The following is a 283,535-nucleotide window of genomic DNA, read 5'->3' on the forward strand; positions in this document are numbered from 1 at the left end:
GTTCCTGTTCAAAGCTACACTCAAAAGGTCAGTGGCATATTTGGAAGAACTGTAGGGCTCCTTGCCTTTGCTATGCTGGAAGTCCTCGAGGCTGAAATTAGATTTCCTTGCATTGCGAGATGATGTCCAGATGAGCTGAGATGGACTGTCACTGTGACAGAGAAGAGGTTCCAGTTCCCGAATCTAGGTGAAAGAAAAAAAAAAAGAACAAAAAAGTATTAAAATATACTGGCAGAATAGAGATAAAAATTTTGAAACCACTGTACTGTATGGTAAGAGATTAGGGTCAGAGACATCAGTATTAACTAGTTATCTAAAAGAGACATGAATTAGTTACACAGAAAAATATTTATAGATATGTATACACACGAGTTAGTATGTACATATATATCTCTTAGTCTATCAGCAGAGAGGGTTTAGAAGACACTGATATCTCAGTAGCAATAAGCACCCAGATCTTGGTTTCTAATAACCATTCTCTGATAAAAGAAAACATATGTCTTTAGAAAAGTAGCTGATTCTAGGACTGAACAAGGAAATACACAAGATGAGTCTGAAGCATCTTGCAGTGCCAGATAGTAAGAAACTGCTCAAAATGAAAGCTAAAACAAAAAGAGAAAACCATAATGATGGGGGTGTGCCAAAGAGATACAGGAGCCAACTGAAAGCGTTCCCAGTGGCCAAAACTGAAAAAATTTGAGCAAGAAAATAAAATAGTATTTATAATTTCAAAGCAGAAAATACACAAACATGAGTCCATATGGATATAATAAACGATTGAATAAAGACATAAATAAAGGAGAACTGACAAATCTCCCTTGTGGAAAAAATCCAGATAATTTCTGTAGATAACCCACTCTCTTAAGGAGGCAGAGCACTAGCCAGTATGCACTGGCTGCACATAGCAACTTTCTTTCTTTTTGAGACGGAGTTTCACTCTTGTTGCCCAGGCTGGAGTGCAATGGCATGACCTCGGCTTACCTCAACCTCCGCCTCCCGGGTTCAAGTGATTCTTCCGCCTCAGCCTCCCTAACAGCTGGGATTACAGGCATGCACCACCACACCCGGCTAATTTTGTTTTTTGATAGAGATAGAGTTTCTCCATGTTGGTCAGGCTGATCTCAAACTCCCGACCTCAGGTAATCCACCCACCTTGGCCTCCCAAAATGCTGGGATTACAGGCAGGAGCCACTATGCCTGGCCCAACTTTCTTTCAAAAAGTAGAGTATGAAAAGGGAGAAAGAAAAAGTAACTTAACAATGGAGAAACCTGACAAACATTACCTCAAGCCAGGTGATCAAGGTTAATATCAACACTGAGAAGTCATACTGATAGAATACACCCTTGATATGATGTCATGAGAATGTCACTCTACCTCTGTGGCCTTCCTCCCAAAAACCACATTCTTCAGTCTCACCATGAGAAAAACATCAGACAAATCCCGATTGAGAGAGTCTACAAAACACCTAAGCAGTACTCCTCAAAACTGTCAAGGTCATCAAAAACAAGGAGAGTCTGAGAAGCTGTCACAACCAAGAAGAGCCTAAGAAGACATGACTGCCAAATGTAATGTAGTATCTTCAATGGGATCCTAGAACTGAAAAAAGACATTAGGCAAAAACAGAACCTGAATAAAGTGTGCATTTTAGTTAATAATAATGTAGCAGAATTGATTCATCTATTTTGACAAATGCATCATACCAATGCGAAATGTTAATAATAGGGGAAACTGGGTGTAGGGCATACAGAAAGTCTCTGTACTATCTTTGCAGTAATTCTGTAAATCAAAAACTATTAGTACATTTATTAAAGAAAAATCTACTAGGAAAGCTTCCAGAAGTATTCCATGCTCACAATAAACAAGGCAAATGCAATCAAGAAAACTCAAACATGAGATTAAATCAGTTAACTGGTTGCTCAACTATAATAATGCCCTGTACCCAGAGCTTTACAGAAACTATCACACCAAATATTAGCTTATTAAGCCCACAGCTTCTTTACCAGGATAAAATGGCCAAAGACATTGGTCTCAAACACCTCCTGAAGTCCATCAGCAGTGATCTTATCACCCTGGGTCAGCAGGCCTTCAGCTGTGGAGAACATATGAATCACTTTTCTGAAATAGCAGAAGATAATTGCATGACTTTTTAAAGCTTCTTTAACTGGAAATACTGAAAACACTTCCCAATCCATCCCCCTGACCCATAAACTACACCTCCCTTGATTCTGTAATGACAGGAATAAAAATACCTATTACTCAGACTGGGTTATTGTATTAAATGAAATGCCAAAGACCCTCTTTCCCCCCACTAATTCACAGAAGTACTTACATACTTATAGCTCACACTACCAATAGGAACTTGAGTCTCTCAAAAACCTCCTGCTAAAACTTTCTTCACCTCTTTCCCAATCAGGTTACAGGTAAACTGTTCTAAAGGAATAATAAGCTATGCCAAAGGGAAAAAGTCTTCCTATGCACAAAGTATGTTTAATTGTCAAAAAAAAAAAAGTTAAACAGATTGTTTTTTTAACTGGGAATTCTTCAAACATATTAATATAGTGTTCTGCTGGGAGGTCAATTTAGTAAGTCAAGACCAATGGAGGGAGGGAGAGGGAGAGGGAGGGGGAGAGGGAGAGAGAGGGAGAGAGGGAGAGGGGGAGAGGGGGAGAGGGAGGGGGGAGAGGAGAGGGGAGAGGGAGGGGAGAGAGGGGGGGGGGGGGGACAAGGAGGAAGAGAGAGAGAGAGTCTGTCTTTTAATGGAAAAGAAGTAAAGCAAAAGTATTGGTATGGTAAGTAGCACATAGTAAGAATGCCTGTTTATGAATAAGTGTATTGGGTCACAAAGTAAGATTTATTCCTATAAATAAGAATTCTCCTGGTTGTGTTTCAACATTTTTGAAAGCCACTACACTAATGAGTAATGAGAATCTCCCAGGAAGACATTAGTTGTCTGCATTTCCCCAACCTACTGGTCAGAGCACCTGACATACAGCTGGGAAATAGTTCAAAGCAGCTTTCCTGGAAATTGGAGTCTCTCTGAGAACTCTGCCTAATTTCAAAATGTTCTTGCTAATAGGCATATCCAGGCAGACCAAAAAATGATTTTCTAAACCATTTAGAATGCCCTGGAGACTTAGAATACCATAAAAAAAGGGACTTTCGGCACTCCCCACAAAAGAGGATTGCTTTTCTTTCATGATACGGTTGCAACATCTCCTTTTCCTGTCTTCAACCTTTTCAACAACCCCTTACCTTTCATCCCCCCAACTTAACACACCAGCGAAACTAGGCAGAAAAATGAACACATTCCTTCCAATCAGTTCATCCATAAAATGAAAATTACCTTGAAAAGAGGCCAAAGAAAAGTGCTTTGATATTTAGGTGTGGATTAGGCATGATCCCAGCATTTAGATATATACAGTCTAATCTCTGAAACCTGCAAGTAAACCACCGAACAAGATTATGAGTTGCAAGTAAAAACATCAGGACAAGATTGTATATTCTATCTCTAGAGTGACTAGAATCAAGGAGGCCTAAGAAAGACAAAAAATACTTTTTAAATTAATAAATTAGCCGCAGCAGGCTCAGAAGAATTTATAGTACATTAGAGTTACAGCATTTCTCAACAGTTTTTCTTTAGCTACAGTAAACATTTGAGAATTCTTTCTTTGGTAGTGGCTTCAAACAGAATCTATGGAGTCATCGTGGACTTTAAGTAAAACCTCTGATCAATAATTCCTTCCAGCTCTGTCCTCTCAATAAGGAATTGCAGCAACCCTCTATCTCTTAAACCCACTCTCCTCATCTTACAAAGTGTCTTGCTTTTAAAAAAAAAAAATCCACATCTCCTTTGGTTGACAAGTAACATTTATATAATATTGATATTCACCTGACCTGATCTATTAATGCTGAAATCTGAATGCCAAAATATATAATAAAACAGAAGATCCATGTGGAAACCTTTCAGTGTTCATGGACAAGTCCTATGTATGCTAAAATGATGAAAGTCCGTAAGAATACAATGAGATTATAAAAGATGAATGGGGGTAAGGTATTCTTGTTGGGCTCCCCCCTGAATACTTGTCATGGAAGGGATATGAAATGCTGAGCTGAAAAAGCATTTTCAGTTTTAAACCTATGTAAGCCTTCATCTAAGACTTACATAGGTTTAACTGTACTTGTTTTGAACTAGGTTCAAGGCAGGTAAAGCCTGCTCTCATGATACTCACAGACACCATAAACATTCAGAATATTTCCTAGAGTTCTATGTACCAAACTGCCTCTGAATAACCCAAGATACTAAGAGTCATAGCTTCTGAAGTTAGGACCCTGAAATACATACATGGTCTTCAATACAGATCACATACAACCATTTCTTGATCATCCTATAAATAATTGACAAATGACTCAAATTATTAAATTGACCATTTAAAATGCTGATATGGTTACCATCAGTTCATCATGTAAATGCCACAAAGATAGTGTGAGTTTATCCATTGTTGCTTGTTTTACTACCTTATTTGCCAACTTTTATCTACAAATATTAACATATTTGGCTAGGAACGGAGAGGAAATGTTTAGTAAAGACATCAAATTAAGCTGTGGCTTCAGTAAAATGACATACTACTCATCAATAAAATAATTGATACATTGCTCTAATACAGATAAAACAGAATCACTATTTCTTACTAGTTTTCATCTGCACTATCTAATAGAAGAGAGTGCTACAGATGGAAAGACCAGGTGTCAGGGATGGTGCTACTTGAGCCATTAGAAGGGATTCTCGAGCTCTCTTTAGCTCTAGTTTATTTCAGACTTAGAACTGAAGGAGATCCATTTGAGCCACTGGGTGCAGTTTCTTGACATAAGTAAGAATCTATCTGGACGCTTTCATATATTCCAAATTTGTGAATATCACCACAACCAACATTTCCTAAACTTGAATAACACCAACCATCTCAAAAAAAAAAAAAAAAAAAAAAAAAGGCTGTTTTGTGGACTAAATAAATACCTCAAAACTTCACTAAAATGCTGATGACAGGTACCTGGGACATCTCACTTATCACTTGATGCGCTCCCTTCTGCCCCACAGTCTCACTGCCTTGAATCTGTGCTAAGTTGCTAAGTATCTTACGAAATACTAAATTACTAAACTTGTGATAAAGTACTGAATATCTTGAAACTTTGAAGGCATTTGGGAATAGTCAGTACTATAAATGTTAAAACTTTAGGTCTCAAAAGTAAACTGCATCAGAATGGGATATTATTAACTGCGAAATGAAGGTTCTTTTCTTCCAAATAAGAAAATGTAACAAAATCTAAACAAAGCAGGTAAGACGCCAGCTGGCTAAGAAAGTGTGGGAAAAGAATGCCTGTAAACATGATTTAAAACACATAACTTCTCTCAACTTCATGGTTTTTATTTCCGTAAGGACATTCAGTATACAGTTTCACAGCCCTGGAGACTCTTAAGTTATGGAGGAGTAGGGGATATGGAATATATCAAAATTTATGTGAAAACAGAACCTAGAAAATCTCCTCAGGGTTTTTTTTTTTAAGATGCGGTGGAAAACTCTAATAGCTCAGCAGTACTGGAGACAGAAACCACATTTACAAAGGACTAAGGCCACACTGAGAAGAGCTGGAGTGAAGAAAACCAGCTTTCACTTTGTAACTTGTGCATTTGGAACAGGGAAATGCAAATGATTATCAATTCACATAAAATACGAAGCATTTTTATTCAGCAAACGTCTTCATCAAGAAGGCCTTCCTTGTTTCTACCCACTTCATTTTACTGTCCAAGGAAACAAGGTAGTTGTCTCTTAAGTGCCTCAATACTAAAATATTTGAAAATTAATTATTCCAGATAGCCCTAGAGCAGCACAGACTAGCGAAGGGTTCTTGGACTTTTTTCGTCATAAATTCCTCTTACAATTTAAAAACAAATAAATAAATAAAAAGCCCTCTCTGCCCAGAAAAATGCATTGTGCACCTACATTTTGTGTTCACTTTCTGGGGAGTTATACATCTGAGGACTCTATTCCTTCATATACCAAATATTGATCAAATGTCTATTACATGCCAATTACTGTGAAGGTGTGAACAAATCTTTACTGGCTTAGGGAAAAAAAATACCCCTTAGGAAGCAGAGAGAAGCCCTGGGGTCTTGGACCCACCCAACTAATATAAGATTGGATGACCTTCCTAGGCATATTACCCTTATTTCTGTGTCTCAGTTTCTTCACTTGTTAAATGTCACTCACTACTTGCCTTATCCACTTAATGAATTCATTATGTGAAGGAAAGATGTAAAAAATGAATTCAAATGTCAAAGGAGTTACTTTAACGTAAGGCAGTGCAACTGATCACACATCAGGATGTACTTATAAATTAGTCTCCATGAAATAATTATGATCATGATTGAGATTGAAAATGTGGTACTGGCCAGGTGCAATGGCTCACAACTATAATCTCAGCACCAACTGATCGATCACACATCAGGATGTACTCATAACTTAGTCTCCATGAAATAATTATGATCATGATTGAGATTGAAAATGCGGTACTGGTCAGGCGCAATGGCTCACGCCTGTAATCCCAGCACTTTGGGAGGCCGAGGCGGGCAGATCACTAGGTCAGGAGTTCGAAAACAGCCTGACCAACATGGTAAAACCCCGTCTCTACTAAAAATACAAAAATTAACCAGGTGTGGTGGCGCATGCCTGTAATCCCAGCTACTCAGGAGGTGGAGGCAGGAGAATCACTTGAACCCAGGAGGCGGAGGTTGAAGTGAGCCGAGATCACGCCATTGCACTCCAGCCTGGGCAACAGAGCAAGACTCCATCTCTTTAAAAAAAAAAAAAAAAAAGAAAGAAAGAAAGAAAATGTGGTAATGCGACACAATGGGTCACCCTATACAGATTTCCTCAACATAACTGCTTACACTGCACCTGTTTCTTTTTAGGTTTTTCTTTCCTCTCTTATTTTATTAAGTGTTATGCTGCACAATCACATGAGAAAAAAAATCCATCAGCAAGAGCTATACCTTTGCTTAAGTTCCTTGGAGGCCTGGAAGACTGACTGCAGGTTGCTGACATCCACCTGGACAATGGTGACCTCAGCAGTGGGGTGAGAGGCCAGCAGAGCAGCATGGACAGCTTCTGCCTTGCTCATGTTCCTGCACGCCAAACACAGATGAAGCTCATCATCTTCTGCCAGCAGCCGCTTGCAGAGGGCCAGGCCGATGCCACTGGGAGGACAATTCAGACACAAGATGTGGGTTATCTGGGATGGTGTCAGGTAGAGGCATTTCTCTCTGGTTCAGAAAACTGTGTCAACTTGACCTCCAATGAGAAGCCCAGATAGAAAAGACTCAACAATTATTTAAGAAGAGAGGAATCCTGCACTCCAATAGTCACTTGCTTGAGACGCAGTCTAGTTTGTGTTTTTCTCATTTTGAAAAACTTCAATGACACAATAAGTGGACTGAAAACAAGAGTTGTTCTTTAGTTTTTCTATTACTGGGCTTTATCCTGCCAGTGGTTTTCATTTTGTACTTATTATGCCACTCATGAAAATGATTTAATGTATCACCAATAGGGCTGAAAAGAGCATCTTATTAGCTGTTTCCCATGTGCATTTTGACTTTGCTGTCTAGGCTCCTCAGGGGCAAGGGCTCTACCACCTATTGGTATCATAAACACCATAAGGAGCACCAGAAATCTCCGATAAAGGAACAGATGAATCTTTCAGGATGAGGCATCAGTAACATGGCAGGATGTACAAATCCCTCTCAACAACTATGATTAAATAATAGAAAAAGAAAGAACTCAACATGATCAAGTAGAAGGTAGGAATACACTAAATATTAGATGAGGACCAAGAAAGGGAAGCAGGGTTGAGTACACCACTTGGAAACAAAGAACTTCAAAACCAGTATTGTAAAACCGCATAGGAGTGATGACAGCAGTCAGACCAGCCTGGCTGATAACAATGAAAAGCTGGGTAATACGTTCTCTTTCAAGACTTAAGCTGATTCCAGGCAAATATATTAATAGTTAAAACCCAAAAAGAGCCTGGAACCATCAGTAATCTGTTAGCACCAACAACAAAGCATCAAAAATATTTGTCCTCACATGAGAATAGTAGTCATTTCATATACAATTGCACATATCACAATATATGTAAAAGAAACAGACAATCAATTCTGCCTTACTCAGTACCTTCCACATAAGAAGCACCAATCAACTGTTAAAGTCACTTGAGAGGGTATGCTAAAAAGTTGCCAACTGCAGACACCTACCAAGCTGGCTTAGTTAATATGCATGTGGTTAAATAATTGAAAGTGGATCAATCTTAAATGTTTAACATGTCCTCTGCCTTAATCATTTAAAAATGCCAAATGCAACTAGTAGAAAAATGGTTTGATTGGCTTCATCCTCCACACATTTTTCACAGAAGTGCAAATGACAGGTAAAACAAGCAACAGAAGAGGCTGAGAGACTAAATGAGCAACCCTGGAATTATTATGAGCTGGTTATTCTGCACCCGAACCATGCCGTCATAGGAAAAGGTTAATTTTCTCTGGGTTTCTGAAGAGTATGTTAGCTCTCTAGCACTGAGCTAAATGGAACGGAATTGTTTTCTCTCCACCGTCCTAATGTTCATGGGTGTTCAAATTTGTAGGTAAAAGGCTTGTACAGACAAAACACCTGGAGTATAAGACATGATCACGTGGTCAGGAGCAAAATGTTGGGCAATGACGATAAATATGAACAGTAGGCAAAGATGGAAAAGGGGCGGAGCCCGCCTGAGTACCCCATTCCCTTGATAACCTCAGGATCATCACTGCGACACTCATCACTTACTGATGCTCTAGTTTTCCTTTTCACTGTCATGTTTAATACAAAGCACCAGTTACTGAGCACCTCAAGAGGCCGACACGCCCCACACCTGCTGCAGAGACTCCGGGGAACCTAGGCAAAGCCAGGGGCGGGCGCTTCCGGGGTCCGTTCGTGGAGGGTCGCAGACCCCTGCTCTCTCGGACCCCTAATCCGTTGCCGCCTCTGCCAACCCAAAGGAGGCCTCACCTGCTAGCCCCGGTGATCAAAACCACCTTTCGCATCTTCGCGGACTCACACTTCCAAGCAGTGAAGCAAACGCCGCCGCTGCTTTCGGAAGTCCTACGATTTCGGGCCGCAGCCGGGCCCACCTCACCCGTCACCAATCAGAGTACGGCCACGCCCCGCCTCCCGTTGCGTCATCGAGTCTGCGCTGATCCCTCCAATCTCAGTCCTCCAACCGTTCCCTGCCCTCGGAGACGGCATCGGGTGAGATAGGCCGAGGGGCGGAGCTGCGTGACGCAAAGCCCGGAGCCATTCCAGGCTCTTCTCGCTCCGCCTCGGCGCAGGTGTCCGTCACTGCTGCCTAGGGCTCAGCGGGCGCGTAATCTTTAATCCTGGTGGGGGCGTTACCCGGCGAAGCACTCAGGAGAGGAGCTTTGACACGCACTGGGTTTGTGCCCTGGCGCCTGAGATTGGCACTTCATTGCAGGAAGGCCTGACAGTATTTGCACCAGTGCCCATTTTAGAGAAAAGGTTTGGGTCTAGGAGCCAAAGTTGGGCAATTATTATCTAATTTTCCACTCCTTTTTGGATGTATAGATCCAGGCATTGTGCCACTTCACAGCGCAACTTTTGATCCCAGACCTCCTCCTCTAAAGAAACTTATTTGAGAAAATGAGCACTGATTTTATTAAGAACTTTATGTAGAATCAGACGTAAATTACCAGTATTCAAAACTTGGAATGTGGCGTGGAATCAGAATCTCAGAACTTCATTCTCCCAAGTAGAGAATGTGCTGTAACCTCCTGTATCAGTGCATCTCAAACTGTGCTAAAGGACCTGTTTTTGTTTCCAAGCCATCCCAGATGGGTGCTTTTAGAAAATACAAAAAAAAAAAAAAAAAAAAAGTGCTAGAAAAAGAAAAGCAAAAGGCATACAAAACACAAGCCCCGATTTTTTATTATTAGATTCAAGACATATAAAAGTACTCTGCCAAAATGAGGCAGAATAGGGTTTGGAGGCAGGGTACTTAAGGCCACTTCGTGCTGACTTCCTGAAGCTCAATCAAGGAAAAACAGCAAGGGCTGGGAGTAGGGAATCTAAGACCAATTGGTGCTGGCTTCCCAAAGCTGGATCAAAAGGAAAACACCTGGGTCTGGGGGCCGAGAACCTAGGGCCAATTAACACCAACTTTCTAAAGCTAAACCAGAAGGAAAAACCCCATCTCCCCACTCCCCAGTAGCAAAGGATCAAAGGCTACTCTCCCTACAACCTTCTGTTCCCAGACCAAACTGAGGGTTGGGCTGCTATTTTTCAAGGCCCAATAACGAGATGCAGATGAGCTGGGGAGGAAGAGAGTTTTTATTTATTTCTGTAACCGGTTGCAGGGAGCAGGCCTGGAAATTATCGCCAGACCAACTCAAAATTACCGTTTTTCAGAGCTTATATACCTTCTAAGCGAACTGTCTACGTGTAAGTGTGCATTTATCTAAAGACATAAGTGATTAACTTCTTTTAATCTGTAACTAAGGTCTGAGTCCTGAAAACCTTCCTCTGGAGCCTCCGTAAATTTACTTAACCTAAATGGGTCCAGGTGCTGGGGTGATTACCCTTGTATTCTCTCCTGCTAAGTCATGGAGGTTTGAGGAGTCCTCTTAGACCCCCCAATGAACTTGTTTGTGGAGGCCTGGGGAGTTTCTTCAGACCACAATAATACTTGTTTAATCCTAAAGGGGTTCTGTTAAGAATTCTTTCTTTATTTTGTATGCTTTAAGAGGCCCAGGAAAGGCCTAGGCAAAATTCTTGATGGGCTTTTGTTACATCCCAGCCTTTGTATAAGGGCACTGGCTTTTAATATTTAACCACTTAGTCAGTACTGAAACAGTTGTTAGTGAGACCTGGCCTGCCACACTTCCACCATGTCTCAGATGGAAAGGGAAAGTGCCTTGGACTGGCTGTGGGCCAAGCACTAAGCATGGGCCATGCCATCATCTGCATAGGGCACAAATTCACCTCAGCCTTTACTTAGCCACAAACCAAATCCTTCATCCAGATAAGGGGTAGCCCATAGAGACCTCAAAAGAACTACCTAAAACCCAGAAAACTTTGTAACTGGGCCCTTGAGCCACCTGCTCAGGCCCACTCCCACCCTGTGGAGTGCTTTCTCAGTTTAATAAATCCCTGCTTTTGCTTTCACAGCTTCGTTCCTTTGTTACTTTGTGCATTTTGTCCAACTTTTTGTTCCAAATGCCAAACACCTGGACCACTCACACTCAAGGCCCTCCTTCTGGTGACAAAACTGCTATAAAGGTTTCTAATGCTTGTTCTAGGTTTCTGTATTTGTAGCAGACTGGTAATGGGACCATCACTAGCCCCAGCTCATACAGAATAAAACTGTGTATCATACATCAAACTCTACTGAACATACTTTATTTAATGGCCTCTTTCAGTGTTTTAATTATTTATGAACAGCAATGATCCCTAAAACACTGAGATAATTTATATTGGCTTTTGATCCTAGAGGTTTTGATTAATGATACCAACTTACTTAGTAATCATTTATCCTATATCGAGAAAATTAGATTGAAAGAACAGATCTGGTTATTAGAACATTAGATTCCTAAATATAAATTTTTTTTTTTTTTTTTTTTTTTTTAGATAGAGTCTCGCTCTGTCAGCAGGCTGCAGTGCAGTGGTGCTATCTCGGCTCACTGTAACCTCCGCCTCCCGGGTTCAAGCAATTCTCCTGCCTCAGCCTCCTAAGTAGCTGGGACTATAGGCACACACCACCACACTTGGCTAATTTTTGTGTCTATATATATATATATATATTTAGTAAGATGGGGTTTCACCGTGTTGGCCAGGCTGTTCTTGAACTCCTGACCTCAAGTGATCCGCCTGCCTCGGCCTCCCAAAATGTTGGGATTACAGGCGTGAGCCACCGTGCCCGGCCAATAAAACTTTCTCGTGGGGGTGGAACTCAGCTCCTACACTTATCCCACTTTCAACTGTTCTAAAGAGACCACAATTTAACAATATTTTCTGAAAGTCATGGAGTAAAATTAAGCCTAATTGTGAGAGTCTAGACCCAAAGGCTCATTTTAAAATGTCCTAGAGCTCAGAGGTGATGAGGAATAAGAAGAAGGAGACCAGGTTGTGTGGCTGTCCCATAAAAAACTCATTTCTATAAAGAAGGGAGAGGGCCTGGGCTGTGGAGGCTCAGCATTACCTCAGTCTCAGGATGACTACCAGCTGAAGACAGACTGAATTAAGTGAAGTTCAGACAGCTACAGAGCAAGACCATCTGTCTCTCCTTTCCCCAAGATTTTCATTCAAGCCAAGTGATGAAACTGCTCTCTTCTTCCTTTTTTTCCACTAAAGTTTCTGCTTTCAAGGTGTTACGACTTTTGAAAGATGGGCTGAACTGCTAGAGGTGCTCAGAGATACTAGAATAGAGTTCACAATAGATGCCATTTAATTTTATATTTTACAAATATTTTATCACTCATAGGACACAGCTTGATAACCATCATAATATGTTGTTATTGATGAGTGAATGGACAGGTATTTTTTTTATCATCATAAGTTTATGTTTTGCATGGGCTCATTCTGTTCTCCTGGAAATCAGAAGAACAATATGGTACACAATGATCCCATCTATCCCTGCCAAACCTCGGCCCTGTGATTTATTTACCATGTCCAGTGCTGAAAAATGTGCTCAGAAAACTCACATATTCTAAGAAATAGTCTCAGAAAACTAAAAGTATAAACTTATTCTCAGAGACCAGGTAAGAAATGGGTTGTTTGGGGTCATTTCATTCTAATCTCTAGAAAAATGACTGAATCTAAATTCTGGTTTTCATAGTTTTTTTTTGGTTTGTGCATGTGTGGGTAGTCTGAGACAGACTATATTTGGATTTAAAAAGGATTTCTGTGTATCAAACAAGACAACTCTGTAACCATAACAATAAGGGATCACCAGTTAATTCTGGACAGGATTCCCCAGAACTGGACTAATTAATGTGAGGACGTAAAATCCCAGTGTCTCGTATGTTTGGATATGTCAGAGACCAATATGCTTTCTTCCCAATAAACAGTCAACTCATATGTTAGAGTCCTATTTAAATAATCCTTTGTTGGAAAGCCCCACAAACAGGTGTCCACACCACATACACCCCAGCTCTGGCCCATGCCCCATCATTTCCCCAGGAATGATGTAAGACTATAAAGAGCAAAGGTTATGAAGCCCAGAACTGGCACTGTTTATACAGAAAGGGAGATCCATCAGTAGCATGACTCTTTAATCATTGTTATTTACAATTTATCATCTGACAGACTTACAGAGAATAAATAAAGAAAAGAAAATATACAATTGGTATCACGTTTCTTTTTCTAATACAGAGAAATTTTACGTATTCTATTTGGAACGTCTATGATAGTTTTAAGCAGAAAATAAATCCATTTGCCCTTTACCCCTTGACAAGAAACATCATCTTCCAAAGCCTGCAGAAGGGGGCCCAGATGTTTCCTCATCACAGGAAGAGTGCATCACATTGCTGCAGAAACTCAGTCCTCAGAAAAAGTTGCCAGGCAAAAGGTAGAAGAATAGGATATCATGAATAATAAAGGACATATAATGGATAGGCTAGATTACAGACTCTTGGTGTGTTTGCAGGAAGCCAACTTTCAATTGTGTCCAAGCCTGTTTTCAAGAAAACAGTTTTTCACTGAAAGTGATTACCTTATCCCATTGTGCTTCCCTTGAGTCTCTGCAAATTCTTCCTTGACATGTTCATTGTGATTGTGGATGAGCACAGGCTAGCGTGGGACTCAGATTATTTTCCTGCAAGGCACCTGACATTGTTGCATGTTGTTGACAAGGTGTCTGCAGGAGAAACTAGATAGCTTGTTTCAAATAGGCTGGGTATGAGGCCAGAGTCTGGTCTCTTCTTTTGATTTGGTGTCCTGTGGAGAACTACCTTTCATTGCTGTCTAAATGCCTCAAAAAATTAAGCAGCTCTATAGATCAATTTCTCCATCAAAAAGTATACAAACAGAGAATGCACTTAACCAGGTACAAGTCTGAGTATTTTTTTCTCTTTCCTCATTTGAAAATAAACTCTCCATGTTACAGCAAAACAATTCTCCCTACATTCACTCTAGTTAACTGGATGAGAAGTTTTTGTTTCCATCTTATATTCATTCAAAAAAACAACATTTAGCAAATACTTATCAAGTGCTCACAATGACCTAGGAACTTAATAAGACACACATTGTTATAATCTTGACCCCTTAAATAGGGGACTTAAAAATGTCAATCATAAAACTCAAAACTCTAATCCACAAAACTGGAGTTTCAACTTCTCCCCAGGTTGCTGCTGTGTTTGCAATTAACTTGGTCTAATGTGGTTGTTATTCCATTTAATAACAGCCATTTAGGCAAATAAAACCTCTCTACCACTCTGAAAATAGTATTTTATCAAACATTAGGAGTCTATACCACTGTATTCTATTCTCTCCACAAGCTATTTCCAGTGCCATTAACTAAGTGCCAACTAACTCTTGACTGAAATACTGGTTTACTCTAAATTCCTCATTTTGTCCCCAGTGCTAATCCTACTCACTGTAGAAGCAGCAGGAAGCATCTAGAATATCCTGCTATACCTGGTTTTCTAGGCAACAAGCTATGAACAGGTTTTACTGTCTTTTGTGTTGCCTAATCTTTCTAAGTTTGTCTTGGATTCTTTCAGATGCCAAACAGCCAAACAAATCAGAAAATTTAGAAGCAGTGTAGGCAGGGTATTGCTCATGATAAAGGAACACATTAATGTGTTAATAGTCTCTCTAATACTGTAGAACTTTATCCAGATAGTATCTTTCCTGTTGTATCCAAGCAAGGCCAGATTACAAATCAGCAAGAATTAAAAGTATCCAGCAACTAAATGAATATGTGTGGAAAAACTGGCGAAATTGAAAAAAGGTCTTAGTTTAGTTAATAGCATTATGCCAATGTTAATTTTCTGGTTCTGAAAATGGACTAAGTGAAATGTTATAAATGGGGAAAACTAGATCTAGGGTAAGGCCACTCTACTATTTTTGTAACATCTTGTGAGCCTTAAGTTCTTTCAAAATAACAAGTTTTTTTTGTTTTTTTTTTTTTAAGGATACAGCAACTCAACAATTCCCCACTGCTCTTTGGCACCAAGTAATGCAGCTAATTGTAGCAGAAAACTCAAAATGCCAGAAATCAAATCACCATTAACCACTCTAGTCTCTCTCCTTCTCAATTCAGTTCTTGAAAACATTTACTAAGTGAAAAACACATTAATCTGTTTTTATAAAAATGTTACATTTCTATTCAGAAGGATTTCCCAGCAAAAATAAGGATCTGCATCTTCCTGGAGATGCAGAAATATTAGAGACCTACCATATGCACTGCCAGAGGACAGAAGTCTTACTAAAAAGGAAAGACTAGGATGGCAAATTCCAGGTCTATAAATTCGACTTACGATCAAAGACTTAGTAGCCATATATTGCAATTTTCTTTTCTTCTTTTATTTTTGTAGTTTTGGGCAAAACATTCACTGTTCTGTTTTAGTATACTTCCTTGGAACATCTTCATCTCTTTCCATTTTGTGGACACTCCCCTTCTTCTATTCTCCTTTACTCAAAACATATGGCTTAGACCCACATCATGGCTTTCTTGTGGGAAGCCTGGATGGGACTAGAAAAACACGTTTCCAACATGGTGCATATCTGTTTGTGCAGATATCAGACAAGATTTAATCTTGTCTAACTTATGCGTATTGTTTTGATGTTTGCCTGTGGTTATTCTGGGCACAGCAATGGTGGGCATTATTGAAAATGAACTTTATTGACAGATGAAAGATAATAGAACATGAAGATTTATGAACTACCATAAGCTCCGCATCTCTGGGTCTTCATTTCCAAAGCAGCACTTGGAAAACCAAGCCCAGTTCAGGCAAAGAGTCCCTTTCTTCTCACCAGCACTTGAAATGGTCCAGAATATACCCGATGCTCAAACCACCTTCCTCACCCACTTCTTCTGAAATGAAAAGGTCATTCCCCGATGGTTGCTATATCTTTTCCAAGAGGAACTTCCCCTTTCTTAAAATTCTGAAAAATTCCTTTCCATTTCGTACACTGAACCTGACTTCATTTCTTAATAAATATTTTTATCATCTCTATAATCCAGAATTTCTTCTTTCTCCATCCATATTTATCTTTTACTTCAAGACACTTACTTTCCTATTCCCTTTCAAAACTCCTTCTTGTTTCAAAATGGATTCCCAATGGCTCCAGCTACTCCTGTTTCTACCTTGCTCGACTTGACCTTCCCCTGTGTCTTTCCTGTGCACTCTCCGTTGCCCCTTTTTATGTAGCCTCCTTTCTAGCCCTGACCTTCCTCCCTATTCAGTCATATGCACATTCGCGTATCCTTTTTTTTCACCCCACTTGCATACAATCCTCTTCTTTATACAGTCTTAAATACTTGCAAGTGATCTTTCCACAACATTAAAACCACATTTTGCTCCTCAGGCACCTCTTTGCACTCTAGATCTTTTCTGATCACATATGTGTCTGGAGAGCACATCAAGTTTCAGACCTAGCTATCAGCACATTAGCCAGCAAGAATATAAGTTTAGATCTGACAATCCCAAAACACAATCTGCACATAAAATAATTCACATATATCATGAAGAAGATAACTTACTGCAAAGGTAATAAGGCCCCACAGTTTCTGATCATTTTTTTTCTATCTCCTTTTCCTAATAAGTCCTAGCTTCATTCCTCTAATTCAAATTTGAACTACTTTCAAATTCTATATATTAGGCCCTCACCATGTATTCTGTTGGGTTGCTTGGATTTGTGCTACTAAACTCTAAAGGCATGACTAAGCTAGAAACTAAACCTGTGTCTGTAATACAAAGTTCTCAGTGCCAGAAGTTGAAGCCTTCTTCATCCCAGAAAAGGATACAGATATGTATTACATGATAATACATATTGGGCAGCCATCTGAAACAGATTACTTCTGTGACTCAAGGCCGGGAAAATTCAGACATTGTAAGTTCATTTTAAATATGATTTTTAAAAAAATATATGGAATCATAGAATAACCCAGTGAACTGGTGCAGAATCATAAAAAAGAATAAGTGGAGAGATTTTAGGCAAAGGAAGATAAAATAATATTATTTTCTCTTGCTCCATAAGAAGTCATGGCGTGGTCTGGATGTAGCCCTACCAGCGGCATGTGGATAAAGAAGAATAGACTGCAGGTCCTGAGTTCAAGTCCCTTTAATTCTAATGAAGCTAATACTTATCTTGAAAGTGGAGTGTGGCAGGTCCCAAGGTATCTAGCCCTGCACTTATCAAATATGCTAATGTATTTGGAAATACCTGGTAAACCTAATGCACAATACAAATGGCATGTGTTACTATTACTACCATTACAGTGATTTCTTCCATGATCTCTTTTGCTGACTACAATTTTCAGAGCAAGAAATGACCACATTACTAAATCCATCAGTTATAGATCCAATTATCCAGTGAGTACTGGACATATCAGAACCAGAAAGGACCTCAGAACCATTTAATCTAATTTCCTCATCCTATAAATAAGAAAACAAAATGCAGAAAGACCAAGTGATTTAGCCAAGATGACACATTTAGTGTGAAGCAGAAAGAGGATTAAAGCTCCCAAACCAATGCTCTCTTGACTCTCAAACCAATGATTTCTCCACAGTTAGTCCTGGGATAGACTAAAGCCCAAAGGCATAGGACAACTATGAGGAGAGGACATTTGCTAGGATCAGAAGATGACCTGCAAAATGGAGCCCGTGGACTTGGGATCTATGCTTATGCTGTGGCGTGGAGCAATGCTGAAAGCTGAATGGGGAAATACACATGTTCCTGAGAAACTGTTGTAGAAGGTAAACTGGTGAGGGCAACAGAGGCAGACCCAAGGGGTCAAGGCTATTATTCCCTCTTAGCTTGGGAAGCTGATTTGTAATGTTTTCTTGTTTCTCCTCAATTGGAATGAAGAGTTCCTTTTTCCAGCTTCCCACTAAATCTGAGGATTTGTGGAGTGTGAAAGCTCAGAATCTGCTCTGAGCAGATTCCTTCTTGACAGTGGCTCTGTTTCCATGAATTCTGAAGCGACAGCCTTGAGCTTTCTTTTCTGCTGGTCATGCCATCTCGGAGGCAAGAGTGTGTATATTCAGCAGTAGCAACAGATGCTCATCCTGTGCCTCTCCAGAATCAAGGACTCTCGGAATGAGAAGGACATTAAACATCGTCTCATACCACCATCTACTTTGTGTTTGAAAACCTCCATTTTCCTTGCATTGTTCTTGAGCCTCTATCTTAACCTCTCCAGTGACAAGAGACTCCTCACCTCTGGTGGCAGCCCATTTATCCTTGTATGTTCTGAGTGCTTCATTTTCCCCAATAAGGAATGGAAATCAGTCTCCCTGTAACTTCTCCACATTAGTCCTAGGACAACTTTTTTGGGGATACTCAGAACAGATCTATTCCCTCTTAGACAAGGCCATTAGGTATTTATGCCTGAGAAATTCAGCCCGAAGCCCAAAGATCCCACAGAGGCTTCATCCTTGAAAATGCTAGAAGTTTTGGACAAGATGAACTCAAGAGTCTACCATCAAGATATCAAAACATCAGACTTTACTGATTAAAAACTCAGATTCTCACTAAAACACACACATGAAAATATCTGAACAAGACAAAGAAGAGAACCCTCTTACAAAATCACAAATAAATGGTGGATAGCATGTCTGTTATGTGTCCTCCATTGACCTCCTTTCCTATGTCCATTATCTATTCATGAATCCTTCCATCCATGAGGTACTTTTTTTTTTTTTGTAAATGACAATCCCCCTTCACACACTCTTGCAGCAGACATTCTTTCCTATCTACATCCCCAGTTGTTTCATATATGAACTTCAATCCTGACCCCTGCCCATGAATGAACAGAACACCCATTTCAAGAAATTGGGGATTTTCAAGAATATATCATTCACTTTGACAGGAGAGAGAAATACAAACAGTGAGACATGTCCAGAGGCCAAATTAGAAAACCACCTGTGATTAGTTGCTGAATTCTGAGTCCCCAGATTCTCCTCATCTATCAGGTGTTTTCCCTAAACTTAATCTCATGTTTCCCAAGACATTAGTATTCTTCAAGTTTTTCTTTCTGAAGATTCTTTTAGAATGACATGGAAAAATATTGTAGAATCTGCACATTTATAAGCACAAGCATAGTTAACCTTTATAAATTATCTGAATTTTCTAGCCTTTGTTATCCAACACTTTGGTATATCAAGTAAGATTTTCTTTTACTAGATTGTATCTGCCCTAGGCTTTTTTTTAACTTTTTTAGTTCTTTAATGTAAAAAAAAAAAAAAAAGTATATATGAGTCAGGGGCAGGGAGTGGGGGTGACCAGGAAAAGAGAGCAAAGCAAACAAGCCTCTGTCTCTCAGGTTCATTAAATGTCCAGATGGAGTGGCATAGGCGTGGGTGAGTGGTAGGTCTTGTAGGGAGGACCTGAGCCATAGGAATGTGGCCAGGCGCTGACAGTATCACTCGTCGCCTTGTTGAAGGAGCAGAAGGTGGATTTCTTGGAATGAGGGACGGTTCTTCGTATCTCTTCTCCAGCAGCTGAGCATCAGCTTATACACAGAGTCAGGACAAATGGCTGGTTGAGGGAGGTAAGTCTTTGAGAACAAAAATAAAGGAAAACAAAAGAGAGAGAGAGAATATTACAAAGACGGGGGAAAGGGAAGTATCTTTGCATCATGGTTTGATTTGCCCCCTGCCCACTTTCTTGAACTTGATAACTGAAATGGGTGTGGTGTCCATTTTTCCTACTCATGAAAGTTCTGAATCCTATCAGCCCTTGTCTAAGCTGTTCCATTTGTCTTCTGCAGTTCTCTGGAGCAGAATTTTTTGATGGGCCATTATGTGGTCCCTACCTTCATGCAAAAGATGAAACAACCAAAAAGAGACCAAATCTTCCATTTATGGGCAACCCATATTGAAGTTCATCTTGGCTGAGCCAATCATGGCAGAGGCAGAAAACAACATTTTTCTTTGGCCCACTCACTTATCTCATGTACTCGGGAGTAAATTTTCCTTTTACTGTAGTAAGAAGGCAAATTGCCTCATAACCAAGATAGCTAATTTAGACTCCCTGCTGCCAAAATATTTACAGAGTATCAAGATACAATTAAATTCTGAGACCCCTCTCTTATTTTTAATATGCATAATGTATTATCTCTTGTCAATCCCTTATCTATCTTTGGCTTGCTTGGATCTGTTCAAGCCACAGAAGATCCACTTTTTATTGTCTGCAAGATCCTTCCCCAGCTATTACCCTTTTCCTGGTAAAGATACCATAATCCAAGGGTATGCTGTTGCCAGGCCGCTTTGGGAAGGTGCAGTGCTGTAGTTACTGGCAAGCTTTAAATTCCAGATCTCACAGGAATTTTAAATCTAAGCCACCTAAAAAAAAGCTTGGAGTATCTTGGCTAGGAATTGAGACTCCTGGGGAGCTTGGGAACTCATCTTTCCCTGAGTCCTGAGATGTCACAACACTGGGCCCAGAGATACCTTCCAAGAGCAACAAGTTTAGGATATATCTGCCCATTTTCAGACATCCAAGTCTAGAAACATTGCTAGATAGTCAAAACCAACCCCATTTCTTATACTAAGCTATATTTTTAATGAATGCTAATATGTCCCTTTTACACTTTTATCTTTTGACCCAGAAGAAAAACCACATGGTCTAGATCAAGAAATAGATAAAACATGAGAGATAGGACTTTGTTTCCTGCTACCTTTGAGTTGGGGAGAAACCTGACATGACCCTTTATGCTCTCCAAGAGTCAATGAGTTGACACATAGATAAAGCAGAGTGTATGGATGCCTAGGGGGGATACTGGTCTTTCACATTATCTGGATAGTTAGTGACAAAGACTATCATCTGGATAGTCTGTCTTCCATCTTGGCCCACTCCTGCTAAGTTAGGACTTGCCATTCTCCATCCTTCAAGGTACACAGGTCCACATCCATTCATTCCCAACAGTTCTTACCTGCCTCCCTTGGTCTCGGAAGAATTCTCCAGTATTCTCAATAACCTGTTCATCTGACAGCTGGGAATAGGGCTGTTCCTGACAAAAGGTGAAAGTCTCCCACAAAGTAACCCCAAAGGCCCACACATCACTTGCCGTAGTGAACTTGCCCTATTTAAGTAAAGAAAAGAATGGGAAATCAGAAAAACCTGTGCACAACAACACCCGGTTAAATTTTATGATCTGGAGCTATACCCCTTCCCCCAGCACAGGCAAGGAATTCTGCAAATGCCAAGATGTGCATGGAGTATTTAGAAACAGCCCATTCTCTCATTCTCATGATCTCAGCTTGTTTCTGTTTCTCTGGGGATGAGATCCAAGAGCCGAAAAAAATGCAGCCATAAGCTATTTGACTCTGCAACTGAGTGTTAGGTCAACCTTTCAACTCTAGGGTAGCCTTGGGAAAATGCTCCTGAGAAAGGCAAAATCTGAATAGGAAGTCAATGGTTTTTATGTTAGAGGAATCTAGTTTAAGTGCCTGCAGTGAATCCAGGACTCTCCTTTACCAGTTCAGTGATAATCAGTGTTGAAAGATAGACTTTAACAAGTGACAGCAATGAGATTCAGGTGTAAATAGCATGCATCGACTACTCACATTTTCTACTCAGTACAGACAACAACATTGTGAAGTGGATGATATTATTTACTATTAAATTTTTTTTCCTTTGAGAAGTGGGGTCTCATTATGTTGCCCAGCCTGGAGTGCAATGGCCAGTCACACGTTTGATCTCATTACTGATCAACACGGGAGTTTTGACCTCCTCTATTTCTGACCTGGGCTGGCTCATCCCTCTTTAGGCAACCTGGTGGTCCACTGCTCCTAGGGGTGACCATATTAATGCCAAACTTAGTGAGGACACCCAATAGTCATAGTGCAGCACAGCCCAGATTTTCATCCTCCTGCCTCAGCCTCCTGAGTAGCTAGGACTACAGGTACATACCACCATGCCAGTTATCCTTATTTTTTAGATCAGAAAAATGAAACAGGAGAGGCTTCCCAGATTCTTCTGGTTAATAAGACCATTAGTAGTGGAAAAACTGGATTTGAACCAAGGTCCTATGAATGTCAGTCTTATATATTGTTTTCAACACCACATAATACTTTTAGGGAGAGTAATGCCTAACTATCCCATTAGAAATGGGTAAAATATAGCAATTCACATATATAGGTGAAAAAGATCTTTATAAGGATTTATGTAAATGGGTGTACATCACAGCATCATTCATAAAATAGCAGGAAATTGGAAAGTACTTAAATATCAAATTATAGAGGCATTATTAAGTTATAGTATATATCTACACAATGGAATATTATGCAGATAATAAAATGTTAAGTTAAAAATAGAGATAGAGAATTGTATGGCATAATGTCATCCCAATTATGTAATGTAAATTACATATATGTACATATGTATATAAATGCATGCATAGAAAAAATTGCATGCATAGAAAAAAATATATGTATAGAAAAAAATCCTCAAAGAAAATATACCAAAGTATTGATAGTGGTTATCTTGGTGAGTGGAAGGGAATAACTATACATTTTTTATTTCAAAATTAATTTACAAATCCTATAAGAATATTAGCAGGAAATAAGCAGATTAATCATAAATGAACAAAACCAAATTGGCCTCAGACTTTTCTCTGCAATGTTACACAAGAAAAAAGATAAAATAACATGTACGTGGCATTGTAGGAAGTAAAAGTGTATAGTCTAATGAGTCTATAAATCAGCTGAGTGGTTGTAAAATCAACAATAAAAAGTCTCAGGTATGCATGGACAGAAAATATACCTCTAAGAGAGATATTTGGAAAAAATTACTCACTTATGGTATGGAATATCAAGAATCAAAAATTATAAAGCAAAGAATGATGAACTTAAAAAGAACATGTTGAAAAGTATTGAAATACAATTATAGGAATTAGTCTATATAATTATGAGAAAAATGCTTATGAAACTAATGGAAAAAAATATCTTGTATAGGTAACATTTCTTTAAATGATAAGGTTTTTAATAAATTAAGAACAATCACTAGGTAGAAATGATAAAGAGAAACAAAGATAATAAATCTCCTATACTTTTTAACTTGTCTCCCTAAATTTTTATGTGTTAATTTTTTTGCAGAAATAGGCAAGCATTAAATAATAAGAATTAGTACACAAAGAAAATAATTTCAAATCAGAGAAAATATTACAGTCTATTGAGTTTACCTCCTGCTGTCTCAGGTTTGTCTCCACGTGTCATGCGTGTGAGCCCACAAGCCAGTTGTTAGATAGGGCTTTAAAATGCTGAGAACTTACCAGCAAGATACTCTCCCAAGACATCCAGCGGATAGGGAGCACTGCCCGGCCCTGGATCCGGTAATAGTCACCACTGTACAGGTTCCTGCTCATTCCAAAGTCAGCTATCTTGATTGTGTAGTTCTTACCCACTAAGCAGTTTCGTGTGGCCAGATCTCGGTGAACAAAATTAAGAGAGGAAAGGTACTTCATGCCAGAGGCAATTTGGGTAGCCATAAACTTCAGATTGGCGTAACTGAGGAAATAGACAAGAAGACAGAAGGTAGTCTATGGAAACAGGAAGATGTGAAGGGTACACATTCTAAAACTGGTATCAACAAACTAGGGTTGAAAGCTCAACATTCTTTCTCTACTCTTGATGAATCCCTTGCATTCCCCCAAAGGGCAGCTGCTCCTTTGTTCCCTGCACACTAACTTCCCCCACCATCCCAGAACAGTGATACACTTTAAGGCTCACTGCTCCCTATTTTCAGATCCCAGGTTACTCTCATGACCACAGGGAGGAGATGGAAGACCTTGCTTGTTTACCTGACAGTGGGTACATTGCTGGAGGAAGAATTAGGGGGCTCGTGGCGGGAAAGAAACTGATTGAGATCTCCATTCTCCATGTATTCAGTGATCATGCAGAGAGGGTCATCAGTGATACACACAGCTAATAGATGGATGATGTTTGGGTCCTTGAGCCGAGACATGATCTTTATCTCCTTAAGAAAATCATTCCTTGGGAGGATACAGACACAGATAAACTCAGAAGTTGCCAGAGTCAGAATCAAGAGAGAGAAGAATGCACACCAAGCTCTATTCCTGGACATTATGCTAAATCTTGTTTCCCTTTGGATAACTTTTGAGAGGACAGAGAAATTGACACCTGGATCTGTCTCATTGTATTCCTCCTGAAATATGACGCTTATTCAATTGTAATGTTTTTGAGAACAAGATCCATGACTTATTCACATTTCTATCCCTCACATCTAACAAAATCCCTGCCACACAGAAAGTGATTAATATTTGCTGAATTAAAAATAGGCTGCTAAAAACCACTCTACAGAGTAAAACGTCTCACTGAAAATCATATCTTAAGTGCACGAGGATATTTACCTTTTTTTTTTTTTAAAGCCATAGAGTCACTCTATTACTAGTGAAGAAACTCTGTATGATGTGAACAACCATGCTTTGGCTTATCTGATTACTCTTTATTTTCTCATACTGACTTTTCTTAATGCAGTATGAACCATCAGTCAGTTGCAACATGTATTTAGTAGCCTGTCCAAAACAGAGCTCTTTAAAGGCTGTGGTGGTAGTCATGTCAAAAGAAGTATTCATTTGACCAATACTAATAATTGTTTGAGTACATGGTGACAGATACCCTTGGGTCATAAAGTAGCAAGATTTTGTTAGTGAGGCCTCTAGCCCACATTCCCAAAACTGTTGGAGCAGATGAGTTATAAGCCCTCCAAGAGTTTTCTAGGAATCCTAGACTGGAAGTCATAGTATGTCAATATAAACCACTGGAATCAATGCAGTCCTGATGCAACACCTCCCCTCTTTCATTCCCCCTTCTGTCTCAAACCAGGGGTTTCCATGGCTTGGGAGGGTTCACAGTCATGGCCATCCATCATTGCTAAGGACACAGGTGGAGGAATGGCAAACTTCACCGACTGGAACAATGGAGAAAGGCTTTGTCATACCCTATGTCCTGTGGTTTGGCTTTGTTTTGTTTCCCCTCATGCCACTTTCTCCAATCATGTGCTAAGATTAATATAAGAAATACTTCATCTCTCTATAAGACCCAGAGAATGTCACTTTTTATTCTTACCAGTATCTTAAAGATGGAAATTATCAGTTAAATTTCTAAAGCATCCAGTTTCATTTCCTCACCTTTCTCTCTTCTTTATCTTATGTCCTGTCCATTGCAAGACTTTTAATGAAGTCTATCACCATTCTTGGAATTTATGATAATTTGGAAAATAAGAATAATAAACTTTTTTTCACTATGAATATCAGTGGGACAAATCAAGACAACACAAATGGGAAAATGCATATGTTATCCAGGTGTGGAGATTTCTCTGGGACACATACAGCCAGCTTTCAACCAGCTTGTCTCTCTGGGTGAGGATTAACTCACCATTATTGTAATGGAAAGGCTGTCAGACAATGGAGTGTGGCTGGAAACTGCAATTTATGTAGAAAAAGATCCAAGAGATTATTAGCCAGTTTGGAAAACTGCTAGAGAACCGTGGATCCTTTTGCTTTGAGGTTCATAGATAATTTTCCAAATAGAGGTAGCTTCTCATTTTGAGGGTTGCTGGAGATAGAAGAAAAGGAGCATAAAAGAGAATAAAGGGATGAGAAAATAAATAGAAATGTGAAAAAAGGAGACTGGAAGAGGCTTAGCAAGAAAGTCATGTGTGATTCTGAAGATTTTGTCAAGAGGAGGTAATGACATGCAGGAGTATGTCTGTGTATAAAGACCAAAGAAGTACACATCTAGACAGCTGTATATGTTGGGAACAAGTACAGTGCTTGTGCACAGGGGGTTAGGAAGTAAATATGTGGCAAGTACAATGGAAAGTGTATCTTTGTGTTTGAGAGAGGTGGAGAAAAAGATGAGGACTGCTGACCCCATCAGAATAAGAAAAAGGATAACAGTGGAAATGGGAGGCAGCTCACTGACCTTCCCATCTCAAAAGAAAAAATTGCTCAGAAGTATCCAGGAGTATTCCTGGTCCTAAAGATGAAATACATAAAGGAAAATTCAAAATGTAGACCACAGACCTGGCATTCTTGTTGGCATCTGCTCGGAGCATTTTCACAGCCACCAGGACAGGCTGGTTGGCACTGACATCTAGGACAAAATCTTTGTCTTTGAATTTTTCCATTCCCTCCACTTCACAGAGATGAACCTAGACAAAAGTCATCTAGTCTCAGCATCATCATTTCTCCTGAAGATGTCTCAGTACTCTTGCTGGGCATTTCCTGGAGATAAACTAACTCTTACAACTCAGGCAAAATGATCAAAAGACCAATAAGAAGATATGTGTAACATACCTATGATTCAAATAATTGGTAAGATTAAAAACAATGGTAAAGTACCCAGCTAATACGCTAATTTCCTGCCTTAGAAATACACATTGATTGGAACATTAAGTGAATGAATGAATCAATAACAATATTATATTACAGCATAGCCCGATATAAAATGTCTTTTATTATAAATGCTTGAACTTCGATTCATTAGTCACTGGATCACGTGAAACATAGGGCAAGTTCCTAAAGTAATCCCTTAGTATAGGGCTTAGCATTATAAGCAACTTGTGTGTATTAGTAACAGTATAACAGATGTGGGTTTTCAACCCAGGGGACAGAATGAGTACATGTCACACCATGAACAGATAACATGGGCCCCTCCACCTCTTGCAACACCAGACCTATCTAAGGAGAGAACATGAGATCCACACTGAAAACCAATAACACATCTTAGGAAACCGAGTGTTTTATTTGGAGTTTAGATGGCAGTGGTGAAGAGTTCCTATTACAATTCAAAACATTGCTTTCAGCTCCCAGAAGGTTCATGTGACTGATGCAAGAATGAAAAGTTTAATAATGCATGCATCACTCTGAGGGCAAATGAAAAGAGTACTCCTCCTTATCTTAGTTGGTGATTCATTCCCTAGCGGCTGATTCTGGGACTAAAGGCAGGGGCGAGGTTGTTTTTGACCATTTTACATATAACTCCCATTAAAGGGGAAAAAAACAAAGTGGCTATTGAGCAGCAGAATGTTCCTGGACAGTTCATAAAAGATGATCACATCTTCTGGATCCCACCCTCTGTAATCTATTGTAAACATTTTTGAAAATATTGAATGTTTTTCAAGATATCTGAAGTCTAGTGACTTGCCTGCCTTAAAAACTCCTGTATAGAAATCAGAAGTCCCAGGAACTCCACAGCTATTTGACAAAGATGAGGTTGACCCAATACTGGAATCCAGAGGACAATGCAAGGAGAGACAAGTGGAAGAGACATTCGGCTGTGAGTCCACCTCTAGAAGGGACTCTTTGTTCTACTGATCATTTTTATCCAACCACCTTCTTCAAGCTATAAGGGACTGGAGGCCCCACTCAAAGAATCAACTCACCTCCCCAAACTGTCCTTCTCCCAGCTTCTCTTTGAAAGTTAAGAGTTTCCTGGGGAACTCCTCCACAGCCACATCTTTTCCTGAGAGCAGGTCCATGGTGACGGCAGGCACTGAGTATGTGTTGCCTCCTGTCACTCCCTGGAGGTTCACTATGTCAGCCTCTGCATAGTGGGGCACCCCCTCAGGGCCACTGGACTGGACTGGCTTCACAACACCGCTGCAGCCTGGGAAGACAAGGGCAACGAGCCTCATTCCATGGAGTGTCTTTGGAGATCTCTTCAGGAAGGAACTCTGAGAGGAGGGCTAAAACATGCCCCTGTGAAAGCCTAACCTGCTTCATGACATTCTTACTTGGAAAATGGTTTTGCTTCCTCTAGAGATTTTCTTGTGGCCTTCAGAATGTAGAACACCATTTTATTTCTCATTTTTTTCCTCATAATAGATGATCATTAACAAATTCTGTGGCTAAACTTGTGGAATTGTGCGGTGAAGCTATAGGAAGGCTCATGGTATATCAGGGTGGGAATATTAAAGGTTGAAGGTTTAATAACTTATTACCTTAATTTTAAGACACTGTTATTGACTTAAAAACTGATTTTAGGTATAAAAAACTTTCAGATTAAAGACATATGATCTAGCTTAAGGCATATTCTAACTTAAAAAAAACCTTAAAATATGAGGTGGGGGATATTTTAGACTTAGGAAATAGGTAAATTACTTCCATTCTCCGTAAGAAATAAATTAGTTTATATCCTTTATTCTTGCTGTCTCTGTGAAATTACTTGAATTTAGCATGCTCTTTCATGTCGTCTATCCATTGAATAATAAAATAGATGCCAAGTTTCCTTTTATCCTTTGAAAAGACCCCTTCAGGCTCCTTCCTGTAAAATCCTATGCTCTTGAATTTAGTCCTGTCTGCTTCTACATCCAGTTCAGGCCTAGCTCCTCTCTCCTGAACACTACAAGTTCTTTTCTACTGACTTGGGTCCCTCAGGTTGATGATCTTATAGAAAAGTTGCCCTGAGCTAAAGAAGTGACTCCAGCTTCCCTTCTGATATGACTCTGCATCATTTTTTGAAAGACATTGAAATTTGAATCAACTGACACTACTTACTATTTTACCTGTTTTATTGTTTTATTTCAATGCTTTTATTGAGAAAAGGCGAGAAATATTTTACTCTCATAATAAAATCTCATATTACTCTAATAAATGTTTACCAAAGAGAAATTAACAAAAAATAGATAACTCAAGTAGTTATTTATTTTACTTATTTAAATGACTACACCACTGGGAATTTTGGAATGTCTTTAGCTTCATTTATTTATTTATTTCTCCAGGTGAAAATCTAGTCCTGCCTTTGCCCACTCATGAAATTTGGTGTTGAGTGAGTACTCTATCTGGACTTTCTCACTTTCCCGACATGTAAAATGAGGTTAGACTGGTTGGACTGTTTAGGTTCTTCTGGTATTAACACCTAATTCACATGTTTTATTTTTTGTTTTCTTTCTTTTCTGGTATGTGAGTCCCTCCACACATCTTATATTCAGTAGCAAAGGAGAGGTGTTCAAATTAGGCCAGGAGCAGCGGCAGACCAAATCTAGAAAGAGAATGTGGACTTCTCAGGAGGTTAGCAGAGACTAAAAATAGATGCAATGAACTGGGAGCAGGGGTGTCATACCTACCTGATGCTTGTCGAGGTTTCTCCCTTGAGCCCCTGCCCACCACATCATCCTCACCTGACTCCTCCTCCCCTGGAGCAAATTCTGGGAGTTTTCGTATCAGCCTAGATGGCTCCTGGTAGTCAGGGCGAAGGGGAAAGATGCGATCGTAAGTCGAGTTGGACTCTTGTTCACTAGGTGATGAGGAGCGGTTATTGTTGAACATGCTAGAATCACTTGGCAGGGAAAGGCTGACTGTCATTTCATCATCCAGCATCCTCCGAGAAGCCTGGAAGAGAAGAACAAGGAGAAAGTCACATTGGCACAAAAGAGATGGTCAATTCCTCCTCTTCTTAAACTCAGCTCTTCCACTCAAATGAAATAACTCTTTACTACTGTTTAACCCCAGCAACATTGCACGTGCTAGGGATGCAGTCTGGTTCCACAAATGCCTGTGTTGTAGGAACTTTGAATGATCCTTCATTTCTTCAAGGTAGAATTTTATCTTCTAATTTCTATGATGTGCTTCCTGAAACACTTAAAAAAAAAAAAAAGGATTATCTCCATGATGCTATAAGAACCTATCAGTAGCCAAAGATCTCAATCTTATAGAGTTTTCTATGTTTTATTAAATGATCAGTTTTCCTGGCTTACCCTTTAACTACTTGGTTTTGGAATAGACATAAATTGTTTATTAATTTAATAAATGTGCTATAACATGACGAATCAATAGTTCTACTTGATCATTCTGACACCCTAGATTAGGATAATACCTACCACTGACCCATATTTTCACTAACCAAAAATAAAATGGCTACAACATGGGACAGGAAAGCCCTGGGTGTCCAGAGATAACAATGTGACTTACACCTAATAAGGGAGGGGGAACAACAAAGCAACTACTTCTGTGGTATCTTATCTAATATAACCTGCCTGCTCCATCAAAAGGCAAATGCCAGCATTTGCATGTATGTGACTATTTGGGTTTAAACATGTAAAATGCTCCACCCCAACAAACACAGCTTGGGTGCTCAATGGCAAAACTTAGATGTGCACTTTTCCACTAGACTGAAAGGTCTTTTGTTGCAGTAATATCCCCAGTACTAAGCATGAAGCTCAGAACAGAGTAGGTACTCAATAGATGTGGGTTGAATCTCTCAAAGAAGGAATGTTGAGGACACCACCAAAAGTATCCTACAAATAATGCTATAGTCTACAGCTATGTTAAGTAATGTTCTTAGAATGTATGTGTGTACTTAATGATTTTCCACATAAAATTTTGTTCCCAGGAAGAAATCCTGGGTGTCATTCCAGAACACCTTGAGTCATCTTACTTACGATGTACAGGGGTAGAATTTCTTGGAGGACCAAGTTAAATATTCAAGGGCAAAATGTTTGCTCTACCTTTTACCTGGAGATTCCAACATTTCTCTCTTAGCCCATGAAGATATTCCAACAGGCCTCAGAATAAAGACTCAGAGAAGTATGGTAAATTGTGGCTCAAATAAAGAGAAAAAGAGCTTGTATAGTAGAGAACACAGACCCTCCTCCCTTGGCTAAAATGTGGTCCTAACAGACTAAGAAGGTCACATATCCTCTTCAAGCAGTTCAATGAACTTTCAGTTCACCACAACCCTCACTCTGGAATACCTCATTAAACACTAGTGTGTTCCAGCATTCTAAAGGAGGAAAAATTTTGATATTTGCCTCATTCATGCCTTGAGACATACTCATGACAGCGAATGAGTCTCTGTGGATTCTGTCTTTCAGTCTTCTGTTGCTATTTGGGAATTGAAAGCTTTAAGTGTTTTCAGACTGGTAGACATACTTGTGGGAAGCAAGGAGACCTTCTCTTCCATGAAATATTCCTTCCTAAAAACCTTAAAACAAACATCAACCATCTCAGGAACCTGAGGGTGGCACAGGTCAGAAGGAATTGCAGGCTACTCATCAGGATTGCTCCTCCTTTACCCCTGATTTGAGGCATTTTTCTCCCATCCTGCATCTAGAAAGCTCTGGAGATTCAAGCCCATTCTCATGGTGCCCTTCTCTCTCCTCTGGAATAGAGGTTCCACACAGGCATTGGTCTCCTCTGAGACCCCACCCCCAAACACAGAAATCAATCAGGATTTCTCCTCCTTCCTGTTCCCTGCCCTCAGGAGGCAGTTCAAGCCCCACAGTTCAGAGTTTCTGTGGCCTCTCCTAGTCCATGTCTATTGAGAGGAACTTATTGACCAGGAGAGGTGACCATGGCCAAAGGCAGAAACACTTAATCATCGGCAGGCCCCAAAAGAATCAGACGCCAAGCAGCAGTGAGTTGCTATTTGGTCCAAGGGAGTTGCTATTTTGTCCAAGAAACCAAGACAAGTCATAGATATTCCATCTTTGATGAAATGAATATAGTTTTGAAGAAAGAAATCAATGCATTTCAATATTAACAATTGGAAAAAGCATGGAAGACTGGATACCAGTTGCATGACCTTAAGCACATCATATTTTCTCATCAGAAAAATAGTTAAACATAACAATGCCTATGAGTTATTACTCAATGAAGTGTATATAAAATTATGCATGAGGAAAAAGTCTGTTTCCTGTAAAGTGTTAGACAATGTAAAAAGTTATTCAGATCATTTGGCATAGACAGAGTCTGAAGAGGGACTCAGAGGGATACACAATCACAACCTTCAAATACACAAAAGTAGAAACAGAATAGTGAGAAACTTGGCTTGAATGTTAATGAAGCTGGATGTTTTTCTACACACACACACACACACACACACACACACACAAACACACACACCAAACAGACAAGCAAAGTGAAAAAGACGAGATGGAACTTCAACAGCATTATCAGAAATTTCAGCTTGGCATTAGGAGAGTAATTCTTAACCTTGAATGTGCATCAGAAGCACATATTAAATTTTTTTTAAAATATGGATGCCTGGACTCCATCCAAAATCCAGTGAATCAGAATCTTCAAGGAAAATGCCTGAGTTGAGATTCAATGTATTAAGAAGAGTTTTCTGCATTTCCGTGGAAGGTTAGGAAGGTTCCAACATCTCCACTCTAAAATGAGAAAATAGACTTAGCTAATTCTTTTCTGGCTTCATTCCTATGTTTCTTGGTAGCCTCAGTTAACTCCAACCATTAATAAATGTTTGCAATTTGCCTTTTACTCCTGGGGCAACAGTGGCTTAAGAAAGAAAGGAGCAATTTCTTGTATCATGCCCATTCTGCACCTCCTCACCTTCTCCAGCATTTTCTGCCAGAACTGCCTCCAGAGGATGATGACAATGATGGCCAGGAGGATAAAGATGATGGCCACCAAGCAGCCAATCAGGATCCGAGTGTTGCTGTCATCAACTTTAAGCATTGGATCTGTGACCAGGGAGAGAAGGCAGAGAATACAATCATCTCACAGGTCAAGTAAAAGTATGAGGGACTGAACTGGAAACATGGAGGTAGACCCTGTTCCTTGAGGATAATTGTGGAAGATGCCACCTTAATACTTCTGCTTATTCTTGCTCTTGCTACTGTTTTTTTTTTTTTTTTCTTGCTACGGTTTCATTACTTTTTTTTTTTTTTTTTTTTTCGTTTTTTTTATTTTTTTTTTTTTTTTTTCCTGAGACAGTCTTGTTCTGTCACTCAGGATGGAGTGCAATGGCCTGATCTCGGCTCACTGCAACCTCCCCCTCCCAGGTTCAAGTAATTCTCCCGCCTCAGCCTCCTAAGTACTTGGGATTACAGGCATGCACCACCATGCCCGGCTAATTTTTGTATCTTTAGTAGAGATGGGGTTTCTCCATATTGGCCAGGCTGGTCTCGAACTCCTGACCTCGTGATCTGCCTGCCTCTGCCTCCCAAAGTGCTGGGATTACAGGTGTGAGCCACCATGCCCATCCTGTTTATTACTTTGTTCCCATATCCTATTTCCCTCTTCCATAAGACAGTAGTCTCCCCCTCCCCATGTGTCAGACAGAATAATGGTGAGTTTTTCTATTCTTCTCAAAATTTTGTCTCTGTATTATTATGGCCCGAGTCTACAGTCCCTTAATCACACCTCATGAAAAACAGGTGAGGAACCAGTTTCACTCTCTGCATTCTTTGAGACATGCCAAGGTAGCTGAAAGTCCTCTTTGGACACATTCAATCCCACATGTTTCTCACATTGCTGGCTAGTGTCACCGATGACTGCCTAAAGCAATGCATACATGGCATATTTATCTCCAATTGGAGAGATCAGCATTTTATTTCTTACATTTCCACCCCTTCTTAGAAATACCCACTGTGGGTCTGACCTAGGAATGTCCCTTTCTCTCTTTCTGACCCCAAATTCCCAAACTTTCATGGAGAAATTGGGACAACTCCAGACTCTGCCTCAGCTGAAGAAGCACATGAATCAGTAGTGAAGAGAGTATATTTGGATCCATAACTTGGAGGTAGACAGTCCTGCCTTTCCAGGGCTACTCTTCATCCAAAGCCAACTGGTGTAAAGTCTCCCACACAGCCAGGGCTTTGCAACTCTCCACGCTTCTTCATCCCCCAGTAAGTCCCTTCAAATTAATTTGCATAATTAGGAATCACACATACCATAGGTGGTGGGTGCCATAGGAGAGGTGGGCAGGGCTTCAGAGTTGTTGTACATTGCAGCATCTATTATAAAACAAGGGCGAGTCAGAGCCAGGGAGAAGACAGATAGCTAGTGTTTTCTCTGAAGGCATATTGTGACCTAGCACATTACAAAATCAATTTAGTGAGTTGCCATCAGTCTTTTAAAAAGATAAAATCATAAATACGTTGAATAAAAATATCACCATTTATCTAAATAGTAAGAGTAAGTTTTCCTTTGTAAAATTTTTGTTTCACATATTACATACTAGAGGCTATGGTACAAAAAAGTTTAAGAAACAGTGATTCAAAGGGCTGTGACCACACATTATCATAAAGCATAAGAAGCAGGACCCAAATTCAGCGAAAATATAGAGAGAATATAGCGGGTAAATGGGCAAGGGGCAGACATAGTGTTAAGACGCTTTTTCCTTCAAGGATATTAGATTGTTTATAGAAGAGTCTTCACTATGCCTCATCGGCCTAGCCCTTCAACTTATGAATTAAGGCTTCATCTTCATAGATATTTACTGACATTGGAGTGTCCTTTATTGTGACTTTGCAGCTTTTGAGACTAAACCACAAAAGTGTATTTGCCAGACTGATGTTGCCAGAGTTTTTCTCTCTGATTTGTCTAATCAAGGGGGTCAAGAATTAGAGTATGTATTTCCTTTCTAAGAGACATTTCTTCTAGGTATCCTAATATTTCTTCTTCTTAACATTATTATATAAATAAGGAAGTATCTGGCCTCTGCATGTGCTTTCTGAGTTCGGTTGTCAAGCTCCAGTGAAAACTAGTATTATTATGCATTGGATTTAAAGCTCAAGAGACCCCAGGAGTCAAAAACCATGATTCATAGCTATAATTATCTATAATAAGTGTACCAATTACTATGCCAGGAGAATCCTTGAGGATGGGCGGAAATCTATTTGTTCCCCAGTTAACACTTACAGTGTAAGTGGCACTGACTTTGAGCATCTTGATTTCTGCTCTCAGTATTCAGATAAAACAATCAATCAAATGACTCTTAGATTAAATCATTAGCACTGAAGGCATTTAAACACCAAACCTGTTTTCCTAAAAATATGCTCTATTTTCTTATCAGTACATCTTAATAAGCAAACCATCTTGAAATTTTTTTTCCCTTAAAAATCAAATCTGAAAGGATGGGTTCTTCTGGTTTATTATTATTATTATTATTTTATTTATTTTTTTTTTTTTGAGACGGAGTCTTGCTCTGTCGCCCAGGCTGGAGTGCAGTGGTGCAATCTCAACCCACTGCAAGCTCTGCCTCCAGTGCTCAGGTGATCCTCCCACCTCAGCCTCCCAAGTAGCTGGGACTACAAGCACGTGCCACCACACTCAGCTAATTTTTGTGTTTTTTATAGAGACAGTGTTTCGCCATGTTGCTCAGGCCACTCTCAAACTCTTGAGTACAAGCAGTCCTCCTGCCTTGGCCTCCCAAAGTGTGGTTTATCTTTAAATTAGTCTCTTCATCTCTTTTATGTTATTTTACACCTGGACTTTTCTTTCAGGCCCAGTACAAGTCTCATTCCTTTGATGCTGTCTATGACAAACCCACTCTAGTGCCTCTCTCCTTCTGACCATTTATTGTTCATTTTGCCTTGGACATTTCTTTTTTTAAAAAAAAGCATTCTGTATCTTTCATCTCCCCATCTAAAATTTAATGGCATGAACAATGTTCTAAACACCTTTTAACAGGCCGGGCGCGGTGGCTCACGCTTGTAATCCCAGCACTGTGGGAGGCCGAGGTGGGCGGATCACGAGGTCAGGAGATCGAGACCACGGTGAAACCCCGTCTCTACTAAAAATACAAAAAAATTAGCCGGACGTGGTGGCAGGCGCCTGTAGTCCCAGCTACTCGGAGAGGCTGAGGCAGGAGAATGGTGTGAACCCGGGAGGTGGAGCTTGCAGTGAGCCGAGATTGCGCCACTGCACTCCAGCCTGGGCGACAGAGCGAGACTCTGTCTCAAAAAAAAAAACAAACACCTTTTAACTTTTCAAGATTTGGCACAGTTTCTGGCTCCAGTAAGTTAAATCACTATTTGCTGCTGTTACTGTTCAATCAAAAGTAGTGTTTAAAGTTTAAAATGAATCCCTAAAAGTTGAAACAAATGGCTACAATGAACCTAACTGTATATCACATTGGTGACATAACTATATACAGAAAAGAATTATCCCACTGTTACCCAACTGACCTTAGACCATAGTGCTTTGACTGCACATTCTTAGTAGGATATATTATTCTCAGGACAAAGAAAAGAGAATTGCTAAGAAATCTTAATGCTCAATAGTTACATTGCTAGTAATAATATTGGTATTGCTTTTTGAATAATAGGATGAAGAAAATGCTGTTAACATTGTTAGGAAACATGATATTTAGCATAAATAATAGAGATGAAAGTATAAAATCAAATTTAAATAAAAACCTTATCTTTAATTTGAATTGGAAGTAACAATGTAAACTCATAATCTTTTTCTTTTTAAATATACATATTTCATTGCTTTCTTCCACCGAAAAATCAAGAAACAATGACAACCTATTAGTAATGAGTATCTCTACTGCCCAGTTTGTGTTCTCTAAATACCATTTCCTACTAAAAGGAATCAAGATTTCTTGAAGAAATGGTTGATTCCATGTCGGGTGCTGTACATGTTCAAAATGAGCTTGAAATACCTTGTTCTTTCAGAAAACAAGAAAGTTATCAAAGGCTTCTAGGGTCAGATCCAAAGAGCAAAGAGCTCCCTTAAAAATGCAAACTCTAGGCCAGGTGCAGTGGCTCACACCTGTAATCCCAGCACTTTTGGAGGCCTAGGCGGATGGATCACCTGTGGTTGGGAGTTCGAGACCAGCCTGGCCAGCATGGTGAAACCCCGTCTTTACTAAAAATGCAAAAATAAAATAAAATAAATAAATTAATTAATTTAATTAAATTAAATTAAAAGCCAGGTGTGGTAGCTGGCACCTGTAATCCCAGCTATTTGGGAAGCTGAGGCAGGAGAATCACTTGAACCTGGGAAGTGGAGGTTGCAATGAGCCAAGATCGTACTCCAGCCTGGGCAAGATACCATCTCAAAAAAAAAAAAAAAAAATGCAAACTCTAGTCAAAGACAGCACAACTTGAGTATTAAAAAGAATAATGGCCGGACACGGTGGCTCACGCCTGTAATTCCAGCACTTTGGGAGGCCAAGGCAGGTGGATCACTTGAGGTCAGGAGTTTGAGACCAGCCTGGCCAACATGGCGAAACCCTATCTCTACTAAACATAGAAAAACTAGCCAGGCACAGTGGCAGGCACTTGTAATCCCAGCTACTTGGGAAGCTGAGGCAGAAGAATCACTCAAACCCGAGAGGCGGGGGTTGCAGTGAGCCGAGATCACACCACTGCATTCTAGCCTGGGTGACAGAGCGAGACTGTCTCAAAAAAAAAAAAAAAAAAAGAATAATAGCTGCAATCGATTAAACATTAAATTGATAAAAAGCAATGAGCTTATAATGATACCAAAAAAATAAGGGTAAAAAACAAATTTAATTAGACATTATGGAGAGTTGCTACGATATCAAGTCATTACTCTAAAAATTAATAATTAAAGGGGAAAATAAGTCATATATCCTGCTCTTTCGATGTGATTTCTGAGTAAACTGGTGCATGAAGAATAGTTATTCTATTCGGAAGAAATTCAGCTAAGAAATGCAGAAAAAAATAAAAGAATTAGCAAATCGTCATTTAGCAACCCCTAGTGAAATAAATAATTCAGGCAGTGGTTATTAATGGAGGATAAAACTTAAGGAAAAAGTTCATGAGGAGCCAGAAATCTCTTAGTATCACGAAAAGTGAGAGGATCTAGCATTACATCCCCATGATGAAATTAAGCATAAAATATACAACACTATCCATAAAGAATTCTTGACAAAAATAAATATTGAACTGGAATCAAATTAACCTGTAGATGTAAGCACCAGTCATTAGGAATGACAGAGAACAGAAGCTCAAGTAAAATGACACTGCAGAAAGCCGTCAGCCAAGCCAGAATCCATTTAAAAAGAAATAAAAATGGAAGGAATTGTTTTAGATTAAAAGAGACACAGAGCAAATAGAATAAAGAAACACACCAAGAGATCCTTATTTTGATCCTTATTTGATAAAGCCAACTGAATTAAGACATTGTTGGACAGTTAGTCATACTTGAATATGGACAGGATATTGGGTGGTATTAAGAAATTATTTAATAATAAAGGTTGTTAGATGTTATCATGGCATTATACCTATGAAAATGATGCTATTTTCTTAGATGCAGTCCAATTATTTGCTAATGAAATCAAATAGTATCTCACATTTGCTTTAAAATGCTACAGCCAAAAGGAAGGAATAGGTGAAACAAATATGGCAAAATATCAATGATTAGTAAAGCTGAGTGATGGGTGGTTTATTGTTCTCTTTACTTTTGTGTATATTTAGAAATTTTCATTTAAATATCTCAGTAATGCTTAGGTGTGCTTTTCCTTAACAGCACACTTAACTACCTTAAATTATATAAAATGTTTAACACACTATACTCTCATTTAAAAACATTATTTCTAAGAAGAGTTACATGAATATTTTGTTCACTTCCATTCTCATCCCATCCCCTCCACAATTAAAACTAGTCACACAAAGGATTCACTGTATCCAGCAATGAGAAGCTGCCTGCACAATCCCACTCCTCTCAAAGACCTGCTAATGAGAAGTTCTGGGCATGTGCATTCCTCCTTCATCACCTTGCTCCCACTTCCCAAAGAGGACCTGAGCTCCCTACCTGATTGGAAGGTGATCTCACTGAACATCATCCAGGTATCAGCAAAATGGTATTGACACTTGATGGCACTGGCCATTCGGTGGTGGAGAGGCACCGTGACAAACCGAGCACTGGGGTTGACGTCATCCAGGACAAGGGGGAAGGAAATGGCATTAGGTTCCCACTCACTGGCTTCAGAGCGGAAGTAGCACTGTACCTCCTTAAAGATCTTCACACCTTTAGCAAACATGTTGTTGCAGTGGACCTGGTAGAGAAAGAGGCATGTGAGTGACAGGTTGGCCCTGCTAAGGTGCATGGAGACACAGTGCCAGCCAACTCAGTAAGAGTCAAGACCTGCTGTTTCTGTGAGCACCACCCTTGGTGAATAGTTGGTGTTTTGCAGTCTTCTGGATTTTTCCTTCTAGGAACCTCACAGTGGCAGTGATAGTTGGTCAGGCCTTATAAAACCTGGGCTGCAACCCTGGTCACCTGTATGCACTGTCTGCCCTTGGCCACCTCACTTCACGTTGCTGGACTGCAGTTTTCTCATCTGTTAAATGAGGACTGCACTAGCATCTTCTCAGGCACTTCCTTGCCTTGAACTCTCCTGAGTCTATAATCCCCTCAACTGCAGTTGCCGTCTACCCTGATTCAAGATACTCTGAACTGAGGTAAGAGGAAGACTGCCATCCTACTTCCTCCTAGGTACATTTCAGAGCCAGTCTTCTTCTTTTCAACAGGGCTAGGTGAGAAACTCGAAATAATATACAATCCAAAACAATTTCATTTTTTTTTAGAAATCTCATTTCTAAATGAGAATACACACATTCTCACATACATGTGTGTGTATCTATGTGTATAGATACACACACGAATCAGGGTAGATGGCAACTGCGGTTGAGGGGATTATAGACTCGAGAGAGTTCAAGGCAAGGAAGGGCCTGATGAGATGCTAGTGCAGTCCTCATTTAACAGATGAGAAAACTGCAGTCCAGCAACAAGAAGTGAGGTGGCCAAGGGCAGACAGTGCATACAGGTGACCAGGGTTGCAGCCCAGGTTTTATAAGGCCTGACCAACTATCACTGCCACTGCGAGGTTCCTAAAGGAAAAATTCAGAAGACTGCAGAACACCAACTACATATATATATAGTTGTATATGTGTATATATAGAGAGAGAGAGAGTTGTGTATATATATATTAGAGTTGTGTATATATATATGTATATATAGAGAGAGTTGTGTATATATATATAATTGTGTATATATATAGTTGTGTGTGTATATATACATATATACACATATACATATATACATATACATACATATATACACACACACACACACACACACACACACACACAACTGTGCTGGTAAAAAGATAATCTTTGACCCTAAAAATTTATTTTTTTCACCTGATACTAAAAGAAATTAAAGCATTTTTATGGGTCTTAAAAATCTGTGGGCCCTGGACACTGTGTTATTGTGCTTAATGGATATGTCACCTTTAGTGTTAGAACAAAAAAAAAAAAAGAGAGAGCTCACTGACCTATTCTAACTCCCTTACACACAAATGGAGAATCAGACCCTTAGAGATGAAGTGACTTGTGAAATGCATTTAGCTAGTTAGTAACAGAATACGTCATTGAACTGGCATCAGCCTAGACTTTTTTCTAGCATGCCTTTTCTCTACCACACTATGATCTGTGCTTCCTTAAACAAGTTCCACCACACTTGACCCCACTGACCTTCATGGTAGTGAAATTCCTGATGCGGTCAAATTCAAACATGATCTCAATGTAGCCATTGGTGGCACTCTCGTTCCGCCAGCCCACATAGTCATAGCCGGGCCACACGTGGTATTCATGGGTCTGGGTGAAATCGTCCAGGCCAGACACACCATCGGTCAACTGGCCTAGCCCTTCTGTCATGCTGCTCAGGCCAGGAGAAGAGGAGGAAAAGGAGAGAGAAATCTGAGTTAATCACACATTCATGGAAAAGCTTTTACCCGGCATCTTTACTCCAGATTTTGTATGAGCTTATTATCTTAGAATTGAAAGATTGTAAATAATCAGATTTGTATTATAGTATTGACTCGTTTATCTTGCATCAATGGAGAATTAAGAATTTAACATTAGTAATTTTTATAAAATATTTGATGCTTACTCCTTTAGTAGTAAAACTTTTAAACAATATCTTATTTAATATGAAAAGCTTTCTATAATTTATTGCACCTTGCCTATTCTTATATACTGAATATGCCTTCACATAATGACTTAATATTATCAAATGCATTTGATGAATTAATTCATAGAGTAAATGATGAAATGGATAAATGCATAGAATGAATACTACCATACATAGTAGCACTTGCCCCATTATCAAATAAATGTTTCCAGAGCTTGGTGCTGACTCTCCTTTAACTACGTGTTGTCATTGTTCAGTGAATCAATTTCAGAGAATCCAGTCACACTCTATTCTATTCCACTTATCCAACAACCCAGTTTGATATTAAACTAAGGGGGAAAAATATAAGCTCTAAATTTAAAGAATAATTTCTACTTAATTTTAATTAAATCTGTAGGATACTAGACCCAGGAAGTAAGATGCATGGATTTCATGAGAATCCCAGGTATTGGATTTAGTTTTGTGTTCTAGCTTAGCAGGCTTTTTTGACTTCTGAGTAAGAGGCTCTGTTTTAAAGGCTGAGTTTGCCAGAAGCCTGACTGTTGGATGGAATATAACTGCATTTATGCTTATTTGACTACTTGGAGAACACAGAGGCTCCTTCCTTCTTTTTATGGAGGGACAGAGCAAGAACCCATCATGTGGAACATCTCTTTCCTCAAGCTCTGCATCTCAAGCTCTGGCAGATATGACACAAATCTCCCAAATGACGAGATTGGGATACTCACCCTCAAGCAATAATGGGTGGGACCCTTGAGGTTTATAGCCAGATCAATAATATGTAAAATTTGTGAATCGCAAAAAATAAAAAAATACTAAGGGTGATTATGCCAGCCTTTTAAAATATATTTAATTATTGAAAATGTTTGGTAAATTATAAAATTTGACTGGCCTTATCCACAGTGACCAGAGCCTGGATCTCCCTTCCAAGGTTTTGCCATCTTTTTCTTCTCTCTACAGATCAGAAAGCTAGGAGAACATAAGTTTACTTGCAATAAATATATTTCCCATTATCCCCAGAAAGATATATCCCATGAAAGTCTTATGAAAAGCAACAGAAATTAAAAGGAATGCCTGTTCAGTTCCCCCTTGGTCAAAATTAAATCAAGTGAAGAAGGGATAAGAAAATAAATTTTCAGTGTTTATATACTTTAGAGTTATTAAAATCACCAGTGAGCATATATTATTCTTGAAATTGTTTTAAATTTAAAAAGTAACTTTTGCTAATATGACTATTTCCTGAGACTGATGTCATCGCTCAGTGGCTGAGAGGATCTCTTCAATCAGCCACCTCCACCAGATATTTTATTACCTCAATTATTAAATGAAAGCCAATGATGTCTACATTTTTTAATTTTTTTTATCTTTCCCCTGGACTTCAGAGCCGTAATTGCGGCTACCTTCCTTATTTCTCTACTGAATGTCTTTTCAATCTCATAGACTTACACCCCAAACTAAATCCATCATCATCCTCTACTGAACTAAATCTTTCTCCTTGGTTTCCCTTTTCTGTAAATTATACTTCTCTTTCATAGTAACGGAAAGTGCTTGGTGCATGGTAAGCACTCAAAATGTATTTGTCGAATAAATAAATGTCATCCCCATTGTTTCAGTCACTTAGACTGTCTAGCTTCATCTGACCCTTTTTCTCACCCTACTGTCTTGCCCCATACATCCAATCAGATTTCAAACATCCCCTAAATGAACATCTTTTCCTCATTCCCCACAGTCACTGTTACAGCCTTGGTCATTAATTCTTTTTACTTGGCAGAACTAAGAGTTTTAAAAGTTTCCTCATAGCCTCCTCATTCCATTCCAATCTAACCTTTGCATGCTGCTTGATTAATCTGTCTAAAGCACAGCTCCAATCATATCCTTCCTCAGCTTTAAAAATCTTCAATGACTCATTACATTAATGACAATGTTTATGAAGAACAAGAACAACAATTTTTCCTCTTCCTCCTCCTCCACTTCTTGCTCCTTTTGGCTTTGACTTCAGGTTCCTTAAAGATATGGCATAATTTGCTTTGTTTTGCTTCTCCTGCACTACTTTGCCACATAAATATGGCCCATGGTTAAATAAACTGTTGATTTCCCCCAGACAGTCCCCTAAACTTTATAACCATGATTCTTTTTTCCTCATGCTATTCCCTCTGCCTAAAATTCCATTTCAAGATCCTGCACCTGTGAAAGTACTACCCATTCTTTGGGACCCAATTCAGATTTCATCTATTCTACCATATCTTTACTGGTCCTTCAGTCAGAAAAATGATAATCAGATAACAACTTGTATGTGTATACCAATTTATCTTACGAAATGCTTTTCACACACATTTTAATCCCTTAAGCCTTGTAGCAAACAGAAGTAACTTTTATTATATAAAATCCAGATGTTTTCATTCCCATTTTTGTGCTTTCCTACTATAGTTTACTTTTTCCTTTGAACCCTGGAGCAATCATAGGCTATCTCTTGCTCATATACTTGAATCATAGTAACTTATATTCTGTTTTAGCCCCTACTCCCAATTGTGAGCTCTTTAAAGGTAGGATCAATGACTTCATTACCTTTGAATACCTAAGATGCCTGGCCAAATTCCTTGTATATAGTAACAGTTGATTAACAAAGGCTTATTAAATTAAACTGAATTTGGTTGATCTCTGATTTCCTCTATGCCTTGAATACATGCCTGCTGGGGTGTGACTGAGCAAAATTATGCCAAGACAGTTTAAGCAAAAAGGAAAGAACAGTGACTAAGAAGATGGAAAGGAAGTGACTAGGAGTAGAAGAGTGGAAGAGTGGATGAATCAGGTCTTCACCCAGGGGATGGCAGCTAGAGGGCAATAGTTCATTCTCCACACCTAAGCCAATGGAAGGCTGTAATTCCACACTCCCTTCCTGAGACTCACTAGTATCTCCTTCTCTCGAGCCCTGTCAGCCTCCATCATCTGGTCTGGTCTTCACTATGGACTGAATTCTCTCCCAGGCTCACTTTGCAGATACAGACCAAGCTTAGAGAGAAAAGTGTTAGTGTGGGCTAGAAGAATGGCAAGGCTTAAAGGCTTGAAGTGAAATGGGATAGGTGGGAGCATCCCGTACCCAACCCTAGGGTATCTGGTCACACTTCTTTGCCATGGCACTCCTTTTATCCACTTCAGGCTTATCCATTGTTCCATTCTGTTCTTCTCAACTCCATCTTCTACTATAGCCAGGTCAGTCTTGCCTTCAGCCCTGCTTCCTTTCTTCTGCTACCTTTACCTATCTGCCTCTGTTACAATTCTCATCTTAACCTAGAACTTTCCTTGTCTATTGTAAGTCTTACTAGTCCCCTTTTTGCAAATTTCAAAGCATTTATATGTATAAGGTCTATTCTTTCTGACTTCTTGACTTGCCCAGAGTATTATACTTATTACTTCAATTCTCTGGCCCTTTGTTTCCATAAGTAGGCCAATATTTGTGTCAGACTACATGTCCTGTTTTGAGGGTCAAAAATATGGCTATTATACTTAGAGCCATATCACAAACTTTAGTCCCTACTTTGTGTAATTGATTGTTTTCTGAGTAATTAACTTGTCTTCCCAAACTGGGCTTTAAGTTCCCTGGAAATAAAGGTCATGTATATTCCTTCATCTAAATTATTTCCAAATGCCTTGTACAGGAACTAAATACATACTGATTGGTTGATTGATTATTGATCCCAAGACATGATAAAATACTATTCTTTCCTAGTGGCCAATTTCCCATTCTGATAAAGTTTCCCAGGATTTACCTGTATCCAACAGCTCCATCATAGACAGAATCATTCAGATAAATGATGGAACCTCCAGGGAGTACAAACTGCTGCCCAGCTGGAGCATTGTAAGACACCAAGCCATCTGCAAAGGAAACCGAGTCAAGTGAGTGCCTACTGCTCAGGCCAATTACCTCAGGGAACTATGCGAGTTTCAAGGGCACAAGCTTGCACAGCATGTCCAGCAGGACTCCATCTGGACACCCAGGGAAGACTTCGGAGGAGTGTCCCTCAGTGGCAGTCAACATAATGACCCTCAATGCATGACTTGGTGTGGGGCCCCAAGCCCTGGGTTAATGAGCAATGCTTCTGTCTCTATTCTTCCCAAGAGGGAATCACCATTCCAGGAGTAACTGATCCCATCCCTTTCTGATTTGATTGTCTTGATTTCCCAGAAGTTGAAGTTTTTAATAAAGTCTATAGGCTTCCTGGGCTAGTGACCTACCTAGCCAGACACAGCCGTAAAGCTCCACCCTCATGCACACATTCATGGAGTGGTCGGTGACTGGAATGAACCGGACAAATCTGGCCACAATGGGCGGCTCCAAGTCCTTTAGGAAAATGTCATAGGGGTTACTATTTCCATCCAGCACCTGAGGATAGAGAAGAGAACGAGTGAAGAGGTGGTATTAAATCATGCTCACTTTTCTTCACCCCACCACCTTTTTGATGGACTCTCTCTTCTTAATTCGAGGAGCAGAATGCATCAACTCTGCTTTCCCCACAGCTTTGATATTCCTTCCCTGCCTCCCTCACCCTGGGTCACACATTCACAAGGGCATGCCTGGTCTGTGGACACACATACCCACACAGACAACCTGTACCCTTCTTCTCCTAGCCTAAGTCAAAATATGGTCTTGGACATCCAGGGTCTGGATGTCTCTTCTTCCTACCTGTTTCCCATGACGGTTCCGCCAAGAGATCCAGCGAGTGCCATCCCGACTGTAATTGATCTTGTACATGGGGGCAAACTCGATGCCATGACCCCCTGCATGGCGCCCCTGGGTCCCCACCAGAGTGATAAAATGGAGGGTGTGCAAGTCAATCTGCAGAAACTCCTTCAGGTCATCAGGTTCCACTGGAATCTCAGGGCACCAGGCTCCATCCCCTTCTTCTGAGTCCAGCCTTGAGAGGTGAGGGTTGGGGAGAGAGGGAGCAACCATGAAACCACAGAGCTATTTACTGGTTCACAGGCAAGAAGCTGCCCTGTACTGAGGGGAGAGAGCAGGCTGCCCAGTCCTTATAAACATTTTGGGTTCTTGCCACAGTTTTCACTGCCACCACAGTACCCATTTGTGGTCAGATCCCTTTCCCTGGAGACCCTGAAAGACAGTGAGCTGAGGCCTTCAGATCACACATAGCCTTCACTCCCCATCCTGATTTAGAGGTCTAAAGAGAAATAAAACTCTTCCTATTCTCTGTTCCCCCATGAGTCATTTTATATCTCCCTTCCCTCTTTCAAATTCAGCCTAACAAAGCTAGCCACCATTTGCTTGGACATCAAGTTACGGCAATAGGGAGGAGGGATAGTAGGGTCTCCAGTGTGGGTTATGCAATGAAGTAGGATGGGCACTGCAGACCAGCAAGGAGCCATAGAAACACATGCGGAGGATGAGGGGGAAGAGCACGTCAAGGAAGTAGTAAATAATCTGGTTTCATTTTATTACCTTCAGGCTGAGCTACCACTGAGCGAAATTGTGAAATTATTATAAAGTTTACTTTGAGAACCTCCTACCCCTTTTCCTCTCCCCTGGATTGCTCCCTTTTCCCTTCCAATTCCACCAACCGTCACTCTAGTCTTTCATACACTAAGAAATTATGGGGAAGGTTCATCAGGATTGCTTTTCTTATGGGTAATTCCATTTCAATAAAATCAATACTTCACACCAAAATAATTAGATTCCAGGTAGAGTATTGGGTCCAACCAGTAGAGCAGTAGGGGGGTTTATTGATGCACAAGACCCCTGAAATCAATCACCCCAGGAAACTGCCACACTCTCTCTGTGGGCAAGGATGGCCCTTCTATGTGAGAGATCCTTGAGAGGGGGAAAACTTGTTGGAGGCCTCAGTGTCTTGATGCTTTGCAGTGAGTGATGTTTCATAGACCCACTGAGAAGACGAGTGGATGCTAACTCCCAGTGTCCTACATAATCTGCACCTTCCCATAGCGCCACTGTTGCCTGCCTCCTGCAGCAGCTCACAATGAGAAAGTCAGGGAAAGTAAATCCACTTCCTATCAATGAACCCATTCACTGCGGGTAATGTGGCCCTGGGGCCTCTGTGGTTGAGATGGGGCTGCCAGACCAATACATGTGGCTAAGCCCTGAATTCTCTCCCTGAAAACATACAGAGCAGGACAGGCCCATTTGCTGTCTGTCCTTCATTCTCAACAGTTCTTGCCAATAACACCACCTTCCCCAGCCCCTAGGATCAGGAATCTGTGCCCAGGAAATCTGCCCAACCCCAGAACATGGGCTTTCTTGATGTAACCATCCTCACCTTCCATATTTGGCAGCTGTGGACTCTGACCACTGACTGGAAGCTGTGATGTCCTCATCTGGAATCTGGCCTCCTGACATGCCCAGAGGATAGCGGCATATAGCTAGACCAAGAGAAACCAAAGAGAAGAGAGAGGACATGTTTTATTTTTATTTCCAGAGCCCTTTAGGAAGAATATCACTGAATATTGAACAAGGAATAAGAGAATTTACATCTTCCTAGATTCCTCTATGGCCCCAGTTTGACCACCTTGATTCTATCAGACTTGCCTTCCTGGCCCTGACTCCAAATACAATTTGGGCCTCCGAGATTTGACCCCCAGCAAAATCTATATTTTGGTTCAAACTCTGAAAATCAAAGTAATGTGCCAATTTATGCTTTGTACTTGGTAATAACCCCAGTGGCCCATCCCATTCTCTTATTAGCAGATGTTCACTTCTAATCAATTTCCTAACAGGAGTGGGGAGCCCTCATTTTCACCAGGCACCTTTATGATACAAAGAATTATTCTTTTAAGTAGTTAATTGCATGAAAACTATAAAGTTAACTACACACTCGCCTACGAAGGGATCAAACATACATTTTTGGCCCTGGTTAGAATTATGTTCTGGCTCCTGGCTAGAAACAATAACTTCTGGATACAGATTTCCACTTTCAACCAAAGACAGAGTAACAGAGACCAGATTTGCTCTCCAGTGTGAAACAAACAAAAAGGACAAAATAGATGAAATATTAAGTTTTAAGATAATGAGCATCTGACAACAAAGGACAACAATCTGAGAGTTAGGAAACAAAAAAGTTGAGCCCTACGGTGGCATCAGCTTACTGGCATGAGAGTGTGTCCAGGATACAACACAATGAGTGGGAACTCAGGCAGAGCCTGGAGAATTTCCTGAGTTGAGGAGACAAAAATGGGAGTCCAGAGAAGTAAAGGAAGCTAGAGTCTCAGGACACTGGGCTGCCAGATACAATACAGTATACCTAGTTAAATTTGAATTTCAGATAAGCAACAAAATGGTTTTTTTTTCTTTTTTCTTTTTTTTTTAATTATACTTTAAGTTCTAGGGTACATGTGCACAACGTGCAGGTTTGTCACATATGTATACATGTACCATGTTGGTGTGCTGCACCCATAAATTCGTCATTTACAATAGATATTTCTCTTCATGCCATTCCTCCCCCCTACCCCCACCCCACGACAGGCCCCAGTGTGTGATGTTCTCCACCCTGTGTCCAGGTGTTCTCACTGTTCAATTCCCACCCATGAGTGAGAACATATAGTGCTTGGCCTTCTGTCCTTGCGACAGTTTGTTCAGAATGATGGTTTCTACCTTTTCCATGTCCCTACAAAGGACATGAACTCATCATTTTTTATGGCTGCATAGTATTCCATGGTGTATATGTGCCACATTTTCTTAATCCAGTCTATCATTAATGGACATTTGGGTTGATTCCAAGTCTTTGCTATTGTGAATAGTGCCTCAATAAACATACGTGTGCATGTGTCTTTACAGTAGCATGATTTATAATCCTTTGGGTATATACCCAGTAATGGGATGGCTGGGTCAAATGGTATTTCTAGTTCTAGATCTTTGAGGAATCACCACGCAGTCTTCCACAATGGTTGAACTAGTTTACACTCCCACCAACAGTATAAAAGCGTTCCTATTTCTCCACATCCTCTCCAGCACCTGTTGTTTCCTGACTTTTTAATGATGGCCATTCTAACTGGTGTGAGATGGTATCTCACTGTGGTTTTGATTTGCATTTCTCTGATGACCAGTGGTGATGAGCATTTTTTCATGTGTCTGTTGGCTGCATAAATGTCTTCTTTTGAGAAGTGTCTGTTCATATTCTTTGCCCACTTTTTGATGGGGTTGTTTGATTTTTTTTCTTATAAATTTGCTTAAGTTCTTTGTAGATTCTGGATATTAGCCCTTTGTCAGATGGGTAGATTGCAAAAATTTTCTCTGACTCTGTAGGTTGCCTGTTCACTCTGATGATAGTTTCCTTTGCTGTGCAGCTCTTCAGTTTAATTAGATCTCATTTGTCAATTTTGCCTTTTGTTGCCATTGCTTTTGGTGTTTTAGTCATGAAGCCCTTTCCATGCCTATGTCCTGAATGGTATTGCCTAGGTTTTCTTCTCGGGTTTTTATGGTTTTGAGTCTAACTTTTAAGTCTTTAATCCATCTTGGATTAATTTTTGTATAAGGTGTAAGGAAGGGATGCAGTTTCAGCTTTCTACATACGGCTAGCCAGTTTTCCCAGCACCATTTATTAAATAGGGAATCCTTTCCCCATTGCTTGTTTTTGTCAGGTTTGTCAAAGATCAGATGGTTGTAGATATGTGGTATTATTTCTGAGGGCTCTGTTCTGTTCCATTGGTCTATATCTCTGTTTTGGTACCAGTACCATGCTGTTTTGGTTACTGTAGCCTTGTAGTATAGTTTGAAGTCAGGAAGTGTGATGCCTCCAGCTTTGTTCTTTTGGCTTAGGATTGTCTTGGCAATGCGGGCCGTTACTGGGTTCCATATGAACTTTAAAGTAGTTTTTTCCAATTCTGTGAAGAAAGTCATTGGTAGCTTGATGGGGGTGGCATTGAATCTATAAATTACTTTGGGCAGTATGGCCATTTTCACAATATTGATTCTTCCTATCCATGAGCATGGAATGTTCTTTGATTTGTTTGTGTCCTCTTTTATTTCATTGAGCAGTGGTTTTTAGTTCTCCTTGAAGAGGTCCTTCACATCCCTTGTAAGTTGGATTCCTAGGTATTTTATTCTCTTTGAAGCAAATGTGAATGGGAGTTCACTCATAATTTGGGTCTCTGTTTGTCTGTTATTGGTGTATAGGAATGCTTGTGATTTTTGTACATTGATTTTGTATCCTGAGACTTTGCTGAAGTTGCTTATCAGCTTAAGGAGATTTGGGGCTGAGACGATGGGGTTTTCTAGATATACAATCATGTCATCTGCAAACAGGGACAATTTGACTTCCTCTTTTCCTAATTGAATATGCTTTATTTCTTTCTCCTGCCTGATTGCCCTGGCAAGAACTTCCAACACTATGTTGAATAGGAGTGGTGAGAGAGGGCATCCCCGTCTTGTGCCAGTTTTCAAAGGGAATGCTTCTAGTTTTTGCCCATTCAGTATGATATTGGCTGTGGGTTTGTCACAAATAGCTTTTACCATCAATACCTAGTTTATTGAGAGTTTTTAGCATGAAGCCTGTTGAATTTTGTTGGAGGTCTTTTCTGCCTCTATTGAGATAATCATGTGGTTTTTGTCTTTGGTTCTGTTTATATGACAGATTATGTTTATTGATTTGCATATGTTGAACCAGCCTTGCATCCCATGGATGAAGCCAACTTGATCATGGTGGATAAGCTTTTTGATGTGCTGCTGGATTCGGTTTGCCATTATTTTATTGAGGATTTTTGCATTGATGTTCATCAGGGATATTGGTCTAAAATTCTCTTTTTCTTGTTGTGCCTCTGCCAGGCTTTGGTATCAGGATGATGCTGACCTCATAAAATGAGTTAGGGAGGATTCCCTCTATTGCTATTGATTGGAATAGCTTCAGAAAGAATGGTACCAGCTCCTCTTTGGACCTCTGGTAGAATTCGGCTGTGAATCTGTCTGGTCCTGGCTTTTTTTTTTTTGGTATGCTATTAATTATTGCCTCAATTTCAGAGCCTGTTATTGGTCTATTCAGGGATTCGACTTCTTCCTGGTTTAGTCTTGGGAGAGTGTATGTGTCGAGGAATTTATCCATTTCTTCTAGATTTTCTAGTTTATTTGCGTAGAGGTGTTTATAGTGTTCTCTGATGATAGTTTGTATTTCTGTGGGATCGGTGGTGATAACTCCTTTATCATTTTTTATTGTGTCGTTTGATTCTTCTCTCTTTTCTTCTTTATTAGTCTTACTAGTGGTCTATCAATTTTGTTGATCTTTTCAAAAAACCAGCTCCTGGATTCACTGATTTTTTTGAAGGGTTTTTTTGTGTCTCTATCTCCTTCAATTCTGCCCTGATCTTAGTTATTTCTTGCCTTCTGCTAGCTTTTGAATGTGTTTGCTCTTGCTTCTTTAGTTCTTTTAATTGTGATGTTAGGGTGTCGATTTTAGATCTTTCCTGCTTTCTCTTGTGGGCATTTAGTGCTATAAACTTCCCTCTACACATTGCTTTAAATGTGTCTCAGAGATTCCGGTATGTTGTGTCTTTGTTCTCATTGATTTCAAAGAACATCTTTATTTCCGCCTTCATTTCGTTATGTACCCAGTAGTCATTCAGGAGCGGGTTGTTCAGTTTCCATGTAGTTGTGTGGTTTTGAGTGAGTTTCTTAATCCTGAGTTCTAGTTTGATTGCACTGTGGTCTGAGAAAGAGTTTGTTATAGTTTCTGTTCTTTTACATTTTCTGAGGAATGCTTTACTTCCAACTATGTGGTCAATTTTGGAATAAGTGCAATGTGGTGCTGAGAAGAATGTATATGCTGTTGATGTGGGGTGGAGAGTTCTGTAGAAGTCTATTAGGTCTATTTGGTGCAGAGCTGAGTTCAAGTCCTGGATATCCTTGTTAACTTTCTGTCTCATTGATCTGTCTAATGTTGACAGTGGGGTGTTAAAGTCTCCCATTGTTACTGTGTGGGAGTCTAAGTCTCTTTGTTTGTAGGTCTCTAAGGACTTGCTTTATGAATCTGGGTGCTCCTGTATTGGGTGCATATATATTTAGGATAGTTAGCTCTTCTTGATGAATTGATCCCTTTACCATTATGTAATGGCCTTCTTTGTCTCTTTTGACCTTTGTTGGTTTAAAGTCTGTTTTATCAGAGACTAGGATTGCAACCCCTGCTTTTTTTTGTTTTCCATTTGCTTGGGAGATCTTCCTCCATCCCTTTATTTTGAGCCTATGTGTGTCTCTACAAGCGAGATTAGTCTCCTGAATATAGCACACTGATGGGTCTTGACTCTTTATCCAATTTGCCAGTCTGTGTCTTTTAACTGGAGCACTTAACCCATTTACATTTAAGGTTAATATTGTTATGTGTGAATTTGATCCTGTCATCATGATGTTAGCTGGTTATTTTGCTCATTAGTTGATGCAGTTTCTTCCTAGCCTCAATGGTCTTTACCACTTGGCATGTTTTTGCGGTGGCTGATACTGGTTGTTCTTTCCATGTTTAGTGCCTCTTTCAGGAGCTCTTGTAAGGAAGGCCTGGTAGTGACAAAATCTCTCAGCATTTGTTTGTCTGTAAAGGATTTTATTTCTCCTCCACTTATGAAGCTTAGTTTGGCTGGATATGAAATTCTGGGTTAAAAATTCTTTTCTTTAACAATGTTGAATATTGGCCTCTACTCTCTTCTGGCTTGTAGAGTTTCTACTGAGAGATTCGCTGTTAGGCTGATGAGCTTCCCTTTGTGGGTAACCCGACCTTTCTCTCTGGCTGCCCTTAACATTTTTTCCTTCATTTCAACCTTGGTGAATCTGACAATTATGTGTCTTGGGGTTGCTCTTCTCAAGGAGTATCTTTGTGGCATTCTCTGTATTTCTTGAATTTGAATGTTGGCCTGCCTTGCTAGGTTGGCGAAGTTCTCCTGGATAATATCCTGCAGAGTGTTTTCCAACTTGGTTTCATTCTCCCTGTCACTTTCAGGTACACCAATCAGATGTAGATTTGATCTTTTCACATAGTCCCGTATTTCTTGGAGGCTTTGTTCATTTCTTTTTACTCTTTTTTCTCTAAACTTCTCTTCTCACTTCATTTCATTCACTTGATCTTCCACTTGATTGAATTGGCTACTGAAGCTTGTGCATGCATCACGGAGTTCTCGTGCCATGGTTTTCAGCTCCATCAGGTCATTTAAGGTCTTCTCTATACTGTTTATTCTAGTTAGCCATTCATCTAATCTTTTTTCAAGGTTTTTAGCTTCTTTGTGATGGGTTTGAACATCCTCCTTTAGCTTGGAGAAGTTTGTTATTACCAATAGTTTGAAGCCTACTTCTGTCATCTCGTCAAAGTCATTCTCCGTCCAGCTTTGTTCTATTGTTGGTGAGGAGCTGTGTTCCTTTGGAAGAGAAGAGGTGCTCTGATTTTTAGAATGTTCAGCTTTCCTGCTCTGGTTTCTCCCCATCTTTGTGGTTTAATCTACCTTTAGTCTTTGATGATGGTGACCTACAGATGGGGCTTTGGTGTGGATGTCCTTTTTGTTGATGTTGATGCTATTCCTTTCTGTTTGCTAGTTTTCCTTCTAACAGTCAGGACCCTCAGCTGCAGGTCTGTTGGAGTTTGCTGGAGGTCCACTCCAGACCCTGTTTGCCTGGGTATCACCAGTGGAGGCTGCAGAACAGCAAATATTGCAAAACAGCAAATGTTGCTGCCTGATCCTTCCTCAGGAAGCTTCATCTCAGAGGGGTACCCAGCTGTATGAGGTATCTGTCGGCCCCTACTGGGAGGTGTCTCCCAGTTAGACTACTTGGGGGTCAGGGACCCACTTGAGGAGGCAGTCTGTCCGTTCTCAGATCTCAAACTCTGTGCTGGGAGAACCACCACTCTCTTCAAAGCTGTCAGACAGGGACGTTTAAGTCTGCAGAAGTTTCTGCTGCCTTTTGTTCAGCTATGCCCTGCCCACAGAGGTGGAGTCTACAGAGGCAGACAGGCCTGGTTGAGCTGTGGTGGGCACCACCCAGTTCGAGCTTCCTGGCTGCTTTGTTTATCTACTCAAGCCTCAGCAATGACAGATGCCCCTCCCCCAGCCTTGCTGCTGCCTTGCAGTTCAATCTTGGACTGCTGTGCTAGCAGTGAGCAAGGCTCCATGGGCATGGGACCCTCCAAGCCAGGCGTGGGATATAATCTCCTGGTGTGCCATTTGCTAAGACCATTGGAAAAGCGCAGTATTAGGGTGGGAGTGTCCCAATTTTCCAGGTACCATCTGTCACAGCTTCCCTTGGCTAGACCCCCTGTGCTTCCTGGGTGAGGCAATGCCCCACCCTGCTTCAGCTCACACTCCATGGGCTGCACCCACTTTCCAACAAGTCCCACTGAGATGAACCCAGTACCTCAGTTGGAAATGCAGAAATCACCCATCTTCTGCGCTGCTCATGCTGGGAGCTGTAGACTGGAGCTGTTCCTATTCGGCCATCTAACAAAAAGTTTTAAGGTGTAAGTATGTCCCATGCTATAAAAAATTATCGAGCATGTGAAAAAGCAGAAAAATAGAAACCATTGTAAGAATAAAAAGAACAATTGAAACAGATTCACAACTGATCACATTTCAAAATCCCAATGACATGTCACAGAAATTATTTTGAAATAATTTTAAATCCTAAAATTTATATGGAACCACAGAAAGTTTCAAAATAGCCAAAGCAATCTTGAAAAAGAAGAAATCAATCAGAAGTATCACATGTCCTAATTTCAAAATATTTTAGAAAGTAACTTAAAACAGTATGGTACCTGAAAAAACAGACATATAGACCAATAGAACAGAATAGAAAGCCTGGAAGTCACCCACACAGGTCAACTGACCTTCAACAAGAGTGTGAAAAATATACAATGGGCAAAAAAAAAATCTCATCAATAAATGGTGTTGGGAAAACCGGATATCCACATGCAAGATAATAAAATTAAACTATTATCATACATTGTACCCAAAAATCAACTCAAAATGGATTAAAGATTTAAACATGATATCTAAAAGTATAAAACTCCTGGAAGAAGATATAGGAAAAAAACTTAATGACATTGGTCTAAGCAATGATTTCTTGGATATGATACCAAACACACAAGCAACAAAAGCAAAAACAGGCGGAACTACAATTGAACAACAACAACAAAAACTTCTGCACAGCAAAGGAAACAATGAACAAAGTGAAAAGACCTTTGGAATGGAAAATATTTGCAAACTATATCTTTCAAGGTTAATATCCAAGTTATATAGGGAACTCATACAACTTGATAGGAAACAAAAAATATGATTTTAAAGTGGTCAAAGAAGTTGAATAGACATTTCTTCAAAGAAGACATACAAATGGCCAAGTTACATGAAAAGGTGTTCAACATCACCAATCATTAGGGAAATGCAAATTAAAACCATAATGAGATATCACCTTATACATGTCAGGATGACTATCATGAACAAAATCAAAAGATAACAAATGTTGGCAAGGACGTAGAGAAATTGGAGCCCTCATACACTGTTAGCAGGAATGTAAAATGATGCAGTCACTATAGAAAACAGTATGGAGGCTCCTCAAAAAATTAAAAATAGAACTACCATATGCTCCAGCAGTCCCACTTCTGGTATATACCCAAGAGGATCTAAATCAGCATCTTTAAGAGATATCTGCCCTTCCATGTTCATTGCAGCACTGTTCACAAAAGCCAGGATATGGAAACAACACAAATGACTATCAGCCGATAAGTAGATACAGAAAATGTGGGATACACATACAATGGAATCTTATTCAGCTTTAAAAAAGAAAGAAATTGGTTGGGGGGCTAGAGGAGGGATAGCATTAGGAGAAATACCTAACGTAGATGATGGTTTGATGGGTACAGCAAACCACCATGGCACGTGTATACCTAGGTAACGAACCTGCACATTATGCACATGTACCCCAGAACTTAAAGTATAATAATAACAATAAATAATACTTAAAAGAAGGAAAAAAATGAAAGAAAGAAATCCTAACATTTGTGACTACATGGTTGAACCCAGTAGACATAATTCTAAGTGAAATAAACCATCCACAGAAGGGTAAATATTGCATGATTCCACATATGTAACATATCAAAAATAGCCTAAATCACAGAAACAAAGTAGAATGATGGTTTCCAGGAGTTGGGAGGAAGGGGAAATGGGGAATTCCTATTCGAGGGATATAAATTTCAGTTATACGAGATTAATATGTGCTAGAGATCCACTGTACAACATTGTGCCGATACTTAACGATACTGTATATTACACTTAAAAACTTGCTAAGAGAGCAGATCTCATTAAATGTTTTTACAATCATCATCATTATGAGTATCATCATAAAGAACTGACTGTATTTTAACCCTAGGCACTTCACTTGTCCCACCCTAGATCATGCCTTGCTATTCAGCAATAAAATGAACTATTGATGCATGCTACGACAACATGGATAAATTTCAAAACAATTATGCTTAGTAAAAAAAGTCAGACCAAAAAAGCACATACTATATGCTTCCATTTATATGTAACTTTAGAAAACAAAAACAAGTCAATCTATAGTGACAGAAAGAGATCAGCTGTTTCCTAGGGGAAGGAGGAGTGGCCAGAGGAATCATAAAGGGACACAAGCAACTTTTGGCAGTGATGGATGTGGTCATTATCTTGATTATGGTGATGATTTCACGGGTTTATATGTAAGTCAAAACTGGTCAACTTGCTCATTTTTAATGTGTGCAGTCTATTGTGTGTCAATTGTACTTCAATAAAACTGTTTTTGAAATAATCTCTGGAGCAAGATAATTTTGAAGATTTTTGTGTATTATCACTTCCATTTCAAAGCCTGTAGCCAGGCCTTTATGTTCATTCACCCTAGGGGACATTTATGTTTACAGGGAAGAAAAAAGAAACTACGTGAAGACAAAGAACTTCCTAGCAAGCCTGCCCTCAGAAAGGGACTGCAGAGTGGAGTAGAGGTGGCAGGGAGAAAGGCGAGACTTCTCTCAGCTTGGAGGGGTCAGAGAGAGGCAAATTATAGTACTAATAGGTACCAAGCCCCATTCCCAGGAAGTGCCCTGGAGAAGTAGCAAAAATCAAGGGAAAAAGGTTTCATGTGAGCATAACGCCCAGGCTTGGCACAGAAACAGCAGAACTAATGTAGTTCCCTAAGGAACATCATGGGCTTGAAGAATGAGGATATCTACTACAACCATGAAGAACTGAAGGCAAGAGGGCCCTTCTGCCTGTATCATACCAACGAGAGCTCCTCGAGTCTTATCTCACCCTAAGAAAGGGAAAAATAGCTTTAGGCCAAGGATTAGCTGATACTTCCAGAAACTGCAATTAACCAAAATCATATGCAGGAAGTTTTGGCAACAAACATGGCCATATACCCACAGGAACACTTCTATGTTCACCATCTGATATGGTTTGGCTGTGTCCCCACCAAGTCTCAACTTGAATTGTATCTCCCAGAGTTCCCACATGTTGTGGGAGGGACCTAGGGGGAGGTAACTGAATTATGGGGGCCTGCCCGTCTTTCCCATGCTATTCTTGTAATAGTGAATAAGTCTCACGAGATCTGATGGGTTTGTCAGGGGTTTCTGCTTTTGCTTCTTTCTCATTTTCTCTTGCTGCTGCCATGTAAGAAGTGCCTTTCGCCTCGTGCCATGATTCTGAGGCCTCCCCAGCTGTGTGGAACTGTAAATCCAATTAAACCTCTTTTTCTTCCCAGTCTTGGGTATGTCTTTATCAGCAGCATGAAAATGGATTAATACACCATCAGATATAGTTTGGATATTTGTGCCCACCCAAATCTCATACTGAAAAGTAATCCCCAATACTGGAGGTGGGGGCTGGTGGGTGGGGGAGGAGGTAGGGTGTTTGGATCATGGGGGAGGATCTCTCATGAATGGCTTGGGCCATGCCCTTGGTGATAAGTGAGCTCTCGCTCTAAGTTCACAGGGGATCTGGTCATTTAAGAGTGTGCAGTCCCTTCCCCGCCACCCCACTCTCTCTCTCTCTGGCTCCTGCTTTCACCATGTAACATGCCTACTCCCACTTCACCATCCACGATGAATATAAGCTCCCTGAAGCCTCCTCAGAAGCCAAGCAGATGCCAATGCCATGCTTGTGCAGCCTGCAGAACTATGAGCCAATTAAGCCTCTTTTCTTTTAAATTGACCAGTGTTGAGTATGTATTTATAACATGCAAGAACAGCCTAACACACCATCCACTATTATTTCCAAGTCAGTTTTGAATCAAGAGATGAACACAGGAATGTAATATTATTTTGCCTATTCTTATCAAAAGTATAGTTTCTCCAGTAGAGGTAATATATGCCACAGATAATGATTATGCTTGAATTTTAAGGACAAATCCGAACTGTTTGGGGATGAAGCAACAAATTCTCAAATTCCACTTTCTGAGAAGTGAAACTGAAGGGAAGAGTAAGGATGAGGAAATACTAACACAGGATGCTAATGGGGCCAAAATTTCCAATGGATGAGATCAATGTAGTTTTTGAAAATCACACACAGAAAATGGCCCTCTCAGGGGCCTGCTCTAATCCCTCCTCAACACTGATCTTACATGTCGTTGAGTGTGCTAAGTGTTTTAGTCCTTGTCACCAGTGACTTAATGAATAAAGAGAGGCTTCTGGAGGCCTTTAACCTGGGCTACATGCCCAGGTCAGTTTATCAGAACACTCACAATGGCATTTAGGACCCAAGCCCAGCTACTAATAATGTAGAACTTCACTTACCCTTTGTGACTGTCACCTGTGTGTATATCTCCCTCAAGCACCTCCTGGGGAGAAGATCTAGCGTTCCAAGGCAGGCATTCCTACATCTTCTGACTTTAGTCCATGTCATAGTGTCCCTGATTGCCATCTTGACCCTGATAATAGAATTCTTAACAATTTGCAAAGTGCTGTCCCATGGCTTACCTTTGCTTTACCCTTGCAATAACCCTATATAGTAGGCAGAGTACACACTATTACTCTCAAAATATATACAGGTTGAGTATCTCAAATCCAAAAATCTAAAATCCAAAATCTGATACTTTTTGAACACCAGCATGACGTTCAAAGGAAATGCTCATTAGAGCATTTTGGACTTTGGATTTGTGGATTTGGGATGCTCACCTGGGTAAAATGATATGATATGACATGATATGATATGACATGATATGATATGTTCCAAAGTCCAAAAATTCTGAAATCCAAAACACTTCCGGTCCCAAGCATTTCAGATAAGGGATACTCATCCTGTATGAGGAAACCAGCAGAAGGCCCACAGCTATTAAGTAGCAGGGATTGATTTAGATCACATTCTGTATCTCTATCCAAAGTCTGTCCCAATACACCAGACTTTAACCTTTGCTTTAACCAAAAGAGTGGCCTGATGCAAGCTGTGTCTCCCAAGATTCCAGGCTGCCACAGAGGCATGTAGCTTAGCCAGAAAACTGTTCTCTAGCGTCTTCTCTCTTCTGAAACCAACGCTGTGTTCAGAGTCCACTCCTATCTCCAACCCCATTTGCTTATTGCTTTCCAAACCCATGGTTTATTTTAATTCCTTATTTATTAAATAATTCGTTAAGCAATTCATTGGCCTTGCGGGAATACAGTGGTAAACAAAACAAAGTGCCTTTTGTCACTGAGTTTACATTCTCATGTGGGGAAACAGCCAATAAAGCAAATAAATATATAATGTGAGAGAAGATGGCAAGTGCTGTGAAGAAAAATAAAGTATGCAAAAGGAATAGGCATTCTTTTATATAAAGAAATCAAGGAAGGCTTCTTAGATAAGGTGACTTGGAGCAGAGACCTGAGTGAAGGAAGACAGCAACCAGGCGACTCTTGCGCGGATGATGGTTTATGCAAGGGGAACAGCAAATGCAAAGGTAAACTTGAGGAAAGAGCGTGCTTGTTGTGGAAGTGGTTTGAGGTACAGCAAGGAGGCAGTTTACCCAATGTGAAAAAACTAGTTAAAGTTATTATGCTAGCATTCTCCTTTTCCAATGTAATAAACCTGTACTCAACAAAAGCAAGCATTTTAGGGGGAGGATAGGGCCAATAACAATGAATGCCTCCTTTCTCTGATTTCTCACATTTTAAATATCTTTCTTATACTATTAGATACATATTGCTTTGTAATGTGCCATGTGTGAGTCCTATCTCCCCTGCAGGTGGCAAAATTTTGAGGGGAATAAAGCGCTGTATCTTATTCATTTTTATTTCTCAGTGCATACTGGGGAGAAAATAGGTATTCAAAAATATTTATTTAAAAAAAGAGGTAAACTTTAGAGACAGATGTAAATAAGGAGTAAAGATAACATTGAGTAAAATACAGACTCCCTCCAAAGCTCATCCTTTTTTTTTTATTTCAGGCTCCATTCTTTCAATGACTCAAGCCAAAAATCTTGAGGCCATTCTTGACTCCTTCAATACCCTGTATTCAGTCCATCCACTGAGAGAAGATTCTACTGGCTACCCTAAAAATATTCCCATATCCCACCTACACCTACTTCTCACATATTTTACTACCATAATAAACTAATTCACTGTCTTCCATTGCCAGGAATAGTGCAATAATTTCCTAACTGGTCTCCCTTTGTCCACCTTTTCCCATGTATCTTTTAGAATGTAAGTCAGATCCTGAAACTCTTCTGCTCACACTATTCACAATAGCAAAGACATAGAATCAGAAATCCCCTGGCTGTCTTGGACCTTGTCCTTACCCCACTTTCCCTGTCAGCGACACTGGCCTCCTTGTTGTTCCTCAAACACACTAAGTATACTTCTCCTTCAGGAATTTTCATGTACTGTTAAGTGTCTAATTCGGTAAAGTAAGAATCTTCACAGAGTTGAGAAAAGAGAAGTGAAATACCACACTGCCCATTCTTTCACATATTGACATCTCTGAAATCTGGATGCACTTCGCAAGCAAATAGTGTCATAGTTTAACTGGCAGTAGTTTTTTTTTCTTTCTTTCTTAGAGGCACATGAAGTAATGATGCATCTTAGAGTCATGAATTGCTTAAATTCAGTAAAATGCAGTAATGATGACATCCATTTAGAAGCATTTACCAAGTGTCAGGCAATATGATTAGCATTTTCCACCCAATATTTCATGTTTCCCACTAATCACACATTCTACAGGTAAGTTTTAACTGCAAAGGCCATTCCTTGAGTAAATACTAACTCATCTTAGAACTTGGCTCTAAAGCCTATAATTCCACGGAGCACACAACCCTTGAAAATCAAGACTTTGCATCCACTTCCGTTTCTACCACTTATACCATGTGGGATCTGAGCAAATTCCTGGCTCTCTTTGGGTCTGTTTCTTCATGTGGAAAGCAAGGGAGTTTTATTAGACTTTCTGTAAGGCAGTGGTTCCCAAAGCCAGTCCATGGACCAATAGCATTAGAAAAGCCTGGAGAGGTTTTAGAATACATGTTTGTGAGCCTCCTCTTAGAGATTTTGCTTTGGTATATCTGAAGCTGAGCCCGGTAGCCTGCATGTTTTTACAGTCCACCAGGTGACTGTGCTGCGTAGCCAGGCTCTGGAGCCACTGCTCCCAGGTCCCTTCAGCCTGGATGTGTAATGATTCTCTGGGACCATGCAGGGCACCAGAGAAAGCCACACTGACAGTCCCACTGGGCTTTCATCCCTGGCTTTCATGCATCTCTAGACACTAGGCCATGAATGCAATGAGAGCCTCTGCTTCTTGGAATATCTAAAGTAAAGCAGAAATAGGGAATGCGGGTCACATGAGGTGAATCATGATATTGTTGCAAATAACTTTCCTTCTAACGTACTGCTCATTCTGAGAATGGCAACTAAGGAGTTTTATCAGAGCTACTGCTGCTGCAGCTGCTTTTATGACACATTTCAGTTAAATTATATTTCCTAGGCATAGAAACCCTTTATATTTTGTGTCCTAACTGAACCCATTCAGGAATTTTCCTATATAGCAGATGAGAAAAATGAAGCAAAAGAGAGGTGAAGTGTGTGGGATGGGAGGGTGGAGGTAGATCCACATAGCCTACTCTGCTATGTGGTGTCAAAGGAGTGCCAGTTTCCTTCCTGAAAGCTCTTTGATCTATGTACTGTGATTGCAATTCAGTTACCATTTAGAGCTGTGATCTTCAAAATATGCTTCCAGGACCAGCAGCATCAGCATCACCTGGAAACTCATTAGCAATGCTAATTATCAGTCTCCACTTGACCAATTGAATCAGAAACTCTGGTGGGGTTGCTGGAAGGGGGTAGTGAACAGTGTTTTAACCACTACTCTAGGTGACCCTAATGCAGACTCAAGCTTGAGAACTAGAGGAAGTAGGGGAGGACATGAGGCTTCATTTCATGTAAATAACTTGTTACACGTGTCAGCGCTCCCCTCCTCCTTGACTCGTCCAGCTCTTCCAGCATACGGAGGGTTTAGGTCAACTGTGTGGTGGACAGCAGAGTGGCAATGACATTGATGAAAATTGGAAAGGCTCTCCCTGAGTCAACCTCTGCCTGGAGACCAAAATAGAATTCTTGGAGAGGAGGAGTCCAGGAATGATAGGTAACATGTTACTCTTGACAGGAGGCAATCAAGGAATGAGAAGTAAACTTGGCCTTTGAGAATCATCCAGTCCATCAGCAAGTTCTACAAATCTTACCTGCTGCAGCTGAGTCCAGCTGTTTCTCTCCTCTATTCTTCCCATGCAGTGCACAACCTCCACAACCTCCCATCTGAGCCTCTATAATGCCTTCTAGCTCTTCTTCGTTGTTCCTTTATCATCCCTTCTCCACACAACAGCCCAAAGTAGCTTCCTAAAACTTTATTCTGTCATGAACCTTCTAACAGGTTTTCATTCTTCTTAAGAAAATGTGACCCATGAGGTCCACACGATTGGGTCTCAGCCTACTCTCTGGCCTCATCTCTGGCTATTCCCTGTTCTTTGCTCTCTACCAAGCACATTGACCTTATTTCAGTTCCTGAATGCACAAAGTATCCTCCAGCCTCAAGGTCTCTGCACATGACGCTCCCTTTACCTGGGATGTGCATCCTCCCTCCTTCATTCACTAGCTCCTGCTCATCCTCCAGCTGTCAGCCAGTCACTCCCCCAAGGAATTCCCCCAAGTCCCCAGCTAAGTTAGGAATTTCTATTATATGCTCCTATAACAGACATTTTCATTCATAACACTTTTTACACTTGTAATGTAAATAATTGTTTAATTTTGGTCTTCCCACTAAACAGTATGTGTTATGAGGGCAAGAATCATGTCTGTCTTCCTCTGTTGTATCTCCAGTTTCCAGTAGGATGTCTGGCATTAACCAAGTGCTCAATAAACATCTATTGAAAAGTGATAAAGGAAGTGTTTTCTGTTGTTCATTCATTTTACAAGGCTTAAAAACAAAGTCCTGGGAGTTTGGTCAAGGGTAGCCTTGGCTAACGGTGTTTTAGCAGACAGCAGATACAGGAAACTTCCTTGTAAGTCTGAGTCATGACATATTTTATTGCAACCTATCTTTACCTGCATGTATTTAGTTAACAAATGTGTTTCTTTTACAAATGTGTATGTATTTATTTAATAAATAAGTTTTTGCTGTGTAACAGGTGTTCTTCTGAAGATACAGTAGTAAGCAAGACAGATAAAATAATTTGTCTCATGGATCTTACATTCCGGTAGGGGAGACAGAAAAAAGAAAATAGATTTTTCATAATCAAATAGACACAATTTGATTATGTATTTGACAGTGGCTATTACTGGCTCTTTCTATTCAGATAGTGTGACGAAGCTATGGAAAATACTAAAACATGGTATGGGATAAACGTGATGATGGTTTGTAGGGGGGCTCTATTAAGTAACAAACTTCAACGGAGATTTTGTTTCTCTTGTGCTTGTTTACCTCCTTGTTAAAATTGTGAGCAATTCTGAGAATAGTAATCATGTCAGATTCTTCCTTTTCCCCCTCAGTACCTGCCAACACACAGCACCCATGAGATGCTCAACACACATTTGGCAAATAAGTAGATGAAAAGGCAGAGAGGGCTACAAGTATTGCACACAATCTCCAGACAACGAAAGTTAGGATGGAGGTCTAGAAATTGGGACAAAGTATATAAGGATGAGGATAGACAATTCAGAGATAAGAACTTAGTAAATCAGCAATAGTCACACTAAGAAAATAGGCAAAGTTTCTCGGTGATTCAGTATGCCCAAGGGCCTTAGAGAACAGGCACAGGAAAATGGACAAGATGATCTTGGATGACCTTTCTCATCCTACTGAATCTTTGGAACCAGGAGAAGCCCAGGGCAACCAACGTGGCACTTCTCAGCTGTACCAGTGTGGTTTTCCCATTGAATGTGCCTATTTTGGGTAAACTCCTTCTGTGGAAGGGATCTCAGCCAATAGTCAAGACTCAGAACTGCCAAGTTGGCCCAAGCCCTAAATGTCAGGTCTCCTTGCTTTCCCCCAAGTCCACTTCCTCGTTCATCAAATCCCACCAGTCTGTCTTTGTTCTATTATGAACTGTAAAGAAGCATGAAAAAGCTGGGAATGGCAAGGGAAGCAAGAGACCCTGCAGCAAAGAAGTGTCTCCTGGTTTTTCCTGCTGAGTTGTCTTAGTGGTTTTCTGATGCTTCCGCTACCCACCAATCTCCTGGACAGAGAAGCCAACTCACTTTTCCAAATTCCCAGAGTGGAAAACTACCAGCACAGGCTGTGGCAGGCCCAGCAGGGAGCTCCAGCCCTCCAAGCTCTGGTAGGGCCTGGCAGGCAGGCTGAGGAGAAGCAGCTGCCACCAGTCCCCAGCTTCCCAAGAATTATTTTTCATACTATCCTGCCAAGGCTGAGAGCCTGAAAGGGCTGCTTGTTCCATAATGTTTACCATCTCACTACTAGCTCCAGACCACAGGCTCCCCGTCAATGAGTGTCCTATATGCAGCTTCCAGGAAAACACACACATGGTCCACATGAGGCCTGAGGTGCAGAGACCTGACACCTGGGCCTCTCTGGGCCCAGACAAGACTGACTGGGGGGCATTATTGGGGTCAGCGGTCTCAAGCCAGTCTACAATCTAAAGGGACATCTGCAATCATAAATCTTTGGAGCCCAGAAGCAAATTTAAGAAGCCAATCCCTCTAATGTCTCCGTGTTAAATATCAGAACCTCTGAGGCCCAGAAAGGTGAACTGACTTACTCAAGTTCACACAGTGGGCTAGGGTAACCAGGACTGAAATTCAGGTCTCTTGATCCCTGGTTCTTCCTCCTCCAACCCTAGGCTACCATGGTCTAGTTCTTCCAATTTCTGAAAGGACAAGGTAGTCCAATTAAAGAAACTGTCACTGAGACCCTGCTTCCCACAAGCTTCACAGAGCAGGCTGTTTCAGACTGGTCCTTTGTGCAGATAAAATATTGACACAATGGGATTCCACAGGGGTGTCAAGTAAGATTATTTGGGTTTCTTTCTTCAGCCTACGGGGCTATTCTTTGGGTATAATGGTCACCCAGACCTCTTGTGCAAGTTGAAATTCCCCTTAGGAATAGACCTTTAGGATTGCAGTTTTCCTGGAAGCCCAAAATACTTTCCAGAAACAATTCTTGCAGAGCCCCAGGAGAGCAGTCCCCAAGCTGTAGTGGGTTTCAGGGTACTAACATAGGGATCAGATAATGAATTCTTCTTCCTGGTTAAAAAAGTCAGTGAAACTTTCATAGTAAATAGTATCTCCTTTCCCCAACAAGAAGGTAAGTTGAAGAGAAAACTGGGTAGCTATGCAGATCAGGAGTGAAGAAGAAAACTGAGGCCACGGTTTGGAATCATGGAAAGTTTATATTAAAACTTGGCTCTGCCACTTCTGAATTATGGGACCCCACTACCAGTTACCAAACCTCTGTGAACTTCGGTTTCTTCATCTTTAATAATTCTGCCAAGCCAAGGTTAACATAACGTATACAAAGAAGTTAGCATACTTTATAGAATGTAATGGGGCTCAATAAATGATATCTAAGAGGAGAAGAGAGAATTATTTGTTTTAAATATTATATTCACTCTTCCTTAAACAATTAAAAGGTTTTATGACCTTAGAAAGGTTATTTAAGCTTTCAGCCTCTCAGTTTCATGGTAGTAATGGCACTTGTTTGTAGGAATGCCATAAGGAATATATGAGTTAATTATGTCAAGCACTTAGAGCACTAATGTTCAATAAAGTTAGGTATTATTTATTTTTTAATTATTTTTACTTTGACTCATTCAGTAAAGTTTGGAGTCAGCTTCCAAAGTTGCCTAAGATAAAAATAAACAAATAAATAAATAAGTGAAGAAATTTGGATAAAGGAAAAAAAAAAATATGAACAATTAGATAAGCTAGAGCTAAGGTTAATATACCACTGGCTGATGATAGGTTTCAACTTTGGCTCTGAACTTCCTAGAAGTCAAGTCAAAAAGTAAGACATGATTAGTTAATATGAATCACAGTGGCAACGAAGTATAAATTCACTTTTTATTAATATCTCTGTTTCTAGGTGGGATGGAGTAGCGTGCAGTAATCAGTGCTTCCTCTGAAAGTAACTGGAAGAGCTAAATAAAATTCATAAATCATCTACTTGAAGGAATCTGATTGTTTCTGAGGCAAGGAGAATGTAGAGACCAAGACTTCAGAGAAGGGAGAATCTCAGAGAGGTGAGGGAACTTCTGTAGCCACTTTCGGCCATTTGCCCATTTGGAGCAGGGGCAGGAGGCTGACTCCGGGTTTGGCACTAGCAGAGGGTCTTTACGGGACAAAATTAGCAGAGTTTCTGAGGGAGACCTGGTCTCCCTCGAGCATGCAGTATATCTCACTCAGCACATGTGCCAAATGCTGGGGCTGTGTGGAGGGGGAATGTAAGGAGAAGCCCTCTGAAGAGCTGAGCTGATTTTTTGAGAGCTGGACAGGACACAGATTAGAGTTCAGGACCCGGTGGGGAGAGAGAACATGTGGGAGTTTTTAAGAAGCACTGGAAGACCAAGAATTCAGGCTTATATCCTACCAGCTACCCAGAATGAAGACACTCTGCTCTGCTTTCGAGGTGGGTTTGTCCTATGCGCAAGCCCAGGGCTCCTCCATGCCAATACATTTCTCAAGTTAGCAATGCCTGTACCTAGACAGTACACATCATTGCATACTTCCTATCTTTAATACAGGTTACAGTAGCCGAAAGATTGACTTCCTCCCTTGAAATGCCAATCATAAGATATTTACCTATATTTGAATTAAATTTAACCACATTTTCCTTTATGTATAACGATCAAAATGCTCCGCTTGTAGCCTAAACGAAGACCTTAGGCATTGAGGAACAAGCATGAAGGCCTCACCCTCCCCTGCAGCCCTGGGCTGCTCTACCTCTGCAAGGAGATGGGCTCTCCCAGTTCTCTAACACTAGAAGGCTGGACCCCTGGTGCTGCACTTTAGTAGCTTCAGCTGAAGTGGCCTCGGTTCGTTATCTTCCTTCTAATTTACTCACTCCATACTCAGCATCTCATCATTTAAAAGGATGATATTCCTATGGGTTCCTTCTCAGCTTCTCAACATCTTTCTGAGATCAAGTCTCACATGGCATCATTTAGATATTTTTTTGTTTTGTTTTCTGGAAAAAAAAAAAAAAAAAACAGGGCTTGGTGTCTTACGCCATAATCCCAGCACTTTGGGAGGCCAAGGTAAGCGGATCACCTGAGGTGGGGAGTTCGAGACCAGCCTGACCAACATGGAGAAACCTTGTCCCTACTAAAAATACAAAATTAGCCAGGCGTGGTGGTGCATGCCTGTAATCCCAGCTACTCCAGAGGCTGAGGCAGGAGAATCTCTTGAACCTGGGAGGCGGAGGTTGCAGTGAGCTGAGATCGCGCCATTGCACTCCAGCCTGGGTAATAAGAGTGAAATTCTGTTTTAAAAATAATTTAATAAAAATAAATAAATAAATACAGAGAAGCCTGGGAGTTTCCTTGACTTCCTTTTTTCCCCCTCCCTCTTCTTATTCATCAAACATTTGTTGATTGCCTATATAAGCCAAGCACTGTAATAGGTGCTGGTCATGAAGACACAAAAGATTATCACTACACCAGAGACAAAGACCAAAGTCATAAAAACTTCTGAAGCAGGAAGAAAAAAAAGTTGCATAAATTTTTTTAACAACTCATCACCTCCTACTTAGGCTCATAAAAAAACCTCACTGATTTTAGTGTCTTAACTTCTACTTTACTGTGTATGTGTCAAAACCACTGAAAAATTCTGTGAGGGCTATCTTGCCACATCCATACTCTTCAGAGACCCACAGGCCAGGACCAAGAGCTAAGTCAACAATCACACTATTCGCTCCAGAAAAAAAATATATATATATGTGTATATAGTAATGGATATGCTTGGCTTGAGCACAGGGCCCTGCATCCCTTTAGAGTTAGGGTGGCCAGAGTTCAGGACTGTTAGAAGCCCCATTGCCCAAAAGCAACTTGAGTCTGTCTTGGGGACCACAAAGGACCTTAATGGTCACTAATGGAGTTTTTTTCTCTTTCTTCCTCCTGCATCATCTGCTTGATAGAAACTGTTGTTTCATAGTGTTTATTTTCATTTTCTTCTCTTCCAAAAGTAACAAATCACAGTCTTTGATATTTGCATGTAACTTTCCAAAGCCCATTTATTTCCATTATCTCATTCAATCCCCTGCAGTAACCCCATGAAGTTCAGAGAGCAAAGTTTATGGACCCCATGTTATAAATGAGCAAAGTGAGGTGCAGAGATTTACCTAAAGTCACAAAGCTAGATAGTGACGGAGCTGGAACTAGAATCTAGATCTCTTGATCTCCATTGTCATAGTCTGTCTAGTAACCGTCTCACATGGTCATCACAGCCTGCTACCAGCACACACACCCTGTTTATCGTGTGATCCCTAGGATCAAGAATCACCAAGTTGGGGAAGAATCTGGACAGAGAGCTCAGGGAGGATTATTGCTTGTCTAATTTTTAGCATGCACTGGTCCCAGGATTTGTTGAAATGTGATAGCAAAAGGAACCTGCACCCTGGGAAAGACAGCATGGCATAGCATTATGTTAACACCAGGTGAAGACAAGGCCTTTGATCATAAAACATTTGTCACATACTGAGGATCCCAAGATTATATGGTTCCTACTTTTGGTGCCATCCTAACCCCACCTTTGCCCTCATGACCCCTCCATAATCACTATCCTTACTCTTGTTTTTCAATTTGTACCTCTGTGCCTTTTCTTCGGCTCAAAATCTTTCCCTTCCTCATTTTGCCTGGCCTGGCAAATTCTTTCAGCTCCAGCTAACTCTTATACCTTCAGTATCTCAACTAGCATGACACTGGAGATTTGACCTGATTGGGTAAAATGTGAACATATTTATGGATATATTTATGGAATATGTATGTGTATATATAAAGATATATATATATCTATCTATTTTTAAAGACATATACATCTATACATTTATATATAGATATATATGTTCATGTGTAACATGTAACACGTGAACGTATAGATATATCTCTATATACATAAATACATACATAAATATACATACATATATAAATATATGTGTATAATATTTAATACTTATATTTTTATCCTATATATTACATTTGTTTCATATCCTTTTCCTATTTTATATCTGTATCAATCTATGTTTCTTACATACTTATATCGCTATATTATATGTCTTGATCTTATGGGCTTGAAGCCCCTAGAGTTCTTGTCAGCTTTCAGAACAAAACATTAATAAGCAAATATGTGAAGCAGCAGTGATGCATGGCCCGAATGGCCCCAGTGCCCAGTATCCATGGTAAGCAGGGTCCCTGTCTCCTTGCCTGCTCCTGCCAACACTGTTGTTCTTCTGTAGACTCTTAGTCTTTCCACATGAGAGCCCTGACAAAACCGAGCTCTGCAGGTGGTTGTGAAAACTGAGAGGTCCAGAAAAGGGACTTTGTGTGAAGCTCTTCCTGCAGTCCCATGATCATGCTCCTGGCCCCAAAGTTTAGACTCAAGGAGACTAGGTCTCCCTGGGCCTCTATCCCTACTGACAACAGAAAGAAGTGGAGCTTTGTTTTTTCTTGCATTACTTTTAGCTTCTCTGACTGCCTTGTACAACTAGGAATCTAGGCCTCAGAATGCAAAACAACAGGGAGAAGGCAAAGTTTTAGGGTATGAACTCGGAATTTACCTGGCTACTTTGGATGGAAAGCTGATGATGCAGTAGATGTATTTGGAACCCTTTCATCCCAAGATACAAAGCCCAGGAATTAGGTGAAGTCTGCCCTCAAAGAAAATGAAATATTTTTACAGTATAGTAATTAAGTTAAAGAATTAATTAATTAAATAATTAAATTAAAATATAAAGGACAGTATAGAATAATGGAAAGACTAATGAAGTCTGCCATTATCACAGCACAATATACAAAATTAAGGAAGAGGACAGAAGTTCTAGCATTTATTAATCATATTCTGTGTGTTTGACGCTATGCTAGGTACTTTACATATATTCTCTTACTCTTCCTAACAGCCCTTAAGGGAGTGATCAGTGATAGGTAAGAAGACTGCAGTTCAGAGAACCCAAAACTCTGACCATGCTCGTCCAGCGAGTAGGCAAAGGCTGGTTAGGTCTGCTAATAGTCTTTTCAAACATGTTTCCTCCCATCACTTTATCTCTCTAAACCTCAGTTTCCTCATTTGTACATTAGATTAAATCCACCATTCTTAGCCTTTTCTGGAACTGGTCACAGAGTCTTTTGAGCATCTGATAATAGAAAACTTTTTTCCTTCTGCAAATGTACTTTTGTCTTCACACATTAAGTTTGGGATGCAATTTCAGGGGATTCACGGGTCTCTGCAGCCCATTCACGGCTGGTCCATGAATCTGGGTTTCCTCTGCCTTGACATTCCTTGAGTCTCACACTCCACAGGCAGTAGAGCACAGAGGTCAAGAGCATGCTTGTGGCTGGGTGTGGTGGCTCATGCCTATAATCCCAGCACTTTAGGAGGGCAAGGTTAGGAGTTCAAGACCAGTCTGGCCAACATGGCAAAACCCCTTCTCCACAAAAAATACTCAAACTAGTTGGGTGTGGTGGCACATGCCTGTAGTCCCAGCTACTTGGGGAGCTGAGGCAGGAGGATGGCTTGAGTCCAGGAGGTTGAGGCTGCAGTGAGTCATGTTCATGTCACTGCCCTCCAGCCTGGGTGACAGAGCAAGATGCCCTCTCCAAAAACAAACAAAAAACCCCCAAAAAACTCTTAACTGATACATTGTTGGAAATTTGAAAAACGGGATAAAGAAAAAAGAAGAAGTAGAAGAAAAGAGCATGCTTGCTGGAGCAGGGTCAAATCCCGGTTCTGCCACTTAGCTTTCTCTGTAACCTCGTGTGAGTTACCTAATGCTTCTTGGCCTCACTTTCTCCTCTGTAAAACTGGAATAATACTACTACTATTATATAATAATACTAATACTAATAAGATTATTGTGAAGATTAAATTTGTTGACACCACTTAAAATGGTACCCAGAATATATTAAGTGTTCATTGAATATTCTTTGAGTTTTGCATTCTCTTTTTCCCTATTTGGCACAACTAAGGGGGCTCAAGGGGCAGATGAGTTTCTGTTTTACCCAGAGAAAGACTCTTTTACTGGCAGGAAGGATGCCAAAGTCCACTCTCAGGCATCAGCCCGGACTTAACAAACAAACACACAAGCAAGAAAGAGCCAATCTGGGCAGCTTCTAGCATTGCTCACTTAAGATAAATTCAACCAGAGAGGTCTTTTACCAGCCTTTTATCTTTTTCTCAGGGCCCTGTTCAGGCCGTCTAACACACACTCTCTCCCCCCGCTCCCCCTACACACACACATACACACACATCACAACACTAGTACCTCAGGCCTGGTTTCACAAACCTGAAACTAGCATCACCTTCTCATTAACAGATGAGGCCACATAAACCTTCTCAGCACATCTCTGGGAACACGAATGATGAGAACCCAGGGAAACATAAATGGGTCTCCAATCTGGAAATATGTGTAGGTGAACACATAGCAGCCTTGGTGGAAGACAAGGGAGTGGTGATAAAGGGACAACCTGGTGCAGAAGGGAACCAAAGCATCCCTGGTGCTTCAGTTTCTGGGTGGGGGTAAGTTGGCCCTGCAGGGCTTCTAGCTCCAGCCTTCCTCATTTAGCATAATGAGACTAGGTGTGAGCACTGTATATCCTATTCATCTGACTCCATTCTTTGGCCTCAGGCTGTCCCTCAAACCTCAATTACATCTCACCCCCATAAATGTACATTGGAAGTTGGTTGCAGAAAGGAAGGCATAAGGCTGCACAGATATACATGATATTTAGATAAAGGTCACTTCAGCACATAGCTCCCTGAGGGCCCAGGTAGAAGTTACCTGGGGTTGGGAGACAGGTAGCCCTGGGTCCCTGTCCTAGCTTTACTATTAGCTAAATGTGGAGCATGGGCAAATCACTCACCTGCTTTGACTCCCAGTGTCCTCATCTGTAAAGTGACGAAGAGTGACTTAGATATTTCTAAGGTCTATTCCAACATGAATAGTCTAGAATTCTAGTTGCCTGACCCTAAGAACTCACTGACATGTGGGATTGATACTGGAAAGAACAAAAACCACAGTGGTGAACCTAAAATAAATTTGGGGCCAGGAGGAGAAAAGCTCTTCCTCTCCTAATCCCAAACCCTGAATAGCTTTGCCACTCTTTTTCAAAGTGGAAGCATTCTGGATACCAAAGGGGGACTCCCACCCCAGGACTCTGAACTGGTAGTAAGTTGCCTGCTTCCTATGAGGGGAAAGTGTGATATGAAAATGGGAAGTTCCAGCACTGCCCTGCTCCAGCTTTGTACCATGGATCCTAAAGGCCTGGTTTGCCTGCTGAGAAGAAGAGATGTTTCTCCCTTTCTTAAGCACAAATAGTTGTCACAGGCCAAGTCAGGGGAGTGAAAACAAGCACCCCTGTGCATTTTATACACAACAGTCCTCTAATTGGCTGGGTGGGTCCCAGGGCTTCAGACCGCTGGGCTAGAATTTCAGGATCATCAGGATACTTCTATTCATCCTCCTACCTGGAAAAACATAAGGTGCCAGTTCCCCACCAACCGTTGAAACAGTGGTTAAACCCCTAGGGGAGCCTGACACTGATGTCCACTCAAACAACTACTGCAGCCCAGTATTTTTGTGCATGATTGTGGGGTCTAAAGAGGTCCCTTTCCCACGGAGATACCCTTAGTTCTCCTATCAAGTTTGGCAGTCCCAGCCCAAGTTGGAAATAAGTGAAAACTTGACTCAAGGATCCCACAGGGGAATGGATCTCCTACATAGCCCCGCTGGCTCTCTCACTCATTACCCTCCACCAGGAGCCCCACATGTTCCTCACCCTCCTCTCAGCCATTGCATACGCCGTATCTTCAGCCTGAAATGCTACTTCTTGGCCCCACCTCTAGAGCAAAAGATGCTCTGGAGCAGGGTAGCTTGTAGCACTATGACTCTCCTGCAGGTTAGGCTGGGGCAGGGTTTCTGCACTCACCTGCCACTAAGCAGAGTTTTAGGGTTTAAAATTTTTAAGTATTTATCAGTCACTTCCTGTGTGCTTAGCCCCAAAGGCAAGATTCTCCTGAAATTCAGACTTCACATCCCTGAGCCTGGGAAGTGGTAGGGAGTTGGAAACAAGTAGTCTTTCTTGCAAAAAACAGCCATGCAATTTCAGGGGCTATACTTCCAAGCCCAAAGCCCAACAAATCTTCCAGTATGGGTTATAAAGTTCTCACACCATAAAAATCACAGCAATTTTGTAGCAGAAAGGGTCCCATAGATTATCTAATCCAACTTATTCTTACTACAAGTGAAAATATTAAGGAAGTATAAAGAGACACGTAACAACTCCCTCACTGTCACACAATTAATTTATGACCAAGTCAGGATTATAATTAGGGTTGTTACTCAAAAGTAAGCTAAATACTTTTTTCTAAGTTAACTCCAAATCATTCATCAGAACTAATAACATTCCAATCATCTGTTGATTTGTATAAATGATTTTCAGAAATTATTGTGATGATTATTTGTTTGACTTGTATGTCACTAGCTAAATGGTATTTCTGAGCCATGATTTGGGCATAAGAAACTGCCTCAAATTCTTCCAATAACATCTCCCACTGGATTAGTGATGATTAGGTTTCAGTTCCTGGTGCACTGTTGCAGCTGGAAGGGAGCTGAGAACACTGCCCACAGTTCAGGACTATGTATATACACCTTCATGTCAGCATTTCCCACAAAGACTTGCATAGCCTATGCTGCAGGCCCCATTGACAATGCCGCCTTTAACACTGCCATTACTGGAAATGCCACTAACACCATCTGCCTCACTGCCTGCTTTGCCAAAACTCAGATGCTTTAGAACAGTGAGCCAAGAACTCTGCTGCCTTCATGCTTCGGCCAACTATCTCTGTCATACCACCAATACTCTGCAGCCTCCATGGACGACACCTGTGAGACATTTATGATTTCAAATATTAGAGAGTTTTTTAAAACATAAACAAGATTATTTATCCTCTCTTGGTATCTGCTGAGACCCCAAGATTGATATTTCATATCATAATATCATATTCAATGTTTGTTATCAACTAAATCATGCTAATACTGAAGGCTTATTGACCAATAGTCATTGTGAGATCTTCAACAATGAGCTTCAACTAATTATTATTTTATTTTTATTTTATTGAGTTTAATGCTTAGCTCAGTTACTATTAACCAACCAATATTTTATATCCAATAACCAACTAAAATGTTTCAGTAATTTAATAATTGGTTGCATATTGGATTTGCTTATAACCCAGGTCTCCTGGCTTAAGTTCTATTTGTTATACCACGTGGCCATTCTGTGGGAAAAACCTAACTGGCCAAAAATTTACTCAGTCTTTCGGTGCCTTCAGTTACCTTTCAATACTTTCAGTTATAATCAGTCTTTCAGTTGACACGAGTAAGGACTCCTGAAGAGTCATCCTTAAATCAACATGCATTTATCATATGCTGACTTTATGCTCAGCAGTGTGCAAGCTATAACATTCTATGAGCCTCAGGATTCATGATAGACTCTTTATCACTGATAATGAATGAAAATTTCTCATCTGCTTCAAACACTCATCTCTGGTTTGACTTGGTAAAATAGAAAGAAATGGCAGAGAGAAGGATTAGTCCTTCAGCATGTCCTGTTTTCCTATAAAGGTCTTTGCAAAGCAAGAAGTCTATTTCTTTTTCCCTGTCAAAAAGAGCCAACAAAAATACCTGACACCAGAAATAGAAAAAAAAATTAAGATGACTATTTGCTGTCTCCAAACAGCCCATTTCCTGCTCTGGGGCCACAGTGTGGACTCTAACACAGAAGATTAGCTCTCCTGGCTAGTCATTTAAATGTCCTCATGGCATGCCAGTCTCTATGACTATGCTTACCACCAAAACATCCCACCACTCCATGCACTCACAGCACTCTTCCTTAGAACTCAGAGCATGAAGAATGTAGTAGGAGGCAATCAAACATCAACAATTGATTGAGAGGAATACAGAACAGAAAAAGGAAAAAATGGTACCCAAGTTAGGATCTGAGATGCAACAGCTGAGCTTATTACGAGGAAGTAACAAGGCACTGGGCTCTTTCAACCAATAATTCTTTGATTTTAAGGATGTTTGATCATATTTCCTATTGAAAGTATAAAGAGAAACCCATGCACATGGAACTTTTATGAAGGGAGGAGAGCAAGCATTTTCACAAATGTACACTTATGCTATGAAAAGGACAAAATTAAAGCACCCTCAAGAATCAAAATATAGCATGGAACAACTGGAACTCGCACATACTGCTATGGGATGGTACAATGGTAAAGCACTTCAAAAAATTTTTGGTATTATGCAGAATAGTATATCACATGCTACACATATGAAGTTCCACTTCTAAGCGTATACTCAAAGGAACTGAGTACTTAGCTCTACCAAAAGTTTTACACAAGAATAATTATAGGAGCTTTGTTCATAATGGGCCCAAACTAGAAATTATTCAAATTCCCATCTACAGTAGATTGGCTAAATAAAATATTCAAACAAAATAATACACAACAATGAAAATGAATAGTTGACAACTGCATGCAACAGTAGGATGAATTTCATAAAGAAAATGTTGAGTGAAAGAAGTCAGACACAAAGAGTATTTATGCATCATCTAATTCCATTTATATAAAGTACAAAAATGGGCAAAACTAATCTATGTTGCTAGAAAGCAGGATAACGGCTACCTTTGGGGGGTGGTGAGAAAAGTTACTGGGAGGGAGCATGAAGAGAGCTTCTGAAGTGCTGGTATAGTTCTGTTTCTTAATTCGGGTACTGTTTATATGTGTTCGGTTTATGAAATTCATAAAATTGAACACTTAAGCTGTATACTTTTCCATGTTCATATCTGTGGCAAAATGAAAAAAAAAATGACTCCAATTCTTCTCCAATACCTGCATCCCAGACCTTTACCGTCTAATTTTTTGTGCTCTCCCACTCTGACTCTGGGCTTGGCCACATGAATTGCTTTGGCCAATGAGACTTAGTAAACATGATTTCAGCAGTGGCTTGAAAAATGTTTGAATATTCTGGCTTCTGGTCTTGTTCCTGTGCAATTTCCAGGAAAACATATCCAGGTTAGTCTGCAGGAGGATGAAACAGAGCACAGCGAAGTTGCCCCATTCATCAGTGCCATGGCCATCCTAGATGAGCCAATAGCCAGCTGACTCCCAGTTATGCTTGAGTAAATCAACACAGAACAGAGAACAGTCCAAACAAGTCCAGCTAGGAGCCAAATAAATGCTGTTTAAAGACATTGAGCTTTGGATAGGTTGTTAAGCAGCATTATTGTGTAATAAATAATACAATTATTTACTTCCATTTAAACTTTAAAAATGCATGTAATACAAAATAATCCCACAAATTTGGGCTCAAAAGATTCTCCTAACCTATCTATTTTGAGCATGGCCACACCCTAGAGGAAAGAGAACCTGACTGAGATCCCACAGGACCAGGATCCCAAAAGCATAACAGGACATCCAAGTAAAATCAAAGTCTAAGCCCGAAACAACCAGTAAACCAACCTGAAGAAGTTCTCTAAGACATCTAAAAATTCTGTCCTATTTTTCTCAGAAGATGCAGAAGCAAATGGTTGCTTCTGCCACCTCTCATTTTTTTAAATGCCCTCTTACTGCACCCTACTCTATATAAGAAAATCTTTTACAATATTCAACAGGTTGTAAGTATTAAAATACATATATATAAAGCATATTCATTTTTCTTCCTATTTTGGTCATATTTCACCATGGACATTTGAAAAGAAAGAGCTTTGTAATCCCTCTTGGCAGCTTTTAGACCCGCCATTGAACATTGATGGGTTTAAACATTCTGCTGGTCTTCTAGTGTATAGCTGAGTAATAGCCATGTTACCTGGATTAACCTGAGCTTTTGCAGAACTCAAGATAGGCAGCAGCAGGAATAGCACCAAGAGCATTCTGGGAATCAGGATCATCTCAGAAGATGGTGTTGGAACTGGAGTCTGCCGCCAACCAATAATGCAAGAAAACAGAAAGAGAAGGAGAGGAAATGAGTGAGGCAGATACTGCCAACATGAATGAATACAATTCTCACAGTTAATTTTGTGTTCCTGCAGTGTTTATTTTTATATATGGGACTTTGAATCATAGACTTTGGGAGTTGAATGGCACATCCAATAATCATCTAATATAATAATTTTCAAACTCTATCAGATTGCACACTCATGAAATTTAAATTAGCAAAAGTATAGTCAGACAACAAAGTTTTCCTAAGATAAATACTTACCCAAATGGTGAATAATGGTAAAGAAAAACTTATATTTATCATGTAAACTGATGTTTTCATAATCTTAATATTGATTCCAATATTCAACCAAGAGAATCATTCAATACTTTTAATGTTTGCCTTTCAAAACATATAAGTTCAATATTTATCCCGATTCATTATCTCTGGAGTGATACCTGGGATTCTGTATTTTCAGGTTTCCCCAAAATGATTCATAATATCTTATCTATGATAATAGATTAGATTTGGAGACATCAGTATGAACTTACGTTTAGCTTAATAAGGATACAAATAGTTACATATGGAAATATTTATAGATATGTGTATATGTCTGGGTTAGTACACACACATATGTTCCATCTGCTGAGAAGGCCTAGAGGCAATGACATCCCAGTAGCAATGAGCAAACCTAGTGCTCAGATCTTGATTTCTAATAACATTCTTCAACAAAAGGAGACAGGATTCCTCAGGAAAATGGCTGATTCTGGGAATGGGGCAGAATATAAACAAGATGGACTTGGAGTATCTTTTAGTGCCAGAAATTGAGAAAATGTACACACAAAAAGATGATGGGGTATGTCAAAGGGACACAGTAGCCAACTTAATGAGTTCCCCCCCAAAAAAAGCAGTATTGAATTATAAACCAAAGAATAAAATAAATATCCATGAGTCCATGCTGCTATAAATTAATGATTGAATAAACAAATGGGGAGAATATGCATATTTCCAATGCAAAAGAATTCCAAATAATTTATGTAGATAATCTGCTCTTAAGGAAATAAAGCATTACTATCTCCCTTCCCCAGCTCCTTAAAAGTAAGTTGCACGTAGTTACTTTGTCCCAAGAAGTACAGCGTAAAAACGGAGAAAGAAAAAGAGTCACTTTTCAGTGGAGAAATCTGACAAACACTTCCTCAAGACAGATAATCAAGGTTAACATCAATATTGATAAGTCATATTGATAGTATGTGTCCTTGATATGACGTGATGAAAATGACACTTTACCTCTGTGGTCTTCCTCCCAAAAACCTATTATCTCAGTCTACTTATAAAAAAATCACCAGACAAATCTCAATTGAGGGAAATTCTATAAAGTTCCTGATGAGTAATCCTCAAAACTGTCAAGGTCATTAAAAACAAGAAAGTCTGAGAAACTATCACAGCTCAGGGAGCCTAAGGAGACATGATGACTAAGTGTAATGTTATATCCAGACAAAGGACATTAGGGGAAACTGAGGAAATCAGAATAAAGAATGGACTTTAGCTAATAATAATGCATCTATATCAGTTCATTCATTTTGACAAATGTACTATGTTAATATAAGGTGATAATAATAGGGCAAACTGGATGTGGGATATACAAGGATTCCCTGTACTAGCTTCACAATGATTATGTAAATATAAAACTGTCCTAGAAGGCCAGGCACAGTGGCTCACGCCTGTAATCCCAGAACTTTGGAAGGCCGAGGCCGGTGGATCACCTGAGTTCAGGAGTTGGAGACCAGCCTGGCCGTCATGGTGAAACCCTGTCTCTGTTAAAAATACAAAAATTAGCCAGGCATAGTGGTGGGTGCCTGTAATCCCAGCTACTTGGGAGGCTAAGGCATGAGAATCACTTGAACCCAGGAGGTGGAGGCTGCAGTGAGCCAAGATTATGCCACTGCACTCCAGCCTGGGCGACAGAGCGAGACAAAAAAAAAACTGTTCTAGAATACAAAGTTGATTTTTAAAAAATTCCCTCTGAGTAACACTAATAATCAAGCAAGCATTGGATGCACTATTAGAAATAGTATGTGATACAATATTATAAAGAGAGAAGAAATTTCCTTAAGCTGGAGTGATTAAGGAAGGCTTCATGGAGAAATAAATATCTGATCAGGTTCTTGAAGGATGGACAAGACTTTAATAAGCAATAACAGGGATGGAGTAAGTAAGAGGATGACATGAGTAAGGCACTTTCTTTCTCAGGAAACAGAAGCTTTCTAAGACAATTTCTAAGCAGTATAATACTGACACACCCAGAGGGGTTAAAAAAAAAAAAAAAAAAAGCAATGTACTCAGATGGTTTTCACTGAAGAGGATGGAGCCAAAGCAAATAAAACACGGAAGATTTAAATGGCCACATAGTGAGGGGCTGAGTGGTGTGTGATCCACAACTACAAAGGATGATGAGCACAGTTTCATAGCACTGATTTGGATAAGATAAAATACATGTCTCAGTGTTCCTAGCCACTTCCAGCAACAGCAACACTATTTCCATAAATAAGTCCCTAAATAAACATGCCCAGAGAAAGAAACACACAGGTGAATCCTGGAGACATTGGTCTTGGCTATAGTTGAGCACTAACTCATGACCATAATCCAGGATGTCCTTCCAGAGAGACCCGAGCTCTTTGTAAGCAGCCATTCAGTAAGTGCTGAGGCCCAGGACTGACTTGGCTCACTGACTTGGCTCCTCTCCTAGCAGTCTTTTGCAGAAGAGTCCTAGAATTCTCTCTCTCTCTCTCCTGTGGCACCTCTCTCACAGGTTACTGGCCGTAACTTCCTCCCCTCCATAACCTTCCCCAATAATTCCTTCTGCAAAGAATGTCTCCCACACCTCATTTCCTTTCTTTCCTTCACCAAAACACATGCTTAATTTAACTCTATTGGATCCTTCACAACATTGTTATAAAATTATCTATTTAATCATTAACTTCAAAATGGCTCATTCTTATATTGCCAAAGTATTACTTTACATCGTGCACAAAGTATGTGCTCAAAAATGGTTTTTAACTGAACTAAGCCAAACCTACTAAGTGTTCAGAAAATGTTGACGAATTTACTTTTTGAAACTGTTGCTGGGCTTCAAGTTGCGATCTCCAAAAGCAGTAATTATTTTTCTGTTTTGCTTAAAATTAGATGACTGTCAGCTAATAAACAGAGCACTGTAAAGCACCTAGAAGTATTATACCTATACCATGTATATCTACTGCAAATCAGAGATGATCTCCTACAATATTCACAGTAACTCAGTGGTTTGTTTTCAACAACAAGGAAGCTAAGGAGAAAGAGGTTAAAGCTGATCAGGTTACACACCTGATAGGTGACCAAACTCATATGTGAACCTAAGGCTTGTGTTACTTCAAAATCCACATGCGTTTTTGTTGTTGTTGTTGTTGCTGTTGTTCCTTCTTTTGTTTTTGCTCATGATCACATTACATCATCCTTTGATCTGGGCTCCACCTACCTCACCAGAGCTGCCCTTCTCCTCATCCTTTCCACCTCAGTCACACTGGGGCTTCTTTTCTTTTTTCTTCCATTTTCTTTTGCCTAAGGACCTCCGCCAAGAAGTTTCTCTCCTCTCTTTGCCTAGTTCAAATCTCCACTAAATGGTCACTTTCTCAGCAAAATATTCTCTGATCCCCTTGATTGTTACATGCTCTAAAAACATAATGTTTCTATATAGAAATGATCATAGTTTCTCATTATATATTCATTGCTGTGATTGTTTAATTTGTATTCCCCCCCAAAACACACAAGCTCCATGTTCATTTTATTCGTTATTGTAGTCTCAACACTACCAGAGTGCCTGATAAGTATTTGCAGAATGAATTAATGATTGTCTTGAGCCATATATTCAGTGACTACATCTGGTCATTCTAAATTCCCTGCCCTAAAAGGAAGTATCTCCAAAGCTTATTGTGAGCAGAATCACCCTTTTCTGCACCTTTGAATGAGTCTTTCCAAGGGTTCAATATTTAAACAATGTGACGTGTGAACAGAACCCAAAAGTATACATGGAAGCATGTCAAAGAGCTGCTAGGAAAGCCCTTCTCTACCCACTTCTTTAGTTAGTAGTACAAACCCCTTTGACAATTTATTTAAGCCTTAAGAAATAAAAATCAAAATGCAAACACCACTGGTCAAGCCATTGGCCTTCATTCATTCATTCAGCAACTATTTTGTAAATATCAATTAGGTGCTATTACAGGTGATAAGCACATCAGTAAAAAAGGCAAAGAAGGTTCCTGCCAACATGGAACTTATAGTACATAAGGAAACAAGTAAATGAAGAAGAATTTTAAAGAAACATATGTACAGGGAAGAAAATAAAATAGAGTAATGTAATAGAAAGGGAATGAGAGCTGTTCTAGGTAACGTGGCCAGCAAAGGCCTCTCTGAGTATGCAATTGGTATAGAAATAGATAAGCAGAACATTGAAGAGAATGAACAACCCGGAAAAGACTCATGAATAAATGGAAATGTACTACATGAGAAAGGGGGCATTTAAACTTGGTGAAGAAGTTTCAGATGCTTTAGTAGCCTTTCAAAAGCAAATGAAGGTATATCTACACCTCACAAAAATGAAGAGCCCAAAATGTAAAGATGGAACCATAAGAATATTTCAAGGAAAATCTAGAAAAATTTGCTATGAGCTAAAGATAAGGAAGGCCTGCACAGACAAGAAATGGAAAGCAAAATCCAGAAATGAATAGAATAATAAATTTTTCCATCAAAATTCAAAACTTCTTTAAGACCAAAAGACATCATAAACATAACACGTAAAAAATTGGCTAAGATAAATATTTGAAATTGTATAATGAAATAACTTCTAGTATTAATAATCTCTATAAATCATTTTTTAAAAGCCACTAGAAAAATGGGCCAAGTAAATAAAAAGCATTCAGCAGGGGAGACAATATAATGCTGTAAACATCTAAAAGTATTCAACCTCCCAAGTAGTCACAAAAAACAAACATTAAAGCAGTAGTTGAATGTCAATTTTACCTATCAGATTGGCAAAATTTTAAAGTGTGATAATATAAAATTTGGCAATAATATGGCAAATGCATACTCTCATATTCTGCTGCTGGATATATAAATTAGAAGATAATTTCAATAAAAATACATATACCATAATTTATATATCCCATTTATTATTTACCCTAAAGAAAGACTTGTGTGTGTAGACAATGAGGCATGCACAAAAAAGTGCTTTGCAATATATTTTTTAACAACAAAAACTTAGAAAAATGTCTACCAGTAGGATAATGTTATTAACTATAGTATATTCCTACTGTGAAATGCTATGCAATAGTAACAGTGAATGCATTAGAGCTACTCAGAGTTACAAAGGTTGAAGTCTATGACATGTTTTTAGGTGAACAAAAAGGTTGCAAAGTTTATATAAAGCACACTATATATTTTTATGATAGACACACACTCATGTACATTTATATATATATAAGATCTGGAAGATTAAACACCATGCTGACAGCAATGGTTCCCTCAGAGACAGAGTTAGGAGATGGACTGCTGTATTTGTCAGAGGAGATTGTGAATGGTGATCAAAGGGAGACTTTAACCTTATTTGTAATGTTTTGATTTTCAACAAGGAAAATGTGTTCCTTGTTAATGTCATTTATATTAGCTTTTCTGACAAAACCAAACAAAACATTTTTCCTGGAAGCAGGCTATTAGAATCTCAAGGATGCTTTCTGTGCATTTCCGAGAGTTGGAGGTGTGGGGGGAACATGTCCTATACTTCAAGAATCACTTGTTGTATTGGGAAATGTCTTAGCACATCTTGCATGTGAATAGAGTGGAAGAAGAAAACAGTTGAGAATTACTGCCTGTTTCTATTTTAGAATTCCTGAACTTTATCAGTTACTTATAGATGCATTATATCATTGAGCCTCACCACAATCCTGTGGAGAGAAATTATCATCTCCTTTTGACAATAGAAAAGTACGGCCCTAAGTCACTTCACCCTCAATTGAGGCTGTTTTACCTGGTCTGGCTGCTGCTTGCCATTCATTGTGCTGAATTAGAGTTTGCTTCTTTATCTGTCTCTCTCTCAAGCCCCACCATGAGTCATTGAAGGTCAAGGATCTTGCATATCTCTATCTCAAAATGAGATTAATTTTGACTTGCTTGGGTCACTAAGTTAGAAGACCACAGAGTTAGAACTGGATCCCAGTTCCCCTGACTCCAAGGTCAGTGTTTCTAGGACCACAGCCCAATATTTACCAAAGAACATCAAGGAGCATGTGGCTCAGAGATAATATGTCCTTTGTAGTAAAGAACCCACTTCCCTCTTCACAGTCAAAATCCTCTTCCCTAGCCAAGCTGGATGGACATTCCAAATTGATTTAAAAGGAAGTCATGGCTCAGGACCTCCCAGATCTGACAAAAGACCACTGGCTCTCCATTTCAGGACTGCCCCCACTGGGATCTAGACAGGCCATGTGTCAAAGCCACCAGGAAACCAGGAAGTGAAATGGAAGATCAGGCAGACAGGAGTGTGGCAGCCACAACTAAAGATTAGCAGCTCTGCAGGAAAGAAAAAAGCAAGAGTCTGAGAGGTTAAATGTCTCACAAATTATCTCCATACTTGGGTGAGCTTCCAAAAGCCTTTTTCTGAGACACATTCAGGGCCAAATCATGGTGAAAGCGTAAGTTATCTGCACATTCTGCCTGACACAGTTCCAGTCCATGTAAGGTTCTTACAGGCAGGGTTTGCTCCTACCTATAAGAACTTCAATGAATATGTGGCTCATGGATGAGCCAGGAATATGTGGGCATCCTAGGTCAGCTCTTGGTTGCACACACATGACACCATATTTCTCTTTTCCAACTGTCTTAACAATCAGATCATTTCCCAAAACAAGCTTCACACTAGTGCTCAGATAGGATGGTATGGGGACACAGCTAGGAACCTTGGGAGATAAGTGCTGAAATGATTTTTGGCCTGCCAAGTGGGAAAGAGTGAGCAGGAAGTTAAGGTCTCCCTCTTGCCTGGTTTATACCCCTGGTGATCTCAGAGCAAGCCCCAGCACTCTGGACTGGTGAAAACAGCAGCCCTTCAGTGGTTCAAAACACAAGCCCTACTGCAATGTCTGTTTCTTGCTTTAGATCTAAATACACATGATAGATTATATATGTATATACATACATATGTGCATGTGTTTATATATATATGCGCATGTGTGTATATATATGTGCATGTGTGTGTATATATATAAATATGTATTTAAATGACATAGATATGAAGAGAAACACCTTCGAAATGTAGCTATAATAGAGAACTACATTTCTTTGGAAAAATACCTCCAACATTTCCACCCCAGTGACAATATGGAAAGTAAGAAGAGCAGGCAACTCCTGGATCTTTTGTTCCAACAAAATGGAAAGTTTGAGTACCTCTGTTCTTCCTAAGACCCTCAGGAGTGACCATAACTCAAATATGGTAGAACTCTTTTTTCTCCAAGTTTGATCATTGGCAAAAAACAACTTTGTCTCTGAAGCAGAACTAGGGGTATATGCCACTTTAAGAAATGCCTAAAGTTACCAAACTCATAAATCATGAAATGTTTATCTACACTACAGAATAGTTCTTCACAAAAGGATTCAATGCCGGGTAACTTTGAATAACAAATCCCACACAGTACACTTAAAATAACATTCAGTATACAAAAATGTTCCATCTACTCACCAAACTCATAAATCACTAGATGAGTAGCCATTACAAAGTAATTCATCCGTTGACAAAAGAATCCAGTGCTGGGTTCCTTTGAATAGCAAATCTTTTTTTTCAGTACATTCAAAATTGATGCAACATACCAAGACCCAGTTTATACCTAACTTTTCAGGAATACAGCTTGTGTAAAAAGCAAGACATGTCTGATTTGGTAGACAGCCATTCTCTCCATGGAGTCCATTTTTCCAGATCCAAAAGCTAGGGACTATCTGAGGTGGCCTCGACTTTGCTGAAGAATGAAAATTCAGATTTCCCCCAGGGATCTTGACACTGAGCCTATGATCTGGACCAGAGAGGAAGTGCTGGCCCTCCAGGAAAATCATCTGTGGCCTGTAGCCCAGGCCAGGCCTCTCCACCTACGCTCAAATACACCTCCCCTGCAGGAAAGGTAGGACACTGGAAAGGCTGGAGTACGAAGGGGAAAAGAGATAAAGGGACTGAAGTCAAGTTGGGGCAGGCAAATACAATGTGTGTGTGTGTGTGTGTGTGTGTGTGTATGCATGACTGTGTGTGGCACTTGCATTTGTGTGTGTTCAAGATTAAGATTTGGTGGGGAGAAGAACACCCCCATGATTTAGGGCTATGTATTTTAATTCAGGGGCCATTCAGGGCATTTAAATCTTGTTTTTCCTCTCTGCTGAGTCATTTTCATTTCAGATTAAACAAATATGAAGAGCAGTTTTGGAGTATTTCATATTAAGCAAACAAATATGCAGAAATGAGCTTGGTTTTGGCAAGAGATGGGCCTTCAAACACATACACAGAAACAAACAGCAGAGCTGTCCCAAACATTCTCATCTCATGTTCTGTTTCTATTCCTGAGGATTTGTTGAAGTTTTCCTAACTCTCAACTTTCCTCTGGGAGTCCCAATCTTGTGCTTCTCAAAATGCAGCCCCTCGGTGTGGAGCCAAAGGTCCAGAATGACCCCTTCCGTAAGTATCTGGGCACATATGATGTGCCCCAGGTGACCTGAGGTGACCCGCACTGGATGAAATAGCAAGCTCCACTTCTGCCTTTGTTAGAAGAGTACTTGGCTCCCCTCCATCTCAGTCTTTTCTTCTGTAAAATGAGATGCTGGAATTTGTAGGAGAGGTGAGAGGGGAAAGTGCTAGATGGCTATCTCATTCTCTCACTCCTTTCTAGGAAGACAAGAGGATGTTGAGTCACATCACTATTATAGAAAACATCCCTCTTCCAGGGGCAGAATGGAGTCACAGAACATTGACTGCATTATGTCATTCACCTAGTTTCCTGTCTGTACTATACACACTGGAAACGTCAAATCTAACGTCTTCATTTGATTACTGGGAGGAAGAAGGAGAGAAAATGCAAACTGAAGGCAGAACATTTTCCAGATACAAAACAGTGTTTTACAAGTGTTATAATCCAGTATCCCTCGGCCTGCTAAGACCCTGGACAAGTTATTCAACCTTGGTGAGCCCTAGCAATCTCTGGCTTTTCATTTGGATCTTTTACTCTCACCTCTGACTTGCTGGAAACTTTTCTGCACGTGAGTATCTTTCCCAACCAGCTCCTCTCATTTTCTTTCCCACCGTACCTTCTGTCCCAGGCTCCGCAGCCCTTGGAAGCATGTGCTGGTGAGCAGAGGGCCATCTTTCCACATTACTGGGCCCAAAAGGGTCAGCCTGAGGGACTGTGGTCAGAGGGTTTTGGAAGCAACTAAGGAAACATGCCAGCCCTCAAAATCATAGAACCATACGGTAAAAAGCTGAAGGGATCTGAAAGCTCATCTTTCTCAATTCTCTCCAATTGGAGGTGATAAAAATAAGGCAGCTCAAAAAGCAGAGTGACCTCCCCAGGGGCAGCAGCTGCTCACAGGCAAGGCCAGGCCCCTGGTATTCCAGCCTAGCACTTGTTCTCTTATCACGCTATCCCTATTAGCCCAACTTCCTGTTTTTCCTTCCTAAAACTCTGAGCCACCCGTACCTTCTTTAGGCCCTGTCTGTCTCTGATAACTGGTTTCTTTAAACGAGATTGAAGTTACTTCCTTCCACCCTCTGAGCCCCTGCACTCAATGTTCTGCCTCCTACCTCCTTTGCTGCTCCTTATGAGTCACCTTGTCTGAGACCAGGCTTGCTGGGTTTGAGTCCTGTCTCCCACCTCTCACCAGCGGCATGCACCTGGGCACACTCTTGAACCTTGGCACCTCTGTCTTCTCACCTGTAAAAATGGGAGTAATAATGGCACCTGCCCATAGGAATGTTGTAAGGATGAAATGAGTTCACATGTAAGAAGTGCCTAGAACCTAGTGCCTGTCTCATACATGTTACCATTTATTTGTATTTCTCTTTTGTTTCCACTGTGCCTGGCATCATGGTCTCAATAAATTTGCAAGTTAGGGGCAAAAAGCATGCCACCCCTAGCCATACCCTTATTTCTGTATCCCTTAACACCTATATAGTAAGTACTCAGTAAGTACTCAGAGAATATCTGTAGGTTGGTTGGCAGGTATTTACATGATAGTAAAATAGGCAAGAACAACAATACAAACTTCCTGCCTTTGACCAGGACATTTCACTTGGTCCATCCTGTGAGTGATGCTGCCTCTGGGGGAAGTGCCTTGGGCTTCCGCAGTCATGAAATACCCAAGTGGTTTCCTATGAACCAGCAGAGCAGAAATCAGCCTGGGCTGAGGAGAACTGAGTGGCAGCCACTTCTGTGGGGGCAGTGATGTGATTATGCTGCTTGATTAATACTGTGAGTGAGAGTGCTCACACCGCAAGAACCTTCCAGTTCAGCCACTCAAAGCCACAAGGCCCAGGAGCTTGGTTTGATTGTGCCATTTCCACCAGGACCATCCAACTCTTGCGGTTATGGCTGTGCTGCCTCTTGAGAGCACATGGCTCTGAAGGGCTGCTTACTTTTAGCGCAGGCCCAATCAACATGGCCTGAAGCATCACTGAGACATCAATCAATTCTATCTCATCTAGCTATAGGAACCCCTCCTGAACCCAGAATAGATCATGTGTGATGCCAATAGACCCTCCTTCCTGATCCCTGCAGGAGATCCTTCTTGGAGAGAAACTTGGGCTCAACTTCCCAGACACCAGGCAGGGTCTGCCCTTTTGGCAGAGCAGTCTTAGTGTCTTTCCCTTAACATACTCAAGACTCGGGACGTCAAGGCCTAACCTGGTGTTTTTACCACAAAGAGACAGAGACCTCTCACCTTCTCTGAAACCATCAGAGACAGAAAGGATTTCTCCTCCCAGGCCTTTGCAGCCATATCCTGTAGTGATAACTTCAGAAATGTTATGGGTGAGGAACTTCTAAAACAGCCAGGTACTAACTAGTCTCTGGGTTTAGGGACACTTTTCTATCAGTAGAGAAAGTATGAGCTGGTTAAAGGTAGAAAATGGTATCACTATTAAAATTAAATGGAATAATGCATATAAAGAACTTATGGTACAATTCCTGGGATATAGTAAGTGCTTATAAATATCAATTTTTGAATAGTGATATGAATAGAACAGTGTATAGGAAGAAAAAGATCAGCAGTCGAGGTGGCAATCGTATATTGAGCATCTATTGTGAGCCCAGGACAGGTTGAATCACCTGGGGGCAACACAACAACAACAAAAAGTCAGTCTTTTTTTCTTGCCAGGAGGGGATTTACGTGACTAGCGCCTGTGAGCATTTGGAAAAACCAACAAGACAGTGAGCAAGCAGCTTCATGCCAGGCCATGGCTGCAGGGCTGGTGCAATAGATTAGGAGATGTATAAGTGGACGTGGATGAATAACAGACTTTAGGAAAGACCATGAAGAAAAAATACAAAACAAGCAATCATGAAAAATTGCAGTCTCAACATCCAGGCTATTGAAAGAGGCAAAGGCTCAGGAAGACCTTCAATTGTGAGAGAGAGAAAGAAAGCGAGAGTTGAATTCAGAACAGACCAGTTTGTTCTCCATCCTCACCAATCCCTGACAGCCCTAGACGTCACAGGGACTTAGAAGGCCTTCCAAGGCTCAGTTGCCTTAGGAAAAACAAGCAGGATAAAGACACAGAGCAGTGGCTCTAAACTTAACCTACCCCTTTTTTTCTGACGTTAGGCATGGTAGAACAAAGCAGACTGGCCCAGGGACATACAGACACTAAGAGTGAAGGCTCTGTAGCCCTATACCTAGGAAGGATATGGCCCAGGAGTTCCTGCCTGAATCCCAGAGCCTGAAAGCCTTCATTCAGCAGTTGGATTAGCACCAAGTATCTGGGATTCTTTTCCTGGTCCCTACCCCTTCCTGCAAACAAGTCAGTCCCTCAGCACCTGCAGTTTCTGCAATCGTTGCCAAGATAATAAAGTCATTGATCAAGAGAAGTTCAGCTTCTAACCCTTTCCATTTCATGCTTTCTTCACATTGCTGGCTGGACATTCTCTTCTGCGTTACTTTAACTTGCAGCCTCTGAACCAAGCAGTGCAAAAAATATGTTCGTTCAAGGCGATTAAAGATCTACAGGCTCCATCTCCATTCAGGAAGTTTCCCCTTGAGTCACCAGCATCTGGTACCTACTCTTGATAAGTAAAGAGCCCTCCTCTCCATCCTACCAGGCCCGCTTCTCTCCACTTTCTGGCCCAGGTTAAAAAGACCACATTGCCAGGGCCAAGTGTGACACCAAGGGCTTGCCCCATGCTGGCCTCAGAGGCTTCTCAATCTCATTCTCAGAATGCCCTTGCTTGGGTCTAACCTCCCAGCAACTCCACCTCTCCTGCAGAAGACTCACATTTACCAGCCCCTTTGCACAAGAGCTGATGGCTTGTGAGTTGCCCCTTTTCACCAGGTAAATGTATGCTTTCCTTCAAACTCTTGCTCCTATCTGACTTGCCTACCCACCTGTAGGCTCAGACGATGCTTTGAGGATATGAATATATATGAATGTAGAATTTTTCGGTGGTAGTATCTTTATGCATGTCTGTCTCCCTGGCTAGGCTTGAGGAAAGGGTCTTGTCATGGTCTTCTTTACATTCTTATGCAGAGCACAGAGTTGGGTGAAAATCAGTGAATGTGCTAGGCAGATGAGTGGATGGCCTGAGGGCACTGCAGTGTCCAGGAATGGCTGCTGACCTGTTCATCTCACTGCCAGGAGTTGAAAAGATGTCATACACAGATGTCATACACATTATGCTCTTATCTTCACCATGGCACTTCTTCTAGGCCATAATAATCTGTCTCCTCTCTTGTGTGATCCACTGCACCTATTCCCCAAAACTTAGCAGATAACCATTTAGTGACTTAAATTGCTCCTTAATTGTGTTAGCATGTATGTGCGAAAATTTTATCTCCTCCTCAAGATTGTAAGTCCCTGAAGGGCAAGAATATTTTGCACGTCTCAGGGCTTATGAGAGTACTGATAAACATTTATGGAGCACTTATTATGTATCAGGCAGTGTGCTAAGATTTACATGAATTTTCCTCATTTGGTTCAGGGCCTCAGAAGGATCTTGAATAAGTGAGGAGAACAGGAGCAGAAACTTAGCCAGATGACAGTAAGCTGGCCTCTGGGCCTGAGTTCTAGTCCCAGATCTGCCACTCATCACCCCAGGGCCTGAGCAGTCATCCCATACCCAGAATAGGCTCAGCTCCCTCTTAATTCCAACAAGGAGGCTGGAATGAGTGAAAATGGAGGAGTTCCAAGGCCCCTGTCAGTCCCGACAGTGTAAATTCTACCAGCCGTGGTTCTAAACACTCCAGCGGGCACACCACAACAGAATAGAGCTGCCCCCTGATCCAGAAGGAATGCTGCTCCCCCTTTAGCCCAGGCACATACTGTATTACAGTAATGAGAGCTTTGGCTGCTTTAAATATCACAAAACAAAAACAACGGGCAGCCCAAGTTCATCATCCCCATCCAGACCACAGAGGAGCACACCGCCAGGCCGAGGCCAGAGAGAGATGGTGAGAGAAGCCCACACAGACGCTTTCAGGGATCCATTGGCTTGTAGCTGGGACGAAAATCACCAATGGCAGGGGCTGTTAAGAGGCAGTCGGGGGACAGCCCACAAGGTCACATTGGGACAAAGAGGCCCTGGCTGTAGTGAGATTGGATATCTGGAATCCTGGATCCACCAGAGATGAGCTGGTGCCAAGCCTGAGGCTACAGGAACCACGGTCTCTCACCTCTGGGAGAGCCAGGAGAGTCCAGCCAAAGGTCTCCACAGAAATGAGGCTACAGTCTCCCTCTGGGTCCTGGGAGGCATCTGCAAAGCAGAAGAGCAAACATTAATCAGAAGGGCCGGAGTGGGTGAGCATGCGAAAAGCACAGGAGCCAGGTCCTTTTTCTCTCAGTGATTCCCCCAAAAGCAAAAGGGCAAATCTTCAGGGGATTCTGGCAGGCCCTCCATGGAAAACCCCTTGAAGCAAGAGCTATGCTGTTGAGAGTCCTTAGTAAACCCCCATTATGTAAAATGGCCCAGGACTATTCAGAAGCCTTATCAGATAGTGCTATAGACTGGATGTGTGTTCCCCCAAAATTCCTATATTGAAATTTTAACCCTCAATGTGATAGTATTAGGAAGTAGGGCGTTTGAGAAGTGATTAGGTCATGAGGGTGGCACTCTCTTTCAGGGTCCTTTTAAAAGAGACCCCCCAGAGATGCCTCACCACTTCCACCATGTGAGGACACAGTGAGAACGTGCCATCCGTAAACCAGGCAGTGAGCCCTAACCAGACCCTGAATCTGCCAGCACCTTGATCCTGGACGTCCTAGCCTCCAGGACAATGAGAAATAGATTTCTGTTGTTTATAAGGTACCTGGACTATCTTTTTTTAATTATAGTATCCAAATGGGGTAAAGTAGATAGTTATTTGATGTTAGTATGTGTCAAATCAGGGTGAAAAGCATGTACATGAAGCAACTCCCCACATGGACAATGAATAAGGTTCATGCACACTCTCTTCCTGCAGAAGTGACTTTGCTGCCCCTTTACAACTCAGGCTGTTAGACTCCATTGCTCCAAGGCATTTCCTAGTGATTGGGGAATGGAACAGGCATTTATCTCAAGAAGGTAGGGATTAGGGGCAGGGAGATGCTTTATCCGTATCCCATCTACCCCATAATAAATGGTACCTCTGCCAGAATAGAAAATTGATAAAAGATTTGCCAATATTTTTTGTTTGATAGCAAAGACACATGGGCAACTCTTTCCTAAGCTGTAGGTTCTTTGCAGGATAAGGCTTCTCAATAACTGTGTGAGCCAGGGCTTTAAAAGGGAGGCTGAGGGTCTAAAGTCAAATGAAGGATGCCACCACCTCTGCCAAGATTCTGCTCAGCATTAACTGCAGGAATGTGCAGATCTGTCTGCTCTCTTGTGTGCAATAGGAGCCAATGGCGTATGATGTCACCAATCCCATGGAGATCCCGGCATGCGCACAAAGTATCAAACTCATTTTGGAAAGACAGACACACTCTGGAAAGGCTGGGGTTGGGTGGAGTGGGAGAAGCTACGGGGAAAAATCCATTAGATATGAAAACCAGAAACTGGAGTAACTACATAAGGGGAGCTTATGTGACTTCAGCACCTCCTTTTCTGAGGTTCCCAGCACACTGCTTGGCCTGCCCTTGAAGGTGAAGATAGTATCTCTCTTTATCACCACTGAATCTCTAACACCTAACACAGTGCCTTTCACAGACAGGTGATGAAGAAATATTCATGAATTCACCTATAGTAGGTGCTCAATAAATTTTGTTCCCTTTTTTACATTCTCTTCTACCTCAGGAACTTAAGCCAATTGGAGGTTCGTGTCCTATTTGCCACACAGGGCTGGCACTAAATGGACAACAGTGCTCTGGAACACACCCTCTCCTCATCTTCCATCTGTCCTCTCTTCCTCCCTCACACTCACCCCTCTTCCGATGAGAACAATAGCATAATAGCAGGCTCTTCATTACCTTCCCTTCTCTGAACTCCTCACTGATGTTGATAACATTCTCTTGAACTGGAAACTAAATTTTTTCCATATGATTCAGTCTTATCTCTATTTTTATCTCATTTTCACAGTGCCAAATGTAATACATTTATCTCATTATAAATTCACTGATATCAGGAACTAGGCTATACATTCTGTATAGGCATCGTGGCACATAGCACAATGCCTTATATACTTCTGAACAAACTGCATATACTCTCTATCCCAAGCTATGACTTTCCTAGTTATACTATATGCTTTATCACTCAATCTAGTCTTCTTCCTTTACACATGTTCCCAACTTCCAAAAGGAAAAGATGACTTGAAATATTCATTAACCAGCATTTATTGAGAACTTATTACCTATCAGAAAATATGCTAGGTGATAAAGAAGAAAAAATGTATACACACACACACACACACACACACACACACAGAGAGAGAGAGAGAGAGTATAAAAGATCAGAAATGCCACAGTTTAAGTCACTTTCTCTACTGAAGCCAAGGGAGTTAGCTAGCTGAGTGGCTTACCGGAAACAGCATCTGACCAGCTGCTGAACTAATGGTGTAATCTTGGATGAGCCAAATATTCTCCCTAAGCCTCTGTTTCTTAATCCTTCATAATGTGAGGAAGACACATCCTCTCTAACATTATGTTCCTTCTGAACAACAAGCAGTACCAAAGCTTATGTAATTAGATCCTATGGTAGAGAATAAATATACTGTAGCTATTGGCATAAAGATTGAGAATCATGAGGTTGAAATAGGGTAACATTTAAACTGCATGTAACACCAACTACATTTAAGTTCACATCAACAGACTACATACTCAAAAGACTCTAGCAGTAACAGACATTCAATGAATGACCTATACTCAGAGTCACACACATGAATCTAGTTGGCTAGGGAATATCTATTCAAAACCAAGAGCCAACAATAGGAGATGATACATTGTTCGTGTTCTTGGTTTTTCTGAACTCACTGCTTGCATGGGACCTAAGTATAAACTGCTTGCATAGTCAGTATAAGATAGAGGAGAAGGTAAAAGATATCTTTTCTCCAGCTGATGGGAGAATTCAAAAACTTTCTAAGGAGAATGAAAGAAATAGTCCAAGAAGGTAGACAGAGTGACAATAATTGCAACGAACAAAGATGAAGAATATGATTCAGAACTTTATGCACAATAACACTACGTGATGAGGAAGCTGGGAAGAAAAATAAGACAAAGAGGAGAAAAAGGAGAATCCCAAACTGTACAACTAAAACTAAAAAAAAGAACTAGACTCTTCTCAGAGAAGGTAAATTGGGCTTTGTGACTAGAAAGCTGTATCTCCAGGATGCAAAGGTTCAAGGAGTTTAATGCAGCTCCAGTGGGGAGAGAAAACTGGTGATGAGTGACTCCCTACCAAGAAAACAAGGGGATTTACTGAAAGACCTTGGAATGTTTCACGCAGAAAAAAGAAAACTACACTGGGACTTAATGTTGGTCTTCAAAGATGTGATGCCCTATTGTGAAATAAAAGGATTCAGCTCATACAACAGAACTCCAGTTGTGACTAAGGAAGTTGCAGAGAGGCAGATTTTTATCAAAAATAAGAGGGAACACCCTAAAAATTAGAGCCATCCAAAAATGGGCTGTGCTTCTTTGTGAGGTTATGAGCTCCCCACTACTGGAAATATTCAAGTAGAGGCTGACTAATCATCTTATTTGTGAGGCTGTAAGGAGGATCCTTCTTCACGTAGGATATTGGTTTAGGTAACTTTTTAGATCCCTTTCAGTTTTAATAATCTATGTGTCTGTTCACCAGAGTGCAAAAGCAGGGTAACTTGACATCAGCCTGACACAAAGCAAATGGATACCCATGAGCTGAAATAACTACTTTATTCATACTGATACAGAGTCGAAGCCTTACCTAGCAATAGTTTATGGCCAAGAGCCATACGGCTTGTAAGCATATGAACACTCCCACATGACCATATCACCTACACACGTAAATACCAGAGCTGATCATTGTTACCTTCCATTTACTGCAAATGCCATCTGGCCGAGATTCTGTGGCAAAACTTGTATATCAGGCTATCCTCTATGACAGCTGAACTGTTTAAACCAACTTTGAGCTTCAGAAGTAAGGTCTGGAGGACAAAATTAATCACTTTTCCAAGGGAATTGGGTCAACCTATTTAATACCACTTAATAGTTGTAAAGAATGATTCTATCTACTATGGTCAGCTATAAAAAGTGTTTTAACCTGCAAACATACATTAGTAAATTACCTCTGCTTTTTTTTTTTCAGTTCTTCTTTCCATACCCAGATCTCCCCAAGTCCTAAATTATTTATCAGGGTCTTGAATGCCATTGAAATATATACCAACACTGCTCAGTGTTTCTCCTAAGCACTGCTGAATGTGGTAAAGTTTCATTTCACCACAACACATGTAGAAGACAGAATGCAAAAAAGAAAACACTGGTTTAATCACACAGCACATAGTTTCCTTTTCTGTCTCAACTAGAAGCTGTAAGTGGTTTTAAGACATGAACTATGCCATTCTCGTAGTGCCCTATAAGTGATTAATGACTCTGAGTAACACCTCACAGAGCCATCTTCTCAGTAATACCTCCTCCAAAGTCTTGCTGTGACCCCAAATCCCAATAGTAGAGTAAGAGATTCTTATTGCTTCCAAAATTTTGGTTAGAATGTATGCTTTAACATGTGTAGTAAAAGGATGACCCGGCCCCAGCATGCTCGTGTTTCTATGCAAATACCTCCTCTTGTGTAGAGGTCTGCAAGTACATCAGATTTCCAAGGCTGAAATCATGTGCTAAAAATGCTGAAGGCTCAGCACTCTCCATACTATGCTGGAGTTTCAAAGTCTTGGCTGCCTGAGAATAAAATATTCCCCTGAGTGTGAATCTTCAATATGGCATGCAAATGAGTTGCATGATGTCTTTGACCTAGCTCCCTGAAAAGGGATGTGGCATACAAAACTGAGTGTCTGGGTCATAGTCATGGGGTCCACAATAGCCCAATAGACATTGCACTCACAAGGCCCTGAGCCTGGGTAGGATCCAGGGCTGATAAGGAGCACATTTACCCAAATAGCAAAAGATGGTGTTGCCAGTAGAAGCCAGGATATTGTCACCAAACATCAGGTGGAGGGTGGGAAAGTCATATGGTTAGAATCCTGCAATATTGAAAAGAAGAAATGGTGAGAGATAGGATCAGGGCAAAGTCATGGTCACTGTAAATGTGCTAGACATCCACCTCTGTGTGGTCCACTGCAGTTTAAAGAAGCTCACTCATGAGTAACCACCTTTGTTTGAAAATAGAGTTGCAGATGCTTTGTTTGAAAACAGAGTTGCACAAAAGCCAAAACTGACAAATGGGATCTAATTAAACTAAAGAGCTTCTGCACAGCAAAAGAAACTACCATCAGAGTGAACAGGCAACCTACAGAATGGGAGAAAATTTTTGCAACCTATTCATCTGACAAAGGGCTAATATCCAGAATCTACAACGAACTCAAACAAATTTACAAGAAAAAAACAAACAACCCCATCAAAAAGTGGGTGAAGGACATGAACAGACACTTCTCAAAAGAAGACATTTATGCAGCCAAAAAACACATGAAAAAATGCTCATCATCACTGGCCAACAGAGAAATGCAAATCAAAACCACAATGAGATACCATCTCACACCAGTTAGAATGGCCATCATTAAAAACTCAGGAAACACGGCCGGGCGCGGTGGCTCACGCTTGTAATCCCAGCACTTTGGGAGGCCGAGGCGGGCGGATCACGAGGTCAGGAGATCGAGACCACAGTGAAACCCCGTCTCTACTAAAAATACAAAAAATTAGCCGGGCGTGGTGGCGGGCGCCTGTAGTCCCAGCTACTCGGAGAGGCTGAGGCAGGAGAATGGCGTGAACCCAGGAGGCGGAGCTTGCAGTGAGCCGAGATTGCGCCACTGCACTCCAGCCTGGGCGACAGAGGGAGACTCCGTCTCAAAAAAAAAAAAAAAAAAAAAAAAGTCAGGAAACAACAGGTGCTGGAGAAGATGTGGAGAAATAGGAACACTTTTACACTGTTGGTGGGACTGTAAACTAGTTCAACCATTGTGGAAGTCAGTGTGGCGATTCCTCAGGGATCTAGAACTAGAATTACCATTTGACCCAGCCATCCCATTACTGGGTATATACCCAAAGGACTATAAATCATGCTGCTATAAAGACACATGCACACGTATGTTTATTGCGGCACTATTCACAGTAGCAAAGACTTGGAACCAACCCAAATGTCCAACAATGATAGACTGGATTAAGAAAATGTGGCACATATACACCATGGAATACTATGCAGCCATAAAAAATGATGAGTTCATGTCCTTTGTAGGGACATGGATGAAAATGGAAAACATCATTCTCAGTAAACTATCGCAAGGACAAAAAACCAAACACCACATGTTCTCACTCATAGGTGGGAACTGAACAATGAGAACTCATGGACACAGGAAGGGGAACATCACACCCCAGGGACTGTTGTAGGGTGGGGGGAGGGGGGAGGGACAGCATTAGGAGATATACCTAATGCTAAATGACGAGTTAATGGGTGCAGCACACCAACATGGCACATGGATACATATGTAACAAACCTGCACATTGTGCACATGTACCCTAAAACTTAAAGTATAATAAAAAAAAAAAAGAAAAGAAAACAGAGTTGCAGATGCTTACGATTATAGTTAGGGCATGTGTGGGAAATCCCTTTCCTAACAAATTGAGCTACGTATCAACTTAGGAAGAGGTGACAATAGAAGCTAATTAGGAGGAAAAGACCTTTCTGAGTGTTATCTAAACTATCTATTTGTGAATCCAAAAATCTCAGTGTCTATGTCTAAGAATTTTACTGTAGAACTTTGCATCTTATTTTTATATCTGTGTGTTTTAAAACTACAACTGGGTTTTCACTTGGATAAAATTGATGGCATATTCAGAAATAATGACTGAGTCTTACAGAAAGGAGACAAAAGTGAGCTTAAGAGAAGTTGAATTCATTGAAGATATTCTATATTTTGCTTCTATTTTTTCATGCTTTGAATGGAACAAACAAGAAGCAGAGAATGGCATAACTGTATCCAACCACCTGCTGGACAGTGTGTAGGAACCATATTGCACAACCACATTTAGCCTCAAGCTGTCCTCCAACAACACTCCATACTCTTCAAAACCAATGTTCATGACACTCAGCAATCTCAAATTGGAACAAGTGCTAGAGTCCGTTTTTCACAGAAATTTGGGTTCACAGTACAAGGCAAGGTAAGTGCTATTCCTTAAACAGGTAATATTTGGAAGTAGAAGTGTCCAGAGACTATGCAGAATTGGAAAAAGGAGATATAAATCAATGTAAGTAGGGTGAACATAGATCCTTTAGAGGATATTATTAAGTCATTGTGGCCTAGCAAGGAAAGTGTTTAGATTTATAATGCTAACAAGGTAAGTTTCAATTCAACCCTGCACACAGGTTTTCAGAAGGCATTGAGAAATTCAAATGTCTCTTATCTGTTCTCAAAATCTCCTTGCCCTCTCCCCACATTCACAGGCATCAGGGATCACTGGTATAAGTTAGAAGCCTATGCCAGCCTTCTCCTGAATCTCCCGTCATGGGAGCTTCCCATTGCAGACAATCTTGGTTAAATAAGCGTAAGTCCCAGAGAATATCCTTATAGTATAGACAATCTCAATTTTGGATTATAGATTATAAAGCTCCTCACTATATGAGTCAAACAGGGTAATTTCAGGCTAGGGAAGGCATGCTGATCTTCCTTCCTTTTCTTCAAAAACCCCTAGGACAGGGCTTTAGGAATAAAGCACATTAGTATGAGGCTATGAATTGTGGGAGAAGGCCTCCAAAGCCAGCAATGGGAATGACTGGGGAGAATCCTCTGAACAGCCCCTCAGACTGCTGCATAGTTCAAGAAGAGAATGGTAAATTACAAGGTGCCTACAAGCCTCCCACTGGCCAGCTTCTGTCGGTAGAAACATTCCTGATGCAACCTTCTCCCAGCCCTGAGGATGCTTGAGCCATGCCCACCTATACACAGCAAGAGTTAGGGGAGAGGCAGGCAGAGGATAGCACAACCCTAATCATAGTGCTAGATTTCAACCCAGCTTGAAATGGAAACTATTCCCCCCATTCCTCTGAAAAATATTCACCGTGGCACATCCAGAAGTAAAAAATAAAGGAGAAGGGAGAGTGTGGTAAATATATTGTCTGTAACGGGCAGGCCTGGAAGTGGCAGCGAGATAAGACACTTGGAATGAGCACAGACCATGCCTCCTTCGTGCTTTGAACAGCCTCAAATATGCATACAGCAAGGGGCTAACTGACTCTGGTAAGGAGGGTGTCTACCTGAACAGCTTCTGAGAGCTGAATCCCTTGACTGTTCTGCTTGGACACAGTATCCCACAGAGCATTGTCATTTGTCTGATCTTACTCCCTTCTCAACTATCCCACCTTCTCTGTTTTCCCTTCAGTCAGCTTTCCATGTTCAATTTCATTCAGCAAAGTGTTCTAAGACAGTTCTACTGCAGATAGACAAGTAGATAAACTGCAGACATTAGTGAACAACAGATTAGCAGATTCTCTTCTCAGTCTCATCGAGGATTTATTTAATTGGCAGTTGCTGTCTTCAGTGTTAATAGCTATAGATTTTTAGGGTTAGAAATGGAGAACTCTAGCCCATCTACTTCTACTGTCGCTCCACCAAAAACCCTAACAAGCAGTATAGCTCAGTGGTTGAGCCACAGGCTCTAGAATGAGGGTGCCAGGCTTTAAATCTAAACGCTGACCTTTACTAACTGTGTGAGTTTAAGCAAGTTCCTTAACACTCAAGCCTCAGTTTTCTCATAGAAAAATAGGATCCTTTCCGAGAGGACCATCATGAGGAGTAATCATGAGGACTCAATAAGTTAATACCTAGAAACAGTGCTTGGCATCAAGTCTTAGCTCTTACTATTACAACTGGAGCTGTTTAAACAACTGGAGCTGGTCTCATTTCATAGTAAATGTATTTTGACTCTCCCTAGTACACAGCTAGGCCTCATACATATTAAATAATCATGACATTACAACACTTTGGCAGCAAAAACAAATACACCCAAAGCAAACAAAAAGCCCATCCCCTTTGCTCTAATAGAAACAGTCCAGGTTAGCATGCAAAATTGTCAGGTTCGATCTCATATTGGAACGTGTTTCTCTAAGTAGGTCTAACCCCACATTTGTTGGGACACTTCATTTTCAGCAAATGACTATGTGAGACTTCGCAGTTTCAAGTTTTCTTTGCCATGAGGTTCTTATGACTCAGATTTTATGACCCACCCAAGAGATCACCTGGGCTCCAATAGTTCAGGTGCTCTGTGCACTCCTGCAGTGGCAAGTCTTATTTTTTTAAGTGTCTCTAACTCCATCTCTTCTAAGAAACATGCACTCTAACCAATAGTCTTTATCCATTAATTCTATGAAGTTCAACAAAAAGATTAACAGAGAAAAAGTTGTTTAAATGAATATGTTATTACTTTCCTACTGAGCTCTCCCCAGTAAGATTGTGATTAGACTCAAGGTGCATGTACCCCCAACTCCCACCCCCTACCCAGAATGAGAATGGGGAATTCAGCAAAAAGAGGCATGGAGGCCCACGGAGAGGGTTCTGGCTGAATCTCTTGTATAATAGAAATCTCAGCAAAGAAGTGGAGACTCTGGGCAGCTAAGTACAGGAACCCAGGCCCAACAATTGGGAAGTACATTCTGGAACCTCAAACAGAGGATTAGCACAGTCAGACAAGTGGGGGCTTTCCAGCCCAGGGGAAGCTGGTGGCTGGGCAGACAGCGGGGGCAGGGAAGAAGGCTGGGAGGCACAAGCTGCCTCTGATCTCAGCAGAAAGAGTTGGGCAAACAGCAACGGTATGGGTGGAGAGGAGGGAGGAAAGGGGCCTCTGGTTTAGGCTCTAGCCAGGAGGGTGTAGCTGTCAGTTGCATTTAGGGCTAGGGATTGGTGAGGTGCTGGTCCAGCAATCGCCTCTACTAAATGTGCATCCAATCAGTGTCATTTTTCAAGCCCTCACTCAGCTTTGGCCAAGGAGGCAGCGATGAAAGCCAGAGGCTCAAGCTGAAACAGGCAGGAGCCTGGAGCTCATGAAATATGACACCGAGAGGGAAACTGAAGGGAAAGAGTCACAGCCAAACAAACACACCCTCAGCCAGAGCTGGAGCCCAGAGGCCTGAGAGGGGGGCCCTGGACTTTCAGGGGGAGATGGCCAGCTGTTCCTGCTCTCCTCCTTTCCAGGGTCACAATTCCCCCAGAAAGGGGAGGCTCTTTTTGCTCAGAGCATGCACACTCGCCACACTCACAATTTAGAGACGATCCTTTTATGAACCCTTGTTTGGTGAAACTTTTAGTGTTGTTTTTTTTTGTTTTTTTTTTTTTAAAATGAAAAGAAACATTTAAAACATTTCAATGTCTTCTGTGGTCAGAAGCTATGCCGAATCCATGAAATTTACTATCACTTCTCTCCTACCTTTTAACCAATACTGGAATATAATGAGCGGGTTATGTCATGGATAATCCACAGTAATGGATAACATTTAGCTCTAGAATGAGTTCATTGATTTACTTTTCAATACATAAGCCAGTAGAACCTAGTCATTAGTAGCCTTGCACATTTTGAGTCAGAGGAACTGTGTTCATAGTTCAGCATTACCTCTGACCCGCTGTATCACCTAGGGCAAACCACTCAACCTCTCTGAGCCTTAATTTTCTCATCTGTTAAATGGGAATGATGGTAACAATCCCACATAACTGTTACTACAATTAAATAAGATTGTCTATTTAAAGCAGTTTTTACAGTGCCTGGCATATAGCAAGTACTCAGTAAATGGTAGCTATGAGTGTATCTGAGGCTCAAACATTTATAATTCTCCAAATAATCCTGTTAAAAGAATTTTTTAAAGCCCATTTGAAAGATATTGGCACAGTGCTCCACATCCCCATTTTAAGTCCCTGCTCAACTTTCTTCTAATGCTCATGCCCAGCAGCGATCAACAGCATCACTCCTCACACTGATGGTACAAAGCATCAGCTTAAAAATCACGGCTTTCTGGCTGGGGATGGTGGCTCACACCTGTAATCCCAGCCCTTTGGGAGGCCGAGGCAGGTGGATAACTTGAGCTCAGAAGTTTGAGACCAGCCTGGCCAACATGGTGAAATGCTGTCTCTACTAAAAATACAAAAATTAGCCAGCGTGGTGGCGCATGCGTGTAATCCCAGCTACTTGGGTGACTGAGACACAAGAATTGCTTGAACCTGGGAGGTGGAGGCTACAGTGGGAGGTGGAGGCTACAGTGAGCCAAGATCACACCACTGCAATCCAGCCTGGGCAACAGAGCTGGTCTCTGTCTCAACAAAAAAAAAAAGAAAAAAGAGCTGACTGTCTGACTTGTCTCACCAGCTTTCCCATCGTGTTAAAAGCTTTTGTGTGTATATGAAAGGACTGTAATAAATTGGAAAGAATGTCCACCTAGCACATCAAAAACTTGACAAAATTAATAAAGTTGAATTCAAAATTTTTTTTTAGCAATTAAGTCTAAATTCTAGAACTAAGTCACAGTAATGATATTGCTCCACATCCAAAGCAAGACATTTGGATTTTGACATTTGAATATTTTTCACGGATACATTCAAAATTCTCTGAACAAAAATTTTACATGTGATTGAGTCAAATAAAGTGGTATTAAAATTTGAAAGATAATGTTTCTGTGTTTGAGAAATTATGGAACACAAAATTACCAGGAAAAAAAACAAAAAAACTCAAACACAAAGCTAGTCTGCTTTTTTGTGAGTTGCTGAATAATGTTTTGACTGAAAGATATTTCTATCAGTTACTAATAAAAATACTTCTAGATTTTTGACATATCACAGAAATGTAGCTCAACATGCATTCTTTTTTTAATATTTATTGAGAAATTTCTAAACATCAGGAACTTTGCTAAGCACTATGAATAAGTAACACAGTTACTTCCCACATGTGTCTTAGAGTTTCATGGGAGCCTGGAAAAAAGAAAAATCAATGACAGAATGATATGACAGGGCAATGATAGGAGAACACAGGGACTTGGCCAAGGTTTAAGGGGCAGGAACAGCTTCCCAGACTAAACAACATCTAAGCTGAGATCTAAGGGATCTGCAAAACGTAAAATGAGGAGGTGGGGGAAAGAACTCCACAGGTAGAGGTACCCTCATGAAGAAAGACCCAGAGACTAAAGGGTCTTTCCTCAGAGGGAATGTGGGAAACATGGAATCGCCTTGGTGTGGCTCAAGCACGGAGTGTACGGCAAAGCAGAAAGATACGAGACCAGTGAGGAAAACCAAAACCTTGTAGGGCATTTACTCTGAGAGCAAAGCAGAGCCACTGGAGGGCTTTTAGGCAGAGGAGTGGCATATCCAGTCAGTGCCTTAAAATCAGAAGAGAAAAAAATGGAAACAGGAAGGCAGAGTTAAGAAACTATTGCCCAAATAGGCAACAATGGAGGGGATGGAGACAAACCAGGAGTTCGAGACCACCCTGGCCAACATGGTGAAACCCCATCTCTACTAAAAACACAAAAATTAGCCGGGTGTGGTGGCGCACACCTGTAATCCCAGCTACTCGGGAGGCTGAGGCAGGAGAAGTGCTTGAGCCTGGGAGGCAGAGGTTGCAAACTATGAGAGATTTAGCTATGAAATCAAATGGATCATGATTTGATTCAAATATGAGGGTGAAGAAGAGAGATAGAAGCCAAGAATGATGCTGAGTTTCTTGCTTCGGAGGCCAAGGATCCCAATGCAGGGCCTTTGAGCTTACTGCCCTCTCTGACTGGCACGTTCTTCACATACCTCTCAGGCTCCCTTACTCACTTCATCCAGGCTCTGGCTCCAAGGCTGCCTGGTCAGAGGTCCTCTTCAACCACCTCATATGAAACAACACCTAGTCAGTGCCCAAACCCTCAGCCCAGCTCCTTTATTCTTTATCCTCTTATCCCCTAATACCACTTCAGAGTATTTCTTATCCCCTGACTTGTTATACATTTGTCTGTTCAATGACCTTGCTGTCCCCTTGAGAATGTAAGCTCCATGAGAGCAGCAGTTGCTTCTATTTTGTTTCACTCTCAGTACCTAAAATAGTTCCCGGCACATTGTCACTCTCAATATGTCTTTGTTTGATGAATAAACTCATAAAGATAGAAAACGTCAAAAGAAAAAACACAAAGGCGGTTCAGAAACACTCCCTCACTTTCCAACACTAGTTCTAATACTTTCATTAAGAAGCTCCTTTGCTTTTTAGTTAATGGAAATGTAAGATATACAGAAAAGTACACAAATCGCACATGTAAAGCTCAATGACAAAGTGAACATACCTGTGTTATCACCACTCAGGGCCAGAAATATAACAATCTCAGCAACTCAGAAGTCCCCAACACAGCCCTCCCAGTCACTAACCTCTTGCTCTTCCCCAAAGGTATCAGGTAAACTGATGTCTAACCTCATATAGTTTTGTCTGTTTTTGAACTTTATATAAATATAATAACTCCATTTGTCTTCTTTTTTGTTTGGCCCCTTTCGCTCAAAATTAGGTTTGTGAGGTTCATCCATGTAGTTCTGTGGAGCAGTATGTCATGCTTTTTCATAGTTTAATAGGATTCCACTTTACAAATACCCTGTAATTTATTTTTTACTATTGATGAACATCTGGGTATTTCCAATTTGGAGCCATAACTAATGATGCTGTATAGACATCCCAGTACATACTTTCAGGTAAACATATGCATATACATTTTCATTGGATTATAGCTAGGTCATATTATATGCTGGGTCATAGAGTGTGGTCAGGTTATATACTGGGTCATAGAGTATGCAAATGTTCCATTTTAATAAATATTGCCAAACTGTTTTTCAAATAGGTTATACCACGTTTGATTCTTACCAGCAGTATACGTTATTTCCCACTGTTTCAAGTCTTCAACAATGCTTGGTAACACAAGTCTATTTGGTTTCAGCCACTTTAGTGGGTATGTAGTGGCATCACATTTCCCTAGTGACTGAGGTAAAGGTGGAGTGAAGGCAAGCTTCTTTTCATGTCTTTCGGATATCCATTCTTGTGAAGTTCCTGTTCTGGTCTCTTTCCCCTTTTCTTGTCTTTTTCTTATTGATTTGTGGGAGGTCTTTACATGTCCTGAATACAAATCCTCGATTGGTCATAAGTGCTCCAAATAGTTCCTCTGACTCCATTGTTTGCCTTTTCCTTTCTTAACAGTGACTTTTGATAAACATAAATTCTTCACTTTAATGGAATCCACATGATCGATCTGTCCCTTTCTGTTAGCGCTTTCTGTGGCTTGGAGCTGTTGTAGGAAGCATTCATAAAGAAGATGAGTAGAGCAGGGAAATGGAGGTGGAGGGAAGGCACTTTCTAAATGGCAGCGGGAGGAGGTGGGTGTCAGCCAAGGCAGAGATATGCTCTCAAGACTGAAAACACTGGGCTGGACTCATTAGAGCAGAAGGTTTGTGTTGGTAAATGTGGGAGAATGTTTAGTCAGGTAAGGTGAGGCTAGACTGCATGGGACCTTAAGGCAGGCCAAGGCATTTCCCCATGACCTGAAGGCACTGAGGATGCTCTGAAGGTCTCTGTCTCCACCTACCTATAGGCCTTGCCTGTCTTTGTTTGCAGCCTACCATGTGGATATGCCCACCAGAGAATTGAACCAGCATCCCTTGTGATACCTTTCTACCTCCTACGTACTTCTATTTCTGTCTTTATCAGACTGCGTGGCAACTTATGTATATTCCAATCTAAACTGACAACTTCAAAAGTAGATATTGGTAGCAGAATGCAAGATCAGTTTGTACAGGCTCATAAGAGCTGATTATTAAATTTTCAGGGCTTCTGTGAGCCAATTGACATCATGTTGGTAGCTTGAAATCAAACATGGCAAGAGTATTTACTCAATGGAAATCAGCAAAAGCTACCAATCAGGGTACCACCTCCCCACAGAGCCAGTTGTACTTGCCAGCACGTCACTAGACACTGGTCTTATTCATCTCTATATTCCTGTTACCAAGCACAGCGCTTGCATCAATGTTTGTTGAATTAAATTGCATTTTTTCACATCTATCACTCCTTTTAGGACTCCACATAAATAAATTCTTTGAACAATCATTGTGAGAATCCTGCTCTCTGCTCCTTCAGTACAACCAGACAGTAGGTTGCATTCCTTTGTCATGCACAGTGAGGCTATCCCTGAGAGTTTTCAAGGGCATTTGTGAGGCAATTAGAGAACACCAGGCAATGCACAATTAAGGGCAAGGCAGGGTGTTGGAGTGGCCAATCCTTCCAGAGCCCAGTCCTCAAGAGATCTTTACAACCTGGCTGGTGCTCCTAAGAGGTCTGTGAATCTCATGAGATTCACAGAGTAATAGCAGCCCAGGCACTTCCTAGAGCCAAAAGCTCATCGAACTCACAAGGCCACTAAAGGAGCAGCCTGTGGGCCCGCTGTGTCAGGCACCAGGCATGTCCCTTGTTGTTCCCTCCAAAAACAGGATGGGGAAATGTCAGTTGGTGAGAGAGCTCGTGACTCACGACCATACCCTGGGGGGGAAAGAGGTTTTCAGTAAAAGGAATGAGTAAAGTTTTATCTGCCATACAAACCCAAGAGCCAAAACTTGGTGAAAGAGTGAATACAAATTAAATAGACACAACTCCAGCATTTCAAAGCAATTAAAAAATGTAACCTAGATCCATTTTTAGAGCAAGAATACTATTCCAATGATTCTTAACCGAAAGAATGCCCAGGGCTCAGGGGGCCAGCGCAGGAGAATCTCCTCAGGAACAGGCATGAGGGCTTGTGTGATTCAAACCAAAATTACTCACTATTATAATTGCTTTAATTTATTTTTAGTCATGGTTATTTACTCAGAAATTTCAAATAACATTAGGGAAGGCATAACTTTTTATGTTTATAAAAAGGTGTGTGGGTTTTCTAAAGGATGAGAAACATTCACATATTTTAATTCTCATCTTTTACAGATGAGGAAACTGAAAATCCATCTGTAAACTCTACAAAAGCATCGAGGAAATCTATCTTATCACCTGTTACGTATCTAGTACTAACAATGCCTAGCACATAGTAGGTATGCTGGAAAGAGCTGCTGAATGAATCAGTAAATAAATGAATGAGAACCCGAGAGGAGATATGACTTGGCCAGTGTCACACATGTTGACATTTTGGCAGAGCTGGCATGAGTGTCCTAACCCCAAAACCAGTGAGCTTTCCACCCTAGAGGAGTAGTTAATTAAGAACATGGACTCTGGAGCCAGACTGCCTGGGTTTCTACGCCAGCCCCACCACCTGCTAGCTTTGTGACTATGAGTAGATTATGTAATATTCGTGAACATCATTTCCTTCTTCCATAAAATGGGAATAATCACAGTCCTGCTTCCAGAAAGCAGTTACAAGCATAAAGTGAGGAAACACATGTAAAGTATTTAGAAAGTGCCCAGCTCTCAGGATGTGCTCAATACACAAAGGCCACAAATGATAAGACAGGACTAAATGAAGTAGTTCTAATGGCTCAGCATTCTGTCTTTTTTTTTTTTTTTTTGACAGAGTCTTGCCCTGTCACCCAAGCTATAGTGCAGTGTCGTGATCTCAGCTTACTGCAATCTCTGCCTCCCGGGTTCAAGCGATCTTCCCAACTCAGCCTCCCAAGTTGCTAGGATCACAGGCATGCGCCACCATGCCTGGCTAAATTTTTTTTTTTTTTTTTTTTTGTATTTTTAGTAGAGATGGGGTTTCACCATGTTGGCCAGGCTAGTCTCAAACTCCTGGCCTCAAGGGATCTGCCTGCCTTGGCCTCCCAAAGTGCTGGGATTACAGGCGTGAGCCACGGCACCCAGCTGGCATTCTGTCTTCTGTGTTTTTGGTAAGCCCTTTGAAAAATTAACCTAAGACAAAACCTTGATGCCTTCTTTTTAAATGACAATTTACATTTTTTCCAGCAGCCCATCAATTTAAAGTAAACCCAAAGACTAACAAAAAAAAAAACATAAGTGAGACCAATAAGAAAGTCTTTGTGGAAAGTTCTACTTTACTCTGTACTTTATCCCCTAAAAAGCCTGACAGGGGACCAGTGAGATAGCTTGGTGGTCACAAACACAGACTTTCGGCCTTAACTGCCTAGGCTTAAATATTAATTTCTCCATTGGTTTTTATGTATGACCTTGGGCAAGTTATCTTCTCTGTCGGTGTTAATGCTTCTTCAGTTATAAAATTAGCTTAATAACTGCCCTTACCACATATAGGGTCGTGGTGAGGACTAGCCAGTGCCTGGCACTTTCTTGGAAACACAGGTATTAACTATCGCCTCACACAATAGACATTCATGTGACATCACGTGTTTCCATAACTTCAGCTGCATGACAGAGAGTGCTGTTGTCTTGCCATTGGCTATCCTTGAGGACTATGTTGCAACTGGCACCCAAGCCACAGTCCAGATCCACAGTGCAGCATGATACTAGCCTGCGGAGATGAGCAAATCATATCTAAAGCCAGCACTGATCACTGGAACCAAGCTCCGTGTCAACCAGCCTGAGTTAAAGAACCTAAGTCACACAACAAAAGTGTGCACAATTTTCCCACAGAACATCATGAGGGGTCCAAGGGCTCCAAGGCTTCATCATCAGTGAAAACAGAGCACCAGGGTATTACACCCTGACAAGGGTCTTGGGAAGGCCGGCCCCACAGCCAGAACCAACCAAGCTGTGACTGGCAGGTGCCAAGGGACACACTGGGAGCTGAGCACTCTCAGGTACTTCTCTACTTCTTGGTACTTTCCTGGACCTTCTCCAGCCAGTTTCCTGGCAGAAGCATAGCTCAGTTCAACCCAGGACAGCCTGTGGATTATCACATCTCCTGAAGCTCCACAGACACCCTTCCTCCGTGCGTCATGGCAGTCTTCTTTATGGGTGAATTCATAACCCCACACAGTTGAATTTTTAATAGAGATGTGTATAAATGTTCTTCAACTAGCAGAGCTTAAAACCAATAAACATGTAGATTTTATAGAGTCAGTGTAGTGCTGTGGTTAAGAGCTTAGGCTCCAAGGTAGGTGCTGCTCGAGTTCAAATCCTGACTGAACCACTTATTTACCTGGGCTGAAACACTTAACATCTCTGTGCCTCAGTTGCCATATTGGTAAAATATAACCATTATTTCGACAACAAGTTGTTTCCATGAGAGGAAGTAGAGTTAACCTGTGTAAAACATGTGGAATTACCCAGAAAATAGCGGGCATGCAGCACAGGCTAGCTATGATTAGTATACCACTTACACTGGGTGGTACAGATATCTGTGCAAATGAAGAGAAAGGAGCCATAGAGAAGTCTCACATTGAACCAAACATGAGGTTGTGTCCTTGTATGTGCTGTGCTTGTACTGGAGACATGTCAGTCTCACTTGCTTCATTCTTAATGCACGCTCACATATTCCCATTGGTAGAAGCCACTTAGAACATGTCCAGAGGAGCGGCCCTTTCAACTGCTCTCATTCTTTTATTTGCATAACACTGAAGTTGCCGAACCAATCTCATTCAAAGTTTCCAAAACAGTCACCTTTGGACTGAGTCAGCCTGGAAACTTTTAGTACACTGGGTTGCAGCTTCAAATAGCTGTGAAAACACCAGATGCTCACCTACATGGTGTCCTGCTTCTCTGATTGCAGCGGCATATAAAAGGGCACCCAAAAGAATGATCCACCTCGTGACCCCATTAATGTTTGGCATATGTGCCCTAAATACTCATTATTTGTTGCAGGACCAGGTATGTAACTGCACTGGGGCCAGTATTGATGATGTCAATGTCTTGGAATTCAGCCTCCTCTCTCCATCCCCAACCTGGCTCAGGCAGCATCTCCTTGGTTCTGTACATCAGACACCTCCTCCATCCCCACCGGAAATCTCAGTCATAAAAGAACACAGGTCAGAGTGTCATTACAGTATTATAGTCAGTTATAATCAAAACTGGGATGAGAACACGCAGGGCTACTGGCTCCAACATTAGAGCTCTTTTCCTAAGACAGTTGGAAAAGCAGCCCTTGATGTTATGTTCATCCAACAATGTGTAAAATTTAAAAAGAAAAAACCCACCTCAAAATAAACATATATTCCTAATCTGCCATGGTCACTTCTGGAAATGATAAGCAAGCTCTCAACGTTGCTATGGGGAGTCCATATAATGAGCATGGAACTCACAGAGGCCAGGGAAAGCAAGCCCAGCAGTGGGGCCATTTTATGGCCATGGTGACTACATTTATTCCTAGGCTTAAGACCAGGCCACTGGGCATACAAGAAAGAGCAAACCACTCGTCAGTATTCCAGGTGCAGGTAATGCCTTGCCTCCTCTTCCTTCTACCACATCCAGGCCACCTTTAGGGGAAATCAGAGAGGTACAACTCTACCTTTATAGAAACACAGTGAGGCTGGACATGAAGACAGTGGCAGGCAGCAGAGAGGCCAGAGCAGCCCAAAGCCCAGCAGCCTCATTGTCTTCTCCTTGCTCTGGATCTTCCCACTTTCTCCCCAGTCAGGAGCCCTCCTGAGCCCCAACCAAAACCTTCACCTTGTGTGGGTAACATTAACAAAAGAAAATGAAATTTAACGCAGCCAACTCTGCAACACTTAGCAACCCAGAAGGCTGAAAGCAATTTAATCCAACAACTTTTTGTCATCAACAAAAACAAGAATGATAGGCCAGGTGTGGTGGCTCATGCCTGTAATCCCAGTACTTGGGAGGCCAAGGTGGGCAGATAACCTGAGGTTAGGAGTTCAAGACCAGCCTGGCCAATATGGCAAAACCCCATTTCTACTAAAAATACAAAAAGTTCCCATTCTGGGTATATACCGAAAGGATTATAAATCATTCTACTATGAAGACACATGCACACGTATGTTTACTGCCGCACTATTTACAATAGCAAAAACTTGGAACCAACCCAAATGTCCATCAATGATAGACTGGATAAAGAAAATGTGGCACATATACACCATGGAATACTATGCAGCCATAAAAAACGATGAGTTCATATCCTTTGCAGGGGCATGGATGAAGCAAGAAGCCATCATTCTCAGCAAACTAACACAGGAACAGAAAACCAAACACTGCATATTCTCACTCACAAGTGGGAGTTGAATAATGAGGATACATGGACACAGGGAGGGGGATATCATACACCAGAGCCTGTCACGGGGTGGGGGGGCGAGGAGAGGTAGAGCATTAGGACAAATACCTAATGCATGCGGGGCTTAAAACCTAGATGGCAGGTTGATAAGTGCAGCAACCACTATGGTACATGTATGCCTGTGCAACAAACCTGCACATTCTGCACCTGGGTCGCAGAACTTAAAGTAAAATTAAAAAAAAAATACAAAACTTAGCTGGGCATGGTGCTGGGCACCTGTAATCCCAGCTACTCCAGAGGATGAAGTAGGAGAATCGCTTGAACCCGAGAGGCGGAGGTTGCAGTGAGCCAAGATCGAGCCACTGCAAGAATGATAAATATCTATTCAGAACTTATAAAAAGCTCCAGGCACTCTTACAGATCTGTGGGGAAAACAGTGACTAGAACACAGTTCCTCTTCTTCAGTTACTCTTTGCCTAGCGCTGTCTGATGCTGAATAGAATGTCTGCTGTGCGTACCTCACCTTACCGGATTATGAATCTGAGCTCTGCCACTTAATAGCCATATGGCCTTTGGGCAAATCACTTAGCCTCTGTCTGCTTCAGTTTCCTTATCTGTAAAATGGGGATAATGATAAATCCTTCTTCATAGGATTGCTGCAAGGGTTAAATAGGTCAAAGGGCTTAGAAAAGCGGCTGCTACAGAAAAACTACTTAATAAAGACTTGCATTAGTAAGTTTCCACAGTATGTACGTTGATAAAACAGTTTCCTCACCTAGGAAGCATCCAGTCTCTTAGGATATTACAGCCAGAAAGGACCTCTGAGATCACCCAGTTCAGCCTCCTCAGTGTGCAGCTAAGAATGAGGTTCAGGGACACCAGTTGACTTGTTCACAATTATATACCTTGTTAACAAAGTAGAGCCCTGAGATTAGACCCAGGCCCCCAAGCTGGATCTCCAGTGTGCCTCCCAGTCTAAAAAGCTAGTTTGTAAATCACTCTCCTGACTCTTCTGAGAACATATTTGTATTTCAGTGACTCAAATAAAGAAATACATAATGTTAGGAGTATTGTTGCAATACCACCATGACAAAATATACGGGGATAGTATTTTAAGGCAGTGACCACCCACTGTCCCATTTCATTCATACATTCTATGAAAGAACATAGATACCTCTGCTTCACTCTGTTCTAAATATATTTGATGCATAAAAGCTTAGTGTAAATGATTTCTTCAAATCCTCACAGCAATACTGTGAGATAGATATTGTATATTTTATATATAATTATTCCAATCATACTGAAGAGCAAACCAAGGCACCCAATAGTTTAAAAACATTCCCAAAATCACAGTTAATGAAAGGTAAAATTGTGATTTAAACCCAGAAAATTTATCTCCAGAATTCACCCTTCTAGCCACTATACCGTACTATCTCACTAGCCTGAGAGGGAAAAGTTCTTGTGTCCCAATTCAAGTTTGAATGTTATCCACATCTGTAGATTTCAAATTTTCCTGCTTTTTAAAGTGCAGATTTTTATGGTAGCAATCACATAAAGTAGCAATGGGGCTAAGGGTGCTATTCATGTGTGTGTGTGTGTGTGTGTGTGTGTGTGTGTGTGTGTGTGCGCGTGTGTGTGTGTGTGTTCGTGTGTGTGTTTGTGTGTTTCTGTGCTCTGTGTATGTGGTTTTCAAAGCTCCCAGGACCCACACAATATGAATTTACATATAATCCTCTTTGGGTGGTTGGTTGTTGATTGGTTTGAATCATTTTAAGAATTTTCTGCCCACACAAGCAGAAGTATTCTACTGGGAGACAGAGCATTTATCTTTGAACCACTGTTAAATTGCTGTAAAATCTCTTATTCACAGACTTCTCAGAAGTTCACATGGCCAAACTCTGAGCTTTGAGCAGTAGCAAACTCTAAGAACAGTTCTGCAAGAATGAGTCTCATTCTTCATGCTCCTTAAGGAGTCCATATAAAGAATTAGTGGTGTTAGTTGGGAAGAAAAAAATAAATTAATAAATTTCATGAAAGTTCTTGGCATTTGACTTCAGGTTTGTGGAGTCAGGGCCTCATGGTGTTGAGATGTGTTATTCACATCAATCAATGTAATAATTCTTTTGGTTTGTAGAATTCCTTATGCTTAAAAAAGAAAGATATTTTGTCATCCTTGTCAAATAGAGGCTCGGAAGGAAGAAGGAAGGATGTTCCCTTAAACAGAAAAAAAAAACTGAGACAGAAAAGTTTAAGTGATTTAGACCCAGAAAATCAAAGTTTTATAACTGGAAGAACTCACTTGTGCAAGGCCAAGGACCTAAACCTGGGCTTCCTGACTCTGAGTCTAGAGCTTTTCTGAAAAATAAGGCAACACAGAGGTGTATTTGCGTGGGTCTGTTCCTGAATTCTTTATTGCATTCCTTTGATCTATGTCTGTACTTCTGTCAATACTACACAGCCTTGATTACTATAGCTATATAATAAGTCTTCAAATAGGGTAGACTGATTCCTTCCACTTAGTTTGTTTTAAAAATTGTTCTAGCTATTAGGGTTCCTCAGCCTTTAGCCAAAATTTTAGAATAATCCTCTTTCTATCTATTTTAAAAAAACAACATTGCTGAGATTTGGGTAGGAATTATGTTAAATGTATATATTGATTTGGGGAGAATTGGCATCTTTAGTATATTGTGTCTTTCCTATGTCGAGTACTTCCATGAACATAATATGTCTCTCCGTTTATTTAGATCTTTTTATTTCTTTCATCAGTCTTCGTAGCCTTCAACATACAAGTCCTATGTATGTTTCATTATATTTAAACTTACATAATATATATTACAAATATGATATACTTAAATATACTTACACTTATTATTTTTGAGTGATTAAAATTAGCACTATATTTCTTATTCTGGTGTCAGCATGTTCATTACAAGTATGTAGACGTACAATTGATTTTTGTATCCTGTGAGCTTGTTGAGCCTGTATCCTGTGGTCTCACTGAACCCACTTATTAGTTCTAGGAGAGTTTTTTTGTAAATGTGTTGGTATTTCTTTCTGTAGGCAATCATGTCATCTTCAAATATAGTTTTATTTCCTCCTTTCCAATCTGTATGCCTTAATTTCTTTTCTGTAACGGCTAGAATTTCCAGTGCTATGTTGAATAGGAGTGGCAGGAGCAGATATTCTTGCCTTGATCCCTGTCTTAGGGAGAAAACATCAAGTCTTTCTTCACAAAGTATGATGTTAGCTGTAAACTTTTTAATTGAGGTAATTATTCTATTCCTAACTTGCTGAGAGTTTTTTTTAAGTCATGAATGAGTGTTGAATTTTGTCAAATAATTTTCTGCATCAATTAATATAATCACATGATTTTAAAATATTGAACCAGTCTTGCATACTTAGAATAAATCTAATTTGATATGATGTGTAATTCTTTTTGTAGATGGTTGTATTCAATTTGCTAATATTTTGTAGAGGATTTTCACATGTATTAATGTAGCTACTCCTCCTTTCATTCGATTAATGTTTATATAATATAGCTTTTTTCATCCTTTTTCTTTCAACATGGCTATATCGTTACATTCGAAGGGGCTTCTTATAGACAGCATATAGTTGGGTCACGTTTTTAAAGCACTCTGCTAAACTTTGTCATTTTTATAAGTCCAAAAAAGTTAAACATCAGTAATTACACGTGTTAAACATAAGTAATTACATTGTTTTAAGCCTCAAAATGATATCCTCAAAATCCTTAAAATATGAAAATTTCACAAGTGAAGAAACTGAGACACAGAGAAATAAAAGTACTTGCCTAAGTCAGTATATCTAGGAAGGAATAGAATTGGAATTTGAACCCAATCTGGCTCTGGTATTCTTGCTTGCACCCATTATTCTTTGCCAGCCTGGGCTAGCCAGCAAGCAGAGCTGCCTCATTCTCACCCCTAGAGTTAACTTTAGCACAGGCTATACATATTTTAGGGCCACCTACTCAGTGAACTCTAATCCCACTTGGGAGAGAAGTAAAATTCCAGTTCACTGGTCAGGCCCCTGGCCTGACAGTACTTGCAGCCATGAATGCTGGTCATGACTAGCTGCTGTTGCTACTAGGTTTGGGCAGGCAGTGGGCAATAGTGCTCTCCTTATCATCCTAGAAGTTTTAGGCAGAAAAGGCCCAAATCAATGGCAGGCCAAGTGACTGGGGGCAAGCCCCTGGCCAGTTAAAAAAGGAGATGCATACTTAAGCCTGGGCAAACAAAGCAGTAGTGTCCAGCTCCAGTGAGGCCCACCAAGATAAACAAGGACCCGCACCCTCCACCCTCACTGTGGGTTTCTCCAGGAAAGAAGTGGGAGGGGCCCGGGCAGGACACAGGACAGGCCCTTGGGTCTGGTCCAAAGCAAACACACAGACATGACCAGGGACTTCATGAGGTTATAACTCAAAGCTATCCTGTATTTGGTGGGAGTCACCTAAATGTTCCAAGAGGGACCCAAAATTTACCTTCTTCCTTTGAATGAAGCAGATTATACAATGAATCAGAGCAGAGACAATGAAAGTCTATACACAGTTAATGGCTCCCTTCTGCTGTGAACCTTCCTGTGCAGTGAACATACACTCTCTGCTATAAACTGAATGTTTGTGTCCCCTTAAAATTCCTATGTTTAAATCTGACCCCCAAAGTCATGGCATTTGGAGTTGAGGCCTTTGTGGGGTGATTAGATCATGAGGACAGAGCCCTTGTGGATAAGACTAGTACCCTTATACAAAGGACCCCAGAGAGTTCTCTTTCCCCTTCTACCATGTGACAACACAGCAAGAAGACAGTTATCTGTGAACCAGCAAGCAGGCCAAACTAGACACCAAATCTGCTGGCACTTTGATCTAAGACTTCCCAACCTCCAGAATTGTGAAAAATAAATTTCTCTTATTTATAAGTCACCCTGCATATGGTAGTTTGTGACAGCAGGTCCAACATACTACAACCCAATCTTACCACGTTCATCATCCATAAATGGTCTCTTAGGATTCAGGTAGGCCTGAGTGGCCTAATTAATGAAAAGAGGACACAATGCCCTGGTAAATTACCACTGTCACCAGAGAGGAGAGGACCTGGGTAACTAGCAGAAAGAAAAACATATTGCAAAAGACTCTCAATCAATCTACAACTGTAGATTGTGTAATCCAACCAACCAAACTGCAGTCAAAGGTCATATAGATGAAATCTTCACCCTGTCCCTGAAAACCTTTCTCCCGTGTGTCAAGGCTGAGTACAGTGCATGTTAACAAGCTGATATGCCAGTGATCTATTTTATAAAAGCTAGAAAACAGATCCAGGAAGGTTAAGACACTGTCTTAAGGTCATCCAGCAAAAGGGGAAGCAGAGCCCAGGCTTAAAGTCTGGTTTCAATCTGGATCTTTTGGCTCCAGACAGCGTTCTCTTCATTATACCATGCTTCCTCACAAAAACAAGCAGACGTCGATGTTCACGTCTCTAAGGACACAACACTCCTCCCAGAAAAGAAGCCAGATTGACTTACCTGAAGATAATCAGCAAGTCCCTAACTGAAATTAAGTTTTCTTAGAAATGTCTTAGCTCCATAATTTCAACTTTATAAAAAATTGTGTTTTTATAGAAGAAGACTGGAATGTGTTCAGCTGATAGGATTATGAGTAAAGTCCTCTCCCTCTCCCCTCAAAAAAATAGTCTTTAAGGTTGGGTTACACTATTTTCTTTTTCACCTTTTTGATAAAGGAGTCCATTTTCCTAAATGCCATTCTAAAGATGACTAAGGTGATTGAACTGAAGTCTTCAACAAGAAAGAAACGAGCTGAACAAACCAGGAGGTATCATGTTACTCGACTTAACTTCAAAGTATACTACAGGGCTGTAGTAACCAAAACAGCATGGTGCTGGTACAAAAACAGACATATACACCAATGTAACAGAATAGAGGGCCCAGAAATAATGCTGCATATTTACAACCATCTGATCTTCAACAAAATCGACAAAAACAAGCACTAGGAAAAGGACTCTCCATTCAATAAATGATATTGAGATAGCTAGCTAGTCATATGCAGAAGATTGAAACTGGACCTCTGTCTTATATACCACATACGAAAATCAACTCAAGATGGATGAAAGACTTAAATGTAAAACCTAAAACCATAGAAACTTTGGAAGATAACCTAGGAAATACCATTCTGGACATAGGACTTGGCAAAGATTTCATGATGAAGACACCAAAAGCAATTGCAACAAAAACAGAAATTTACCAGTGAGAACTAACTAAAAAGCTTTTGCACAGCAAAAGATACCATTAACAGAGTAAATAAACAACATACAGAATGGGAGAAAATATTTGCAAACTAGGAGGGGAACAACAGACAAAAGCTTAATGTTCAGAATCTATAAGGAACTTGAACAAATTTACAAGCAAAAACCAAACAACCCCATTAAAAAGTGGGCAAAGAACATGAACAGACACTTTTCAAAGAAAGACATACATGCAGCCAACAGGCATATGAAAAAAATACTTGACATCACTAATCATTAGAGCAATGCAAATCAAAACCATTATAAGATACCGTCTCATACTCATCAGAATAGCTATTATTAAAAAGAAAAAAAACACAGATGTTGGCAAGGTTGAAAAAAAACAACAACACATACTCTGCTGGTGGGAGTGCAAATTAGTTCAGTGATTGTGGAAGGCAGTATGATGATTCCTCAAAGAACTAAAAGGAGAATTGCCATTCAACTCAGCAATCTTATTATTGGGTATATACCCAAAGGGCTATAAATTGTTCTACCATAAAGACACATGTTCATTGCAGCACTATCCACAATAGCAAAGACATGGAATCAAACTAAATGCCCATTAATGGTAGACTGAATAAAGAAAACATAGTACATACACACCATGGAATACTATGCAGCCATAAAAAAGAATGAGATCATGTCCTTTGCAGCAACATGGATGGAGCTGGAGGCTCCATACTGTCAAAAATATAACTGAGTTCTTGACTTAAAAATATGAAGTTCATCTGTGTCTCTGAAAATTTGTATGTTTCTCTTTCCATGTCAAAGGACATGATCTCATTATCCTAAGCAAATTAACACAGGAACAGAAAACCAAATATCGCATGTTCTCACTTACAAGTAGGAGCTAAACAAGGAAAACACACGGATACTAGGAGCGGAACAACAGACTCTGGGGCCTACTTGAGGATGGTCAGTGGGAGGAGGGAGATAATCAGAAAAAAAACCTATTGGGTACTGTGCTTATTACCCAGGTGACAAAATTACCTGTACACCAAATGCCCATTACCTATATGACAAACCTGCACAGATACCACTGAAACTAAAATGAAAGTTAAAAAAAAAAAAAAAAAGAGCTAGTGTCACTCTTGTAAGAACATGCCTTAGTACTGTAGACACCACACTGTCAAAAATATAACTGAGTTGTTGACTTACAAATATGATGCTCATCTGTGTCTCTGAAAATTTGTATGTTTCTCTTTCCATGTCAAATTATTTCAAGACCTCTTCAGGACCCTCTCCCTGACGTGCAGGTCTCCAGGACTCTGACTCTACTGAGTGCCAGTCACCAAGTCCAGCCTGGAGTTCGGTGGCTGGGCCGTTTCTCCACCTCACTGGTCTCTGAACACAACCTACTTTGTTGCCTGAGGGAGCCTTAGAAATTGTGCCACTTTGTGAGGACAGATGGTTTTACAGGAAGATACGAGGTTACCTGGGGAAGGCTAGTCTATCTGCCCTCCAGGACAAGCATGGCCAGATTTGTGGAAAGGAATGCATTCCGGGCAACAGACCAGAGGGATTACTCAGTGACTTACTCCGTGACCTTGGGCCAGTGATTCCTCATTTACAAAAGAGGGCTTTGGATTAGATGATCTTGAGGGTTCCTCCCTGCTCTAACTTTCTGCAAGACTACGTTTCTAGTGCTAAATCCCAGAGGATTTATTTGAAAGGGATAGACACATCAGGTAGGACAGACCTTTAGCAACCAAATATTAATAACAGCTCATTTTAACGTGTTTACTCTGCGTCATGCACTGTTTTAACACTCCACATACATTGCCTCACTTAATCTTCACAGTAACTTTATGAGACAGGAATTATTATTATCACTAATTTATGTATCAGTAAACTAAGTTCAAAGAAGTTACTTAACCTGCCCAAGGTTACACTAGTAGGTAACAGAGGTAGGTAACTAGTAGATAACTAGTAGGTAACTTACCAATAGGTAACTAGTAGGTAACAAAGTCAACTCTTTGGCTCAGCCAGTTTGACTCCAGAGCCATGTTCTTCGCTGCTGCTTCATGTTGAAAGATCTGTCTGCAGAGCTCAGCATCTCCCATGTGACCTTTACTGACTTTCGGTTTCACCAAATTCACTCTCCCTCTTCCCTACAAGTTGCCCAAATTCTTTATGGCTTCCCTTGTACAAAGTTTAAAAAGTGAAAAAAAAATAAAAAATAAAAAAACCTTTGCTCAAGTCCCAGCACATAGGTATAAATAATATAAAATGGGAGAGGTAGTGTAGAATTGTATATAAAGTAGATGTGAAAGCTGAAAGCTGAGGGAGTTACATTCATATCCAGCAGGTGGGGAAGTGATTTAGAAAGTAGAATAACTTCCTGGATCCCTGAAATCACTGAATGCCCAAAAATTCATAACCACCTCCTCCACATTTTCACTTGTTTCTGCCTGGTTCCCAGGTGAGGGTTGCTTGGGAGGTGCTGTTCAGTTCCAAGATGCTAAATTAAAAGATGGGGATGAGTCACTCAACTTGGGGAATGTAGAAAAGTCAGAAGAAGAAAAGCTAGAAGTCCTCCCTTGCGTCCCCCCACCTATTCATGTAGGAGAGGTTCCTCTGTGCCTCCTCTTTCTCCTGGGGTTATCCATGACAATGAAAAACCCACTGGGAAAAGGCATAAGGAGGCTGAGAAGATCAACTGATTTATCCATCAGTAGCGTACTGCAAATTGTAAGCAGCTATTAGAATCCATTGACAAATAAAATATTAATTGAATGCCAATATGTGCAAAGCAATCTGGAGATATAGGGTACTTGCCCTCTTGATTAAGTCTTCCACAGTAAACCCTCAATAAATTTGAAGTTTTCCACAAGTGACAGAGCAGCATTTGGAAGTGGCCCCCTGGGGTAGGAAGCATCCTGCCCGGACCCTTAGGGAGGAAAAGAAAAATGCAATAGTTTGAGGAAGCAAAACCTCTATCCTCAACCCACCATGGGCTTGGATCTCAAGTATGCTATTATCGTTTTTCCTCATGTGCTCCTGGGATCCAGCTCACAGCATCCAAAGCTGGAATCAACCCAAACTGGCCACATCTCGCATAATATTGTTTTTGGTTCACTCTCTGTGATTGGCCAAAACCCCCTGAGCACAGAGGAAACACTGTTTCCTTTTGACCACTTTAAACCCTTTTATTTCTCATAGAAAGGGCATTGACTTTTCCACTATAAAGAAAGTAGAAAACTGAGCAACTGAGCGTGGGGCATCACAGGGAAGGGAAGTCTGCAGGGCGTGCTTGTTCGGAGCTCAGGCTTTGAGTTCCTGTTTCAGCTCTCTACTTTCTAGCTGTGTGACTTGGCAGGTTACTTATCCTTAGTGAGCCTCACTTCCGTCATCTGTGGAAGGGGTGGATAATATTTACCTCCTAGGATTTTTTTTAACTCCAGGGACTTCTAAAAACATTGCACATAAAATCGCTGGCTCCCCCAAAGTACTTGGCACTGTGCCTTGCACACAGTAGGTTCTTAAGAAATGGTAACTATTATTGCTGTTGTTTCCAAAATGTGCAAGAGGCAATGATGAGATTTTGCTTTGGAGTCTATCTTTGAGCTTAATAAGCTATAAAAGTGTGCCTATTCTTTTAGTTTGTTCAACAGACATTAGCTGAGAACTTAGCATGTGCCTGAATGAGCTACACTCTGGAGATAAATGATACATAACACATTTTCTCCTCCTTCAGGATTTCACAGCCTAGCAGGGGATAAAGTATTATATAAACTAATAACAACAGTGGTGTGACAATTGTAGAGGAAAGTGCTGTGTGGGCATAAGGAGGGAGCAATTAATTCACTTGGTTGGAAACAGCTTAGTGTGAGTCAGGCTGGAATTACAAGGCTGAGCTGCTCTGCCCATTTCTGCTTGTGACTTGGAGCATGTGACCAGGAGTAAGGCAGAAGTCTTACGAGCCCTTAGACCTAATAGGTAAGTGTTAGACACCATTCTTGACTGTCCACTTGCACTCATGTAAACACACACATGTTCCAATGCACTACCACACACTGCATTCACACACACACACACACACACTTAAAATCACCTGCATACATGCACATGTACATTCCAACTTAAGCACACACACAATTTTCAACTCACTTGCCTATAAACACACACACATTTCAATCAGTTACTAGAATGTGACATTCCACTACTTGTCTATCTTTGGCTGTCTACACTGCTAGGCCAGGCCCAGGACTTCTCTCTGAACTCCAACAATCTCTGAACACCCTTCCTGTCTACACTTTCAGCTCTCTCAAAATGTTCAGTTACCCTTCCTGTCTGTGCTCATGACTTCAGTCTCATTCCCACCAAACCATCCTCTTTTCTGCAGCCACAGGGATTTTTCCAAAACTCAACCCAATAGGGTCTCTTTTCTGCTTAAATAAAACTTCATTGACCACTTCTCTACTTCCCATTACTGATCCTAGCATGATACACAAGGCCTTCCATGATCTCACCTGTCCCAACAACTCAGCTGTCTTTCTGCCACTTATATTCACTTATCCATTTATTAAACAGATATTAGCTAAGTGCCTACAATGTGCAAGTCTTTGAGCTGGGTACATTCTCTTTGAAACACATGCTTTAGCAGGTCTAACAAAGTGTGGTTCCTTGAAAGCCCCAAGCCACCTTCAGGCTACAGGCCTTTGCTCACCTGTTCCTTTTGACTGGTAGACTTGCCATCAACAACGACATGATCAGGACCCTTCCATTTCCTGCCATCGTCCCCTCACAGAATTGAGCACTTGTCCTCTGCAGTCGCTTTCGTCCTGTGGTTGCTGCTGTGCCAGCACCAGAGCCCCTTTCTTCTACTCATCGGCTTACAATTGCATCCCCATCCCCGCTACCCTGTAATCTCTACGTTATTCTACATCTCCACCATCCAGCATCATCCCTGGACCATGGGAATCTCTTAGAAAGCACTTTCTGAGCGAAGCAATGTTTCTCCTATACTTTTTTTTTTTTTTTTGAGATGGAGTTTCACTCTTGTTGACCAGGCTGGAATGCAATAGCGCGATCTTGGCTCACTGCAACCTCCACCTCCCAAGTCCAAGCTATTCTCCTGCCTCAGCCTCCCTGGTAGTTGAAATTACAGGTGCCTGCTGCCATGCCCGGCTAATTTTTTTTTTGTACTTTTAGTAGAGACAGGGTTTCACTGCGTTGGCCAGGCTGGTCTCAAATTCCTGACCCAGGTGATCCACCCGCCTCAGCCCCACAAAGTGCTGGGATTACAGTTGTCAGCCACCACGCCCACCCAATGTTTCTCTTCTTATCCAAATCATGAAAACTTAGTTGTGCCATTTTTATCCCTCCCAGTTAAAGAGGTCCTAGAGAGGAAACTCTATATCCAACATTGTAGCAAACAACAAATAATCTCTGTATAGTGCTCTGTACCAGTTGATCTTTATACTAGTAGGTGGCAGAAGTAAGACTCAGGTGCAAATTTCTGACTAAATTGTGTGTCCAAAAGAACAGGTAAAAATAAAACAGAGATTGCTGGTGAAACAGTAAAGCAAAAGGGGTGAGCTGCTCTCACCAAAAGATAAATGTCACACTTTACCAGGTTCACTGATTACCTATGAAAGCAGGTTAATCCTGCTTTGTATTATTAAGCCCTAGGAGGTAGAATTTCTGTTATTCATTCATTAATTCATTCACTCACTCATTCATTCTTCAGTGTATATTACTGAGTACCAAATATATGTGTTAAGTGCTAGGTAATCCTAACACCAAATGTGTTAAGTGCTAGGTAATCCATCCGTGAATTAAGAGCACACGAATTGCTTTTGGTGAGAGCAGACCACCCCTTTTGCTTTACTGAACACTCTGCATTGGGATTGCAGCCTGAATTGAGGGAGAGGGAAACAGATTGAAGATAGGTTCTGGAAGGTGAAATGAGTCTTGCTGATGGCTCATATGTCGAAAGAATAATCAAGGATGACTCAGCTTGAGTACCTGAATGGATGGTTTTGCCATTTATTGAGTTTGGGAAGAAAAGTAAAGCAATATATTTGGAGGAAAGTAAACCCAGCTTTGAACACAGCAAGCTTAAATTATCTGTAAATCATCCAAGTAGAAATAAGCATTCTGATTGTTATCTAATCTGGAGCTCAGAGATGAGGCCTGAGCTAGAGATATAAATTGGAGGGACAAAAGCATACAAACGGCCTTTAAAGACGAGACTAGAGAGATTACCTAGAGAGACAGTATGTGTAAAAAGGGAAGAAAAAGGGGCCAGGACCCTTACTAAGGCTCTTTCTACTCTACCACACTGCCTTTTTTTGCTTGGATTTATGAGTGGAGGCAAATAGATACACAAGTAAAATGCATCGGCTGAAATGGACATAGCACGGTCCATGGGGGAAATGCTGGAACTCGTCTGTTTTTTGTTTGTTTGTTTGGTTTGGTTTTGTTTTGTTTTAACTAAAGTGCTATAGGTGAAGGAAAAAAATGGAGATCTGAATCATTGAGAGTTCTTGAAAAACAGATTCTGGCTCTCTCTTGCTTGCTCTCTCTCTCTCTCACACACACACACACACACACACACACACACACACACACAATGACAGATGATAATCAGCTACCCATACGCAAATGAAAAATACAAACCCCATGAGCCTAAAACGCTTCATCTTCTCATCTTTTAATAGGACACAAGAGAAATAAAAAGCCAGAGTTGCCCTAACATTAGTTCATTCCTCTCCCATGACTCATTAAGCATTGATGTCACCTTAAAATTTTACGATTAAGAGAAATTGGCCCTATGTGAATTAATGGAGCTCTTCCCTGCCCTGGACCCAGCAGGGTCTATCTGACATGAAGCAACACAGTTTATGGGGAATATAAGAGGGTGGTGTTCGCATACCCTTCCTGAACTGGGGCCCCACCTTTGAGAACACCAACTGGCTCCCAAAAGCTGCCCCCTAAGAGGCTCTTTCTGTGCACAAACTTTTTAATGATGTATTAATTTTTCTTGAAAGGTAGGGGAAAGAATTTGGAAGTATATTTGAGCTGATTGTTATATCTACAAAATTAATGTCTTTATGTCTAATTACAGAACTAAAATGGGCAATTAGAGCCCATAATTAAAGAATGTACATAATGATGAAATTACAGTGTGCAATGATTCAGGAAAAATCTTAATTACACTCTGTGAACCTGAAGTTCCTGGCACTATCTCACATTGCTATTTTCATCCCAGAAATCATTTGTATGAGCTCATCTCACAGGTTTTCCATGTCTCTGAGTGGGGATGCTTCATGGGGACAGAGAGGCCCTGCGAACGTGCCCACTGGTAACTTTCACTAAGACCAGTCAGCACAGTCCATCCTCATGAGAATGGCCGCCAGAACATTGAAAAAACCAAAACTGTATCTCATGACTAATGTGATAGAAAGCTGTTCTCTGGGCAGTTTTCAAAAGTTAATCTTTTACCACAACATTATGGGTGGAAATTTGCCTAAGTACTACTTATTTAGACTCACCATCAAAACATTTGGTCAATTAATTAAGAAACAATAAAGTATACATGAATCTATATGTATATATGTGTATACATATATATATTTAGTTTAGTATAAATATGCATATGTGTGTAAATATATAATATATAGTTTTTAAAAGAATATGAAGAAAGACAAGAGCATCATGTATGATGTAGTTTGTGTAGATCCAGGCACTAATTTATGCACTACTTTGCAAAAAACTATTCAGAAATATAACAGGAAAAAGTTAGGAAAGCAGAAAGTCAAGGCACAAGAGGGAAAATGTGGAGGACCAGGAGCCAGAGGATCTACCTGGACAGAATGCTAAAATTATGTCAGACATTTTTTTATAAGTACTACTTATATGTTGACTCATTTAATCCCCATCACAACTCTATGAGATAGACACAATTGTTTTATAGATGAAATAATAAAGCACAGAATGGTTAATAATTTGCCAGTTACCAAGCTGGTAAGTGACGGAGCCAGGTTTAGAACACAAGTACCTGGCTGCAGAGCCCAGCAGTGGTCCACTGAAGGCTTTTGAGCAACAGAGTGACACAAGAAGATGTATCAAGAGTACGTGCTCTTGTAGCTCTAAAGAGGATGAACTAAAGTTGAGGGAAAACTGCAAGCATTAAACTATAGCAATTGCCCAGAAAAGTGACCAAGACAGTCTGACCATTAAAACTGACAAACAAGGGGAGGGAGAGATGAGAGACATCGTGGGAATAGACAGGGTAGGGCTGAGTGACTGGTAGGTATGATAGGGAAGGTAGGTCAAAGATGACTATGTTTTTAACCTAAATGACAAAACGAATTGTGATAACGTTATCACAGACAGGAAAGGGAAGGAAGAATACAATGGAAAAGTTGAGTTCTTCGCAGATGTTGTGTCTTTGAGATACTGAGGGCTTCCACAAGGAGGTGTCCATCAGGCAGGTAGAGATTCCAGACAAGAGCTTAATTGATCGGGCTAGAAAGGCTGATTAGAAAGGAGACTAGGAAGAGAGAACCAAAGCCAGGGGCAGCCTGACAAGACCAAGGGAGAGAACACAGAGGAGAAGGAAAGGGGAGTCACAGAAAGGACATGACTCCAAAGTAAAAAAGGCAGTAGTTATTAGTCACCGCCTCCCAGGAGCTTCTCAGCCTTCACCTAGAATAACCCCATCTTCCTCTATCATAACTCACACATTTGGGACATGGTAACCCTCAGGAAATGCTAATGATATGATCATTGCTATTTATTAAAATTGCTCAACGGTCAGCTCCAAAGGGCAAGGGTAGCATCTGTCTTGTTCACTGCTGAATCCTGGAAGCCTTGTGCTTAGCCTGGCATTAAATAAATGTCCTGAGCAATGAAGGAGTGAGTAGAGGATTGTAGGAACTGAGCTGATGAGAAGTTGGCAGTAGGAACTCATTCCCAGTCCGGTGCCATTTCTACTGTGCCCCATGACCTTCTCCTCTCCCGACCACAGCCCCCAGCTTCTCAGGGGCAGCCCTCACAGCTCGGTAATGAGTTCCCACGTGATAGGTTCACATGTTACAGACCATGCATGTATGTGTGCTGACAGGGTACAAAGAGGCCAAGCCACAGCCACTTTTCCCTTCACAGACCACACCCCTCATTTACTGTGAACCTCCTGGCACATGAAGAAAAGGTTAAATACAGCATTTCAACCACCATAACAAGCATAAAATGTTTACCAGGGCCAAAGGAAAAAGCAGCATCCCACCCGCAGGCCTCCCACCACTTGTACCAGAGTCAAATCTCTGGAATTAGTGTTCTGGCTCCTCAGCTAACATAACCACTTGCTCCTGGCAAATCAGAGAGAAGCCACTTACCCTTCCAGATCACATGAGCCTCTGGGTATCAACAGACAACAGAAACACTAGCGGTTTGCATTTGGTTAAAGCAACTGAAATCAGAGGCATCAGCAAAGCTGAATTGAGTCAATCGTATCCGAAGTATTTGGGTTTATATTAGCTAAATTATTAATGCCCAGGAGGAAACTAGAGGGCAACAGTTTCTTTTATCATTGTTGTCATGGCTCTTCTGATCTGTCAGCTTGGCTAGGCTGTAGACCCCAGTTACTCAAACATTGATCTAGGTGTTGCTGTGAAGGTGTTCTGTAGATTGACTAAAATCCATCATGGGTTGACTTTACGTGAGGAAGATCATCCTAGGTAACCTGAAAAAGCCTGATTCAGTCAATTGTAAAGCCTTAAAATGGAGAGCTGTGCTGGGCACAATGGCTCACGCCTGTAATCCCAGTACCTTGGGAGGCCAAGGCGGGCAGATCACGAGGTCAGGAGTTCCAAACCAGCCTGGCCAACATGGTGAAGCCCCGTCTCTACTAAAAATACAAAAGTTAGCCAGGCATGGTGATGCGTGCCTGTAATCCCAGCTACTGCGGAGGCTGAAGCAGGAGAATTGCTTGAACCTAGGAGGCAGAGGTCGCAGTGAGCCAAGATGTGCCACTGCACTCCAGCCTGGGCGACAGAGCAAGACTCTGTCTCAAAAAACAAACAAACAAACAAAACAAATGTTTACAAAGCAAATCATCTATATAAACAAAATTACAGGGAGAACTTAAACCTTTTTAACCTTTAGAAAGCAAACTATTTTCAGGAATTTTAAAAACGTGTTATTAGTTGATAATGTATATAGCAGCAATGATAAAGTTCCCAATTTCTCTGTTCATCACAGCAGGGCCCTTCACTTTGTGCTAGCAGCGCTTGCTGGCCATGCTTCTCTGTTAACATTAATGCACTCATAGAGAAAATAGCCCAGTTACAGAAAGATACAGCTGTCTCTCTTTAAATGGGTTGGTGGCTCCTGACCAAAAGCAGGAAAAATAATATGGAGAACATTTCAAGCCCAAATAAACAGAATACCAATTCTAAGGAAGAATTACTGTATTCATAAATTAAATAATTCACATAAAGGGATCAATTCTTCTGTCTAGCACATAAGCACTTCATAAATATTAGCCATTATGATTGAATTGTGAATTGAGTACACATTTATTGATTAGTAATTAGGATTGGTGATACAATAATTAAAATAACTAATGTTATTATTGCTGATACAATTAAGTATACTTACACACGCATGTTTATAACAAAAGTGTTCACTAAAAAGCCATGCAACATTCAAATTTTTGGACTTGACTGTGATGTGTTTGGAAAATGGGAGAAAATAGATTTGATTCCCATTTACGTCTCAACTTACTTAAAATTCTAATGGTATTCGATCATCTCCATTGTTTCATAGCCTTTGAACAGGCTTCAGAAGCATAACAGCCATATTTCATAAATTAAAAATCAGAATACTGCATTTTACAAACAACATTTTTCCCCAGTTGGTGAATTTTTGTGAAAAATATCTAAAAGTTGTTATATTCAGTTATAGTAATAATTTAATAAGTTGCTTATATTGAAAAGAATAAAATAATAACAAAAGGAATATAAAATTTCGTAAAAATATTTCCAGGCACTATTGTTTGCATGTTTGAAATCAGAACTACCCTTAAAAATCCGGCATGTATTTGTCACCATGTGACATGAGCAAAGGTTATAATATTTGCACCCCAAAGGAACTGAAGTACATTTCCTTAAATATTTTCTTAGGTATTTAAATCATGTCAGGAGTCTGCCCCTGACTCCGCTGCCAGATTCCTGTGAATGGATAATGTTTCTGCTGCACCTAAGTCAAATCTCTCCCCATCCCCACCTATTTAATAGCGTGGTGGGTTGAATTGTGTCCAAGAAAGATATCTTAGACGCAATTGTGTCCAAGAAATATATCTTTAACAGTGTGGTGGGTTGAATCGTGTCCAAGAAAGACCCTATTTCCAAATAAGGAACCAAAGAGTTAAGGTTATATTCATAGATAACCTTAGGAATGTAACCTTATTTGAAACTAGGGTCTTTGCAGATGTTATCAAGTTAAAATGAGGTTATCTGGATTGGGATGTCACCCAATGACTAGCATCTGAGGGAAAGGAGAAAAAGATGTGGACACAGAGACAGAGAGACATACACAAGGAAGAGTATGTAAATATCAAGGCAGAGATTGGAGTGATTGCAAGAGCCATCAAAAATTAGAGGTCAAAGAAAGATGCTCCTCTAGAACCTTCAGAGGGAATATGGCCCTGCTGACACCTTGATCTTGGACTTCCAGCCTCCAGAACTGTGAAACAATCAATGTCTGTTGTCCTAAGCCACCCAGTTTGTGATCACTTGTTACAGTAACCCCACGAAACCCATAAAAGCAGTCAGATCCATTATGCGCCTTTTCTTCAGAAGTATTTTTCCCATCAATCACAAGCTAAGGTCTAATGTGTCTAACATTCACAAGCCTAACCAGGGTTTTTGCATCAAAGAATTAGCCTGGATCTCCCCTGCCACGGTACCTTTACTTCCAGTGGCTTTCCAATAAAATTGTATTTACAAACAGACTGCTGGCCCACAGGCTGTCATTTGCCAACTTGATTTTTTTCAATATTGAATTAAAATTTTATTCATCTTGATAGCTGAGTTTTTGGCATCCCCTTAAAGTTTGTACTCCAGAGGAGTGCTTCATTGCCTCACCCTACTACTGGCCTTATCCCTCCAAATTCTTCCCCCACTCCCCCCACCTCGCTTTATCCATTAGTTTGCATTTTTCCAGGCTGAATTGTTCCCTTTCTTTCCAGCCTCTCTCCAATGCTCTGAGTAATAATTCTTGGTCTCCAGTGACTCTGACAATTGACTGCATCTGCAAATTTTAATAACAGCTAATATTTCCTGCAGATAATTGAGGAAGGTGTCAATTAAGGCCAATCCTAATCAGATGCCGACTGGCCTTCCCTAGACACTTCTGTTGAGGGAGAGGGGTAGTGTCATTGTCGGGGTTGTGGGGGTGTCCTTTGTCATTCTCCTGCCTCATTTATGCAATCTAAGCCATCCTAATCATTTGGATATCATATTGAGAACATTGCATAAAAGATGGTAACTAGTTAAAGGACAGCTCATCTTATGCTGGTCCCTCACTCATCACCAGTGTGTTTCTTCCAAATAATATCCTTTAAATGTGTTTGGCCTTGAGTTTCTTGTTTGCAGGTGTGTGTTTGTTCTTTTCTACAATTTAGTGTGACTGCCTGCTCCCTGATCCACGCTCCTCTGCCTGATTGTAAAGTTTCCCTGTTGACTTGTGCTTTATTGCAGTGTGACAAAAAGAGCTCTGGACAAAAATTCAAGCCACTGGGAAACACAGGTTCTGCCATAGTCTCTCTGTGTGGGTCTCTGGCCAAGCCGCTTGCCCCCTTTAGCCCTCCCTTTTCTTCCTCTGTAACACAGAATAACAATTTCTGTCCTTTCTTCTTGTGGTGGTTATGAGTAAAGAGAATAATAAGTGTTCAAGTGCCTTATTACTAAAGTAAGTACTGTACAAAAGTTTACAGATATAGATGTACAAGGAAGACCCTTGCATTATTGTTTGTAATCACAAAACACTGGAACTAGGGGACTGGCAGCAAAATATGGTATATTCAAACAACAAATGATTCTGCCATCATTCAAAAATAATTGACTTGGAGCTAGATGATTGATAGATAGATAGATAGACTTATATGAATAGTTCCATTTTGAAAATGATATGTGTGTATATATATCTCCATCCAAAGTTGCATGAATATATATATATTCATGAGTTTACATATATCTTAAATAATTATAAAAATATATATATATCCATGAAACTTTGGAAAAATGTCAAGAAGGATAAACATCAAACTTAAATGTTAAGAAAAGTATTTATCTCTGGGGAATTAGAAAAGTTGGCTGGGAAGAGAAATTTTACTTCTTATTTTATATAATTCTTAAGTGGTGAGATTTGAGGTTAGTACAACTTAATGATTTTCAGGTTTTTAATTTTTAAAAAATGCAGAAAAAATAAAGTGCTACATAAATGCCAGATATTCAGCTGCAATCATGTGCCTGATTCTACATACATGCTCCTTATGGTACACATTTTTAATCACTAACCCTCCCCCTTTCCCCCACACACATTTTTTCAACAGCTGGGGAAATTAATCCCACAGTGATACAGAGGTTTACTCAAGATTACATAACTAGTAAGTCAGAGCAATGATCCATCATCCACTTTGACTATAACTCTGCATACTCTTTCCAGAGTTCACACTGACCCATTGCCATCAAAGCTACGCCTGTCCTTCATTTGCTCATTCATTCATTCCACAAATACTTACTGAATGTCTACCCTGTGTTTAGCACCATACTTGGTCCCAGCAAGAGCTGCACAGATGAACAAGGCAAGCTTTCTGCCCTTAAGCACTTCAAAATCTTTTGTGCTGCTAATAAAAAACAGAAGGAAAAAGAATGCGAGAGAGAGAATGAGAGAGAGAGGACAGTAAACAGTTGGGAACTGTCCATCTGACCTGGCTCCTCTTGAGTTGAGTCAGAAGATGACTGTGATCACCTCCTTCTAACAGTGCCCTTTGTGCTGGAACATGGCAAAGATGCTCTTGGCATTTTGGTACACAGTTTCTCAACCTCCTTCATGGTTTTTGTCCAACATGGACATATGGGTCATGAAAAGAAAAAAGGGGAGCAATGCATTTGTAGAAATTTGAAGGAAGTAAAGGGCTCTGGTCATGTTAGGAGTTATTCAAGAGATGAAGTTTAAACCAATTTACACTGGCTAAAAATGGAAAAAAATCCTCTGACTCAAAATAAAGAAACATAGACTTACTGTGGGCCTGTGTGTGATTTTTCTTAGGATTTTCAGAAATATCATAAATAGTCTACATATCCTTCTTTTCTTATGTATCTGGGGATCACAGATTGGAGTGTATTGATTAACAGACCATAAACAAAGGATTTAGAGAAGTGTTCACCTTTATCTCTAAAGCTCACTTAAGTAGATTTTTTCCTCCCCATGGAGTTGACTTTTATTCAAATGATATTATCTGTTATATCTTTGACATGTGCCATAGTTTTGATAAAAGGCAGCATGTATGAGTGGCAAAAAAAAAAAAATCATACATGCAAGTCCCTGTTAATCAGAATCACTGAGGACAGCATTATAAAGGAAATGGGACATGAGCTAGGAAGGGTCGAATTTGACAGTGGGGTGGGCAGGGGCCACTTAAGATGCAGTGGGAACCTGAGACAAGGTGCAGGCAGATGAATGAGCACACCTAGGGCCATGAGGGAACAAGGTTCACTCCGCTGTAGCACTGCAAAGAATGTTGGCAACCATCTACTACACAGTCCCTTGTTTTACAGGTGTTCCATCTGAGATCTAGAGGGTGAACTAACTGCCTGGTCAAAATTACACAGCAGTACCAAACTGCTTATGTTAAAAGACGCTCCCGGTCCACTTTATGATGTTTAATGCATGCTCTGTGAACATTCTGTCCCCAGGAACAAGTAGAGTTTCAGAAAAGGGAGGTTATGGACACGTACAAGAAATAGGAAGTCTGAAAAGGTTTTTGATTTGTGTAGAAAATATACGTAGGAAACTAAGGGAAGTAAAATTGGGAAGATCAATTGGGATTTGACTTTGAAAGACCTTGAATGTCAAACCAATTCTGTATATGTAACAGAGAACTACTCCATATGTTCGAGCAGAGCTCAAATAGCAAACTTACCATTTTTTATTCCCAGGAACAAGACTAACATATGAAAATAGCTAAGAGCAAGGAAAGATATTCCCAAGAGTAAAAAAATTCTCAGAATCCCAGGGAAATAAGGAAATTACCTAGGTTTTTTTATGCATTCTCTCAACAAATATTCCTTTACAATATCTTCCCTTTAAAAAAATATGTAACTCATTTCTTTTTCTGATGAAAAAGTGATGCATGCTCATTTATGACTTTTCAATTGCATAAGGAAACAAAAATGGTCCCATAATTCCCTAACCTAAAAGCCATCATAGTTAACATTTTGGTATATTTTCATTAGATTTTTTTTTCTATGCACTTTTACATCATTGATTGTATATCTTTTTATCACATTGTGACTTTTATCTTGATTTAATATAATATCATAAATACCTTCTTGTGTTATCTAAAACTCTCAAAACCCAAAGGCTTATAACTTATATATTTAACCATATACTCAAGGCTGGTCATTTAGGGTTTTTTAGTACATAATTCTATAATTATTTTGTGTATAATCTTTGTGTATAGATTTTGTCCTTTTCAGGGTACTCCTTAGAGCACATTCATACAACTAAAGTTCCTAAGTCAAATATTATGGAAAATTTTTAAGGATATTCACATATCTTATCTAATTGGTTTCTATTTCTGATTATTTAATAGGTAAAAAATATACATACAATTCTGGAGTTAGGAAGAATTACTAGAGTTTTTATTGAATGAAAATAGTTTTTCCTGTTTTAATATCTTTTCTGTAATTAGTAAATATTTAATATTTGGGCAAAAAAAGTCTTCATAAAATTAGTTTGTAGCAAAATATAAGTCCAGATTAAATTGAATGTCTACTCAGCCCTTCCCCGCATTTTGCACTGTTGCTTTCTCCTGTCTTCTGATCAGTACTCCAGCCCCCTTCCTTTTCTCACTCCTGTCCTCCCCCAGCCTTTCAGACTCTTGGATATTTTCAGTTCTGAGATTTATTAGGGGGTTTCCATTTTGCGTTTCCGAGTACAGGGCTCAAGTCCACGTGCTGAGGCTTCTGCATCCTTCCCCAGGACTTTGAAAAGTAAAGTTTTGCAACAAAAAGATTAATGGTGCTTTCCTGATTTTCACGGCCTGTGTGTTTCTCATTATCTTCCCTTGGACGCAATCACTGGCTTTTGTTCCGAAGCCACATGAGGCTAGACATTGGTCTTCCCAGAGCAGGGAGACTTCTCTAGGACTAATACTAGGGAGAAAGCTGAGTCACCAGCCTCTTGTGTAGTCAAGTCCCCTCCACTCCATTCTGCTTGGCATGATTCTGCCGCAGCCTCCTTCACTGCCCACCTGCTGTTATCCTGGCCCTCCTAATAAGCCTCTCCACCCTCAACTTCTTTCCCTTCTAGTATTTTTCATACATTACAGCAAGATCAAGTTTTCTCACAGCAAAATTCATATCATTTTACAACTCTGCTCAAATATCTGCAGCAGTTCTTTGTTACTTACATGGAAAGGAAAATCCAGTATTTTGCAACGAATCCATACATATTTATTTATTGAGTTGACATGAGATAGGGGACCCCCTCCAGCAAGCTCTATAGGTTTTTTAATGGGTAGCCAGAGCATTAAGCACTATGGAATCTGTACAACAAGCTCTATGTCTAGTTTGTGAGCTAAAACAGTCACATGAAAAGTGAAATGACTCAGCCCTGCATATTTGATGGCCAGATGTCACACTCAACATTTTTCAAACTCAACTCACTCTCTTCTCCCTAATCTATGTTTTCAATCTAATGGTTCCATTATTCAGGTTCTCAAGAAAAGACACATACAGGCCAGGGATACTGGGAGATCTGGGGGGCAGGAGACTTTGGCCTTGCAATGCCAATTGAAATTCAACTATTACATATTCACTTTCTTAGTTGTGCTTAGGGTGAATAAAGAGGCAATGAAATTAATAAAACATATCCCCATTGTTATGAGTATATAATCTAATGGCAGAGACATAGAGCTTGCTAGAAAGCGTCCTCTGTCCCGTGTCAACCCCACACACCCAAACTGTGCCTCAGAAGCTGAAGTCTCCAGATCCCCCTCGTTCAGTTATTCAGTTTGGAAAAAGTGGACTAGGACACCTCCACATACTTTCTTGATTCTCTTCTACTTGCTTTCTACTGAATCCCAATCAATCCAGATACTAGAACAACTATTAGTATTTGCAAGCACTTCATATTTATAAAACACTCATTCAAACATTAACTGATTTGATCTTCACAAAAAACTCACAAGGCACGTTTCTATCACCTTCATTTTACAGATGAGAAACACATGCTTTAGGGAAATTAAGCCACACAACTAGGTTCTTTTCAGTGCAATAAACATATGTCTAATTTCTAATATATGTCAGGCACTAAGGGTAAATAAGTATGTGAAATGAAGCTCTTTTCTATCAATGACTTTACAATCTGGAGAGAGAGACAGACTCCAAATGGATAATTTCCACATAACGTGGTATGAGAACAGACGGTGTAGAAGTTGTTGCAAAAGCAGAGAAGTAAATGTCCAACCTAACCTGCAGACTCAGGGAAGGAAGCTGGGGTGGTTATGTCATCTGCATGGAAACTTGAATGAGGTGTCAGTTAGCTCACAGATCAAGAAAATAGAATTTGAACTCAGATGTGTCTGACTCTCCAGTTCATGTTTTTCCTGACATCCTGTTACACAATAGGTTTTCAATGGATATTCACTGAGTGAATGAATGAATGAATGAATGAATGAATGAATGAATATATTATACTTCTTCCAATGAAGATAATGTCTACAATATCAGCCCAAATAGTAACTTTGGCTTTAAAACCTTCACATTCTGACCAGCTAAGCTAATCAGCTCTGCATCTTAGGGAATTCCAGGAAGGCTTCCAAGAAACAAGGTTTAACATAAGGGGCTCTAATTCACCCCTACAATATTTAATTGGTTGAAGTCAAGGTAAACTCTAGAATTAAGGAGAAGACTCTCCACTTACGTTTACCCGGCCTCTTCATAAACCCTTTTAGTGTCCTGGACTATGCAGACAAAGGGAAAAGGAACTAAGCAAGAATAAAGCTTCTGGAGCTACAGCAAAGATTCCCACAGAATCTCACCCTAAACCTCTTTGGCCCCAGATAACTCTGGATGAGGAAAAAGAATCTCAATTCTCCTACACCCACCTCCTCTGAAATCTGGTTCTGGAAAGAAAACCAAGATCTCCAAGACTTGCAGAGCAGAGCAGAGTGCCCACATCCTCCAGTGATTACACGGGTCCCACTTCCCGCCTCCCACAACCTCTGGCTTCACTGTGTTTGTGGAGCAGATGCCTCCATGCCAGCTTCTCTTCTGTATTTCCTGATCCTTGGCCTAAGTCTCTGCCTTCTGTCTCTGTATGCTTGGCGTACACACGCAGCTATTCTTGGAGCTTGTATGTGCCATCATTTCACAATTCAAAAACCCAAATAAGAGACAGGTGGTGGGATTCTCCAAGGGAATTAAAAGAAGGACTCCAAGCCCATACAGTTTGCCCAGTGAACAGCCCAGAGTGTGGCCAAAAGCAACGCTACCTTTTTAGGAGTAAAATGTGTATTATAACCAACTTGTACAAGGCTTTTTATTTCCTTGGTCCCAGATATATTTTTACTCAGAATTTCCTTTTGATTCCAATTCTTGGGGAAAGTCAAACTTGTGTTGAACAATTAATGAAATCAATTTGTGGAGGAGGGAGTCAGCTCAATAAAATTACATAAAATTATAACCATTTCTTTGAGGAGGGACATAGTAAATGGATTTTGGAAAGTCACAGGCTCTGTGGTACCATTATCCAGACCAATTTTAGGCTCAAGACCCTTTGTGGGTTGCTTGGGAATTACGGTTTATGGTTCAGCTTCTCCATGAATAGCCATGGATTCAGATGGGCTTGCAAAGTTTGCCACTGGGGCAAGAGAGTATAGCTCATTCTTTAAGGAAATATTTAGAGTCACTCACATAAGCTAGGGTCAGCAAACTGTTTTCTGTAAAGTCCCAGATAGTAAATACTTTTGGCTTTGTGGGTCATACAGTCTCTTTTACAACTATTCAACTCAGTCAATACAGCACAAAAGAAGCCACAGATAATATGTAAATACATGAGCATCACTGTGATCTAATAAAACTTTATTTGCAAAACGAGGTGGCAGGCTGGATGCCACCAGCAGGCCACAGTTTTCCAACTCCTATCATAAACCATCTGTTCTGTGCAGGAGTGTCACTCTCAGGAGGGAAGGTGTCCGGTGACATCTCTAGAAAGGAAGTTGCTGCTTTGAAGTGAGAAAACTTCAAGATCTGGTTGTGTTATCATTACCTAAGTAATTGAGTGTCAGAACTTGCATTTAACATGATCCCTAGGTGATGTGTATACATTGCATCTGGAGACCAGCAAGTCTCAAAGGCCAATCAAATTACAGATTCTGATTTAGTCTGAGGTCTTAGATCCTGCATTTTTAACAAGCTCTTTGATGATGCCAATGCTCTCACTAGATGATATTTCAGATAGTAAAGATCTATTTTAGACCATTTTCTACAAGACTTAATACTGGAGCAGAACATAAGCACAGGGGGGTCCCAACTGCCCACCGCCACCTACCTCCTCTACCCCCAAACAAAATAATGCCTGATAAATACTATGCTAAATGTTATACAAAAGTGAAAATGTTTGACAGAGACTCAGACCTCACCTAGAGGGGATCGTGGATTTTTGAGTGTGAAAAAAAATTTAATGTCTCTTATAAGACAATTAGATATCAGTGAGAAATCCTGAAACATGCTATAAAAGTCTAGAAAAGAGACTCCAAACCCCTCTCATCCATCATAAATGGAGAAACCAGGAGTTCTGTGCCCTAAAAAACAGGAAGTTTGAGCAAGTTCAAGCTCAGGAAGCAATTCAATGAACACTGCCAGCAAGAAATACTTAACAACATTGTTCCTGCAGCCCACAATTTGGGGCTAAAATATGTAGTATAATACAAAAAATCACAAAGAAATGAGAATTGAAACAATGAAAATAAGATTCTACCTAGCAGCCCAAATCTGCTCTGACAGTAATAGAGTTTGTGGCTAACCCTTAAATCTACTCTTATAAGCTATAATGATCAAAGCAAAAACAAGAAGTTGAGACCTTAGAAAATCCTTGCTCCAAGCGTCTCATGCATATATATTTTTACGTTTTCCAAATGGTTCATTGTTATGACACCTTTAATCTTATTCAGGACTGCACTCACACTCAGCGAGAGGGACATCAGAAATGAGCATCTCTAACAGTAAAGTCATCCTTCCCTGCTAGAGCACGTAAAACGCACGTGCTGAGTCCCCAAAATGGTATCCAGACTGTCCAGATGTCTTAGCCCAGCCAACAGTCAGGGCTCTCCACAGTCTGGCAAGTGTCCTCCTTTCCAGTGTTATCTTCCACCACTCCTCAACCCAATCCTCTGCCCCAAGTAGACGGCCGTTTCCTGCCTCCCCTCCACTCCACATGCCCAGCACAGTCCGTGTTCACCAGATCACTCTGGGTCCTCATTGCCTAGGTCAGCTCCAAGGATAATGACCCACATCTTTCCTTCTGCATATCAAATTCCTTCCTAGCCCCCAAGGCTTAGCTCAAGCTCCACACCCTCCATATTCAAAGCATGTATTCCTTGAACATCCCAGCTATAAGTGTCCTTTCCCTCCTTCAACCATTTGTCATGGTCCTGACTCATGCTTACCTCCTTGAGTGTAATTCTCTTTTTCGTTTCCTTTCCTTTCCTATTAGCCCATGAGAAACCGAAGCCGGAGTTATCTCTTATTTATATTTGTATCCCTTCAAACTACTTCCAGAGTCCCTTACACATCACAAGTGCTCAATAAACTGTTACCCTTTTGGTAAATAAAAATATTGTCCACAGTTCATGAATCCCATGAACAAATAAGAGCATTGTTATTCTCTAGACTGCTCTCCTCCTCCCCAGTTCTTTCTTCATGTTACTGAAGTCTGCTCTCAGCTTATGCTTTTCAGAATGTTTCTGGAGCCCTGTTTACCTAGAATTGTCCATGTCAGCCCTTGGTTCCTCCCCTCCATTCCTCTTTGAAGAACTTTTATTTATTTATTTTTTTGAGATAGGGTCTCATTCTGTCACCCAGGCTGCAGTGCAATGATGTGAACAGTGCTTACCATGCCTCAACCTCCCAGGCTCAAATCATTCTTCAGCCTCAGCCTCCCCAGTAGCTGGAACCACAGGCAGGCACCATCATACCTGGCATTTTTTTTTTTTTTTTTGTACAGACAAGTTCTTGCCACGTTGCCCAAGCTGGTCTCCAATCTGGCTCAAGTGATCCTTCCTCCTCGGCCTCCCAAAGTGCTGGGACTACGGACATGAGCCATTGAGCGGCCTGAAGAGCTTCTCTTCTCAGTTTCTGCTAGGCTCTCTCCCTCTCTGGTGGAGGGACATCCACAGCAGCTGTGGGTTCTCCGGTTAGTTGAACACTGATCCTGAGCTTGCCTTTCTAAAATAATCCTGGCACAGCCATCGTCCCAAATTTCAGACATTGAGGTTTATGCAGCAACATGATCACAGAGTTTTGTTTACTTCAGCTGCAATCCATTCTGTGACAAGCAGACATTTCCAGGTGTGTTCCTGTCACAGCTAGACCACCATCCTCACTGCCACTCCCACCTCCAACGCCCCAGGCTGCCCTGTCTTCATGCCCTGGAAAGCGTGCACAGCAGAACGCATAAAACCAGAACCTCCGACCAGAGACTTGCGAGAAACACACCATTCCTAGGCCACTTGCTATGGAAAAAAGACAGTTTCTAACTAATGAAGACTAAGTCATAATTGGAAATGCAGGCTTTCCCCTTTCAAGGAGAAATTAATGTTGGCAGAGCTGTTCTTCTGAGCTGCCCTCCAGTGATTTTTGGAAGAGCCATTTTAGAAGAGAGAAGGAAAGGAAGACAGTGTGAATGGCAAATGGAGAGAAGAAAATGGAGAAAGAGAAGGCGATGGAAAGAGAAAACAGAACAGGAGGGAGACGGGGGATGGGACGGAAGGGAGAGGGAGAGAATAAGGATCGAAAAGAGAAAGGGGCAGATTGGGGAGTGGGGAGGGGAAGGGAAGAAGGGGAGGAGAAGGGAAAAGAGGAAGGAGAAGGTGGAGGAAGACTGACTGGGGGTACCACCACTGGATCTCATAAGCACGGGGCCGTCAGTGCTGCAGTGGTCTTGACTTCTCCCTCTGGGAGCTCTAACATCCACTAGGGGACAGGCCCCCCACAGCTGGTTAGAAATACTCAGTGCTACAAAATCTGTGTCAGAATTCCCTAGCCCCAGACAACTGAACAGAATTCAGGAGTTCAATCTGCAAAGGCTGTTGTTACCCTTCTGCTCTCAGTACCCATTAAAGAGGCAAGATCTTTGAAAAGCAGGTGGCCACCCATCCAGAGTATACCTTATGTTCCAGATTACCTATTAATAACTTCTCCTGTCCTCACTAGTTCTCCAGATTGGATGCTGAATTATTTGGTCTCCCTATTAATAAGAAACACAAGAAAGTAAAACTTAGTAAATCTCTAAACAGATTGAAATACTCAGTCTGATCATTCCCAGAAAGAGAATGAGCCTGAATTGGTGACCAGAAGGACTCTTCCTGGAGGAGCCAAGGTGTTTGAGATAGTTCCAGGGATAATATGACAGGGGAGGTGGAGGAGTGCACCAAAATCAGGCTTCACAGGACAAGGCTATATATAGCACATGCCTTGAATGTTCTAATAATAATTTATGGAAATCATTATTTAAGATTGGTGGCCAGGCATGGTGGCTCATGCCTGTAATCCCAGCACTCTAGGAGGCCACGGTGGTAGTATTGCTTGAGCTCAGGAGTTCAAGACCAGCCTGGGCAACATAGTGAGACCCCCATCTCCACAAAAAATACAAAGTGGTGGTGTGTGCCTGTATTTCCAGCTACTTGGGAGGCTGAGGTGGGAGGATCATTTGAGCCTGGAGGCAGAGGTTGCAGTGAGCCAAGACTGCACAAGACTGCACTGCTACACTCCAGCCTGGGTGACAGAGCAAGACCCTGTTTAAAAAAAAAAAAAAAAACTCTAGTGGCAGGGGAAGAAAAGACCACAGTGATAGTTTCTGAAAGGTAAAGCGGAACAACTCATAGATAAATAATGTTTGAAAAATCTCATGTAATAGAGAAATCCTATAATAATTTCTGGTTGGTGGTGAAGCATAGCAACGAATTATTCATTCTAAAATATATACTGTGAAGGCTCAAGTTAAGACCTCTTGACTCTCCCATACCAAGAGTCTATCATAAGGAAGGAAAAGAGGAAGGAAAGGAGGGAGGAAGGAAGAAAGGGAGGGAGGAAGAAAAGGCAAATTTCAAGGCAATCTGTGGGAAAAAGGAAACCTAAGACATTAAACTATGAAGTGAATTATTACCACCAGGAAGCTAAAGAGCAACGAGGCATTCCCTAGATAATAAACAGAAAGGAGGGGATAATCCAAAAAGCATCTTGACAGGGAGAAGAAATCTTCTGGGGAATGTAAGAAAATACCACTTTAGCCCCACCCTTATCCCAATAATCATTCACATTATTTACTCACTCATTCATTCATTCATTCAGCACACGTTCCAGAAGCTGTGCAGAATACAGTAAAGCCTAAGTTGAATCTGAGGGCTCTCACTGAGCATCCTCCATGTGTCAGATCCTGTGCTAGATGCTAGAGGCACAGGCATGAAGGAGATATGGAGCTCCAGGCTGGGAAGGTCTCAGACACAATCTAGAAATTGCTACAGTTCTAGATCCTCAGTGGGATTTTAGCCTGCCAAAGGATGAACTGAGAAGTCCCATTCAGACCAAAATTCACCTGCAGCAGACCACCTTGATATGTGGAAATGGTTTCTTAATAAAAGTTCTGCAATATAGCATGCTTCTCCTTTTGCCTTGAGTCCCAGCTAAGCACTGTACGAATCTGCAATCAGTATGCCTGGGCTAGGTTTTCTTACATTTAATTCCCCCAAAACATAATTACAGGACTCTTGTACTATTATCCTGGTTGTAGTGCTTCTATTAAGTATTGTTTTACTCTAAATCAGCTCAAATTATTCCTAGAAGAAAACAACTTATAAAATAATTGTTAAAAATAAAAAATAAAAACAAATTGTAATATTAGAAAACATGGATTGATGCAGGAACCCTACAGATTCCAGTAGGTCCTATAAGGGCAGAGAAGTCCCAGAAAGAGGCCAGCTACCCCGGCTCACTCAAAACTGAGGAAGACATTCTAGGCCAGGACACTCCAAAACTGCCCTCTAATCTAGAGCTGGTCACAACCAAATCAATGGAAGTGAAAATGAGTTAATTGACAGTCCACATCAGATTTCCTATATAATCAAATACATTGTCTCCTCATCTGATAGCAGCTCTAGGCACAGAAACCAAGTGTTCAACTTTGCCTGTGATACCAGGCAGGATAAGTGGGGGGATTCAATGTGAGCCACACCACTCCCAATCTCGTGGTAACAGAGCCTCAGTGACTGGACCTACTTACATCAATGGGTGCAGAGCATTCTCTGTGGAGCAGGATCCTCAAAAACAGCTGGCCTCTGCTTCTCTTCAATTATTTCAGCTTCTTTAGAATAATTCAAGCCGCAAACCTTGGAACTTTCTAGAGCATTGAACCCCAGGCAATTTGTAGGTCTCCCTTGATGGAGGCTGGGAAGAAGAGAAAGCAATATTTTATTACAGACTTCGGTTCCATTCACATTTCTTTCCTCTTTGGCACTCCTGTTCAGTGCTGTGCAACAGAAACCTTCCAAGCACACCAGGCACTGAAGGAACTGGATGTATCCCAGAGGATCTCAGAGGGATGTTGTTTATACCTAAACTGATACTTGCCCAGTTAAGAAATTAAAACTGAGAATTTGAAATTTATTGTGTATTAACTCATTAAATAATAGTAATTTTGTTGAATAATAATTGTTATAAAAATAACTTTATCTTCAAAATTGTTATAAAAATAACTTTATCTTCAAAATGAGAAGAATGACATCATTTTACATGCTTTAAAATCTCTTAAATATTTGGCTTGACCAGACACAGTTGGATTATCGTATCTGCTTCTGGATTCAATGTGTTGCAATGGCACATGTCACTGAGCCTCTGGAAAACTCCACCATAAACTCGTGAGAGAATGAGAATAAAAACAACTTAGTATTATTATTAAAATAATTTTGATCTATGGATCTCCTGAAAGGGTCTCAAGGACTCCCCAGAATCCCAGAACACACTGGGAATCACTGCTGCATACGATGAAAAGTGAGTCTCATTTCCACCGCACCATCACCCTTCTTCAGACGTAACTAGTTATCAGTTACTTGAGTAATTTTCTAGAAATAGTTTACACATACATAAAAACTATGGATTTATAGTGTTTGAGGGTTTTTGGGTTTTTTGTTTGTTTGTTTGCTATTGTATTCTTTAGACAGGGTCTTGCTTTGTTGCCCAGGCTGGAGTGCAGTGGAGTGATCATAGCTCACTACAGCCTTGAACCCCTGGGCTCAAGTGATCCTTTTGCCTCAGCCTCCTAAGTAGCTAGGACTACAGGCACACACCACCATGTCCAGCTAATTTTTGTATTTTTTGTAGAGACCAGGTCTTGCTATGTTGCCCAAGCTGGTCTCAAGCTCCTGGCTTCAGGCAATCAAGAGATCCTCCCACCTCAGCCTCACAAAGTGCTGGGATTACAGACGTGAGCCACCATGCCTTGAGATGCACAGTTTTTTTAATTTAAAAAGTTGAATATTAGCATGCTATACATTTCACCTTGGCTTGTCTATTATACATGTTCCACGTCTGCATACATAGTTACCTCTTTCCTTTCGTCTGATCTGTTGTGTCCCTCTGAATGGATATAACTCTCTATAACGACATACAGTGTCACAGTGTTCAGGCGGGCTGCTGAATGGCCCATTTCTTTAGTGAAGGATACAGTACTTAATGGGAATAAAATGGCCACACAAAGCAAGAACAAATGCTACACATCTCAGCACAACTTTCCTCCGGCTTCTAGTTTCCTAACAAGGTATGCACCTGAAGTCTTACGAAGTTGACAAACCAACCAAATTTTACTATACTTCTGCCCTTTTCTACTTGGGGCTTACCTCACTGCTCCAGAAAAACTTACATTAACAATCTCTGAGCCAACGTTTATAGGAATGTTTACAACCACCAGCCTCTCCTGGTTCTCGGAACACTCACTATCATCAGCATCACATCAGCGTCAGGGAAGAAAACAGGACCCAAATGTCCCCAGTTTTTTTTTTTTTTTTTTTTGAGACAGAGTCTCATTCTATCGCCCAGGCTGGAGTGCAGTGGCATGATCCATGATCTCAGCCACTGCAACCTCCGCCTCTCGGGTTCAAGCGATTCTCATGCCTCAGCTTCCCAAGTACCTGGGATTACAGGCACACACCACCATGCCTGGCTGGTTTTTGTATTTTTAGTAGAGACAGGGTTTCAACATGTTGCCCAGGCTGGTCTCGAACTCCTGACCTCAGGTAATCCACTCGCCTTGGCCTCCCAAAGTGTTGGGATTACAGGCATGAGCCACCATGCCCGGTCCCCAAACTATATTTCTGAAAGCTAGTTCCCTGCAGTACTAAGGTGGCAAAAGGTTAATCCTGTTGGTCCACCATTTCGCTGACATAGAAGCTAAAGGAAACCCCACCTCACAAAGCTAATTTGCTTTGATCACATTGAAGGTCTCAAATGCTAAAAGTTTCTTTGTTTGTTTGTTCGCTTGTTTGTTTTTTAAGACAGGGCCTTGTTCTGTCACACAGGCTGGAGTGCAGTGGCGTGATCATGGCTCACTGCAACCTTCACCTCTTGGGTTCAAGTGATCCTCCTACCTCAGCTTCCCAAGTAGCTGGGACTACAGGTGCATGCCACCACACCCAGCTAATTTTTGTATTTTTTGTACAGACAAGGTTTTGCCATGTAGCCCAGGCTGATCTCTAACTCCTGAGTTCAAGCAATCCTCCCACCTCAGCCTCCCAAAGTGCTGAGATTAGAGGTGTAAGCCACCATGCCTGGCCACAAATGCTAAAAGTTTTGTAGACCATCTGAGTTCACTTCCTCACTCAGATTTACTAGCTGTACGATCTTGGAAGGTTGCTTAGTGTCTACTTGTAAAATAGAGACGATACTTATGTGATAAAGTTATGAGGATGCATAATTGTAATTATGTACAAAATGTTCCTACCACATAGTGGGTACTCAGCACTCAGTAATTGTTAAGTCCTCTCTCCTTATTGTCTGTGAACCAAAATGAGCTGTGGGGCTGATCGTATGTGCTGGACTTAGCTGGCTTTTCAGGGAACCCCAGTGGTCTACTCTTTTAGGAAGTCTGGGAATGTAGGAAACCGGGGTAAGAGAAGATGGCAGAGCATTTTTCTTTTCCAAACAAAAGGAATTTCCTGGAGTGTCTGTCATCTGTCTGATTCAAGATGAGAAGCACAAGTCTGCTTTCCTGCATTCCTCCCCACCAGGCCAGGAAGATGAGCGCCAACAGTCCCTGCATTTCTGTTTCAGCTTTCCAATCTGCCTCCGAAATTACATAGTCCAGTGTGGTTTGCACTTGTAGGTCCATAAGGCATACAGAAAACCCTGCCCAGGCTTGGAGGTGCCCCTCAGGTAAGCATGACAATTTTTGAATCCTTCCAAGAGTAGAACCAGCACCTGCAATGACATCCTCCATTTACAAATGAGGAAACTAATATTTAGAGATGCTAACTAAATTCCCCAAGCAGCCCCAACAAGGGCAGAGTCAGAATTCCAAACCAGGTCTGTCTTATGCCAAAGTGCATGTTTTCAACCACATCATCATATGACGCTCCAACTAGGAAAGATAACACCCTTCCCATGATGTAGCGAGGCCAGTCGGTTTCATGGAGATAGTGAGATTTCACAGGTGAGACAAATATCCTTAACCGTAGGCTGATGGTCTTACTAACGCAAAGTTATAACTAAAATCAAAATCAAAATTATTCAGAAAATTATTTCTAAACTTGACACGAAAGTAGAATGACAAAATACCACAGAGTAAACCAAGATTCGATTCATTTTTGGATTATTGTAGATTATTTATTTTACTTAAATTTAATTAGTATTTTGTTAGGAGATTAAGATTATTACATTATTTCAATAGATTGTTTTAATAGCTTAATAATTTAATAGTAATTTGTTCAACCATGTTTCTGAGTTCCTAGTACATAGTATGTGTTACAGTTGATAGAAAGATGTAGGAAACATGTTCCTTGGCCTCAAAAAAGATATAATGGATATTACAAGATATAGTAGATATATATGTCTGGGTTGGTAAGGTAGTAAGAAAGGAAACAACAAGGTGCTAAAAGAAGGAGAAATCAAGCCAGTTGAGTGTTCCCTAAAGATTTGTTGGAGTGAGGAGGCATTATTTGAGCTGACTCTTGAAATATCACTAGGATTTTGTCAGGTAGAAAGAATGCAGATAAAAGTCTAAGAAAAGGGAACAATGTGAATAGGCAAGTTATGGGATAAGAAGATTAATAAATGGTTGGCGGGAGGACAGGAACACACAGGTAATTGAAGACAAAGCTGGAAGCTGGAAGATGATTGAGGTGGGAAAACACAGGGCTCCGAATGTCAGCAAGGGGTGAGCACAAGAGAGCCGGGAAAGGCTTTGGAGAGTGGGATGGCAGGCTCAGAGAAGCTCTGTGAGGCTGAACCTGGCATGTGGGGTGCTTTGGAGGAGAGACCTGGGGCAGGATGACCAATGAAAGCCTGACGTACAATAATGACATCAGGAAAGGGAAATAAATAATGTGGACATATAATAATGTGGAGAGGGGCTGGGTGCGGTGGCTCACGCCTGTAATCCCAGCACTTTGGGAGGCAAAGGCAGGTGGATCACTTGAGGCCAGGAGTTCAAGACCACCCTGGCCAACATGATGAAAACACGTCTGTACTAAAAATACAAAAATTAGCTGGGCATGGTGGCAACACCCACTGTAATCTCAGCTACTTGGGAGGCTGAGACATGAGAATCACTTGAACCCGGAAGGCTGAGGCTGCAGTGAGCTGAGATCGAGCCACTGCACTACAGCCAGGGTAACAGAGCAAGAGTCTGTCTCAAAAAATAATAATAATAATGTGGAGAGGATTGAGAATTGACCAGTGACTAGCACAGGAGAGAAGAACGAGGGAGTTGAAAAGCCTGGGAGTCTGGGCTGCATGTGACCGGGAGCACATAGTTATTTATTTATTTATGTATTTATTTTTGAGATGGAGTCTCACTCTGTCACCCAGGCTGGAGTGCAGTGGTGCAGTCTTAGTTCACTGCAACCACTGCCTCTCAGGTTCAAGCGATTCTCCTGCCTCAGCCTCCCGAGTAGCTGAGATTACAGGTGTGCACCACCCGCCCTGCTAATTTTTGTACTTTTAGTAGAGATGGGCTTTCACCATGCTGGCCAGGCTGTTCTTGAACTTCTGACCTCAAGTGATCTGCCTTCCTTGACCTCCCAAAATGTTGGGATTACGGGCGTGAGCCACCACACCTGGCCTGTTGTTACTATTATTTTTTTTAACGTGGAGGAGGAATTGGTTTGTAAGGGGAGATTGCGAGTTTGGCTTGAAACATAAGTAATTTGGTTTCCTCAGAATGAAAACAGGTAGACACATCTTGACTTTGGCATTCAAGAGAAGGGTTGGTCTTAGAGATCCACATTTGAACTTCAACTACATAAATGCAATAATTAAAGTCTGAGACAGATTAAGTGATCCAGGAGGAAGGAAGAGAAGAAAAGCGAAGACAGAATGTTGGGGCTCATCTGCATGGGGTGGGTGAGAGGAGAATAGCTGTGTTTCCTTTATCTTCTTCCAGGTAAGACTCGGGTCAACTTAAAAATGGTTCCAGACCTAACCCAACTTCCTTATTTTACGGATGAAGAAAACCCAAACCCAAAGGGTTAACTGATTTATCCAAGGCCTCACAGCTTCTTGGTAGCCGAACTGAGACTAGATGGATTAAGTGACCATTGGGAATTAGTGTTGCTTAGCAACTGTACTAGTTGCTGTATATCACATGATGTGGTTGGAGTCAGAGAAGCTTGAGAACACACTACAAACCTCATTTATCTTTGTTACATCAGCCCAGCACTGTAACTGTGCCCAACAGTCTAATCAGCACGGGGTTCAGACCGTATCTTATTCATCTTCTTATCACTGTCCCCTCTACTCTCTCTTTTCCTACCACTGCCTCCACCACCAGAGTTATTGCAGAGTAGAGAAAGTGCAGATTATTTTCTTTTTTGAATATGAAGACAGGCTTTTGAAAGGAGCTGAAGAGTTCATTTAGAATGAACATAACCCCCGGGGAAACCGAGGCTCAGAGACATTCAATGATTTACCCCAGATCACTAGTTAGTGGCAAAGCCTGGACCCAAATCCCAACTCTTGTTTCTTTGCATGACACTACCAACCTCTAGTGCAAGAGACAAACTTTCTAGTCCCTAATTTCTTTAAATATATGCTGTGCCATCCTCTTCTCTCAAGGTGCTTCTTTTAAAAAGAGCTTCATGATCCAAAAAGTTTGTGGAGTGCTCTAAGCTCACCCTCTCTTGGATAGTCAAAATGTCGATTACCATATTAAAGACCGTGGGACATCCTGCAGTAAAGAAACTTGCTTAATTCTCTAACAATATTTTTTGAGCTAATTTGACCATGGAACTGTGGCCCTGTAATCTACTTAAAAACCCACAGATTTCCAAGAATTGCACTTTGGGAAACAGTGCCTAAGTCTCATTAGCAAGACTTGCTTTGTAGGTCTCAAGCAGAAATGTCATTAGTGAGTGGTCCTCACTATGGGATAAGGTTGGGGAGTGGTGAGAGATGGGAAAGAGAAGCAACAAGTAGTCCTAGTCTCTTCCAGAGACATCTACTCTGCGAGTAACAAAGGGTGAAACAGCTACTGAGCAATTTCAATTTGGAATCCTCACTGTAAGCTTAAGGCACTTTCTCCTACTAAGGGTTCTGGTGGGAAAATGAGTGTTTTTGTTCTCATACATTCCACATCAGCTGATGTGCTCGTTCCACGCTGCTTCTGCCACCATTCGTGGTCGTGCCATCTTGTCCTTCCACATCCTTCTGGTTTTTCTTTCTGCACTCCACCACCCTGGTCTAAACCCTGTCCCTTCACATCTGGACTACCGAAAGCAACCTCCTTTTTTTGTTTGTTTGTTTTTTAATTTTTTCCTCAGGGCTCCTTGTTCTGAGAAAGCAGCCCTCTAATAGGTCTCCCTGACTTGATTTCTTCTCCCCTGCAATTTATTTACATACTGCTGTCACATCTTAAGACAACACTTCACCGGCTTTCAGATAAAGGAAATGTTCAAAATTCCACAACATCCGAAGCTCTATTTAATGTCAGAAAACACATCTATGCAATGCTATTTCTCCATGCTCCCCAAGGCAAATATCCCACCACCCTAGGCTCCTGTCCTCACTGTTAACTGAACCAGCCAGCCATAAGTAATCTGACTGCCAAGTGTCTGTTCCACTCTCTTTGCTTCCTGGCTATCCCAATTTATTCCAATTCTTATTCAATTTGCAGCATCCAGCACCAGTCCCCTGGCTATACAAACCCTTCCATGCACTCTTACATTTGCAGATTCTGAGCAACTAGCCCCCCATTTACTTGCATTGCTCTTTTACTGCTCCCTGAATTTTCTAACTGAAAATAAACTCAGAAAGGGAAAGGACTATGTCTTATTAAATACTAGCCTCTTAGTAAGTACTCAAAAAAAAAAAAAAAAGAAAAAACCTCTTGCTAAATACAGGAAAGAATCTGTCAGAGGCATTTGAACCAGAGCCACTCCATCTTGAATAGGGGCTGGGTAAAATGAGACTGAGATCTGCTGGGTTGCATTCCCTGGAGGTTAAGGCATTCTTAGTCCCAGGATGAGACAGGACGTTGGCACAAGATACATACGGGTCACAAAGACCCTGCTGATAAAGCAGGATGCAGTAAAGAAGCCTACCAAATCCCACCAAAACCAAGATGGTGATGAAAGTGACCTGTGGTCATCCTCACTGCTCATTAGACGCTAATTATAATGCATTAACATACTAAAAGACATTCCCACCAGCGCTATAACAGTTTACAAATGCCATGGCAACATCTGGAAGTTACCTCATATAGTCTAAAAAGGGGAGGGATCCTCAGTTCCGAGGGAAATCCCTGCCCCTTTTCCAGAAAACTCGTGAATAATCTACTCCTTATTTAGCATACAATCAAGAAATAACTATAAGTATACCCAATTGAGCAGCTCATGCCACTGCTCTGCCTATGGAGTAGCCATTCGTTTGTTTCTTTGCTTCTCCAATAAACTTGCTTTCACTTTACTCTATAGACTTGCCCAGAACTCTTTCTCGCACGAGGTCTAAGAACCCTCTCTTGGGGTGTAGATTGGGACCCCTTTCCGATAACAAATCCATGTTGACCTTAGAGCTATGATTTAAGTAGAAAATATCAAGTCCACAAAACATTAAGGAAACGAATCTCTTTCTGGGCCTCAAGTGCATTTAAATATTTCTAGTTCAATTGACTTTAGTTTTAGAAACGCAGGGGAAGATTTATTCTACCTCATCCTGGATGGTCTGGAGCATTTTCATTCTTTTTTTATAGATGGATTTGTACTTTCTACCACCCTCTCATCGGCTCTTTGCCATGCTTGGCCTCCAGAAAGGAGAGTCTAGACCAAGTATATTAAGTGATATTTAAACATGCATCTCTAAATTTTCCAGGGGTCTGGCCAAAAGCGTATTCTTCCCAAGAACACATCTTTCTTGACAACTGCCCCTTCATTCATTCTTTTACTTATTTGACAAGCATTTAGTGAGTGAGTCCTTGATGTACAAGGATGGATTTTTTAAAAAGTCATGGTTCTTGAGGCATCCACAGTCTAATGCAGTTTTACACAAAATGTGATCAGACAGACACCTGCAACAGAATCACCTGAGGGAGGTTGTTTTAAAAGATGCAGGCCGCCTGGACATTTGCACAGACAATTTTTTATTCAGTAAATTTGGAGTGGCATCTGGGACCTGCATTTTTTAAAAAGCACTCCAGGTGATTCTGATGCATATTAAAGATTGAGACCCACTGGCCCAATGGAAAAGACAGGAATGTAAGAGGAAAATTGTAGAGCAGTTGTTCCTAGTTGCAGTTAAACAGATATTCGCAATGTGAAATGGAGACATAAGAAGAGGCTTTAGTGGGTAAGGCTTGGGTAAGGCTTGCAATGAGAAAGACACAGGTTCAAATTCTGCTGCTGCCACTTACTTGTCATGTGATTGACCTTTTCTTGATGTCATGTGTCCTCACATGTAAAATAGCCAAAGTACTCACCTCACACCAATTACAAGGTTTTCATGAGATTACGTATGTAAAGTGCTTAACTTAAATTTTAGAACATAATAAACACTCATTACTCAGAAGTCCTCACAATTGTCATTTTTAATTATTAATGGAACTTAAAGGAAAGACCACAAATGAGAAAAGTTTTCCTGAGAACCGTGGAGCCCAAATTTAATTTTAAAGCAGTGTGTCTCAAAGGATAAATATCTTGCAGTCCACAAGAGTTCTAGGATTTTAAAATTTTTCTGTCTTTGATTATAATTTAACATTTTAATACAAGCAGTAACCATCATGCAATTGCACTGCCTGGCTTTTCATTCGTGTTTACAATTGCACAAATGCCAAATGAAAGCCAGATGAAGTCAAGGATCAATCTGGACATAGAGGAAATGTTGGGAAAACTGAGTCGTTGCATGGCATGAGGCAGTTCAATCTACTCAGCCATAGGATTTGATGCCATCTTCACGCTGTGAGCAGATGTGCCATGGGGACTTTGGCTTTTTACGTACTAACACATACCAGCTTGTAAGCAGAAACTTGAGGCATAAACACACAAAGAAGAATGGTTCTGTCCCTGATTCTGTTAGTAAATGGATTAGATATCTATTTAGTACCAATTTTAATATCAACACAATGCTAACCCTATCTTCAAATGAGTAGACAATTTAACAAATTATCAAATGACACCTCATTGAAACTGACATTTGATGATTGCTTACTACAGAGTTTTGGTTGAGATCTTATTTTCCTGAACTTATGAACCCTCAAAGCTATTAATAACAATTTGTTCAACGTGCTTACACTAACAGGCATGCTTTGCATGAAATTAATACATTTAAATAACAGATTTAAACATAGGCCAGACCCTGAGGATACATGGTTCTACTGTGTCTATCTTTAAGTTCCACACTAGTGATTAGTTTCAACAAAACCACATTATCTATCACATTAAAATAATTTAAATTTTATTGGGTTTCATAATTATATTTGATTTCTTTTTCTCTCTCTCTCTCTCTCAAATCCTGAGGTCTGCTCAGATATAGTTGATTTCATTTATTAATTTGTTTTGGCTCTATAGTTGCATAAGAACCATAAGCATAAGAAATGTATACCTAGTTTTAAAGTTATACATATTTTAATAAGATCCTAATAACAGATCACCCAAAAAGCTGAAAAAAATTCCCTATAAAACACGTCCATGTATTATTCGGGTTTGAGTAATACCAAAAGGGACAATCCTGAGGAAAGGTTTGTTCAGGGCTGTCTACTCTTCTATCATCACCTGTCTCTCTTGAAGAAGGCAGTCCCCGCCTGTTCACCAGGCATGAGTGACAGAGAATTTGCTTCATCAGCAACTTATGACCACGCCACCCCTGCAGTATGCCTGTTCCATAAGGCCCTTGGCCATTGCTTCACAAACTTCCCGACCCACCTTACATTGCCAATAGCAAAGCCATTATTTGGGGTTGGGGAAAGGAGAGGACCAGCCGGGCGCGGTGGCTCAAGCCTGTAATCCCAGCACTTTGGGAGGCTGAGGCGGGCGGATCACGAGGTCAGGAGATCGAGACATCCTGGCTAACACGGTGAAACCCCGTCTCTGCTAAAAACACAAAAAATTAGCCGGGCGTGTTGGTGGGCGCCTGTATTCCCAGCTACTCGGGAGGCTGAGGCAGGAGAATGGCGTGAACCCAGGAGGTGGAGGTTGCGGTGAGCCGAGATCGCGCCACTGCACTCCAGCCTGGGGGACAGAGAAAGACTCCGTCTCAAAAAAAAAAAAAAAAAAAGAAAGGAGAGGACCAAGAGATCCTCTTCTTTGCAAGTGAAACGCCATTTACTCTACACTTAAAGCTATTTATTTATCTAGCCTTAAGAAGTGTGGTTGGCTGGGCGCAGTTGCTCATGCCTGTAATCCCAGCACTTTGGGAGGCTGAGGTGGGCAGATCAACTGAGGTCAGGAGTTCGAGACCAGACTGGCCAACATAGTGAAACCCCCTCTCTGCTAAAAATACAAAATTAGCCAGGCGTGGTAGTGTATGCCTGTAATCCCAGCTATTCAGGAGGCTGAGGCAGGAGAATCACTTGAACCCAGGAGGCAGAGGTTGCAATGAGCCAAGTGTGCCATTGCAATCCAGCCTGGGCAACAGAGCGAGACTCTGTCTCAAAAAAAAAAAAAAAGTAAATGATGTGGATCTAGATATCTCAATCCTTTGTCATCACTTTCATCTAACCCCCATGTATTCAGAAGAACGTGTCATACATCATGATCATCAGGCTATCTGGTGGATATGTTTTCCTAATGCCTATCGCCGAATCATGCATTTGTAACTATAATAACTTCATAATCATAAGGATGGATTTGAAAGTATTTTTAAATAGCATTGTAGTACTTGCCTCAATAGCTCTGAGAAACTGTAGTTGAGTAAATTTAGGAACAAGTTGTAGATGACAATTATGGCTTATGTTCCTATGGAGGGCTGGATTAAGACCTTATAGAGGCTTCAGATACAGAAATATTATAGTCTCTTCTCCGCTCCCACTCCAACATGTACTTCATTGTTTTTAAAAATGCTAAAAAGTAGCATTTTTAAGAATGTAAGAACATTCAATAAAATTTCTATTTTCTATTTTTCTCATTAAGACTACTTCAGTACATTTTTGGAAACCAAATATTAGCTTATTTCCAAAAGGAACTGGAGGTGTCCCTACTAGAGTCCTTAACACTTTTGGGAAAAAGCAAGTTGCAAGTGTATCCAGGGTTTTCACAGGCATCATATCTCTTAAAAGCCAGGTCTCATTTCTTATGTACAGTCTGCGGGTAACAAATATGGAGCCATTCTGAATGTGCCAGACTCTCTTTTTCCAATTTAACTACCCAAGAACTCCTTCCCAGGCTTCTCCTTGCCCTAACCCTACCCAACCCCAATGAGGGCTTAGTTCTAAAAATATGAAATTCCTTTCAATATTCAAGTACATTGTAAGTTAGACAATTAGATCTTCTGGCCGGGTGCAGTGGCTCACACCTGTAATCCCAGCACTTTGGGAGGCCGAGGCAGGTGGATCACCTGGGGTCAGGAGTTCGAGACCAGACTGGCCAACAGGGCAAAGCTTCGTCTCTACTAAAAATACAAAAATTAGCTGGGCATGGTGGTGGGTGCCTGTAATCCCAGCTACTCAAAAGGCTGAGGCAGGAGAATCACCTGAGCCGGGGAGGCAGAAGTTACAGTGAGCCAAGATTGAGCCTCTGCACTCCAGCCTGGGTGACAGAGCGAGACTCCATTTCAAGAAAGAAAAAGAAAATTAGATATTCTGCCCTATTTCAATGCTCTTCTTTCCTATATTACTTCTGCAAAAGGCATGAGGTCAGCAGTCAAAGGGAAATGCAGAGTCATTGAAGTTTACCTGTGTAGATAGGTCAACACCAGACATTCTGAGCATCTTTGTTAGAATATATTTTGTAGATGTTGGCAACTCAATCCATTGAAAAATGATGATGAGAAGCACCTGGGAACCTAGAGGTGGAACTTTCTACAGCTCAGGGAAAGGCACAGTGTAGCTCCATTTTTCTGGAGCATGGTGGGGCGCTGGTGAATCTGGGAGAGGGGCAGAAGAAGCTAGTACCTTAAGTCATGAAAATGAAACAAGCAAGTGAACTTCAGAAAGTTGTGAAGGAAAGACAATAGGAAGACCATCAATCCTCTTTAAACTGTGAAAACAAAGCTTGCCACCAAAATATAGCAAAAGGATTAGAAAGCAACTTTTCACCTGCCCTTGAAGGAATTGTATAGGTCTAGAATTTACATCCTAGCTTGACATCCAAGCTTGATACCCCTTTGGTAATAAATGGCTAAGCAAAAAGCTTAGAAAATTTTTCACCTCCAAACATGATATTAAGCAGCAGTTAATTTGTTTTTTACATAACACTGAATGTTCAAATAAGAATTTCTTAAAAGCTTTAACAAATGAAAAGTATTTCAGAAAAGAGAGAACACTCAGTGAGAGGGAAAGCACTTAAAGGTAAGCACTTCTGTTATCAGAGGACTGAACACACCCATGAGGAAAGGAGTATGATCAAGAGAAAGACACCAGCACTGCCTGTAGTCAAACCAGGAAAAACCAAATCTGGGGTAGTATTCTGAAACCCTCCTGGAATAACCACCTTCTATTTGTTGTTAAAATAAATAACACAGGCCAGGCGCAGTGGCTCATGCCTGTAATCCCAGCACATTGGGAGACCGAGGCGGGCGGATCACCTGAGGTCGGGAGTTCAAGACCAGCCTAATCAACATGGAGAAACCCCGTCCCTACTAATATAAATAAATAAGTAAATAAAATAGGCCAGGCGTGGTGGCTTACGCCTGTAATCCCAACACTTTGGGAAGCTATGGCAGGTGGATCACCTGAGGTCAGGAGTTCAAGACCAGCCTGGCCAACATGGTGAAACCCTGTCTCTACTAAAAATACAAAAATTAGCTGGGTGTGGTGTGGGTGCCTGTAATCCCAGCTACTTCAGAGGCTGGGGCAGGAGGATGGAGAATGGCTTGAACCCAGGAGGCAGAGGTTGCAGTGAGCCGAGATCCTGCCACTGCACTCTAGCCTGGGTGACAGGGCGAGACTCTATCTCAAAAATAAATAAATAAATATAAATAAAATAAAATAGACTTGTATATAATATAGACCCAATACAAACCGAGTTTTCACATGAGCTTATCTGTTCCTCCTTATCTGTACTCACAAAGACATTAGTATCTTTCTACAATGTTCACAAATCACAAGAATCAAGATTTAAGTCCAGTACTTCTGATAGTAAGTCCAGTACTTAGGCCATTTTTTCCATGACCTAGCTCTCTTTAGATGCTGATCTTAACGGCATAACCAATTAATAGAAACTTATTGAGCTCTTTTCCATCCTCAAAGACTATAGTGTATGACTTTTTAATTATTGCCCTCTAAAAATTTTTCCAACAACAAATAAGAACTTTGCCAGGCATATAAAATAAGCCCTTAATCTAATATACAGTGAGAGCTCAGTAAGTACTCACTTATGGGTTAATGCTATAAGGTGAGTTAGAGCAATCACCTAAGACATGGTCTTTGCTAAACTAAGTGATACTGACCAAAAGAACTAGGGATTCCAGGAAGTAAAATCTAGGATGGATGGAGGATCTGAAACTTAAGCTGGCCTTCAAAGAAGAGTGGTATTTGGCTAAAATGAGAGGAGAGAGGAGCATATTCAGAGAGTATGGGGACAGGGTGACAACTAGGGTGAAGATCATAGCGACTCAAGTCTTATCTTTGAAAGTGAATATGGGGATATGGGTGCTGACAGGACAGCGATTAGCATAATTGAACTGGAAAATATAGAAATTGTATATTGTCCTTTACAGATGAGAAAAATTTAAATGCAGAAAGATTTAAAACATTGTTGCACAAAGTCCCACTGCTTGTAGGTGGCAAAGTTAAAATTAGAATCTCACCCTATTAACCCTTGGCCCATCACTCTTTCTACCATACCAAGTTGTAGTTAAAACAACTCAATGAGGGTGGGTCCAGTGGCTCATGTTTGTAATCCTAGCATTTTGAGAAGCCAAAGTGGGAGGATTGCTTGAGCCCAGGAGTTTCAGACCAGCCTGAGCAACATAGTGAAACCTCATCTCTACAAAAAACAAAACAGTTAGCCAGGTGTGGTAGTGTGCACATATAGTCCCAGCTAGTCGAGGGGCTAAAGTGGAAGGATCACAAACAAACAAAACAATTGACTATTCTTTAAGTGATAGTTATTATAATTTGAAGAGTATGACACAAAAATACCTACTTATCTGCTATTAACCTATTGAATTAGTCTTTCTCAAGAATTTGAAACATTTCTGCCTCAGGTAGCTTTAATAAATAAAATAATATCATTTAAGTTTAGGGTACTTATCTGAAAAACAAAATTAATCATTTTAAAATACAGATGCTCATGATTATAACTATATTACAATGACTGCCTTCAAATAAGAAAAAAGTAGCCAAGATGGAATCAAAGTGTTAGAATTTGGAGATTGAGCAGATTTTTTTAATTAAACTTTAATTCTTTTTAAAGCAGTTCTAGGTTCACAGCAAAATTAAGTAGAAAGTACAGATTGTTCCCATATACACCCTTGTCCTCTGCTACAAAACCTCCCTCACTATTGACATCCCTCATAATATTGGCACATTTATTACAATCAATAAGCCTATCAATAAACCTAATGATCTGTGATATCAGCACATTATTTTCGGCTGGGCGCGGTGGCTCACACTTGCAATCCCAGCACTTTGGGAGGCCAAGGGGAGCAGATCATGAGGTCAGGAGTTCGAAACCAGCCTGGCCAACATGGTGAAACCCTGTCTGTACTAAAAATACAAAAATTAGTTGGGCGTGGTAGTACACGCCTGTAATCCCAGCTACTCAGGAGGCTGAGGCAGGAGAATTGCTTGAACCCGGGAGACAGAGGTTGCAGTGAGCCGAGATCACACCACTGCACTCCAGCCTGGGCGACAGAGCGAGATTTCATCTCAAAAAAAAAAAAAAAAAAAAATCATTTTCACCCAAAGTACATTGTTTGCCTTAGGGTTCACTCTCAGTGTTGTACATTCTATGGGTTTTGACAAAGGTATAATGACATACATCCACCATTGTAGTAACCACAGAACAGTTTCACTACCCTAGAAATCCTGTGTTCGATTTATCCCTCCCGCACCCCTAATCCCTGGCAACCACGAATAGTTTTTACTGTTTCCATAGTTTTGTCCAGTGAAATTCAAAATTCGAAGTACTATTTCTACTGAATGAGTATCGCTTTTCATTGTCGTAAAGTTGAAAAATCGTAAGTTGAACCATTTTAAGTCAGGACCATCTGCATTTTTCTCAACCTATGGTTTGTATTCTCATTCTCTTGACATTGTCTTTCACAGAGCGGAAGTTTACAATTTTAATGAAGTCCAGCTAATCAGTGATTTCTTTCACAGATAGTGCCTTCGGTGCTGTATCTAAAAAGTCATCACAATATCCAAGATTACTGAGATTTTTTCCTATGTTATTTTCTATGAGCTTCATTGTTTTGCATTTACATTTTGGTTTATGATCCACTTTGAGCTGCTTTTGTGAATGCCTGTAATCCCAGCTACTCAGGAGGCTGAGGCAGGAGAATCACTTGAACCCGGGAGGCAGAGGTTGCAGTGAGCCAAGATCGCACCATTGCACTCCAGCCTGGGTGACAGAGTGAGACTCCGTCTCAAAAAAAAAAAAGTACAGTCCCAAAAAGGAGGGAAAAGAGGATGGGGCTCTTGGTAATGGCTTTATGCCTCATTTGCCTATGCCAATGTCTCCTTTATCAGAGATTTAATCATATTTTATGTGTTTCTGAAATTTTCTCTAGTCACTGCTATATGTGTCTGTTGTTTCCTAAGTTCCTAAGGACAAGAATTACGTCTTTTACTTCTGGATCCTTCATTTCATTTGTTTGTATATTCAGCAGATATTTTATTAAATGTCTAAATGTCCAGATATTGTGTTAAGCCCTAGCACTGAATAAGGCATGCACTAAGTGCACAGAAAAAAAATTTTTCTAATAAATGAGAAACCTCACACTGTAGCTACATAACATTATAAACAGCTTGAGAGGCAGCAATATGATTTATTCTTTTCATAACAACAAATAGGGCATAAATAATAAATTTATTTATTATTTTGTTGTGTTTAATAAACACATATTGAGTAACTGATAGCAAATAAAACATAATACTAATACAAGGTTGTAATAATAGAGAAATTGTGCAAAGGGTAGAAGGAATTCATGAGAACTCTGCATTTTGTTCTCAGTTTTTCTATAAAGCTAAAGTTGCTCTATAATTTTTAAAAATTATAAAAAATATAAAATTTGGGGTCCTATTTATAGCATAACACCTGACTTCACTGACAATCACCATTTAATAACTATTTCTGTATTATTTTTGAATTACAGTTCAGTAAACTTTAAAAGCTAAATTTTATTAACCCAATGTGGATACCAATTTTCTAAATCAAGTTTCGTACAGTCAAATTCGTATTATACTCCCTAGAATCTAAAGCAATGAATGCTTATAAATGCTTGTAACTTCATGGGGTTTGTTCATCATAAAACATAGAACAGTGTCCAGCAGAGAATAGGTATCCAATAACTACTTACTGAAGAGTAAATAAATAAATACAGCAAAAACAAAATTATGACAGAGTTTACCAGGATGCTATGATATTTTTAATAGATAAAAAATATACCTGTGAATTTTTTAAAATCACTACTATTTAAGAGAAAAATAAAATCAGTGGAAAACTATCTTAGACATGAGAGTTCACTGAAATTTGTATGGTTTCATGTTTTTTGGATTCATAAGAGCATTCAAATTTTAAAAGGAAAAAATGAAAAATGCTACATTACTTGCCCTCATGTTTAATCCATCTCCCATCTCAATTTATTTTGGCTACCTAAGCTATTAAGGCCCTAAGGATTATCTTGCATTACAGCAAAATTTGCGGGTTTAGCTACCTACGAAATATGTCCCAAAGGGTATCCACACCTACCATCTTCACAGGTACAGTGCTTTCCAGTTTCCTATACATTATCTTATCTAAACTCAAATGAAGGGGATAAAAACTCATGGGGAAATTGAGGACCAAAGAAGTTAAAAAACTCCTCTGAGGTCGAAACCCTAGAAAATGATGGTGGTGGGACTAGAGCCTCACTACGTGTTCTTTTCACTACATCACGCATTTGAAGTTCTATTTATCACATGCCCTCTCCCTCTCACTCACACTACAGAGCACCAGCTAGCACTAACCTCGGAGCTATAGATCCAAAGGGCCCCTCACAGATTTTTGTGGGGTTCTTTTAGGCACAAATCACAAGCCACAGACGACTTAATGAGTGGATCCATTACAGACAATATCCAATTTCCAGGGGAAGCCCGGCTAAACTCAGGAGCTCTGTAGTAAGTCCAAACCCATGTTTAGAATTCCTCTACCTTTGCATTGCCCTTCCAGGCCTTAGCGACTCTTGTGCTGGCTCAAAACTGACCTTCTTCAGCATTTCAAAGCCAAAGTAAGATTCCAGCTAATAAGTATATAATTTGCCAAATGCTGGGATTTATAAAATTAGGAAACATCAAATATTTCTATGCAAAACAATTAGAAAATAAGAGAACTATTTTTAGCCAAATCATATGTGAATAATGCAGGCTTAATAATAGCATATTTAAATGTATACAAATATAGTTACAAGAGAGAAAAAGTTTACAGAGATCATCACTTTAGACACGAGGTGATTGATGTTCCAATAAACATCCTTGACAGGTATCTGGACATCTCAGCTTCTTTACTAAACTATGTTATTAGCACAGTGTTAATAAATCTTTGATGAATAGAATTAAATCAAATGGAATAAAATTGAATTGCCAAAGACAACACAGTTGGAGATTTATCAGCAGAGGTACTTAATTCTGTTTCACATCAGAATCACCTAGGGAGCAGTTCAAAGTACTGATTCCCAATCTCCAACCTCAGATATTCTGATTTGATTGGTCTGAAAATCTTTTAAGGTCTACTTGGGTTTTCTAATTTCCTGGTGAACAGTCCTCATTGTGAATGGTTGCTGCATTCAGAGAAGCCCTGGGATGCCTGGGGATGCTGGACACATTTCTGGACTGACTAGTCATTGTTGCGACAGAGTTGATCAATTCATATGTTGCACAGCTTCAAACAGGGCAAGAGGTATAAAGAGTCCAGTGTGTCTGTGTTGTGGACAGGTCACCATTTATGTGAGCTGGCACAAGAACGTTAACATGTCTGTGGAGGGCCACTTTTAGACGTGTGTTTGCTTTCTGGATGCCTGCGAGACGTGTGTTTGGATTGTGTGTTTGAGGTGAGGGTGATGTGAAGTGCCTGAAAGCAGATCTTGTAAAGAAGCTTGGGAAGGATATCTGAGAGCTCATGCGAATTGAAAATGGTGTGACATGAATGTATGGGGGGTGGCCGCTCTAATTTTTTCATGTGTCTATTAAAAACGCAAATACGTGGAAAGGTTTGAAGTAAATTCACTGTGTGTGATAGAGAATTCATATGACTTCAAGACTGGGGAGCAATTATACAAGAAGGAAAGAAAAGTGGGAGTTCGCAGAGTGGCTAGGGGAGAATAAGCAGGTGATAAGGTTGTGTGCTTGGACATGGAGACTCTGTTGAGGAATCTAAGTGAAAGGCATTCTGGAAACACCTTACCCACTTCCGTTACATTTAAGGTTTCTAAAGCAAATGGATCTTACCCAGAAACAGAGGCTGAGGCCTCCCCACTACAGGCTGGCTCTCCACCCTCACCCCAGGAGCAGCGGCCTCCCTTCTGACTGCAGGCACAGAATAGGGAATGCCAGGGAAAGGATGAAGGGAGATGTGCCTGCCAGTGACAAGAAGGTCCTGGGTCAAGGATCTGCCCTCAGCTAGACACGAAGCTCCTCAAATGTCAGTCTTGTCTGAGAAGCAATCAGGGGACTGGTCCTGACTAAACACTTCCTTTTCAGAGACAGGGGATGCTTCACCAAGCACAGTGTCCTTCAGCCTGCACTGCTTTGGGCAAGGAATCACATCAAACCAGGCCAGCAGAGGAGAATTTAAGAGACAGAATTTAAGACAGAGCCCTCAGGAATATTCCCCTGGGAGGGAGGAAGGCCTGCTTCCATTCAAAGGAGATGGGCACTAAGACTGAGGCCACCCATTTCAGAGTTTCACACACATCCAAATCCATCTGCCCTCCCACCAGCATCAGCACTGACTGCCAGACCCAGCACCACAGCACCGACTGCCAGACCCAGCACCACAGGGGCTGCCTCATATGACGTTCTGGTATTTACTGATCCTAATCGAAAGAGCTGATATGGGTAAGCCCTTGATAGCCTTCAGCATGCATGTCCAATACCTCTTGCAGCAATCACACTGAAAGGTACTGCCATTGTTCCCATATAATAAATACAGAAGTCAAGGTGCAGAAAGGCAAAGCAACTTTGCTAAGTAGTAAAAGGTAGAGCCAGAACTTATCCTGAATCTTCTGACTCTAAGTCCCAGGCTCTTTGCATAACAAAGGTAAGTATATACCAAAGACCCAGAAATCAACCCCACATCTGATATCCAGACAAATGTTCAGTCAAGTGCAGAAGTGGCCTCCAAGAGGAGCAGTAGGGATTCTGCTCCTGTAGCCTGACACCTTCACCTCCTGATCAGCCAGTGAAATACGGAATTTGACCCCAAAGGTAACCAAATGCAAGGGAGATGAGGGGAGTATCATTGAATAGTGATTCCAAGCATAGGTTTTAGAGTCAGATATACATGAGTTTCAAATGTATTAGCTACATTTCCTTGAGCAACTAATTTCACTTCTCTAAGCATTAATGTCCTTACATGTAAGATAGAAATGCCTTACATAGCTGTGAGAATTCAATCAAATTATGTATGAAAAGCTCTGAGCATAAATTATTTATTATTTTGAGCCTGGTGCGTAGAAAATACTCAGAATTTAGCTTCTTTTCATTTTACACACACACAAAAAAAATAACGATAGACATCATTAGCTGATGAGCCGCCATTGGCATCCTCTCTATTACTGATAATTAACGTCCTTGTGGTGACTTGCTCATCGTACTGCCTCTATTGTCTCAGCCAGAATAAGCCTTAAAAAGGAAATGAAACCAGAGGTATGGAGTGGAAAGAACACTGGACTAGCAGTAGAGAGAATCTCAATTTCATTTTCAGCTCTGCTACAGATGTACTGTGGGACTTGAACAGGTTGGTCCCCTTCCTATCATTTTTTACATCTGTGGAGCGAGGGGGTCAGATGAGAGGCCTAAGGCCCTTTTCAGGACTCTTAACTCTGTGTTGTAGGAAGCCAACGGTCGGCAAAATGGTGCTGAACCCCCTACTGGCTTGAACAGTACGAACTCTTGCCTCAAATGGCTGGTCTGAGAGTTTCAGCCACTGGGAACAGTTCTCTTTCCCTTTGGATGGGACTCTTGAACCTAGGCCAGGACTCAGAGGTCCCAAATGAAAACAGCCCCAAGTCATTCCACAACAAAGGGAAAGGCACCCAGAGCCAGCGAGGAGATGAGTCTGGGAAGCTGTATTTCACTGTCACAACTGAAAAATCTTCCATGTACCCAGCCTCCCCCTAGCCACCCCAAATCTCAGGGGGAAGCCACCCCTCATCCAAAGTTACCCTTCTCACAAGTAAATCAGCAACTCCCCTGAAAAACAAAAAGTGCTTGGTCTACACTATCTCCAAAACTCAGGACCTTCTAACACCACTACTAAATGTCTAAAAACTTAGCTCTCCTGCTCTGCCTTCTTCATCCTGAAACTAACTCTGCAATCGGCCTGTCTTGCCTGCCAACAATTTCAATTCTGCTAACACTGTTTATTGTATCTTGCAGCTGCTATGGATTCATTTATTTTGCTTCAGCCTTCTTTGGTTATTACTGCTCTTTATTCTTCCCTTCATAGCATAAATCCAGACCCCCAAAAACATGGGATCTGATTTCTCGAGTCTGTGGTGCCTCATTCCGTTCCCTTCCTTGTCTGACTTAAAACGCCCTTCTGTTTCCTTTTTAAAACTTTTCCTGAAACACCAAAAGAAGTATATGCGGAGCTTTCATTTTCAAAAAAGAAAAAATAATAAAGAAAAAAGACCCACATAACTTACTTTCATCCAGGGGTGCACAGTTTTGGAAAGAAGAAAACAGAGCTATAATCCACTGCGTTTCCCCAACCCAAAAAGAAGAATTTGTTGTGAAACGCTTCTTTTTCCACTTTGCTGGTGAAGGAGCCCGGTGGTAGGCATACATCCACAGGCTGATGCAAGATGCCTTTGAGAGAAACCTCACATTCTGAGGATTCCTGGGAAAGCGCCAGGGATCCCAGCATCCAATATATTGCACATTTGGTTTCAATTAGGAAGGGGGTTGGGGAGGGAAGAAGGAAAGTCACCAATCAGAGCTGTTTTCTGTTTGGAGACTATTTCTTTTGACCCAAGGGACTATGGGCAAAGCTATAATTTACAGCAAAACCCATTCATAGAAGAAAAAAATATGTATAACCATAGGACAGACTTAAAGACACCGCTCCCTTCTGCCTTATTCCCACCCATATCCATCTCCTCTTCCTTCCCCTCCATCTAAGACTTGATCCCCATCCTGTGATCCCCACCCCCCGCCGCCTACCCCACACCTCATTTTTCTTACTTGAGCTGAAGCTATAAGCAAAACTTAAAGTTTGGAGTTTCTTCCAGTTGAAGCTTCCAGGACAGTTGGGGCACACACGCAGAGCTGACCTTTAGTATTTTGACCATGAAAGCCTAGAGCTGAGCTCTCCCGTGAAAGATTTGATTTAATCCCTTCCCACCACTGCTCCCCCCCACCAAAAAAAAACTGGAAAGTGCCAGAATCCAGGATTCCTATTTTTTTCCACTCAATTCCCAGTTGGCTGCTGCCTCTGAGGGTCTGTTGCCTGTCCTGGATTCATGCTGCTAAATGAAAACACAAGCATTTATAAGGACTTTCTAAATTATTTTGTGAACTTTTTTTTCCCTCCTTTATCTTCTCCCCGCTTCCACAGCCATAGTCAGAGATCATGTGAAAGGGGCGGGTAGGCAACAGGGGAGGAGCCTTCACTCCACTCTCCAAACGATAACTAATAACCCTCTCCATCCATCCAGGCTCCAGCCTTAACCCTTCAGAGCCTGGATCATTCCTGACCAAGCCCACGCTGGGCTGTTCTGGAGGTTCTGATTCTCCGTGAGTATGGAGAATGCAGAGCAAGCAGGGACCCAGGGGCAGGAGATCCAAAGAGGGAGGTAGATGGCAAAAGGCAGGTTAAGAAGACCAAGCTTACCTTTGAGAACCAGACTTCTCGTAAAGAGACCTCCTTTCTCTGGGCTCTGGAGCTATCACCAGCTCCTCTCTGTTTGTAGTTAATCTGGGATTGCACAGTCTCCAAGATGAGCAAGAAAAGAAGTGAGCAAACAGGAAAGGGAAGATGGAAAGAGATCATGGAGGAACGTTCCCATAGTAAGTTAGGGGCAGGAGATGTTTCATAAGGGAAATGGAAAGGCACACACACACACACACACACACTCACACACAATGAGGGTGGCCATGAAACTGAGAGCCAGTGTTGAGTCAGTGTTAAGTCCCTAAAAGTCTCATAAGCTCAGCACCAGTCTGAGGGTCAGAAAGCAGCCATTAATATCTGTGCCTCATAGCTGTTATAGAAAAGGACACGGAGAACATGGGAATGGTTCAGAGGGCAGCCATGGAAATGATTAAAGGCAGCAAGCAAGACCTTAGAGAAAAAACTAGAACTAGGGTTAGTTTATGAAGAGAAAAGACACTGCAGAGATCAACTTATTAAGAAGACTCTTCAAATAACTTACAGCATCTGAAGTCAGGTCCGAGGGTGACTCAGGCCGGACATGCAGCTCAACTCAACAAATATGTGTTGGGCTCTTATCAGGCACTTTACTGGGTGCTGGCCAGAGACAACTAGAAATCCTCCTCAAATGTCTACGCCTGTAGTAGTTCACCTCTTTGGCATTACTATAAAGAATGTACCAAAAATACAATCTGTGATTTCACAGATTTGGTGATACTATAAGTCAAATGTGGAAGACAGTAACAACTTCATAAAACCAGACTGAGCCTGATAAAGGACAGGGCCTGTAGATATGGGTATGTGTTTTCCTTTTTCATTTTAAGGTGGTTCTACTCCATAGGTGAGATTGTTTTTCTCTGTGTATGTGTAATTAGGACTCAAGTTGTAGTCTTAATTGAGCCAGGGCTGAGCCAGTGATGTAGACTGCAAAACCCAGACACACCTGGGTTTGTCTGAGGCAGACTGGGCAGTCAAGAGTCTATTTGTATATAGACCAGGACACTTCTGGGGAAGAACTCGCTGAACACAGACAGGACCAAGGGATAAAAGTCCCAAGAACAACTGAGCTATGTCAACAGTAAGGAGTAGCTCAACGGAAAATAGCATGTCTATCAATCACTCAAAACACCATCTACATCACGCAGGCTATTCTCAGCCAAAGCTGGGGTCTAATCTTGAACTCTAGGAAGAAGGTTCTACAAAGAAAAGAGCAAGGAAAAGCTGAAAGTGATATTTTACTAAAATACTTGAGGGATATTTAAAGCATGAGGAGGATTCATTAGCTTGAAGTCAACTCTGGTTGAGTGACAACCAGTGTTCAGCCTTGACACCAGCCACTGCTGTAGGAAGCCAGAGCTGGAAAGTAAGAAAATGGCAAATGCTAACTTCAAAGCCGACAGGACTAACCCATGGAACACACAGAAGAAATGTCCTGGGAACTCTCAGAGCTATTTGGTAGAGTTTTGAGTAAGACTGGAATTCCTAATATTGTGGGAACAGATGTGGAGAAATACCATTTTATTACTCTTCTGTGAACAGATTTTACCCCCTGGTTGGTCTGGCTTGGGAAATGTGAGTCATTGCATTCAGAATTATTTATGTTCCATAGGCAGTAATGTATTTTGGTTATGAGGACGGTTTTACACTGAAAACAAATGATTAAAAAACAATATAGAATTCCATTACTGGGATTTTACTAAAAATAGGACAGATCTATCCAGAATGGTCAAGATACAGTGTTAATTAGAAGTAAGATGTGCAAGATGGCTTTTCAAGACCTTTTCTAGTCTTCTAGTCTACAAACCAAGGTTCAAGTAAATACAAAAGTTGAGCATTGAAATAACTATAATATTTCTGTCTCTAAATAGCTATGAGCTGGATGTTTTTGTGATGCCTCAGGACATAAAATGATGGATGAAAGTAAAATGAATTAACCTAACTTAGTTTGAGAAACACACACATACCTTAAAAGGATACATGGGTATTCACACAAACCAAACCCATGTGGTACATTTAACTTCACAAGGAATTTAAGCCACAAATTAGCCACCACCAGTAACTTAGTCAACAGGTTTTTCTTCTCTCCTGTCCTGTCCTGTCTTCTCTTCTCCTTTCCTCCTCTCTTCTCTTCTTTCCTCTCTTCTTCTCCTCTCCTCATTCTCTTATTTCTTCTCTCTCTCATTCATTTCTTGTCTCTCTCTCCTGTGCTTACTGCTGCTCATTTTGCTTTATCCCATGCTCTTTCAGCAAACCAGCCTTTTCTGCTTATTTTCGCATAATATTATAGCTGGTTATAATAGGCACCTGTAATAGTGCCTTAGTTCTCAAATTTATCTCTCCTTGCTTCAAGCGATCATGAGAGAATGACAGATATTATGGGAGTCCAGTTCTAGAATGCTGGGATGGAGAATTTTATTGGTCAAATGTGTTTCTTATGCGCATCCTCTATCTCTAAACTGTAGAGGGCAATGAATGGATCATATAATATGAATATGGCTCCAAGAGCTCATACGCATACATGAATCAATTCTCAGAAAAGGGATATCATACATTAGAAGACGCCCCAAAATTGTCTGTTACACCAATAATTAGCCAAGCATGACAATCCCTGGATTTTAAAGAAATTATGCCTTACTAACACAAAAGCAGAGAATATTGTGTACTTTGGAGTTATATCCTGCACACATTTAACTTAAGCACCAATTTTAGAACCTAATTCTTTTTCTTTTAATTTTATTTTATTTTTATTTATTTATTTATTTATTTTTGAGACAGAGTTTCGCTCTTGTCACCCAGGCTGGAGTGCAATGGCATGTTCTTGGCTCACAGCAACCTCTGCCTCCCAGGTTCAAGCGATTCTCCTGCCTCAGCCTCCTGAGTAGCTGGGATTACAGGTGCACACCACCACGCCCAGCAAATTTTTGTATTTTTAGTAGAGACGGGGTTTCACCACGCTGGCCAGGCTGGTCTCAAACCACTGACCTCAAGTGATCCACCCGCCTCGGCCTCCCACAGTGCTAGGATTACAGGCATGAGCCACCGCGCCTGGCCTCCAATTTTAGAACCTAACTCTTAAGACTCCCTGTTACTGGTTGTTCTATCCATAATAGACAAATCCATTGACATATATTAAGGCATAAAGGCTTAATAGTCTTTAAAAATCAGTATGGAGGAACTCTTGTAGACAATAGAAACACTTTAGTTTTCTAAAAAGCGAAATAGTCTGAATGTTCAGACAGCTGCATATAGACTTGCTTTTAGTGTCTTCCTGAATTTACCCCATGATTCTCGAATTTTAGTGTCCTTAAGAATTATCCTATGAAGTCATATCCACAGAAGTATGTATACTATCTTATAAGTGATTTAAAGGTCTTTCAAAGATAATTTTAACTCTAAGAGATTGTTCACTTTATCTTCTGGGTCCTAACCCTGCACACTACTAGGTGCTGTTCTCCTGTCGGAGACTTTCATTGAAAATGATCCAATTACAAACCCCTAGGGGGCAGAGTCACCTTGAACAAGTCATTCACTTTTCTAATTGTAAAATGGGGGACAATATGAACTGAAAATTCACAGGATTGGGAAGATCAAATAAGATCCAGAAAGAATAATTTATTGAGTACAATTAGCAGGAAGGGAGATTCAGGATATGTAAAGCAGAACTTTTGACATATAAAACTTCTGACACTGTATACCAGACACTGTTATAAGAATTCTAGATTTATTGTTTCATTTAACACTCACAAGAATTTTATGGGATGGGTACTATTATTTTCCCAATGGCCATATGAGGAAACCAATGCACAGAGAAGTTAACTTGCCCAAGATCATACCTGCCAGAGCTAGAATACGTGTGTGTATGTGTGACAACAAAATGTGTGTCTGTGTGACAATAATATGCTATGTGTTTGTGTAGTGAACAGGAAAAATTTCAGAGCAGTTAGGAAATAGTTAATTCTTAGTTTTTCAGAGTTTGAAGTCTTGTCATCCATATGGAAAATCATCTATGCCCTTTTTTTCCCATCCTTTGCTCTCCTGAAGCCCACCAATGACTATGTTCCTACCCCTTAGCACGTCCACCAGAGAAAGAGATGAGAAATCAAAAAAGGAACATTCAAATCAGTCCATCTGGTGACTCTCCCACGGAGGAACTGAAAAGTTAAGAGAAAGTTAAGGTTAATGGCCAAAATAAGACTCTTATTTGTCTGTTTCTAACAATGCCACATACAATATTTCACAGTTCAAGGAGTGCTTTCACAGACATGAGTTCATCTGATCCCCAGACAGCCCCAATATGTACTCAGTGCAGATATTAATATCCTCACTTCACAGAAAGGAAAATGAAGCTCAGGGACTTGGTAACTTAGTTGAGGTTTTTTGCTGTTAAGTAACAGAATCTGAGTTTGAATCCAGTTCTTGAGATTCTCAGTGCTCCTCCTGCCCATTTGGCATCAATAACAAACCTCAGAGCCTCTAGACTCTTAATTTACACTCAATTCTGGAGTGCGAGGTTATCTGGTCTCCCTGCCTGCTTTGCTGTTCTTTCATTTTCTTTTTCATTGTAGAGAAAGAATAGCAATTCCTTGCCTCGGCAGAAATTCTAAGATGAGAGGTGAAGAAATAGACACAGAAATCTCAGAATTGTAACTCAGCTTTAGCTTCCTTGAAGAGAGTGAGGCTACAGAAAGTTTTTAAATTACTTATTTTATATAATGATCAAGGATATAAACCCTTCTCCAGGCTACAGTCTGGCACCCTAAACCATCCCTGTCAGATAAGATAGCAACCTTCTTTTAAGCATCTCCAGGAAACAGGATCTCTCAACAGTCCTCAGTGTTTATCAACATTCAGTGTCAAAAGTTCTGCTTTATGTATCCTGAATCTCCCCACTGCCATTTGAACCCTATCCTTGTCTGTACTCTTTGGAAACAACCCTCAGCTAGTTGAACCATCTCCCAGCTCCTCATGCACCCCTGTGTCCAAGCAGAGTGAACTTGGAGCAGCAGTGTTACTTTTCCATGCTCAGGCCCAGTTTTCAAGAATCATCTTATACTTAATAATAACCCTCCTTATGAAACTTAAAGACTCTCAGCTGCCTCGCTTCCAGGCTGGAGTTTTTCCAGCATCCATGAGAGAATCAACATAGTCCCCACTGACTCTACTGATCCAAGAAGTTTGGAGGATAAAGGACTTTTAGTTATTGAGCTTTATTTTTAGTGATTCATTCCTCTTTTCCCATCGATCTCTGGAGGGCACTGGAAGTCTGGGAGGTTAATATCTGTGAGTACTTTTTGGGAGGGAGTATCTAAACAATTCTTAAAAATTATTTTACCCACTAAAACATCTCTCTTTAGGGACTCTGTTTGCATAATGTCCTATCGTCCCACTCTTAATGCATAACTCTATCCCAGTGTTCTGAGTTACACCATAAACACTACCTCTCTGTTTCTAACACACAACATATTTCAAAGCAGAAAGGAATTTATAGCACCAGTGTTATTTTTCCATGTACAATTCCAGTTTGCAATGTCCAGCAGCACTCAAATTGCCTTTCGAGATAAAGACCAGATTCTGATTCTCTGTAATCCTTGTCTGTTTCTGGGAAGGCTCAGATGTTTATCTTATGGATGGAATCTGTGTTCTTCAAGGTCCTCCATGTCCCAGAGAAGAACACAGGTGCATAAGCTGTTTTCATTTCAAACATTTAAGAGATATGAGGTGAACAAAACAAATAGAAAAAATAAATAGGCAAAGAACCCCAAAACCAATCAGGGGTCAGGGGAGTGGTTTGAGGGTGATGGAATCTAGAGAAGATCACCCTATGGGATGTCAGTAATCTCTGAGAACACAGATCAAGCCCTGAAATCTTTCATTGTTTGCTTAGCCCATGGGGAGCCCCAGTTTCTTCAATAGAATGAAGATTAGAGGTAGAATTCTTTTCTTTTTCATGAGAAATCTGGAATACACTTGAGAGACCTGGCAGAAGTGAATGCAGAGATGGGTCCTCAGTCTGCATCTCTCCCACTTCCTGCAACCGAAGACCCCTGGATCCTCATCTACAGACTCAGTCTTATCCCTCCCCACCTCCTTAGAATCAATCTAAGCCTGAGGTAGGGGGATCTGTTCAGTAGCAGCTAGTCCATTTGGGATTAAAGACCTACATCTCATCTGGGCCCCAATTCCAAGTTTCATTGGCATTACTGAGGCCCAGGAGAGTAGGTGTTTGTAGGTCTTCTCAGTCTACAGTGACCTTGGTACTGCTCCCTCCCCTATAGACCTGGCCAGCAGGGAAAAAAGAATGAAGTCAATGTGCAGAAAAAAGCAAAGGCAAGTTAGACTCCTGGCAGTTTTCGAGTTCTCAGTTGCAAGCTCTTCCCAAGGTCAAGATGCTCTTCCTGCTCTTGGATTCCATATGACACTAGTGTCCATATACTGTGTTCCCATTTGCTGTTTAAACTGCATCAAACAGGCTTCTGTGACTTGAAGTCATACCCTTTTCAGGTCTCTGTAGAGGTGCCTTTTCTAGTAAATTAACTAACACTGCTACCAGAATAGAAGATAGGTATTGTCATTCCAATTATGACAGACAAGGAAACCACTCAGAGACTCATGTTGGCATTCCCAGTAACTCTTTGATGTAGGAGTAGAGCCCAGAGCACAGAATCCACAGGGAGGTATTACTCAGAAATCCAGGCAAGTAAGTACTTGGTCAACAGGTAGACAAAGAGTCAAGATCTGGTCAGGAAAGTAGACACCATATTAGGTATTTCAAGAGCATGGATTTAATAAGGAATTGATTGATCACACAGATGTTGGAGAACTGACTGAGCAAAAATTTAATAACTGCAGAAAGCAGAAAGCAATTACCATCCCAAGGCTGGGGGATGAAAAGGGGAGGGTTGGGGCTATCAGAACTTAGGCACTAGAAGAAGTGGGCACCATGAAGCTAGGGCTCTGACCTTTGAGATGGTTCATAACGTTGAACGGTGCTGGTACCATTGATGAAGCAAGTTGAGGCTGGTTCTGGGAATGTGGAAAGAAGCTGGAAGCCATAATAAACTGCCACAGTGATATGAAATGCCACTGGTGGGGCAAAGTCCCACTTCTAAAGCAATGACATTGATATCAATAAATAGAAAATTACTCTCTTCTCTCCTCCTCCTGACTTTCAGTCTCCATCTTCTGCCTCCTCTTGACAGAACTTAAGAGGAAGCCTATTGGTAAAGGAATCTCTGATTGCAGTTTGCAGAGCCTCAGATCTGACATCACAGAGCAGAGCATAGAATATTTAGAGCCGACAATAGGCAAATTACCACCACTCTTCTATCCACTCATTAAATACATTCTCTCCACCCATTACTGACCTCTGGCCCAGATTGCCACCTATATGTGTCCTCTCTCCTTAGATTCCAGGCTTTGCAATGCCACCTAAATCTTCTTTCAGTTGCCGTACCTGGTACAGTATACCAGGCACCACTTCCTCTCTACAGGGTATTTCTAAACTATAGCCCTATTCAGGCAGCTCCAACCTGCTCCTACTAATCAGATTATGCCAATACACCTCCTCAGATCGGACAACCAACCCCAGGGCCTTTGCACTTGCTACTTCCTCTGCATGGGCTACTCTTCCCCATGTAGCCACCTACACTGTTCCCTTCCTTCCTAAAGGACCTTACCAGTGAAATCTGGTGTCCATTTCTAATATTTTATCTCCATTACCATTTTCTATCCCCCTTTCTCATTTTTTGTTTCATGTTAGAGCTTATTAACACACTGCAGGCCAGGCATGGTGGCTCACGCCAATAATCCCAACACTTTGGAAGGCTGAGGTGGGAGGATACCTTGAGGCCAGGAGTTTGAGACCAGCCTGGGCAACACAGACTTTGTCTCTATCAAAAAAAAAAAAAAAAAAAAAAGGCCACATGGTGGAACATGCTTATAGTCCTAGCTATTCAGGAGGTGAAGGCAGGAGGGTCGCTTTAGCCCAGAAATTTGAGGCTGCAATGAGCTATGATCACATCACTGCACTCCAGCCTAGGCAACAGAGCAAGATCCTGTCTCAAAGAAAAAAAAACTATATAGTTTATTTGTTCATACCCCCTAGAATGTAAGCACTATTATATTGTTTACTAGCATATCTCCAAGCGTCTATAACTGTTCATAGCATATAGTAGGGATTTATAAAATATTTTTTAAATGTGGAATGAATGAATGAATACCTGAGATAAAACCTACCTGAGAAAGCTGGAAATGTCTGCGTCCTAAACAAAGAAGACAGAAGGAGACTACAGAGAATATTCCTTGCCTGCCCTGGAAGTCACCTTTAGGAGTCGACTGGAGAAATAAGAACACAAAAGCTCCTTGAGTTCTCAGGGCCATTGTGGGAGGAAGAATAAAAAGAACCAAGTGGGGAAATGCAGTGGACCATGGGTGCCCAGCTCTTTCAGCAGTTCTTACTCCAGTAAGCTGAAGGAACTGTAGCTAATGCAGCAGGAGATGTCTAAATCTCATAGTAGAGAAAGATAAATTGCTAAAAGATGAAGTGGAGGCATGTAGGTGGCAGGATGGAAACAGTAGGACATCAGGATGTGGAGGGGATGGGGACTTTGGGTCTTGACTGGCAACGCAGCATCCATCCTTCAAAAAAATTCCAGCCCCGACTAAGGGTAGGGTAGCAATGAGCTTTGATCCTTGTCCTCCAAAAAAGTTATTCCTCCATGGGTAGAGAGAATATGATTTTTACATTGAGGAATGGAGAGTTCCAGACATCATTCACCCTGATCTACCTCTGCCACTGGAGGGTGAGACATGATGGCTGGAGGAGAAACATGGTGCTCGTGTGGCCTAAAATTCCAGCAGTGATCAGGAAGTGCCAACCTTATGCCAGTAACTGAGACTCCCAGGGATGGAAGAACCCAAACTAAGGGCCAGTCTGGTCCTAATACTTTCCTGAGAGGGCTCAGGGTATCCTGTGTCTCTGGATCCTGCTTGTCTTTCCCTTCTCTGCCTCCCAAAACTCCACCCAGCTCTTCTACCTGCCAATGCATCCTGACCAGGGAGGAATAAAAGTTGGTGGCTGTGTTACACTGGGAAGTCTCCTTACTTCACCATCAGCAAGAACTCATGAATTAGGGAAGTGAACAGTATGACAGTAGGATAAGAAGTCAGAATTACAGGCTTGGAGCAGTGACTCACACCTGTAATCCCAGCATTTGGGAGGGGAAGGTGGGTGGATTACCTGAGGTTAGGAGTTCGAGACCAGCCTGGCCAACATGGTGAAACCCCGTCTCTACTAAAAATACAAAAATTAGCTGGATGTGGGGGCCGGCACCTGTAATCCCAGCTACTTGGGAGGCTGAGGCAGGAGAATCACTTGAACCCGGGAGGCGGAGGTTGCAGTGAGCCGAAATCGTGCCACTGCACTCCAGCCTGGATGGCAGAGCAAGACTCTGTCTCAAAAAAAAAAAAAAAAAAGTCAGAATTACAGGACTTTAATCCATGTTCTGCACTTATTGACCTTGAGAATCTGGGAAAGATTTCTCCAACATTCTCACAACCAACAAAATAAGTTTTCTTTCTAGAATCCCATACAAGTAACTAAAAAGGAAGCCCTTCCATCCATGACCTAAATTTTCTGTATTTCAGTTTTCTCATCTGTAAAATAGGGATATTAATAGTATTTAACCTGTGGAAATGTTGAAAGGTATAAATGAGTTAATATATTTGGAGAGTTTAGGATAGTGCTGAAGATAGTAAATCTTCCATTAATATTGGCCTTATTACCATTATAATTAGAATTATTTTTCTTAAATGTATGCTTAGCTAACCTAACTAATTAACCTAACTTTAATGGTCTTCTGCTTACTCGAGACTCCCATCTACAATTTCCTTCAACCCTACCCAGATCTACTTTCATCAGAGTATCTTGATACCCTCTCAATTACTATCTGCTCTCACCCAGAAACTACTAACAGTTACACTCCTAAATGATTACAGCAGGCCTCAAGTGCCTCTGCCAGAAATTTTCCCAGAGAAAGAAAAGAAAGATCCTCTGTGCAGTTGCAAAGGATGACAATTCCCCAGAACCCATCAGCCTCTCCAGCAAAGCCCCTGAAGAGTCACATTTGCTGTACACTGTCAGTTGCAGGATCCCTAGCTGGCATGGCCCTTTCACCCCTTCTTCTTCCTCTCCATGTTGAATACTTAAATAAATATCTCTTCCACCAGCCTCAAAACTTCTTGAAAGTTGGAATTATGTCTTCACTTTGTATCCCCAGAATCTACAGCCCATAGTAGTAGTTTCAACCCATGCTAGAATAACTATAATACATGGTAAAAAATAAAAATATAAAAACAAAAAATTTGATATCATCGGTGAGATTTAGATCAAGTGTTATGGGATTTTAGAGGAAGAAGAGAGGACTTCTTGTTGGATGGATCACAAAGTGAGATCCATCCATTCATAGAGAAAATCACATTTTGCCAGGTCTTGAAGAACAAATACAACTTGGAATTCCAGGTAAAGAGAACCAAGTCAGCAAAGATGTCAAGGCCAGAAAGTGCAGACCATGTTGCAGAAACAAAACAAATGGTGACAAGGTCCCAAACACTGGTACCTGTGTGCAACTCAAGTAAAGAAGAGAGGAAGGCATTTAGTGTTGATAAGTAGAGCAAAAAGGAGAATCAAGTATCTACTTGTAGTCAGAGACTATAACAAAAGGATGCGGAAGAGAGAGATGCTGAATTAGGTGCTACGATCCTTGATAATGAGAAGGAGCAGCCAGTTTGTAAGGTGTTGAGAAATTAGCGTGTGAAGGAATGGAGAAACAGTGAGTGAGAAATAATAGTTCATACAATTTTACAGTGAAAGGCAAAGAATAAAAAGCAGCTTGGAGCTACATTAAGATGTAACATAGGATTCTTACACAGAAGTATAAGGTATAGTGCAATGATTAAGAACACGATTCTGGTACTGACTACTTGAGTTTTAATCGTAGTTCAGCTACTTGCTATCAGGGTGATCTTCAGCAGGTCATTTAACCTCTCTGTGCCTCTTTTCCCTGATACATATCCTGGGTGATTATTGTGAGGATTACGTGAGTTTATAAATATAAAGCTGTTACCATAGTATCTGCCTCATACTAACCACTCAATAAATGTTAACCAGCTAGAATACAGAAGACAGAAAATGTATACATAAACATATATGTGTGTATACATATATATAAAACATAAATATACATGTGGAAATATATAGAAAGATGATGACTATCAGGAAATCAGGAAAAGTCAAAAGCACTAGATAAATTAAGGCTTCTATTGAATAACCAGAAATATTTCTGCTTTGAGCCACAGAAAAATAGAAAATAAGAGCCTAAGGAAGTCTTGAAGCTCATTGAGCCCAACGCCTTCCCCCTTCCAACACATACACACTCTCTGCTCCATTCTATAGAGAAAGAAACAGGCTCAAAAATAAATGACTGGCCTCAAGTTACTCTAGTTAATAACTAGGTTGGATGAAAACCCAGGTACCTTATTTCTCAATCCAGTGCAGAGCAACCATTTCATAGAAAATGTTGTAAAGAGAACCCAACAAGTTGCTCGAAATCTGAAGTGATTTATCAAAGGGTTAATAGAATAAAAGGGAGACCCATCCAAGGTAAGGGATGAAGACTGCCCAGGAGCAACTGCATTGAACTGGGCTCCTATCTCAAAATCCCAAATTTCCAGCATTTTTATTTCTACTTTGGAATTAGTTTAAAAGACAGTGCCTCTAGAAAGAACCCACAAAGTATTCAATTCTGAAACACAATATTATATAATCACAAGCATATCCAAAATGTACATTTGGCAATAATGAAGAATTCTGAGCTTCAAAAAAAAAAATTGGGAGAAGTAGAAAAGGGAACCATTTCTTCTGTGGAATGATAAAAATAAAAGTCAAATTTTGGTTAAACTTCTAATTTTCCACTTTCATATGTTATCAGATGATATAATTTTGGTGCATCCGATTTTATACTAAAAATCCTCCATTGTGTATGGAAAGCTAAATGAGAATGTATTATTCTCAGATATATTAAACAAAATTTGGTTACCCAATAGGTCAGATTATGTTTCTGATTAAACAATTTGCTGGTTAAATATAGGACTTAAACCAGTAACAGATTACCAGTGGTTTGCTATTGTTCGGTTCTTCACAAAGGAGCAATTCTTTGAGAAACCAGGGATGGAGGAAAGAAAGGAAGCTGGTTTTTGGAATAAAATAAAAGGACTTAATTTGCAGTTTTCATGAAAAAAAGAGGAATCAGATGAAAATAAAATTGGTATTCTGGGTTTGGGGACCTAAACAGATCCAATATAAAAAAAGAAAGAAATGGATTATGGAAATGTGAAACTATCATCACAATTTTAGTTGCACATTTGAAAAACATAAGGAAAAATGTCGAAAATAGAACTTTTATTTGGTCTGCCAACTGAAAATTGATATTTTTATTATGCTTTCAGTCAAGGGCTGATTTGTAAATACTAGGTAGAGTTTTTCTTCATAAGTTAAACAACTTTTTTCTGTAGAGAATATTCTGAAGATCATGGGGAATAAGAAAACACAGAATATGTTAGGAGATTTTTAAAAGACAGCAAAGACTGGGGCCTCTGGGCCTCATCTCTTGTATTCCTACAAAGGTACAGTAAAGTGCTGGGTCCAACTTCATCACTTATTAAATCCTTTTTGGTTCATTCACCTAAAGTAGGATAAACAAAGGTTAAAAGAATCACAGTTCTCAGATAACCATTGGTTATAATTATTTAATCTGAACCATAAAATTTGATGCTTGGTTTTGTCCACCAATAAAAATAGTCAAGAGAGAAAAATATTTGTATCTTCTAAATGGCATCCTTTGATAAAAGGGCATATGGGTGTATGATCATCCACTAACTTTTGTTTTTTTTCAAAATACATCATGAGATGTGTTCTTTTTTAAGCTAACAGCCCATGTTTGCAAACCTTGAACCATAACTATAAAATAATTTGCCTGTGTAAGATGTGTTGTAGCTAGTATCTCACAGGAATAAAAGAAATATGAAAATACAGTTTTTAAAAATTAGTCATTTCAAGATATCATATTTACATGCATTTTTACCTCCTTCCACCTGAGATTGCATTTAAATGTCACCAAAAGGAGAAGCACCTCCAGGATGTTGGAGTAAGCACCTCCGAAAATCTATTCCTCCACAAAACAAAAAGAACACTGCAGAAATTATCAAAATAAACTTATTTAGAACTCTGAATGTTAACTAAAGGCTTGCAACAATCTGAGGAGAATTTATTAAAGAAAAACAGCTGAAACTAGGTAAAAACAATGAGCTTTATGAAGTTTTAATTTGGTCTATTCTCATCCCCTTCTGCCCAGCTCTACAGCAGCCTCAAAAACATGATAGCTTGGGAAAAAAAAAAAAAACAGTCACTTAACAGCCATGAGAGGTGGAAGAAGGTTCAGAGCTCCCCTAAAATACTATCCCCAGAAAATTATTGCTATTTTACCTATCTCCCCTCAGGGCTTGTCTCTATTTAACCCGATTCAGATCTCACTTAGTAAAAAGCCTTATCCCCAAGATGTTTGTCAAAAACAATCAGTGGCAATGGTTTAAAACTGCAGTGGCCTAGGGCAGCAATACCAGTTGGGGCAAGCAAGAAGTTGGCCAAAAAAACCTAAAAGAAAAAGCTGGATATTTATACAGCCATAGAGGACTTTGAAAAGGTCCTACATATTCTTGGTAATCTAGAAGGCCATAAACATGTACAAGTCCATGAGTCTGTCCAGAAAAGAACTGAAAAGGACCTACGCTCTCACCTCTGTCTGACCTTTAGGCTCTGTGCAAGCAGAAAGTGAAGACTAAAAAACAGTTGTAAATTTCTGGCCAATGCATTGAAGGTGCACCCCAAAACACACAGAGAACCCCTCAACAAAGAGTGGAGAATTTTTGGTTCAAAATCTGTCCAGTCATTAGCTGACCACTAAGTTACCATAGCAGAAATTTCAGTGGCTGCACATGCAAAGAGTTCAGACTGCAAAATTAATCAAGAAAAGTCACTAAATATACAAACAGCAACAACAATAAGCTCTGAGGAGAGAGAAAACCTGATTTTCAGGATTGCCACAATGTATCATTCAAATTGTCCAGTTTAAAAAAAAAGAAAAGAAACATGCTTACAAGAAGGAAAGTATGGCTCCCAAAAGAGAAACAAACTGGTAAAAAAACTCCTTGAGAAAACCCAGATACCGAACTTACTAGTCAAAGACCTTAAATAAGCTATTATAAATGGTGGCCTGTGGGATACCATCAAGCATACCAACATATGTATAATGGGAGTCCTGGAGGAAGAGAGAAAATAGGGCAGGAAGAATACATAAGAAAATAATGCCCAAGAAAATTTGATATTTAATTAAAAATATTATTCTTCACATCCAAGAAGCTCAATGAACTCCAAGTAGAATAAATTTAAAAGATCTAAACCTAGATCCATTATAGTCAAATTATTAAATGCCCAAAACTAAAAGATAATCTTGAAAGCATCATGAGAAAAATGATCCCAGCTGCTCATAAGGCTGAGGCAGGAGAATTGCTTGAACCAGGGAGGTGGAGGTCGTAGAGAGCCAAGATTGCCCCATTCCACTCCAGCTTGGGCAACAAGAGCGAAACTCCTGAAAAAAAAAAAAAAAAAAAGAAAAGAAAAAAAAACCATGCATGATAAAATGATAAAAGAGATCCTCAATAACATTAAATACTGACTCCTCATCAGATACCATGGAGGTCAGAAGGCAGTGGTATAACATATTCAAGGTGCCGAAAGAAAAAGAATGTCAATCGAGAATTCCATGTCAGCAAAACTATCCTTCATAATGAAGAAGAAATTAAGATATTACTAGAGTTCTTAAAACTGAAATAATTAACTGCTAATCCCAGCTACTCAGGAGGCTGAGGCAGGAGAATCGCTTGAACCTGGGAGGCGGAGGTTGCAATGAGCCAAGATCATACCATTGAACTCTAGCCTGGGTGACGGAGCGAGACTCCATCTCAAAAAAAAAAAAAAAGGTACTGGGTTAGTAAGGACAGCAAATGCTTGAGATGAAACAAGACTGGAAATAAATTGATCATTATAGAGGTTGGGTGAGTGATACATAATGTATGTAGGTTTATTACACTATTTTATCTTCTTTTGTACGTGCTTTAAATTTTCCATAATAAAAACATTTACATTAATTAGTTAATATCAGAAGAATCTATCAGAAAAAGAAGGGGGGGCTATCAGAGTACATACTCTCTGTTAGAAATATCATTGTGAAATTTCATGTCTCCCAAGATACAGAAAAGATTCTTAAGCCTTCCAGAGAAGGAAAAAAAGTTTACCTACAAATAGGAATCAGACTAGCATCAGGCTTTTCATGAACAATAATGGATATTTGAAGCCAATGAAGCAAGACCATTAAACTCCTAAAGAAAAATTCTCCTAAACTTAAAAGTATCTACCCTGTCAAAATATCTATCAAATATGAGAATAAAGTTTCCAAGAACTCAGGAAATTTGGTTCTCATTCTCTCTTCGTGGGACATTGTTTGAGGATGATTGAAGCAAATGAAGAATAAACAAAAAAGAGGCAAATGTGATTTCAAGAAGAAAAAATGTATTAAAGTCCAAGCAGTAAGTAGAACTGGCAGGGACAGAAAAGATATGTTTCTTCTGCCAACAAGAAAGACATAAACAAAAGTAACTGTGTAAAGTACAAAAAATGTTCATCTTCACAACTAAACAAAAATACATTTAAATTCTTACTTAAATCTTTTTGTCTATCAAATTATTACACAAGTGTTTATAATATCTGGTGAGGTTAAGATTTGGTGAAATAAAAAAATGTGTATTGTTGGTAGGGTAGGAAGAATAATGGCCCCCAGAGTTATCCATGCCCTAATTCCCAGAACCTGAGATTATGTTACCTTGCATGGCAACAGGGACTCTGCTGATGGGATTAAGCGTAAGGACCCTGAGATAGGAAGATTATCGTTGGTTATCTGAGTGGTCCTGTCTAATCCTATGAGCCCTTAAAAACGTAGAACCTTTCCCACTGGGTCAGAGAGATACAACAACCAAAAGCAACAGAATGAGTCTGAAAATGACAGCATAAGAAGGATTCAATACCCTATTACTGGTTCTGAGATGTAGGCGCCATCTGCAAGGACCAGAGAGCGGCATGGGGCAGCTACAGACAGCCCCAACTAACAGCCAACAAGGAAACAGGAGCCTCAGTCCCACAACCCCATGGAACTCCATGCTGCCATCTGAATGAGTAAAAAAAAAAAAAAAAAAATGGATTCTTCCTTCCCTAGAGCCTATGGGAAGAAACTCAACCCTGACAATAACCTGATTTTAGCCTGATGGGACCTGTACCAGACTTCTGACCTGCAGAAATATAAGATAATAAATTTGTGTAGTTTAAACCACTAAGTTTGTGGTAATTTGCTATGGCAGCAATAAAAAAAAACTAAGACAATTGGCAAAAGTATAAATTAGTAAAATTCCCTAGCAATGCAAAAAAAAAAAAAAATAGTAATCAGAGCTTTAAGAATATTTATATCCTTTGACCAAATAATTCTATGTCTGGGAATCCATACTCAGAAAATACTCATAAATATGGAAAGCCTCTTATTAAAAAATATTTGTCACAGCATTATTTATATTATCAAAAAGCTGGAAGAAAAAAATATTAATGTTCAACACTAAGTAAAAGGTTAACAAATCCACCTGAATAAATATGATCTGGCAAATAAAAAGTAGACTTATAAATATTAATTACACAATATGAGGAAATGTTTTTGCTATAGTGTTAACTATTTAAACACTTGGGTTTTTTTGTTTTTTTTGTTTTTTTTTTTTTGAGACGGAGTTTCGCTCTTGTTGCCCAGGCTGGAGTGCAATGGCGCAATCTCAGCTCACCACAACCTCAGCCTCCCAGGTTCAAGTGATTCTCCTGCCTCAGCCTCCCGAGTAGCTAGGATTACAGGCATGCGCCACCATCCTGGCTAATTTTGTATTTTTAGTAGAGACGGGGTTTCTCCATGTTGGTCAGGCTGGTCTTGAACTGCCGACCTCAGGTGATCCGCCCGCCTCTGCTTCCCAAAGTGCTGGGATTACAGGCGTGAGCCACCGCACCCGGCTATTTAAACACTCTTTAAGGTACATAGAAAAGAAATACCTAAGAGAAAAATACACAGAAACAATAGCAGCTGCATTCGAAAAGAGGTCACTTTAAATATGCTATTTCTCTGCATTTCCAAGTTTCTATTAATGAACCTGGGTGCCCTTCATCTGCTGGTAGGACACAGAGGATCGAGGTATGGATGATGTTAGCATTTCTCAGACAGTCAAGCAGATGGGCTTTTACTCAACCCTATGTAACTTGGACCTGGGCTAAACCTTCTCCTAAGGCTGAGGCGCTAATACCTGAGCATTTGAAAATACTGCCCTCTACTGCACAGAAATAGCCCCTCGGGAAAAGCTACAAAAAACAGTTAACCATGCCCAGCCGGGACAAGGCCCCCAGGAAGGCAGCCGACTCACAGAAACTAGCCGATAATACACTCAGAAAATAAGTGAAAACTCAAACTATAAAACCCGGCTTAAGAAAAAACATTCTGCTCCAGGGCTTCAGATATTAGCTCATTATTACCCTCAAGTTATGCTTACGCAAGCCCCCCTGACAGCAGGGCAGATTAGGGTAGGACAGGCAGTGGGGCTGAGGGCTGTTGCCACATTCCAGAGGATTCCAGACAGCTCCAGAAACAAGACCCTGGAGTATCATTTTTGGAAGGCCAACCAAATTTGGTTACGAGGATAGAAGAGTGTGACAAAAATAGCTTGTTACTAATAAACGTTAACCAAAGAGTATTGTGGGCCTTTAATTTGATCACTATTTGGATATTCTTGTTTCTGATTGAGAATACGCCAATAAGCAAAGCAGTTAGTCTTACAACTTTGTTCTGCAGGGGTTGAGCTCTCAACTTCCACCTGCAACCCAAGACAGGAACCGTAGGTTGTGGTTTTCTGCTTCTCACCCCCTGGAAGCAAGTTATCAAGAGCACCATTCCATTGCCCAACAGCTCAGTAAATGGGACTGGATAGAATTTAGTGTCCTCAGGCCCTTTGCTCTACTGAGGCTGTCTGAGCAGTGCCAAATTCAGCCTGCCAAATGCACTGCCCTTCAGTATGTAATGAGAATATAATAAAGGGAAGGGAAAGAGTGTAAGAAAAACTTTTCCACTGAAACAATTACACTCACCTAAGTATAGCCCAACTCTTCTTTCAAATGTTGTTTCGTTATTCCTAGAACTGCTCTTTGCCATCCCCTGCAAACACAACCCCCCCCATATACAAACACACACATACAAACATAAACTTTCCTATAAATAAAGAGGAAATATACCCTAAGTCCAAGAACAATAATTGGCTTTGGGCTGGTGTTGCATAAGCTTATTGTGATTCTTCTTAATTCGCACTAGCTTGAGCATGACCCTGGCGACAGCCATCTGGCCCTGATCACCATCTGGCACTCTTTCTCTTTCTGCTTTTGACCCTTCCTCCTCGGATACCGCAGGCTGAGCCGTCTTATACCAATGGCCTTTTTCTCAAACTGTTAATTGTGAAATTCACTAAAAATATTTGCTCTCTCTTCATTCTTATTTTCCATTGCTCCTCAATTCTGATAGCTTAAAAATTATAAACCCAACTATTTTATTCCCTTACTCTTTCAAAAGCCATGGTTGGTAGGTATAGCATTTTTCAGAATGTTGTTGGGATTAGAGGGTGTGGTGGGAAGCAGCATAGCACAGTATTAATTGCAACAATGGTGGTATTTTGCCATTACTTTCAATGGCAAAAACCACAATTACTTTTGCACCAGCCTAATAATTCAAAGCAGGGATCTCAGAGCCAGACAGACCTGGATTTTAGTCCTCACTCACCATCCGCTAGTTATGAAGTCTTGAATAAGTTAAACTCTCTCTTTAATCAATGAATTTTAAAATATATTTTCAAACTTCAAAATGCATATACTTTTTTCTTTTTAGTTGAAGCATAACATTAAAAACAAATTTTAGGTGTTCAGCCTAATTTTTAGAAATGTATCTGTAGCCACAGCTGATAAAAATATAGATATATCCAGCACTCAGGAGGCTCCCTTGTGGTTCTCCCTCAATAGATACCCCTTCCATAGAACTTGACTCTTCTGACCTTTTCCATCATAGACTAGTTTTGCCAATTCTTAATCATCATATATATGGAATAATGAAGTGGATACTCTTTTGTGCCTGGCTTCTTTCTCCCAATATTATTGCTAGGCAAGATGCAATTTTTTTTTTTTTCAAGACGGAGTCTCACTCTCACCCAGGCTGGAGTGCAGTGCTGCAATCTCTGCTCACTGCAACCTCCACTTCCCAGGTTCAAGCAATTCTCCTGCCTCAGCCTCTCCAGTAGCTGGAATTACAGGCATGCACCACCATGCCTGGCTAATTTTTTTGTATTTTTAGTAGAGATGGGGTTTCACCATGTTGGCCAGACTGGTCTCGAACTCCTGACCTCAGGTAATCCACCAGCCTCGGCCTCCCAAAGTGCTGGGATTATAGGCGTGAGCCACCGTGCCCGGCTGCCAAATTTATATTTAACTTTTAAGGAACTGCCAAACTTCTTTTCAACATGGCTATGCCATTTATCTTGGCACCAACAATCTGTGAGAGTTCTGTATCCTGGTCAATGCCTTGTATGATCAGTCCTTTTAATTCTACACATTTTAATAGATGTGTCAGGGTACCTCATCATCATGGTTTGCATTTCCATTTCCCTAATGACGTTTAGCATCTTTTTGTGTGCTCATTTGCGATCAGCTTATCTTCTTTATTGAAGTACCTATACAAATCTTTTATTTATTTTTTTTTAATTTATTTATTTGAGACAGAGTCTCAGTCTGTAGCCTAGGCTGGAGTGCAGTGGCACGATCTCAGCTCACTGCAACCTCTGCCTCCCAGGTCCAAGCAATTCTCCTGCCTCAGCCTCCCGAGTAGCTGGGACTACAGGCACGTGCCACCATGTCAGGCTAATTTTTGTATTTTTTTAGTAGAGATAGGGTTTAACCATGTTAGCCAGGATGGTCTTGATCTCCTGACCTCGTGATCCACCCCGTTTGGCCTCCCAGAGTGCTGGGATTACAGCCGTCAGCCAGCACGCCCAGCCTCTTCTAGAAGTTTTATATAGTTTTAGGTTTTACATTTAGGTCTATGATTTATTTCAAATTAATTTTTATATTTGGTGCAAGGTATGTATAGAAGTTTACTTTCTTGAAGATGGGTATCTAATTGTTTCAGCACCATTTGTTGAAAGTACTATTTTTCTCCATTGAAATGCCTCTGCACCTTAGTTAAAAATGAATTGACAATATACTTATTTCTTCCTTTCCTTCCTTCCTTTCCCTTCCTCCCTCCCTTCTTTCCTCTCTCTCTTTTCCTTCCTTCCTTCCTTCCTTCTTCCTTTCTTTCCTTTCTTTTCTGAGATGGAGTCTATGTTGACCAGGCTGATCTTGAACTCCTGGCTTCAAGTGATCCTCCTACCTCAGCCTCCCAAAATGTTGAGATTACAGGCTTGAGCCACCATACCCGGCCTCAAATTAACAATATATGTATTGTCTATTTCTAGATTAGTCTATTTATAGATTATCTATTCTGTCTCATTGATATATTTTTCTACCTTGTCATCTACAGATCATTTGGGGGAGAATTGACATCTTTTTTTTTTTTTTTTTACTTTACTTGTTTTATTCTATTTGTGGTGATAGATGTATTATGTTGATTGTGGTAATCATTTAATAATGTATAAATTTATAAAATTATCACATTTTATACCACAACTACATATAATTTTTATCAATTAGACCACAATAAAGCTTGAGAATGTAACATATACTTCAATAAGTAAAAGACTACTATTAATAACATACATTTTTTTTTCTTTTTTTTATTATTATACTTTAGGTTTTAGGGTACATTTGCACAATGTGCAGGTTTGTTACATATGTATCCATGTGCCATGTTGTTTTGCTGCACCCATTAACTCATCATTTAGCATTAGGTATATCTCCTAATGCTGTCCCTATCCCCTCCCCCTACCCCACAACAGTCCCCGGAGAGTGATGTTTAATAAATGGTGCTGGGAAAACTGGCTAGCCATATGTAGAAAGCTGAAACTGGATCCCTTCCTTACACCTTATACAAAAATTAAGTCAAGATGGATTAAAGACTTAAATGCTAGACCTAAAACCATTAAAATCCTACAAGAAAACCTAGGCAATACCATTTGGGACATAGGCATGGGCAAAGACTTCATGTCTAAAACACCAAAAGCAATGGCAACAAAAGCCAAAATTGACAAACGGGATCTAATTAAACTAAAGAGCTTCTGCACAGCAAAAGAAACTACCATCAGAGTGAACAGGCAACCTACAGAATGGGAGAAAATTTTTGCAACCTACTCATCTGACAAAGGGCTAATATCCAGAATCTAAAATGAACTCAAACAAATTTACAAGAAAAAAACAAACAACCCCATCAAAAAGTGGGCGGAGGACATTAACAGACACTTCTCAAAAGAAGACATTTATGCAGCCAAAAAACACATGAAAAAATGCTCATCATCACTGGCCATCAGAGAAATGCAAATCAAAACCACAGTGAGATACCATTAGAATGGCCATCATTAAAAAATCAGGAAACAACAGGTGCTGGAGAGGATGTGGAGAAATAGGAACACTTTTACACTGTTGGTAGGACTGTAAACTAGTTCAACCATTGTGGAAGTCAGTGTGGCGATTCCTCAGGGATCTAGAACTAGAATTACCATTTGACCCAGCCATCCCATTACTGGGTATATACCCAAAGGACTATAAATCATGCTGCTATAAAGACACATGCACATGTATGTTTATTGTGGCACTATTCACAATAGCAAAGACTTGGAACCAACCCAAATGTCCAACAACGATAGACTGGATTAAGAAAATGTGGCACATATACACCATGGAATACTATGCAGCCATAAAAAATGATGAGTTCATGTCCTTTGTAGGGACATGGATGAAACTGGAAAACATCATTCTCAGTAAACTATCGCAAGGACAAAAAACCAAACACCGCATGTTCTCACTCATAGGTGGGAATTGAACAATGAGAACTCATGGACACAGGAAGAGGAAGAGGAGAATTGACATCTTAACACCAAATCTTCTGATCTACTTCTGTAATTTTACTCAACAAGGTTTTGTACTTTTCAATGTACAGGTCCTTCACATATTAGTCAGATTTACCCATAAGCATTTCATGTTTTAACATTACTATAAATGATGTTGATTTTCTAAATTTTAAGTCTATTTGTTGCTAGAATATAGAAATACAAATGATTTTTGTATGTTGATCTTGTATCCCACAACCTTGTTAAACTTAGTAGCTCTGATGACTTTTATGCAGATCCCACAGGATTTTCTAAGTAGATAATCATGTCATCTTCAAATAGACAGATTTATTTATTCCTTTCCAATGTAGATACCTATATGTTTTTCTTGCCTTATTTTACTGGGTAGAACTTCTATACAACATTGAATAGAGGTAGCAAAAAAGAACATACTGCCTTGTTCCTGATTTTGGGGGGGAAATAGTCTTTCACCATTAAGTGTGATAGTAAAATGTAGGTTTTGCAAACATGACCTTTGTTTATCACATCTATTCCTTCTATCCCTAGTGTCATGAGACTAAAATTTTATAAAGAAAGGATGTTAGATTTTGTGAAATGTATTTTCTAAATCTATAATTTGTCTTCTTGTCTGTTAATATACTGAATTCTGCTTATTAATTTTCAAATGTTAAGCCAACCATGCATTCCTGGGCTACACCCTACTTTGTTATATTATCCATTTAATATACTGTTGAATTCTATTTGCTAAAATTGTGTTAAGAATTTTACACCTAAGTTTGTGGAAGCCAGCCTTTAAGATGGGTCCCCATAATCTCTGCTTTCCAGTATTTATACCCTTGAGTAGTCACTTATTGTACAATAGTTGACCAATATGGTATTATAGACATGATGCTATGTCACTTCTGAGGTTAATTATAAAAGACACTGGCTTCTATCTTGCTGCTGTCTCTCTTGCTTGGGTCATTTGTGCTGAGGAAAGCCAGCTTCCATGTCATGATGTCCTATGGAGAGGTTCATATGGCACAGGACTGAGGCCTTTTACCAAAGGCCACATGAGTGAGCTTGGCATCACGGTCTTCAGCCCCAGTGCAGTCTGGATGACTGCTGCCCTGGCTGATGGCTTGACTGCAACCTCATGACAGAACCAGAGACAGAACTATCCAGCTAAGACACTCCTGGATTACTAATCTTTAGAAACTAAAAAATAAATACGTGGTGTTATGCAGCAATAAAATAAAACAGACACCATTAAGGTAGCTGAATGGGAGAGAACATACTATTCATTGAGAAAACAGAATGGCAAAGATACACAGATAAAAGAGAAACAAGGAGAACAGTAAGTACAAGTTTATAGTTCCTAGCATCAGATAATAGAAAACCAGGCCCCTTAGTGATATTGCACATCTTGTCAAGGATAGGACATGTGGAAGAAAAGAAGCCATTTAAGTTTCTTTGATTAAAATGAAGAGAATGCAGTCACCTATTACATTTCACAATAAAGTCTGACTTGCTATAAATACAGCTAATTCTACTAAGGCCATATTAAATAGTTGGATCAAGGGCCACTCTTTCCCCTTTAAATTAGGATTTCTTTATTCCATAGTGAACCTAGATGATTTTAATATTTTATTAATCTATTTTCAGAAGACTGATTTAAAAATGTCTTTATAAGAACACAGAGATACTCTTTATCTTGTTAGGCTGAACAAGAACTGAATTTATGTGCCTCTAATGAGATTATCATGAAGTATGCACACTATCTATGAAGTTTTTTGGGTTTGTTTCTGTTTTGTTTTGTTTTGATTAGACAGAGTCTTGCTCTGTTGCCCAGGCTGGAGTGCAGTGGTGCAATTTCGGCTCACTGCAACCTCTGCCTCCTGAGTTCAAGTGATTCTCCTGTTTCAGCCTCCCAAGTAGCTGGGACTACAGGCCTACGCCACCACACCTGGCTAATTGTTGTATTTTTAGTAGAGAGAGGGTTTTACCATGTTGGCCAGGCTGGTCTCAAACTTCTGACCTCAAGTGATCTGCCCCCCTCGGCCTCCCAAAGTTCTGGAATTACTAGTGTGAGCCACCATGCCCAGCCTATGAAATATTTTTAACTTTACAAAATTGATTACAGTGGCTCACGCCTGTAATCCCAGCACTTTGGGAGGCTAAGGTGGGCAGATCACGAGGTCAGGAGATCGAGACCATCCTGGCTAACACGGTGAAACCCTGTTTGTACTAAAAAATACAAAAAATTAGCTGGGCATGGTGGTGGGCGCCTGTAGTCCCAGCTACTGGGGAGACTGAGGCAGGAGAATGGCATGAACCCAGGAGGCAGAGCTTGCAGTGAGCCGAGATCACGCCACTGCACTCCAGCCTGAGCGACAGTGAGATTTCGCCTCAAAAAAAAAAAAAAAAATTAATCTTGAATTTAATCAAGCTTCAGCTATAACTATAATTTTCAGGAAATATGGAGGCTAGAGGAGCAGGTTAAAGGACATCATGGGAATGAAACCCAAAATCTGCAAATCTATGTTGAAAAAGTAACCAGTTTTTTCTAACAAATAAATATCGAAGAAAAAAAAAAGAAGAGGAAGGAGGACCTGCATATATTTTTAAATATTTAAGGGAATATTTAAGAGACATATTAGTCAAAGCCAATAAATATAAATAGACTTTAGAGCCTGATTCAAATAATTCAACATAAAAAATATGTATTTATGAGACACTGGGGGCTGGGCACAGAGGCTCACACTTGTAATCCTAGCACCTTGGGAGCCAAGGAGGGGGGATAGCTTGAACTCAGGAGTTCAAGACCAGCCTGGGCTACATGGAGAAACTCCCTCTCTATAAAAAAAAAACAAAAATTTAGCCGGCCTGGTGGTGCGCACCTGTAGTCCCAGCAACTTGAGGGGCTGAAGCAGGAGAATCACTTGAGCCCAGGAGGTTGAGGCTGCAGTGAGCCAAGATCTTGCCACTGCACTCCAGCCTGGGTGACAAAATGAGACCCTGTCTCAGAAAAAAAAAAAAAAAAAAAGATATTTATGAAACACCTGGGGAAGTTCAAACACTGGCTAGATATTACATAATATTAAGGCATGATTATTAATTATTAAGGTTTTAAAAATATTATGGGGTGGGCATTGTGGCTCATGCCTGTAATCCCAACACTTTGAGAGGCTGAGGTGGGAGGATCACTTGCGCCCAGGAGTTTGGGAACAGCCTGGGCAACATGGCAAGATCTCGTCTCTACAAAATAAATAAATTACCTGGACCAGTGGCACGTGCCTGTAGTCCCAGCTACTTCGGAAGCTGAGGTTGGGGATCACTTGAGCCCAGGAGTTCGGGGCTGCAGTAAGCCATGTTCATGCTACTGTACTCCAGCCTGGGTGACAGAGTGAGACCTAGTCTAAATATATATATATATTCATATACATAAACACACACATACACTGGTTATTTTATCACTTCAATATACATTGATACACTGAAGTATTACAACCAAGATGTTGAACTGATTTTAAAGTAATTCAGTGGGTGGGTGGGGTGTAGAGGGAAAGTGAGAAATAAATGAACCAAGACTAACCACAATTAATTGTTAGAAACTAAGTAATAGAGGCTTATTACTCTGTTCTATTGTGTATGTTTGAATTTCTTTTAAGTAGACAAAAAGTGTGGGCCTCTGGATTTAGACTCTGGGTTCAATTCTCAGCTTTGCTTCTAATGAGGTATATAATCTTAAACAATTTACTTAACCTCTATGCCTCAGTTTCCCTGTGGACTGGACAATAAGAGTTCCCACTTCATAGGAAAGTAATAAGGATTAAATGAGACAATGTATGTAAAGTGCTTAATGCAATGCCTGACACATGGTTAAGTGTTAGAACATGTTGGCCATAGTTATCCTTACTGAATATTTACTTTATATACGTGTGACAGTTAATCTCTCCTTTATCACATTTCAGAACTTTTAGAAGTCTATAAAATAAGCCAGATGTGGTCACACATGCCTGTATTCCCAGCACTTTGGGAGGCCAAGGTGGAAGGATTTCTTGAGCCCTGGAGTTCGAGACCAGCCTGGGCAACATAGTGAGACCATCTTAACCAAAAATTAAAATAAAAAATTAGCGGGGGGAGGCCGAGACAGGCAGATCACCTGAGGTTGGGAGTTCAACACCAGCCTGACCAACATGAAGAAACCCCGTCTCTACTAAAAACACAAAATTAGCCAGGCATGGTGGCGCATGTCTGTAATCCCAGCTACTCAGGAGGCTGAGGCAGGAGAATCACTTGAACCTGGGAGGTGGAAGTTTCGGTGAGCCGAGATCACGCCATTGTACTCCAGCCTGGGCAAGAAGAGTGAAACTCCATCTCAAAAAAAAAATTACCTGGGCATGGTGCGGCATGCCTATAGTCCTAGCTACTTGGAAAGCTGAAGTAGGAGAATCCCTTGAGCCCACAATTTTGAGACTACAGTGAGTTATGATTGAGCCACTGCACCCCAGCCTGGGCAACAGGGTGAGACCCTGTCTCCAATTAAAAAAAAAAAAAGCGAGGAATTTATTTTAAAAAATAATAAAATAAAATGTATATTTTAAACTTTAAAAGAAAATCTATTGTCTCATTTCAATCTTATCCATATTATCTATGTTATATATTTTACTCTATAAAATACATACAATATGAGTTGTACACATGGTTTTGTAAGAAGAAAAAAAAAACCTTTGCCTACCCGAATAAAATCTGAGATTTGTGGGAAGGATCATTTCCTGGGAAGTGGAATCACTGAGAGAGAACTGATGTGGAAAAGAAACTGAAGAACTGATGTGGAAAAGATGAGTCATGAAGCTACAAGGATAGACTTTTTGTTCTTATGGTGTCCTAACTTTGTCGATAATTTGGAAAACACTGTTCATATAAACATATTTAGTGTCACCACTGACTCACTGAGCTTTTTGGCAAGCCTTTTAGACCTTTCAGCTTTAAAGACTAATACTGAATGTATACATTCCATCAGAAGACTCAAATTAAACCTCTTGAAGAAAGGCTTTACCTCAAACTGCATTACCTTAAATTTCTATATATTTCCTTCATATATTCCTCTGAATCATAAGGCATTATCATATTTCACAAACGAAGACTCTATTAAATGCCCAATGCCAAAGACGATAGCATAATGAAGACTATGCTTTCTTATACTGCAACGATGCAAATTCCACTCTCTGAAAGTATGTTTACATCCTCCACCTCAACTGCACCACAGCCAATTTTACCTCAGAGTTCCTTCACAGCTGTACCAAAGTGGCTAATGTGAACACCTTTGGTTAATTTTTCCTTTGAGCCTTTATAAAAGATAAAGCTTTTTAATCATAAAATTAAGAGTGTATTGTCCAAAAATTTATAGAGAGAAAAAAACCCACCCATAACATCATCACCTTAATACTTTTTTTTTTTTTTTTTTTTTTTTTTAGACAGAGCCTCGCTCTGTGGCTCAGGCTGGAGTGCAGTGGTGCAATCTCAGCTCCCTGTACCCTCTGCCTCCCGGATTCAAATGATTCTCCTGCCTCAACCTCCCGAGTAGCTGGGATTACAGGCGTGTGCCACCACATCCGGCTAATATTTGTATTTTTAGTAGAGATGGGGTTTCTCTATGTTACCCAGGCTGGTCTTGAACTCCTTCCTGACCTCAGGTGACCCACCTATCTCAGCCTCCCAAAGTGCTGGGATTACAGGTGTGAGCCATCACGCCTGGCTTAACACATTATTATACTTCTCATTCAGCCTGAAAGAAGTGCCTGTAATATTTTTAAACCAAATTGTTCACTAACTTTCCTCTTTCTGTTCCCTGCCTACCACCCTGACCCCCATTTCAGAAAATGTTGAGTCAGAGAGGGATAAAATTTAGAAAGACCCCTATTTAGGCTGGTTGTTTCTAGCAATCTGAGATATTTGCAAAGTGGAATTATCCCCAGAATGCCTATTTCCTGGCCTCATGTATTCATCTTTTGCTTGTACTGTTCTCTAGTGAAATGTTCTTCACTCTTCTCTTCCCCTCGTCTAAGCTTTCAAAGCCAGAACACATCCAGTCTCTTCCCTCTCATCCTTGGTTGTTGATTTCTAAGCTAAGTCTATGCCTCCAAGTCAGTAATTCTCACTCCTAGCTGCCTTTTGGAATCATCTAACGCTTTTTATAAATTAGATGCTCTGGCCTTCTACCAGACTGAGAATCATAATCTGTAGGATTGAAGTCAAAAACTTGCGAGATTTTTCAAAAATCTCTCCAAGTAATTCAGAGGATCCTAAGGGTTGGAAACCGTTGTTCCAGTAATTACAATTCTCCTGGTCATGTCTTGCTAGTTTTTTCTTTCTTTTTTTTTTTTTTTTTTTTTTTTTTGAGATGGAGTCGCCCAGGCTGGAGTGCAGTGGCATGATCTCTGCTCACTGCAACCTCCGCCTCCCGGGTTCAAGCAATTCTCCTGCCTCAGCCTCCTGAGTAGCTGGGATTACAGGTGCATGCTACCACACCCGGCTAATTTTGTTTTTTTAGTAGAGACAGGGTTTCACCAAGTTGGTCAGGCTGGTCTCAAAATCCCGACGTCGTGATCTGCCCCCCCTCGGCCTCCTAAAGTGCTGGGATTACAGGCGTGAGTCACCGCACGCAGTCCACCTTTCATTCTTTCACCACCATCAGTACTGCCCCCTCGGGTGTTTGAAAGAACAAAGCTCAAGTAAGATTTATCTATTTGGTTTCTGGCTTAATTTATTATTGCTCTGGAAACACTGGCCTCTCTCAGTCTCTCTCCCTAATTTATGTTTCCTTTTTAGTACCATCCCTGAACATTTTTTAATAATTTCAACTTTTATTCTTGATTCAGGTAATACCTGTGCAGGTTTGTTACATGAATATATTATGTGATGCTGAGGCTTGGGGTACAATTGATTCTGTCACCCAGGTAGTAAGCATAGTTTTTCAACTGTTGGTGAAAAACTATTGGTTTTTCAACCCTTTCCCCTCTCAAGCAGTCCCCAGTGTCTATTGTTGCTATCTTTATGTTTATGAGTACCCAATGTTTAGCTCCCACTTATAAGTGAAAACATGTGGCATTTGGTCCAGCAATCCCATTACCGTGCATATAACTAAAAAAATATATAAATCATTCACCCAAAAAGACACATGTACTTGTATGTTCATCACAGCACTGTTCACAATAGCAAAGACATGGAATCAAGCTAGGTGCCCACCAAAGGTGGACTGGATAAAGAAAATGTGGTACATATACACCATGGAATACTACACAACCATAAAAAAGAATGAAATCACGTCCTTTGCAGTAACACGGATGCAGCTGGAAGCCATTATCTTAAACAAATCAACACAGGAACATCTCTGAACTTTCAGTCAGCCTCCCCAAATTCTCTTACAGTGACCATTCTCAAGCCTTAATGTACACCAAAATCACGCAGATGGCTTGTTAAAACACACATTTCTAGGCTGCACTCCCAAATGCATAATGTAGTAATTCTGAGAATCTGTATTTCTAACAAGTTTCCAGGTGATGCTGATGTACCTGGTCAGGCGACCACACTTAGAAATATCAGTTATAGATTTCCTAATTAACCCCATATTTTGGGCATCAATCACCTGGCAACTTGATGCAGTTAAGGGACCCCTTTCCTCCCCAGAATAATTATAAACCTTCCTTTCATGATCCACTTCTAAATCACAATACACATTTGCACTTAGGGGTAATTAAATCTGGCCAGGCACCATGGCTCATGCCTGTAATCTCAGCACTTTGGGAAGCCAAGGCAGGCAGATCACCTGAGGTCAGGAGTTCAAAACCAGCCTGGCCAACATAGTGAAACCCCGTCTCTGCTAAAAAATTAGCTAGGCATGGTGGCAGGTGCCTGTAATCCCAGCTACCAGGGAGGCTGAGACAGTAGAATCGCTTGAACCCGGGAAGCAGAGGTTGCAGGGAGCCAAGATCATGCCATTGCACTCCAGCCTGGGCAACAAGAGAGAAACACCGTCTCAAAAAAAATAAATAAATAAAAATCAACATCTAACCCCAATTTGAGAAGGAAATAGTTCTACTCTCAAAATGATGGGTGTGATAGTTAATTTTATGTGTCAACTTGACTAGGTTAAGGGATGCCCAGACAGCTGGTAAAACATTATTCCCAGGTGTGTCTTTGAGGGTGTTTCTAGAAGATATTAACATTTGAGTCAGGAGACTGAGTAAAGAAGATTGCCCTCATCAGTGTGGGTGGGCAGCATCCAATACATTGAGGGCCTGAATAAAATGAAAGGGCAGAGGAAGGGTCAACTGGCTCTGCTTGAGCTGGGACATCCATCTTCTCCTGCCCTTGGACATCTGCACTCCTGGTTCTCCAGCCTGCAGACTCAGACTAGGACTTACACCATTGGCTCCCCTGGTTCTCAGGCCTTTGGGTTTGGACTGGAACCACACCACCAGCTTGCAGAGGGCAGATCATGGGACTTAGCCTCCATAATCACAAGCCAATTCCTCATAATAAATCTTTCTATATATTTATATATTTCAGCTGGTGCAAAAGTAATTGCAGTTCTTCCCATTACTTTTAACATCCTATCGGTTCTGTTTTTCTGGACAACCCTAATACAATGAGATCCTTCGATGAGGATACGATAAACTCCAATTTATGATTGCCTTTGTTTAACTCTTACTGAGCTTAATTCCTTACATCTTAGTAATAAATTATCTTTTCATTGCTACTGGGTTAATTTTGTCCCTTTAACCAGAATGTAATTTTTTTAAGGACAAGTCTCTGTGTTATACTTTTTATACCCCATCTAATACTGCTGGCCACGTGACAAACACTCAGTCCTTATTGGCTAACTCACTCATTCACCACTTCCCAATATATATTTCCTAAACCAGGGCTCAAAATAGGACCATGAATTGCAAAAACGTCCACGCTGGCCAACAGAAAAACAGATTTCCAAACTAACTGAATGATTTGTGTTTTAGTCACTCTTCTAAGAGTATGCATGCTTTTTCTTTGCCTCTTTTTACCCGGATAACTGAAATCTGACTGTACTATGATGAATAAAGAGGAAGTGCTAGCAATAGTAAGCTGGAATTACAAATAAAATCAAAATTACCAATAAAAGCCAAAACTTCCAGGAATAGAAGAGGTAGAAGTTGAAAACTGAATTTTTCTTTATCTGGCAATAGATGTCACTAATAATTCCTTTGTGGACATCAAAATTGGATTAAATTTGAGAGGTAAGAGGGAAATTGAACAAAAATCAAATATTCAAGTAACATACCCATTGGGCTTATATGTTCACCTGTGACTGTCAAAAAAGTTATTAAATCACAGCCGGTCGATCAAGCCAGACTCAAAATGACTATCAACTCTCACATAAATTCTATACTGTTACTGCCGAATTATTCTAGCTTTTATTTTCATAAACATTTTACCCAATTCTGTATTTTCTGAATTATAACAATTATTTAACAAGAACTCAAAAAAATAATGCTATCACCTTATCATTTCATGGCTCAGAGACTCTCAGAGTTTGTTCTTAACTACCCAATGTTCCCCAGCTATCGCTCCTCTCCAACAAAACCACTACACAATCCCGTTTCCATTCTCCCCTTTTCCTAGCGTCACTAGTATGTTCTTACAACAGGGGGAGAAGAAATAGCAGGTGGAAATAGCTGAGGAGATAGCAAGGTTCAAGAAAAAAAGAAATGGATCATACCATTAGTACCAGTTTTTGGCATTCAGGAGCTAAAGACTCTGCAATTCCATTCTTACAACCCATTTGGAGGTCATTTCAATGAGAAGTCAAACTTCACTAATCTTTTTGAAAACTGGAATAGATAACAATAGCAAAATTGAGCTGTTATTGAAATAAAACAGAAAATATGCTAAATGAATGATTTAGGCCTTAGTTAAAAAAAAATAGGTAAGATTGATGGATATCAATATCACATGCTCTTCAAAAAAAAAAAAAAAGTGATCCTTAAACAAAAGACCCACCTTATGAATGACTCCTATCTTGTGAAAACTTGTTAGTGGAAAATAAAATTTATTTATCTCTTTTCTAGATATAATTTTTAGAATCATTCATCCAGGTGTTCATTTTTATACTTTTGGTCAATACTTCAATATTAAGATGCATTTATAAAGCTCAGTCTTTTCATGCAAACAGCATTTTAGACACAGAGAACCCTTACTAATGACCAATGATCTATGGCCCATATTTAAAGAACTACCTTTGTCCTTTTATTTTTTTAATCCTCTAAAATAACAACAACAATAACAAAAAACTGGAACAGCCTGCCAGAGAAAATTCAGAAACTACATTCTTTTGAATTCCTAAGTGCCACCAAATACTTGGGCAAAACAGAGTAAATGAATAATTTGAAACAAGGCTTCTCGACCTTGACACCATTGACACTTTAGGCCAGATAATTCTTTGTCGTAGGAGACCGTCCTGTGCATTGTAGGATGTTTAGTGACATCCCTAATCCCTATTAGATGCCAGTGGTACCATTTCACTTTCCCACTTGTCACAACCAAAAATATCTCCAGACATTTCCAAATGCCCCTTTGGGAGGAGGACAAAATAATCTTTGGGTGAGAGCTACTATTATAAAGTGATAAGAAGATAAAGCCCAAAGTTAGATATTCACTGAAAGAAGTTCTATGACTCTGCAACCTCATTGAAGCATCAATTTGTTTTTATGCATTATCTTAAAGTTTCTCCCAAGTTTCATATTTTCTCAATGAAATAATTTCTTCAAGTACAAATAACACTCCAGAGACAAGATATATTTATTTTACTGCCCAATTATTTTCTTAAAAAAGCTTAATGTTTGATAAAATAAAACAAACTTTTAGTACCATAGAAACCTTTCAACATGTACAATGACATATTATTACTATGTACAACTTCAAAAACAAATGCTTCCAGCTCCAAGTAAACTGATGTTGAACATCCTGCCTATATTTCAGCTGTACAAAATTTCCTGGATGGCCAATGGTCTCCTTGGCTTGGAAAAAATTATATAAATAAGACCTTCAATGAGTTGGGAATCATAAAAATGCTATCTGAAATTCAGTCATCTGGATCTTGGGAAGTTTGCAATAGCTCTAAGAGTTCAACAAGCAAAATAAAACCCTGTGGATATTTAAACTTCAGTTGTCCAAGACGTCTTGTAGGTTCACAGTTGGTCTATCAAAAATAAAAGCTATTCCTATCGTGGCAAACAAAACTTGGTATCTGGTTCAAATACCATTTTTCACCAGCTCATGAACTCCATTCTCATCGATGATTAGAGGTGCATGGAATTCTTTATCTGCCACATAACTTTCTAATCCCTAAAAAGAAGATTGAAATGAAACACAATTAGAAAATTTGCACTTGTCATGCAATGCTGGACTTGCTATAATGATGATTTAAAGCACAAATGCCAAAAAAGGTTGAGATGCAGAATATAAAAGTCAAAATCCATTTAACAGACATTTTAGAGTAGACTTAATGACTGACTTGTAAAAGCATAAAACAAAAATATAAAAAGAAAATTACTCTGATCATTTCTACAGTTAATAAGATGATAAACATTTTTCCTATAATCATCTCTCATAGAGTTAACTTTTTTTTTTTTTTAAGACGGAGTAGTCTCACCCCTCTGCTCACTGCAACTCCCACCTCCCCGCTTCAAGCAATTCTCATGCCTCAGCCTCCTGAGTAGATGGGACTACAGGCGCCTGCCACCACACCCATCTAATTTTTTGTATTTTTTAGTAGAAACAGGGCTTCATCATGTTGGCCAGGCTGGTCTCGAACTCCTAACCTCAAATGATCTACCTGCCTTGGCCTCCCAAAGCGCTGGGATTACACACATGAGCCACCGCAAGTGGCCAATAGAGTTAACTTTCTAAGCAAGAAAGCTGTCTCCAATGCTACAACAAAGCAATACAAAGATCTCCAGGAAAAATATTACATAAGTAAAAGAGTAGAGACCTCTAAATCCCCAAGTTTTAAAAGTGACAGTACTAAGTACTTGAACAAACTAAACTCCTTGAAAGAAAACTTACATTGCATTTAAAAAAAGCCAGGGGATTTATCTAAAAAACAAGGCTGATTATACATTTTTCAAAAGCCTACTGCATTTCAGTGAGTAGGTGAAATGGACTAGATATTGTAGATGTCTGTTAATGGCAACTAACCTACTTATGGGATAGATGCAAAGCCATAACACTAATTCTCAAAGAGAAGAATTCAGAACAAATGCAGCTTCTCAACTTGTTCCCAGGAAGAGCTCCCCAGGACAGGACCATTAGAAAATGCTGCATCTTCTCTAAGGACATCCCTACTTAAACATAAAACAATGCCAGAATTCTACTTTTTAAAAAAGTTTTATTTCTTTTTTTGTAATTTTTTTTTCTTTATAAAGACAAGGTCTCACTATATTGCTCAGGCTGGTCTCAAACTCCTGAGCTCAAGCAATCCTCTTGCCTCAGCCTCCCAAAGTACTGGGATTACAGGAGTGAGCCACTGTGCCCAACCTTATTTCATTTTTAATTGACAATAACTGTATATATTTTTGAGATACAATGTGATGATTCGATGCATGTATACAGTGTCGAATAATCAAATAAAGTCAATTAACATATCTATCACCTCAAATACTTATCCTTTCTTTGTGGTGAGAACATTTAAAATCCACTTTTTCATTATTTTGAAATATACAAAGCTTTGTAAAAGAATAGAGGAAAAAGTAAAGCAGACTTACTTCTCCAGCATAGGAGATAAGAGGAGAGATTTCACACTGGATTGGTACATCATTGGCATCCTTCAAGCTAAGAAAAAAACAAGTATGTGTTAAAGATTTTTCTTCCCATGTTACTTGCCAGAGCAAAAGTACAAACCATAACTTTCCTCTGAGAAGTTTGCAGATAACAATTCTTCCAGTTAAACAAATGGAACAGATGCTACCCTGATGATCACTAAATTCCCTGAGGATTAAGTTAATATGAAATTCTCAGGTCAGAAGGACACTATTTGGGGCAAGTGCCAATAATTACTGGTAGCTCTTTACAGCACTTCACTAGTTTTTACACACTGTCCCCTTACATATATCTCATTTTTTACCATTTCCAAGTTTCAATTTGATAAAAAGGTGACTACTTACTAGGTATATACTATATGCCAAGCCCAGTGCTAGGTGCTCTGAAGCCTTCATATTGCATTTTAATCTTCACAACTACCTTGGTACTATTAATATTGACAAACATTCTAAAGCTGTACTATCCAATACAGAAGCCAACAGCTGCACAGGGCTACTTAAATTTAATTAAAATTTTTAAAATTAATTTAAAATTCAGTTTCTCAGTCATAATAATCACACTTCAAGTGTTCAAAAGCCATGAATGGCCAATGACTACAAAATTAGACAACAAAGATATGCAACATTTCCTTCACTGCAGAAAGTTCTATCAGACAGTTAAATTATTTCCCAGTACATGTTTTTTCTGTACAACCCAAATATCCTAGATTAGCTGAGCTAATTTATTCAATATGTTTCAAAGTACTTCTGTTACCAAAAGTCCCTTTTTAAAGAGCTAAGGCAGAATGCACTCAAGCAAAGGCAAGGTCAAAGTCCCTATTTGTTTCATCTAGGTCACAACCTAACATTTATAGCAATTCTGAATTTCTAAGTTATCTAACACAAAAGTAAATAAATAGTCAATGCATTTGCAGTCACTAGACCTCTTTGTTATTTGCCACTTCAAGAATCTTACCAATAAGACACAGGGCACAAAAATATTAGTCTCTTGTCAAACCATAGCTCTTTCTGTGCCTTCCCCAAGTACATAGTTTCAAACTTTGCTGGAGTCAATAAAAATCAGAGGGCTTCTGAGTTTAACTACAAGTCTACCTTTCTCTAGCATTCAAAGCACTCTCTATCCTACTTCACCTTACTTATCCTGAGACCCTCCACTCAAACCAGACCAGTCACACTCTTGGGATTATTCCAAGTCATTCTCAACTACGGTCCCATAAAAACCATGCTCATCCTCCAAGATTTGGCTCAAGCCCCAATCTTCTCTTGACCACTGCATTTCATAGTGATTGTCTCCATCCAATTATTCATATAAAAAATAAATGTGGCTGGGTGCAGTGGCTCACACCTGCAATCCCAGCACTTTGGGAGGCCGAGGTGGGTGGATCACCTGAGGTCAGGAGTTTGAGACCAGCCTGGCTAACATGGTGAAACCCTGTCTCTAATAAAAGTAGAAAATTAGCCGGGTGTGGTGGTGCGCACCTGTAAAGCCAGCTACTCCGGAGGCTGAGGCAGGAGAATCGCTAGAACCCAAGAGGCAGAGGTTGCAGTGAGCCGAGATTGCACCAGTGCACTCCAGCCTGGGTGACAGAGCGAGACTCTGTCTCAAAAATAAATAAATACATTAATTAATTAATTTAATTAATGTGGCTGGGTGTGGTGGCTCATGCCTATAATCTCAGCACTTTGAGAGGCCGAGGTGGGCAGATCACTTGAGGTCAGGAATTCGAGACCAGCCTGGCCAACATGGGAAAACCCCATCTCTACTAATAATACAAAAAATTAGCTGGGCACGGAGGCGAGCATCTGTAATCCCAGCTACTCAGGAGGCTGAGGCAGGAGAATCGCTTGAGCCCAGGAGGTGAAGGTTGCAATGAGCTGAGATTGCTCCACTGCACTCCAGCCTGGGCGACAGAGCAAGACACTGTCTCAAAAATAATAATAACAATAATAAATAAAAAATAAATGTATTAGACACCTGCTAAGTCACTGCCTCCCAGAGTAATTATTGCTATAGCACACATTTAGCACATAATCACATACTGCCTGAAAATGTTACTTAACTTTTATGTATGTGCATCTTGAACATCCCAGTAGTCTGTAAGAAGTGACTTATAACATACTTCAGCACCTAGGATACTAATAGCACCTATAAACCTATGAGCAGGCCTACCAATGCTTGTTGTCTGAACAAATAACACTATGAAAATAGATGACAAACTAATGAAGGGAAAAGAAGAGGCATAGTGGGGCACACACCTCTCTACATACGTGCCAGATTCTACCACAAGAGCTCAAGAGGTCTAGTCCAGATCTTCTGGGGCAACTTAAAGTCATATAAAACCAAATGAATTTTGAGTAGGCATGCCAAGGAAAAAATGAGGGCCCACCCCATTAATAAGATGTATATAGCCCAGTCCCACCTAAACCCCTGAAAGATTCAGTGTAGCAGGAACAGAAGGAGGCTGTGAACCCAAGAAACACATATATATAGCTGGCCTGAATATATAACTCCATTCTACTACCACAAAGATACCCCAAGAAACTAAGGAGTCAACTTCAGTAAACAAAATTGGATGCCCTGAAGGAGGGAAAACAGAAGCTACCATCACCAAACGTAAAATCTCAGGATACAGGCAAATTAGCCCAATAAACCTACTGCCCCACAATTCTTTAGCCATGCATCCTTTTGGTAGCTAACACTATTCAGTAAGCATTAAGGTGAGAAATAAAAATAATATCGAGTCAAAACTCAGCATGGTTGTTTCCATTCTTTCAGAGTATCTCCTAGCTGCTTCTTCCCTCTTTTACATAATGTACTTCCTTTTCATCTCTCACTATTACATGATGTTCTTCAGTTGTGTAAGGTCGTCCTTTGGTGCTAAGGATTATGCAGGAACTCTTTTTCAGTGCATGGTATTATTTAAAGGCAAACTTTGATTTCACTTTAATTATTCTACAAATGGCTAAAATGAAGTGAACTGGGCGATGGGGGATATTAAATAAAAGAGTAAGAATAATGTTTAAAGCTTTTTGTATCTTAACTAAGATAGCTAGATGCTGTCTTCAGTTATACAATTAACAATCTATTACACTGTTAGGTTAAAAGCTATGGTTCAATGACAAAGAAATTTAGTCAAAGTTTTATTTCTTAAATATAAAAGCAGCTTGCTTCCATATATTAAAAACGGTGGATGAGACAGAAAGTGACAAAGGGCTCTGCATCCCAGTTCCTAAGGCAGGAGGGACAACAGTCATCTATGGCAGCGGTCCCCAACCCCTGGGCCATGGACCGGTACTACTCTGGGACCTGGATCACACAGCAGGAGATGAGCAGTGGGCAAGTGAGTAAAGCTTCATCTGTATTTACAGACGCTCCCCACCACTCACATTACCGCCTGAGCTCCACCTCCTGTCAGATCAGTGGCCGCAACAGATTCTCATAAGAATGTGAACACTATCGTGAACTGCCCATGTAAGGGATCTAGGTTGTGTGCTCCTTATGAGAATCTAATGCCTGATGATGTCTCCCATCATCCCCAAATGGGACCATCTAGTTGCAGGAAAACAAGCTCAGGGCTCCCACTGATTCTACATTACAGTGATTTGTATAATTATTTCATTACAATGTAATAATAGAAATAAAGTGTACTATAAATGTAACATGCTTGAATCATCCTGAAACCACCCTCACCATCCCAAGTCTGTGGAAAAATTGTCTTCCACAAAGCCAGTCCCTGGTGCCAAAATAGGTTGGAGACCGCTGATCTACAGCACCTGTAAGAAATTGATCAGATCTTTGAGTCCACTTCCTTGTTTACAGAATCACATCCCAGAAACACTGACACTCACAGGAATTTGGGCAGAGGAATGGCACAGACAGGAAAAAGCATGTGGGTGACACTGATGAAGGTGCTACTCTATTTCTGAGATAACTTCCATCTCCAGATCTTTTGCTCTGCATATATTTCCCAAATTACCTTAAAAACTTTTTCTTTTTTTTTTTTTTTGTTTTTTTTTTTGGGGATGGAGTCTTGCTCTGTCACCAAGGCTGGAGCGCAATGGTGCCATCTCAGCTCACTGCAACCTCTGCCTCCCAGGTTCAAGTGATTCTCCCACCTGAGCCTCCTGAGTAGCTGGGATTACAAGCGTGCACCACCACACCAGCTAATTTTTGTATTTTTAGTAGAGATGAGGTTTCGCCATGTTTGCCAGGCTGGTCTCGAACTCCTGACCTCAGGTAATCCGCCTGCCTTGGCTTCCCAAAGTGCTAGGATTACAGGCGTGAGCCACCGCACCCAACCTTAAAAACTTTAACTTTCAAAGTGTAACAATAACATCAAGCTGTCTCTTTAACTATAAAGATAATGGCTTTTCCAAACTCTGTCAGTACCCAAATGGGAGAGGATATGTGTTACTTCTAACTAAAAATGATCTGCCATTAAGATAAAAAGATTCTTTAGAAGCAAGATAGTAACTGACTAAAATTAATGCAGTGACCAAAAAGGAGAGCTATTAGTGTGAGAATAAATGAACAGAACAGTTTTCTCCATATTAAGGACCATCAAATATGACAGGAACAATCAGCCTTTATACTGAGAGCACACACCCAATTCCACAAGACACATCTTCAGAATGGTATTTTTAACCCCGTATAAGCTTATGTTAAAGGTGCAAAATGTGTTCTCCCTGACCTGTAACCTGCTCTGGATCTTAGCTATCATCTGAAAATCTGTCAGTTCCAGCTCTAACACCTATGGTCAGATTCTTTAGTAAAGCATGCTCCCCATTTCCAGCATGCAACAAGATTCTGAGTTAGTGTCATCCAGAGAGATACCTGCCACCAAGTAAGCAGTGCACCCACACCAAAGCTTCAACCATCCTCCCTCCAGACCCCCAAAAGGCAGAGCACTAAACTACGATGCCAGTTAGTATGGAGGGAAGCACAGCCCCATCACCATGCACTGTAGGCAGGCTGGTATATTTACTTGTGATTGACATCAGCTGTGATGGTCTCTGACTTCCCATTTGTAGTACTGCTATGTGGGAATAAATAAGCATTAATGGGAATGGAAGCAAATCAAACAATAACAATGAAATGGAGTTGCAAAATATACTTGATTGAATGGTATATTTTTATGGTAAATCATAAATTTGTCCCAAGAGACCAAAAGGGGGTAAAAAAATAAAAATAAAAATAAAACTCAATGGCCAAAGATGAAACATGAGGACAATGTGACATGCCAAGAGCAAGCTTGTTGACAATACAGAGCCCAAAAGTGGCCTTGGACTGGGAGATGAAAGCTACCACTGCTGCTTCTTGTAAAACCAGTTATGTACCAGTAAATTCCAATGTTCAGTGTTCTCTAACATTTTATTATTTTTCTTGAGATGGAGTCTCACTCTGTCACCCAAGCCGGAGTGCAGTGGTACAGTCTCAGATTACTGAAACTTCTCCCTCCTGGGTTCAAGCAATTCTCCTGCCTCAGCCACCCAAGTAGCTGGGATACAGGTGTGCGCTACCACGCCCAGCTAATTTTGTATATTTAGTAGAGACAGGTTTTCACCATGTTGGCCAGGCTGGTCTTGAACTTCTAACCTCAGGTAATCTGCCTGCCTCAGTCTCCCAAAATACTGGGATTACAGGCACGAACCACCGTGCCCAGCCCAATATTTTACCATTTATTGAGGCATTCTTGCAGCCAGCCATCTTATCCATTAGGAATATAAATTAAATGGCAGAACACTTTTTACATAAGTATGGATATATCAGATGATTCAGAAAGGGAAATTTTAGGTGCCAGTGAAGGTTTCATCATAAAATACAAGATTTAGGCTGAGCGCAATAGCTCACACCTGTAATCCCAGCACTTTGGGTGGCTGAGGCAGATGTATTGTTTAAGCCCAGGAGGTGAAGGTTGCAGTGAGCCAAGATCGCGCCACTGCACTCCAGCCTGGGTGACAGAGCAAGACCTTGTCTTAAAAAAAAAAAAAAAAAAAAAGATTGGATGGACATGGCAGATCACGCCTGTAATCCCAGCACTTTGGGAGGCCAAAGCGGGCGGATCACCTGAGGTCAGGGGTTCGGGACTAGCCTGACCAACATGGTGAAATTCTGTCTCTACTAAAAATACAAAAATTAGCTGGGCTTTATGGCAGGCGAGTGTAACCCCAGCTACTTGGGAGGCTGAGGCAGAAGAATCACATGAACCCAGGAGGCAGAGGTTGCAGTGGGCAGAGATTATTGCACTCCAGCCTGGGTGACAAGAGTGAAACTATCTCCAAAAAACAAACAAACAAACAAAAAAACAGATTTAGCTGAAAAGTACTTTATCTTGGATTTAAATAACTACAATACCTTCTTTTTTTAACTTCTCAAAACCAAGGTCATTTCTAAAGTATCAGTGAATCTAATTGACATTTACTTCTCTTCTAGACACCTTCCTCAGTGACCTGAAAGTGCTACAGTGAAAACTGCCATTGGACTACAATTTGTAGGTAGCCTGGGGGTGGTGGGGCTACAAGTGGGTCTCACAGACAGTACTATTAACAGTAGTGAGGTCGGCCGGACCCAGTGGCTCACACCTGTAATCCCAGCACTTTGGGAGGCTAAGGCGGGCAGATCACAATGTCAGGAGATCGAGAGCACTCTGGCCAACATGGTGAAAGCCCATCTCTACTAAAAATACAAAAATTAGCTGGGTGTGGAGGCGTGTGCCTGTATAGTCCCTGCTACTCGGGAGGCTGAGGTAGGAGAATCGATTGAACATGGGAGATGGAGGCTGCAGTGAGCTGAGATTGCGCCACTGCACTCCAACCTGATGACAAAGCAAGATTCTGTCTCAAAAAAAAAAAAAAAAAAAAATAGTGGTGAGGCCACAGATATATGGGCAGCAACAAACAATCCTCTGTGTGTGGCTGAAGGACTTGTCCTGTGGTATAGTGTGTTACTGATGGGCTTTAACCATATGGCACACCAAAAAAAAATATCTTCTGATCATTATTTAGTAGAAGTCTTTTTGCTGTCACGGTGGCAATGTTTCCAAAAAATAAAAATTAAAAAAAGAGAGATTTGAAAGACTCCTCTTCACAAGAAAGTAAAACAATCATTCTCTTTGTAATAGGCAAGGCTACTGTTATTTCACATCAGGAACTGTTCACACATCAAAACTTTGCTTTTTAAAAAAGATCTAGGAATACAGAGAGAGAGAGAGAAAGAAGTCCAAGAGGAAAAGTCCAAGAAAGCATTCATACAAAAGAGAAAAGACACTGACTTACCGCGGAATTGCTGGAAGGCGAGAGCCATTTTCATCTATGAAGTGGCCCCCTGCATTGAGGACCCAGCAATGATGAAGGGACATCAAAGCATGCCTTGCAGTAGTAGGGTTGTCTTTCCCATTCTGACTATCAGCATTCTTTAATGGGGAAAACTCATCTTCTCGCAATACTTCATATACCACAAACTTCCTAGAGCGAAACCATATAAAGACCTCTTTATTATGAAACTGCATACACAGCTTCTAACCCTTTAACATTAGCTAAGGCTTTGGTCTCAACAATAGGCTTTCCTATTCCAATCTGAATGATGAATAAAATATTGCTCACCCTTGGACTAAAGAAAGTTGAAATTTTCTTTTTCAATGCAAAAGAGAAATTATTTTCCCCCTCAACTATAGAACAGTTCATCCTAAGCCAGAAAGATTAGAAATCTTAATGTACAAAGATCACATTAGTATGTGTTCTGGAAAAAAAAAAAAACAGGCAAAAAAGATGATTTAGAAATGGAAAGATTAATTTCATTTTATTTATTTATGTTTTTTTTTTTTTGAGACGGAGTCTCACTCTGTCACACAGGCTGGAGTGCGGTGGCGCAATCTCAGCTCACTGCAACCTCTCCTCCTAGGTTCAAGAGATTCTCTCACCTCAGCCTCCTGAGTAGCTGGGACTTCAGGCATGCACCACCACACCTGGCTAATTTTTGTACTGTTAGTAGAGACAGGGTTTCACCATGTTGGCCAGGCTGGTATCCAACTCCTTGGCCTCAAGTCATCCACCCGCCTCAGCCTCCCAAACTGCTGGAATTACAGGTGTGAGCCACCATGCATTAACTTTATACAGCTTATCTGTCTTTCTCATTTTTGCACTTGTCAAATTCTGAGACAAGCATCTCAACATCAAATGTGATCTTTATAGAGAGCTATATAATCTAAAAACATGTTTACTGGAACATCTATTCACAGGACAGTAAGAAGATATCCTAAATACAAAACGAGACAATTCTTTATCTTAGCCTTTTCAGTTTCTCATCCAAAATAAATGACTTTAACAACTTTACAGGAGACCAAGGCGGGCGTAGTGGCTCAAGCCTGTAATCCCAGCACTTTGGGCGGCCGAGATGGGAAGATGCTTGTGGCTACAAGTTTGAGACCCGCCTGCTCAACATGGCAAGACCCCATCTCATTTAACAAATAAATAAATATATATATGAAAAAAACTTTATAGGAGCCAGAAACTAGTCGATTTAAAAAAAAAAAAAAGTTGTACTCATAGGCAACTCAGATCACACTCCTGCTTTTATTCTAGAGAACCATAATGAATCCAGACTACATACTCATAATCAAAATGCCATGTGAGATATGTGCTATCAAATGTTTCCTGAAAACAGTTTCATGCCTAAGGGAGTGAAAAGCAGCATTTTAAGACATTTATTTAACCTTATTGGTACTATTCAAAGCATACTTTGCAAACTGGAAGATGTCAAAGACAAATTTTTCCATCTTTATTCCATTGGGTTTGTCTGGCTTAATTAACTGTCCTTGGGTATCCACATAAGGAATCTTCTTTTGAGCCACATGGTGCTGCAACTGAGGTTCATAAACACTAAGAGGCAGGAGGAGAAAAGATATAATCATGTTCCAGATTTAAAATGCCAGAAAATCTTATAACACTCAGGAGCAAATGTGTCAACAACCAATACTAAGATTTTCAAAGTGAAGAGCATTTAAGTTTCAGTTCATAAATAGTAAATGAATAGCTTTCCCCCAATCATCTCTTTATATTTAAAAAAAAAATCAAATAACGGTCTCCACTAAAACTGTGTACATGTGCATTTAAACTGTATTCATTACAAATGCCTTAAAACTGTATATGTGTACATTAAAAAATGCATTGTTACTATGGATGAAACAATAACACAGCTACAAATGGCATAGAATGGGAAATATTCTGGAACTGGAGTTGATATTCTAAAGTAATGCGCATTAACTTTTTAAAAAGTAGACAGTCATCTTGAACGTCTAAAAGCTAAGTGAAATCGATAGTGAGAATGTCCTTCATTTAAAACTATGGTGGGATAAAATAGCTCTTATTTTATCCTTTGTAGCACTACCTGCTGATTTTCATGCAGGTGTCAAGTAATTTCTTCACTGTTTAGCACACTAGTTTCTAAATGCCAGCCTGGGAATCAGCTGAATTAGAACTTTGTGGGCAGCTTTCTAAAAATATAGATGCCCCAAACCCACCTCCTGAAATTCAGTTGGTGTAAGGTGAACATCTGTATTCTTAAAAAGCTCACAGTTGTGGTAAAGAAAGTTTCATTTCTTATGCTTTGCTTCAACAGAACCTAGCACATAGTTGGGGGTGGGAGGGTGAGAAGGGAGAAATGCTTTGGCCTCCCATTAATGTGCTGGGGAATGGGCTCCAATGATTCCCACCTTACAATACATCTTACTAAAAACAATCACAAAATGAGATAAATGTCCATTTGATAAGTGATCCTCAGGAAAGATGAATTCTGTGGGATATAGACTTGGGGTGTCTGCATCCCTCTCAAGTGTCAGTTTCTGATTAACAATAAATACAATTTTAAAAGGCCCCCATCTTGCCCATACTTGACAACATCTCTCAGAAATGGTACAGTGAAGAAATGGTTGGCAATGTTCCCCGCATTGAACAGCAGTCGTCCATCTGAGCTTCGTTTTTGAGCTGTTGCCAGGGAAATCTCACTATATTCTACCACCTGGTAAACTCCATCCACTCGGCAAACCACTCCAACTGGTTCTGTAGGGTTCGTCTTCTCTACCACCTGTCCACCAAAGAAAGACAACAGTAGAGGAAGAAATCGAATTAAATGTTTCTTTGGAGATTTGCCATTGTCAAAAATGACATTTACAATTTTGCTTACACTGAAAGGTATAAAGCCAAGAAGAATCTTGAACTTTAGACAATCAAGTATCCATCTTTATATACCTTGACAGGCACTTTCCAACCGGAAATGAGGTACATTATTTCCTTCCTACTTATCACCTAACTAAACCTTGGGCTAGAAATTCCATCATATACATATATCTAGCACAGAGTAAATCACATTGGACTGGGAATAATTAAATCAGGAGTCAACATCCCCCATGTACCTTGTACTTTTTATTTAATTTATCCTTAACCACACTCAATTACTTTGATAATAAATAAAATGAAATTTCTGTGGGATTCACAAGACAAAAGACCTAAGTTAGGCATTTTGTCTCTCATTTTGTATTGCCCGATATTTCATTTGAAAATAGCATTTCTTTAATTTTCATTAGTGAATATGGCATTTTCCTTTTTTTCAGGGACCTTAGTAGGAAGTAAAGGGGTTTACAGCAGGCAGGTCCCTAGCCTCCCACTCCAACTTTAATCAGAAAACCCACCCATATTTATCTGTTTTGTATACTCAATTTTGTTTGAAATAAGTGATTCTATACTTCAAAAAAATAATTTTGAAAACCAGTGATGTGATAATTTATCAATGGCTCTGGGCTGATGGGGAGCTGAGAAAAGAGGGTACACTAAAATCAGAGGGAAAATGTAAGAATATGTAATTTTTAAAAACCTCACAGGTGATTTTGGTATGCCACCACACTAATCCCACACATCACTGACTTAAGTGTTTAGAAGAAGATTATAAAAGAACTATATGCAATGCACTAACATAAAATCAAGGTTCAGATAAGATAAATTTCCAACCGAAGAATCAAACAATAAAAAATATTTGTCAACCTAGGCAACAAGGTGAAACCCTGGCTTCTATTTAAAAAATAAAAAAATTAGCCAGGCGTGGTGGCATGCTGGAGTCTCAGCTACTGAGGAAAGAGGATTACCTGAGTCTGGGGAGGTTGAGGCTACAGTGAAACGTGATTGCGCCACTGCACTCCACTCCAGCCTGGGCAACAGAGTAAGACCCTGTCTCAAAAATCCCTATCTATTTGAAGGTATTGTTTTGTTTGTCCAGTCTAATTATCAATTCAGCATGCTTCAAAATATGTTTAAAACTCTGTCCCCAATTTGACAAGTCTATCCTAAGTAGACATGAAATTATATTAATAAAGTTAAAACTTCTCTTCAACAACTGATTTCTTAAAATAAATACAGTTAGTAACAGTCTCATCCAGAAAACTAAAGGCACTATTGAGAACTTCGTTTACACAGCAATTAGAGATATAGGCACTGAGTCCAGCTCAGTGAGGCAGGGCTTGCTGGATAAGTAAGCCTGCTGTGTGGTTCACTGTTTGCCACCCTGAAAGGAACACAGTTCTTAATGAAAAGAAACTTTCTACCGAGGAAGTAGATTAAACTGAAGGGGAACATTATGCAACAAATTATTTAAATCAATCACGGGCCTATTTACAATTCTTATCTACCAATCCATCACCACCTCTTACTTCGTGTACTCTACCTACAGTAGGTATCTTACTAGGCAGGGAATTTGGGATAGATTTCCCTTATTCTCTCTCTTTTTTTTTTAATGCACACAGGTTTCTTTTCCAGTCACCACTCCCAACCAGCCATAAAAATAAAAATATGCATATTCACATTTTACATTTCCCAAAGGTTTACTTCTATGGCAACTATTAACCTCTAAATATTTTAAAAGTCTACATTACAGAAGAAAGCATTTGTAAACTGCATGAAGTGGGAATCCATTTATATTATACAGAAAAGATATAAAGTATAGAACAGGCATGGTAGCTCACACCTATAATCTCAGCACTTTGGGAGGCTGAGGTGGGTGTATCACCTGAGGTCAGGAGTTCAAGACCAGCCTGGCCAACATGGTGAAACCCCACCTCTACTGAAAATTTAAAAAAAAATTAGCCAGGCATCGTGGCAGGCACCGTAATCCCAGAGATTCGGGAGGCTGAGGCAGAAGAATCACTTGAACCTGGGAGGCAGAGATCGCAGTTGGCCAAGATTGCGCCCCACTGCACTCCAGCTGGGGCAACAAGAGAAAGACTCCATCTCCAAAAAAAAAGAAAAAAAAAAGATATACAGTATAAACTTAAAAGGTTTAATCAATATTTCATAAGTTTAATCCAGAAAAACTGAGTCCAGGGCCAGGCACAGTGGCTCACACCTATAATCCCAGCACTCCGGGAGGCCAAGGCAGGTGGATCACTTGAGGTCAGGAGTTAAGAGACCAGCCTGGCCAACATGGTAAATTAGCCAGGTGTGGTGGCACATGCCCGTAATCCCAGCTACTTGGGAGGCTGAGCAGGAGGATCACTTGAACCCAGTAGGCAGAGGTTGCAGTGAGCTGAAAGAAAAGCTGAGTCCAAAATAACACTTTAACCTCAGAGTTACTATAATTGCTTTACAAAATGATCTTCGATTAACAATGGTTCCTACCTTTTTAACTTTGTACTTTTGCAAACTACCTCATTCTTTCAGTCTTTTCTCATGTTCTTCACTCCATAAAAAGTACTTAATGCACCAAGACAGGGGCCTATTAAAGTACTGCAGGCCAGGCATGGTGGTTCACACCTGTAATCCCAGCACTTTGGAAGGCTCAGGCAGGCAGATCGCCTGAGCCCAGGATTTCAAGACCAGCCTGGGCAACATAGCAAAACCCCATCTCTACAAAAAAATACAAAAATTAGCCAGGCATGGTGCCGGGCGCCTGTAGTCTCAGCTACTCAGGAGGCTGAGGTGAAAGGATCACCTGAACCCAGGAGGTCGAGGCTGCAGTGAAGCCATGATAATGCCACTGCATATCCAGCCTGGGTGGCAGAGTGAGACCCTGTCTCAAAATAAATAAATACAATAAAAATAAAGTACTGCAAATAATTCTACTACCACACTATGAATCATCCCCTAACTTAGGTGTTTTAAAATACATATTTTAATGCTTTGATTTTCTTATTTTAAAAGGGCAGGGGAGCAATTATGTAAACAGCTTCTAACATTTCTAAAAGATTTTAATATATGCCAGTGTAGTCATATTTTGGTTCCATCTGAATATTTACTTATTCATTCACTGAATGACTACTACATTACATGCCAGACACAGGACTAAACAGTGAGTGTCTTTGCAAGGAAGACTGGGTCTGAATTTATCCTACAGAGCCCACAGGTAATGGAGAGGAGTGACTTAACACTTGCATCTTTGCGTGATTAGTGTACTCACAAAAGTTAGCACACCAGTTTAAAGATTTTTGAACTGTCAGCAAAAACTAATCTAAAGAGTATGGTTCTATAATGTAATATAATGTAAGACTAGGAAGCTGGGAAAGATGAACTCTAATCCTGGCTCTGTTAATGTGATAAAGAACCTTGAGCCCGAGTCTTATAAAGTACTAGAACTCTGGCCGGGTGCAGTGGCTCACGCCTGTAATCCCAGCACTTTGGGAGGCCAAAGCAGGCAGATTATCTGGGGTCAGAAGTTCAAGACCAGCCTGGGCAACATAGTGAAACCCTGTCTCTACTAAAAATACAAAAAGACCCAGAAAAATTAACCAGGCGTGGTGCTGCATGCCTGTGGTACCAGCTACTCCAGAGGCTGAGGCAGGAGAATTGCTGAGCCTGGAGGTAGAAGTTGCAGTGAGCCAAGATCGCATCACTGCAATACAGCCTAGGCAACAGAGCCAGACCCTGTCAAATAAATAAATAAATAAACAAATAAAGTACTAGAACTCAGGATTCTCATTTCTGAGATCAAAGGGGTTGACCAGATGATCTCTGGGGTCCCTTCCAGGTTGAACACTCTCTGATTGCATAAAGTTTAAATTGGTTCTGAAGCTCGTAACAGTAAAATTTTAAGTTTCTATTTTAGAAAGAAAGAGTGACACCGGCTGGGCACAGTGGCTCACGCCTGCAATCCCAGCACTTTGGGAGGCTGAGGCGGGTGGATCATGAGGTCAGGCGTTTGAGACCAGCCTGGCCAACATAGTGAAACCCCGTCTGTACTAAAAATACAAAAAAATTTGCTGGGCCTGGTGGTGGGTGCCTATAATCCCAGTTACTTGGGAGGCTGAAGCAGGAGAGAATTGCTTGAACCTGGGAGGCGGAGGTTGCAGTGAGCCAAGATCATGCCACTGCACTCCAGCCCAGGCGACAGTGCGAGACTCCGTCTCAAAAAAAAAAAAAAAAAAAAAGAGTGACACCAAATGGAAGGCGTATGCCTGTGACCCCAGCTACTGGGGAGGGTGAGGCAGGAAAATCACTTGAACCCAGGAGGCAGAGGTTGCAGTGAGCTGAGATCCTGCCACTGCACTCCAGCCTGGATGACACAGTGAGTCTGTGGCTAAAAAAAAAGAAAAAATACAGTTCAGATACTCACAGAGTATTGGAACAGATAGTCTTAAATAAATGAACTAAACCAACTCTTATTTTCAGAGTCCAGAGGAGGCTTATTAGGTCTATCAGCTTAATCTCTCAAAACTTATATCAGTAAATTTAAGATTTCGGCTTCCAATGTGACTTTGCATAAAATTTCTAGATTAACTTTGAGAGAAATAACTTCTTTGGCAGATCTTCTTTTTAAATACAGATATTTCAAAATAATTTGAAATCGAATTTGTTTTTGCCAGAAGCCTATATGGTTACTGCTTTTGGTAGAAAGGTCTTCCTTTTGCATCACAATTATAAAATTATTCTAATTTTCTTCTAATACCTTTATGGTTTCATTTTTAAATATTTAACTGTGTAATCCACCTAAAACTGATATTTGTATGAGCTTTGACAGAGAGATCTTACTTTATTGTTAGCCAGTTATTTCATTATTTCCTCCACTGATTCGAAATGCCATCTTTTATAAAATATGTTCTTCTTATACATACACAGATGTGTTTTTGACTGACCTACTCCATTTTCATTGATCTGTCATTCTATTCTGGTTCTAGTACCACACTCTTTAAATTTACAATTCCTTTTAATGCTTGATAGATTGTCTTCGGCTCCCTTTCCTCCCTTATCTTCATCCTTTTTCAACATTTTCCTGGCCACCTTTACATGTTTATTCTAAACTTTGCAATCGTTCTGTCAAGTGTCCCCAAAATAGTCTCACTGAGATTTTGACTGGGATTTTATTATACTGTTTTTGATGAAAATAGATACCTTTACAGACTTCTAGTAATGTTTATATCAGTATTTTTAAGGTTTCCAAAGTGTTTTTAAAGGTTTGCATGTTTGCTGTCTATTTTATTTCTAGCTATAATATATATATTTTTTGCTACCATAAAGACATGCCATCATCTATACAACTAAAAACGTGTTGAAAAGTACAATGCCAAGAACAGTCTCATTACATATCATTACAAACCTCCCTCCAACTTAGTATCAGTCTGTGTGTGGTCATTCAAGCAGTTATTCATCTCTTTAATTGTCCTTATGCCCAACTTGCATATTTCTATCTTATTCGAAAGAACATCATAAGATACCTTGTCACCTAACTTAGGAAGTCTAAATCTGTTATTTCTACCACATTTTCCTTACCTACTCCAATAACTTTGTCACAGGAAAAGAGGGGTTAATCTGATTGAACACAATTTGATATTAATGAATCCAACCCAGGTCTAGTGATGACCACTTTCCCAAGTACTTACAAATCCTCCTCACATAGTTTAAACTCTTACCTGTGATAAGTATACAACATTACTTCTAGAATCAAGTCTTGCCAATTTAAGAAAAAAAGTGGGTGTGAGACCTTTTAGTTACTTTAGAGAGATAAATGGTTCTAAAATATTCAAATCACCCTAACAAACTTGATTTGACTTCTGGAATGCATATATCACAGAGAAAGACCATCAAAAGCCTCACCATAGTTGAGAAAGGCATTACCTTTGCTCCACAGTCTGCTCCTTTCTGAATGCAAAATCCAATGAACCGTGGGTCTGCCACCTTTACTAATATGTTGTCAACACAATAGACATGAATGCTCCAAATGCCTCTTTGCTCCATATCCTCCACAATATTCTGGGCTGCAAGCGCCCGATAAAGACCACCATTCCCATCTGAAAAACAAAATAGCCCATTAGTAGCACATCAAAATCCATTATAAAGGTAACACAAAGATTGTTTCCAAACTAGGGTTAAGATCCCTAAAAAACAAAATTCGCTTTACAAAGGCAAGAAAACTGAATATCCATAAGGAAGGAATCAGGTGTCAAAAAAATTAAACTATAGGATTTTGAAGGTTACTTAGCATTAACTATCCAGAGAATAACACTATCAATGTAAGATCAGGCAACCCCAAAAACCATATCTTTCTTTTTAACTCAGCCCCTTTTAGTAATATATTGTATGATATAAAATCATACAATATATTTTATCAGGCAACAATTATTTCATAACATTTCAAGTTTCATTAACATTTGTATGATTCAAGTTAGCTCTGTATTTATAACCCCAACGCTGACAATTTCACCCATCTCAAAAATAAAAATACGTATTTTGTATCAAATCATTTGTTAAAAAAAACAGATTGATATGAAGGCCTAAGGTGATTTAAACTAGATATAAATAAGGCCTCTTCTTTCTCCATCTATTTATAATGCTGCTTTAATGTACTTTGTCCAATAACAACCTTAACCATAGCTTAAGTGATGAAAAATTAGACAACTTCACAAAATACAGCTAAGAATAGTAACTCTTCCATTAACCAAAAGAATTAAGATGAAATAAAAGCCTACATCTAGAGAGCACCACTGCTAATATTATTAATTTCTTTTCAGCCTTTCCTCCAAGTACAGATTCTCATAAATATAAATCTGTCAGTACGTCTATTTTTGTATATTGAGGTTGTAATCAGGGTCACTGAACGTGGCTACACAGGCAATACACTGTTCAATTCTAGTGGGTCCCATTAACAAACCATGATGTGTATGCACTGGAACTGTGCAAAGCAGTGGCCCTAATCATAGACTGTATGCAGTTTTTTATTTTGCATTCTCTTACTTAACTTGCTGAAATAATGTTTAGCATTTAATGCCACCAATTATTTTAATGCTATTTAAGAATTAATGCTATTTATAAACTATAATTTAGCCTCTCATTTATTAAATAGCATATGGTTTCCAAGTTTTCACTATAATAAACAATGTAGCCATGAACACTGCAGTATACATAAAATATTTGCTATATGGCTGGGCACGGTGGCTCACGCCTGTAATCCCAGCATTTTGGGAGGCCAAGGCAGGTAGATCATTTGAGGTCAGGAGTTTGAGACCAGCCTAGCCAACATGGCAAAACCCCTTCTCTACAAAAAAATACAAAAACTTAGCTGGGCGTGGTGGTGCGTGCCTGTAATCCCAGCTACTCAGGAGGCTGAGGCGGCAGAATCACTTGAACCCAGTAGGCAGAGGTTGCAGTGAGCCGAGATTGCGCCACTGCACTCCAACCTGGGCAACAGAGTGAGACTCTGTCTCAAAAATTTAAAAAAATAAAAAAATTAAATACTTGTTATAGAGAAAGAATACCCTGAATGCTCCTCAAATTGCTCCATAGAGCAGACACCCACAACAAGCATAAAAGTGTATCTATTACACCAACAGGCATTTTCATCTTTTTAAATTATTTCCAAGCCGCAAAAAACACATATATATTAATGTTTAAATATCCAAATCACCATGTTAAAAAGAAAATCAACATTTGATGATTTATGTTGTTATCCTTTCTAGTCACCATTAAATAAGGACGATTACAAACCTGGAGCCATAGAAACTTTGTTCTTCTCTTCCAAAATAATTTTCCCATCAAAACTCATGGCGGGGAGCATTCCTTGCTGAAAAAAGATTACATTCTCTTTTTTTAAACCAAAGTACTTGTGCTTGGTGAAGAACTCCTTTGTAGATTCCATTGTTCTGCCACTGGTCATTATATACCTTACAAGAGAAAATCAGATTTTCTAAGCAATCGTGCTAGGTGGACTAGGGCAAAATAAAGTTTCGTCTATTTCCTAAGCTAAAGATACCTTTGAAAGCACTTGCTTATTATTTTGAGTTCCTTCATATTTTTCCTGGGTAAGACACATTCATTAGCTGTTACCCAAGGGGAATTTCTTTCAGTAATTTCATCAACTCTTAGGTATGAAATAAATCTACTTACAATATTAAACATACTAAACATACCTCCTTCAAGAGAACCTATAAAATGGCTTAAGTAGACATTTTAGAACTCTGTGAAAGTGTATTTTAAATTTGAAATGCCTATTCTGAATAAACAGGAAGAAAAGGGTAATTGTAATACAGTTTAATGATCTCTTGGGGTTCTTTTTATTGAAATTTGAAATGCAATCTAGGCTCTGCTAACCCTCCATTTAAAAATCATAAAAGTATAATTATACTTTCTGTTGTCACAAAAATCCAACCCATGCTAGTGTGGCAAAAAAGAAAAAAATTATTTCTAAAACTATAATTAGTGACTGTGGTAGCTTTTGCCCTTACTAGAATGTAAACTACATGTAAGAAGGGATTTTTGTCTGTTTGGGTTACTGACTTATCCTCAACACCTAGAAAGAGATACTCAATTAATATTTGTTAAATGAATAAACAAAATGGTATAATTTCATACCACAGGAGGTATCTGTCTATTTAACAAATTATCCTGGATATTTTGAACTTTAGGTACAAAAGGTTTGGATATATTTAGAAGATGACAGAAGAAGTGGCTAAACTTCTCTGCATAAGAACAGAAATTCTGAGTTGTGAAGAGATGGAAGAAAGAGAGAGAAGAAAATTCAACATGATAGTAGGAGGCCAGGGCTGTAAGTAGAATGTTGGCCACTTAGAACACAGACATTCCTCCAAATTCCCCACAGGAATCAAGATGAACAAACCAGTTCACAGCAGACCAGTACTCGTGGTGAGAAGAGCTAGAAAAGCTACAAAAATTACAAAAAGCAGTTTTTTAAAGACATCAGAGAGCTTCAGAGGCAAAATAGATTGGAACTATAAGTCCAGAGACAGAATCTTTCAAAAGGGAACTGAGGCTGTACAGTTGCCTTGTCCTGAGGGCATCTGCTGACTTGGGGTACAGGCTAGTGGTGAATATGGCTTGGACCAAAGGCTGCTGCTAGGGGACAGAAACTAGTAGAGCTTTTGTTGATCACATGGGACTGAAATAACAAGATAGGGACTTGGGGGACCTCAAACACACAGCTGATTTTCCCCTCAAAACATGCTAACTTCCAAAACTGCTCGGGGAAAGAGATTAAAGAGCTGAACCAAAAACTTATAAAAAGCAGAGCAGGATCTTCTGTAATCTCTTGGTTCTTAGGAAACTAACACTGGCTGGACACACTGGCTCACACCTGTAATCCCAGCATTTTGGGAGGTCGAGGTGGGCAGATCACTTGAGCTCAGGAATTTGAGACCAGAACCCTGTCTCTACAAAAAATACAAAAAAAATAGCCGGGCGCGGTGGCTCATGCCTGTAATCTCAGCACTTTGAGAGGCTGAGGTGGGCAGATCACGAGGTCAGGAGTTCAAGACCAGCTTGACCAACAAGGTGAAACTCCATCTCTACTAAAAATACAAAAATTAGCCAGGTGTGGTGGTGCGCACCTGTAATGCCAGCTACTCAGGAGGCTGAGGCAGGAGAACCGCTTGAACCCGGGAGGCAGGGGTTGCAGTGAGCCAAAATCGCACCACTGCACTCCAACCTGGGGACAGAGCAAGACTCCCTCTCAAAAAAAAAAAAAAAATTAGCCAGGCATGGTGGCAGGTGCCTGTATTCCCAGCTACTGGGGAGGCTGAGGTGGGAGGATGGCTTGAGACCAGAAGGCAAAGGTGACAGTCAGCTAAGACTACACTACTGCACTCCAGCCTGGGTGACTAAGACAGACCCTGTCTCAAAAAAAAAAAAAAAAGGGAAGGAACTAACACTGACCAAGGTGGAGGCCCTGAGAACCTGAGAATACAGCATACTAGTAGAGGCTGAGGACACAAGCATGGCCCATAGCACAGAAGTCAATGCAGCTTTCACCTGGTGTGAATGTGGAAGAGGCGCATGGGTGTGGGAGAGCTAAATAACCTGGTACTTGAAAATATGAGTTTCTAGATGCAGAGAGCTCACTGAGTACTTTAAGGTACTCAGTTAGGAATGTAAAAGTTGGCAGTAAGTATATATTACTTATTAAGTCAATAGTAGTCATCTATCAAGCAATAATATTAGTACTTTTAACATATATAGTAAATTATATCCCCCAAGAAAATCAACAGTAACAAGAAATATGTCTGTGAGTGAATAAAGTATACATGCATTTTGAATATTATAAAACAATATATGTTCAGACATACTCCAATAATGAGACATATCTTACCATGGAATAATGCATTTGTTGCCATAATATTTTTCAGCAACCTGTTGTAGCTTCAGGATACGCTCTGCTTGAATCTGAAAAAGTGTCTTACGGGATGGCAAACCAACATCATACATCCCCTTAGGATATGCAACGCCGAGTCTTGTCCCCTGCCCACCAGCTAGAAGAAGAACTGCTACTTTATTCTGAGAAATCTGGAAAAGTCCTAGAAAAGAAAACACTTGTATCACAAAATCTCTACAATTCAACACTTTAGTATTAAATATACATAGGTAGCAGCAAAGACTCATCAAAGGGGAAGTAAGGCTATACAGCTGCCTTGTCTTAAGGTCATTTGCTGATTTGGGGTACAGGCTAGTGGTGGAGAATCTGGCTTGGACAAAAGCCTGCTTGCTGCTTTTATTGATCACACGGGACTGAAATAACAAGATAGGGGCTTATTGACATAAGGCACAGAGAACACAGAATCTACACAGAATTGTGGATGACTACCTTGCTAATAAAAACATTTCTATTATTAAAAAAATTAAATTTATATAACCCAACCGAACACCAAACAATGAACGATGCATTTTAATGAACTAAATATTTTTTGCTGATAATGTCAGGAGGTAAGAACCGAGAGATATAATAAATGTTTCGCAAAAACTTGATGACTAATTGATGTGGCAAGTCAAGAAAAACATAGAATAAAGAAAATACCAAAGTTTCAGGATGAATGATGACACTGTCAAATTACCTCCAGCCTATAATAAATAATCAATGAGCACACAAATATAGCAGGTAAGCTACATAAAGAAAATAAATCTTCAGTTAGGAAAGTAGTAGAGTATAACGGGTGAGAACTCAGGCTCTGAAGTTAGGATTTCTGGTTTGAAACCCAACTCAACAGAATAAGCTTGGGGTATCACCTGCAAAGGGCATCAGAAGTCTTTATAGGGTGATGGAAATGTGCTTATGTTGATTGGGATGGTAGTTATATGAGTATACATTTGTTAAAACATAAAATTGGCTGGGCACAGTGGCTCAATCCAGCACTTTGGGAGGCCGCGGCAGGTGGATCACCTGAGGTCAGGAGTTCGAGAGCAGTCTGGCCAACATGGCGAAACCTGTCTCTACTAAAGATACAAAAATTAGCCGGGAATAGTGGCACACACCTGTAGGGTGAAATGGGAGAATTGCTTGAACCCAGAAGGCAGAGGCTGCAGTGAGCCGAGATCGCGCCACTGCACTCCAGCCTGGGTGACAGAGCGAGACCCAAAAAATAAAAACAAAATACAAAAACAAAACTACGAGACAGGGAGATCACGTGAAGCCAGGAGTTCAAGACCAGACCAGGCTGGCCAACAAGGCGAAACCCCATCTCTACTAAAAATACAAAAATTAGCCAGGCATGGTGGTGCATGCCTGTAATCCCAACTACTCAGGAGGCTGAGGCATGAGAATTGCTTGAACCTAGGAGGCAGAGGTTGCAGTGAGCTAAGACTGTACCACTGCACTCCAGCCCGGGTGACAGTAAAACTCTATCTCAAAAACAAAGCAAAACCAAAAGGTACAACTAGTGCATTTTATTACATGTAAATATATATTAATTTATTAAAATGCCTTTTGTAGGCTGGGCACAGTGGCTCACACCTGTAATCCCAGCACTTTGGGAGGCCAAGGCGGGAGGATTACCTGAAGTCAGGAGTTCAAGACTAGCCTGACCAACATGGCGAAACCCCATCTCTACTAAAAATACAAAAATTAGCCAGGCACGGTGGCAAGCACCTGTAATCCCAGCTACTCAGGAGGCTGAGACAGGAGAATCACTTGAACCCGGGAGGTGGAGGTTGCAGTGAGCCGAGGTCGTGCAACTGCACTCTAGCCTGGGCGACAGAGCGGGACTCTAAAGTCTCAAAAATAAATAAACAAAATGCCTTTTTAAAAAATGGGCCATCTATACCAGCTAAGAAGAATATAAGACTCAGACTATCTTCATTACTGATTTATTTCTTTGGTCTGGAAGCCTGTCAATTTTTGCCAGTTGAATATTCAGCAATAAGTAGTCATCAAGCATAATGTTTGAATAAAAATGTTATTCTTCGAACCAAAATAAATTCAAGATGATTTGAGATCCAAATGCAAATAAATGTAACTATAAAAGCTACAAAAGAGCTCTCAGTCTGAATTTAAAAAAAAAAAAATCTTGCCATAATCCATTCCTAAGACCCATCTTATCATTCAAAAGTGGACAGTCTCAGTACCACAAGGCAGAGTAGCTTGTGAGAAGAGGCTATGTGGAAATTGGGTCTCTGGCAAGCTAGAAAAACTATAAAATTAAAGCCATGGTAAACAGTTTTGTTCTTGTTTTCTGAGTTTCATACTTTCATTAGAATTCTTAGAAATTTTGTGAACAAACCTGGCCACTGGCCACAATTGTAGGCTAAGCCAGACGACGCAGTCAGTGATGGCAACTATCAATTATTATTTTAATATCCTTAGGTAATGTGGGTTTATTTCATTTACCAACTTTGTGCTTTGTTTTTGACATATTGGGTTTTCTTAAAGCTAATACACTAGTAGGTCAACAACATAAAGAAAAATAAACCTGGCCAGGTGTAGTGGCTCACACCTGTAATCTCAACACTTTGGAAGGCCACAGTGGGCGAATCACCTGAGGTCAGGAGTTCAAGACCAGCCTGGCCAACATGGTGAAACCCCGTCTCTACTAAAAATACAAAAATTAGCTGGGTGTGTTGGTGCCTGCCTGTAATCCCAGCTGCTCAGGAGGCTGAGGTAGACGAATTGCTTGAACCCAGGAGGCGGAGGCTGCAGTGAGCCGAGATCATGCCACTGCACTCCAGCTTGGGCAACAGAGTGAGACTCCATCTCAAAAAAAAAAAAAAAAAAGAAAGAAAGAAAAGAAAAAAATAAACTCATTATAAATTTAGAGCCAGTTCGGACTCTATTCTTCCTTTATTAGTAAGTATAGTCCAAGAACATTATTCAGCAATCACTCCAGCTATTTCTTCTTTTTTTTTTTTTGAGACAGATCCTCACACCGTCACCCAGGCTGGAGTGCAGTGGCACAACCTTGGCTTACTGCAACCTCTGCCTCCTGGGTTCAAGTGATCCTCCCACCTCAGCCTCCGATATAGCTGAGACTACAGGTGCATACCAACACACTTAGCTAATTTTTGTATTTTTAGTAGAGACAGGGGTCTCACCATGTTGCCCAGGCTGGTCTTGAACTCCTGGGCTCAAGTGATCTGCCCACCTCAGCCTCCCAAAGTGCTGGGATTACAGACATGAGCCACCCTGCCCAGCCTATTCCAGCTATTTTTTCAATTTAAAAACCCAACAGCACATTATATATTTTCATAATTTTCACCTTTGATATGAAGCTGACCTTAGCTATCTGAGAGTTAAATCTTCTTTCTTCCTTCCCTAAAACCAGAATTGTCCTCATTAACTCCATAGCATTTAATTGTACCTCATCAGAATTTGAAAATAAGAACATAAAATCAGGTGTACCAAAATAGAACCCAAAATAGTAACTATAATCTAAGAGGCAGTTACTGTGTAATTTTCACCACTTTAGAGATAATAAACTCAGAGAAGTTAAGAATCTCGCCCAGGGTCACATAGCTAGTAAATGTGAATCAGGATTAGGACCTGACTCCAGGGCCTCTTCACCACCACACCACCCTGCCACCAAAGGTTGTGCTGCCTTTTTTTTTAGTGTGTCTTACCCACCATCCTAAATGAAAAAACTGTTGAGCAAGAAGAGCCAACATTCTCCAAAACTTCCCAAACACTGAAATTTTTAACAGCCATTCTGAGTTTGTATTTGCCTTAAGCAAGACCCATAACCACTATATAACAAAAACTGAGATGAAGAAATTTAAAGGGAACAGGGAACCTTTCAAGACATTTGAAAACTGTTTTATATTTGGTTATTCCCTGAATTATATCAAATAAACTATGGCTTCTAGAAAATAAATTTAATTCTGCTGTCACCTACAAAGCACTGTTTTAAAATACAAGTCCACAATCTCTTACCCAAACCCATGGGTCAGATTTGTTTCAGAACGCATAACTCTTCAAAATTTATAAAAGGACTATAGTACATATATAATATGCTATATTATAATTATATATGTCCCCAGCAGATCTGAAACAGCACCCTATAATCACATTAAGTGGGATAAATAAAGTTGACAAATAGTCTCATGTCTATTCAGGTCAGGTTTTGTACCATTTTAGAAATGCAGATAAAGAACTGCTGTCTGAACACTTGCATACCATCAAAGGTGTTAGAAAAAAAAATATTTCTGAACATTTTCAAAAAAAGCGCCAAATATCTACATTTTGGACACAGAGATCTTTGTTCTTTTTATACAGTACATTTCCTTCATATGGCACATGTGTTTTAAGTTGTTTTACTCTTAACATGGTGCTAACCTTCTTCCTGACTTCTTACTTTCACTCTCAGTCCCAGGTAAGTTATTTCCCTCAGCTAACTGACCTGAAAAAGGTAAAAGCTACACTCCCAGAGCCAGCCCCATGTCTCAGCACCTGCTCACCTGATGGCATTCAACATCAATTCGGTGCTTTCTATGGGTCTAACCAGGTATCAAAATAGCCCTGTATAAACTTTTCTCTTCCTTAGATGGGTTCCCTAAATTACTGCTTCATTCCTACTCTCCAATTGTTTCACATTTAAAGTTTTGCTAACCAGCAGCTCACAGTGGCGCCATTCTTTATTCAGATAAATGGCATGTGTTTGTTTCCTAAACTCCTGTTCACTCTTCAGTGCTTCTTTCCATCTCCGAACCTGATAACCAGTCCAGTCACCAATTAACAGTGGCACTGAGATGATGTCAACCAGATATACACTACCAGGTAGATATCCATTTACATCTCATCTCTATTTAACCACAACTATTATAATGAATTATAACACAATCCACATATATTTGCAATAAAAAGGTTTTTCATTAACTTCTTCCTGTTTACACATCTCACTTATGAGCAAACAGCGAAAAACGAGAGAAAAGGCAGCAGTCCCTGGAGAATCAAGGCCAGCTGTAATTCACAAATGAAATACAGCTACAGCTATTGTTCACAGTATCAAATTGTGTGTACACTGGCTGAAGTACTCAGTACTCATCTACTTCAGCTGTTACTACGATAAAGCTGCAATGTTCATCAAAAGTATATAATACATAAATTAGTATCTGTTTTATGATGACAGATAAAATGCTGTTTTGAATTAAGTGGACGAATAAAATTCAAAAAGCTTTTTGGTTATACAGCAATTATACATTATTTCAAACTGCTTTTGTCATAACATAAATTTTATATGGGCAGCACAGCACCTACCTGAAAAATGTTAACTAAATATAAATGTATTTAAACCCATGTGACAATTAGGAAATTATAAATTTCTATCCTAAAGCTACCTCTGCAGAAATACTGAAAAACACTGAAAAGTTCAACACTGTATCACCCTTTCTATTTCTCCATGATAAGACATAAGGGTTAATAATTTTCCTACACAAGGGAACTCAACACAGGCAAAACTGAAATTGAAATTTTAAAAAGCGGCCAGGTGCAGTGGCTCACACCTGTAATCCCAGCACTTGGGAGGCCAAGGCAGGCAAATCACTTGAGGTCAGGAGTTCAAGACCAGCTGGGCCAACATGTTGAAACCTTGTCTCTACTAAAAATACAAAAATTGGCTGGGTGTGGTGGCAGGTGCCTATAATCCCAGCTACTGGGGAGGCTGAGACAGGAGAATTGCTTGAACCCGGGAGGCAGAGGTTGCAGTGAGCCAAGATCGTGCCATTGCACTCCAGCCTGGGCAACAGAGTGAGACTCTGTCTCAAAAAAAAAAAATCAGAAGTTGGAAAAAAAAAAAAAAATTAAGCCAGACTGACACATTTCCAGGGCTGGAGTATCTCTCTCCCTGGAGAGTCACGCACTGTGGGCCCAAGAGAATCTAAGCACTTTTTCTGATAACATTCACAAGAAACAGAGAGAAAAGTTTACAGTGGCCTGTCAGAGGTCAAATGCTTCCTGGATAACTTCCTTCTTAGACTAGTTCCTCCTATACACTTTAACAAGGAAGATAGCACAGGTCCTTTTGAAGTAAAGCACTGTCAGAACTTTCATTTAAATTATCAGAACTCCAGGACGAGTGGAGTTGGGTAAACAGGCTATTCAACTGGTAGGAATAAAGCAAAGCTATCCCAGAAAGTTAGAGAGAATAATTTAAGTCTTTAATTTTTAATCACATTATAGCTGAAACTACAATATTTCCCCAAAATAGTAAGCACAAAAGGCAGACTAATCAGGAAAATCTCTATCTGAACTAGTTTTAGATAGCAGAGATTACATTAGATGAATTTCATTAGGTATAATAATGGCATGTGATTAGTAAGAAAACGCCCATATATTTAGACATGGATACCAAACTATATGAGGATAAAAATAACATGATGTTTGGGATTTGCCTTAAAATACAGCAGCAAAGGGGGGGAAAAAAAAGAGGGAGCGAGAAAGCAAAAGGAGCAAAACTTTCATAATTTTTAATCAAGATGGCTTATGTGAGGGTTCACTATACTAAATTTGCCACTAAATATTTGTTTCAAAATATCCTTGACATTTTTCATGATAAATTCTTGTGCAGGCTACAAAACTATACACAAACCACAATCCCAATATACGCATATGTGTGTGTGTGAAAGAAAAGACTGTAAAATATTACTAGTGAGTATCTCTGTATGGTGGAATCACAGAGATTTGTATTTTTTCCATTGTAATTTTTAATATTTCCCAATTTCTCTAAAATAATTTTTTTTTTTTTTCTGAGATGGAGTCTCGCTCTGTCGCCCAGGCTGGAGTACAGTGGCGTGATCTTGGCTCACTGCAAGCTCCACCTCCCAGGTTCAAACCATCCTCCTGCCTCGGCCTCCCGAGTAGCTGGGACTACAAGCACCTGCCACCATACCCAGCTAATTTTCTGTATTTTTAGTACAGACGGGGTTTCACCATGTTAGCCAGGATGGCCTCTATCTCCTGACCTCATGATCCTCTTGCCTCGGCCTCCCAAAGGGCTGGGATTACAGGCGTGAGCCACCATGCCGGGCCATATTACTTTTAAAATAAAACAAATCTATAAAAACATCAGTACCCTAGATTTCAGAAAATGTAGAGGAGATAATGTTAAAAATGCATTTCTTCTAAATAATCCACTTACTTTACTATAGTGCTATATGGTAGAGAAGCACCATTATGATTAATAGGAGAATGTATCATAGGCAAAAAAGGCTAAGACTGAATACTAATTAGATATTATAATATAAAATTGGTAGATTTGTGTTCAAATAAGCATGCATTTGTTTTAATAAAGAATGGGAATTTTTATCAAGCAAACAGGTTTTCCCAGTGTATCTTTACTAAAATAGCATTCTCAAAGCTTATAATTACTTCTCTTTCAAGATCTCAGCTTTGTAAAATAAAGATTTTCTAGTTGCTCCTTTACATTCCATTTTCTACAACTGGCCAGAAAACTTCAAGAAATAAAGCAAGATCTCTTTTCAACAAGGAGTACAGTGGTCAGTTATATTCAACCTTCAGAAATAAATAATTTTCCACTCTAGTTGTAAAAATGTCCATTATCATCTGAATAACCACCAGATACTTTGCAATTACTGGACAATGCTTTCATTCCCCCATTCTGAGGAGGTGGGGGTGTGGGGAAGTAAAAACTGTCCCTGATACAATTACCAGGATCTTCCTACTACCTGAAATAGAATGTCATGATCTTCATAATGGCTTCTCTTCCCTTTGATAACTTACTGCAGAAACTTCATTTTGTCATGAATTTGCAGACATATGGTAGTTTCTGGCTAAGTGAAAAGGATATAATGTCAACATAAAGTCTCCTTCTCCACCCTTACTGTTTAAGCTACAGATAAATATCTTTCCCTTGACACTAAGCCAAAAGGAAGTTTGCACCGTGTTATGCTATACTTGGTTCTAATAGTTCCGGATTTTAGTTTACATGAAAAGTCATAAATGTAGACTAGCTCCACACAGTCCAACAAAAAGGCCATGAAGAAGACTCAAATTATAGGATATCTTAATTGTGGCTTATGTTCCCCATTACACAAGGTCAAAGTTTTGACTTTCCATAAGAGTTACTACTAAGACTTCATCCCCTTAAAATCCCCAGGAAAAGCCGGGCGCGGTGGCTCACGCTCGTAATCCCAGCACTTTGGGAGGCCGAGGCGGGCAGATCACGAGGTCAGGAGATCGAGACCACGGTGAAACCCCCTCTCTACTAATAATACAAAAAATTAGCCGGGCGTGGTGGCGGGAGCCTGTAGTCCCAGCTACTCGGAGAGGCTGAGGCAGGAGAATGGCGCGAACCCGGGAGGCGGAGCTTGCAGTGAGCGGAGATCGCGCCACTGAACTCCAGCCTGGGCGACAGAGCGAGACTCCATCACAAAAAAAAAAAAAAAAAAAAAAATCCCCAGGAAAAATATAGGCAACTGGAATACTACAGGGTAAAGAAAGGCCTGTGTGGCTTTTGGTTTGGAATAGTAGCCTTTTTGAAACCCAGGGAAGAAGGGAACGATTAATGAATCCAAAGTAACAGAAGTCATGGTATCACTGAAACTCTTCATTCACAAGGACACATCTAGGCATCATTCTCTCACATCTTAGTGGCAGAGCCCTATCCTAAGTAAAAAGCTGGGTTAGCTACTACCAAGCATTTTACATCTGAAAAGCACCTCCTTGAAGAAGATCCAATTATTTTCAAACTGTTTTTAAACTTCTAAACTCTTTTAAATAAAACCTCATGTAAAGATCAAACACACAGAACAGAAAAAGGTAGAACTACTCATAGTAGAGGATAAATGGGTTGGAGACCTACCAGTTTAGTATCTGCTCCCTCCCTCCCTATAAGAGGCAGCTTCCCCAACAGTGAAAACCCTTGGGTTCTTTGGAACACCCTTTGAAAATCAGTAAATTTGTCAGCCTGGAGAAAGACAGAGAGAGGTATACAGCAGGTTGATAATGCCAGTAATCTCTTTTTACAGGGGGTGAGGGGATGCCAGAGTGGAAAACAAAATAAAAATAGCCATGCTGTAAATATAGACTATAAGATTGTATGTATAGCATTACTACACATCTATGAAATCAAATATATATACAATCTGCCCGGGCACGGTGGCTCATACCTGTAATCCCAGCACTTGGACAAGCCCAGGTGGGCGGATGACTTGAGGTCAGGAGTTCGAGACCAGTCTGGCCAACATGGTGAAACCCCATCTCTACTAAAAATACCAAAAACTTAGCCAGGCATGGTGGTGCGCACCTGTAATCCCAGCTACTCGAGAAGCTGAGGCAGAAGTATTGCTTAAGCCTAAGAGGCAGAGGTTGCAGTGAGTGAGGATCACACCACTGCACTTCAGCCTGGGCAAAAAAGCGAGGCTGTCCCAAAAAGAAACCACAAAGAAACAAAAAAATACGTATACAATCAAGTACTGGGTGGTAATGTGAGCAAATAAAAATATAGCTTTGATGAGATTATGGGCAATCTGTTATTTCAATATTATTTTTGCAATAAAATAATGTCTTTTAAAAAGTTAAGGAAAGTATTTGCCCAAGTTCTCATTCACAATTGAGAAAATGAGGCCCAGATTTGACAAGGATCATGTACAAACACTGAGGGAATCAGCTACAATATTTAGTCAACATTTTACTTACAGAGGAGTAATAGATTATAAAAAACACAGCTTTCAACTCCACCAAAAGCTACAGTTGAGCTATTCTGCCATTCTCAAAAGCACAAATTAGTATTAGGTTAAGGGGACAGATTTTTTTACATGCTTTAGAATGAAAAGCATTGGGGCAATTCAACAAACACTTATTGATCAACTTAAACTATAAAACTCTTGTTCTAAATGCTATATAACATACAGAGACAACTAGTACATGGGCTGCTCTTCAAGAATTTACAATTTATTGAGGAAGACAAACAACTCTTATGATAAGCTAGAATGAAATAAAAGCATGAACAACTAATTCTAACTTGGGACACAAAAGAAAAGGTCATAGATAAAATATTATGTGTGGTGAACCTTAATGAATGAGTGTAAGTTCCCCAAGTGGCAGAACTACTGCACTGTACAACTCCAAGAAACGACCTTACAAGGTGACCTAGCTAGGTAGAGAAAGGGCAAAGGGCACATCAAGCTAAGTATAAACATGAGCAAAAGCAGGGAAGGCATGGTATCATGTTCAGGGAAAGGTGAATTATTTGGTTCAGCTAAAATGTTGATTGGAAATATGGGTTAGGGTCAGGTTAGGGCAGGTTTAAAGATTAAGCCAGCTGGGCTGGGCGCAGTGGCTCACACCTGTAACCCAAACACTTCGGGAGGCCAAGGCGGGCGAATCACTTGAGGTCAGGAGTTTAAGACCACGCTGGCCAACATGGTGAAACCCTATCTATACTAAAAATACAAAAATTAGCCAGGCGTGGTAGTGCATGCCTATAATCCCAGCTACTCGGGAGGCTGAGGCAGGAGAATCACTTGAGCTCAGAAGGTGGAGGTTGCAGTAAGCAGAGATCGCCCCACTGCACTCCAGCCTGGGCAACAGAGTGAGACTCTGTCTTAAAAAAAAAAAAAAAAATTAAGCCAGCTTAAACACAAATATTTAACTTGTGCTTCAGGAAAAGAAATCTAGCAGAAGTATGGAAATTGAGGAGGGAAAGAGACTGGAGGCAAATTAAGACTTGAGTGAGAGAAGCCTTAAATGGAGCATCAAAAATAAAAAGACAATTTTGTCACTTTCTGCTAGGTCACCTGGTTTAATGTAGTATGAATCAAAATATTGGTGACATGATCCAGCTACCTGAACAATTTTAGTATATCTCAAATAAACTTCAGTAAGAAATATGTACATGCCCAGTACCTTCACTTTCCCAGGATTGGAGCTGATCTTGATCCCTTGTAGCACTGCCTAATACCTCTCGAGGCACAGGTTCCATTCGTGCATCCACATTCTTTTGGTGAGAAGACTGGTTAAAACCTTCAATGGCCTTTTGGAAAAAGAAGTTCAGCTCCTCAAAGTTCATGGCCTGGAGCTCTGCATAAAGTTCTACCTGTTGGGCTTCTTCAAGCTCATTCCAGTAACGTAGTAGGTGCTCTTGCCCAGCTTTGGACAACGTGAGTTTGAGGTCATTAATGTTCATAATGCTCTAATAGCCAAGCTTTGTAGAAATAGGGGTGTAATGTATGTACCTGTAAACCTAAAAGAGAAAAGTAATTAATGGCATGTCAAAATCCAACCTCCAAAATTGAGGGCTTTTCTCCCCTCTAAAAATATGAATATTTTTAAAATTTGATGTTAAAAAAATTAACTTCTGCTTTCCCATCACTCAGTATTTGTAAGAGATTAAACCTGTAAGACAATATGTACCAGGCACTTCTAAGTACTTTACCTTCATGGTCTTGATTAATTTTCAACAACTCTGTGGCATAGGCACCATTATTACCACTCCTTTACAGTTGAGAAGACAGGCAGAGAGGCTAAGCAACCTAATCAGTGAGTGGAGCTGGGACAGGAACCCAGGCAGCCTGATGACACGGTTCACACTCTTTACCACGTTTAGTTGTCTCTGTATTAGTCCTCTGACCACTAAGCTACCACTGAAAGAACACCTGACCGCTTAATACTTAAATGTTTTCCTTGTATCTCTAATGATAGAAATAGTCAGTATACTGAAATATTCAGGAAGACAGAACAACCTATAATAAGGAAAAATACATTTCATTTCATTAGCAACTTCTGCAAAGAAGCAATAACACATCTATTTTCTCTACTCACTAAAAACTTGGATCCTTCTTAAAGAGACAAGCAATACATATAACAATCAGTGAATAAGACAAATGTTTTCTAAAGAGCTATATTCTGTGATAATATAGTAAAATGTTAAACTTCATCGTGCTAAAAAATAAGAAAATGAGGAAATATTTAATCTACTTGCCCAATATAGACAAATACAACGGGAGATAGGTGCTGTCTAGAAAGTTCACAAACAGGCACGACCTAGCCATGTGTTAAGGGTTGGGCAGACTACATAGATAAGATTAGAGGCCAGGCATGGGTAGCTCACACCTGTAATCCCAGCACAGGCCTGGGCTCAGGAGTTCAAGACCAGCCTGGGCAACATGGCAAAACCCCACCCCTACAAAAAACACAAAAATTAGCCAGATGTGGTAACATATGCCTGCAGTCCCAGCTACTCGGGAGGCTGAGGTGGGAGGAACACCTGAATTCGGAAGGTCGAGGCTACAATAAGGCGTAATCATGTCACTCCAGCCTCAGCGACAGGAAATTCTATCTCAAAAAAATAAAAGATTAAGAAACAAGCAGAGCCTGGTGGCCATGATGAGCAAGCATGTGTGGGATGGAAAGCAGTAAGAAGGTTAACGTATGACAAATGATATAAAATGGCCTGGGGTAGGGCTAGGTCATGAAAAGCCTGAAAACTAACCAAAAGAATTTAGACTTCAGAGAATAAGGAATAGAAAGCGAACAGTAGATTCTCAAACAGGGCAGTGTTACCATGCTTTAAAGAGATGAGAGAAAGGAGCAATGGCATACAATAGATTGTTAGGAGGGACAACTAGAAGCGGGAAAAGAAGTTAAAAGACAATTGCAGGTATGAAATACCAAAGGTCGGAACCAGATTAGTGGCAGAGAAAATAAGAGTGAATGGAATAAATTTGAGGGTCACTGTAAAGAATCATCACTGCATTATAATTGCTTCGATGTGAGGGACAGAGGGAAAAAACAGGTACTAAAGATACTTACCTTCTCTTCCTATAAGAACAGTGAAAAGTAAAACACATGGTAGTTCAGAGCACAATTCTAGACTAAGCTGAGCCACTTAATCTCCCCATGCCTCAGTTACCTTATCTGTAAAATGAGATTAATAATAGTATCTACCTAAACATCAAACACCATTTACAAGCTCAGGTCTAGAGAACCTACATTTGTGTGTTCCCTGAGGTGGTAATAACAACTCTTAGCTTTCATGTTCATTATGGTATTAAAAGGCATTCCTGGCCTGGCGCGGTGGCTCACGCTTGTAATCCCAGCACTTTGGGAGGCCGAGGCGGGCGGATCACGAGGTCAGGAGATCGAGACCACGGTGAAATCCCGCCTCTACTAAAAATACAAAAAAATTAGCTGGGCGTGGTGGCGGGCGCCTGTAGTCCCAGCTACTCGGAGAGGCTGAGGCAGGAGAATGGCGAGAACCTGGGAGGCAGAGCTTGCAGTGAGCCGAGATTGTGCCACTGCACTCCAGCCTGGGCCACAGAGCGAGACTCCGTCTCAAAAAAAAAAAAAAAAAAGGCATTTCCATTGATTTATATAGGTTTCAAGAGTCATGATGCTATTATTTTTTAATTTTAAAAAATCATATTAAAAAAGACACTTGAGAGGAACAGATTTATATTAAATTATTTTCCAAGGAATGTAGTTTTTCCCAAGACCTCATTTATGCTACTACTTTGCCTCTGATTTAAGGGAGTACATTGTAGTAGGAAAATCAGCAAGGAACCAGATAACCAAAGAATAGGAAGTCCCTGTTCTTGGTCTTTCTCCATCATTTGATCCTATGCAATCATTTTACCTCCCTGTGCATAGATTTCCTCATGAATATAAGACAACCAACCTTTCTCACATGCCTTCAAGAGAGTCAAGAGTACTCTGTCTGATAAAAGGCATACACAAACAAATTATTATAACATTTGAAGATATAAACCAAACTTTTCCTAAAAGATCATTAGATACTCCTCCACCTTCAGACACTTGGGAAAATGAATCCATGCAAATAAGATACCTCATAGGGCCGGGCGCAGTGGCTCACGCCTGTAATCCCAGCACTTTGGGAGGCCGAGGCGGGCGGATCATGAGGTCAAGAGATGGAGACCATCCTGGCCAACATGGTGAAACCCCATCTCTACTAAAAATACAAAAATTAGCTGGGCATGGTGGCACACGCCTGTTGTCCCAGCTACTCAGGAGGCTGAGGGAGGAAAATCGCTTGAACCAGGGAGGCGGAGGTTGTAGTGAGCCGACATCACGCCACTGAACTCCAGCCTGGCGACAGAGTGAGACTCTCTATCCCAAAAAAAAAAAAAAAAAAGGTTCCTCATAGGTTAAACTTTGATATCTAGGCCTAAACCACTGGTAACATGTGTTCATTTACATGTTGTATAATGTTTATAATGTAACGACCATACTTGAGTTTTGGACAAGCATAATTCATCTATTATATTTATTTGAGGCAGATATAAGCACCTTCATGCCACAAAAATAGTACCATGTTTCCCATTAACGATGTTTAGAGGCATGTGTGTGTAATGGTAAGCAGCAATGAACAGAAGAGTTAAAAGATACGGATTTTTATTTTGACAACCGAAATCTGAAAAAGTTGAAAATCTGCTCTAGAAATTATGACAAAACTTGGTACATGCCCACAGCCTAATCCATCTGCATCAAAATATATGACAAATTTGGTAATAATCTACCATTATCAAATATATGTTTATTAGAATTTAAATACCAGTATTAAAGAAATCCAGTATTTCTCCCTCCTTTTCTGGCCTCCCCCACCCGGCCCTTATCTCTGCTGGTATAAGTATGCCCTCGAAACGAATAAGTAAACCTCTTAAAGCTTTTGAAAAACAGTATCAGAGTTGAGACATAACCACCAACTGAATCCTATAAATGCTTGGCAGCACAGCCTATGAAGTCTTTCTTTGCTCCAGCTAAGTGAGCCAACTGACTAACCGTGAAGGAATAGACAACTGCCTTGAGTTTCCGGCGAACTCTTGGGTCCACACCCAGTGAATTTCACCTAAAAGCCCTTAAACTTTTGCAATACCAAATGACACACATATATGATCATAATCCTATTACCTGATTTCAGATTTCATAAACCATGTAGAAGTAAGTGTAGCACAGCGACAGGCCAAAGTTCAAGCAGCCATATGTTCAGCATACGTGTGCTCAGGCCTCCAATACCATCCTTCTGCTTGGCCAAGAGAGGGGAAACCCAGAAATTTCAATTCTCTCTCACTACCAGTATCATGGCAAACCAAACCAAAAAAAGAAAGAAAAAAGTGGCAAGCAAACAGGTTTTGTCCCACCGTCCTGTCCTCCAAATGTATCCCGTCTTTCTCAGAGCTCTCAATTCTTTTCCTCATATATTCAAGACACACCAACTCGCTTCCACCTGACAATTCCAACGATCTCCTGTCCCACTACAGGCCCCCACACTTGGTATAACTGTCCACAAGGCCCTAGCCTGAGAGCCTCGAGGTCTCTACTGCCCACCCGGGAGAGGCCCCACTCCCAACCCCACACACCTACACAACCCCCTAGGACTCAGACACTGGCCCAGACCTCCTCCCACAACGCCCCCAGTCCATCTGGGGCGCGCTCATTCCATCCCTGGCCTCGCCATCCACCCGGCTGCCCAGCCCACACACCCTCTCGCGGGGTGGCGGAGGATGGGGTGCGACTGCGGGGCGCACGGGCTGGGGTGTGTTTGTGTGCGGGCGAGCAGGAGGCTCCTCGGCGTGTGCTCGGCTGCCCGCGCTGTGCACGTTCGTGCGACGCGTGTCCACGTCTGAGCGCGTGGCCGTGTGTGCGGTGGGGCCAGGCCCTCCGCCCGCTCGGGTCCCGAACCCCGCCGTCCCCTCGCTGGGCTGGAAGCCCCTCACCTTCCTCGGCACGACAGCAAGTACGCCCGTCTCCAGCTCCTTCCGCGCGGCCACTCATCGGCGTCCCGCGCCCGCTCCGAATATATACCCTCATCCGGGGGGCCGCGGCGGCGGGGCGGGCCGGGAGCGGGGGCTACGGGGAGTGCCAGCCCCGGCCACCCCGCCCCTCTCGCCACGACTAGTGGCTGCCGGCGCCTGAAGGAGTGGAAGCCGACCGCCCAGACACGTCAGCGCCGGGAGCGCAGACGACGACGCGGACGCGGCTGCGGCCAGGGGCGCCGGGGCGGGGCTGGGGATGGGGGCGGGGCGTAAAAACCCGCCAGGGCGGGGAGGGGCGGGGCCTAGTGCGTCACTCATTCTCTGGCCCAATGGGGATAGTCCTGGAGCGCAGTCGGCTGGCGGCCCCCTCCCTCCCGCGCAGTAGCTGAGGCTGAAGGATTAGTCAGTTGGGTCTGCTAGGAGGGGCCAGGCCCGGGCCGCGAGAGAGCGCTTCGTGGGTCCCAGGACCCCTGAGGTTCCTAGGTTGTACTGGGAGGTGCGAGCCCAAGGGTCTTAGTCGGCCCAGCGGCACGGGTCACAGGCGGGCCACAGAGATGGGCAGGGAGCTGTGTCCCCAGGGTGGCAGATTTCGGAGCCACCCACGCGGGTGGTTGGGAAAGAGCGGCGGATTTTACTGCAGAGAAACTTTCAGGGCGGGCCTGGCGCGCTCTCTGACCTTGGGCTACTTATTTTGTGTGCAGTTCACAAGATGCCTGGCCGGACTCCAAACTCGCTCTCTGTTTGGTTGTGTTTTGGCTCCCAAGAAGGCGAAGCCAGGCCTTTTTTCTTTTGCACAAACAGACAGGAAAGGAGAGAGGAAATGCAAGCAAAGGTATTAGGTAACCTAAGGTAGTATAAGCCCAGGGTCATCTTTGTGAGTCTGCAGACTTAACGTCGCTAGGCCTCAGTACTCTGCAGAAAGATAGTGGAGGACCTAGATGACCTCCCAGGCCATTCCAGGAACAGTGTTTACAGTCCTGTTACATAACCTAGTGTGGGTGTGCACACACAGGTTATTATATGTTCAGCACTGTGCCCTTGGAAGCTATGTTTACATTTAAAGTTGTGTTGCATTTTGCAGCTTTTGCAAGAAGTGGAATATGTTGAAATACGAAAACACCTAGATTTAACATACCACCTGTCATAAAAACATTCAGACGCCGTTCTTCTACTTTCTTGAGTGCAAAGGCCTTTTCATTCCCTTTACCAATTGCATAATCACCCACTGCCTCAAGTAACAACTGCAAAACTTAAACTTGGTAAGTAATGCTGGTAGATTTACATTCAGGAGATTGAATACTCTCCATCTCTCATGATCCTAGAACTTCATTCATTTCTTTGAAAGAAGAATAGTGTAGTGATTGGTTTATAGTGTCGTGATTCGTTTCTTAATCATGGGATCTGAAGACAATTTCAGCTTCTTTATTGCTTGTGATCTTTGGCAAGCTACGTGTGCAATCAGTTTTCTCAGCTATAAAAAACAGACAATAAAGATGAAAATGCCATTTGGTGGTTGTATTAAACCAATCGACATAAATGAAGTATGTAAAACAGTAAACACTAAATAACTTTTAGTTATTATTTATTATTGAGTACTTATTAATTCAAACTAGGAGACCCAGATTCAAAATCAGCCTATGCTTACTAACTGTGTGACTTTGGGTAAGTCATTTAACCACTCCAAACTCCAATGTCCTTTTGTGAAATGAAGCTAATACCTATTTCACATGAGTATAGTAAAAAATGAGAAAGAACCTAAGATAATGTCTGGAATATTATAGGCATTCTGTAAGTCTTAGATGAATGACTGAGTAAAGAGCAAAATTATTAGTTAGAAATCCTTTAAAGAAAAAAGGTGGAACTGAGGTCCAGCTCAATGTTTTTAATGAACTACTATAAAATTTGTACTTTAACCCTTTTTTGCTGAAGTTTCATTTGTTTGTTATTCTGGTTACTAGGCATAAGAGGGGCCATAATCTCATCTTGCCAGCTAAATGTTCAGAAATTTCTAACACTAGAGTTATTTCTGTCCTTAGAAATACTTTTTATATACATGGTCTTTTAAGAGCTGATTGAAGAAAACAAGGCAACGATGCTCACTCTACCTATGATTTTTTGACATTACACCAAAGGTATCAGCTAATGAAGTTAGACAACAGAAATCCTAAGAGGCTTATAAATTAGAAAAAATATATAAGAATTAAAAAATTATTTTTTAAGAATTTTAAAAAGTCGTAAAACTACTTCGACTTGCAAATGACAAGAAAGAATACCTGGGGCCGGGCGCGGTGGCTCAAGCCTGTAATCCCAGCACTTTGGGAGGCCGAGGCGGGCGGATCACGAGGTCAGGAGATCGAGACCATCCTGGCTAACACGGTGAAACCCCGTCTCTACTAAAAATACAAAAAATTAGCCGGGTGTGTTGGCGGGCGCCTGTAGTCCCAGCTACTCGGGAGGCTGAGGCAGGAGAATGGCGTGAACCCGGGAGGCGGAGCTTGCAGTGAGCTGAGATCGCGCCACTGCACTCCAGCCTGGGGCACAGAGCAAGAATCCAACCTACATTCATTAAAAAATAAAAAAGAAAGAATACCTGGAAAACCCTTGAGAGTCAACAATAAGACTAACAAACCACAGAAAAATTTTGGTTAGTGTATTAGTCCGTTTTCACACTGCTATCAAGACATACCCAAGACTGGGTAATTTATAAAGAAAAGAGGTTTAATTGACTCACAGTTCTGCATGGCTGCAAAGCCTCCTCAGGCAACTTACTATCCTGGTGGAAGGCACCTCTTCACAGGGCAGCAGGTGAGAAAATGAGTGCTGAGCAAAGGGGGAAGCCCCTTACAAAACCATCATATCTGCTAGGCGCAGTGGCTCACACCTGTAATCCCAGCACTTTGGGAGGCTGAGGCGGGCGAATCACAGGTCAGGAGTTTGAGATCAGCCTGGCCAACATAGTGAAACCCTGTCTCTATTAAAAATACAAAAATTAGCTGGGTGTGGTGGCACACGCCTGTAGTCTCAGCTACTTAGGAGGCTGAGGCAGGAGAATCGCTTAAACCTGGGAGGCGGAGGTTGCAGTGAGCCTAGATTTCACCACTGCACTCCAGCCTGGGTGACAGAGCGAGACTCTCTCAAAAAAAATAAAAAATAAAAAAAAAACAGATCTAATGAGAGCTCACTATCACGAGAACACTATGGCAGAAACCACCCCAGTGATTCAATTATCTCCACCTGGTCTGGCCCTTGACACATGGAGATTATTACAATTCAAGGTGAGATTTGGGTGGGGACACAGAGAGAAACTATATCAGTAAGGTAGCAAGTTATAAAATGAACATATAGAAATCAATAGCTCTCATATACACACATTATAACATTTAGAAGACACGATGGTGGAGAAAATCCCATTTATAACAGCAACAAAAAAAATTAAGTATAAATTTAGTGCAAAATGTGCAAAATCTGTATCAGGAGAGTTATAAAAGATGCCTGAAAGCCACACAAGATACTTGATCAAACGAAAAAATTCTGGAGCTATTTCATGTGTGTTGTGGATGTGAACAAATGACTAAATAAATTGATTTTGGTCATTGTGCTGTGGTTATGTAAAAGAATGTTTATGTTCCTAGGAAAGACATACTAAAATATTTAGGGGTAAAAGAATATGATGTCTGTAATTCTTAAATGGCTCAGAAAGATCAGGAGCGATGGCTCACGCCTATTATCCCAACACTTCGGGAGGCCAAGGCGAGAGGATCACTTGAGCCTAGGAATTTGAGACTAGCCTGCGCAACATGGCAAAACCCCGTCTTTATTAAAAAACACAAAAATTGGCCGGGCGCGGTGGCTCATGCTTGTAATCCCAGCACTTTGGGAGGCCGAGGCGGGCGGATCACGAGGTCAGGAGATCGAGACCACAGTGAAACCCCGTCTCTACTAAAAATACAAAAAATTAGCCGGGCGTGGTGGCGGGCGCCTGTAGTCCCAGCTACTCGGAGAGGCTGAGGCAGGAGAATGGCATGAACCCGGGAGGCGGAGCTTGCAGTGAGCTGAGATTGCGCCACCGCACTCCAGCCTGGGCGACAGAGCGAGACTCCGTCTCAAAAAAAAAAAAAAAAAAAAAACACAAAAATTAGCTGGCCGTGGTGGTGTGTGCCTGTGGACCCAGCTACTCCCCAGGCTGAGGCAGGAGGATCACTTTAGTCCACGAGGTTGAGGCTGCAGTGAGCTGTGATCATGGCACTGCACTTCAGCCTGGGTGACAGAGTGAGACCCTGTCTCAAAAAATAAATAAATAAAAGGCTCAGAAAGAAATATATGTGCATACATAGATGGCAGTAGGCAAGAAAGAAATTTGGGAGGCAAAGTAAATAATAATAAAGTAAATGGAGGAAAATACAATTACTTAATTTAAAGGGTATTTAGAACTTCTTTATACTGTTCTTCAAGTAAGATTGAAATTATATAAAATTTTAAAATACAACGAACAGTGGAGTTGTTCATTACCAGTCCAACACAAAAGAAAATCTTTAGAGGGGTGGAGCCAAGATGGCCAAATAGGAACAGCTCCGGTCTACAGCTCCCAGCCTGAGCGACACAGAAGACGGGTGATTTCTGCATTTCCGTTTGAGGTACCCGGTTCATCTCACTAGGGAGTGCCAAACAGTCAGGGCAGCGCACTGTGCGTGAGCCGAAGCAGGGCGAGGCATTGTCTCACTAGGGAAGCGCAAGGGGTCAGGGAGTTCCCTTTCCTAGTCAAAGAAAGGAGTAACAGACGGCACCTGGAAAATCAGGTCAGTCCCACCCTAATACTGCGATTCTCCAACGGGCCTGGAAAACAGCACACCAGGAGATTGTGTCCTGCACCTGGCTCGGAGGGTCCTAGGCCCACAGAGTCTCGCTGATTGCTAGCACAGCAGTCTGAGATCAAACTGCAAGGCAGCAACGAGGCTGGGGGAGGGGCGCCCGCCATTACCCAGGCTTGCTTAGGTAAACAAAGCAGCCAGGAAGCTGGAACTGGGTGGAGCCCACCACAGCTCAAGGAGGCCTGCCTGCCTCTGTAGGCTCCACCTCTGGGGGCAGGGCACAGACAAACAAAAATTCAGCAGGAACCTCTGTTGACTTAAATGTCCCTGTCTGACTGACAGTTTTGAAGAGAGTAGTGGTTCTTCCAGCACACAGCTGGAGATCTGAGAATGGACAGACTGCCTCCTAATGTGGGTCCCTGACCCCCGAGCAGCCTAACTGGGAGGCACCCCCCAGTAGAGACAGACTGACACCTCACTTGGCCAGGTACTCCTCTGAGACAAAACGTTCAGAGGAACTAGCAGACCGCTGAATTTGTGGTCTCACGAAAATCCGCTGTTCTGCAGCCACTGCTGCTGACACCCAGCCAAACAGGGTCTGGAGTGGACCTCTAGCAAACTCCAACAGACCTGCAGCTGAGGGTGCTGTCTGGTAGAAGGAAAACTAACAAACAGAAAGGACATCCACACCAAAAACCCATCTGTACATCACCATCATCAAAGACCAAAAGTAGATAAAACCACAAAGATGGGGAAAAAACAGAGCAGAAAAACTGGAAACTCTAAAAAGCAGAGCACCTCTCCTCCCCCAAAGGAACGCAGTTCCTCACCAGCAATGGAACAAAGCTGGATGGAGAATGACTTTGACGAGTTGAGAGAAGAAGGCTTCAGACGATCAAACTACTCCGAGCTGTGGGAGGAAATTCAAAACAATGGCAATAAGTTAAAAACTTTGAAAAAAAATTAGACGAATGGATAACTAGAACAACCAATGGAGAGAAGGGCTTAAAGGAGCTGATGGAGCTGAAAGCCAAGTATCAAGAACTACGTGAAGATTGCAGAAGCCTCAGTAGCCGATGCGATCAACTGGAAGAAAGGGTATCAGTGATGGAAGATGAAATGAATGAAATGAAGTGAGAAGGGAAGTTTAGAGAAAAAAGAATAAAAAGAAATGAAGAAAGCCTCCAAGAAATTTGGGACTATGTGAAAAGACCAAACCTACGTCTGATTGGTGTACCTGAAAATGACAGGGAGAATGGAACCAAGTTGGAAAACACTCTGCAAGATATTATGCAGGAGAACTTCCCCCATCTAGCAAGGCAGGCCAACATTCAGATTCAGGAAATACAGAGAACGCCACAAAGATACTCCTCGACAACAGCAACTCCAAGACACATAATTGTCAGATTCACCAAAGTTGAAATGAAGGAAAAAATGTTAAGAGCGGCCAAAGAGAAAGGTCGGGTGACCCACCAAGGGAAGCCCATCAGACTAACAGCTGATCTCTCGGCAGAAACTCTACAAGCCAGAAGAGAGTGGGGGCCGATATTCAACATTATTAAAGAAAAGAATTTTCAACCCAGAATTTCATATCCAGCCAAACTAAGCTTCATAAGTGAAGGAGAAATAAAATACTTTACAGACAAGCAAATGCTGAATGATTTTGTCACCACCAGGCCTGCCCTACAAGAGTTCCTGAAGGAAGCACTAAACATGGAAAGGAACAACCACTACCAGCCACTGCAAAAACATGCCAAATTGTAAACACCATCAAGGCTATGAAGAAACTGCATCAACTAACAAGCAAAATAACCAACTAACATCATAATAACATCAAATTCACACATGACAATATTAACTTTAAATGTAAATGGGCTAAATGCTCCAATTAAAAGACACAGACCGGCAAACTGGATAAGGAGTCAAGACCCATCAGTGTGCTGTATTCAGGAAACCCATCTCACGTGCAGAGACACACATAGACTCAAAATAAAGGGATGGAGGAAGATCTATCAAGCAAATGGAAAACAAAAAAAGGCAGGGGTTGCAATCCTAGTCTCTGATAAAATAGACTTTAAACCAACAAAGATCAAAAGAGATGAAGAAGGGCATTACATAATGGTAAAGGGATCAATTCAACAAGAAGAGCTAACTATCCTAAATATATATGCACCCAACACAGGAGCACTCAGATTCATAAAGCAAGTCCTGAGTGACCTACAAAGGGACTTAAACTCCCACACAATAATAATGGGAGATTTTAACACCCCACTGTCAACATTAGACAGATCAACGAGACAGAAAGTTAACAAGGATATCCAGGAATTGAACTCAGCTCTGCACCAAGCAGACCTAATAGACATCTACAGAACTCTACACCCCAAATCAACAGAATATACATTCTTTTCAGCACCACACCACACCTATTCCAAAATTGACCACATAGTTGGAAGTAAAGCTCTCCTCAGCAAATGTAAAAGAACAGAAATTATAACAAACTGTCTCTCAGACCACAGTGCCATCAAACTAGAACTCAGGATTAAGAAACTCACTCAAGGCCAGACGCGGTGGCTCACGCTTGTAATCCCAGCACTTTGGGAGGCCGAGGCGGGCGGATCAGAAGGTCAGGAGATCGAGACCACGGTGAAACCCCGTCTCTACTAAAAAAAAATACACACACACAAAAAAAATTAGCCGGGCGTGGTGGCGGGCGCCTGTAGTCCCAGCTACTCAGAGAGGCTGAGGCAGGAGAATGGCGTGAACCCGGGAGGCGGAGCTTGCAGTGAGCCGAGATTGCGCCACTGCACTCCAGCCTGGGCGACAGAGCGAGACTCCGTCTCAAAAAAAAAAAAAAGAAACTCACTCAAAACCGCTCAACTACATGGAAACTGAACAACCTGCTCCTGAATGACTATTGGGTACATAATGAAATGAAGGCAGAAATAAAGATATTCTTTGAAACCAACAAGAACAAAGACACAACATGCCAGAATCTCTGGGACACATTCAAAGCAGTGTGTAGAGGGAAATTTATAGCACTAAATGCCCACAAGAGAAAGCAGGAAAGATCCAAAACTGACACCCTAACATCACAATTAAAAGAACTAGAGGCCGGGCGCGGTGGCTCACGCTTGTAATCCCAGCACTTTGGGAGGCCGAGGCGGGCGGATCACGAGGTCAGGAGATCAAGACCATGGTGAAACCCCGTCTCTACTAAAAATACAAAAAAAAAAATTAGCCGGGCGTGGTGGCGGGCGCCTGTAGTCCCAGCTACTCGGGAGGCTGAGGCAGGAGAATGGCGTGAACCCGGGAGGCGGAGCTTGCAGTGAGCCGAGATTGTGCCACTGCACTCCAGCCTGGGTGACAGAGCGAGACTCCGTCTCAAAAAAAAAAAAAAAAAAAAGAACTAGAAAAGCAAGAGCAAACACATTCAAAAGCTAGCAGAAGGCTAGAAATAACCAAAATCAGAGCAGAACTGAAGGAAATAGAGACACAAAAAACCCTTCAAAAAATCAATGAATCCAGGAGCTGGTTTTTTGAAAAGATCAACAAAATTGATAGACCACTAGCAAGACTAATAAAAAGGAAAAGAGAGAAGAATCAAATAGATGCAATAAAAAATGAAAAAGGGGATATCACCACCAATCCCACAGAAATACAATCTACCATCAGAGAATACAACAAACACCTCTATGCAAATAAACTAGAAATCTAGAAGAAATGGATAAATCCCTCGACAAATACACCCTCCCAAGACTAAACCAGGAAGAAGTTGAATCTCTGAATAGACCAATAACAGTCTCTGAAATTGTGGCAATAATCAATAGCTTACCAACCAAAAATAGTCCAGGACCTGATGGATTCACAGCCGAATTCTACCAGAGGTACAAGGAGGAACTGGTACCATTACTTCTGAAACTATTCCAATCGATAGAAAAAGAGGGAATCCTCTAGAAAAAGAGAGAATCCTCCTTAACACATTTTATGAGGCCAGCATCATCCTGATACCAAAGCCTGGCAGAGACATAACCAAAAAAGAGAATTTCAGACCAATATCCTTGATGAACATTGATGCAAAAATCCTCAATAAAATACTGGCAAACCGAATCCAGCAGCACATCAAAAAGCTTATATACCATGATCAAGTGGGCTTCATCCCTGGGATGCAAGGCTGGTTCAACATACGAAAATCAATAAATGTAATCCAGCATATAAACAGAACCAAAGACAAAAACCACATGATTATCTCAATAGATGCAGAAAAGGCCTTTGACAAAATTCAACAACCTTCATGCTAAAAACTCTCAATAAGCCGGGCGCGGTGGCTCAAGCCTGTAATCCCAGCACTTTGGGAGGCTGAGGCAGGCGGATCACGAGGTCAGGAGATCGAGACCATCCTGGCTAACACGGTGAAACCCCGTCTCTACTAAAAACACACAAAAAAAATTAGCCGGGTGTGTTGGCGGGCGCCTGTATTCCCAGCTACTCGGGAGGCTGAGGCAGGAGAATGGCGTGAACCCAGGAGGTGGAGGTTGCGGTGAGCCGAGATCGCACCACTGCACTCCAGCCTGGGGGACAGAGAAAGACTCCGTCTCAAAAAAAAAAAAAAAAAAAACTCTCAATAAATTAGGTATTGATGGGACATATCTCAAAATAATAAGAGCTACCTATGACAAGCCCACAGCCAATATCATACTGAATGGGCAAAAACTGGAAGCATTCCCTTTGAAAACTGGCACAACACAGGGATGCCCTCTCTCACCACTCCTATTCAACATAGTGCTGGAAGTTCTGGCCAGGGCAATCAGGCAGGAGAAGGAAATAAAGGGTACTCAACTAGGAAAAGAGGAAGTCAAATTGTCCCTGTTTGCAGATGACATGATTGTATATCTAGAAAACCCCATTGTCTCAGCCCAAAATCTCCTTAAGCTGATTAGCAACTTCAGCAAAGTCTCAGGATACAAAATCAATGTACAAAAATCACAAGCATTCTTGTACACCAATCACAGACAAACAGAGAGCCAAATCATGAGTGAACTCCCATTCACAATTGCTTCAAAGAGAATAAAATACCTAGGAATCCAACTTACAAGGGATGTGAAGGACCTCTTCAAGCAGAACTACAAACCACTGCTCAATGAAATAAAAGAGGATACAAACAAATGGAAGAACATTCCATGTTCATGGGTTGGAAGAATCAATATCGTGAAAATGGCCATACTGCCCAAGGTAATTTATAGATTCAATGCCATCCCCATCAAACTACCAATGACTTTCTTCACAGAATTGGAAAAACTACTTTAAAGTTCATATGGAACCAAAAAAGAGCCCACATCACCAAGTCAATCCTAAGCCAAAAGAACAAAGCTGGTGGCATCATGCTACCTGACTTCAAACTATACTACGAGGCTACAGTAACCAAAACAGCATGGTACTGGTACCACAACAGAGACATAGATCAATGGAACAGAACAAAGCCCTCAGAAATAATGCCACATATCTACAACTATCTGATCTTTGACAAACCTGACAAAAACAAGAAATGGGGAAAGGATTCCCTATTTAATAAATGGTGCTGGGAAAACTGGCTAGCCATATGTAGAAAGCTGAAACTGGACTCCTTCCTTACACCTTATGCAAAAATTAATTCAAGATGGATTAAAGACTTAAATGTTAGACCTAAAACCATTAAAATCCTACAAGAAAACCTAGGCAATACCATTCGGGACATAGGAGTGGGCAAGGACTTCATGTCTAAAACACCAAAAGCAATGGCAACAAAAGCCAAAATTGACAAATGGGATCTAATTAAACTAAAGAGCTTCCGCACAGCCAAAGAAACTACCATCAGAGTGAACAGGCAACCTACAGAATGGGAGAAAATTTTTGCAACCTACTCATCTGACAAAGGGCTAATATCCAGAATCTACAATGAACTCAAACAAATTTACAAGAAAAAAACAAACAACCCCATCAAAAAGTGGGCAAAGGACATGAACAGACACTTCTCAAAAGAAGACATTTATGCAGCCAAAAAACACATGAAAAAATGCTCATCATCACTGGCCATCAGAGCAATGCAAATCAAAACCACAGTGAGATACCATCTCACACCAGTTAGAATGGCCATGATTAAAAAGTCAGGAAACAACAGGTGCTGGAGAGGATGTGGAGAAATAGGAACACTTTTACACTGTTGGTGGGACTGTAAACTAGTTCAACCATTGTGGAAGTCAGTGTGGGGATTCCTCAGGGATCTAGAACTAGAAATACCATTTGACCCAGCCATCCCATTACTGGGTATATACCCAAAGGACTATAAATCATGCTGCTATAAAGACACATGCACACGTATGTTTATTGTGGCACTATTCACAGTAGCAAAGAGTTGGAACCAACCCAAATGTCCAACAACAATACACTGGATTAAGAAAATGTGGCACATATACACCATGGAATACTATGCAGCCATAAAAAATGATGAGTTCATGTCCTTTGTAGGGACATGGATGAAACTGGAAACCATGATTCTCAGTAAACTATTGCAAGGACAAAAAACCAAACACCGCATGTTCTCACTCATAGGTGGGAATTGAACAATGAGAACTCATGGACACAGGAAGGGGAACATCACACTCCGGGGACTGTTGTGGGGTTGGGGGAGGGGGGAGGGACAGCATTAGGAGATATACCTAATGCTAAAAGACGAGTTAATGGGTGCAGCAAAACAATATGGCACATGGATACATATGTAACAGACCTGCACATTGTGCACATGTACCCTAAAACCTAAAGTATAATAATAAAAAAATAAATAAATAAAAAATAAGAAAAAAAAGAAAATCTTTAACCCACAGATCACACAGCTCTGAAGGAAAATGATCCAGGAAAGGTGTGACAGTGCACAGAACAGCACATCTGTACCATGTCGCAAGCCTTCTGGCATCTAGTCAGAATGCCACATCACCTGGGAAGCTATAAATGCCACCGGTAAGTGCTGTTTATGGTGGCAACTGTGCCTCCTTCGTACGGGAATAATGATAGGAAAATGTTTTCCTGTGATTCTCAGCCTTCTTGTTGGATAGAGTGGAGGCTTAGATGAAGAGCACAGAAACCTGTACAGAGTGGGCATTGCCTGGAATCCCTCCATGTTTATATGTGGATGTCTCTGAAGTTGAACTATTAAGCGCAAACTGGCACGTTTTCAGCATTCAAAAAAGAACAAACTAATGTTTGCTCAAAATATGTTTATTTGGCTGCTCTGTGCTAGACTTTGTGATAGGCACTCTAGGAAATCAAAAGATTCTGTGTCCTTAAGGGCTTTATAGTGCAATAATAGAGATAGGAGAGATGTTTCTTTTTCAATGCAGAGTCATAAGCGCCATAGTGAATGCACAAATAAAGAATTTCAGAGCTCAGAGGAGGGAAAGAATGAAGGAATGAAGAGGTTTCCCAAAAGGACAGCCAGAAGGTTTGGGAAAGAGGCAGAAGGCAAGGGACAGCCTCTCTCCTCATGGGAGGCTGCCCTTTGATACTCAGCCTTGGGGATGGAAGCTTTCATGTGTTTCCCCCCTTGTAACACCATCACCTTCTCTAACTCCTGCTGACTCCTTAATGAAAAAGACCAAGGAATTTGTACTCAGGTTAAGAACTTAGAAAGTAAGACATCTGGCCAGGCGTGGTGGCTCATGCCTGTAATTCCAGCAATTTGGGAGGCGGAGGCGGGCAGATCACATGAGGTCGTCGGGAGTTTGAGACCAGCCTGACCAACATGGAGAAACCCTGTCTCTACTACAAATACAAAATCAGCCGAGTGTGATGGCACATCCCTGTAATCCCAGCTACTTGGGAGCCTGAGGCAGGAGAATCACTTGAACCCGGGAGGCAGAGGTTGCGGTGAGCTGAGATGGCGCCATTGCACTCCAGCCTGGGCAACAAGAGTGAAACTCCGTCTCAAAAAAAAAAAATGAGATACCTACTTAAGGGTTGCTATTAAATAAGCCGTAAAATTTGAAACACCAAAAATGGACGATTTACCAAAAGGTATGTATTTTCAGCAATGTGTTATGATCTCAGCTTGGTTTTCCAAAAGATAATATTTCATCTACTAGATGATAGATAGATAGATGATAGATAGGTAGATAGATGATAGATGATAGATAGATGATAGATAGATAGATAGATAGATAGATAGATAGATAGATAGATAGATAGATAGATAGATAGAGCCGGGCATGGTGACTCACACCTGTAATCCAAGCACTTTGGAAGGCCAAGGCAGGTGGATTGCCTGAGCCCAGGAGGTCAAGACCAGCCTGGGCAACATGGAGAAACCCTGTCTCTACCAAAAATACAAAAAATTAGCTGGCGTGCTGGTGTGCACCTGTGGTCCCAGCTACTCACGCGGCTGAGGCAGGAGAATCACTTGAGCTGGGAGGCAGAGGTTGCAGTGAGCCCAGATTACACCACTGCACTCCAACCTGGACGACAGAGTGAGACCCACATCTAAAAAAAAAAAAGAACAGGTATATAGAAGTGGTGAGATCTGGAAAAAAATCACCTAAATTCCCTGAACTTCAGTTTCCTCATCTACAAAATTGAAATATGGAGCTGGAAAGAGAATTAAAAGAGAAAAAGCCTAGCACATAGTAGCTATTCAATAAATATTAGGTGAATACAAGGTCAGGAGATCGAGACCAGCCTGACCAACATGGTGAAACCCTGTCTCTACTAAAAATACAAAAATTAGCTGGGCGTGGTGGTGCGCGCCTGTAATCCCAGCTAATCAGGAGGCTGAGGCAAGAGAATCACTTGAACTTGGGAGGTGGAGGTTGCAGTGAGCTGAGATGGAGCCATTGCACTCCAGCCCGGGTGACAGAGCGAGACTCTGTCTCAAAAAAAATAAATAAATAAAATAAAATAAAATAAATAATAAATAAAAGTTAGGTGAATAAATGAAAGACAGAAGGAAATAAAGAAAAAAGTGAAATAGAATAGTCCTCTATTAAAAATATAGAATCAGGCTGGGCTAGGTGGCTCATACTTGTAATCCAGCACTTTGGGAGGCCAAGGTGGGTGGATCACCTGAGGTCAGGAGTTCGAGACCAGCCCGACCAACATGGTGAAACCCCGTCTCTACTAAATACAAAAAATTAGCCAGGAGTGGTGGTGAGCACCTGTAATCCCAGCTACTTAGGAGGCTGAGGCAGGAGAGTTGCTTGAACCCAGGAGGCGGAGGTTGCAGTGAGCCGAGATTGCACCATTGCACTCCAGCCTGGGCAACAAGAATGAAACTCTGTCTCAGAAAAAAAAAAAAAAAAAAACAGAATCATACAGCGATTACAGGAGAGATGTTTTAAGTGGGCCATTACTACAAACAAATTAAAAAATTCAAGACATACAAGAGTAGGTTTTGTGTTTTGTCTTTTATGGATGATAGAATTATGGTGATTTTTATATTCTTTTGGATAATTTTGAGGGGTTATTTTCTAAATATGCTACAGAGGAAATTGTTTTATAATTAGGAGAATTTTTTTTTTTTTAATTTCAGAAGAGCATGTATGCTAACAACTTAAAAAGCTGCTTCCTTGATTGTTCTTCTCTGAAGTCATGACAGATATGTGCCAGTCTGGCCACATTCTCTTGCTTAGTACAACTAGTAATGATTCATCACCCAGGGTTTTTTGTTTTTGTTTTGTTTTGTTTTGTTTTCGAGACAGGGTCTCCATCTGTTGCCCAGGCTGGAGTGCAGTGGCATGATCTCAGCTCACTGCAACCTCCACCTCCCGGGTTCAAGTGATTCTCATGCCTCAGCCTCCCAAGTAACTGGGGTTACAGACATGTGCCACCCTGTGTGGCTAATTTTTATATTTTTAGTAGAAAACGTGCGTTTTGCCATGTTGTCCTGCTGGCCTCAAACTCCTGGCCTCAAGTGATCCGCTCACCTCTGCCTTCCAAAGTGCTGGGATTACAGGCATGAGCCACTGTGCCTGGCCCCACCAAGACTTTTTGAACAGTAGGCTAGTATTAGCAAGTATACACTAGAGGAGCTTTCCCTCCATTGTCCTGAGTGCAATGGCCTCAGCTAGTCCACTGAACTTCTACAAATGTCCAGATTATTTCCCAGCAGTATAGACAACACACCAGGAGAAAGTCTGGCTCAACTCAAGGCTCTGTTCAAGGCAAGGCCTGAGCATTCATGAGATCACTGTTTCTGAGATTCTTCAAATAAATGGGTGGGGTGGGATTAGGGTTTTGACTTTCCTGTTGACAGTTTCCTAGGACATGAGTACTTCATTCTCCCAAGAGATCATCCTGACTTAGCTTACCACTTCTTCCACACTATAAATTTTCTGTACTTCAAAGTGTGTTTTGAAATTCTGTGGAATGATGAGTACACTCTATTAAATGACAAATTTATTTTTTTTACCCAGTGTTTCCCACACTCTCCTAAAGTATATGCTGTCCTTCAGAGGGTTAAGTTGTCAGAAAAATATTTGTGCAGCTACAGTGTGTGGGATGCTGGGGATGATATACAAAGATGAGTAAACGTACAACCTCTCAAAACTGATTATAACCTAAGAATCACATAAATAACAAAATGGAATGAACAGGAGAGAAAGTGGGCAAGAAAGTATTGGTGTGCCAGGTGTGGCTCACATCTGTAATCCCAGCACTTTGGGAGGTCAAGGCAGGCCAGTCGCTGGAGCTCAGGAGTTTGAGACCTGCCTGGGTAACATGGCAAAACCCTGCCTCTACAAAAAATACAAAAATTAGCCAGGCATGATGGCACATGCCTGTGGTCCCAGCTACTCCAGAGGCTGAGGCGGGAAGATCACTTGAGCCCAGGAGTTTGAGGCTGCAGTGAGCCGTGATTGTACCACTGCACTCCAGCCTGGGGAACAGAGCCAGACTCTGTCTCAAAACAAAAGAAAATAAAAATTGAGAGTATCAGTGTGTGATAATTACAGGAGGTACACAACCTCAGGATTCCACACTGAGGTATGGTTTTTATAGTGTAGAGGAGTGGACTTGAAATTGTATTCCTGTGTTGTTGACTGGAAATTACCTGTTTTACCTCCCTTAATTCATAGATAAGGAGACAAAAATTTCTTATAAGTTAAGAGATTAACTGAAGGAAAGAACAAGTAGTTAAGAAAAAACAGAAGGATCAGAAGTCAATCTATTGCCACATAACAGAGATCCTCTGAAGGTAATGAGTGTAAAAATAATCCAGTCATTAAAAACCTCGCCGGGCGCGGTGGCTCAAGCCTGTAATCCCAGCACTTTGGGAGGCCGAGGCGGGCGGATCACATGGTCAGGAGATCGAGACCATCTTGGCTAACACGGTGAAACCCCGTCTCTACTAAAAATACAAAAAAATTAGCCGGGCGTGGTGGTGGGCACCTGTAGTCCCAGCTACTCGAGAGGCTGAGGCAGGAGAATGGTGTGAACTCGGGAGGCGGAGCTTGCAGTGAGCCGAGATTGCGCCACTGCACTCCAGCCTGGGCGACAGAGCGAGACTCCATCTCAAAAAAAAAAAATAAATACATAAATACATAAATACATAAAAACCTCAACGACCATAATCAATTATTCCAATATATTTTCTTCTCTTAAAACTAAATGGCTTGTAACCATTATGAGTCCTAGGTCAAATACTTAATGCATACTCTTGAGAGCCCACTTGGCTGAATCTTTCTTTTTTTTTTTTTTTGAGATGGAGTTTCACTTTGTCACCCAGCCTGGAGTGCAGTGGCACAGTCTCAGCTCCCTGCAAATTCCGACTCCCAGATTCAAGGAATTTTCCTGTCTTAGCCTCTCAAGTAGCTGGGATTACAGGCGCCTGCCACCACGCCCAGCTAATTTTTTGTATTTTTAGTAGAGACAGGGTTTCACCATGTTGCCCAGGCTGGTCTCGAACTCCTGGCCTCCAGCGATCCACCCACCTTGGCCTCCCAAAGGGTTGAGATTACAGGCGTGAGCCACCGCACCCGGCCTTGGCTGAATCTTTCTAATGCAGGCAGCCACATGGTGTTACTCTCTGCAAGGGAAATTCCTCAAAAACCCAGCCTAGAATGGCATCTGACCTACATTGAAACCAGAAGGGCAGCATACTTTATTCTAAACCTGCCTCTCCACCTATTTGGTCATTGTTCAGCCATCCATCTCTGCTGGGCTGTTGACCTTCCATAAGATGGTTTCTCAGATGTGGATGATTTCTCAGAATACAATTTTCATAATATAGTTTTTCAGCTCTACTCTAAGTGAACATGTCTGAATTTACTGTGCATTTTATCTCTTATCCTTCTCACACATACGATATACCACAAGTTATTTTTGTTGGAGATATCTCCTGGTCACCTATTCCTTCTTTGTGAATAGACAACAAATTAACTTTGTTTTAATTTTCCAGGTAATATCTTAGGCACAGCAAAAACTTCCTCAACATTTTTTGCTCCAGACCTCATATCTCCCCTTGGCCTGCATTACTGAATATTAGTGGAAGAAAGAACCGATGTTGCAATAAAAGTCTCTGGCAGTGCTAACTGGCTTGACATCAAAATTGAATTACAAAAACAAAAAAAGAAAAAAATTGAATTACAAAAGTATGGTTTCAAAACTTACTTGAGTTCTCAGAGCTGCTGGATAATTATTTCCTGTGTCCCCCCAAAGCATTTATTTATTCATTTAATTTGTCATTAACTGCTTAGCATAATAGGTAAGAATATGAACTCTGAAGCCAGACTACAAGAGTTGGAGTCTTGGCTCTGCAGTTACTATGACCTTCAACAAGTTAACTGATGTCTCCATGCCTTGATTCCCAAATGCAGACATAAATAAAACCTATCAGGCCTGGCGTGGTGGCTCACACCCATAATCCCAGCACTTCGATAGGCCCAGACAGGAGAATTGCTTGAGCCCAGGAATCCAAGAACTAGCCTGGGCAACATAGTGAGACCCCATCTCTACAAAAAAAAAAAAAAAATTAAGGTAGAAAAAGAAATAAGACCTACTTAATAATAAGACCTACCGACTAGAGTTGCTGTGAGGATTCATATTTATAAAGTGTTTAGAGGAGTTTCTGACACAGAATAAGAGCTCTGTAAGTTTTTGTTTAAAAAATTATATTTGTTGGCTGGGTGCAGTGGCTCACGTCTATAATCCCAGCACTTTGGGAGGTCCAGGCAGAAAGATCAATTGAGGTCAGGAGTTCAAAACCAGGCTGGCCAACATGGTGAAACCCCGTCTCTACTGAAAATACAAAAATTAGCCAGGCGTTGGCAGGTGCCTGTAGTCCCAGCTATTTGGGAGGCTGAGGCAGGAGAATTGCTTGAACCCGGGAGGCAGAGGCTGCAGTGAGCCGAGATAGTGCCACTGCCCTCCAGCCTAGGTGACACAGCAAGACTCCATCTCACTATATACACATATATACACCTATATATGTGTGTATGTGTGTGTGTGTGTATGTATATATATATATATACTCGCAAAGCTAAACTTAGCAAATATGTGTGTGTGTATATATATGTATATATATAGTATATATGTGTATATATATACTATACATATGTATATATATAGTATATATGTGTATATATATACTATACATATGTATATATAGTATATATGTGTATATATACTATACATATGTATATATATACTATATATGTGTATATATACATACATATGTATATATATACTATATATGTACATATATGATATATATGTGTACGTATATAGTATATATATAACATATATATACTATATATGTTATATATATACTATTTATAGAGGGAATAAGGAAGGGAGAGGGAATAAGGAAGGAAGGAAGGAAATCACCTTTTGGACCTGGCACATAAAACAAATCCTATATGTGTGTGTATATACACACACACACACATATATTTGCTAAGGTTGGCCTTGCGAGTGTCAGATATTGAGAATAGAATGCTGTGCATTTGGAGGGGGTTTGTGTAAGCCCTCTCCTTAAGAGCAGGCAGGACCTGTGACTTGCTTCTAACAGAATATGGAAAAGGAGATATTCACTCCCCTGAATACATTATGCTATTTGACAAAAGTGAGTGGATGTCACTCCCAAGATCTTGTTACATTATGTAAGACTCCTTCTTGCCAACAAACTATTTTCACAATTCGGCTGGCCTTGAGGAAACCAACTGCCATGTTGTGAATGGCCTGTGGAGAGGACCACATGGCAGAGAACTGCATGCAGCTTCTAGGAACTGAGTGGCCTCCAGCCAACAAAAACACAAACAAACAATAACAAAACAACAACAACAAAACCCTGAAATTTGCAATCCTGCAAATGCAAGGAAAGAGAGGGTGCTTGGAATTGGAGTCTTCTCCAGTCAAGCCTCCAGGTGAGAATGCAGTGAAGCTGACATCTTGACTACAGTCTGGTGGGACCTTGAAGCAGAAAACCCAGGTAAGCCCTGGGCCAACGACACCTTGATTGCAGCCTTGTGAGAGACCCTGAACCAGAATACTCAGGTAGATGAACATATTGGAGAAAAACATGCAATCATGCTGACTGGTCTGACTTTAAGTTCATGAACACCACAGAAATATGATATCCTATATTTCTCTAGTCTACTCTAGAGAAATATCATTTTACCATCCTCCTACATGACTATTTCACATCTTTTTTTTCCCCTCAGGCCTCTATCATCTTCTCCCCCGTGCTCACTCTCAACAGATAACCTTGCTTCTTTCATTGAGAAAACAAAAGCAATCAGAAGAGAACTTTTACAAGTTCCCACCACCACACCCTCCCATGTACTTGTATCTGCACCTGTATTTTTATCTTATCTCTATGTGCTTAGGATAAACTGTCCATGGTTCAACCCCTCTACCTGTGAGCTAGATCCCATCCTTTCATGCCCACTCAAGGACATCACTCTGGGGCTTGAATTACTTTATTTTTAAAAATTTAATTGAGACGGGGTTTCGCCATGTTGCCCAGGCTGGTCTCAAGTAATCCACCTGCCTCATCCTCTCAAAGTGCTGGGATTACAAGTGTAAACCACCATGCCCGGCCTTGAATACTTACTTACACAATTAACATGTCTTTAACTGAATTCCCAAATGATTCCTATACACCTCCAAAACTACCTGCTTCCTTCCCTCAGTCTTCTCTATCTCTATGGTTTCTCAGGCCAAAAATCTTAGGGTCGGCCGGGCGCGGTGGCTCACGCCTGTAATCCCAGCACTTTGGGAGGCCGAGGCGGGCGGATCACAAGGTCAGGAGATTGAGACCATCCTGGCTAACACAGAGAAACCCCGTCTCTACTAAAAATAGAAAAATTAGCCGGGCGTGGCAGCGTGTGCCTGTAGTCCCAGCTGCTGGGGAGGCTGAGGCAGGAGAATGGCGTGAACCCGGGAGGCGGAGCTTGCAGTGAGCCGAGATTGCGCCACTGCACTCCAGCCTGGGCGACAGAGCGAGACTCCGTCTCAAAAAAAAAAAAAAAAATAAATCTTAGGGTGATCCTTCACTCCTTTTTCTCATACCAGATCCAATCTACAGCAAATCCCATAGGCTCTATCTTCAAAGTACATCTAGAATCTGACTAATTCTCACTATCACTTTCTCCCATCATCATTTCTTACCTGGATTACATAACGGCCTCCAAACCAGTCTTGCTTCTACCCTTGCCCTTGTTTTTATCTTTTCTTTTCTTTTCTTTCTTCCTTTTTTTTTTTAAATTGAGATGGGGTCTCACTGTTGCCCAGGCTGGTCTCGAACTCCTGGGCTCAAGTGATCTTCCAGCTTCAGCCTCCCAAAGTGCTGGGATTACAGGCGTCAATGACCACACCCGGCCCCCTTGCCCTTCTTAAAGCCATTCTCAATACAACAGCCAGAATGATGATCTGTGGATTTATAGTACCCTTGTGCTCAAAACACTCTGATGGCTTCCTATCTCAACCAGAATAAAATGCAAAATCATGAAACGACTCACAAGGTCATCTATGCTGTCCCACTCCACCTGGCCTGCTCCTTCTTTAACTTCTCCCTTTTATGTTCTCCATAGCCTGCCGTGGTTCACCAGACTCCAGCCACACTGGAGCTTAGAATTTGTCCTGAGGGCAGTGAGGAATCCTTGAAGGGTTTTTCTTTTTCTTGGTTTTTTTTTTTTTTTGAAACAGTCTCGCTCTGTTGCCCAGGCTGGAGTCCAGTGGTGCGATCTCGACTCACTGCAACATCAGCCTCCGAAAGTGCTGGGATTACAGGTGTGAGCCACTGTGACAGATCCCCTGAAGGGTTTTTAAAAGCCACCATTTTGTCTTCTCTGCCTATAAAGTGGGATAAAATACAGACAGTTAATATCACAGGCCTGCACCTCCTACACTACCAGCCCCTTATGTGATAAAACTGTTCTGATTGGCCTTGCTGACCCAGCAGGGACACAAAGGGTTCCTTAGTAGCCAAGCTGGTGTTACTTGAGACTCCTTTTTTATTTTCCTTTTTGTGATGAAAGAAAGATTAAAAGCAAAAAAAAAAAAAAAATCAGTTAAAGACCTGAAGCTTTTAGTATTTTTAAAAGAAAAAAATAGATTATTTTTTAATTTTACAGATATTATAAACATTAAAATTTGAAACATACAAAGGAGAGAAAGAAGGGAAGGAGGGAGGGAGGGGGAATAAGGAAGAAAGAACGGAAATCACCTTTTGGGCCTGGCACATAAAATAATTCCTATTGAAGCTAGTATTTTTCCTTATAGAGTAGAAAGTCTAAGTACTCTTAAAAGACTATTTCCTATCCTTGGCAGTGTTCCTCCCCAGGGAGAGAGAGGAACAGTGTCTTCTCTGAAATCTTGACTTCATGTAGCACACCACACCCTGCCCCAGTTGAGCTCATTTCTCACCCACAAGTTTTTGAAAAGACTCCCTGGGGTTTGCTCATGAGCCCAGACCTTTCCGGCATCTCACTGAAGTAACTTCTGACTAGATTTGTCATGACCGTAAGGCTGTTTTAAAGAGACAATCTCGATTCTTCTTTTGACAGAATATATTTCATTGCACTGTATTCTCAACAGTTAAAATAAATGCATGATAAAATATAAACAGGCCACCCAAGAATAAAATAAATCCTTTTGATTGAAATTAACATACAGACTTTTTTCTTTTCCTTGCCAGGTTATCTCATTAAATTACATAATGATGGAAATCTACAACTTTTTTTTTTTTTGATATGTGGTGTTTGTTTGTTTGTTTGTTTTTGAGACAGAATCTCTCTCTGTTGCCGGGCTAGAGTGCAGTAGTGTGATCTCGGCTCACTGCAACCTCCACCTCCCAGGTTCAAGCAATTCTCCTGCCTCAGCCTCCCGAGTAGCTGGGACTACAGGTGCATGCCACCACATGTGGGGAAAAGAAAGAGAGATCAGCCTGTTACTGTGTCTATATAGAAGGAAGCAGACATAAGAGACTCCATTTAGTTCTGTATTTGAGATGCTGTTAATCTGTGACCCTACCCCCAACCTTGTCCTTGCAAGAGACATGTGCTGTGGTGACTTAAGGTTAAAAGGATTTTGGGCGGTGCAGAATGTGCTTTGTTAAACAAGTGCCTAAAGGCTGCTTATGGTTAAAGGTCATCACCATTCTCTTCCAGGTAAAACCCTTTGTGTGCTTTGTTTACTGAGTAAGGAGAAAACCGCCTTTAGGAATAAGGTGGGGCTTGCTGGAGCAATACTGCTAAAAGGTTTATGGAGATGTTCACATATGCATCTCAAGGCACAGCATTTTCTTTTAAACTTATTGATGTTACAAGGATTTTTTGTTCATATGTCTTACTGCTGATTTCCTCCCTACAATGATCCTATTGTCCAGTCACTCCCTTATCTTTTTGATGGTAAAGATAATTATCAACCTAAGGAGAAGCACCCACAGGTGTGGAGGGGCAGGCCACCCCTTCAACCACACACAGCTAATATTTGTAATTTTAGTAGAGACAGGGTTTCACCATGTTGGTCAGGATGGTCTTGATCTCTTGACCTCGTGATGCACCTACCTCGGCTTCCCAAAGCGCTGGGATTACAGGCGTGAGCCACAGCACCCGGCATTTGTTTGTATTTTTAAAGATTAATTGGTACTTTATTTATTTGTCATTGAACATTATTCCATTAGTATTAGGTTTTATGAGGTTCTACCGTAACTCCTAAAAAAAAGTTGTGATAGTTTGTTTGGAGGTAGCCATTTTGTTTAAATAACTGTCTAAAATTGTTATTTATTATTAGGCATAAAAAACATGACTTTAGGCCACAATTTAGTACACAATAGTAAATTGCTAAAAAGTAATTTAGGAATATGAAAATACACAGTAAATGGAACTTTCCAAATGACAGTTGTGAATTATTTTTTCTTGTTCTATATCGCCCACGTCAGAGTGCAGTGACTCAATCACAGCTCACTGCAGCCTCAAACTCCTGGGCTCAAGTGATCCTCCCACCTCACCCTCCCAAATAGTTGAGACTCCAGGTGCATGCCACCAAGCCTGGCTAATTTTTACTTTTTTATTTTCTGTAGAGAAAGGTATTGCTTTGTTGCCCAGGCTGGAGTGACTCTTTGATATAGCACCTGATTATAGCTGATTTGGATAATTATTAGAATAAGGAAAGCCTATATTTAAATTAACAATGTAAAATATTTTCAATTATGTGCTCTAATTTTTTTACCACAAAAGTTAAGGTAATTTTCTAATAATTACTTTGATTTTTTTTTTTTTTTTTTTTTTAGACAGAGCCTTGCTCTGTCACCCTGGCTGGAGTGCAGTGTGCAGTAGCATGATCTCAGCTCACTGCAACCTCCGCCTCCTGGATTCAAGCGATTCTCTTGCCTCAGCCATCTAAGTAGCTAGGACTACAGGTGTGCGCCAACACACCTGGCTACTTTTTGTCCTTTTAGTAAAGACAGGGTTTTGTCATGTTGGCTAGGTTGGTCTCAAGCTCCTGATCCACCTGCCTCAGCCTCCCAAAGTGCTAGGATTACAGGTGTGAGCCACCATACCCAGCCCTGATATTATTTTCATCTTATAGTTCAATAAACTGAGGCTGAGAAATGTTAAATAGCTTTTTCAAGGTCTCAACCATGGCAGATTTTGAATATGAACACATCTCTCTTACTACAAATTTCATACTCTTAATCACTGAATTCATATATCCAACCATTTATTTTCCAAAATAGTAAATACTCTGTCCAGCACCCACTTAGATAAATATTGCAGAGTAACATCTCAAAAAGACAATAATGGGCCAGGCGCGATGGCTCACGCCTGTAATCCCAGCACTTTGGGAGTCTGAGGCAGGTGAAGCACGAGGTAAAGAGATGGAGACCATCCTGGCCAATATGGTGAAACCCCATCTCTACTACAAATACAAAAAATTAGCTGGGCATGGTGCCATGTGCCTGTAGTCCCAGCTACTCGGGAGGCTAAGGCAGGAGAATTGCTTGAACCTGGGAGGTGGAGGTGTATTTTGTATTTTTAGTAGAGACAAGGTTTCTCCATGTTGGCCAGGAGGGTCTCGATCTCCTGACGTCGTGATCTGCCCGCCTCGGCCTCCCAAAGTGCTGAGATTACAGGCACGATCCACTGCACCGGGCCCCTGGAAGACACTTTCGAAATCATCATATCCTACCTCCCAACCAATGCATGAATCATTTCTTCAACATCTCTGACAGATAAAGAGCTAATGAAATCATGAATTAGGTATTGTCAGATAGAAATGTTATAAAATCTCTTTGTTCTATGGATGGATGTATTCATTTTACATGGGTGCTGTAACAAATACTACAAACGTAGTGGCTTCAAGCCACAAAAATTTGTTATATCACAGTTTCTCTGGATTAGGAAGCTGGGTAAGTTCAGTTGGGTCCTTTACTTAGGGTACAAAAAGGCTAAAATCAGCTGGATGCAGTGGCTGACATCTATAATCCCAGCACTTTGGGAGGCCGAGGCGGGTGGATCACCTGAGGTCAGGAGTTTGAGACCAGCTTGGCCAACATGGTGAAACCCTGTCTCCACTAAAAATACAAAATTAGCTGGATGTAGTGACAGGCACCTGTAATTCCAGCTACTTGGGAGGCTGAGGCAGGAGAATAGCTTGAACCTGGGAGGTGGAGGTTGCAATGAGCCAAGATTGTGCCACTGCACTTCAGCCTCGGCAACAGAGCAAGACTCTGTCTCAAAAAAACAACAACAACAAATGCTTAAATCGAGGTGTTGGCAGAGGGCTGTGCTCCTTAATGGAGGCCCTGGGGAAGAATTCATGTTCAGACTTGTTCAAGTTGTTGGCCATATTCAGTTTCTTGAGGTCCCTGTTTCCTTGCTGCTGTCAGGCCAGGGCCAGGCTTTGCTCTTAGAGGGTGACCACATTTATTTTCATGCTTTCCATGTGGCCTCTTCCAACAATGGCAGGTAGAGTTCTTCTCATGATTTGAATCTCTGACTTTCCCTTCTGCCGTCTCTCTCTGACTCCAGCTGGAGAAAGTTCTCTGCTTTTTATTTATTTTATTTTTGTTTTTTTGAGACGGAGTCACGCTCTGTCGCCCAGGCTGGAGTGCAGTAGCGTGATCTCGGCTCACCGCAACCTCTGCCTCCCAGGTTCAAGCAACTACTCTGCCTCAGCCTCCTGAGCAGCTGGGACTACAGGCGCGCGCCAACACGCCTGGCTAATTTTTGTATTTTTAGTAGAGACGAGGTTTCACCATATTGGCCAGTCTGGTCTCAAACTCCCAACCTCACGATCTGCCACCCTTGGCCTCCCACAGTGTTGGGATTACAGGCGTGAGCCACCATGGCCAGCCATAAAAGTTCTCTGCTTTTCCAGGTGCGGTGGCTCATGCTTGTGATCCCAGAACTTTGGGAGGCCAAGGCAAGTGTATCACATGAGGTCGAGAGTTCGAGACCAGCCTGACCCAACATGAAGAAACTCCGTCTCTACTAAAAATACGAAAAAAAGTAGCCAGGCATGGGGGCGCATGCCTGTAATCCCAGCTACTTGGGAGGCTGAGGTAAGAGAATTGCTTGAACCCAGGAGGCGGAGGTTGCGGTGAGCCAAGATCGTGCCATTGCACTCCAACCTGGCAACAAGAGTGAGATTCCATCTCAAAAAAAATAAATAAATAAAAATAAAAGAAGAAAGAAAACAGAAAAAGTTCTCCGCTTTAAGGGCTCCCGTAACTGAATGTTCCCCACATCCCCATCCTGAGGGATAATACAGAATCACCTCCCTATCTTAAAGTTCATAACCTTAGCTGGATCTGCAAAGTCCCTTTTTCTATGTAATGCAACATGTTCCTTGGTTCCAGGGATTTGGGTATGGACAACTGAGGGGTGGGGGTGGAATATCTGCCTCCCTTGTGATTCTGCCCATTTTTCTGAATACTACCACTTGAACCACCCATTCCTTGCTCTAAAACCACCTTTGCAAAAATCATAACGGTGAGAAATTATGACAGTAAAAAAGATCTGATCTAACCAACTCCACCTTGCCTTAACCTCCAAACTGCCTTGGTCATTCCTGGGCATGGGCCAAGCTAATTTGGGGAGAATTTTAGTTTATAGTTTAAATTATAATAGCCCTTCCCTAAACTAAACCACTTTTGTAAAACCAATGAAAGGCCGGGTGCGGTGGCTCACACATGTAATCCCAACACTTTGGGAGGCTGAGGCAGGCAGATCACTCAGGAGTTCGAGACCAGCCTGGCCAACATGGTGAAACCCCATCTCTACTAAAAAAATACAAAATTTAGCTGGGCGTAGTGGAAAAAAACAATGAAAGTCCACTGGATTACAAGGATGAGAAGAGCCTGAATTCTGCTAAAATGGTAAGTACAATTAAATGATTACCAGCCATTATTCTGGAGGTCACAAGATTTGCAACTTCCCCAGTCACTCCTGTAAATAACTTCACTACTGGAGAACCTAAGATTGGCCTTTCGAGACGTCTTTTCAGACTTTTGCATTTCTGACAACCAGATGGCCCCGCCTAGACCAGGGGCTCCTCTGTGGCCCCCACCCAGAAGCAGACTCAGAAAAAGACTGTTTCCTACACTCCTATGATTGGATCCCCAACCAATCAGTATTCCCTCTTCTGAAGCCCCATGCCCAGTAAATTATGCTTGAGAAGCGCTAGCCTCTGAATTTTTGAGTTTTCAGGGAGGTTGATTTGAGTAATAATAAAACTCCAGTCTTCCGTTTAGCTGGCTCTATGTGTGTTAAACACTCTTTATTGCAATTCCCCTGTCTTGATAAATTGGCTGTATCTAGGCAGTGGGCAAGATGAGCCCATTGGGTGGTTACATATGCACTTGACAAATAATTATTGGGCTCTTACTGTGTATCAGGCAACATATTTGATACAGGGGATATAATGGTGACCAAGCCAGAAATAGTTCATGATCAAATGAAGCTAGAGGAGAGGCCATATTCAAATGTACTTACACTAATAAATGTTAAGGTACAATTATAATCAAAGTACGTATCTGTACTTTGAGACTGCTATGATGCTATGGTAGTACAAATTATGAAGTTGACATCACTTGGAGGGTGTAGTTCAAGAAAGACTTCCTTAAAGAAGTGAAATCCCCGCACATATTTGAAAAAGAGCCATTACATCTCTTAAGTATTTTTTTCAAATATTCCTTATCTTTGTATCATGTCAAAACAAATAAATGTAGTGTGAGTAAGGGATATTAGTGTGTGTGTGTGTGTGTGTATGTGTGTGTGTTTTAGGGGGTGTCAAAGTGGCCTACCATTTACTTCTCCTTGCCTCTATCCAGCAGAAAACATGTTAGGGGAATTTAGGCAGACAGAATTTCCCAATTAAATAAATATTTTGTTTTATTTTATTTTTTGAGAAACAGGATCTTACTTTGTCACCCAGGCTGGAGTGCAGTAGCATAATCACATCTCACCTCAGCCTCAACCTTCCAGGCTCAAGCAGTCTTCTTGCCTCACCCTCCTGAGTAGCTGAGCCTACAGATGCATGACACCACATCTGACTTTTTTTTTTTTTTTTTTGGTATCTTTTGTAGAGATGGGGTCTCACTATGTTGCCCAGGCTGGTCTTGAACTCCTGGGCTCAAGTGATGCTCCCACCTCAGCCTCCCAAAGAGCTGAGATTACAAGCATGAGCCACTGTACCCCACCTAAAATTTTTTAAAAAATATAAATACAAATCGAGATTGCTTTGCTCTTAAAAATTGTTCTTGACAGTAGGACAGCCTTCTATCAGGAGAAAATTTGGAATACAAAAGAAAAGAATGCTAATTTGAGATGGTGTTTCCCTTTTTTTATGAGAAATAAAAAGTAATGTATGGCCAGGGTGTAATGTAAGACAGGTCTAGGAAAGAGCAAATGCTTCAATGACCAGGATGTGTTGTTTAAAAGGAACAGCCAGGGGGAGGGGGGAGGGACAGCATTAGGAGATATACCTAATGACGAGTTAATGGGTTCAGCAAACCAACAAGGCACATGGATACATATGTAACAAACCTGCACATTGTGCACACGTACCCTAAAACCTAAAGTATAATAATAAAATAAAATAAGAAAATAAATAAAGTTGAGGCTATGCTTTGATCCTCAAGAAAAAAAAGAAAAAAAAAAAAAAAAAAAGAAAAGAAAAGAAGGGTTTTTTTGCCCTCGAGAAACTTGCAATCTAAATTTTCTTCTAAACCCAGATTTGCTTTAAATGACTTGTCTAAATAAACTTATCTTTCCATGTCAAAAAAAAAAAAAAAGGAACAGCCAAACCATCAGCAATTTCTAATGTTTTGTTTCTTAACTTTGAGATGTAATGTCCCAAAAGGAAAAAAAAAAATTGCCCTTCTTGGTTAGTATGAGTTGTACTTATTTTCTGTGAAGTCAGTAGGAAATCATTGCTGCTCTCAATGATGAGTAAACTGAATTGCAAAGGGAGCACCTGCCCCACCCGACTCCCTCATAATCTTCTCTCCAGAAAGTAGAGCTGCTTTCTCTTCCTCCAGGATCTGACAGGAACTGAGTGGAAGACAGCCAGCATCTGAGCAAAGCCAGAGGCATTTCCCTTGAATGCTTACGAAGAGACTAAGAAAAAAAAATCCTTCCCCGTTAGTTGGGATTACAATTTCCCAAGGAACAGTGGCCATAGGGCCACTCAATGGACAGATTTTGAAGGCAGAGGCTGCAAGAGAACAGAGAACTGAGGGAAGAGGGGAGTGTGTGGATGAGATTAATTGAACAGTCTGAACTCTGAAAATCCATTTGGTAGCTGCTCTTGACTCAATCCTTGGGGAAGTACCAGTCTAAGGTGCATGTAGATCCTGCACCAGGGTTCCAAACTATCTCAGCCTCAAAATGGCTGGCAGGCCGGCTGTTGCAGCATCAGTGGCTGGATGGTTTTTGAAAGTGTATTATAATGCTGCAGGATTCCATAAACTGGGGTTAATGCCAGATGATACCATATATAAGGATGAAGAAGCAAGAGAAGCCATAAGAAGCCCTCCTGTGAACCTTTATAATAACAGGATGTTTCACATCGACTGCACTGGACCTGATTATGAGGCAGCAGATCTCGCCTAAAGAACAGTGGACCAAATATGACAGGATAAATTCTACCTTGAACCATATCTGAAAGCGGTTACTCGGGAGAGAAAAGAGAGAAAAGAATGGGCAAAGAAGTAATCATGCAGTTGAAACCTATGGATGCAGCTGTCCTCAAAGTATTTTTATGAAGATGTTGGTTAAAGCCAAAACAACTTAATAATTATTTAGGCCGGGCGCAGTGGCTCACACATGTAATCCCAGCACTTTGGGAGGCCGAGGCGGGCGGATCACGAGGTCAGGAGATCGAGACCACGGTGAAACCCCGTCTCTACTAAAAATACAAAAAATTAGCCGGGCGTGGTGGCGGGCGCCTATAGTCCCAGCTACTCAGAGAGGCTGAGACAGGAGAATGGCGTGAACCCGGGAGGAGGAGCTTGCAGTGAGCCGAGATCGCACCACTGCACTCCAGCCTGGGTGACAGAGAGAGACTCCGTCTCAGAAAAAAAAAAAAAGAGAAAAAGAAAAGTATTTAGTCTGCACGTTTTCCTTTAAATAAATGCCTATAGTAAAAACAACAACAACAACAAAAAACTGTCTCAAATGAATCCAATATGTACCCCAACTTTACCAAGTTGGTTGATGTTTGTTTTTATTTTTGGCCTCCTGAGATCACTGTATTTTATTATCCAGATAAAATAATTCCAATTACGGCCGGGCGCGGTGGCTCACGCCTGTAATCCCAGCACTTTGGGAGGCCGAGGCGGGCGGATCACGAGGTCAGGAGATCAAGACCATCCTGGCTAACACGGTGAAACCCCGTCTCTACTAAAAATACAAAAAAAAATTAACCGGACGTGGTGGCGGGCGCCTGTAGTCCCAGGTACTCGGGAGGCTGAGGCAGGAGAATGGCGTGAACCCATGAGGCGGAGCTTGCAGTGAGCCGAGATTGCACCACTGCACTCCAGCCTGGGCGACAGAGCGAGACTCCGTCTCAAAAAAATAATAATAATAATAATCCCAATTTCATGTCTTTGGATTCCCCACAAGCAGAAAATCAGGTAATCACTTGATTGTCTCTGTACCCAAGGAACAAAATCTTTAATATACAGAGAGGTTTGGCCCCTTCTTACTTCCACACACTAGTCTGTGAGTACTGTCTTTACATCACCCAAAGACCTGTTGAATTGCTTCCCCAAACAAAAGATGAATTCTCTCTGGAGCTATAACATGCAGCTTGTAAAACTGTAATATTTTTGCAATCTGCGACTACCACCCAGAAACCATTTTAAAATGACAAAGATTTTCTGCTTTCTTTTTTTTTTTTTTTTTTTTTTTTTTGAGACAGAGTTTCGCTCTTGTTGCCCAGGCTGGAGTGCAATGGCACAATCTCGGCTCACTGCAACCTCTGCCTCCCCGGTTCAAGTGGTTCTCCTGTCTCAGCTTCCCAAGTAGCTGGGATTACCAGCATGCACCACCATGCCCAGCTAATTTTGTATTTTTAGTAGAGACAGGGTTTCTTCATGTTGGTCAGGCTGGTCTCGAACTCTTAACCTCAGGTGATCTGCCCACCTTGGCCCCACAAAGTGCTGGGATTACAGGTGTCAGCTACTGCCGCTGGTGTTTTCTGGTTTCTTATTCAGAGATTATAGTCAGGATCTTGATGATCTCATGTAGAATATTTCTCTTTAAAATTTGGTACAGTTTATTATGAACAATGTCTTTGTATGAGAAAAATATAATAATCATATGTAATACAAATTCTGTAGGCAAGAAAGAAAAGTATGTTATCCTGCAGGCTCAGGCTGGACTTTTTTTTTTTTTTTTTTTTGAGATGGAATCTGGCTCTGTCACCCAGACTGGAGATCAGTGCCGAAATCTAGGTTCACTGCAACCTCCACCTCCCAGGTTCAAGCGATTCTCCTGCCTCAGCCTCCCGAGTAGCTAGGATTACAGGCACCTGCCACAACGCCCAGCTAATTTTTGTATTTTTAGTAGAGACAGAGTTTCGTCATGTTGCCCAGGCTGGTCTTGAACTTCTGGACTCAAAGGATCCACTTGCCTCAGCCTCCCAAAGTGCTGGGATTGCAGGCATGAGTCACCACCCCTGGTTCAGGCTGGGCTTTTAATTCTGCTGCTCACCCAGTGTGGTCAGGCAAACCTGCCCTCTCCTGTATGTGAGCTTTGAGCATTTGTTGGGCTGTTCTAACAGAGATCATAGCTGCCATACCTACCTTCATTGAGAACTGTATTTTTCCATAAAGAGGGTGCTGCTTCAAGTTAGGAAGGAACTTCAGAAGGGCTTAATATGAAGTGATGCAAGAATAAGAAAAGGCCTCTCAATTTAGGCAACTGAAAGTTTGAGACATAGAGTCATTCAATTGATATGCTCTGAGATCAGTCATTATTAGCCTGTATGTGTGGTTTTTGTTTTCCTGTACAACCTAGAAAATTAATCTATGGTCATGTTCCTGGGACTCAAAGAAATATCATGAGCAATGAGTTAAGTATGTATTTTATCTAAGAAATGTAGTCTACCTATTATATGGGGCATATGTATGTGAGGCACATATGCAAAATTATTCAGCTTTGTCAAAGCCAGTAGTGAAAAGCATAATTAAAGAGAGATTTAAGGCTTGAAGTTCTGGTGACACAGGGGATAGGCTGCTTGAATTCAGCCACAAAACCTTATTTCTGACATATTAAACAAACAGATTAAGAAACAATTGGCCCATATAGGCCCATGTCTATGTTAACAGTAAAATATTCCTTATGAATTAATCATCAGTCAACTTACTGAGTTTTGCATCCAAGTAAGAATCTCCTTTTACCTATTCATACAGCTATAAACTACAAGCAAAATTAAGATCTTGTTATCTGTGGAAGGAAAAGATATTGCTAAAATCTCAGACAAAAATCCACCCCCCATCATTTAAACATGAAAGTGAAGTTGTATTAAGGAGGTTAAAAATTATATATAATAATATTTATATGAAATAAAAATATTGATGGTGGCAGTATTATTTTTCCTACACAATATCAAAGGGTAGAGAATATAGTCTATATTTAATTATTCCTTGACAAGCTTAATAACCTTTTTTTTTTTTTTTTTGAGACAAAGTGTCATTCTGTCACCCAGGCTAGAGTACAGTGGCACGCTCTCGGCTTCCTGCAACTGCCTCCTGGGTTCAAACAATTCTCCTGCCTCAGCCTCCCGAGTAGGTGGGATTACAAGTGTGCACCACCAAGCCCAGCTGATTTTTTGTATTTTTAGTAGAGATGGGGTTTCACCATGTTGCCCAGACCGCTCTCAAACTCCTGACCTCAAGTGATCCATCCGCCTCGACCTCCAAAGTGCAGGGATTACAGATGTAAGCCACCGTGCCGACCACCTAATGAAAAAAATAATAACAGTAATAATAGAAAAAAAGCAAAAAGTATTAATAACTATGTTTCTGGATCCACTGTAGATGACATATTTTTCCACAGTTGCAAGTAAAAATGAGTTTTCCAAATGTAAAGTTGTTAGAAACAAAAAGTATGGGCATGCTAAAAAAAAAACCTGCTATGAGGGAGGTTCCTTACATTAAAAATGATCAGAATGAGTTAGGAACTAACCCCAAATGATGAGAAAAATGGAGATAACATTGAAGGGAAAATGTTTTGAAAAGCTCAACTTGCAGGCCAACATAAGAAGAGAAATTTGGATGACGATGAGAACAAAAGGGAGGGAAAGACACCTCACAGGTGTTTCATGTGAATAAGCTCATTTAGTCTTCACAGCAATTTTATAATGTAAATATAATTATTATCTCTATGTTACAAAAGAGGAAACCAAGTCTTGTAAAGTTTAAGCAGCTTACTAAGGTCATATCGTTACTGTGTGAGGAAGTCTCTCCAACTTTGAGAGTGCAAGGGAGAGTCATACAAGTCCCTGGAACACTCCAACTTGCCTTTCTGTTTTTATTTCCTAGCTGTCTCCTTTGCCTGGTCCTGAAATCTCTAATTCTCTCCTCTCTCCCTCTCTCTCTCTCTCTGTCACACACACACACACACATTTGGCATCTCACCTCTTTTACCCTAATTAAACTTGGCCTTTGTCAGCAGGCAACTGGTTCTGATGCACTGTCAATGAAGATAATGGAGAAATATGGTTTTTTTTTTTTTTTTTGGAGATGGATTCTCGCTCTGTCACCAGGCTGGAGTGCAGTGGCAGTCTCGGCTCACTGCAACCTCCGCCTCCTGGGTTCAAGCGATTCTCCTGCCTCAGCCTCCCAAGTAGCTGGGATTACAGGCGTGTGCCACCACGCCCAGCTAATTTTTGTATTTTTAGTAGAGATGGGGTTTCACCATGTTGGCCAGGCTGGTCTTGAACTGCTGACCTCGTGATCCAGCCGCCTCAGCCTCCCAAAGTGCTAGGATTACAGGTGTGAGCCACCGCACCTGGCTGAAATATGGCATTAAAATGGAACCTTCTGTTCCTTAACCCCAGACTCTCTATGTCCACTTGTGATACAAACCAATGTAGTAACATAACCAGCCCTTGCCATATCTTCCTTACTGCTTAAGGGTTAGCCAATTAGCTAATTTCCCTTGCCTATTTCTTTGGGAACAAAGAAAACAATTGTGTCATGTACATGAACAGACACATGAACAAGTAGGTGGAAGCCATTTTGAATGGTAGAATTTCAGTTTGCCGAAACCATAAAAGTGACTCTCACACCACCACTTTCAGGCAGCCTAGGTCAGGGGCTATAGCTCCATATGTTATTTATCATCAGAGCCAACCTCCAAATTCTCTTTCTTGGCTATAATGCAAAGTCAGATGCTTAGGCCTTTGATGAATGTGCAGCAGTAATAACAAGGGAGTGCTGGCCGGGTGCAGTGGCTCTTGCCTGTAATCCCAACACTTTGGGAGGCCAAGGTGGGAGGATCACTTGAGCCTAGGAGTTTGAGACCAGCCTGGGCAACATGGCAAGACTCTGTCTCTACATAAAATACAAAAAAAAAAAAAAAAAAATTAGCCAGGCGTGGTCATGCATGCCTGTAGTCCCAGCTACTAGGGAGGCTGAGGTGGGAGAATCACTTGAGCCCAGGAGGTCGAGGCTGCATGAGCCATCAGCATGCCACTGCACTCCAGCCTAGGCAACAGAGCAAGATCGTATAAATAAATAAATTAAATAAATAAATACATAAAAACATAAATAAATAAAGAGTGCTGCTGGGAGCGGTGGCTCACATCTGTAATCCCAGCAATTTGGGAGGCTGAGGCGGGCAGATCACCTGAGGTTGGGGGTTCAAGACCAGCCTGACCAACATGGTGAAACGCCATCTCTACTAAAAATACAAAACAGTTAGCTGGGCATGGTAGTGGGTGCCTGTAATCCCAGCTACTCGGGAGGCTGAGGCAGGAGAACTGCTTGAAGCCAGGAGGTGGAGGTTGCGCTGAGCCAAAATCACACCACTGCACTCCAGCCTGGGTGACAGAGCAAGACTGTTTCAAAAAAAGAAGAAAAAAAAGAAAAGAAAAAAAAAAGACGTGGTTCAGAGGCGAGGAGTATAATTTTTTTAGCTCTCTTATTCCCTGGCAGAAATAATGTAGCCTTCTTATTATAACACATGTCCTTTTAGCTGTAAGATAAATAAGATGAGGTCACTGCTTTTACAGATCTCACATGCAAAGGGAAGAAACAGAGAAATGTTATTTAGTGTTAAGAATTTATAAATATTCACAAAATTTTTTGGAAACATCAAGGAAGGAATAGTTAATTCAGCCCAGGGACCACAGGTTTACACAGATGTGGATACATGGGCTGATTCTTAAAGGATGAGTAGATACTTGCCAAGCAATGATATGCAGAAATGGAGGAAGTACTGCTATTGAAAACAGATATTGGAACACTCGGTCCGAAATCCAGGCAAGCGTTGGGGAGGAGTGGGCAGGGCATATGGAGCTACTGAAGAATTTCAAGAAGTGAAGGAATCTGATCAAAATTTTTAATTCTCTTGGCAGCATGGAGCCTGAAGGCAGGAAGATCACTGTAATAGTTCAAGTAAGAGATTATGATGGTCCAAAATATGCTGATGGGCCACACATGGTGGCTCACGCCTGTAATCCCAGCACTTTGGGAGGCTGAGATGGGAGGATTGCTTGAGGACAAGAGTTCGAGACCATCCTGGTCAAAATAGTCGGGCCATCTCTATTATTAAATATATATATTATATATGTAGCTGATGATGAGTATGAAGTTCAGGAAACAAATATAAGAGAGATATTTAAGATTTAGGATGAGAAAGGCTTACTGATTGCATGTTGACAGTGAGGGAGGAGGAGAACTAAATGGCTTTCATGTTTCTGACTTAGGTCACTGAGTAGATGGGTTATTACCTGAAAAAAGAATATAGTCAAGGTAGGTTTTGAGATATCTCCTTGGCTAATGAACAATTCTCCTTTCTGTAAGAACAGCCCCCTCTCAAAAGGAAAAGTGCACAATAGTCTTTGTACAATGTGGATCAATATCTGTCATAGTTTATTGGTCTAGCATGGACACTTAAACACGCTATGCCAATTAAAGATTCTCTTCCGGGAATTTGTAATTGGGCCTACAGAAAGTCACTTTTCAGGCTGGGCGCAGTGGCTCATGCTTGTAATCCCAGCACTTTGGGAAGCTGAGGTGGGCAGATCATGAGGTCAGGAGTTCGAGACCAGCCTGGCCAACATGGTGAAACCCCATCTCTACTAAAAATACCAAAATTAGCTGGGCATTGTGGCGGATGCCTGTAATCCCAGCTACTCAGGAGGCTGAGGCAGGAGAATCGTGTGAACCTGGGAGGTGGAGGTTGCAGCGAACCAAGATCGAGCCATTGCACTCCAGCCTATGGGCAATAAGAACTAAACTCCGTCTAAAAAGAAAAAAAAAAAAAGCTACTTTTCAAATGGCAGAATTTTAACTGCCTGTGCAGTGGACAGTCATATCCCACTGGTAGATGGGGAAGCAGAGAAAAGACAACAGCAGCCGCAGGAAGAAGAAGGGGGCAGAGGAGGAAGAGAGGGAGAGACAGCCTAATAAAGCACAAAGCAGGTATTCCCTAAAAGAAAAGCAGAGACTGAGGGGTAAAGCAAGAAGAGAACAGGGAGAGTACTGGCAGCTTCCCAGTTTCTGGATCCAGTCCCTGCATGAGATCTGACTGCGTAGCTACTCTTCTATTCCATAAACTCAAGTGTGTCCTAATTATAAGTTTTTGTTTTATTTTGTTTTGTTTTTGTCTATTCATTTCAGCTAGCATGAGTTTCTGTTACTGGCAATACAGGAATAAAGACAAAAAAATGGGGTTTGGGATATGGAGATCTGAGGTATTCACAGGACTACTAAGTGAAAACATCTAGTAGGCCCTTAGATATATATATGGGTGGCTAGGCGCAGTGGCACACACCTGTAATCCCAGCACTTTGGGAGGCTGAGGTGGACGAATCACCTGAGGTCAGGAGTTCAAGACCAGCCTGGCCAACACGGTGAAACCCTGTCTCTACTACAAATACAAAAATTAGCCGGGTATGGTGGCACATGCCTGTAATCCCAGCTACTTGGGAGGCTGAGGCAGGAGAATTGCTTGAACCTGGGAGACGGAGGTTGCAGTGAGCCAAGATTGTGCCACTTCACTTCAGCCTGGGTGACAGAGCAAGACTCTGTTTCAAAAAGAAAAAAAAAAAAAAAATATATATATATATATATATATATTCCTAGGGCTCTGTGGTCCAGTTCCCTGGGGGAACAGCCCCTCATGCAAGAAAAATATATAATTATACTGAAACATGCATATAAATATGTGCATATACATTATATTTATACAAATTATTTATAAAATATATATATATAAAACCTTATGTATATGGTATTCAGATAAACATAAAATACATATAATAGTGCTGTTTATTTTTTGCCATTAAAAACTAGGGATTTGAGGCCGGGCGTGGTGGCTCACGCTTGTAATCCCAGCACTTTGGGAGGCCGAGGCGGGCGGATCACGAGGTCAGGAGATCGAGACCACGGTGAAACCCCGTCTCTACTAAAAATACAAAAAAATTAGCCGGGCGTGGTGGCGGGCACCTGTAGTCCCAGCTACTCGGAGAGGCTGAGGCAGGAGAATGGCGTGAACCCGGGAGGCGGAGCGCCACTGCACTCCAGCCTGGGTGACAGAGCGAGACTCTGTCTCAAAAAAAAAAAAAGCGGAATTTGAAAGAGAAAGGCTGTGTGGTCATCTAGATAGAGCAATGGATTCTTGCTCTGTTGCCCAGGCTGGAGTGCAGTGGTGCAATCTTGGCTCACTGCAACCTCTCCCTGGCAGGTTTAAGCAATTCTCTGCCTCAGCCTCCAGAGTAGCTGGGATTATAGGCGCGTGCCACCACACTTGGCTAATTTTTTGTATTTTTTTTAGTAGAGACGGGTTTTCACCATCTTGGCCAGGCTGGTCTTGAACTCCTGACCTCATGATCCACCCACCTCGGCCTCCCAAAGTGCTGGGATTACAGGCATGAGCCACCGCGCCTGGCCAGGACTTGTTATTTTCAAGGAAACAGAAATAATCCTTTGGGTATCGTAGTTAAAACAGAATTTTCCCTAACTCTCAGACTTAGTATGATTAAGACATATACATTATAATTAACACTATTAAGTAATGAGTAATGACAGACATCAGTAAAATGAAAACCTCCATGTGCCAATCTGACATAGTATAATATTTATTCATGCTCAGTGTCTTCCATTTCCTCTTAGGAAAAACCAACTACCAGTGGAAAATTTTGATGACTCTATTATATAATCACCTACTTCATAGAATGCAGAAATTTAGGATGTAATACAACCAACTCTTTGCTATAGAAATCAGAAATGAGCCTGGGCAACATAGTGAGACCCTGTCTCTACAAAAAAATTTAAAAATTAGTTGTGCATGGTGGCACATGCCTGTGGCCCCAGCTACTCAGCAGGCTGCAGTGAGCTGTGATGGTGCCACTGCACCCCAGAGGGAGACCTTGTCTCAAAAACAAAAAACAAAAAACAAAACAAAGAGAGAAAAGAAAAAAGGAAAGAAGTGATTTCTTACTTCAGCTGCAAATGAGGATCAGAAGGCCTCACTAAGTCAAAAACTTGACCATAGCTCCTAAATCAGCAGTGGCCCTGAGATTTTTGTCACCAAACATATGTTAAGCATTATTTGTCATGAAATTTTGTGGAATAAAAAGTTTATTTTTTAATTAAATGGTCTCTAGGACATATGTCAATTACTGTGGTTCTTTGGACCATACTTGCTCCATCTTTTTCCTCTTAAAAGTTACACATTTCGGCCGGGCGCGGTGGCTCACGCTTGTAATCCCAGCACTTTGGGAGGCCGAGGCGGGCGAATCACGAGGTCAGGAGATCGAGACCACGGTGAAACCCCGTCTCTACTAAAAATACAAAAAATTAGCCGGGCGTGGTGGCTGGCGCCTGTAGTCCCAGCTACTCGGAGAGGCTGAGGCAGGAGAATGGCGTGAACCCGGGAGGCGGAGCTTGCGGTGAGCCGAGATTGCGCCACTGCACTCCAGCCTGGGTGACAGAGTGAGACTCCGTCTCAAAAAAAAAAAAAAAAAAAAAAAAAAAAAGTTACACATTTCTTGGCCGGGCATGGTGGCTCATGCCTGTAATCCCAGCACTTTGGGAGGCTGAGGTGAGTGGATTGCTTGAGGTCAGGAGTTCGAGACCGGCCTGGCCAACATGGTGAAACCCTCTCTCTACTAAAAATACAAAATTAGACTGGGTGTGGTGGCTCATACCTGTAATCCCAGCACTTTGGGAGGCCAAGGTGGGTGGATCATTTGAGGTCAGGAGTTCGAGATCAGCCTGGCCAACATGTTGAGACCCCTATCTCTACTAAAAATACAAAATAAAAAATTAGCCGGGTGTGGTGGTGCACACCTGTAGTCCCAGCTACTTGGGAGGCTGAGGTGGGAGAATTGCTTGAACCTGGGAGGTGGAGGTTGCAGTGAGCCAAGATAGCGCCACTGCACTCCAGCCTAGGCGACAGAGTGAGACTCTGTCTCAAAAAAAAAAAAAAAAAAAGTATTATTTGCTATTTTGTCAGGGTGTATGCAGGTTCTTAATAATTATAGCTCTGTTTTCCCTTGCAAGCATAACCAAGAGATACAAAGGATAAAACAAAAAGTTCACTTAATGTTGCTTCCCCTAAAATAAGAAAATCCATTTTAAATGAGTGTTAACAATTGTTAAATTATAAAAGGGATGAGGCCAGGTGCGGTGGCTCACACCTATAATCCCAGCACTTCGGGAGGCCGAGACAGGTGGATCACTTGAGATCAGGAGTTCGAGACCAGCCTGCCCAATATGGTGAAACCCTGTCTCTACTAAAAATACAAAAATTAGTTGGGCATGGTGGCGGGCGCCTGTCGTCCAGCTACTCGGGAGGCTGAGGCAGAATTGCTTGAACCTGGGAGGCGGAGGTTGCAGTGAGCTGAGACCACGCCACTGCACTCCAGCCTGGGCAATAGAGCAAGACTCTGTCTCAAAATAATAATAATAATAATAATAATAAAAGGGATGGGTTTAAGTATATAGTCTAAGCTAGTTTTTCATCAACTAGCTGTTCTGTGTTATGAGGAACACCAACATCACACAAATTCTCGACAGATACTTTTAATACAAAGAGTCTTAATTGGGTCCTGGCAGGGAAATACAGTTATAAAAGACATTATACGAGACAACTGGGAAAAACTGCATATGGACTGTGCTATGGTTTGAGTGTGTCCCCCAGAATTCATGTGTTGGAAACTGGTGCCCAGAGTGGCAGTGTTGGGAGACAGGGTCTTTAAGAAGTGGTTAGGTCAGGCCGGGCGCGGTGGCTCACGCTTGTAATCCCAGCACTTTGGGAAGCCGAGGCGGGTGGATCACGAGGTCAGGAGATCGAGACCACGGTGAAACCCCGTCTCTACTAAAAATACAAAAAAATTAGCCAGGCGTAGTGGCGGGCGCCTGTAGTCCCAGCTACTCGGAGAGGCTGAGGCAGGAGAATGGCATGAACCTGGGAGGCGGAGCTTGCAGTGAGCCGAGACTGTGCCACTGCACTCCAGCCTGGGCGACAGAGCGAGACTCCGTCTCAAAAAAAAAAAAAAAAACAAAAACAAGAAGTGGTTAGGTCATAAAGAGGGACGGATGCTGCTCTCATGGGACTGAGTGAATTCTTGAAGGAGTGAGTCCTTGTTCTCTGGAGACTAGATTAGTTACAAGAGTGGGTTGTTATAAAAACAAGGCCACCCCTGGTCTTGACTCTTCTACTTCTGTGTCTTGTTATGATGTAGCTTGGAGCCATCACCAGAACCCGATCTCATAATCTTGGACTTTCCAGCCTCCAGAATCATGACATAAATAAATATCTCTTCTTTATAAACTACCCAATCTTAGGTATTCAGTTATAGAAACAGAAAACAGACTAAGACAGACTATATTAGGAATTTCTGTATCGGGGTTAAAGTCTAAGGTTGTGATAAAGGTATTATGGTTATAGAGGACAATTTTATTCTTAGGAGAGTCACGCTGAAGTAATTAGAGGTCAAATGTCATGATATATGCAACTGTTAAATGGTTCAGAAAGAAGGTTGTGTTTATTATTTATGTACATAAAGGGAGAGGGCCAGAGATTTAAAATATGTGACAAAATATTGACAGTAGATGAAGTGTATGTTGGCATCAACTTACTATCCTTCCAACTCTTCTGTGGGTTTAAATAGACCAAATAGACTCCGAACTTCTCTAAGAAAATCGGGGAAAAAGTATGCAGTACATCCAAAACATATTTAACCACAGAATATTTCTGGTCTACCCAGCCCCTCCAGGCCTCTCAATATTATACGGCATGCTAATGTTCCAAGGATATAGAGTTTGGGAAATGCTGTACTAAACACTAATAAGCACTTCTCCTCTAACTTCAACTTGTTCAATGACTGCTTAACTAAGCTTTGGCTTTCATTCTTACTTTAAAGATGAGCCTTCCCAGCACTTTGGGAGGCCAAGGCGGGTGGATCATGAGGTCAGGAGTTCAAGACCAGCCTGGCCAACATGGTGAAACCCTGTCTCTACTAAAAATACAAAAATTAGCCAGGCGTGGTGGTGCATGCCTGTAGTCCCAGCTACTACTAGGGAGGCTGAGGCAGGAGAATTGCTTGAACCCAGGAGGCAGAGGTTGCAGTGAGCCAAGATGGCACCACTGCACTCCAGCCTGGGCAATCTGTTTCAAATAAAAATAAATAAATAAATAAAATAAAATAAAAACAAAAAACAAAAAAGATGAGCCTTTACTTGCTTGATCTTTTCTCTCAGAACATTTTATTTAGACATGTCTTAACATACAGTTAAATATATGGTTTACATTTTTTAAGCAAAAATAAGCATACTTATTTAAGTACGCTTATAAGCCCTAGAAGCTCTCTATTGCCAACTGTGCAATGAGCAATGCCACTCAGGTGACCAGATGTGTTTGCTACCTCTATAAGTTGCTCATTTCTACCTAAAATGCAGTTCTTTTCGTGAGCTTCATCTTCAAAAGGTTATTGCAAAATCTCTATCTTTAAAAAAATCTACCCCTGATCCCTCTTTTCTTTCTTTCTTTTTTTTTTTTTTGTTTGTATGAGACAGAGTCTCGCTCTGTTGCCCAGGCTGGACAGCAGTAGCGCCATTTTGGCTCACTGCAATCTCCGCCTCCTGAGTTCAAGTGATTCTCCTGCCTTAGTCTCCTGAGTAGCTGGAACTACAGGCGCATGTCATCACGCCCAGCTAATTTTTGTATTTTTAGTAGAGACAGGGTTTCACCATGTTGGCCAGGCTGGTCTCGAACTCCTGACCTCAAGTGATCCACCTGCCTCGGCCTCCCAAAGTGCTGAGATTACAGGCACAAGCCACCGCGCCCGGCCTGATCCCTCTTTTCTTTAAAGGAGTATGGTCTTAAAAATGTAAATATTCTAATTATATAGCAGTAATTTTTTTTTTTGAGACGGTCTCACTCTGACACCCAGGCTGGAGTACAGTGGCTCACTGCAACCTCTACCTCCTGGGTTCAAGCAAGTCTCCCACCTCAGTCTCCTGAGTAGTTGGGACCACAGGCAAGCACCACTATGCCCTGTTAATTTTGGATTGTTTGGTATAGATGAGATTTCACTATGTTGGCCAGGCTGGTCTTGAATTCCTGACCTCAAGTGATCTGTCCTCCTCGGCCTCCCAAAGTGCTGGGATTACAGCCATGAGCCACCGCCCAGCCTATAGCAGTAATCTTTTGTTACTAGTCTAATAAATCTTTTCCAACAGAAACATCAATAACGTCTCACTGCTTTACAAAGTAATCTCAACTGAACAAATGTTCAATGGTTCTTGTCACAGAGCCTCTTGCCAGGTCTGCACAACTCTGGAAGACATTTTATTTAGCTGGTATTTGAATATGCAGCTATTAGTCACCCACTTTCCTTTGAGCATTATTTTTATTTCATATGAAAATAAAGATATTGAAATATACATATAGACATCTATATAATATTACATATGCAGATGACATTGTATGCTTAATGAAAAATAGGCTTTTGGAAATGGTTTAGTAATTATGTGTAGCAACTCGCTCATGTTCCAACCTATTAAGTCAAGAATTCCTAAAAGTTGCAGAATAGTGGAGAGGACTACAAGTCACAATAAAACACCTCATGGTTTTTTTTTTTTTTTTTTGAGACGGAGTCTCGCTCTGTCGCCCAGGCTGGAGTGCAGTGGCACAATCTCGGCTCGCTGCAAGCTCCGCCTCCCGGGTTCACGCCATTCTCCTGCCTCAGCCTCTCCAAGTAGCTGGGACTACAGGCGCCCGCCACCACGCCCGGCTAATTTTTTTGTATTTTTTAGTAGAGACGGGGTTTCACCGTGGTCTCGATCTCCTGACCTCGTGATCCGCCCGCCTCGGCCTCCCAAAGTGCTGGGATTACAAGTGTGAGCCACCGCGCCCGGCCCACCTCATGTTTTTAAAGTGGAAATTTGCTTAGCAAGTTCAATATACTCATGCTAAGGAAGAACTCAAGGATTTTGGTTGTTCAGATACACAATTTTATGCAACAGAAGGAAATGAAAAATCCTAATTCCTTAAATTTAGGACTACAAACTGTTCCACAAAAATAATCTGATTATATATATATATATATAGAGAGAGAGAGAGAGAGAGAGAGAGAGTCTCTCTCTGTCACCCAGGCTGGAGTGCAGTGGCACGATCTTGGCTCACTGCAACCTCCGCCTCCCGGGTTTAAGCGATTCTCGTGCATCAGCCTCCCAGGTAGCTGGGATTACAGGTGTGTGCCACCACGCCCAGCTAATTTTTGTATTTTTTTTTTGTAGAGATGAGGTTTCGTTGTCTTGGCCAGGCTGGTCTTGAACTCTTGACCTCAAGCAATCCACCCACCTTGGCCTCCCAAAATGCTGGGATTACAGGTGTGAGCCACCGTGACTGGGCATAATCTGCTGTATTTTTAAAATCCAAAGTCTACCTTTCTAAATTTCTAAGTTATTTGATTAATTGCCAATTTTGTTATTTGTACATCAATAGATTATAATGATTTCCTTTTGCTATAGAGTTAATTAAAACAGAAACTACTGGCTGGGTGCAGTGGCTCACGCCTGTAATCCCAGCACTTTGGGAGGTAGAGGCGGGCAGATCACCTGAGGTCAGGAGTTCAAGACCAGCCTGACCAACATGAAGGAACCTCGTCTCTACTAGAAATACAAAATTAGCCGGGCATGGTGGTGCATGCCTGTAATCCCAGCTACTAGGGAGGCTGAGGCAGGAGAATTGCTTGAACCTGGGAGGCGGAGGTTGCAGTGAGCCGAGATGGCGCCATTGCACTCCAGCCTGGGCAACAAGAGCAAAACTGTCTCAAAAATAAATAAATAAAATAAACTACTAAACTGCCATTCTTTGAAATATTGGAGTCATCCACATCCAACTGGATGCCAGATTCTATGAATTCATTTTCAACTCCACAAACATTTACTGAGCAATTACTATAGCTCAGGCATGGGGCTAGGTGCTAGGAATACAGATCTGAATATGACGATCCACTACTGATAAGGAGTACTTGGGGCAAAACAAAATGGTAAATCTAGTCATACAGGAAATGGGTACATACAAAGTACAGACTTGGTACAGAAGTACTAACAATTTGACAGGGAAGAGCACAAGGAAGATAACTAGAGAAAGTAACAACTGAGCTGTTTTAAGATCAATATGATTTTATCACACAGATAACTGGGCATGGGTAGGCAGGGAGTTGAATGGCACTGTTTTATTTTATTGTTTTTGCTTTTTTTAGACAGAGCCTGGCTCTGTCACCCAGGCTGGAGTGCAGTGGCGCAATCTCAGCTCACTGCAACCACTGCCTCCTAGGTTCGAGCAATTCTCATGCCTCAGCCTCCTGAGTAGCTGGGATTACAGGCGCGTGCCACCATGCCTGGCTAATTTTTTTCTGTTTTGTTTTTGAGACATGGTCTCACTCTGTCATCTGGGCTGGAGTGCAGTTGTTGTCATCACGGATCACTGCAGCCTTGACCTCCCGGGCGCAGGTGATCCTCCCACATCAGCCTCCCAGGTAGCTGGGACTACAGGTGTATGCCACCATGCCAGGCTAATTTTTCTATTTTTTGTACAGACAGGGTTTCACCATGTTTCCCAGGTTGGTCTCAAACTCCTGGCTCAAGCGATCCACCCACCTCAGCCTCACAAAATGTTGGGATTACAGGCGTGTGCCATTGCGCCTGGCCTGAATGGCATTTTAATAAGAGGATCAGAAAGAGGAAAAAGGATGGACTTTGCAGAAATACAGGTAGGTGCAGCTGCAGCATGAAATATAAATAGGGAAAGAGACAGGAAGCATGACTGACAGGTGGAGCCAGATTGTAAAAAGTCTTATATGCCAATTCAAGGGAATTAGATAAAATTTTGAAGGCAAATGGGCAGAATAGGAAATAAAATGAAGAATTTTAAACATGAGTAGCATGATCAGGCTTCTTTTTAAAAATGAAAACTGTTAGCAGTATTAAGAGATAAGAGGGCAGGAGACAGGGATCTTCTAAGAAACTCTAGTAAAAGATCAAGGACTAAACCAAGTAGTATCTGAGGAAATGAAAAAGGGAAGCTGGATCTGGAAGGAATTACTGGGTTGACTAGCAGGCAATCTAGCACAGTGGTGACTCTGGAGTTAGATATTCATTAGTCCACTGTGTAAACCCTAGGAAGTAAGCTAAACAATCCATTTCCTTAACCATAAAATGAAGTGAACATTAATATCTTCCTCATAGGCTTCTTGGGAGGATTAACCAAAAAGCATTTAGCACGTTTGGTGCAAAATAACACTCAGTCACTATTCTACTATCAGGGAAATGAAGAGATTGAGCTACTCCTAAGTAGCTTTTGAATAAAGGCCTGCTTCTGCTTTTCAATCCTAACCACGCTTTGTTTAGATGAGTGGTTCTAAAAGTGCAGTCTCCGCACTAGCAGCAGCAACAGCCCCACCTGAGAACTTGTTAGAAATGCAAATTCTCAAATCCCACAAAGAAACTAGTCAGAAACTCTAGGGGTGGGGCCCAGCAGTGGGTAGCCTAACAGGCCCTCCCAGGTGATTCTGTTATATGCTGAAGGATGAGAATTACTGGTTTAAAGATTCTTATCTCCAGTCTAAGTTATTAAAACAGTCTCTTAGGGTGTCCCTTCTAACAACATTTTCCTGTTGAATTTATCTTCCAGATCTGTCATTGACTTCCCAAAACAACATGCCACTGCCACTCCCAGACAGATCAGTATATAAATACCACCTCTCAGTTTTATGAAATGTCGGGCAAGTCTCTTTATTTGGGTTAATTGGGTCTCAGTTGTTTCAGTTAATTGGGTCTCAGGTTATTTGAGTCTCAGTTCCCATATGGAAAAAGGGAACATTAAACATGATATAAACTAAAATGGTATCTATCACCTAGTTGATGCTTCATGATTTATGGCTGTTTTATTACTATTGCACCTATTATCTCATTTGGTCCTCACAACATAAAAATACAGCTATTATCAAAGCAGAATCACTGGATTAAAGATACCCAGGTTGATAAAACAGCCAAGATTAGAACACAAATTTCCTGACTCTGAACTCTGGTTCTTTTCATTAGACCTGGCTGTTTCTACAATATCAAGAACAC

At 40.8% G+C, this 283,535-nt stretch overlaps 3 protein-coding genes and 1 pseudogene across 11 annotated transcripts in view; 1 reads left to right on the top strand and 3 right to left on the bottom strand.

Annotated features, from left to right (window-relative positions):
- Positions 1–9,236, bottom strand: part of HSD17B7 (hydroxysteroid 17-beta dehydrogenase 7) — a 22,827-nt gene extending 13,591 nt beyond the window's left edge. Inside the window, exons 1-5 of one of the 3 annotated variants that reach the window (XM_032161128.1) lie at positions 9,091–9,236; positions 7,047–7,250; positions 3,345–3,437; positions 2,002–2,116; positions 1–183 (exon numbers count right to left, since the gene is read on the bottom strand). The exon at positions 1–183 is cut by the window's left edge and continues 12 nt beyond it. In XM_032161128.1, the coding sequence (XP_032017019.1) occupies positions 1–183; positions 2,002–2,116; positions 3,345–3,437; positions 7,047–7,250; positions 9,091–9,125 (630 nt within the window). In that variant the 5' untranslated portion in view covers positions 9,126–9,236. Of the gene's footprint in view, positions 184–2,001; positions 2,117–3,344; positions 3,438–7,046; positions 7,251–9,090 lie in introns of those variants that run through there. The other 2 variants (XM_058443003.1, XM_058443005.1) reach the window with 2 other exon arrangements.
- A 9,506-nt stretch (positions 9,237–18,742) lies between these two features.
- DDR2 (discoidin domain receptor tyrosine kinase 2) lies at positions 18,743–198,389 on the bottom strand. The gene is made up of 19 exons (XM_032161131.2): positions 197,435–198,389; positions 190,953–191,068; positions 142,548–142,711; positions 77,405–77,513; positions 47,206–47,308; positions 45,600–45,831; positions 45,152–45,299; positions 44,686–44,791; positions 40,480–40,663; positions 38,756–38,999; positions 33,919–33,981; positions 32,576–32,706; positions 29,407–29,617; positions 27,670–27,893; positions 26,309–26,436; positions 24,062–24,253; positions 23,534–23,768; positions 21,194–21,343; positions 18,743–19,816 (listed from the first exon to the last, which is right to left on the bottom strand). The coding sequence occupies exons 4-19, from the start codon at positions 77,484–77,486 to the stop codon at positions 19,682–19,684; spliced, it is 2,568 nt and encodes an 855-aa protein (XP_032017022.1). The 5' UTR covers positions 77,487–77,513; positions 142,548–142,711; positions 190,953–191,068; positions 197,435–198,389; the 3' UTR covers positions 18,743–19,681.
- A 106-nt stretch (positions 198,390–198,495) lies between these two features.
- Positions 198,496–237,167, bottom strand: UAP1 (UDP-N-acetylglucosamine pyrophosphorylase 1). Of its 7 annotated transcripts, none has more exons than XM_032161132.2 (11): positions 236,901–237,167; positions 232,075–232,411; positions 221,101–221,305; positions 218,487–218,662; positions 216,621–216,793; positions 210,419–210,612; positions 209,268–209,408; positions 207,807–207,995; positions 205,517–205,567; positions 200,478–200,544; positions 198,496–199,059 (listed from the first exon to the last, which is right to left on the bottom strand). In XM_032161132.2, the coding sequence occupies exons 2-11, from the start codon at positions 232,352–232,354 to the stop codon at positions 198,967–198,969; spliced, it is 1,569 nt and encodes a 522-aa protein (XP_032017023.1). In that variant the 5' UTR covers positions 232,355–232,411; positions 236,901–237,167; the 3' UTR covers positions 198,496–198,966. The 7 variants fall into 7 exon arrangements, with proteins under 7 accessions (XP_032017023.1, XP_032017027.1, XP_058298311.1 ...); XM_032161136.2 differs by lacking the exon at positions 205,517–205,567 and adding an exon at positions 236,095–236,206 and having other exon boundaries at positions 236,901–237,164; XM_058442328.1 differs by lacking the exon at positions 205,517–205,567 and adding an exon at positions 236,095–236,209 and having other exon boundaries at positions 236,901–237,164.
- A 28,933-nt stretch (positions 237,168–266,100) lies between these two features.
- On the top strand, positions 266,101–266,427 carry LOC116473314 (cytochrome b-c1 complex subunit 7-like; annotated as a pseudogene).
- The last annotated feature ends 17,108 nt before the right edge of the window (positions 266,428–283,535 follow it).

The sequence above is a fragment of the Hylobates moloch genome, unplaced genomic scaffold (genome assembly GCF_009828535.3).
Source record: "Hylobates moloch isolate HMO894 unplaced genomic scaffold, HMol_V3 SCAFFOLD_8, whole genome shotgun sequence".
In the NCBI taxonomy this organism is placed as follows: domain Eukaryota; kingdom Metazoa; phylum Chordata; class Mammalia; order Primates; family Hylobatidae; genus Hylobates; species Hylobates moloch.

What these genes read in the sequence shown, in the direction of transcription:
- UAP1 (XM_032161132.2), bottom strand. Translation starts at nt 232,354, where the DNA reads ATGAACATTAATGACCTCAAACTCACGTTGTCCAAAGCTGGGCAAGAG. An exon ending in CAAAGTTTCTATGGCTCCAG is followed by an intron (nt 216,794 to 218,486) that starts GTTTGTAATCGT and finishes TTTGTTTTTCAG; the next exon opens with ATGGGAATGGTGGTCTTTAT. An exon ending in TTTCTGAGAGATGTTGTCAA is followed by an intron (nt 209,409 to 210,418) that starts GTATGGGCAAGA and finishes CCTGCCTCTTAG; the next exon opens with TGTTTATGAACCTCAGTTGC.
- DDR2 (XM_032161131.2), bottom strand. Translation starts at nt 77,486, where the DNA reads ATGATCCTGATTCCCAGAATGCTCTTGGTGCTATTCCTGCTGCTGCCT. An exon ending in TATGGCACCCACCACCTATG is followed by an intron (nt 32,707 to 33,918) that starts GTATGTGTGATT and finishes CCCTGGTCACAG; the next exon opens with ATCCAATGCTTAAAGTTGAT. An exon ending in GAGAAGGACAGTTTGGGGAG is followed by an intron (nt 26,437 to 27,669) that starts GTGAGTTGATTC and finishes ACTTTTGTCTAG; the next exon opens with GTTCATCTCTGTGAAGTGGA.